Source organism: Mauremys reevesii, linkage group 16, assembly GCF_016161935.1.
Source record: "Mauremys reevesii isolate NIE-2019 linkage group 16, ASM1616193v1, whole genome shotgun sequence".
Lineage (NCBI taxonomy): Eukaryota > Metazoa > Chordata > Testudines > Geoemydidae > Mauremys > Mauremys reevesii.
Window position 1 is genome coordinate 5,052,976 of NC_052638.1, and position 281,876 is coordinate 5,334,851.

The following is a 281,876-nucleotide window of genomic DNA, read 5'->3' on the forward strand; positions in this document are numbered from 1 at the left end:
GCCGGCTTTCGGACGATTCCTCTGAATCGGGCCCCGTGCCTTAGGCGCCTTTTTAATTTTTAAATTTTTTTTACTCACCAGGTGGCGGTCCGGGTCTTCGGCAGCACTTCGGCAGCAGAGGGTCATTCACTCGCTCTGGGTCTTCGGCTGCACTTCGGCGGTGGGTCCTTCAGTGCCGCGGAAGACCTGGAGCGAGTGAAGGACCCCCCGCCGAAGCGCCAAAGACCACCTGGACTGCCGCCGAGTATTCGACTCGGGCCCTGCAGTTCCTAAAGCCGGCCCTGTTCTCAGGCCCTACCCAGCAGATGGACCAGAGGAGGCTAGCGTGAAATCAGAGCTTTGGCCAATCTGACCATCTTTCCTCATTAGACTGTAGTGACTTCCAGCCACTGCTCATCTCCAGCTGAAATACCATCCCACACCAGAGGCCTAAGGTACACACACACCAGGAGAAGGAACAGATACAGATTTTATTTTGTACAACGTAAAATAAACCCCATTTTTCCAACTGTGGCACATGAAAGAAAACAAACCCCTCCAATACAGTAAAAGTGCGCATAATACTGAAACCAAAGGGCAGGGGAGAGCAGGCACAGCTGTGCAGGCTGCTTACAACAGAACGCTTCAGATTAATCCTTTTATTAACAAAAAAATAGTGTTAAGACCATCGTGTGTAGAAGTAGCAAAGTACACAGAGGCTATGGCGAAGGCTGCCAAGCTGCTCTGCAGACTGGTTTATCGGACGGGTGGGCGAAGCCAGGGCTGGACCATGAGTCACCTTCACAAAGGGCCCGGCAGTGCAAGGCATCCGGCAGATGACTGTAAATTCAGTAGGATACCACGGGGCCCATGGGTGCACCACAGAGGAACCCTCCATTTCTCCCGTTGGTGGGAGCATTGTGGGCCCCAGTCCACCAGAGACGCATGTGAATAGCCCCACTGACTCGACTGGAGCTACTCAGCTGCATGAGCCTGAGCATGTGCAGAAGGGATCTATGCAGAACTGGAACCTTGGGTTGTCTGTCAAAGTTCCTCAAGACTGAACCATCCTGGACCAGCCACGAATTGACAAACTTGCTCTCTGCAGCTCCCCGCACGTCAGGGCTGCCCTGATCCTTGGGCAGCCCTGACTGAGTGCAGAGCTATTTCTGAGCGGTTTTGATGGTGATGGAGATAGCTGAGACTGCCCCAGTTTGAGTCCAAGCTGGTTCTGCTCGTCTCCTCTCCATCTCTGCTCCAGTGCACCTTGCCCATAGCCTCTGTGTAGTTTCCTCTCTGTACAGTACAGTGGTATTTGTAGACAACGCACCCCACATTCCCATTGCCGTGGGGGTGAGTTGCAGCATGCTCATGCAGGTGTTTGTTGGCCAGTCTGCTAAGGAAAGAAATGTTAGCAAGTCCTTGCAGCAGGGTGAACTAACTGAAAAATGGAATCACCCCTCCTCCTCCAGCTGGGCAATGCCCACCCAACTGTGGGGAGTGCGCTTTGCAGGGCACCAAGACACGAGACCACATGGGAACATCCCAGTTGTTGGTTGGGTGGCTCCTGTCACTCCCTGATTGTCAAGCCAGTCCCGCCTCTGCCCATCAGCCAGCCCTTCCAAAGACAGCAACTAGATTTTTAACCAGGTGCTTCTCCCATCCCGTTGCACCAGCCAGCACCAAGAGCAGCAGCGGGGATGGAAGTGCAGCAGCAGCTCCAGAAAAGGCCGTGTCCTGCAGCCTCTCTGCTCTCCCCACGCGGGGCATTTTTCAGCTAACCCCAGCACCTCGCTCGGATTGGTTTTTACCATGGCGGCATGGAAACAAGGAAGGAAGCAGGCAAGACTGCCACTAAAAGCAGACGACATCGACATCCTGGCATGGTTCATGAGCCCCAGACACTGCAGGGTCAGTGGGTGGAGGCCAGTGTGACAGACAGTATGTGATTCAAGGCACTCTCTGGTGCTCATGGTTTGTTTTTTATTTCTAAAGATGGCTGAGACTGGGCTTGCACTGAACCACTTCTCCCGGCCCTGGTTCCCAAGACGAGAGCGGTGCAGAAAGAACACAGGTTTCACTGCCCTCTCCAACGCCCCAGCATGCAATGACTTGCGGGATCTTGGTTTCCAATACACTAGTACAAGCCTCAGAGGGTCACTACTGTGGAGTTACTTCTTTTGTCCTGGATTATCCAAAATGACTGCTCGGCAGGCAGGTCATGTGATCGCATGACATCACAAGCGTTTTAAAAAACAGCCTCAGACCTTCACCCACCTCACGTCTTCAGAGCCCTGTAGACTGAAAACAAGGGCCAGCCCTTTGGCTGGTCCAAGGACATACATGTCACAACTGCAGAAGAACCCTCACAACGGCAGAGATTGCCATCCAGAAACGTCACAGATACAAAAAGAACCCCCTTTCCCCGTCCTAATTTCTTTAAATAACTATTGCAAAAAGGAGATCTGGCCACTCTGGGCCCTGTCTCCCAATATCACACAATCCAACTATGATACAAACCGGAATAAATTATTCCATTCAATACTGTTTGGCATGATTGCATTTTATTTAGTCCATCAGATACCGACCTGAAAAACCCAACCAACCAAGGAACCGTTCTCCTTCGATTTGGCTAATACCTGTGAGAACATTTCATAGCTGCAGGCTTTGCTCCCTAATGGAACACACCCCCGTTTGGACCAATCCCCCCAAACAAACAGGGAAGCCTCCTCTGTAGTTGGATGAGGTTATTTCACTCTCTTTGCATCCTACTGCTAGGCCAGGAGCTCTCACTTGACCGTGTCTGTAGCCTTAAACCTCACAAAGGCAGAAGAGACAAGAGTTCCCAGTGCAAAGCAGCGACTGGCTTAGGTTGGGCTCCAGTCCAAGCTAAAATGAGTGCACAGGAAGGGCAGGACATCCCTACTGGGTGAGAAGAGTGAAGGGTATGCAGAAAGATCTCGGCTTGCAAAAGGGAGCCTGTGAAAGTCAGCGGACATGAGATACTCCTTCCAGTGGTTATAAGATTTCACAGAAGCCTTTCCTGTTACCCTTAACTCAGACTCCTGCCCATGGATGAGTCAAATCCTAGAGGTCCTTCATGATTAAAAACGGGCCAAGCACTTCAGGGTTTGAGCCGTCTAGATTTGGTTTTTCATTTTTAAACACACTTCATCCACCCACCTTCTAAGTGTTCTACAATTTGCTCTTCCATCTAGTAACAGAAAGGAAATCCATGTTTTCCTCTCTCTAGTGTGCAGAAGCACCCCCAGCCCAAGCACTAACGTTGGGATCTCCATCAAGGACGGCCCCCTGCCTTGATTCACAGAGCTTTCAGCGGGTGCCTCTCTGGCAAGGTCTCTACAAATTCATGCTCCCTGCTCCCCACCTCTCTCCTTTCAAGTCTTCCTTTGATGTCCACCGGCCAACTCTCACTAGCTGCCCCCGCTGTCTCTTTGCAGGGGCAAATTAGCATCAGCAATGCTGAGAAGCAGCCATCTAGAGAGGAGAGTCTCTGCTCTTAACATCAGCAATGAGATCCGCTGTCTATCTGCTAGGACAGTCCCTTCGCCACACCCTGGCAACTTCCAGCTAAATGGCTAGTTGCTACCGCAGCTCCATTCCGATGCGAGGACGAGCGGGGAAATTTACAATGAACCTGGAAAAGCAGGACCGTACCCAGCTGCGGGCCACCGCTTCCCTGTCATCAGAACTTGCCAAGGCTCTTACAAGGACAGCTTGTTGCAAGAACATGCTCTGGTGGAAGAGATCATGGAGGCAACATTTGTGGGGGAGGGACGGGTGTGGGGAGGTAGGCTGTGGTTCTAGAGTAGAGAATTCCCCCTTTCCTCTCTAAACCCAGGTGGGATTGGGATGGAGAGGGGAAAGGGTCTAAGCCACAGGTTCTTCAGATTTCTTCGCTGCCTTTGGCCTGGCTTCTCTTCATTCGGCCCTATCAGTCAGTCCCAGAGCAAGACACTGCCCCTTCTCACGGGAGTAAAGAGGCAGACACCAGGCGTTAAAGGGAGGTTCCCCTCCTCTCCGTTCCTCCCACTTATTGAGACTAGCTCCCAACCAGCTTTAACCACTGGTCAGTCTCAGAAGCTTCCCGGTTGCCAAGACCCTACATCAGAAGCACCCAGATGCTGCTTCTCCCTCTTGATGTTTCCAATGGCTTTAAAATCCGCTGCTCAGCAAGAACTCTTCTCAGCAGGCTCCATTCCTAATCGTTTGGACCCAGCTGGCTGTCAAAAAGCCATTAACCGCCCCACACCCCTTCCTCTACTCCCCCATCCCCTCCCTTTGCCAAGCTGGAACTTCCCCACTCAAACTGATTGTGCCCACACCCAAGGAACTGATTGTCCGTTCAGTACTTTGAACCAGATTGTACAAAACAAAGAGACACTGGAGCCTCCTCTGGGCGAACGATTGCCGGTCTCAAAGAACGTTAAAAAAAGGAGACATTCACCTGGGTGTTTCCAGGCTTGTTCCAAACCGTTCCGGCTGGGGCTCAGAATGGGGCGGCTCGTGTGAAAACCACCCCATTCCATAGGGTCACAGGCTAGTGTCATTGCACTGGGAGACTGGTCGAAACATGCAGCTTTGCCTTCGGCCTGCGGCCACGATTGGTTGGGCTTTGTTCTGAAATTATGATTGGTTTAAAAAAAAAGAGCAGCATTTGGTTTGACCATGAGGAGAACCGGGCTGGAAGCCCCCAACATAACCAGGGGCCGGTTTTCTTTGTAAATCCTTTTCATCCGAAACCTTTAAACCAAAAGAAGTTTCCTTTTCTTTCTAAACATGATTGACCGGCTGAACCAAGTACCCCCGCTTGGCCACTGGTCAGGTGGGGTCACAGACCGAACCCTGTAGCTCATTGTGATTGGTTGGGGATCTGTCACAGCGAGGCCAGCGACAGCTATCCCGTCTCTTGAAACCTGATTCTGAAATGAAAGCTAGAGGACAGAGCCCAGAGCGTCAGTTGCCGCGGTAAACTTCGATCTTGCTGGTTTTCGCCAGCATGTCAATTATGTGCGCCTCAAAGTCCGCATCGTGCACCCCAGTCTTCCGGAACTCCCCTGCGTAGCGATTGTTCTCCCAGTAATGGTGCCAGTTGCCCCGGCTGTCTGCCCCGAATCCAAAGACATTCACCTGCAGCCAGAGAGGGGGAATAGCAATTACATCAAGAGCATCAGAGCTTGGCAGGCAGAGAAGCTGCTTTGGGGCAGGAAGGTGCATTGTGGGTTTTTCTGCCTGCCTCTGACACATCAGGCATTAGCCAAGGCTGGGCCCAGCATGCTGGGCTGGTGCCTGATCCAGCCTGGGAAATCCCGCACGCTGGTGTAACATGGTACGTTACAGCAATCTGCTCAGGGAACCCTTTCTGCGCACCAGTCTGGACCCAGGCATTAGGAGTCGTCACACTGAGATCTGTGCAGTCCATCGGACGGACAGAAGTTGAGCCCACAACCCCGGATGTGCTAGGCAGGCCAAGAGCACAGCCTCATGCTGTAGTTTGGGGAGGAGTGTCAGTGGCATGGGCTGGAATTAAGGTCTCTCGCTCTCTTTTAAGATTGGGTCACAGTCTATGGGCACCAGTGTGTTACGTAACACGGGGGGCGGGGCGGAAGGTTTCTGGCCTGGGTCATGCAGGAGGTCGGTCTAGATGATCACAATGGCCCCATCTCATTTGGGATCTCGGAAAGACGACCGTTTGGGGCTGTATTTCGCCTGAACGAAGAGCTTCTAAGGGCTGGCTGGGGAAAGGTACCAGGCAGCACAGTGGGCTTCAGATAAACCCCGGGAAGAAGCTACCCGGGTCCAAAGCACAAAGCAGAACCCTTAGCCCAGCCCAGCCCAGCCACCACTCCTGGCAAACCACCACCACTCCCAGAGCGAGCCGACGCTTTTCCCAGAGGAAGGAAGCCTGCAAGTCTGATGCAGGATTGGCTTTTTCAGGCCATTTCAGCACGAAATGGATAGACGATAGCAGAAACCGCTGTCTAGGAGACAGTCACCATTGGCAACTGTGGGCAGACTTTGGCAATGCTGGGCTCCCGTGCAGGAACGCTGGGCATAGTCCTTGCCAGCTTCACACAGCCGGTACTGAGTGTTACTGGCCAGTGCCCTGCTGGACGGTTTGTCTCTTGTCAGCACGGTGAGGAGGCGAGTGCAGGGGAGGGCACGTCACATGGAACCCCGGATCTCTGGCTCTGACCTGGCGGCCTTACCAACCATTCCTGAACCCACCTCATCACAAACGTGAAGCGCGAAGAACAGCACTAGCATCCCCGTGGAGGGGTATCGCCCGTGGTGCTCGGTCCACCTGTCGTGAATGTATTTGAAGAAGGCTGGGTTGTAGATCTGCACCTGGAAGAAAGCCGAGGTCCAGAGGTCAGGCTGTGTAACTGCTCCCCAAAACTCAACACAGGGAGGGGAGAAGCACATGCACAAATAGCTCAGGAGTGTAGGCTGGTCTAGAACCTCCCTCCTCTAATGGTTAGAAACATTCTTCTAATTTGGGCATTGCAAAGTCAGTCCCACATTGCTTGGTTCTGCAGGAATCTGGTGCACTCTCCCAGGGCTGACCAGCTCCAGGCCACCCCTCTCACGGGGACACAACCGAATGCAAGATCAGCTGTGGGATCAGCAGAACATGGTGCAACCTTTGGAAGAAGGCAACCCCTGAACCACGAGAAGTGAAGAGTCTGAGAAGTTCATGGTACTCCTCATCGTGAAGATACAGCAACGTTCACCGGCTTCTAGCTACCCCAGAGCCCCCACAGCCTTGTCTGTGCTAGGGATGAAGCTGTTGGACAAAGACGTTCATTTTCCAGCCAGGGCTGGAACGGTTGCCCACGTTCTCAGTGCCGAAGAGCCAAGGCAGAGTTAAGGGAAATGCTCCAGAGGGGACCAGGAGTGGGGGTTTCTCTAGCCAGCGGATGCTGAGCAGGGTGTTCTGTAGCCCTCCTACAGTCAGGACAGGCCTAGGAGAGGGAGCCTGGAGCCAGCCTTACCTTCTCCTTGTCCACGCGAAGGAAGGGCTTCACAGGCGCATACGTGCTGGAATAGCAGAGAGGCAGGTTATCTCCAAGGCGCACAGCACTCCACAAGGCGTTATCATGAGAGGGTACACACAAGGCAGGGCACAACTAACAGGAGAGGTCACTCACTTGTGGCCCGATTCAGGAGGGTACTGCAGCCTGGTCCCACTGACAGCAGGAGCAATGCTCAGGTGCTTAAGGTTATGTACATGCTTAAGTACCCTCATGAATCGGGGCCTTTGAAACACGGATCCAGGCCTGCCAAGGGTGGTGAGGGGGAACTGCCAATGCACTCCTCCCTCCCTGCCCAGTAGCTGGGTCCTGCTGGGGGGAGACAGACAGACAGACCCCTCTTTAGAGATGGGGAAACAGAGGCCCAGAGAGATTACGCCCCATTTCCTTTTACTTTCCCTGCATTTACCTTCCAGTCACCTTGGCAATGGCTTCTCATTCCAGTATTATGGGATCGTGGTGTTAGAAGGAGGTGCCCTTCCGAATACTTAGGTACCTCAGGCAGTACCACACCTTTCCCCTGGAGGGCAGCAGTGGGCGGCTCTGCAAGTGATCCCTGCCTTCCCTCCCTGCATTAGGAATGGCTCCAATTCACTGTGTGGGCGAGTTACCAGCCCGTGCGGGCATCTGCAGGGGGTGGCAGGCGGGGATCACTGCAACACTCGCAGGCGCACGCTTGGCTCAGCATTAAACAAGCTGGACGGGGAGCGACAAGCCCGTGGGTGGAAGAAGAGCTGCTCAGAGTCTCCCTAGGGCCCCCTTCGCACCGTAGGCGTTAAAGGGTCTGGCTTAGGGACCGCACATTTCCACTGCCCAGTGGCCTGCTGCCCCAAATTAAGCAGGCAGATGCTGTAATTCTCTCCACGCCAGTCTGGCTCCCAGTCAAACCACCGGCTCTCGCCCACTCCGGCCTCTTGCCTTCCAGGAGAGTTCAGCTCTGGCGAACGCGACTTGCCCCGCAGATCCGAGCACGGAGCAGAGCCCGACCAGTTTCCCCAGCACTACGTCCTACTAGCAAGTCCCCTTCCCCACCTCAAGGGGCTGCCGCTCGGGGAGTGCCCTGGGCACTCCTGAATACCACAGGGAGCTGAACGAGAGGCTTATTTAGGGCCTGATCCTTTGCCCAAGGAACCAATGGCACCGTTCACTACTGGCTTTCGGTGGTGCAGGATCGGACTCGGAGCAGAAGCCATCAGAAGATGGTGGCTTCTGTTCATTCCCAGCGCTGCCCTGGGAGCCAGCAGCCAATGGGGACAGGTTCGGTGTCCCCCGGGTGGCACCAGAGGGCCTGGCACACAGCGTCTCGGAGCTCGCTGGCCAAAGGCCAGGCAGGAGGGGGGTTTCTTCCCGCAGCCTCGCTGGCTACTCACAATCTGATCTGCCCGGTTGACAGGGCACTCGTGATCCACAGCAGGTCCAGGGCTTTGAAGGGCACCAGCACGAAGCTGACGTTGGCAGGCAGGTTCTTGGCACTCTCTGGGTACATGAAGTGATGGGTGGTCCTGCCCCCGACGTCGGCTTCAAACCCCACGGTGGGGGCCTGGTTCATCCTGCAGAGAGAGCAACCGTCTCGTGACCTCCAGGTCATTTGCACAGAGCAGCTGGATTGGTTAGATGCACAGGGCAGCAATTGGAAACTGCAATCCTGCTCCAGCTGGGTACGCTGGGTATGTGCTTAGTAATCCATCAAGGAACCCTTTCCATTCCCTCCCCCGCTGCTCAGCCTCCAGCCTCGGGGCTGCCTTCGTCGAGGAGGTCTGTCTCCTCTTCTCTTAGACTATTTCTTTAAAAAATAAATCCCAGCTACGGTCCTGCAGGGTTCAGAACTGCACTGTCCCGAGCCAGCCCACCTCCCCCGTGCCGCTCAGGCCCACAGCCAGGCCCACGCTAAACACCCACAGCCGCCTCTGAACATCGCCTGGCGTTTCGGGAGCTGAGCCGCCAGCCCTTAGCTGTAGCTGTAACCCCAGTTATACACTGAGGGCCAGGACTGCAAGGAAGGCAGATGGGAGACTGCGCCCTAGAAAGCAGTGACTGAAAAATGAGCTCTCGTGTGATGCTGTAGAACATCCCTGGTACTTTGTCAAGAGGACAAAGATTGAATGAGAACCACTGGCTGGAAGCTGAAGCCAGACAGAAATTAGGCACAAATTGTTCCCAGTCAGGGTGACTAGCTGGTAGCAGTGGGTTCTCCATCTCTTGATACCTTCAACTCAAGGCTGGATGCCTTTCAGGAAGATCTCATCAAAGTCAAGTTGCTGGGTTTCATACAGGGCTATCTGGGTGCAATGTAATGGCCTGTGATACACCAGCGATCAGGCTGATCTAATGGCCATGAACGCTATTAATATAGGAACTCACTGGCTCTTCCCCACAGCAGAGTCACGTTTCTCTTGTGATTTTGCTCTTTTCCGCCACCCAGAGCCCCTTGCTGCACTGTGCCACATCACCCATAGTCCAAGCTGCATTTCACCTCTACGTGGCAGCAGTGAAGCAGGAATTGGACAAGGAGCCGGTTGCAGGAGAAGCCCAGGCTGCACGCGTTTCGGGCCTGGCTTGCGGCCTCAGGAGCGAGCATCCTTTCCAGGTTGAAACTGTCCCCAAGACACAGACAGATGGAACGTGACTAACCCCATATATGTTCTATTACACACACACACACACACACACACGACAGGAAACGCCCTAATTACAGGCTCCTGCGCAGCCTCCCATTAGCCCCCAGTGCTGCTGCCTGGCGATACAGGCGTCAATGACATGACCACTTCCCGTGCAGCTGGCTCATTTTGTGCGCAGGACAGGGCAGTGCTCAGATAATGAACAGCGAGGGACGGTTCTGACTGTGATCCACAGGCCCCCCAAACAAGCAGCGCCAGAGGCTGCTGGCACGTGACACGAGTGAGCATGGATCCCTGATCGAGCCATCACGGGGGATGCACAGGCCGGCCTGGAGAACATTCTCCGTGAGCTTCCCTGAGGATGGGCCATTAGAGACAGGGCAGCAATCGTGGAGTTTGTCAGCGTCAGGAGCTGGTTTCTGGAGCAACGTCCTAACGGAAGGATCGATACAATTCCACTGGGGCAGCGAGACTGCAGCAAAGCTGGAGCTGGAACAATTCCTGCCTCCTGCAGCAGCTGCTGCATTCCGGCTCCAGCACCGTTCTCGGCCAGCTCTGTACGGGTAGGGCCCGACCCAATTCACGGTCCAGTTTGGTCAATTTCACAGCCGAAGGAATAAATTTCATGATTTCAGCAATTTATAATCTAAAATGTCACGGGGTTGTAACCGTAGGAGTCCTGACCCAAGAAGGAGTTGGGGGGAGATCACAAGGTTATTGTTGGGGGGGTACTGCTACCCTTACTTCTGTGCTGCTGCTGACGGGTGCTGCCTACAGAGCTGGGCAGCCAAAGAGCAGCAGCTGTTAGCCTGGCGCCAGCTCTGAAGGTGGCACCCAACAGCCGCCGCTCTGCGGCCGCCCGGCTCTGACGGCAGCACAGAAGTAAGGGTGGCAATACCCCCCCCAAATAACCTTGCGACCCCCTGCAACTCCCTTTTGAGTCAGGACCCCCAATTGAGAAACGCTGGTCTCCCCCGTGAGATCTGTATAGTATAGGATAAACGCACACAGAAGACCAGATTTCCCAGGGGGAGAGCAGATTTCATGGTCCACGATGCGTTTTTCACGGCTGTGAATTTGGCAGGACCCTACGTATGGGGCAGGCAGAGCAGCCTGATTTTCAGACACCACGCTGAGCTGGCAGGTAGAGCGAGTTTTGTTCTGGCTTAGGTGAGTGAACAGCGTCTGAAAGTCAGAGGGAGAGTAAACAGCAGCCAGGCATTTCTACGTCGCCGTCCATCCCGAAGGCTCCTGGGGGCTTCACGAACCTTTCCACGCGCGGGGCAGCACCGCTGAGAGGCAGCTGCCACAGGACAGAGGATGCTGGGCTGGCAACCGACTGGCAGCATCCTGCCTAACAGTCGGGTAGAGCAATGCACATAGCGAGGGCTGAGTCTGGACAGTGAGGGCTGGGTAAGCCTCTGCACTGACGAAGGCAGATGGGACCAGTTATCCAGGCAGACTCTCAGCTGCAAGACAGGGCTGGCGTTTTGGGGAGAGGCCCATTCCGATCACAGCCTTACTTCACAAGTTGAGCCTCCCAGTCGGGCTGAGAGCGAGCGTGGGGAGCTGGGAACTCAGGAGCGGGGAGCAGCTGCCTTCCCTTGTAGCTGCTGGGCTGGAGACTCATCCCCATTGCATCCCTGGCCCCACCCCGGGCTCGTGGACCTGGAGCTGGGAAAGCCCATGCTGGAGTGTTCACACGGCATCGTGAACCTGGGCTGACAGCTGCTGGACATGGGTCTCGCAGTCGTGCTAAGACCTCCAGCCACGCTACAGACCAGGGCTTGGATCTGAATCACAGCAGGACCTGGGCTCTGACTCACCTCCTAGCCCGCTCCTATGGCCCAGGTCCTGAGCGCTGGCTGCCCCGAATCCGACTGATCCATGTGTGGATGGAAGGGGGTATGGGCTCAAACCCGAGTCACAGCCTGGGCTCAGTGTGCAGTGGAGACACACCCAGGGAGGCTGCGACCTGACATGCCATGTGCTAAACACTGCAGCAGCCTCTCTGCACACCCCACTCCCTGCTTTCCAGGGTAGGTCCCAGCCTGGCTGTCCTGCGTTCATCAGAGACCGCCGCTCCCCAGTGACACGACAGCCCCCGATTAACTCCAGTCTCGGGAAGAGCTGTGTCTATGAAACGAGGAGAAGCCCCAGCCTGGGGAGGGCGGTGGAGGCGGAGGACTCAGCCAGTACAGAGCCAGGCCTGAGTGAGCAGGTGCCCTCGGAGGACTGGGGAGGGGGGCGGGAAGCTGCTCTGAAATGAAGGCAAGAGCAAAGCCCTTCCAGCTAGTTTGCTCAGACATGATCCGACGTGGAAGCCGGCCCAGCGCTGAGACGGTGCCTCCGCCGGCAGCTCACCGCCCCACGGGAGCCAGCCGCACCGGCCACCCACCTCATGACGAAGTCGTGCCCGTCGATCTCTCGCCCGTAGCCAGAGCCGCGCAGGTTGCCTGAGTTGCCCACCACGGCGCAGCGCCGGCACGTCCTGGGGTCGCGGGAGCCGTAGGGGTTCTCGCCCGGCACGATCCGGAAGAGCTTGCCCAGGACTTCATTAGTGTTGTGGGACTTGAACTGGGGCTGCAGCATCTGCAGAGACACACAAGGGCCAGTGAGACGTCAGGCCGGGAGAGGTTTCTATAGCACCCATCACCATGGCACCCAGCCCCAGCCGCCCACCTGGGCTAGCCAGTCCTGCTGCCAGGCACTGCTCAGACTGCGCCCATCGGCTCTGCTCCTGGGGCACTGCGCAACGGAGGAGATGGTGCCGGCCTTAGCAGCAAGCTCCTGCGGGCACGGGAGCAGCATGAACAGCGCTCCTGGGACAGGACCAGAGACCCACAGTGGTGGTGCGGGGGGGAAATCGGAGGAGAATGGAAGGGGCACGATGTTAAAGCAGGGGTGGGCAAACTTTTGGGGCTGAGGGCCACATCTGGGAATAGAAATTGTATCACGGGCCATGAACGTTCACGAAATTGTGGTTGGGGTGCGGGGTCCAGGGTGGGGCCAGAAATAAGGAGTTCAGGGTGCGGGAGGGGGCTCTGGACTGGGGCTGGGGCTGAGAGGTTTGGGGTGCAGGAGGGGGCTCCAGGCTGGAATCGAGAGGTTTAGAGGGTGGGGGCAGAGGATTGGGCTGTGGGGGAAGCAGGCTCTGGGCAGTGATTACTCCTGAAAGCAGCGGCATGTGCCTTCTCTGGCTCCTACACAGAGGCGTGGCCACGCTGCCCTGTCCACTGGGGCCACCCCTGCAGCTCCGATTGGCTGTGGTTCCTGGCCAATGGGAGCTGCGAGGGTGGCGCTTGGGGTGGGGGCAGTGTGCAGAGCGGAGCCCCCTGGCTACCCCTAAGCATAGGAGCCGGAGGGGGGACATGCCGCTGCTTCTGGGAGCCAAGTGGAGCGGCCCCCACCCCTGCTCCCTGGCTGGAGTGCTGGAGCTGCTGCATGGAGCGGCCCCTGACCCTGCTCCCCGGCTGGAGCTTGAGGGCCGGATTTAAATGGCTGGCAGGCCAGATCCGGCCCGCGGGCCGTAGTTTCCCCACCCCTGTGTTAAAGGAACAGCAACATATTTTCAGTCTGGGCCCAAGACTTCTGCCCCGTCCCGCAACCTCTGTGCCTTTAAAGACAAGGTTAAAAGTGCCAGACCTTGGGATGGCTTTGATCCCACCAGAGGCTCAATCTGAAATACAGCTTCAGCATTAGGTAGGCTTTGCTGCAGCACCCAGAGGGCACAGACCAAAAATAGCCCATAGGGGATTACTCACGCTGCCTGGGTTCAACCCCCGGCTGGATAACAAGCTGAAGCAGTTGGCACACGGCTACCACACATCAGCCACTGCTACTCCCACTCCCACTCCGAGTCTCTCTTGCAATTGGGTGGTTGGGGAAGCCAGCGTGAGCTGTGCCTGGCTGCCTGATGGGCAGCTTGGGTCTCTTACACGCTTTGAACGGACTATAAGACTTTGCATTTAAGCGGAATCCTTTGGAGACAAAAGCGCCTCGGAGAACCAGCAGCATCAAGTTTCAAATTCTTTGCATTTTTAACTATGCGGTCTCCTTCCCTGTGTCATTTACCCTATTCTGGCCTAGCAACGTGGGTGTAGTAAGGCGGGGGTGTGGTTTTGTCTGGTTTGAAGCTTACGACCAGGACGGTGTTATGGGGGTGTCTGTGACCCTTCCAGACCATGTCCTTATGTCTGAAAGCTCCTTATTCGGCACCATAAAGGTAATAGGCAATAATTGGAGATATACTAATCTCCTAGAACTGGAAAGGACCTCGAAAAGGTCATTGAGTCCAGCCCCCTGCCTTCACTAGCAGGACCAATTTTTGCCCCAGATCCCTAAGTAGCCTCCTCAAAGATTGAACTCACAACCCTGGGTTTAGTAGGCCAATCCTCAAACCACTGAGCTATCCCTCCCACCTAAACAGGAACGCAGAATTGCCAGAGTGGATCACACCCAAACCCCATCTAATCCACGTTCCATCTCCAGCAACTGCAGGGACCCCGGAGTGGGCAGCCATGGGATAATCTGCCTCCACATGAGGTCACCTCCTGGTCCCTAAGCCCATCGTCTTGCAGTTTGGTCCCCCTCGGACAGCAGAACTGACCTAGCGAAGTCACCCTCCTTTCCAGTGCACTGCCCTGCCAGACTCTTTCACACTAGCGTGGCAGCAGGCTGGTTTGCCAGCACTGCAGGGGAAGTCGTAATGAAACCCATCGCCAGCCAGATGGAAGAGCGTCAAGAAGGACGGTTCACATAGTGCTGGCGGCCGGCCTGCCACTTCGGAGACAACTGAGACGATGAGGGACCCAATTCTCACTCACGCTGCTCACTTCCTTATTCCTGACTTACACCCGCACACGAGTGGGCCCACGCTGCTTAAACACACAATCGCGCTGGAGGGTCTAATGGACTCTGCAGATCTGGAGTCAGCTCCCTGGCTCTGCCACAGACTCCCGGGCTGACCCTGGCCAAGTCTCTTATTTCTCCCTGTGCCGCTGGTTTCCATCTATAAAATGGGGATAGCGCTTTACTGGGGTGTTAAGGAGGAACTCAGGGTTTGTGGGGCTCAGGTACTGCAGGGATGCGAGTCCTCACAGGTCCCAGCCAGTGATTTCGGTCCATGTTGCCCTGAGAGCATCTCGTACGAAGCACCTGCCTTGTTCTGCCCAGCAGCCAAACGCAGCAGGCTACAGAAAGGGAGGCGGAAGGGCAGCTTGGTGCTGAGAGCCGAGACGCCCCCCAGGGCAGCAGGGAAACGTGCTGTTGTGCCGGCCAATGGCTCCAAGTCCAACCTCTCCCATCCCTGCAGAGGGATGCTCTCCCGAGCGCCCACCCATCGGCCTGGCCCAACAGCCACCGAAGACCCCCCCGGATAGTAACAGTTTGCAGGACCAGCTAGGTCATACAGGAGCCAGTGACTGCAGTGGAGCAGCTCCCAATTCCCAGCCCCCCCACCCCAGTGTGGGAACTGTCTCAGGAGTAACACTGCATAAGGGCAATCATCAATATGTAAACAGCCCGATGCGCCTGCTCCCATGGCTAGAGCCTGCTGTCTGAGGGAAATTAGGCCATTCCAGTCCAGCAGCTGCTGCGTGGTCGGCAGCCATCACCTCCAGCCTGAGCCCCAGCGACAGCCCCCAGTCGCAAGGGGTGCCCAGGCGGGCAGGCGCCAAGGCAGGTTCTGCAGGGGAGACAACGCGTGCCGCTCTGATGCCCAGTTAGCAGCGCTCCCCTGGGTTGCTGGGAGTTGGGAACATGCCAGCAAAGCTGCTGTGCTGGGCGAATAACAACCCCGAGGCACTCTCTGCTCCCAGGAGACGCGGGCTGGAGTGAAGGGGTCAGTGCTCACCGAAATTTCGAAGGAACCATCCAGCCAAGCCAGGGAAAGAGTGAGAAGGACTCTGTTGCCCAGGGGATTAGGGCACTCGCCTTGGATGCAGGACACCAACGTGAGTGATTTAGAGTGGGATAGCCTGAGCCATTCCAGAATAGCCTGTAGCCCAGTGGCCAGGGCTCCCTGCTGCAGTGGGGAAGAGCCAACCTCACAGCCCTTCTCCACATCAGTGGGGGAGGGAAGGGGGGACGACACACATGAACCCAGATCCCCCCTCCCTGGTGAGTACCCACGGGGCTAAAGCTCACAAGGGTGGGGCCCCACCCCGGCCGTTTTGGGACTTGCTTGCTGTTGGCAAAACGCCTGAAAGTTGAAACTAAATGCAGGGTCAAAGGAAACATTTTGCCAAAGGAGACGTTCCGGCTTCTCCCGTCTGGTGGAAGCGATTCAGGGAACTCGGCAGGAATTCACCTATACTTGGGTCAGCCCCAAACAAGCCATTCAGCTGAAAGACGTCACCCAGCCCTACTCGTTCACCAGCCGCAAATCCAGGGCTAGCGTAGGAGAGTGGGGGCGGCGGTGGTACCTGGCGGGAGGCGGAGCTTGAGCACTTCTCATTTTGGAGCCTAGGTTAGTTTATCCACTTTTTTTTTTTAGCCACTAAGCCACTGGAGCAGGGCTCTCGGGGCCCAGGCAGAGCCAGCATTGGGTGGGGGTAACGGAACGAGCCCCTCGTGGCGGATCGAGAGCCCATGCACCATCACAACTGACGGGGACGGGCGGGGAGCACAGGGGCTCTCGGGGACTCCCGGAAATGACGTGGGAGCTCCCAAGGACGAGAGCTAAGACTCCCCTTCTGCTAGCTCGGCCTGACCCCTCCATTAGCAGCTGGGCCAGCCAAGGCTGTGCCAAAGCAATAGCGGCCCCTCCAGCACACAGCCCCGGCAAGCTGCACACAGAGCCGTGCAGCAGGAGGCAGGAAAGGCTCGAGCCCATGGACAGACAGGGCTCGTTACCCAGAGCTATTTGGCATGCCAGGGGCTTCTGTCTCCATGCCACCTCTTGGCCACTAAACCTGGAACATCAGCTAATGGCCCTGCCAGGAGGGGCGGGGCAGCCCCCCCAGTACAGGCCAGTGTCGCACTTGGAGCAAGGAGAAGAGTGTGAAGAGCAGGAACACCCCCCACCCCCCGGGGCCTGCACAGCTCAGGCGCCAGGGGACAGGCCTAGCAGGAGAGGCTGCTGTTGCTGCGGAGAGAGACCCGGTCACCCTCCCAAAACAAGCCAGCCAGTTCCCAGACAGCAGCCAGGCCGAGATGCAGGAGGCTGATGCCGCCTTCCGTCGGGAGTGGGGCGTAGCCACCAGGCCCCACTGCAAGCTAGGCTGGCCAGGCTGCTCTGGGCACAACTACTTTTGGTCCATGGGGTCCCAGATGCACCGAGCCCCCTCAGCTCAGCAATGGCTACACACACTCGGCACTTCTGGAAGAATGAAAAGTACAAGCTGGCAACTGGCAGCTCCCCTCCCCACATCTTGGCAGCTGCATGTGGGCACCTGGACGGGTGGCAAGCTGGACAGCTGGCTTGAAACCCAGAACCAAGGCATCTGTGTGTCAGGGTCCCCAAACTGCCTGTGGCACACGGCACCCAGCAGCAGGGCAGCTGCGGGCAGCAGGGCAAGATCTAAAAAGCCTCGTTTTCACGTTGGCATCGCCCTTCCCACGGAAAAGAATCTCTCTGTGCACAGGCAGCAACGCCAGCAGCAGAGATCCCCTCACTGGCCCCCATGCCCAGCAATTCCTGACATCTTAATTGGGTTTCAGAACATCTGCCTCACACCTAACCAGGTGCTCCCACAGCCCCCCGTCATCTGCATGAGCACCATGACCGTCTGCGCCAGGAACGTGCCAGGGTTCTCTATCCAGGGTAACAGGGAGACGGGATCTTTCCTTGCTGCACACAGTTAAAGCACATGAGACTGGATGCATGTCTCCAGAGCAGAGGGGATCTATCCTCGACAGCACACGCTAGGAACTGGGGGGGGGGGAGGAGGAGGAGCCTTCAGCCCACGCGAGCTGACATTCTTGGGGTGTCCCCTCCCCTCCATGGATACAATCACCTTTCTGTGAGGTGAGGTTCATCCCATTTTAAGCTGGGGAAACAGAGGCCAGAAGAGTGAGTCACCCAAAGCTAAGGAGCAAGTCAGTGGCAGAGCTGGGACAGGAGCCCAGGGGTGTGATTTCACACCTGTGCTGGCAGGACCGAACGGCAGAGCTGTGCTCCCTGGCGAAAATGACTTGATGAGAAGTGGGCAACGGAGGGTCAGGTCCAACTCCCAGCTGTGCTATGTGCACTAACCACTAGACCGCACTGCTCCCTGCAGGCTAGACACAGGAGCGCCCCTACTTCCCCAATCTCCACCCTCTGTTCAGTGCACTCAGCCCCAGGGAAGGCAACGGGGCTGCACAGGGGTCACTGAGGTAGTGCTCAGCCTGGGAGATCGCATCACTGCGGGGGCAGGAGCTAGGAGGAGCCCAGCTGGGCTCAGGACCAGCGTTGCCAGACAGCCAAGGCCTGTCTGATTGAGAGGCCCCGAGAGCCAATGGAGGAGGCGCCCTGGCAGCAGGTTAGAACGAGGCCACCAGCAGGCTCTGGCCCCTAGAGGGGAGCAGGTCAGTCATTCGAGCAGACCTCCCGGGAGGCCAAGGAACGTGGCTTGTCCAGCAGCAGTGCGGCCTCTGGGTGGGTGAGACAAACTGCAGGGACGCAGGAGACTCCCTCCCTCCCAGCACGAGTGCTTGAGATCCACTGACCCACGGCCCCCTGGCAGGGGCTCACTCACCATCCACCACCTCTGGACATCCAGCGGGAGGTCCATGTTCTCCTTGGTCCACACCGGGGAGATGTTGCTGTCGTAGTGGCTGGTGAACCATGCCAAGGCCCCTGCGTCCTCCGTGCACCTGCGGCAGGCGCACCCCTCCCCGAGGCGCCCGCCCTGGCTGAGGCGCTGCATGCCGGCGTAGCCGGGCACCAGCTTGACCCGGTGGAAGCCGCCCGGGCTGCCAGGTTCCAGGTAGGCCATGCTGGGGTGCGAGTACGTGAAGAGGAGTGACATGACGAACGCCAGCAGGAAGGCGGTCGAGAGGAACCAGAACCGCAGGGAGCACTTCATGGTGGAGGGGAGAAGAGGAAAGGGCCTCCCTGCCAGGGCAGGGGCGGGGTCACCGGGTCCGCTGGGTTGGCTGCTGACGTGCCAGCCGGCCTGTGCCGACAGTACGCTGCCCACCCTCTCCACGGCAGCGGCAGAAGGGCATAGGGCAGGCTGGGGGGATGCACAAGGCAGGGGGGAAATACACTGGAGATCGGCACAGCGACGCGTCCAGCTCCCTGGGGGCTCTTTAGTAACCGCAGGTGCAGTCACGTCTCTGGATGCCCAGAGCCCAGCTGGGCCCCAGATGCTCCGTTACAAGCCCAGGCGGGGAGCGAGGGAGCTGCTGGAAGTCCGGCTGCCAGTCCCCAAGCCCTAGATTAACAAGCAACAGGAGCCTGGGTCTCTCGTGGGCAAACGGCTCCCCTCTGCCTTGGGCCCCAAAGGGGATCCGGGCTCCTCATCTCCTGCAAGCTCCGCTGGCCCGGGGAGCGAAGGGAGCGCGTCTCGGTGCGCGCAGACCCAGGATCTAGCCCCTTGTCGGCCGCTCACCTGCTGCAAGACTCTGTCCAGGCGGGGGAAGAAAAGCGCATCTCAGGGGGACTCTGCGTAAGGGGTTTGAGAGCCAGGTTCCCACCGCGCCTCGCCCGCACCTGGCTGGCTGCTGCTTTCCATCAGCGGCTCCTCGCAGCTGAGGGGGCCTCCCCGGCTCTGGTTGCCTGGGAGACAGCTGAGCTCTTGAGGAGCTCCACATCTGTAGCAGGGCCCAGGAACAGCTGCAGCTCGGTGGGGGTCTCTCGGCGGCTCCCCCCGCCCCCGGGCCGTGTGCGCAGCTCCTGCTCAGCCCTTCCACGTGCTCTCAGGAACCCCCAGCTGGCGTTCAGCTGCAGCCTCCCTCATGCTCTCCGGAAGCCGGCCTTCCCTGCTGCGTAGGCCTTTCAATAATCCCCTGGCAATCTTCCCCTGCCGCTCGGCTGGAGGAGCTTCTGCTGTGACAAAGCCCTGGAACTGCAAGGGGGCAGGGATGGGGGAGAAAAGAGATTTAAAAAAACAAATCACTAACAGCATAAAAAAGCTCAACTGCTAAACCCCACAGAGCCAGCCACTGCCACCATGAGCCTAAACTCAGCCAGGGGGCAGCTGGAGCCCAGCAGCCCACCTGGGGCTAGTGAAGCAGAGAAGCTAGAGGAAGATCTCCGTGAGTGGTCAGGGAGAGTCTGAAACGTGCCCCCTTCTCCCAGTCCGCCCCATGCTCCGTCTGAACGGCCGTGGCACGCCAGGTCCTCTCCGGTGGGAGTAGAGGAAGGGACACCCCTGCTCCGAGACCACTTTGCCTGGTCTCTTGTTCAGTTTGGCACCGGTCACAAGCGCAGTGAGGTTGGAAGTCCCTGCATGAGTCAATCCCAGGAAATCCCCCTGAGCCCCCATCACAAGAGAGATTGCATGGTTAGCTGCAGTTGCTTGGAGAGGCCCAGGGCTTCCACAGTCAAGATGAGCTACTCACTGCCTGGAGACCCTCCCCAATGCCCAGACCCCACAGGTCCTGCTGGAGCCAGCAGGCGCCGCTGCCACCAGAGTTCAGGTTAGAGCCATGCCATCGACCTGCACAGATACAACGCTGCTTCTCTGGACTAGCTCGCGCCTGCCTCTAGAAGGTCAGTGGAGTCACTGCAGCCCCTGGGAGATGCTGGGCAGGGCCCGACAGTCAGGGTGGAAAGGGCAGCCCCCGCGCCGGCAGTCTGTGGGGTGGGTTACCGTCAGACCACGCTTCTTTAGAGGCTCTTTGATACCTACCCTCCATGGATTTTGCTGGGACACAACGTGAACCCGCTTCTCACACTCCTCTCCCTGCTCCACCTGGAGGCTGCCCTTCAGGCCCCCACTGCAACACCCGAGGGATTAGACCCACTCAGAAGCAGGGCCTGACCCGCCCGACTCACTCCCCCCATGGCAGCCTCCAAGACGTGACCAGTGTTTCAGGTGGACCCATCCTTGCCAGGAGGAATATCCCTGCCGCTGCCAAGACAGACTGCCTCTGCCTCAGGCCAAGCCAGAGCAACCACTGCCACGAGCAGGCATTGCGTCCCCAAAGGCTCTGGTTACAGATCATTCCAGGGAAGGCGTTGCCCATGCACAGAACAGCTCAGGACTGGCAGAGGGAGGGATGAGCAAGGGTTAAGGTGGCTGCGTGGCTCAGGATTAGCAATGGTGTCTAGGCCCTTTCACTCCTAGATGGCCGGTTCAAGCCTGGCTCACGTCAGTGGCTGCCCCACCACAGAGCCTCTTGGGTGATCTCAGTCCAGTTCCTCCTGCATTTGAGAAGGGGGCGCTCCCCTCAGAGATGCAGGAGTCCACGTGCAGCAATGAGAAGAGAATGGGGTCAGGAGCCAATCTGGGACACTACAGAATTGACCCTCGGTCTCCACCACCACCAGCTTCCTGTGGGAAAGTGGCTTGGTCTATGCCTCAGGTCCCCATCTGTGCAATGGGGAAAGCAGGCCTGGCCTCCACAGGGGGAGGAGCCGTGTGAAGATAGGCACATGAACCACAGGGGATGCTCAGGTACCATGGTGACAGGAGCAAGGTAGGTACCAGAGGAAGGCTGGGCAAGGGGTGAAGGTGCAGGTGTGCGGGAGGGATTGAGGCATCAGGAGACCCGAGTTCTATTCCCAGCTCTGCCAGTGGACTCCCTGTGCAGGCCACCCGCAAAGCACTAGGGATGAGTAATTCCCACCAACCCGCACTGGGGAGGGGGACATGCGAGATAATTTCTATCCGTGAAGTAAATCACTGGTACAATTCATTAGTGTCTTACCAGAGCACCCAGATGCCCCAGTCACGGACCAGCACCCAACAGCGCCAGGTGCTGTACAAGGATGCCCTTTGCCCCCAAGAAGATTCACCAATGGACCGTGCTGGAGGAGTGCAGATCCTCTGTTGGGCTGGTGTGATGCCCCTGCCTGGGGAGCTCAGCCAGCGTGTATCCATAGGAAATGGATGCATTTCTGATACAAGGGAAATGTACACAGGGGTTTGTATACAGCAGAGGTGGGCAAACTACGGGCCAGATTGGCCCGCCAGCCGTTTTAATCCCGCCCTCGAGCTCCCATAGGGGAGCGGGGTCTGGGGCTTGCTGGGGAGCAGCGGCATGGCTCTCCTCTGGCTCCCACACATAGGGGCAGCCAAGGGGCTCTGCTCTGCATGCTGTCCCCACCCCATGTGCCGCATTCCTCCCATTGGCCAGGAACTCTGGGAGCTGCAGGGGCGGTGCCTGTGGTCGGGGCAGCATGCAGAGCCGCTGGGCCGTGCCTCCGCGTAGGAGCCGGAGAAGAGAGATGCTGCTGCTTCTGGGAGCCACTTGTAGTAAGTGCCGCCCGGAGCCTGCACACCTGAGCTTCCCCCCACACCCCAAATCCCTGCCCCAGCCTTGATCCCCTTCAAATCCTCCAAACCTCTCAGTCCCAGCCCAGAGCCCTCTCCTATACCCCAATTCCTCATCCCCAGCCCCACCCAGAGCCCTCACCTCCCCCCCAGCCCAGAGCCCCCTCCTGCACTCTGAACTCATTTCTGGCCCCACCCCAGATCCCACACCCCCAGCCAGAGCCCTCACCCCCTCCCGCACCCCAGCCCCCATTTTGTGAGCATTCATGGCCCCCCCATACAATTTCTATTCCCAGATGTGGCCCTTGGGCCAAAAAGTTTGCCCACCCCGGTATAGAATTTCATTTCATGTGTTTGCCTACAGGCGGCCAGTAGGGGGCGTATTTATACCTGCCTAGTCTCTTGTGGAAGCAGATGCTTCTCACCTAGTGAACTGCGGTTCCCGTCTGCGAGCAGTGGGCAACATGACCTTTCAGAAAGGCCTCCCACAGCACTGAGTCCTGCTGCCTCTTGCTTTCCCTGACGCTGGACTGTGCCAGGACGTGGGAGGAGCCTTCTGCGAGGGCCAAGGCCCCGAGTGCTGTCGGAGGCAGAGGCGCACAGAGCCTGCCAAGGCTTGCAGTCAATTGCTCACAAACCCAGCCAAGCAGAAGATGGACAGTCGTTTCCCCTGCACTGCCTGCCTGCCCGGCGGCAGTGCCAAGGTGAGCGGTGCCTCTCTTGATTTCTACCCTACTGCGGCCTTACAGGCTGACTGACTGGCAGCACAGGGAATTTAAAGGCAAGTTCAGTGCATGGGTTATTGGAGACCTATGTTCATTCATTGCAGCGAGCCAGGAGACACATCCCCCGCACTGCCAGGCCTGGATACCACCTTGGGCAACCTTAGACGGTGAGCCACAGCTGGTAAGATCTCGGCTATTAAGGCCTGCCTCCCTGTCAGCCCACTCACTGGCAAGGCAGGAGTGGGCCCTGTGGAGCCCCCCAATCATCGGGAGCCGTGTGACTTGCTGCCAGAGACAAGGTCTGGAAATCCCAGCTGGATCCTGGCTTCCAGGCCCAGAGCAGATGGGATAATGGGATGAAAGCAGGAATGTCCCATGCAGAATGGGAACAAGAAAAACCCAGCACTTGTGGGACCTGCTGGTTGGCACCTGCGATCATGGCTATCGACGGGTATAAGAGGAAGGGAGTTTAAGCTCCTTTTCCAGTTCGCCATCTTCACTCCTGCACGTTCCCGTGCTGAGTGTTTATTGAGGAAGTTCTGATCTATTTCCTGTTCCGGCACTCAGGACTTAGCTGACCCTCTGCTGCTGTGTGTTTGGCTGCCTGTCTGGGACAAGCTGAATGTCCCACTTAGAATCATAGGCTTGGAAGCAGGGGCGGCTCTAGACATTTTGCTGCCCCAGGCACATGCTTGGAGCGCTGGTGCCTGGAGCCGCCCCTGGTTGGAAGGGATCTCAGGAGGTCATCTAGTCCAACCCCCTGCTCAAAGCAGGGCCAATCCCCAGACAGATTTTTTGCCCCTGTTCCCCAAATGGCCCCCTCAAGGATTGAACTCACAACCCTGGCTTTAGCAGGCCAATGCTCAAACTACTGAGCTATACCGCCCCATGTCATCCTAAGGTGAGTCGCCATAGAATAAAAGCTCTGCTGAGCGCACAACCAGAGCCTGTCCCCTAATGCGCAACCCAGCAAAGATAGGGTTGGAATTCCATGGACCACATCCAGCATGGGTTCCAGATACAACGTGCCCATCAACTGCACTACGAGCTTGGAGGCTAATGAGTTCTCTAGAGTTAGAGCCGGGCCAGCATAACCTTCCTCCACGCTGCACCTCCCATTCCCCAGCAATGGGCCACAGCCCTTTCTAGAGGGATCCACCAGTTTCCACAGCAATCTCGTGCCCTCTGAGCTGAGGCCAACAGCAAGGAGGTGCCAAGGGTGGCATTTGCTGCAAGTCCCTGCATCAAGACCCCACCTTCCATGAAATCATAAGCTACCTAGGAGCCAGTCAGCCACAGCTTTCCTCCAGGTCAAGCTAGGCTGAATTCAGACTGGCCACTGAGAAGTCGGAGGCACTGTATCCCCATTACCAATCCCCTCAGAAGAGGCAATGCGACAGTAACGAGCCTCTGAAAATACCAATGCAAGTGGCTTATTCACTGTGCTCACCTAGCCTGACCTCCAGCATAACACAGGCCAGAGACCTGCCCCACAGTCATTCCTAGAGCAGATCCTTTAGAGAAACATCCGAGCTTGATATAGATATTGTCAGTGATGGAGAATCTCCCATGCCCCTTGGCAAATTGTTCCAATGGTTAATTGCTCTCGCTATTAAAAAAATGATACCTTATTTCCAGTCTGAATTTGTCTAACTCAGGGGTTGGCAACCTTTCAGAAGTGCTGTGCCAAGTCTTCATTTAGTCACTCTCATTTAAGGTTTTGAGTGCCGGTAATACATTTTAACGCTTTAGAAGGTCTCTTTCTATAAGTCTATAATATATAACTAAACTATTGTTGTATGTAAAGTAAATAAGGTTTCAAAATGCTTAAGAAGCTTCATTTAAAATTAAATTAAAATGCAGAGCCCCCCGGACCGGTGGCCAGGACCTGGGCAGTGAGAGTGCCACTGAAAATCAGCTCGCGTGCCGCCTTCGGCACACATGCCATAGGTTGCCTACCCTGGTCTAGCTTCAACTTCCAGCCTTTGGATTGTGTTAGACCTTCCTCTGCTAGACTGAAGAGGCCATTATTAAATATTTGCTCCCCATGTAGATACTTGTAGATTATAATCAAGTCATCCCTTAACCATCTCTGTTAAACTAAGCAGACTCAGGGAGCTCAATCTAGCATATAAGGCAGGTTTTCTAATCCTTTAATTGTTTGCATGCCTCTTCTCCGACCCCTCTTCCAATTTAATCAACATCCTTCTTGAATTGTGGGCAGCAGAACCAGACACAGGATTCCAGCAGAAGTCGCACCAGTGCCAAATACAGAGGTAAAATCATTTCTGTACTCTTACTTGGGATTCCCGTTTATACATCCCAGGATTGCATTAGCCCCTGTGGCCACAGTGTCGCACTCAGAGCTCATGTTCAGCTGATCATCCACCACAACCCCCAAATCTCTTTCAGAGTCCCTGCTTCCCAGGATAGAATTGCTCATGTGTAAGCATGACCTACATTCTTTGTTCCTACATGTACACATTTGTATTTAGCCATATCAACATGCATGGGGTTTGCTTGCACCCAGTTTACCAAGCCAGTCAAATCTCTGAATCAGTGACCTGTCCTTTTCTTTATTTACCACCAATGTGTGTCATCTGCAAACTTTATCAGTGATGATTTTATGTTCTCCACCAGTGCATTAATAAAAATATTAACTAGCCCACTGGAAACACACCCATTCAAAGATTCCCCATTTACAGTTACATTTTGAGACCTATCAGTTAGCCAGTTTTTAATCCACGTAACATGTCATGATTATTTTATATCATTTTTTTTTTAAATAAAAATGTCGTGCCGTATCAACCTTACAGAAGTCTGAGTATAGCATGTCAGCACGACTACCTTTATCAACCAAACTTGTAATCTCATCCAAAAAAAAGCTATCACGTTAGTTTTACAGAATCTATCTTTCATAAACCCTGGCTGATTTGCATTCGTTACATTACCCTCCTTTGATTCTTTATTAAATTGAGTCCTGTACCAGTCACTCTACTATCTTGCTTGGGTTTGCTTGGGCAGTGGCAGTTTTCTACAATTCCTAACATCTGATTTATAATTCATTACTATTAATTCCACTTTGCTGCCATTATATATCCAGCTGCCTTCATTTCCCATTTAAACCAGGTCATGGGTTTTTTAAGTCAGCACAGCCTTCTTCCTTGTTTGAGAACACGCTCGATGCCTAATAGCCCCAAATGATTCCCAATGGTCAGTCACATTTTTCTGATTAAATTCTTCCTCCCATTTGATTTCTCAGCCATTAAGACTCACACACCCTTGTTGATAGTCCAGAAAGTCACCATGGTACCATAACGGAAAGGGTATTTGCAGCTATGAGCCCAGCTCATGCAAGGAGCCCCACCTAAGCCGGTGGGGCTAGCAGTACAGGAGGGTTCGCCGGGCTAGCCTTGGACTCTGACATTCCCAGCACTGAAAGTACGTATTGAGGAGCCGTCTCTCACATCCAGTCGCTTCCGCTGGGCTCCCCAAGGACCTGCTTTTGACTGGGCTATGCAAGCCAACAGGAGCTCCACGCCAGCAACGCCAGACGGACATGGAGCGAGAGGCAGAGGCAGCTTGCAGAGGGAAAGGAAGAGAGAAGCCATGCTGCAGATGTAGTCTCTCTGACCTGGAGGCAGATGAGCGGTGTATGACCCAGGCAGGCCATGGCATATTCTGCAGCAGGTCAGCACACAGCAGGCAGGTGCAGCGCCCGGCATTGGTTGTGTGGCACATGGGATGCAGCCTTCACATAGGCAACATTTCCTGGGATCCATCATTTCTCTCAGGGACTAAACACCTCATTTATCTAACAAAGCCCCGCCTCAGATCACAGCAACCAATCACAGCTTCCCTGGGCAGGAGGGAACCTGCACTGGAGCATGTGTTTAAAAATGGAGCATGTGACCTGGAGCCAAAACGAATCAAAGTGGGGAGAAAGGGGGAGCCAGTTCAGACTGAATCCCTCCCAACAGCCCCAGCCACCTCACTCACCTCCTCAGGTGGCTCCTCTATCCATTCAGCTGACCACCTGCTCACTCCCGCAGCGATTCATGCAAGGCCCCAACCCTTCCGCTACCTGCGACAGAAAAACAGCATCAGCGCTGGCTGCCAGCTGGTGCGGTCTAGTTCTCTCCAGGCCTAACCCAATGGCTCTCCAACTCTGCCACCGTGCAGGGTAGAGACCATGTCCCCTCCCACCAGAACAGCGCCTCCGTCCCACACACAGCCCTCCCCGGCTCTCCGCCCCTGCCACCAGAACAGCGGCCCCCTGTCCCCACACACAGCCCTCCCCGGCTCTCCGCCCCCGCCACCAGAACAGTGCCCCCGTCCCACACACGGCCCTCCCCGGCTCTCCGCCCCTGCCACCAGAACAGCGGCCCCCCCTCCCCACACACGGCCCTCCCCGGCTCTCCACCCCTGCTACCAGAACAGCGGCCCCCCGTCCCCACACACGGCCCTCCCCGGCTCTCCGCCCCTGCCACCAGAACAGCGGCCCCCCGTCCCCACACACAGCCCTCCCCGGCTCTCCGCCCCTGCCACCAGAACAGCGGCCCCCCGTCCCCACACACGGCCCTCCCCGGCTCTCCGCCCCTGCCACCAGAACAGTGCCCCCGTCCCACACATGGCCCTCCCCAGCTCTCTGCTTCATTTCACAGGCCACGCTGCGCTCACACCAGAGCTGAGAGCCACTGAGCCAACTGGGCCCAGAGTCATTTCAGAGGCAGATTGTCCCCCCTCAGTTCTGCCATCAGCGACGAGGCTTTGTCTGCCAGTCCCCAGGGCCGAGCTCCTGGGGGCAGGAGGAGAGGCAATGCCTGGCTATGGAACGTGCGTCTATCAGGGCCCAGACCTCGCCCCCGGCTGCTCTTGCGGCAGATCTCTGGTCTGGCTTCTCCCCGGGATGGCCACCGTCCCCACGGCAGAGTTCATCCTTCCCTGCGTAGCGACCAAGTGAGTGACTGTGTGTGCAGAACGCAGCCCGGCCCCAGCCCTTTGAGGGCAGGGCCCTTACTCTCCCTCTGTGGTCCGCACATCACTTCACCAGCCAACTCCCAGCCCCATCTTAGGGCCTGGAATAGCAGCTGTGGCCCCCCTAAACAGGGCTCCAGACCCAAGGGGCCCCAGAAACACAGACCCTGGAGTCCTGCCTACAGCACCCCTCTGAGCATCAGTCTACCCAGAGCTGGCACAGAGCTCTGCTTCTCCCAGCCACTCTGCCCACCTCCCTCTGGGCAGGGCTGGAGCAGCACAGAGAGCTTGGGATGGGTGAGCACCGCACCAGGAGCAGGACTTCCCAAAGAGAAGGTATTATCTGTGATTCCCCATCAGACGTGGGCTGCTCTCTTTACGGTGGTCCCTGGCAAGTTTCCAAGAACTCCCCTCTAGCTCTCCTGCACAAGGTGAGAGGAGAGAGTCACCTCGGAAACCAGCCAGCACTGTCCATGCTGCAGGTGTTGGCACCAACTCCTGCCATGGCCAGGATGTTTCTTCCACAGCCCCTCCCCCGTGACCTAGCTCCGCTTGTAACAAGTTAAATACAAATGAAAAGGGAGGATGTGCCAGCACGCCGGCTGAGTTACAAGCAAATACTAGAGGAGAGCTCCTTAGAAAGCCAGAACTAATATTTCCCCATTTCCTCTTCCCATCACAGCCCCCAAGTGCCCACATCCTGGTCACCTCACACATCATCGGCCAGATGCTTCCCACCACCTCTCCGCAGGCACAGGATGGCACTGGCGCGAGGGAATGTGCTTTGCCTCAACGGCACTTTCAGCCCAGAGGAACGCCGACCCTTCTCTGGCATGCGGAGCCCCAGACCAGGAGGGCTGGCCCAGAACGAGAGGGCAGAGCGCTTTGTGCGGCTTTGCAAGGCGACCTTGGCCCCAATTGAGATTTTGTAAAACACATACCAATAAAAAGCTCCAGATGGACAGAAATCCTCGAAGGAGACGATTTAAAGCGCGATTCCAAAGGAAAAACATCCCGTGGCAGCGAGTGAGCCAAACATCACAGCACTGTGCTAGTGCATGAGATCTGGAAGGGTGGGGCGAGAGGACTAACTCATTCCCACCCCCATCACCTGAGCTGAAGAAGAGGCAGAGAGGGAAGGCAGCACAATTAGCCAAGGAATCGGTGTCTTAAAAAGGGACACGGCTCTGCTAAGAATCTGATCATTTAAAGCCCAATCCTTGAAGCATTTCCTGAGGCACACAGCTGTTCCAAACAGGTGCAATTGCATTGTGAGGCCATTATCTCGGGAAAGCCTTTAAAAATCACAGCCTGTGATAAATCTCCTGGGAGCAGCTCAGCCCCTCCGCTCCTATCAAGCCATCTTTCTTGCAAGATTCATAGGGGCCCTTTGCAAGGTGGCAGAGAGTTGCTCTCACCAAAACATGGCAGCGGACAGCTCGCGATAACCTATGCCAAGCTGATAGTGTCCAGATGTTACATGCAGCGTCCGTACATATAGGAGACCCAGGGAAGGGAGAGCGGCTTTGACAGCTTGTGCTATTCAGATCAGAGGCCTGGGTGCAGGCCAGGACGCTGGGTAGATTCTCTTCGTGCTGTTGATCTTCAGAAATTTAAACAAGAGACAAGGTCATTTCCAGATTGGACTGTCAACAAGCTGTCGCAACACCCTCCCAGTGCTGGGCAAGCGTCACTGCTTGCCAGGCTGCCTCCAGCTAAAGCCAGGGCTTGTTCGGTCTGCAAGGGTCTCTCCTCTCCTCCACCGCACAATAGCCCAGAGGGTAACAGAGCTGCAGGGGGCATCAGACTCCGGTTGCCCTCCACGCTTCCCCAGCAAGGCTTCAGCCTGCAGGTGGGGGCCGTGTCCCATAGGACAACCACAGCTAGAGTTTTGTTAGAGCACTTGAGAAATTAAGACATTTACACAACAATAAATGTGACCTGATGCAAGGTCCTGACCCACTCTGTGTCTGAGCAGAATCCCCTGCCATGTGCCCTCTGAGTATGGGGATTGCCAGGGTGAATGCATTTCCCCAGCAGTCACAGTAGGTCACTTCCAGGCCTAAACACTGGTCTCGTGTCACCGTGCACCAGCTCTAGTGCTCCGCTCCAGAGGTGGTTGCATTTCAGTCCTGGGGAAGGAACTGCTGCATCTCTGTGGTTTATAAAGTGCTCTGGAGCTAGGATTTCTCAACCCAGGTTTATTAAACACAGAGATTAGGAACCAGTTATTCCTCTCAAACGCATTTAATCTCGCTGATGGATCTTATCAGTGCTCTGATGCTAGACATCAGACTGTTTCATCCCTTTGCTAGAGGGCTAGGAACTTGCTAGGCAGAACAAGCCATCAGTACCCTCTGGTGAAATCTGCTCGCCAAGGGGAACCACCCCCCAGGGCGCTGGCCACCCACAAGAGAGTCGCAGGGTGATTACGTGCACCTGACCCCACTGTTCGGCTGAAGCCCCCTCTCTGTCACAGGCGTGGAGGGGCAGCTGCAATGGGCACCTCCTTCTCCGGAGCAATGGAGCTAGAGCCATATGGCCCCATCACTTGTTGAGCAAATCGTTTGGTGCTGGGGATAGTGGGGAAGGGACAGAAATGCTGCACCTCCCTCCACCAGCCCCCGTTGTCCAACTACAAGCCTAGCACTGAAGCCCTGACCTCCCCCACAGGCCGAGCTCAGCAGCAGTCCTGTTCAAAACAGAGGCAGGGCCGAGTCAGCTGCCCCTTCCCCACACGCCTCCTGGCCTGTTGTCCCACAGCTAGAAGTACAAGAACATCAGAGATCTCTTCCACGAGATGCCTTCAAGAACATGTGCTACAAAGCCAGAAGCCTCCTGGCTGTGGTCTGGTATCCAGCACCTGCCCCCCAAAAAGGAGCAGAGTCTTAGTTTCTCAGAGTCCATCCAGTTCTGGGGCGGGACGTAGGGTGCCCGTGGACATCAACGCAAGCTACTTGCCAGGAATCACACACGGGCACTGGCAGCCGACTTCTTTACCACCCTCAGAACCTGGTGGATATTTAGCATCTCCGAAGCATTAGACAAGGGAAAGGGGCCCATTGCCTTAAAAACAGGAAGGAGACCACCTGCGCTCACCTCCGATCAGGTTCCAGCAACAGCCCTTGGGCATCTGTAGTCCCGGTGCCAGAGATCCTGCCGTACACTGAACCATAGTCCTAACTCTTCTCACACACCCACTCCCTGAAGCAGTGACTATCCAGTCAGAAGGCTGGCCTGGATCCAGGCTGGCCAAATTAGATTCCTCGGACATTCTTTAGATGCCCCACATGAGATCAAACGAGGCAATGTCCCGTTATCCATAATCCCCTCCGCCCGCCCCCCCAGCACTCATCTCCAGCTCTAATGATCTCCTCTGCTCCTGGCACAAAGGCTTATGATAATACGGCTGATCCGATCAGCTTTTATTTCTGCAGAACAGCTGAAATCTGCCTCCCTCGCTCCCTCCCCAGCAGGCCTGTAAGTTCCTGGAATATGCTCACGCAGCCCTAATCGGCATTTATTTTAATCACATTAAAAATGATTTATGGATACAAGAGAAAGCCACAGAAGCCATGTGGGCAGCCGAGCCAGGGTGGGGCTCAGCCACCGCTCCATGCTCAGAACATTCCCACCCCCTGCCAGGCAGAGCCCACGGCACTGGCCCAGGGGGTCAAAGGGAACAGACTGGATGGAGACAGAACTTCCCATTAGTCGCATGGCCATTGACTGCGGCCAGGACAGCTGGAGCTCTGCAGCTCCTCCTCAGCATGCAGCCCCCACCTCCCTGCCAGGATGGGTTAAAGAGGAGATGAAGACTGTCCTCATCCCACTGCAGAGGGGACCGACACCCCCAAACGGGGGCCAGCCTGCAAGGGACACCGGAGGACATTGCCAGAGAGAAGCACGGGCTGGAGGCTGCACGTGGAAGGAGTTTGGATTCAAGGAAAGGGGACGGGCGGGTGGTGATATGGAGGGCAGGATCTGAACTCCCCGCTCGAGGGAATTATTGGTCTGGCATCTTAGGAATTAGCCATAATGCTCCAACGGAATCAGGACGAATTTAAGGAAATTGCTGCAATACAAAAAACAGATTAAACCCTTCTCCTGAATTCAGATTACACTAAACACCCCACACCCACCCACCCACCATAAAAAAAAGTGAAGCCACAGAAGAAAAATTCTGTAGAAGATTTGATCCCTACAGAAAATTAACTTCACACAAATTCTTTTCTTGTTTTTACCTGGGCGACTGCCAAGAGGAAAAAACTGCCTGTATAATTCTAAATGTTACAGCACCATAATCAATGAGCTCCGTTTTGAGCAGATGAAGCAAAAGGTTTCTGGGCCAAGATGGACGATAGCCGTGAGATACGGAGGGACAGGAAGAGAGATGGCCTAATAAGTAACGTGGCAAATCGTCAACCTGGTCAAACCCATGTGGCTCTCAAAGCCAGCACTGCGTCTTCTTTCAAGATAAACCCGCCTCATTGTTTGAGGACAGAGAGCAGTGAAGGTTCTGCCCTGGCTTATTCTTCAGAATTCAAGTATTTCTCAAATCTAGGGAAGGTCTTTAAGCAAGGGAGACATTTGTTGCCTTAACATCTGCCATTTCCAGTGGTTTAGAAATATTTTCAGCTCTAAGCTGAATTACAATTTCCACTTTCTTAAAAGTCTTGACCATGTCTAGTCCCAAAATACTCCAAGAACGCAGAGTTCGAAGGGCTTGCAAAGCCAGGGGACCTTAGGGGTTAGACTTAGGCTGTTCCTCCAGCCATTGCCTTGGTAGTGGATATAAATTCATAACCAAGAATCAAGAGGCACAGTGCTCTGGTTGAAACAGAACGTTCATCCACCCCTGCTCTATACACAGCAGCCAGGGCATAGTTCGGGTTACAGCAGTCGCAAGTTTTGCACGGACTCTAATGACCCAAGATCATTTCAGCCCCAAATTTCCACACCATGGGGCACAAACGTGAACCCTGAACCCTTTGCATCTGCATCTGCTCTCGATCAAATTACTGCCATGCACATAACAAAACCAAAATCTGCCTGCATGGAAGGCTCACCCCTTAGTCTCCTGTATATGTCTAACCCATTCACCCCTGTATGTAAAAGCAAAATACCCAGATAAGGAAAAGGACGTGACCCATTCAATACAATTATCATCAATTGTTTGTTTAACCAACTTTGCTCTACAGCGGAAGGTAATTATTTTAGTATTACAATGGTATTTTAGTCACACACTCCTGCTGACAGAAAGTGCTAAAGTCATTTAATAGACGCTGCAGACCCAAAGGAGTGTGGGGCCCGCAGGCATGTGCGGACTAGAGGCCTGACACTGCCAGAATCAGAATTTTAGGGGCAAAAATCTTGCTCCTCCTCTAATAGCGCAGCTACCTCATTGATAGAAAATTAATGAAAGAGAGGGGGGACCAGTAAACACCCCTGATGTGCGTCCTTTGTAACAGGAACAGGGTCACTTACCTGACCTTTCCCTCCTAGCCTAACCTGGGCCATGGTTTGGCCACGAAGGGCTCTCCAAACAGTCTATCCCATCCCTTGTGAGTTTCCCCCAGAGATGACCTGTGTCAACAGCATCAAAAGCAGATTTCAAATCAATGAAGTTTATCCCCCTTGGGGGACCAATGTTTATAGACCAAATGTGAGAGCAGGAAATGATTATCTATAGTCGAGTGGCGATTCTTAAAGCTGGCGTGTTCCTCAGCAAAAAGGTTTCCGCTCTCAGCCCAGTGCTCGGATCTCCCGGAGGGGGATTTGGAAAAGATTTTAAAGACCACTTCTATCATCCAATTAGTCTTTTAATTACCCTGGGAATTTCTATCACCTTCTTTCCTAGAGGGACATTACCCGCAAAGAGGCCTGCAGGGGAAATCTCTTATTTATAACAAATAATTTTGCTAGCCCATCAGTATCCTTATAGACATCCTCTATATGGAGACATGCAGCTATTCCAGAAGAGCCTGACAGGTAAAGTCCATCAACAGACCATGTGATGGGATTGGCATCATAAAGAACAGAGCGAAAAAAAACTCACTCCCAACAACGTTTAGGGATAAGAACTTCAATATTTACATTAATCTTCCCCACACCTTCAACATCCACAATACTAAAAAGATAATTTCTCAGCAGAGAAGTTCAAATCCCTTCCAACGGGCCCTTTGATGAGCAAACTTTTTTCTATTTAAACCATTTCTTTATCGTTCTAAAAATAACGAATTTCCTAATGGAATCTGGTAAGCCCCTTTCTCTAATAGGCATTGCAATAATCTGAGGGTGTTTCTTCTAACCAGCGCAATACAGATCACACCAGATTATTTTATCTTGGATGGGAAGAGAATCTCTTTTTAGTAGCCAAATCATACCTTAACCAAACCCCGCCCCCCAATCAGTAAATGGTAGATGGGTGTATCATGCATCTTTAAGTTCCAGTAATTGGCTCTTCATGAGTAATAGGATGTTAGAAACTAGAAAATGTGCACCTAATTCAAGAATGGAACATGCTTCCCCAACCCAACCCATGTAGAAAGGGGACAATTGAACGACGGATCAACCCAAGGAGTTGGGGATCACTACCCAGTTTAGAAGCCACTGCGCAATTAGAGAAACAGGGACCAGCTGAAAAATCAGAACTACAAGAAACTATTGAACTGCTGCCTCTAAACTGAGATAAATGCAAAGTGGCCCTGAGCAGCACTGCATCCTCTGCCGTTCAACACCTCCAAGCAAAAGCTATTTAGGATTACTGAAAGTTTGCAACCCAAGCTGCAGAACTGGAATTAATTTGCAAACTAGATACCATCGGATTAGGCCTGAATAAAGACTGGGAGTGGTTGGGTCATTACAAAACCTAAATTTGATTTCCCCAATACTAAATTTCTCCCTACTGTTACTCACACCTTCTTCTCAACTGTCTGTAATGGGCCACTCTCTTACCACTTCAAAAAAGTTATTTTTCCTCCCATTACACACATTGAAGCTATTTTCCCCCATGTTAAGTATCTTGTCAAACTGTCTGAAATGGGCTATCGTCACTACAAAAGTGGGGTTTTTGGTTGTTTTTTTCCTCCTGCTGACAATAGCTCATCTTAACTAATTAGCCTCTTACAGTTGGTTGGGCAACTCCCACCTTTCCATGTTCTCTGTATGTCTATATATCTCCTCACTATATGTTCCATTCTATGCGTCCGATGAAGTGGGTTTAGCCCACGAAAGCTTACGCTCAAATAAATGTGTTAGTCTCTAAGGTGCAACAAGGACTCCTTGCTTTTGGGGGGTGGGGGAGAGATTAAGAATTTCTCCATTCCCAGTCAAGCATTAAAGTCTCTCAGAAGAACAACATTAGCTAATGGGTAGTTTTCCATAAGCGAGTCCAGCTCTGCCCAGAGGGACTCATTATAAAAGGAGACCCCAAGGGGAAGACAAAAACATTCAGGCTTCTTAGAACAACTTTATCTGGAACAATAAAACGAAAGGCCTGGCAACAGGAGTTACCCAGTGTTAATGGATTCAAAGTCTGGGAGATAAAGTCCCTTTCTTGGCTAGCCAAGTTTCCTGGAGGAAAATTAAATCAAAACGGGGATATATAACTCCTACCTTCCAAATACTGAGACCAGCAATATCTCAGGAGACCATCTTGATAAGAGTCTTTACACAGCCTCGATGAGACCCATCTGGTCATTCCATCGCAGGCCTCCGTTGAGAGACTGTCTTGGAACAGAGCTCCATGGGCTTTATAATTAATGAGGTCTCTTTTCCCCAGGATTATAATGGTTAGCCCTATGGGTCTGAGCCATTTGACTTTGCTTGCACAACAAGGTATAGGCCAACATCCAACCTGTTCTTCTGAGGAGCAGAAATTCTCCCCCACTGAACGTTTTTAGACCGTTTCCCTTTATCCATTTCTACTGGGTAATCTCTGCATCTAAAAAGAGCTCTTATATGCCAGATTTTTGTAACAGTCCACCAGTCCTTAAATTCCACCTCCACTCCCTTGAAGTCCTACATTAGAAAGCTTCTGTACCTGTTGAATTTGATTTCTAGGGAGAGACTACACCACCACTCACTCTAAGGCTACGTCTACACTACAAGCTGGGAGTGCAATGCCCCTGCTCGTGTATGCACTAGCTCAGTGAGAGATAATGGGAGTATAACAGCAGCGTAGCCACCATAGCGTGGGTGATGGCAGTGGTGGCACGGCTTAGCCTGCCAAATACAGATCCACCTGAAACTGGTGGGTATGGATCTGGCATGGCTTTGGCATTGCTTGTGCTACTATTTATACTTACCATAGCTCTCACTGAGCTAGCGCGAACATGTGAACATGAGCTTTTTCCAGTCCTAATATTGGCAATATATTAGAATTGGAAAAATTATATTAGGATTCGAAAATTACAGAGAAGGGCAACAAAAGTGATTAGGGGTATGGAACAGCTTCCATATGAGGAGAGATTAAAAAGAGACGACTAAGGAGGGATAGGATAGAGCTTTATCAAATCACGAATGATGCAGAGAAAAAGTGTCATTTACCCCTTATTTACCCATAACACAAGAACCAGGGGTCACCCAATGAAATATGCAACAGGTTTAAAAACAAACAAAAGGAAGTAATTCACACAACGCACAGTCAACCTGTGGAACTCATTGCCATGGGATGTTGTGAAGGCCAAAAGTATAACTGGGTTCATGGAAGATATGTCAATCATTGGCTATTAGCCAAGACGGTCAGAGACACAACCCCGTGTTCTGGGTATCCCTGAATCTGACTGCCTGATGCTGGGACTGGACACAGAGGATGGAGCACTCGATAATCACCCTGTTCTGTTGATTTCCTCTGAAGCATCTCGCACCGGACACTGTCAGAAAACAAGACACTGGGCTAGATGCGTGGCCATTCTTATGTTCAAGGAATCCCATTGCTAGCTCATAATATAAACGTAGCCTAATTCATCTATCCATGTTCCAGTCGGGCCTGTGACTGATCCGTTTCCATTCATATAAGCCAGGGCCACACCCTCCTCATTATTTTGGATTTCATCGGATTGAACCTGAAATATTTTCACTAAAACAAGGCTGGGAGGTTGGAATAATTCATGGAGGAGGACATCCTGCTGCTCTCTGATCTCAGAGGAGGGCACGTACTGGTGAATCAGAGCTAGTAAGCTAAATCCCCGTCCAGGAGCCCTCTCTCGCTAGTGAAGGAATGGGAACTGGTGTACCGGGCCCTGCATAAGTTTCAGGAGGAGATGTTTTCTATACCTCTGCTACAGCCCTCTCACCAAGGATTTGTGGGGTATGAAATCCATCAGCGGGGACTGGCCAGCACTGGCAGAACATACAGCTGGCTCCCGAGCAGTATCCAGAGGGACCACCTGGCCAGACCTTTGGGCTTGACTGAATATGGGTCCCTCCCAGGGACAGACGAATCCGCCCTGGGGTCAGTCTCAATCTGGCTGGAAACTGATGCCCGCTGGGTCTGTCTGGCTGAGTCTGCCTTCCTCCTCCCCTCAAGACCAGTCACTCACTCCCAGGGAGGCAGCAAGGACAGCACCCTGCAGGTTCTCTAGTTTGGCTCCCAGCCCTTTCCCAGATCTGAAGGGGGCCTGCTCTTTTATGCTGGAAGAGATGAACCTTGAATCTCAGCCCCAGCCCCTCACATCCTCTCCTGGGTCATCCCCAGGCTCCAGCCAAACGGTATCTGTGTCACAGGTGTTGGGAAGGGCTCTCTACTGAAGCATGACAGGGAAACCAACAGGGCCAACTCCCATGTTTTCACCTGTTCCCCAGCGCCCTGGGCGGGGGCAGCAGAAGAGAGATCACTCAACGTGTCCATAGCAACTTGGCCGCAGAGCGCTCTAAAATGCTATGCAGGGAGAGGCCATCCAGGGACACACAGGGCAGCCAGCTCGCAGCTGTGCAGAACTAGCAGGCGATGGAGGCCGCGCAAAGCCATTAGAGCTCAGCCTCCTGGGCCTTTGATACAATTGTGATGGGCCTGGGGGAGCTGGGCGACCCTCCTGCACTTGGCAGCACTCAGCCCAGCGTGCAGCATGTGGAAAGCGTCTTCCTTAGTGAGCGTAAGGAATACTTTGGTCTGAGCTGGGAGAGAATTCAGATTGGGCAGGGAGGGAATGCCAAGCCACAGCTGTCTGGGGCTGGCCTCGATATTACCCCTACCCTCTACTCTCCTGTGGAGTCCGGTAGCTCAGGGGCTGTGCAGGGGAGGAAGGGAGACAGAGCACGCGTACATCGGAAGTGGTTAGGCTCTTCCATGCCATGCTAAACCCAAAGGAAATTCCGATATGGACCAAGCACAAGACAGAGAACCAGGAGTTTTCGCGTTACCATCCCAGCTCTGCTACCAACTCACTGGTGGCCTCAGGGGAGTCACTGCACCTCTGTGACTCAGTTTCCCCACCCTTCAGATGAGGATAAAAACACCACTCCCCCCAGAAGCATTATGGGACTTGCTAGTTAACATCCAAAGGAGTACCACATCCTGTGTTACGTCCGGCTTCGGCTCTTCCACATCTCGGACGTTCCGTCGCTGGTTCTGATCTGGTATTCTAAGAGATCACCCACAGCAGGCCTGCCCCCAACAGCCAGGTGCTGCTTCAGTGAAACCAGCTGAGCCAAGCAGAGATGCCACGTGCCGCTGGGAGCGCCGAGCTGCTCTCGCCTTCTGTCCCGTCACCGCCTCTCAAGAGGATTCACGGGAGGGTCCAGCTAGAGAACCTCATCTCCACACCAGGTACGGGTCTGGCATTTGAAGGCAAGCAGGGGATTTGCATCTCTAATGGCCTCCCACGCTGCAGAGGCCACACCAGCCTTCCCAGGTGCCCACGCCACAGACGCGCCCCACCTTCCCAACTGAGCTCTGCCAGCTGATTCTGAATGGCACAGGAAATTAATGATCTCCAAAATGGTGGAGAATAAGAGAGAGATCTGCTGCGCTCTCCAGGCACCAGAGAGGGCACTGGGGAACGTGTCGCCTCCTCATGCCCCCCCCCCCCGCCAATATAGCTCAAACAGTCCCAGTATTATTCATAGAGACCTTGCACCTCACAGCTGAGCAAAACGGTGAATAATTAACCGGGCAAAACCTTGGCTGCTCCAAATAGCTTGAGCACACACCCGACAGCAGCCGCCTTCTGGTGTGTTCACCCTGCAGCCTTAGCTCTGGCCGTCTCTACCCACAGTGTCCATTGGAAGCTGCTCTCTTGCCCCGAGATGAGCAGACCTTCGAGAAGGAAACACTACCTGGAAAGTTCAGATCCCTGCCCTCCGGCCGCAGGTCGCCCTGCAGGCCCATGACAGGGCACAAAGAGAGATGGTCGGGCAACAGTTGGGATCCCATCAGTCAAATCTCCCCACAAGCACTTTCACGCTTCCGCCCAGGCTACTGCTGATCCCTGGGAGGAGGAGTCTGCCAGAGTCAGCCAGGCAGTCATCCACATCCCTCTGTCAAACTTGCCTCCACCACCAGGCTTGCAAAGCACGTGGCTACGGCATGTGATATGACCACGGCTCGTTACGTGTCACAGCCATCTCACCAGCACCTTGTGCTCCCCATCTGCCTGTTGGCTCCTTCTACTTCAATCATAAGCTCTTCGGGGCAGGGTCTGGGCACGCTTCCCTCCCCCCCAGAACACCTAGAACGACAGGGCTACTGCAATGCAAATAAATCTTCGACTTCTGCCCCTCAATCCACACCCACAATCCCCAGTGTGGTCATTGGGAAGCAAGGTGCAGATTGGAGGGTAGATCTGGGCAACAGGAGCATAGGTGCTAGAGAAGCCATGTTCTTCCAGCAGCATAGACTTGCCGAGGCTGCGTTGCATAACACTGGAGGGGTAGCAGCACGAGGGTAACTGAGCCCTGGTCTACACCGGGGGGGGGGGGGGAAATCCATCTAAGTTGCGCAACTTCAGCTACGTGAATAACTGTTGACGTACTTAGATCTACTCACCGCAGTGTCTTCACTGCAGCGAGTCGACTGCTGCTGCTCCCCCATCGACCCCGCTTGTGTCTCTTGCCGAGCTGGCGTACAGAAGTCGACGGAAGACCGCTCGGAGGTCAATTTATCGCGTCTAGTCTAGACGTGATAAATAGATCCCCTCTGGATCAATCGCTGCCACTGATCCGGCAGGTAGTGTAGACATACCCTGAGAGGCAAGTCCTCCCATCTAGCAAGGCCTTGCTCTATGGAAGAGCAGAAAGTGGGAAATCAGGAAGGAGAATAACTGAACTCCCGACAGCTCGGATATTGCCTGTCTCCAGAAGCCAGTTGTAATCAGGTCTTAGGTTATAATATGCTCACAAAAAAGCCATGAACACCAGTTATACCAAGTCTGATAGGGAAACTGGAGAGATGCTCGAAGTTCTCATGGGCTCCTTCAATATTCAAATCACATGGATACAATAGACACCCTGGATAAGCCAACTTCTCTTTGTTGGAAAAATTCCAAGAGGATACCGGGGTCTGGGATAAGTTATGTGAGGTAGGTGATGTGCTAAGGGTACGAGCTTGTGGCTTAACATCTTAGTTCTTCTACGGGCTCCCGACGAAGACATCCCAGGGATTGGTCGGAAATGCTATCGCCTGCGCCGAGATTGTTGGGCCCCTGTTCAGAAGAGACTGTACCAGTATCCTCAGGGCGAGGCCTCATCAGGACCCCAAACTTTATGCAGTATTATTGGGTATTTCCACTGGACTAATGGAAAGCAGGATTCAGAAGGAAAGCCTGTCCAATTTAAGACCTTCTTGTGCTCCTCCATGGGCGCTGCAGAAGGAACATATACTTAAACAAGACTCTTGATTTAGTACCATTGGGCCAAACCCTCAGCGGGTGTAAATTGACAACTCCGCTAGCTTCAGTTGTGTTATGCCAGTACACACCAGCTGAGGATCTGGGATAGAGTAAATTCATTATGAGGGTAACTGGAGTTACTGTACAGGGAGGAGCCATTTCCTCTATTCAATGTTTTGTTTCACCGAGTTTAACTAATTGGGAGAGTCTTGTAGAAAGCAGCATCAAATGTTACAGTAGCCTCTTTGAGGCTAGAGAATTACATCAGTTACAGGATGGAGTCGAATCTTCTCTCACGCAGCCAAAAGAAACAGCAGAACTAGAAATATAAGACAAGGAAGTTATGGACTAACTGACCATTTCACTCCTGGACTCTCAATGGAAAGAGGTTAAAGATAAGCAGTTTGCCTAACGTGAAACTAAACTACAAAGAAGTGGTGAAAGATTCTCTTCCCAGTGGAAGAGAGAGAGCAAAATGAGATTTTAGCTGCCTTTAACTTGATGAGATTGCACCAGAAAAAAAAAAAAAAAGAAGGAGAGACAAGATGGTGGTGGTAATATCTTTTACTGGCGAAAGAGACAAGCTTTCCAACTACACAGAAGTTGCTCCAACAAAAGATATTACCGTGTCTCTCCCATACCTTGGGAGCAAACAAACACTGCAAACCTATTTTTTAAAAAAAGGGATTCTATTGATTTTATTCTAACCCCACAAGGCTGCGGTTGATGAAACGACTGCCACACGGCCAGTGCTGAGAGGCTGCAGTGGGGAAGTAAACAGAGACACAAACTTGCTATTGCCTAGAGAGGGAAAATGGCTTACAAAAGCCGTAGGTGTGGCCAAAAGTATCGCTGGAAGACGAAATAGCAAATTCTCCACACAGGAAGCAGTCTTAAAAGCAAAACAATGAAGCTGTAACAAATTGTGAAACTCGCTGTTTCTAGCAAGTAAACGTACTATACCAAGGACATGGCCGGCTGATACTATACCAACCCCCGGCCCCAGTACAGAGAAGCACTAAAACAGGAGCATCAACTTGAAGCATGAGACTGTCAATCAAAGGCTATTAATGTAAAGTTACACAAGTGCTCTGCTGGATCAGGGCCATGACTGGAGATGCCACGTAGGGCGTGTGGTAGAAGAGAAAAGTGTTGGAAAAACCACTGTGTTAAAAAAAACAAAACAAAAAAACCCCACAACTTAAAAGCCGTGTGGCATCCTTTAAGTTACACAGCAGAACATTCTTCTCCTTCTGGATCCCGAGACTCCATTTAAACTGAGACTGGATTTAATTTCAGTTCTATATTTTGAATGGATTAAAGAGTTTGCAAGTGAAGCACAGTGGGGAATTCTGCCTGTGCGTTTCCCAGTGTGAATACCAATACTGGAGGTTACAATGTGGCACAGGACTCTGTTAGTTTACTATTTCTTAGCTTCTCTTCTATTTGAAATTTGTATTCAAGCTGTTTAATAGCTGTGGAGCAGGGTGTTGCGAGAAGGAAAAGAGTTAGAGCAGTGGTTCCCAAACTGGGGTTCGTGAAATGTTACGGGGGTTCTTGGGAAAAAATTCCCTAATGGTGGGCAGAGCTGTCTATAGGGACCCCAGGCAGCAAGGGGCCAGCAGCCCGTTGCCCCTGGACTTCCAAGAGCTAAGCAGATCAAAGCAAGCCTATATCACACTGAGGAGATTTAAACTTCAAGACTCCTTAGAAGAAATGGAAAGGGAGGTGGATATTTTTTGCTGTTTTTTAAATTAAATAGGCAGCTAGTCTTGTTTTTAAAATTATTATGAAGAACAAGTTTAAGCTTTGTTGTAACATGTGTTGTTTGTAGGGTGACCAGACAGCATGTGTGAAAAATCAGGATGGGGGTGGGGGGTAATAGGAGCCTATACAAGTAAAAGACCCAAAAATTGGGACTGTCCCTATAAAATCGGGACATCTGGTCGCCCTAGTTTGCCTGGTCTGCTCAAGACCTGAATGCTTGCGTAGGAGGAACAATTTGAGTTGGCTTCTTAAATACCTTCCTGCTGTTTCACATCCGATACTCCTTGGTGAAACATAGGAGCTGTAGTAAGAGGAGGCCCTGAGATGTAAACCTTGGTGTCAGAGGCCCAGTATGAGGCCTAAAGCCTGAACTAAAGTAATGGTCAGGACTTTGCCAACATAAAGCAAAGTTAAGCTGTGAGCCAGAGGCAGGCCCTGCTCACAAGAAGTCGGCAAGGAAAGGGCTGATGCTGCATAAACATATACCTACAGTGTGTTAGATATCAGAAATATAAATACGGTGCCAGGACACTCTGATACTGGAACATTCCACACAGATAACAAGGAACAAACTGACCCATCCTGAAGACAGGGTCAGAAGGGTAATATGATGGATAGAGTTGTTTTGTTCGAACCAACGTGTACAAGGTGAGAGGTGGCACCTTGCTATGTAGAGGGGTTGCACCTCAATATGTCAGGAGCGATGTGTAACTTGTTTGTACCTGTGTATAAGACTACATCTCTGGGGCGGTGTCTGTCTGGCCTAGGGGGCAGTGGAAAGTCCCGCCACTGACTGAGTTGGTCCATTGTCAGGGAGCACATAAGTACTAGCTAGCAGCACCTTAGCAGCACCTTGGACTTCTATGCCAGGGAAAGCTGGAGACTATGTTTCTCTTTGACAATAAACCTGGCCGGGTGCCTTCGTACCTTACTAGAGTCTGTGGTCATTGTGGGTTCTCTCGGGTCTGCTGTGTCAGCGATCTGCGCAGAGCCGGGGCAGCACACAGAGGGAACACACACACACGCAGCCAATTGATATCAACACTGAACAGAGCAGAGCGCCACACTGGTAGCATCTGACAACAGGAGCCTTGTCTTATAACAGGCTTATTCCAAGTGATACAAGCTACGAAAGTGAGATCTTGGAAGAGAGTGTTGCCATTTTCATAATGTAATAAAATACTGTAATAAATAATAATTAATAAATAGTGTGTAATAAGCATGTCAAACAAATTTTATATTTCCAAGATCCCTGCTTTTATAATTTATACTCAGGTAAAGGAGACAATCCCTGGAAATATTCATTTTGAGGAGGGGATTTGCGAGACTTGACATTTTAGTGAAAGGAGTTCACAGGTTGTTAAAGTTTGGGAACCACTGAGTTATTGGGACAGATACTCTTGACTTAAAATAGCCTTGTGCCAATTCACAGTGGCTGAAGATCTGAAATGCAGATGACTCCAATGTGTGTAAATTGTACAGCCAGGCCCTTGGTAAGAGGTAGGTGTCTTTTTAAAAACAAATAGTAAAAGTGAAAGATATTTCGTATTTAAGTCACACGACCCAGCCTAGCCATGTGGCTTGCTGTCTCCCTCTAGTGGCAATCCATGGAAAGAGGTTGATGAGTCTGCTATTGCCTCTTAGCTCAGTGGTTCTCAACCTGTGGTGGGATCCATGAACCATGCCCAAGGGGTCCGCAAAAGACTTAGACTGAAAACGGACTGAACAGAATTCACCTGTATATACACATCACCAAAGGGGTCTGCAAATGAAAAAAGGTTGAGAACCACTGGTCTTGGCTAAGAGACCTGGTCCTTCAACTCAGGCTGACGAGGCTCATGCTCTCTGATCTGGGGGGGGGGGGGGTGTCCCAGGTTCAATCTCCAAAGACAACCCCGCTAGGACAATAGTTTGCCGTGAGTTTTCACAAGAGACGCAGGAATCAAATCCTGAAGTTAGGCACCAGATGTGAAGGTGGCAGAGACAGAATTATCCCAGCTAGGGAGGCAGCCCTCAGAGCTCCACTGCAAGCAGCCTTGGGCTCTTGGCTCTCCAAAAAAGCAGCAAAAACCCCCAAAGCAAGAACCTACTTGCTTCCTCTTCAGAAGTCTCATGCCTGAGCAGGCTGCAAGCAGATGCACGTGGGAGGCGGGGAGGGGGAGCTGCTGAGCAGTGTGTGCTCTGCCCAGAAGTGTAGGACAATATTTGAGATTTAAAATTTGGGTGTGAATGTTTAATGGCAAAAAGGTGCCAGACTGACAGCGCTGGAGATTGGAGTCCTCTAGTGCAGGGCCTCATCCTACTTCCCATCAGTGCAGAGTTTGAGCCCCTTCCCCAGAGAAGCCATCACTGGTGGACTTGGGGAAGAGCCAGATGCTCTGTTTCAGGTTACAGGAACTCTGCTTGGTTTAGGGTCCTTTCTGAAGGGTCTGGGGGGGGGGGGGAGAACAGATGCAGGGGACACCTGATGCTGTGAATGTTGCTCCTGATTGTGGAGGAAAACCATCATCAAGAGGAAGGTTCCTACAGCTTTTCCTAACAGGCGCCCCACAGTGAGAGGCAGTTCCAGAGTTCACAGGCAGAGCCTCTCTAACAGGCGGATCAAGCCAGCCTGAAGGCGGGGGACTCAGATTTCAACCCTGCCCGTTTAGATCTAAAGGGATAGGTCAGGTCTGCAAGTGCAGAATCCTCCTTCCCTGGCCCTGCCCCAGCAAGGCAGAGAGATTTGCAACAGGAGCGCTGGCAATAGCAATAGCCCATCTGATCTTTCACTGAGGTGCCCATCCTCACTGCTCCATTCTCCACCCCCGGGTTCCCAGGGGCACCTCTGAGGAGGAAATCATTTCACACACATTCTTGCTATGTAGTATCTCCCTTGGAAAAACCCAACACACTCCCACTCTTACACAAAGTCCAGCCAGAATAAGGAGATTGTGTGTATTGCTGTAGGAAGATCAGACACACAAAATCTTCAAATGAGACTGCCAGGTTAACCAAGTTTAATACTAGATCAGGACATATTGCTGCATGCTCACTGCATCCAGAGTGCACATCAGTAGCGTCTAAAAGCTTTGCTCCTCTGATTTTTACAGTAAGTCTACACTGCTATTTATTATTTATAGGCTGCGGACAATACAAAGCACTCTATGAGATGTGTAAAAGAAGCACAAGGATCTCAGTATAGCTCAGCGAGAACGTGACAATATTTCAGATGCCAGAGAAGGCAGATTCAACCCAGCCCAACTTGCTGTTGTAACACTCCCCTCAGGAGCGACAACACAGAGGAGGCGTGTCAGGGTTCCATTTTTAAAGAGTTACTTTGGTGCTATTCACAGATACATCAAACTAGATATTCATGTTGCATAGGACCAAGAGCCCTATGCTGGCAAGGAGGGGGATGGTTTGGTGGCAGACACTATCATCCTTCTTTGGTGTGGCATTTTTAAATTAATAGAACGGAGAGTCCTTGTGGCACACTGTTCTTTTTGCTGACACAGACTAACACGGCTGCCACTCTGAAACCTTAAATTAACAGGACAGTCTTCATTCATTAGTCCAGTTCCGTTACGGCCGCCACCATGTTCTTGTCCACAAATGCTGCTGGGAACGAAGGGAGTTACAGCAATGAGCAGCCAGTGCTTCTGTCATCACCAAGTACAGTTCAGACCCAGAGGATGCAGGACATCAGGCATAGCAACAACAACAAAGGCCACTTGAGGCGAGGGTTCTGACCCCAGGCAGCTAGCTAGGTGCCTTACTACATCCCACCATGCTCTGCCCATTGGCAGCTGAAACCTGCTGCTGCTAGTTCGCGTGTGGAGGCATCACTGCCCGTTCCAGGAGAAAACACACAAGTTATTCTGGAATCTTTACCACTCAGACACTAGTTTCAGCCTCGGCAGCATAAGCTCTGCAGCCCCAGTGATCAGCGAGCGGCTTTGACGGCAGCTAACACCCTCAGGGCCACTCGCTCCCAGACCACATCCCAGACTGCTGGCACATGCCCTCAGACCCAGAGTTTTAGTTGCTGTCTTCAAGACCCACTGTGGCCTCTTCCCGGCGGAGCTGTATGCCACTCGGGAGGATCCGTACCCCTTGTGGAAGAGCTTTAGGGAATCTCTGCCAGATTTCAAAGCACGTGGGGCTGGGGGGGCGGGGGAGCAGCGTCAGGTATTAACATCCCTTCTACTGTTGGTCCCTGAAATGGAGACCTCCTCTCCCACAATGGAAAATCAGACCAGCTTATTAGGGGAACGTGGGGGGGGAAGAAGAGTGGCTCCTTGCCAGCTTTGAAGATTGTCAGGAACTCACGGAGACAGAGGGCAAAGAGTGCTCAAGAGCAAAGACTGAACTAAAACCAGAGGCGAGATCTGTCAGCCCCTATGGGGAGAGTCAGTCTACAGCCAGCAGAGTCGCTTGTGCCTTGAAGCCTCTATAATACCTTGAGCAGGGAAGCGATTATCTGCCTGTACAGCCGTTCAGGTCAGAGGTACCTCCTAGAGGCTGCCATCTTCAGCCCCTTCTGCAGTGGGGGTTTCCCAGGGGCTGCTGCTCTCAATGATCTCCCGTGGGGCACTGTGAACTTTGCTGTCCATGCAGGCTTTAATATCAACATTCAAACCAGCGCCCCAAAGGCGTAGCTGAGATCAGGGCCCCATTGGCCTAGCCACACTAGGAAGAGAACGTCCCTGTCCCAAAGAACTAACCGTCGAAATGGAGCAAGAGGGGAGGTGACTTGCCCTAGACGAGCTGGGAATAGACTCATCTCTCCAGTCCTCCATTTCAACCAGCTCCCACTTGCTCTAGAGGCCACAGATGCCAGACGCTCAGACACCACAGTGATGGGCGCTGCATAAGGAGCGAAGGAGAAAGGACTAGGCCCCGAGCATGGTTTAGACAGAACACGGCTAGGAGGGAGTTCTGCCAGCAAGCCAGCTTCCGAACGGGGAAAGCGTTTGGGAGCCGGAAGTAACCCTTCCCCCTACCATGCCCCAAACAGCCTCAGCCCATCAAATGGCCTCCTCCCAGCCCGCTGCACACACCACACTGCGGGGTCTGCGCCCAAGCTGTGCATGGTAAGGCTCAGAAAGGCGATTCCCCCAACTGCCCGAGGCTGAGGCTGTCCAAGACATCTCACAGCAACACCACGCTACAGCTCTGTGCATAGGAACAAGCCACCTTCCCCTGGGAGCCCCAAAAGGTACCCGTGTTGCAAATACAGACAGGAGCCGAGAGAGCCATTTAACTATCGTGCATTACCAGCCAGGCCTTCTCCGTTTCTATAGCCCCTTCCAGGGCTTGAATTAGCCAGCGAAAAGTCACTGCTCACAGCAGCATGGGCAGAGCCACAAGGAAGCCGGGCACCTCCCTCCCACCCACCTCTGATGAGGTTCAACAAGGACAAGTGCAGAGTCCTGCACTTAGGATGGAAGAATCCCATTCACTGTTACAGACTAGGGACCGAATGGCTGGGCAGCAGTTCTGCAGAAAAGGACCTAGGGGTTACAGTGGACGAGAAGCTGGATATGAGTCAGCAGTGTGCCCTTGTTGCCAAGAAAGCCAATGGCATTTTGGGCTGTATAAGTAGGGGCATTGCCAGCAGATCGAGGGACGTGATCATTCCCCTCTATTCGACATTGGTGAGGCCTCATCTGGAGTACTGTGTCCAGTTTTGGGCCCCACACTCAGGGCCGCCCAGAGGATTCAGGGGCCTGGAGTCTTCGGCGGCAGGGGCCCCCCACCGCTGAATTGCCACCGAAGACCAGGAGCGGAAGAAGCTCCGGGGGCCTGGGCCCCACAAGAGTTTTCTGGGGCCCCCGAAGCAAGTGAAGGACCCTGCTCCAGGGGCCCCGAAAAACTCTCGTGGGGGTCCTGCAGGGCCCGGGGCAAATTGCCCCACCTGCCCCCACCTCTGGGCAGCCCTGCCCACACTACAAAAACGATGTGGAAAAATTGGAGAGAGTCCAGTGGAGGGCAACAAAAATGATTAGGGGGCTGGGGCACATGGCTTATGAGGAGAGGCTGAGGGAACTGGGATTGTTTAGCCTGCAGAAGAGAAGAATGAGGGGGGATTTGATAGCTGCTTTCAACTACCTGAAAGGGGGTTCCAAAGAGGATGGATCTAGACTGTTCTCAGTGGTAGCAGATGACAGAACAAGGAGTAATGGTCTCAAGTTGCAGTGGGGGAGGTTTAGGTTGGATATTAGGAAACACTATTTCACTAGGAGGGTGGTGAAGCACTGGAATGGGTTACCTAGGGAGGTGGTGGAATCTCCTTCCTTAGAGGTTTTTAAGGTCAGGCTTGACAAAGCCCTGGCTGGGATGATTTAGTTGGATTTGTTCCTGCTTTGAGTGGGGGGTGGGACTAGATACCTCCTGAGGACCCTTCCAACCTTGATATTCTAAGATTCTATGATTTTCTTGCCTTGGCATTTGCCAAGAGACAGGCCGACAAGGATGACACGTGGCTGGGCTGGGGGAGCAGCTGCTCCGGATGCCCGGAGCCAAATCAGCTGCAGCAGGCAGAGGAGCGAGTGCCCATGCATGGGTCAGCCTGCACATGCTTAACCCAGCTGTGCATGCAAAGTAGCCTGGGGACTTGCCTTCACTGCAGAGTCCACTGCGCTGCCGGGGGATCCAGTTATTCCATTCGCCCGCCACATGCCCCAGACGAACCCGCCGCAGATCTGGTGCTGAGATGGGCCCTGACGGTCCTTAGGCACCTCCCATGTGCTGGCCAGGACCTGGGCACAGTTGGGGGAGGGGGGGCACCCTTAGATCCTGCCACACAGACCAGACAAGTGCATTCAGGGACAGCCACAGGGTGCCCAGGTCAAGCCGCCGTCCCGCCCACCCCTTCCGCACAGTGCCCTGGCGTGCCGTTCTCCCCCTGCTGAGTGCTCTCTCCCTCCTGCTGCTGATTTTCTGCAGAGAGAGCCAACACCATTCTAGGTTGGCGTGTGGCCTCGCCACACTCACGGCTGGCTGCACCAGGCAAGAGCCCCTCCCGTGCCCAGGAGCTGTGCCCAGACAGACAGACGTGGCTCAACCCCTGGGCAGACACCACACTGCTGGAGCCCAGGGAGCAGCGACATGCAGCCACAGAACAGCCCCCACCCATAGCTCCGCTGGGGAGGATACACCTGGCTGAGCCAGCCGGCTAGTGATGGCCGGACTGGTCTGCGTGGGGATCACAGCAATGGGCCCCAGGGCCATGCAGAATGCACTTGGGGTCAGAGCCCTGAGGGATGAGGCAGGGGCACTCAGTGCACACGCTGGACCCCATCCCTGCACTGCAGGCTGGGAGCAGAGAAGAAAAGAGTGGAAGAGAGTCATTCCCTGCGCATGGCTGGATGGCGGCCAAGGGAAAGGCGTAAATCAAACAGACGGATCCCGGGCCTCCTGCCCAGAAGGGAAATGCTGCCTGCAGCCCCTTTGGTTCAGAGGTTCCTCCCAGAGTCAGGAGGTTCAGTCGGGCGGAGGGGCCCGTTTCCTCCTCTCCCAGCCCCAGGCAGATGACCCAGGCTATGCTCATTAGATGACAACATTATGCCAAGCTGGTGACTCTCTTCTCCCCCTCCCCTTCCCCCCCAGAAGCAATCTGGGCTACAGACCCCTCCCCCACTAGAGGCATGGCATGCCAGCACAGCACAAGGCAGCTCAGACTCCAGACGAGGGTCATTCCAGAGGGAGGTCCCCAAAGCGCCCTTCCCACCTGGTTAACTCTGTGCCATGGCCCCTCTCCTTGGGTGCCAGGCATATGCCCAGAGCCGGGGGCAGGGCACAAGGAGGGGAACAAACCCTCCTGCAACTAGACGCGCTCTCGCCTCGGTCTCAACGAGAGCCAGATGAGTCATCAGCTGGCACCTGGTTGGATGAGACAGCTCTCCCCCACCCCATATACACCCCAACACAACTTCCCACCCTGTCGTGGTGCGGGACCTTCGTCCCATAACCCTCATCGGTGGGGTCATGCTGGACATTGGTCAGAAGCTCTGGGGCAGGGAATCCTGTCTCCCGCCAGCCACATGGGTGCTACGGGCCCCTACCCAGCCAACGGTCTAGTTCGTGCAGAGGCTGGTACCAACCCACAGAAGACCAAGATGGTCACGCTGTCTGGACTAGCTCCTGACTCTGAGCACCAACCTCAGGGCTGACTGTCAAACAGCAGGACAGATGCCCCAAACCGACTGGACTGTCTAGAATTAGGTTTCACCAAGCCAGTAACAAGTGTGATCGCCTGGCTCAGTACAACAGTCTTAGCATGGAGTCACAGGCAGCCCCCTTGTGCATTCCAGTCTGACTTGCCACTCAGGCAAGCTGGACTCAGGGATAGTTGGTTGCCACACACCAAAGATCACAAAAGACGCAGGTTGCTTCCACTCCCCAGAGACCAGTCACTTGCCCCAGTCAATTTGTACCTCAGATCTGACACCGAAGACAAGGCTTGCAGCCTAGCCTACAGTAAACGAAGAATGAATTAACTAGGAAAAAAGAAATGAGTTATTTACGGGTTAAAGCAGCCAACGTATATACACAAATGAGTTCCAGTCGATGGTTCCAAAAAGGTGACAGAGCTGTTGTGATCAGTCAGCACCGACTCTCTTTTAGGGCTAACCGAGGTTGACCCTGGGGATCCCAGTTTTTGTTTCCTAGCTCCAGGCCTGGGAGAGTCCAAACAGCACAAGAGAGATGAACATTTCTCATGTCAGCTATCTAGATTTCCTCCTTCCAGAACTCAGGCTCATGCAGGAGCGGCTCTAGACATTTCGCCGCCCCAAGCACGGCGGCATGCCACGGGGGGCGCTCTGCCGGTCGCCGGTCCCGCGGTTCCGGTGGACCTCCCGCAGGCGTGCCTGTGGAGGGTCTGCTGGTCCTGCGGCTCCACCGAAGCCACGGGACCAGCGGACCCTCCGCAGGCGTGCCGCCGAAGGCTGCCTGCCTGCCGCCCTCCTGGCGACCGGCAGAGCGCCCCCCGCGGCATGCCGCCCCAAGCACGCGCTTGGCGTGCTGGGGCCTGGAGCCGCCCCTGGGCTCATGGGATGCGCTGGCTTTCACATAACATCCTTCATGGGTGCGAGAGGGCCATTAACCCAGGTTTCGAATCACCATGTCCCACAATGGCCTATTTCGTTTTGACAGTCCTAACCCAGCCTGGGTTCCCAGGTTCAGAGCAGGCATTTTTACAGTTCTAAAGCAAAACATCCCTATTACCGCATAGCCCGGGAGACAGACATTACAAGCAAGAGTCATGCAGCAACTTACAAGCCTTTTATAGAGTCTAAACCCATTCTTACAAGTCTACTGCCTCCCTTGAAGAACAGTAACATACTGGTGAGCTGGTCTGGTTTCCAGCTATGGATTTATCAGCCTTGGCAAGAGCTGGGCTACCAGCGTCACAGAGACCTTGGCCAGAAGGCCGTGCGGCAGCAATTCAGTAGGTGACCCATCCCTGACCGGGGGATTTTCTGCCCATGCAGCAGGTACAGGCTGCAATCCAGCAGGGCCCCTCCCCCTTCTAAATCTGAGGTTTATCCTCTGCCAGTTCTTTTCATTGCGTGGTCTGGAGAGCGACCAGCGGGCTGGGCGCGTGGCGCTCCAGTAGGGAGCGAGCACTCCATGCAACCTGAGCGGCACAGAGCCACCTCAGGGCCTCCGCCTCCCTTGCACGGCTCCACAAGAGACCATGGTCTGAGCTCCCCGCTTGGTCAGATGGGGCGGGAAATAGCATTGACAGGCTGATCTTGTGCGTAAGCAGCACGTGGGAGGATCCCGTTACAGAGGGGGGCTGTAGCCTATTCCCACAACATGGTTATAAGACAAACCGGTCCAAGCCACATGGGCAAAACCAAACTATTCCAACACTTGCAGCCGAGATGGCCCCGAACACCAGCCGGCTGTAGGGTGCGGGGTTCAGAAGTGCTCAGCGTGGGCCTAGCTCTGCGCCCGCTGAAATCCAACGGCAGGGGCAGGCCCAGGTCGAGCGTTTTTGGAAGGTCCACCCCGAAGGTCTCTCCTCAGCAGGACAATCCTGCCGCACCCACATGGACGCCTCCGTAGGATGGACTCAAAGAGCTATTTGAGCCTCCTGCTGCCCTCTTCTTACAGGCCCTGGCCTACTCCACTGCCCCGCGTGAAGGTGGGCTCTGCATCCGCCCACCCGTCACCGGCCATTTACTGTTCCTCACTGCTGCGTTCAACTCTCATGCTTTCCCTTCTTCCCTTCGTGCAGGAGACGTCTGCCAGCCCTGCCGTCAGGGAGGAGTCCGCCCCCCCACCCCCAATGCTGCATTTCTTGCCACAAGTCTGAGTCTCCCTAATGTTTGCATTGGATGCCTCGCCAAGAGATGCTCTGCACGAGCACAGAGACCTCTCTGGGGTGATGCTGGGAGTGGACGTCATTCACGGTTTCAAAGGACCTTTCAGGCAAAGATGGGAAGAACCATCTAGAGTCACTTCCCCACACCTCCCGAGATGAGACCTCCCGCCCAGTCATGTGCCAACCCTCTTGGAGACTCACTCCCCTTCCATACCATGGACATCCCTCTAGGCTGGCACTACCTGCTGGGCCTGTGTGCATCACAGTCTGAAGGGGCAACTAACAGCCTCAGTGCAAGGATCACCTCTTCATCTTGTAGGGCACAGAGCACACCGTCAGTACAGAAAGCCAGCAACAGCCCATGAAATGGGACCCTCAGCATGGCACAGGCCCTGCACGGCATGACCCAAGCAGCATGCACCCAGCAGCCAAGACCCACATGCACAGAGGGAGAGGTGCTAAAGTGACCCATCACTGCCCAGTTTTAGTACTGCATCCAGTTTGTGCCAGCCCATGTCCCTGCAACACCAGCATGCCATCCTCTAACCTGGCACGGTACCCAGCACCCACCACTCGCAGTGAGACTGAGTGTCCCATGGATGCCAAGCTATCATTCCCCCCCTCACCAGTGGGGGAAGGGGCAAGGATGGCAGCAGCGCAGCCACCCCCCACCTCTTCCACGTGGGCTTCAGAAGAGGGGGCACAGCCTGAGATAAGTAGCCACACAGCGGCCATCACATGGCAAAAGCATGTCACGAGTCACAGAAAAATAAAATAACTTAGAACTTGTGGTGTTACTTTGGGTTGAAGAAAATGAAGCATCTCCAGGGTGTGGGAGCTGATGGCTGGTTTAGGTTAGACTGATAGACTGACCATGCTTGTCTATACATTAACTATGTATCTAACAGACTGTTCAATTACTGGCAATGAATTATTATTAAGGTTAGTGGATTACTTGAATGTAAGACAATACACGGTATGGAAGGAAGCGATACACAGAACTGGAAGAAGTTAAAAACACTCAAGTAAAAGTTACTCAGAAATGAAAGCCAAGTTTGGATGAAATAAGATCAATCCATTAAGAGTTCACACATTTCTAAAAAGTGTCAAGAAATGCTGCAGAAAATTGATAAAAGGTTTAAACAGAATTTGATTTATTTTTGCGGGCATCAGGATCCACTCCTAAGGAAAGGAAAAGAAAAGGCTGCTATCTTTTTCAATAGTGCACATACTGAACCAATTTTGTTATATTATTCATTTCAGCTTAACGTTAGAGAACAAGCCAACTATGAGTTTGTCTTAAAGAGTCAAAGAGTACGGTTTACCAAAAAACACAGGAAACATTTGAAAGACTTCAGTTTCACTCAAGAAATCTAACAGATTTTTTAATCATTTCTAATAATTTTTGAATCATTTCCACAATCTGAACCAATGGTAAGAGATCAAATTGTGAGGGGGATAAAAAGATATCAGCGTAAGAAAAAGACTGTTAGAAGAGCCAGAGCTACATCTTAAAAAAAAAGCAGCGAGAATTTGCCAAACTGCTGAACTTAACCAATGACGATTGCACATTTTAGAAAGAAAAACTGATGTGAATGTAGACTTAATAAGGAAGAGTAAAAAAACCAAGTAGATGGAGCAAAACAGAGTGAAAATATTAAAAATTACGACATATGAGCATATAAAAGAATTCAGGCCCTCCGATGCGGGGTGTAAGACAGGCAATTGTCCAAGGGCCCAGGCAATTTAAAAGGGTCTGGGGGCCCCAGCTGCTGCCGCAATAACAGTGGCTGGGAGCCTCAGGCCTTTTAAATTGCCCAGGCAGGCTGCAGGGCTCCAATTGGCCAGTGTGGGTGGTCCCGGAAGTGACGGATTCGTCACTTCCCCCCCGGGCCCTGCCCCCACAGGGACAGGCCTGGCCCTGGGGCCCAGAATTTCTGTCGGCGGGCCTGAAAGAATGTTCTAGATGTAGAAGGAGGCACCAACCTAGGCAATCTCCAGCATATGGTCAAACCTGTCATATCTAAAAGAAACTGAATCATTTAGCAAAAGTCTGGGAAATCTTAGAAATATACTTTTAGTTCAGAATTCAAAAGTCTCAGAGAAGATACCTAATAAGGAATACAGAGTTGCCACTACAGATGAAGGAAATTGTTTCAAAATTCCCAGAAACAAGAGACACTCTGAACTACAAGGAGTATTGGACAATTACACTATCTACTAATGGAACATTTATTTCATATGCAATAGATACAGGTGCACAAGCTAATGCAATTTCAAAAGAAATTATATGGCTAAAAGTAAAAGGTGTAGTAAGAGAACAAATACAGTAGGTATTAATTTACCTTATAGTGGTGAAAATATTCCTGTTCTGGGTATTTGTAAATTACAGGTCATAGCTAATGACTACTACACAGGGGAGCTGGAACAATTTGTATAGTGGAGGTGCTGAGAACCATTGAACAAAAAACTGTAAACCCTGTATATGATGGAAATCACTTCGAGCCGGGGGTGCTGCACCCCCAGCACTCCGAGCTCCAGCTCCACTGCTACTACAAATCTTATCTTTTCTAAAAGGGACAAGGTATTTCTGTTTTAGGTTTAGAAACATCTAATTGTTTGAATTCAGACTCTTCAGGATTCTGAAACATTAGAAATAGAACATTCATTTACAGAGCTATTCACAGGTGGTGACCTGGATTCAATATATAAAACTGAGTTAAATGAAACAAAAGAAACCAGTTATACGTGCAACTAGAAAAATACCCTTAACTTTAAGAAACAGGGTGCAAAAGGAATTTGAAAGGTTAGCTAGTTAATTTAGATACAATTAAAGAGTGGAAGAGCTGAGTGGGTGAATTCATTAGTAATAGTAGAAAAGAAAGATCAATCCTTATGTTTAGCTCCAAAAGACTTAAATAAGAATGTTAAGAGGGAACATATTAAAATACCTACCAGGGAAGAAATATTTAGCCAAATGTCAGGAGCAAGATACTTTTCTTCTTTAGATGTTTTGATTGGGTTAATTGCTATGTATGCATAATATATGGTTAACTAAAGCATTATGTAGAGCAAAAGATGTAGGACTGAAACATAACAAAAATAAATGACAATTTAGAGTGCAAGAATTAAAATTTCTAGAAGAAAAGCTGACCAGTCAGGGATTGTAGGTTGATCCACAGGATACAAGATGGTAATAAGACTGCTTACCCAAAAGATCAAAAGGAATCATTACAGAAATGTTTGGCTATGGTTAATTCTGTGGGAAAATACATATGTAACTTCGCCGACAAAATAAACAAATTTTTAGGGCTTTCCCTTGTAAAAAAAATAATCAGGAATTTAAGCAGCTTAAGCAACTAATAAAAACAGCTCCAGTATTAAAACTATTTGATAGTAACAGATTTACAAAATTGTCTTCAGATGCATCCAAACGATGCCTATGCACAGTTCTGTTACAAAAGTGTGGTGATCTAGGGAAGCCAGTTGTTTATGCATCTAGAGTTGTGTCAGACATGGAAAGTCCATAAACTCAAATAGAAAGAGACTTTAGCATGCAAATTCACATATTTATATATGTTAGATCTGTACTGGCAGAAACCGAGCATGAACTATTAGTTAATATTTCAAAAGGGAACATGACAGACACTGCCTGTTACAAAGATTGTTTTTTCAATTGTATTTACAGGATTTAAAATTAGAATATCAGCCAGGCAAATCATTAATTGTTGCTATTCTCTTTTTAAAGCTTATGATGTGACCAATGTAATTAAGAAAATGATGTGGCACATGTACATATATGTATATTGTTTTCTACATCAGAAAGAGCATGGGAAGAAACGGTATAAGTAACTAGACAGGCTGAGAATTTACAAAGGAGTATTACAGCTATTGAAAAAAAGGTTACTGAAGCCATATAATCAATTTATTCAAGGACTTATTGGTAATTGAAGGAATTCTGTTTAAAGGAAGAGAGCCGTAATTCCTTTAGGGTTAACAGGAAAGATGTTGAAACATATATAGGAGGGAAATATAGGCACAGAAAAATGTAAGCGCAGAGCAAGAGAGGTTCTATATTGGTCACAAATGAAGCAAAACAGAGGATTATATAAAAGAATGTGACATATGTCAAAAAACATAGAAATGCTCAGTCTAAACAACCAATGACATTTATCCAAGAAAACTTAAGACCTTGGTTTAGAGCTATTTGAATGTAAAGGACATGCATATGTTACAGTTCTTGATTATTTTTCACAGTTTCCCAAAAAATCTGCCCTATAAAAAAACACGTGTCAAACAGCTGAAAAAAAAAACTATTTATATTTGGCATTATTAAATTATAGACAACCGCCATGACAAGGTTAATTACCTGCACAGTTATTTAACAGAAAGCTTAGAAACAAATTACTTATGATATTTCAAGAAGGATGTAAGAAAAGGAATAAATATAAATATCAGTTGAGGTTTGTATCAGAAGAATTATAATAGAGGATCACAAACTTCCTTATTTGAACCCGAATGATAGAATAGATCTCTATAATGGAAGAAAGCAGGCTCAAAGCCATTGTAACAAAAAAAAAGAGGTACCACCTCAATCTTCTGATGTCATGACTAATAACGATCAAGTGTATAGAGGAAACATCAGACATTTGCAATTGTTACCTGCAAGACTAGACTCAGAAGAAATGATACAGCACAGCACCAAGCGCGCCAAGAAAATAAAAATGGCAGCAGTGCTCTAAGTAACAAGAGCAACCTCAGTAATGCAGCAAATACGGAAGTTAGACGCCCCATGAATCAAAGTCGCTTTGTTAAAAGACTTATAAAAAGCTGTTAAGATCATTCTGATTATACACACACACTTTGTGCTAAAAGAAATAGAAAGGAGGTGTGATGTTACTGTGGCTTTACGAGAACGGACAAAGTCTCTGGGGTGAGAGCTGACAGTGGGAGGAGGCTGTTTGTTTTATGTTACACCAATATTGATCCAAGTTCAAATACATAGTTAATATATAGACAGAGCATCTAATGACTTAAGTTACTAGCAATGAATTATTAAAATTAATAGATCCCTTGAATATCAACACACAGAGTTCACCCAAAATAAGCTGGGGAAAGAGCCTTGGGGCGAGAGGGGGAAAAAAAAAAAGAGGAGATTTGCCTCCCCACAAATCCCCTACAAGTAAAGTTTCTGACAGGTCAACAGCAGAATCTTTACTGGCTATTAAGAACAAGCCAGAGAGAGCAGCCCCCCAGCATGACAACTCCCAAGCTGAGTTTGCAGCACTAGCAGTTACAAAACGCACGAGATTCATGCTGAGAAATATGGGCTGAGATTTTTCAGGGCACCCAAAAGGAAGCCCAGGTTTTAGTAAGTGCTGCGTATCCACCCCCTTTAAAAAACAAAATCAGGCCTCTAATAAAAGGGGGCACTCAATCACTAGGCCACTTTGGAAGGAAAAAAAAACAAAACCCTCTCTTGAAATCCCACAATGCTGTTGATTTCTATACAGAGACGCACCTCAGTCATTATAGCATAAGTAGGAGCGGCAGAGAACTCTCAAGCTACAGCAGAGGATCTGTTCCCAGGAAATGGAAACGTTTACTGGCAGGCCGGTGTTAGGGTAGGGACCCAGGAAGAGAAGATTAGCAGAGCACAAAGAGGACTAAGGAGGACAAGTTGTTTCGGATGCAAAAGATTGTTCCTTGGCCCCACTTGCAGTGGTTTGGAGCAGGCCTGCGCTTGTCTCACGCCTTCCATAGCCCAACTCAGAACCAGCCCCGAGAGCTGGGGATTGAAGTCATTGGCCAGCGGGGCAGTGGGAGACCCTTGCCCAACCCAGAGCTGCGCTGGCAGCTTGCCCGGAGCATGGAGGCTGCCTTTAATCTGCATGGAACAGACTACAGCAAACTCTAGCTGCTCCTGATAGGATGCTGCAGCCCACAGAAACTACAGATTCCCATCATGCAACACTCCATCTTGACAGGAAAGACCTGTAGCCTGTTGGCCGTGTGCTCTGCAGGCGACATTTTGTTCTGCGAGCCGGCAGGCTAGTTATCTCGGTGTATGGCATGTACACAGTTCACACTGGAGTTCGTGAGGGGCACTGTGCACCAGAGAGTTCTGCCAAGCGGGGGTGGCGTGTGGCATTGTTGCAACTAGTGTTTTAATCCACACCTGTGTTTCATTTAGCCATGTATTTACAGAGGTCTCCACAGCTCTAGGCAATGGAGACCGTGATAAGGCAGCCCCATTCTAAGCTTGTGGGATTGGCAGTTTGCCGTTGGAAGTAAGCGGGAAAGGAAAGAGTGGAAGCAACAGAATGAAAGGCCAGAAGAATGCAAGGGCATCATGCCAGATGGAGCAAGGATTCTCCAGCGCTCTCTGGGCTAACCCAAGGGCATGAGCACCAGTGCCAACTTCTACTGATTGTGACATGGACCCTCCATGGCCTGGTGTACCATCTGCCAGAGCCGAGGACACAGAGCCGAGTGCCCCTGCATTGCTGGAAGTCTCCCTAGCTGTCCTGTCTCCCTGCCAGGAGACCTCTTGTTTCTAGAGGGGTAGTAATGCCATAAGCACCTTCCTCCCCACCTTAGTCCTAGCTCACCACGCCACACCACACCACCCCTCTTCTCCATGCTGAGCACCCACAGGGCTTCCTGCTGCACCAGCCCCTCCTCGGTAAACAGAAGTTTTGCCCCAAAGCTTCCTATGTTGGTGGACTTGCATGCATGCATCTTTAAAGCAGTGGGGAAAGCGACACAAGAAATACACACACACCCTAGTGACAATTCAATGTGTGGTGCTTAAACCCCGCTCACCCCTCACCCTCACCAAAAACAAACCATGTGTCATCAGTAGGGGAAGAAGTTTTAAAGGGCTACATTAAACGGTTTCCTGGAAACCTGTTCAGCTTCTGGAGTCCCATACTTCATGTCTGTCCTCCAGCTAGCGTCTCAGCCCTGCTGCAGGCTGCAATGGATGCTTCCACTGAAGGGGACAGTGACCCCATATGCAGGGGTACGTGCATGAGGAAAGTGAGAGCCCCAGAGAGCATCTACATCTGAGCCTGTGGCTCCTAAGAGAGCTGCTGCACGTGAAACCTGCCTCCTTCCAGCTCCGCCTGTCTCCATCGGCAATTGGAGATCAGAGGAGGGATATCTGAAGAGTGGAAGTTATGCCTCCAATGGACTCCGGCAAATGCTACAGCCTCCCCTACCACTGTCCCTACCCTACCTGTATGATCCCTGTCACTGCACATCCACTCAGGCGCCAGGCAAAGAACTGCAGCTAGTTATTCGAGAGCAGGAATCCAGCAGAGCACATGAGGTTTCCCTGGGTGCCTGAGAAACATCCAGGCAGTAGCCAGTCTCACCAGGTCTGTGCATCTGCCACAGGATCATGTGGCTGTGGTTTGTGGGAGGTAGAGAGGGGATTTTGAATCCCAATGCAAAGAGGATTTTGCAGAAGGATTTGGACTGGCCAGGTTTGTCTAAATTTACAGCAGCGTCCGACTCTGAGGAGACTGGCCAGGGTAATGAGGGAAGGGGAGGTCTCACGGGAACCAACGGTAAAGCCACTTGGAATGCAGCGACTAGCACACCCAGCTCAGAGGGGCCCAAGCAGACCCCGAATCTGGGGAAGAGGCCCCTGAAGCCCAAGACACCCACTCACCCAGGCTGGGACAATGGTGCAGCACCCAGAGATTGCTCTACCCACATCGGTGCCGCCCCAAGAACGGGCAGACGCTTGCCTAGGCGCAGAGCTAAAGACCTAGACCTCAGCAGTATGCGACCCTGCTGCTCCACCAGACTAGCCACCCACCTCGAGCTCAGCAGCGAACCCGCCTGCAGGCTCCCAGGGGCCAGATTCTCCTGGAGTGAGGAGCAAACACCACAGCCACCTGCCCAGACTGCTGTGCCCACTTTGACCCCGACCACCAGGAGTCAGGCTGGGGAGGGACTGGCCTCAGAGCTCCTGCATCCCTCCCCATCCAGGAGCCCACGGTCCCACTCCAGGCTTCCATTGAGGCCTGGAACCCGCGGGGTAATTCCTCCCCCCACTCAGCAGCTGGTGTGAATTAAGACCCTGTGGGCTTAAACCAATTCCTGCTAACGAGCATGAGCAATAGCAGGTTTACCGGCGTGAGAGTTTAAATGGGCAGGAGGTTTACCCAGCAAACGGTACGTGCATCCCAGACACGGGGCTGCTTCTCTTCCCTGCCCTGCCTCCGGCTGTAATCTTTTAATTCCGGGCGACCCGCCAAAAGCCCAAACCAGAGCCGCTCATTGAAGAGCCAGACTGGCCGTCCGCCAGCCTGGGCGGGAAGCAGCCTCGGAGGCAGGTTCTTTTGTCTCTAGGTTACCTAGAGCTGCCACTTGGGCCACGAGTTCAGAGGCTTCCCAGCAGCAGAGGTGGATTAAGGTTTCGTGGGACCCTGGGCCAGAGTAAGTGGGGGGCCTCCCCCCTCCCCACCTCTTCTGCCTCTGTTCTGCCCCTTCCGTCTGCAGCCCTGCCCACAGCCCCACCCCTTTCTGCCCCTTCCCCCTGCAGCCCCGCCCCTGTTCCACCCACAGGCCACCCCATTCCATCCCCCCATTGCAGCCCGCAATCCGTTTGCTCCTTTCTGCCCCCCCCCACCCCGCCCCTGACTGCAGCCCCAAGACCGGGGAAGCTCTGTTCCCACCACCACCATCTGCCCGAGGGCCACAGTGAGGAGTGAACTCCCCCAGCCCTGAGGCCAAGACAGGGAGCTGGAGCTCCCCCTGTCCCAGGCCGCTGCCGGGGTCTGGGTTTCCTCTGCCCGCCCAGTGCTCCTGGCAGGGAGCAGGGTCCAGGCAGTGGGGGCGCCCATTTTTCCATTGGTCCATTGGCTAAGCCACCCCTGCCCAGCAGGTGTGATAGCATTCAGGGTCAGCCCATGAATTGCCTTCAGCAAGGAAGGCGAGGGAGTGAAGTCTCCAAGCCGCAGGCTGCAGCCTCAGCAGCAAGGGGGTGGGGGCTGCCTTCATCTCCACTGGCTGTAACTTTCCACCCAGTTATGACCATAGCTTTCCTGCTGACTGCATCAGAAATCCAACAGACGTGCATCTGTGGCAGAAACCACAGTTAGAGATGGACGAGAGGCTGGATAATCCAGTGGCAGGATTGGCCGTAGCAGGGCAGGATTAGCCAGACATGACGTGCTCTGTAAGGAGCAATCTAGTTTTAAAGTGTCCCATGCACCAGTCAGCCTGCCCCATGGGAGACTGCTCGCCAGGCTAATCCAGCAGGGCGCTACTCCTGATGTTCACCCTACGCGTTCCCCTTCATCGGCTCTCGTTACTCCAAGTCCTATTTTCCCCCCTCCCCACCCCACCCCCAATAATTCCTCCAGGTAGACGTCTACACCATTGTACCCACGTTGCTATGATCCTCACCCGAATTCGCAGTGCAAACTGCTTTCTATTACATTTTGCTTTGTCAATCCCTCCTTCCAGCCTTCTGATTATTGCAGTCACGGGACGGGGAGAGAGGGGCCTGCACATACTTGGATTCCTTTGTTTATTGTGCTTGTGTAACTCACCTACCTTGCAGCGGGAGACAGGAACTTCCAGGGGTCTGGATTTGCTTGCCCTGAAGTGAACCCCAGGAGCAGCATTATGCCATGCGTGCTCCACTACATACAGCTGGAAGCACTGCTTTTACGTGGGCACCGCAGAAACATTTCCATGCATTTCCTTTGGCACTACTGTAGTGCCGACGGGCCTGCTGAATATTCATTGTTTCATGTACATTTCAAGTGAGACGACAAGCTAATCTCCCTGGTCTCCAGCTCCGGTCAGTTGCACCGGAAGACAACAAGTGGCTTCGGAATTCTAAACCGAGCTTTCATAAAATGAAACCAGTTTAATCCGATGGTGCTGGTTTCATTCCATGTTTCTTTATGTGCAGCAGCACGAGGACAGAGCAAGGAACGCACGAGTCTGTGCAAAACCACTGAAGACCAGAAAGGGGACGGGGAGCGGAAGTGCCTCCAACTTCCTTTCCAGCTAGGAGGAAGGCCAGACCGGGAAAGCCTCAAATGTCAAGTGATGTGGCAGCAAACTGATGCTGCCATTAAGATTCTGAAAATCAGCCTCTTAAGTGGGCAAGTACATGTGCAAAGAGGTACGTGTTCGGTGTGGAAAGTGTGCATTGGATGCATAGACATTTTGCACCCTTATGTCCTCACTTTTATTTGGAGGTTAGCGGACACGCGGGCAGATTTTGTGCCTAGGAAATAACTCCACCCTGGGAAGGAAGAGGAACAAGAGTGACTTACGGGTCTGTCCATCCCTGTGAAACAGGACTGTGTCCAGACACAGATTGCTAACAAAAAACCTCATCCCTCGAGCAGAGATTCTCAGACAAAGCCAAGCATCTAGGAATCTTATACACACACAAGGCACTAGGCAGCTGGACAGTCCACCCATGTGGTAATTAAGACAAGAAGCATTTGCTGGATCAGATTTAAGGAGAGTTTGACTTGCTCCATGCAGGATGCCTTTGGCAGCAACTCACTTTAAGCAGCTACTATTTCACGGGGACGCTTCTTGTAACTCGTGTTCCACGACTGGATATTGTCAGCAGCATCAAGGAGCTCTATCAAGTCTTGCAGATTTCTACCCTCCTTGTTTGTAGTTCCCCTCCCAGACGGATTCCAGGAGCCCAGAAGCAGATGGCTCTTTGGGGGTATTCGGACACACCTGCCCTTCCCAAAACCATACATGCTCCTTCCTGTCCCCTCCCCCCATGCTAACCCAGATATTGCCCACCGAGCTTCAGGTTTATGGTGAGCTCCACTTGAACAGTGCCATGCAGTCGATGACCCAGAAACCAGGACTCTACGAAGTTCAGTCACGCTCACTCGGCATGCTCCCCTGTCCCATGCAGTCTGCCTGCTCCGACTATGGAGCCACTGATACATTGCAATGTAACACTACTTTATTTCTGAGAATTCAGACCACCACACAAGGAACTACAAGGAAACAAAACAGGCTGCTCCCTAAAACAGGGAGGCACGACTCAGCCCACCTTACTCTAGGCTGGCTCTCCGCAGACTGACTACTGCTAGGCCCGGGATGAACGCTTCCCTACAGAGGGCCCCTTGCTGGCAAGCAGGACCTGGAAAACTTTGAAATTTAGAGTGGCATTCTACAATTTTTAACACATCACAACTGGTGCCCCCAAAAATGCCTGTTCAAAATCTTTTGACAGAAGTGGTGTTGGCATGTTTAGAAGTTTCCTGAAAGAAGTGGGGGTGGAGGAAGGAAATGTTGTGGTGTTTTGATTTCCCCAAAAACAGAAACAAAACCAACTTTGTGGTTTTAGATTCACCATTTTTTTAAAAAAAAAGTTTAGACGTAGTCCAAGAAAACAAGGAAAAAAGACACTTGTTCCAGTTAGAACAAAAAGAAGATGCCCCAAAAGCCACAACTGAGAAAGATGTCCATACTGATCTGTTTGAGAGGGGAATGGAAGGGAGCTGTAAAAATAGATAAACAAATGGAAGAAAGGGGAAGCTGATAATTAATATAAATCAGAAGTCAGGAATTGTACAAAATTGATAAGGGAAGCAAAGGGACAAAGGTAAAATCTATGGCCAACAGAGTTAAGGACAATAAGGAGTTTTTAAAATATATTAAGAACCAAAAGAATACTGAATACATTATTGGGCTATTATTAGACAGAAGTGGTGCAATTAATAATAATGCAGAAAAGGCAGAAGCATTCAATAAATGTTTCTGTTCTGTGTTTCAGGAAACATATGGTCCTAACACTCTTTTCATCCACCAGTATCTCCGGAGGATGTTAAACAAAAGCTGCTAAAGAGACATTTTTGAATCAGGAGGTCCAGATCACTTGCACCCAAGAGTTTTAAAAGAGCTGGCTAAGGAGCCCAGTGGACCATTAATGCTGATTTTCAATAGGTCATGGAGCACTGAGGTAGACTGGAAGATAGTTACTGTTCTGGGAGTATTTCAAAAAAGTAAATGGGATGACCTGGGTAATTATAGGCCTGTCAGCCTGATGCTGATGCTGGGCAAGATAATGGAGCAGCTGATACACGACTATTAATAAAGAATTAAAGGAAGGTTCTGTAATTAATTCTGATCACATGGGTTGATGGATAATTTGATATTTTTTAATGAGATTAAAAAAGTTTGGTTGATATAAGTAACAGCATTGACATAATATACTTTGACATGGTACCGCATGACATTTTAATTAAAAAACTAAAATGATAAAAAGTTAACATGGCACACATTTACATAGATTAAAAACTGGCTAACTGATAGGTCACAGAAGGCAACTGTAAATGGGGAATCATCATCATCATAGACTCATAGATGATTAGGGTTGGAAGAGACCTCAGAAGGTCATCTAGTCTGACCTCCTGCTCAAAGCAGGACCAATCCCCAACTAAATCATCCCAGCCAGGGCTTTGTCAAGCCTGACCTTAAAAACCTCTAAGGATGGGGATTCCGACAGCTCCCTAGGGAACCCATTCCAGTGCTTCACCACCCTCCTAGTGAAATAGTGTTTCCTAATATCCAACCTAGATCTCCCTCACTGCAACTTGAGACCATTGCTCCTTGTTCTGTCATCTGCCACCACGGAGAACAGCTGAGCTTCATCCGCCCTTCAGGTAGTTGAAGGCTGCTATCCAATCCCCACTTACTTTTCTCTTCTGCAGACTAAACAAGCCCAGTTCCCTCAGCCTCTCCTCATAAGTCATGTGCTCCAGATCCCTAATCATTTTTGTTGCCTTCCACTGGACTCTTTCCAATTTGTCCACATCCCTTCTGTAGTGGGGGGCCCAAAACTGGACAAAATACTCCAGATGTGGCCTCACCAGTGCCGAATAGAGGGGAATAATCACTTTCCTGGATCTGCTGACAATGCTCCTACTAATGCAGCCCAAAATGCCATTAGCCTTCTTGGCAACAAGGGCACACTGCTGACTCATATCCAGCTTCTCGTCTGCTATAATCCCCAGGTCCTTTTCTGCAGGCCAGGTGTGTTTGCAGAGGAGCCATGCGGGGATTGGTTCTGGACCCTATGCTACTAAATATTTTTAACAATGATCTGGAAGAAAACAAAATCCCCACTGATAAAGTCTGCAGATGACACAAATTGAGGGAGTGAAAAAACGAAGACAACAGATCACTGGATCACTTGGTAAAGTGGGCGCAAGCAAGCAATATGTATTTTAATGCAACTAAATGTAAACATATACATTAGAAACAAAGAGCGTAGACCATACTTACAGGATGGTCCTGTAAGTCTATCCTGAGAAACAGTGATTCTGAAAAAAAGATTTGGGGGTCATGGTGGATAATCAGCTGAACATGACATTGGAACCAAAAGAGCTAATGCAAACCTGGGATGCATAAACAGGGGAATCTCAAGTTGGAACAGAGAAGTTATTTCATCTCTGTATTTGGCTCTCGTGTGACAGCTGCTCTAGAATACTGTGTCCAGTTCCTTGTGCTCACAGTTCAGGAAGAATGTTGATAAATTGGAGAGGGTTCAGAGAAGAACACGAGAATGATTAAACACTAGAAAATATGACTTTATGGTGATCAACTCAAGGAGGTCAGTCTATTTAGCTTAACAAAGAAATGGTTAAGGTGATGACTTGATTATAATCTATAAATTCCCCATGTAGCTACAACGATTTAATAATGGGCTCTTCGATCTAGTAGAGAAAAAGATCTCACATGAGCCAATGGCTGGAATTTGAATCTAGACAAATTCACACTGGACATAAGGTGCACATTTTGAACAGTGAGTGTAATTAATCATTGGAACAATTTACCAAGAGTTGTGGTGAATTCTCTATCACTGACAATGTTTAAAATCAGACTGGATTTTTCCAAAACATCTGTTGTAGGAATTATTTTGGGGAAGGTCACTGGACCTGCATTACACAGGAGGTCAGACCAGATTATAACAATGGACCCTTCTGGTCTTGGAATCTACGGGGGGAAAATGCCCTTCCCCAGTGCAAAGGCCCCAGAAAGAAAGACCCACATTTTCAGGTTTCCAGATTCCCAGAATAAAACGACCTTTTGTGTCCAAACCAACATTTTCTTGTCCGAAAAACAATTTAGTGAAAACATTTCCCCTCCAGGCAGAAAATGTCACTTTTGACAAAGCCACATTTTCTGGTGGGGGGAAAAAGGTGTGGGGGGGGCGGGGGGGCTGGACCAAAAGAGTAGAGCTGTTCTAGTCATGACAGAACCAGGCCACAGAAGACAGCCCCCTGTTTTTCCTGGAATACCGAGCTGAGAAGATCTTTGCAGTGAGGCACAGGTGGCCTTTGCTAGAGAGCTGCCTTCACTTTACAACAGCTTTGAGAAGGCCGGTGTTCGGTTCCTAGGTAAGCTTGTTCCAACCCATCTTTCAGGAAGCAAGAGCATTCGGTGCAAGAAAGGGCAATGCCGATTGCCAGGGGATAGTTCTAAGTCACTGTGACTTTTCACAAGAATTGATTTGTTGGAAGAGTAAGTCCCGCGCAGAGAGATTCTTTTCTCTCTCTCTCTCTCCCCCCCTCACCCGGGATGGAAGAGGTGGTGGCAAGAAGACGAGCAGCTATCACCGGGTTGCTGATGCGTTAGCACTCTGCTCATCCCATTCTTGTTCTACAGACCACACTGGAGAGCAGATCCTTCTGCTCCCACTCCAGTAGGACATAAGCTGACATTTCATTGACTATTAAGGGTCTGTGGACCCTAATTTTAGAATCACCGTGCGAGAGCACGAGTCAGTAAGTGCAGGCATGGCCAGGACATCTGTTATGGTGAGACAGACCCTTTAAGGCGAGGGGCTGCCTGGGCTGTCTCCAGACAGGGCATGGGGAGAGGGGACAGCTGACTAAGCATCGTGTGACTGCCTGCTGGAGGCTGTATTAGAGGAACACTTCTGACTTACTCTTGGGACGATGACTGTTGAGGTAGGACGGGGGAAGTCCCTCCATGAGGGCCTAGCACAAGGCATCTAGGAAAGGATGAGTTTGTTTTTGTTTTTTTACAAAGGAAGCCGTTGTCAGTGCACAGCCAGAAGTTTGCTTCAGTCTTCTCACAAAAAAACAACACATGACCGGAGAACTAGCAAAGTTACCACAGACAAAGGAGAAGGGATGCAGATCGGGATAAGTAAAGAACACGTTAGAGATCTTCTGACCAATCTGAATAAATTCAAATCAGTGTGGCCAGATGCTATTCACCCCAGGGTGCTTAAGGAATTAGCTGAAGAAATCTCAGAGCCACTGGCAAGAATATTTACAAACTCATGGATGACAGGAGAGGTCCCAGAAGATTGGAGAAGGGCTAACTTGGTGCCGATCTTTAAAAGAGGTGGGGTGGGGGAGCTGGGGAACTATAGACCAGACAGCCTGACCTTGATTCCTGGGAAGCTACTAGAGTAATGTATAAAACATTCAATTTGCGAATTCCTGGAGGATGAAGGGGGTGATCATTAGCAGCCAGCACGGATTTACTAAGAACAAATCATGCCAGACCAGCTGGATTTCCTTCTTTGACAGGGTAACTGGTTTGGTGGATTGGGGGAATGCAGTGGACATAATATACCGGGACTTCAGCAAGGCTTTTGACACAGTCCCACATGACATTCTGATAAGTTAGCTGGAGAAAGGTGAGCTCAGCGGAACTGCCATTAAGTGGATACAGAATTGGTTAAAACAACCACAAACAAAGTAACGATTAATGGAACGATGTTGGATTGCAGGAGGTCTCAAGTGGGGTTCCACAGGGCTCTGTTCTGGGTCCGGTGTTTAAAATCTGTATTAATGACCAGGATGTAGGAATAGAGAGCAGACTGATCAAATGTGCAGATGACACAAAGCTGGTGCGGGGGGAGCTGCCAACACTTTGGAGGATGGAGGATGAAGATTCAGAGGGATCTTGATAAATTGGGGAACAGGGCTATCGACAACAAAATGAAATTCAACAAAGACAAATGTATGGTGCACAGTTAGGGAAGAAAAACCAAATGTACAAATACAAAATGGGGGATAACTGGCTTGGCAGCAGCACTGCTAAGATCTGGGAGTTGTGGTGGATCACAACCTCAACATCAGTCAGCAATGTGATGCTGCAGCAAAAAAAGCAATTTGTCTGTCCTTTCTGGGCACAGGGAGGGGGGAATTCTGGGAAGGCTCTGGAAGATTAGGGCACTCGCCGGCATCCACACTGCAGAGTGGTCACTTGAGCAGCTGACGAGCTGTGCTCGCTTGGCCTACCACCCTGTCAAGGCAGCCTCCGCACTCAAACGGAGGGGCTGTGTGTGGACAGGACTCAGGTTATAACTCTGCAGTGAAGCCATCCCGAGACAGGAAGTGGATGCTGTGTCAGACTTCATTCTCCGCATGACGATCAATTCCCTTTTCTCCTTTGGTGCCGGCTGCGCTTGGCAGGACTGGGGGCTACCTAATTAGGGCCTGGTAAGCTCCCCATTCATTCTTCATCACAAGACCCTGCATGATCTGTGCGAGCAGCTACGGAGCCAGGCTGGGGGCAGGCAGCTTCGAACATAGCAATGTGTAAGGGGGTGGGGGAAGAGAAAGAGTTATGGTAAAATCCCATCAGCTATGGCTCAGACAGCTCCCAGGCTAGGAAAAAACAGATATAGGTCACACTGGGGCAGACACACACTCCCTTCCTGCCACGGCGAATACCTACAGCCTCTGGGATTCGACTCTGCAGTGAACTGAATCTAAAGGGGCATCCGTACAAACAGGAGAAGAGACAGGTTTGTCATCAGTGAGTCATAAGGAACCTGGTCACAAGAACAAGGACGGACACACACACACGCCCCGCTGAGGATTTCTCAAGCAGCCTTGAGCGCAAGCTCCCCCACACCCCCTATAAACAACAGGAGGCCAGGTGAGCAGCGCCTGCCCCCTCTCAGTGGGTCACGCTCCGAGCCGGACAGAAAGGAAAGCAAGAGGACAGACCCCAGCCAGAGGAGACGGACGCTGCGCTGGCTTTACCTAGTCATTTTCAGAGGTCACAGCTGTTGCCTCCAGTGACTAAAATAGCTCCCTCCATGTCCCCAGTGATGGAGAACTGGCTGGATTTCGGAGGGCAGCCTCTGGACCGCAGGAAGCGCAACAGAGGGGAACCCCTGGATTCACCCAGTAGCTGTAGGCAGCTCGGCCCTGGTCCGACTCCAGCCCAGATACCAATAGGCACTACCTGAGTGGGGGGAGGGCAGCCAATGGCAGTGCACGCATGCACCTCTCTCTGCTGGGGAACCAGGGACGGCCGATTCCTGCCACTGAAGTGCACACGGTGGCAACCGACCAGCTAGGCCAGGGCTCCCAAACTCCCCCCTCATGGCACCGTGCGTTTGTACATCACACTGGGCTAGGTCCAGCCATGTGGGGCAGGGAGCTCCAACCCCTTCCTCCCAGGGAGAATCCCACCACCCACACGCAAGCACAAAACCTCATGTCGTGGGCTAGAGAAACTCGCCTCCACCCCCAACAGTTCTCGATGTCCCGCAGCCAAAGGCATCCTCTGTTGGCAAAGAGGACAAGAGCAGCACAGCCACTGGGAGCAGGGTTACATGTCTTCCAGCATCTCCTCGTCTAATCATCACTCCTAGACCAGAGAAGGGGCAGAACCTCACCCGGTCACACTCCCAAAGGAAAGAACAGGAGCTAGCCTGAGACCCAGCTTCAATCCCCTGCTCTGCCACAAGACTTCCTTAGGCAAGTCACTTAATCTGCGCCTCAGTTTCCCCATCTGTGCAAGGGGGATAATAGCACACTCCTCCTCCTAGGCAGGTTGTGAGGATACATGCTCTGAGGAGGCAGAGATACAGTGAGTAGAGTCTCATTGGAACTTCCTGCTGCAGACTCTGCAATGGGCAAGGTGCCAGCCCTCTCCAGCACAGCACAGAGCATAGAATCATAGAATCTCAGGGTTGGAAGGGACCTCAGGAGGTATCTAGTCCAACTCCCTGCTCAAAGCAGGACCAAACCCAACTAAATCATCCCAGCCAGGGCTTTGTGAAGCCTGACCTTAAAAACCTCTAAGGAAGGGAGGTGGTGGAATCTCCTAGGTAACCCATTCCAGTGCTTCACCACCCTCCCAGTGAATCCCCCCCACACCCAATATCCAACCTAGACCTCCCCCACTGCAACTTGAGAGCATTACTCCTTGTTCTGTCATCTGCTACCACTGAGAACAGCCTGATACGCTCTGGCCATCCCTGGCCAGAGGATGGCCCCCGAGGAACGCTGCCAGCTGGCAAGGTCAGAGCCGCTGCCACACTCTATCCCAGGGCACTCAGCAGTAGCTGGATGTAGCAAACAGCCTGGCTGGAGGGTGCCAGCCAAGCCCTCCCAACATCCACCCATGCTGCCAGACGGACTTTGCCAGCAGCTCCTCCCTGAGCACCAAACCCAGGACCGCAGCTCACCAGGGGTCTCGGCTCTGCCTAGCGTGCCTAACAGAAATTTGCTATAGACGGTTTGCCTGCAGTGTCCCCTCCCTGGGATCCTAACCCAGAGCTAGGGAAAGGCCAACAGACGGGTGCAGGCACTGGGGGCAAGAGTCCGACACTGGAAGATCTGGCACAGACCCACACCGAGTCCCAGAAGGGCAAGGGCAACATACCATAAACAAAAAGCACCCCTTAAAGAGAGGGACTGAGCTGGGCGCAACATCTGGACACTCCTCCAGCCAGCAGATCACTGGGAGAGTCACAGCTTCCTCAGTCCCTGCAGGCTCTGGATCAGCGACGAGGGTGCCCCACGCTCTGCCGCCTGCCCGGCGGGCAGCAATTACCACCCCTGCCCCCGGCTGACAAGCAAGCTCAGGTCCCAGCTCTCCGTGTGGGAGATCAGCTCTCTTGGGAGCCCTGTTCTAAGGTCGCTGGTCCAACGCTCCAGCCATGGCTTGGTCTCCCAGGCCAGAGGAGTGAGCTGCGAGTTCCCAGCATTCCCACTGTGCTGCAGCCTTGGGCTCAGCAGGGCTGTGACAGGGCCCAGGAATGACAGCGGCAAGCGGGGTCGCCCTGCATCCAAAGGGCAGATTTGGGGTGTAAATAAGAGCTCAGCTGGCGTCAATGGGGAAGGGGAGGAGCAGCTCGATGGGGCTGGTCCGCCATCTTCCCACAAGCATCCGTCAAAGAGGACTGGCTGACCAGAACCTGGCAGGGGAGTGCCGAGCGCAGCAGCTCTCACAGGTCCTGGCAGGATGGGGAACATCCCATCTGCCTGGCTCAGACCTGGCCCCCCGACCACCCTCCGCACGCCAGATGGCGGTTGACCTGCCTGCCCCAGCTGAGGCCTTGCGGCAGGAATAGGCCACCGCCATTGGGAGCAGTAAGACAGGTGGCATCAGCACACCTTGGCGCTCTGTAGGAGACACTGTGGGCCAGTGGCTGGAATACAGGCCTGGGAGCCAGGAATGACCAAGCTCTGCTGCCTGCTTGTTGGCTGGCCATGGAAAGAGACACACACACCCCATGCAGCCAGGGCAGAGATCCTGCCCCACCTCACGGGCTGGCTGTAACAATTAGCAAATGCTTGAAGACCAGGAGACATCCCGAGCTGTGTCATAGGCCTTATACTGCTGTGCTCCAGAGGGAGGGTCTGGACCTCTGGATAAAGAGGCTTCCTGCTCCAGCCCTGCTGTCAACATGAAGTTCCCAGGCGACAGTGATTTGCTAGTATTTTTGGGGGCACGCGACCTTGTGCTAGCTGCCAACGTAACTGCATTGGCCCGCTGGAGCAGTCAACACTGCTCGCTGGCCACACCTCTTCCTTCAGGGACGAAGGGTGAGCAGCGCAGGGCTACTCCACTGTGCCCTAACCAGGTTTGCAGCCCTCCCGCCTCTAGGCAGTTAGGGCCACTGCTCCAGTCCTCTGACCTGACTAGATGTGATACCGGTGCTACCCAGATCAGCCAGCAGGAGGCAGCATGAGGAGCCATCACCTCACGCCGCTTCCCCATTCCTTACCATATAGACCTCTGCTAGGGACGTGCCGCAAGATCTGTCCCTAGGGATTTCCCCTAGGGCAGGCTCAGCTGGGGAAAGCGAGTGGGAGCTCATGCAGAATAACCTAACAAACAGTGACGGGGAAGGGTATGAAATGGAGACAGAGGGAATTAGTCCAAAGAGGCCTCGAGGACCATGTTACGATCATGCTGGTAAACAAGAGGAATGTGGGGCCGGAAATCAATGGCCCAAAACTGTTGTGTCAGAAATTAGGCCTAATTGGTGGCAAAATAATGAGGGGATGGGCTATTCCCCCCACCTCTCCCTTTTGGGGTTCTTTAAAAGACTGTTTTGGGGGGAAGGTGCCTACCACGACGCTGGCTGGCTGCCAGATGACAGAAGGGGAAAGCACGCACTTCCAGTTCTGCTGTTTCTCTAAAGTCTGTAGAACTAGCAGAACTAAAATTCATTTGCAAATTTAACAATTAATTTGGGCTTGGACTGGGAGTGGCTGGCTCGTTACACAAGCAGCTTTGCCTCTCCTGGAATTAAACACCTCCTCACCTATTATAGGGCGTGGACCACATCCACCCTGATCGAATTGGCCCTGTCAACACTGGTTCTCCGCTTGTGAGGTAACTCCCTTCTCTTCACGTGTCAGTATGCAATGCCTGCAGCTGTAACTTTCACTCCATGCATCTGGAGAAGTGGGGTTTTTACCCACAGAAGCTTATGCCCAAACAAATCTGTTAGTCCTTAAGGTGCCACCGGACTCCTTGTTGTTCTTGTTTAAAGCTGTTTGACACTGGCCACTTGCCTCTTTGGATCCTTTATTCCATCTTGATCAATACGAGTGAGCCCAGAGAGCAGGCCCAGGATTAGACAGTTCAGAAAAGGGAGGGACTGGTGGCTTGCACGGGTGTCTGGCTTCCGAGGGGAAAGTCTGAAAGGGAAGGAACTGCCTGCTCGAACCAGGGGCTGCTTCGGGAGAGCCGAACATCACACCACATGCAGGCCAGCAGCTCTTTTTGCCGACAATTCACTGCAGTGCATGATGGGAAGCAGAGCCGAGGCAGAGCGACTGCAGTATCGCCAACCCCAAATGTTCAAAAATCATGAGAATGGCTTTAAAAATCCCAAGATTCTGTACAAATAATCGATTTGGGGTTATTTTTATTTACCTTTTGAGCCATTAGCTTCAAAATGTGACCCCTTTCTCCACAGCCACGAGGGCTAGAAACTTACTTTTTCTTTCGGAATGAAGGCTGAACTCGTCACAGCTCCACTTGACTCCAGGAGCTGGGTCTTTACAGAAAAGAACAGTTACCCTGAGACTCATGATAAAATCACGTGAGTTGGCAACACTGTGATTGGCTGCTCTCTGGAGAGTTGGTGCTGGCCGAGCCAGGAAGGCAGCTGAGCAGCAGGTCCAAGGACCATGCGGGCCGACTCCCTGCTAGCTAGACTGCAGGACTGGAGCCCAACACCTGGCCTTGATCCCAGGAGTTGGAGATCCCGGGTCGTTGGAGTGCCCGCTCCCATGACAATGCAGTGCCCTCGCCTCCAGCCACACTGCCCTGTGGATCTCGGGGGCCATCTCATCAGAGCCCCAGGTGGCAAACGACAGGTCCCTAGCCACTGAAGGACCAAAGTCTGTCCTAGTTGGAGTCAGTAGCCAAGCTTCCCCCAATTTCAGGAAGCCAGGGACTGCTCAGGGGGCAAAGTGGATACTGCCTGCACATCATCAATAGGGAAAAGCAGAGGGGTGGGCTCAGGAGAGCTCCCAGTGCATCAAGTGCATCCCAGTGCACCCCGGCATCAAGCACTTCCACAGATGACCCTGGGAGAGGAGCCCATTGGTGCCAAGACGAGGGACATGCCTGCTTGAAACGCCTATGGTGCAGAGCAGCAAATACTGCCTCCCCCAGGTGTTTCACGCTTCAGAGAAACACAGTGCAGGGGGGAAAGTGGCAGCCAGGTGGGAGGTCTGGACAGGCTGTGCAGGCTAGACTGCCTGAGAGGAGCAGCAGCAGAGTTCAGAGATAACCCAGTGCATCTCCTGTTTGAAGCACTTCTTGGACATGGAGATTCAGTGTCTGCAAAGCCCTCCATTAACGATTGAGAGGCACTCAGGTACCTCCATCATGGCAACCACGAGAACCCAAGACAGATGCAGCATTTAGTTAAATGGCCCCTTTTTTAGAACCCTGCTCTGGAACAGCATTAAGAGACTCAGAGCAGGTCACATGAAGTAATCTCACCGTAATGGCTAGTAACATGCTACTTTCAGTTCCCAATGAGTCTTCATAAGAGTATTAAATACAGCACCTTCGCCCAAGGATTGGAAGTCGCCCCTTTGAACGGAGTGGGGGGGATAGACTATGGCGCAAAAAAACCCAGTGTTGAGTTACTCAAATTTCTGTGTGGCAATTCAGCCAAGCAATTCCCTCCCCCCTTCCCCAACATCACATCTAGAACAGACTCCTCCTAAACTGACAGGAGGTTAGGTTGTTTCCAAGCGCCGAGTACCTAGTTCCATCCTCCGGAGTAGGAAGAGTTAATGAACCAACTGATTGTGCTCCAGTTTTCACAACAGTTCATGTCATTACTTAACAGTGAGCCCTTATGTTTGCCAGGCTATAATTTGCTTTGCTATTGTTCTCACCAGAATGTGTTCAAATATAGCATGTGGGTGAAAGAAGTCTTCACATGCACTTCGCTGTAATCAGACTTCCTTCTCTTAAAGATAAAGCCCCGTCTCATGCTTACTACCCAAGATACTAAGAAGGGGAACAGGGTATTTGAGAAGTAGAGGGTGTTCGCATAACTGCAGGCTGTGTTGTTATCCACAAAGATTCATAGTTAAGATGGAACAAAACGCTCCATAAGGCTGAGTTAAGAGGGACTTAGCGTTTAACTAGCGAGATTTGATTTTAAATACTGAACTTAAGTCAGCCTCTATTACAGTGGTTCTCAGATGTTCAGGCTGCAATGCTACATCACTCGAAATTGCCCTCTTCTGTTCATCCCCTCTGAAGCATCTGGCATTGGCTACTGTCAGGATACTGGGCTAGAGGGACCATTAATCTGACCCAGTACAGCTGTTCTTATGTTCTTCTATATCCTCTACCTTCCAAACCCATCCGAACCGGCTGAGCCCAGTCACACAGCTACAGGGGTCATGTAGCAGACTGGCAAAGCATGGGCTGCAGAGGGTGCTCCAGTGGCCTCCATTGGCTGGTTCAATAAAAGTCAGCAGCCTGCTACTGCCACCAGCTAGCCTAGCTACTCCTGTAGCTCAAGCAGGAGTGGCTTGTTCTGTGCTGTTGAAGGTTCTGGGTTCTAAACCTACCCCCACCCCAGGGTGGCCCATTGCACTTGGTTAGAAGATGGCCTGGTCTGCTTGGCTTCATCTGCTCACTCCCAATTGTGGGTTGGTGCTGGTCCTTCCTGGGAGCAAGGCTTTATATGTAATGTGCCCCTTGCAATCCCTCTGATTGCCTGCAGGTCACACAGCAACCCAGACTTTCCCCTCACATGTCTGCATGTGACAGAAGTTGCAGCCAAGCAGGGGGAGGTTTAGGGCTCAGTCGCTGAAGCCTCCAAGAACCCAACAGAATAGCCTGGGCGATAACAGCAACACGGGCCAAACCCAGCTCACCTGAGAGCTCCTCTACAGTGAGTTACTAATGGCATCGCAAACAGAACGAGGAGTCCTTGTGGCACCTGAAAGACTAACATGTATTTGGGCATAAGCTTTTGTGGGCTAAAACCCACTTCATCAGATGCATGGGGTGGAAAATACAGTAGGAAGACACACACACACACAGAGAACATGAAAAAATGGTTGTAGCCATACCAACTCTAACAAGACTAATCAATTAAGGTGGGCTGCTATTAGCAGGAGAAAAACATTTGTAGTGATAATCAGGATGGCCCATTTCAAACAGTTGACAAGAAGGTGTGAGTAACAGTAGGGGGAAAATTAGCATGGGGAAATAGTTTTTACTTTGTGTAATGACCCATCCACTCCCAGTCTTTAGTCAAGCCTAATTTAATGGTGGCCAGCTTGCAGATTAATTCCAGTTCTGCAGTTTCTCATTGGAGTCTGTTTTTTAAGTTTTTTTGTTGAAGAATTGCAACTTTTAGGTCTGTAATTGAGTGACCAGGGAGACTGAAGTGTTCTCCGACTGGTTTTTAAATGTTATAATTCTTGACATCTGATTTGTGTCCATTTATTCTTTTGCACAGAGACTGTCCGGTTTGGCCAATGTACATGGCAGAGGGGCATTGCTGGCACATCACATTGGTAGATGTGCAGGTGAACGAGCCCCTGATGGCATGGCTGATGTGGTTAGGTCCTACGATAGTGTCCCTTGAATAGATATGTGGACAGAGTTGGCAACGGGCTTTGTTGCAGGATAGGTTCCTGCGACAGACAGCCCAGAGAACCTATGGCCTAACTAGACAACTCAAAGCATGAGAAAGGAAATGGAAGCACAGGAGACAGGTCACTGGCCAAGCTGGGAATAGAATCCAGATCTCCTGACTCCCAGTCCAGTGCCTTTATTGACTCAACCACAGTGCCTCTCCGGGATGAGGGGCGAGTGGGATCAGGCCCTTAATGTGGCAAGAGGCGGCATTATGGGTGCTCTGGAAATAGCAAGCCAGAGTGAACAAGCCATGTGTCTCTGGAGAGCTCCACAGGCCTACACCAGTTTGTTTCGATGAGCTCTGCCTGGGGCACCATCAAGGTCTCTTCACCCGGCTGCAGAGCAGGGTGGATCAGCGCTCAAGCGAGGAGCGGGCTGGGAAGGAGCTGCAGTCTGCAGGGACACGAGTAATACAATCCCTGCCTTCACAAGATCAGGGGAAAAAAGGCCTCGGCATCTGGCAAGCTTCCTGGAGCAGCTGAAATGACGATCCTTCCCCAAGGAGGCTGCCAGGGCCAAGACAATTTTAATTTAGTCCAGGGAAAGGAAAGGGAAGAGAGCCCCGGACCTCCCTTCTCCCCCCTAATGCTGCCCCTAGCTCCAGGGTTTAGCCTAGTGGACAGAGGTCTCTCTGTGGAAGGGCCCAGCTGGCTTGGACCTCCCGGAGGGGGGACTGATCATGGGGCTCTGGGCACGGCAGCCGCTTCTCTCCTCCTCAGGAGCAGGAAGTTGTCCTCCTCGCCCTGGGTCACTGTCCGGGAGCACTTTGCGCATGGAGGGCACTAACCCATGTTCTCACACGCCCTGGAGATGGGAGGGAGGGAGGAGGGCTCCTTGGCGCCAGCTGAGAAAACACAGCCGAGACGCCATGACGGCTGCTGCTTAGCGGGGGCCGGTGGTTCTGAAATTACAGGCGAGCGTCTCCATGGGAATGCAAAGAGCAGGGAAATGGGTTAACAATGGTTCCCACCTCTTCCTCTCCACCACTGTTCCAGAGGAGGTTTGAGATGCCTCAGACACCAGAAGCCCTAGGAGGCCTTGCAGGCCGGAGAGGCACAGCTGGGCTCTGCAGCAGGCCACAAGCTGTGTCTGAGGACGACCCAGGAAAATCCAGTTGTCTGCTCACCACATTGGCTGCTACCATTGCTCTACCCCAGGGCGGCCAACCTGAGCCTGAGAAGGAGCCAGAATTTACCAATGTCCATTGCCAAAGAGCCACGGTAATACGTCAGCAGCTCCCCCCCCTCCATCCTGCAGCATCTCCTGTCCCCCGGCAACCCCACCAATCAGTGCCTCCCGCCTGCCACGATCAGCTGTTACATGGTACACAGGGGGCTCGGGGCGGGGGGGAGAGCGAGGGCATGGCAGGCTCAGGGGAAGGGGTGCAGTGGGGGCAGGGCCTGGGGCAGAGCAGGGGTTGAGCAGCGAGCACCCCCCCAGCGCATTGGAAAGTTGGCGCCTGTAGCTCCAGCCCCGAGTCGGTGCCTGTACAAGGAGCCGCATATTAACCTATGAAGAGCCGCGTGTGGCTCCGGAGCCACAGGTTGGTTTCCATTATATAGGGTTTAAAGTTTGGTTCAATACCTCTCAGCACCCCCACTATAAAAACTGCTTCAATACCTGTTTCCTAGCGCAATAGGGGGCGGTGCAGGGGCGACCCGTGGACCACTTGCAGCTCAGGGGGGGCAACTGGCCCCACACACAACTCGGCAAGGCTACAGCAACTGTGATGGAACGTTGCATGCTGGTACCTGCAGCCTTTGCTGGCACTTCTCCAACTTGCCTTGTAAGTTATGTGCAGCTGTCAGGCTCCTGCTAAGACGCTCCTGCCGCCATTGGCTGGGCAAGTCTGGGCACCCTCCTGCTGGGCCTGATTGGGCACTGGTGGAGAGGCACCTTTGCCCAGGCACCCAGTTGAAGATGGCAGAGGAGCTGCTGGACAGGGCTCTCTCCAGGGAAGGGCCCAGCTGGCTTGGACCTCCCGGGGGCGGGGGGGGGGGGATTGAACCGGACTTCTCAAAGCCAGGATCACAGATTAATAAGCCTGATGTGAGAGACTGCTGGAAGGAGGCAAACGAAAGCGTCGTAACTTATGTCACCACTGTGCCAAGTGGACGTGCCCAGCCCTTGGGGCCCAAGGGATCAGTTGCATCAGAAACGTTCGCTCTTGAGCACTACCAGCCCGTTGCCGACTACGCCCCTCTTGGCACTAGTCCAGGGCTGGTTTCTTCAGGTCCTGCTGAGGAAGATCCAGCGTGGGGACTACTGCTGGGGAAAACTAGACCAGCAGCACAGTGAAGTGAACCAGCTGCTGCCCGGATCTCTGCTGCCGTTCAGAAAGCTGTAGGCTGCCGCGGAGCTGGCATGTCGTGCTCTAACTTCCACGGGGTGCTCTTTGGAGCGGTTTCTACAGCACCGAGCACAGTGGGGTCCCGGTCCATGGCTGGGGTCCCCAAGTGCTACCACAGGACAAGTCAATATTAATAAGTCTCCCCTTGCTGTGGCAGGCAGCTCCCAGATCCTTCTCCCTCCCATAAGGAGAATCGCTGGAGAAATCACCCTCTTCTCTGAGCAAGTGCCATCAACTTAGCCCTAGTGAGAATGTCTGATGAGAGTCTGACCCAAGTAACCAGAGCAGAGACGGCAGAGTCTGCAGACAGCTCATGCTCAGAGCCTTGCCTCTAGGAGCTAGCCCAAGGGTGGGCAAACTTTTTGGCCCGAGGGCCACATCTGGGAATAGAAATTGTATGGGGGGCCATGAATGCTCACAAAATTGGAGTTGGGGCGCCAGAGGGGGTGAGGGCTCTGGTTGAGTTGTGGGCTCCAGGATGGGGCCAGAAATTATGAGTTCAGGGTGCAGGAAGGAGCTCCAGGCTGGGATCAAGGGTTCGGAGGGTGGGAGGGGGATCAGGGCTGGGGCAGGGGGTTGGGGCGCAGGAGAGGCTCTGAGGTGCAGGCTCTGGGCAGTGCCTACTTCAAGCAGCTCATGTCCCTTTCCGGCTCCTATGTGGATCTGCAGCCAGGCAGCTCTGCATGCTGCCCTGTCCACAGGCACCGCAGCTGCAGTTCCCAGCCAATGGGAGCTGTGGGGGTGGCACTTGGGGCAGGCGCAGAGTGCAGGGCAGAGCCCCCTGGCTGCCCCTATGCATAGGAGCCAGTGCAAGGCCATGCCACTGCTTCTGGGAGCCTTGAGGAATGGCCCCCGACCCTGCTCCCTGGCTGGAGCACCAGAGCGGGGCAAGCCCCAGACCCTGCTCCCCAGTGGGAGCTCAAGGGCCAGCTTAAAACAGCTGTAGTTTGCCCACCCCTGAGCTAGTCACAGGGGAATCAGACCTTCTTCCAGAAGCAGCTCTGTGAAAACTGAGCCAAGCCTCATCCATCTCCGTCTCTGTTACTCAGAACCTGTGGGTGGCAGCGACACTGACGAGCATCAGGTCCATTTTCTCAGCGCTGCTGGCAGGCTAGCTATTCGCTGGGACAAGGGACCCAAGAGGGAGGCTGGGGGATGGCAGGTGAGAAGACAGATCCTCGCCATAGCAGCGCCCAGGATGCTGAGAAAGGGGTACAAAAGCAGAGCGCTCCGTAACGGCCGAGAAACTGCTGCGTGTGAGGGATGGGGCCCTGGTAGGAGTGCTACACCCACAGCATTTTATACTGGCCGCCGGCGAGCGAGCATTTTAGGAGAGCTGCTAAAGCCAGGGGAGAAATAAAGATCTCCCTCCAGGAGCTGGGCGCTTCCCACACAAAGCGAGAGTCCAAGGATCTATGATAAAAATTAAGCCGCGATCCCAGGCCTCACACAGGGCCACCCTCAAAATAGCACAGCTGTTGTATAACTCAACTGGAAGTGTGAAAGTCCAGTGTGCCACTCCCACAACAGTACCACACTGGATCTCCAGCTTCCTGAGGTCCAGACAGCTACAGTCTGGGAAGGGATCAAGAAACAGGATTCAAATGCCCCCAACTTCCATAAAACCAGAAAGCCACACGGCCACTCCAGAGGTCACAGGGGCTAGAGAAATACCCTAGCGAGCTCTGTGGCCATGGGGCACCTACCAAGTGAAATGTAGCATGAGGGGGTATCGCGGTGTCCTTCAGCTAGCACACATGGCCTTTGGTAGCCATGGCCACTCCTGGACAATGCCCCCTGCAGCAAACGGGACGGGAGGATGCTCCACAAACACAGGATAGGGCCCCTGCCCCCCGCCACATGCACCATAGACTAAATGCATGCAAGCTTAGCAGCTCTGCTCCATCACGTCGTCCTTCCCACATGCTCCCTCCCCTTGCCCCGAACAGGGTCTGATTACAGACATGTGTGTGAATAGCTTCCCCAGTCACAATCCTCTGCCTGCCTGCTTCCTTCAGCCTCTGCGTCTCCTGCATGACATTAGGGACTGAATCGGCCAGGTTTGCCATCTGCACCACCGGGGAAGGGAACGCCGAATCGGCCCAGGGCAGGGACACTGAGCAGGGAACAGTGACTGATGCGCAGGCTGCCAGGGGGCTCCACCGGCTCTGTTCTGCCCTCACTTCCCAGCCACGCCACAAGCGCTAGGATTTCCCCCATCACACAGGCTATTCCTGCACACACACAGGCTCCCAGGAGCTTCCAACCTGCCTGACAGCCACACTCCAGGCTGGAGGAGATCTAGAGCAGTGTATTCCACTGACTAATCAGGAACACCCACCATCTGTAGAGATCTCTCTGCAGCCTGCCGGGGCTGATGCTGGAAGCTCTGGATTCACCCAGAAGCAGTGGGAAAGGACCAGCTATCACAAGTCTTTAATTTAAAATGTTATTTTGGAGCAAAGGGAATGACTCTGAAGGGAGGGTGGGAGCGGATGGACCCTGACCTGAGGAAACAGGGCTGGGGAGGAGAGTAGCCTTGTTGAGCTGAGCACACAGGATACTAATCAATGTTAGATCTATTTCCTCACTAGTTTTATCTGCGCTCTCTCTGAAGCACACACAGGAAGGGACGTTCCTACTGGCTTTGCTGCCCATTGCTAGGAACTGCCTTTGCAACAGGAGCAGAAACACTCCTCCTTCCATGGGTGAATGATCAAAGCATGGAGCCACTTGTCTTATGGGTACCTTCTCCTAAGACAGGGGACTCGTGTGAACTACTTCCCACCTTCTTCACGGCTGCACATTCTCTCTGTAGGCTGATGTTAGATGCCTCTCTGGGAAGCATGCACCCAATGCAGTGGTTTTATTAGTGGTTGGGTGTCCGATGACTATCTACCTGCACAATGTCTGTCTCGGCTCTGAACAGCAGTGCAGGAAAGGAAGAGTTATTTGCATTTCTTTAATTATCTGACTTATAGCAGCCTCCGAAGGCGACCAATCCGGGTGCGCTTGTGCTCAGGATGGTACAAACCAATGAGTAGCAAAGAGCGGCTGGAGAGCTTACTTTTCTTTTGGAAAAGAGCCCTTGGCATCAAATCTTTTTAAAAAGCCACCACACTGGTGCACTGGACCATTTAAAAAAAATGCACGTCACGTTATTCTACAATAGTGCCCCCAAATCCACTATTGCTTAAGCTAGCGACACCACAGCATTTGGCGTCATAAGCGCAAACTGGGAAATTCCATATGACAGTAGCATATAGGGTGCAACCCCTCCCCTCTCCCACCTCCGGGAATATGCAGGGCTAGCAGGCAGGGACGGGCCCTGACCGCTGGTCTCAGATTTCATTTAAAACACATCAAGGCCAGATTTTGACACTTGATGGCAAATGTGCCACGCTTGCAAGGAAAGACGCTTTTCCCTAACTGCCGGCACTGCAAACTCAGAACATCCGAGGCACGTGCAACCCAGCCCCACTCAACTACCCCCTGCCCTGTCACATCCCCAGCAACATGAGCTCTGCAGAGAGATGCACCAGACAGACTAGCTAAACTCGCCGGCAGGGCTCGGGAGTCAACGTGGCGGGCGTAAGAACTGTTCGGTCATTGAAGCAAGCAGCTCTGGTGGTTACCACTGGACAAGCAGCCCCAAGGGGCAGTGCACCCAAATATACACACATGAGCTCAAGAACTGGACTCAGCACACAAGGGATTCTGCTAAATAGCTGGAGGACAGCCTGGGCTACCACCTAGTCCCAGCCGCAGCTGATGGGCTGTGTGAGCTCCAGCAAGTCACCTCCCAGGTGCCTCAGCTCCCCCTTCTGTGGAGCGCTAAGGGGGTGGGGAGGGGAACAGCCCTGTTCAAGAATTGAGGATCAGGAAAGCTATGGAAAAGCACCACCTGCTTCCCCAGTGGAGGTCTCTTCCATGCACACGACTCCCATAGGCCCAAAAGGGAGGTCAGTGCACACAGAGGCCCTGCAGGATGGGGCCCAAGGTCCATGCTAAGCAGCAACCCCCATTCCTCTCATCAGGACAGGAACTGGCAGGAAGCAGCAGACGCCACACCAGGAACGCACCACGCAGGTTTCTCTTTGGGTTTCCATTCTAATTAACAATTGCTGACAGAGTCCAACCGACTCCATCACCTTCGCTTGGCAGGAGCCTTTAATAAACCTGGGAAGCTGCCAATTTCAGGCCTATTAAACTGACAGCATTTGAGTGCTGAGCTACAGGTTATTGCCGGTGACAGAACCCCCATCCTGTTATCTAGGACTCCAGCAACTCTATCCCATTGTTAAGTCTCTTCCCTTTGGTCTTTGCATATCTAGAAATATTTTTTGACCTGTCAGCACCAAGTAAATGGGACCACGATGAAAACCCTTTGGACAAGCATCTGCAGTGTAACAGGAATCTCAAAGGCTGCCCTGAGAGACGACAACAACAACAAAATTGCGGTGAACCCAAGCAGCTGCAGAGGTTACCCTGTCTCGGATTACAAGGTTAACAGTTTCCTTTCTCCTTCCTTCCCTCCTGCCCCAGTGTCTGCTGCAGACAGAACATCTGGCTCTGATCAAATCTGCTCACTCCTGCACGCTGCATAACTTTCAAGCTGGGCTTCTCATCCGTGCCTCAGCCGGTCACGGCCAAGCTCCGGCAGATGGCAGCGATCCAAATGGGAAATAAAAACTTGCACACTGCAGCAGCACGCTCTCCCCTCCTTGGGGAAAGTTCTCTAGAGCAGAGGAGAGTTAGAGGCACTAATCAGCCCAAGGGCGATAATAAGGTCCCAATTCGCAGAGGTACCCACCACTCATATCCCACCAACTTGGCTATGCTGCAGAAGCCAGCACAGCCCCAGGAGCACACCTAGGCCTTTCTTTGCAGCGGTGCACTGCAGGCAGCGTGGTGGCCAGTGGGCATTGCTAATGAAAGCCAGTTAGCTCTGAACAGGCTCATCCCACCACCAGCTGGCGGAGAGGAGGGAGAAATCAATGCTGAGCTACCCACTGCTGGGCTTAAGGACTGTTGTTTCAGCAAACACATGGCGGGATGTGAGAGTGGTTTCATTTAAGGAGAGGCAGGAGCCCCCCCGCAAGACCATACTGAGCGCAAGGAAAATGCAACAGTGGCGCAAGAGGACAGGAAGCAGCAGGCCACACACTGGCCTATGTGGTGCTCACGTAGCCCTAGGAGGAGGGAGGAAGAGTTGACATCATAGGCCATGAAGCACTCACAGAGGGGACTGTTCGGAGCAGCAGGTTGGACATACCTAGAGAACCCAACCCCCACAGGTTCACATGCCGACATGGCCAATTCAGCCTCTCATCTTTCTGGAGAAAGAAACCGAACCCTATTGGCTTTCCAGCATCGAGACTTTTTTGGACCTGCCCGGTAGAAGTCCTGCCTCCTGTGTATGGATGTTAAGAATCCAGTTACCACCAGAAGACCCTGTGAAGAAGGGGGACCACTTGCTGGGGGCCACAGCTGCTGACTTTTCCTGGTCAATTTGTACCTGTTTTTTTTAAATGTTGATCACCCAGCTGCCAGCAGGAGAGCTGCCTGCATTGACAGCTCATTTCCATTCTGCACCATACAACAAGAGAACATTAATTACAGAATCTCTCCTGGCCTGGACTAGGCATATGTCAGGAAAAATCCAGATTGACTTTGAGATCCCAGACTTGAGTCAGCAAAGGGCTGGGGAGAAGCCACAATTGATTTTCGCTTGAGAACTGAGCAGACAGGATTCTGACATCACTGAGAGGCACTAGACTCGGGATCTCATGACACAGGAGCCAGTCGGTGGGTTTTTAGAGCAGTTCAATTCTGGAGAAACTCACTGCAAGGAGTGCTAGGAAAAGAAGGGGTTTGTCCCTAAATCACTGCTTAAGATTCCCTTTCTTCCTACTGCTAGTGCATGCCATCCAGCACCCGAGAACAGCCGGGGCATATACGATAGGTCAGGTCATGAAGCACTTGGAGACGCTTCATGATGGAAGGCCTGCTAATTCGAACACAAGGCCCAGGCTCTTGCTCTCCACCAGACATCTAGTGGCCATGCCACAACGCACGAAGGCCAGGAGCCACATGGTGCTGGGAGACCAAAAGGAGAGACAACGCTAGGTTTGCTGAACAGCTCGGCAAATAATTCCAGAACAAACCAACCCACCCCAGCAGACTTCCATGATGCCTAGCAATGTGCTAGAGACCGTCACAAACTGCACCAGGTACCCAGTTAAAGCCACATTGGCCCCTAGGACTTTCTCCACTCCAGAGCAGGGATGCCCTTCCTTTCCTCCCCGCATGCCTGGCGAGGAGCAATTCTCACCAAGCAGCAGCTGCCTGTTACACCTCCTTATTTCAGACCTTTAGCAGAGAGTCGCTGGCTACACATTGACCCCAACGGGTTTAAGGACACTCTGACCCCACGTTCAGCGTCTCCTAGGCTCATCTCAGGAGGAGAGAGACAGGGACGTTACAAAAAAGCCACAAAGCCATTCCGAAGTGCTAATCTAGGGCTCCCTCTTGGGCCCAGGACATGGCTTGGACTCAACTGCCACAATAAAGATGTAAACAAAGACGACACCCCTTTGAAATGTACATTTAGATCCAGGCAAACCTCACCGCTCTGGCAAGTCAGAGCCCTGACAGCCCCCGGCCGGGACTGCCTGTAAATCACGCTGTGGTCACAGTGCTGGGTCGCCGGCCGCTCCCGGGGAAGGGAACCCCAAGCCAGCCAGCGACATGGGGGCGAAGGGAAGCCGGAGTTAGAGACGCTCCCAGCCATTACCCCGCAGGGCAGGGCCGGGCCGGGCCGGGGTTAAAAGCCGCGCCGCGGGGTACGGGACCCGGCGGCGGCTCGGGGGCACCTCTGCACGCCGGTCAAGCCAGGGGCTGTTTGCAAACACCCCGCCCGGCAGCGCGGGGGCGGATCCACCCTCCCCCAGACAAAGCCGCTCCCCGCAGCGCTGCTGTCACCCGTGCCCCGGCCGGAGCCCCCGGAGCCCCGTCCCGCCCGGCAGCAAGCGCGCGTCGCCAGCCAGGGGAAGCGGCTGCTGTTCCCACTGCCGCGGGACGGGGCAGCCCAGCCCAGCCCAGCCCGCCCCCGAGCCGCTGCCGGGGAGCGGGGCCAGCAGCCCCCCGCGCCCAGCATCCCCGCGCCCCGCATCCCCGCGCGGCAGCATCGGCACCTGGCGCGGCTCGGCTCGGCTCCGGGCGCCCCTCGGCGCCGCTGCGGGACCGCTGGGGCCGGGCGGACGATCACTCCCGGCCGGCGGCTGCTGCCCTTCTACCCGCCCACCCGCGGCAGCCCCACTTCAGCTCCCGGGGACATCCCCCGCGCCGCTGGCAGAGATTTCAGGGGGAGGGGGCGGTCCCACGCGACGCTGGGAGTTGTAGTCCACGCGCGGCCAACAGCCCCCGGCAGACCGCAGCGCTGCTGGGGGAAGAAAACTACAGCTCCCATGATGCACTGCGCGCGGAGGCGCCGCTCCTGCCAGGGCTGGTGGGACTTGTAGTCACCTGGCCCTCCTGGGGCTTTCTTCCTCGGGAAGGGCCGGGCCAGGGGAAACTACCATTCCCAGCATGCAGCGCGCCCGCCTAGAGTACAAGCCACAGCTACTGTGGGCTGTGATCAGAAATGGGGAAAGGCTCCTGCAGGGTTGTCAGGGGAAGGAGGAAATCAGGGATGTTGTGAAGGGCCAAGTAAGACTATAACAGGAGTCAAAAAGGAACTAGATAAGTTCATGGAGGACGGGTCCATCAATGGCTATTAGCCAGGACAGGCAGGGGTGGTGTCCCTAGCCTCGGTTTGCCAGAAGCTGGGAATGAGTGATGGGGGATGGATCACTTGATGATTCCCTGTTCTGTTCATTCCCTCTGGGGCACCTGGCAGTGGCCACTGTAGGAAGACAGGACACTGTTTTTTTGCTCAAGTATAGCTACTTTTAAATCTGTTATAGACTGTCCAAGGAGATTGAAGTGTTCTCCTACTGGCTTTTGTATGTTACCATTCCTGATGTTCTTATACGTAGGGACTATCCGGTTTGGCCAATGTACGTGGCAGAGGGGCACTGCTGGCACATATCACATTAGTAGACGTGCAGGTGAAATGAGCCCTTGATGATGTGGTTGGGTCCTCTGATGGTGTCCCCATATCTACTCTAGTGACACCATGAGAGGACCCAACCACATCAGCCACATCATCAAGGGCTCATTCACCTGCACGTCTACTAATGTGATATACGCCATCACATGCCAGCAATGCCCCTCTGCCATGTGCATTGGCCAAACCGGACAGTCCCTATGTAAAAGAACATCAGGAATGGTAACATACAAAAGCCAATAGGTGAACACTTCGATCTCCCTGGACATTCTATAGATTTAAAAGTAGCTATACTTGAACAAAAAAACTTCAGAAACAGACTTCAAAGAGAAACAGCAGAACTAAAATTAATTTGCAAATTTAACACCATTAATTTGGGCTTGAATAAGGACTGGGAGTGGCTGGCTCATTACAGAAGCAGCTTTGCCTCTCCTGGAATTGACACCTTCTCATCTATTATTGGGAGTGGACCACATCCACCCTGATCGAATTGGCCCTGTCAACTTGTTCTCCACTTGTGAGGTAACTTCCCTTCTCTTCACGTGTCATTATATAATGCCTGCAGCTGTAATTTGCACTCCATGCATCTGAATAAGTGTTTTTTTTTTACCCACAGAAGCTTATGCCCAAATAAATCTGTTAGTCTTTAAGGTGCCACCGGACTCCTTGTTAGTGTTGTTCCTGTGATTCATTAGGCACTACAATGATGTTCATGGCAACGCTAAGTCCCTTTGCAGATCCAGGCCCATGTGTTTATCTGTCCTGCCGTACTCTCTCTTCTTGCTTTAAATTAACTGCTCATTTGAAAGTTAAATTGCTTTGAGCATTAGAGAGTTTCCTTAAATACACAGTTCAGCTCATAAACCCGTTTATCCCACTTCTCTAAACTTGCTTAACTTCTTGGAATTCAAAATATCATACAATAAACCCACTTTTGTGTATTCTGATTTTTTCTCATGTTAAAAACAATTGCAAATATTCCATAGCATCTTTATCTAGGGCTCTCAGATCTAACTTGCAAACATTCATTCTCCCAAACACCCCATGAGGTAGGTATTATTCTCTTCCTTTTAGATGGGAACCAAAGAGGCTAGAGGACTTCCCCAAAGTCATCCAATGAATCACTAGAAGTACTTAACTGGAAACTGGAGTTTAGGAATCCCCTGCTTATTTTACCATTATACAACTCTGATATCTGTGAGCCTGGGGGATGCGTTTAATTGCTTAACTCTACCAATTACTTTGAAAGAGACACTGCATTTTAATTGCATTGTAATTAGAGTTGAGAGGCAGCACTGTCTAGTAGCAAGGAAGCAGGACACTTGGGTTCTGTTCCCTGCTGTGTGACCTTAGACAAGTCATTTCCCCTCCACCCTTTCTCTAATTAGAATTAATATCTTTGAGGCAGAGACGCTCTGTGACTATACACATGTACTGCACCTCACTCCATGGGGGCTCAACTAATAATCGGGGATTAATTTTCTTAATCAGGACAATAAGACGTTCGGATAAAGAGGCAGGTGATTCTCTTCTCTGCACCAAGGGCACTCTTTTTGAGATGGCTTCTTTCTCCCTCCCTCTGATCTGAAAACATGTCTATGAAGATGTATTGTGGATGTCCCCGGCTGCATCCTCTTGGCCCTGCAAAGCTTGCTGCTGCCAACCGGATGGCTCTGATGGTTCCTCCTCCTTGAGTCTTATTTTAGGTGAACAATCCTCACTTTACTGGGTGTACAGGCCCCCCAGCTGGACCAGCTCAGGAGAGCTGGAGCCAGCACGAAGCTGGCACATGCTGAGCCAGAGCCCTAGTGAGCAGGATTCTCTCTGCCCCATGTGCAGGGCCGGCTCCAAACCCCAGTGCGCCAAGCGTGCGCTTGGGGCGGCGTCCCGCCGGAGGGCAGCAGGCGGCTCCAGTGGACCTCCCGCAGGTGTGCCTGCAGAGGGTCCGCTGGTCCGCGGCTCCCTCTGCAGGAGGTCCACCGCAGCCGGGGGACCGGCGAACGCCAGAGCGCCCCCCGCGGCGTGCCGCCCTGCTTGGGGCGGTGCAAATCCTGGAGCCGCCCCTGCCCATGTCAACGGGGAATGTGCCCGCGGGCTGGGGCGCAATGCACCCTGGGAAGTGTAGTTTAGCCTGCGTGGCTCGTGCCCGCTCTGGAACCCGGGGCGGAGGCAATTAGCGGCGGCGCCTCCTTGAGACCCGGCCAGGATAACGAACTACAACTCCCAGCAGGCAGCAGGGAGGCGCGGCTGGCGGGGAAGGGGCTGCGTTAAAGGGGCAGCTCTGGGAAGCACCGTCCGGCAGCAGCAGGTAAGCCCAGCCCAGCCCGCAGCGTGGGGCTCGGGGCAGCCTCCCCCCCGGGCGCGCTGGTGCAACCCCCGGGCGCAGGCTGCTCCCTTCCCCCGCTGCGCTGGGCTCGGGGCATGGGAGAAGGAGTAATGTTCCCTTGGGGGCCGCAGTGCTGGGGCCGGGCCGGCTTCCTGCTCGGGCCCCCCCGCTGGCCCCCGAGCTTGGGATCGGCCCCTCTCCGGGCCCTCATCGCGCCCCGCGCTGGAGCCGAGCTAAGCAGGAAGCGACGTGGCGTTTGCACCGCTCCTTAGCTGGGGCTAGACCTGCCCCCGGGCTGGGACAGCTCGCCCAGGGCGGCAGCTTGGGGGGGTGAGAACAGCTCGGCTGCACCCCTATGCCGGGGGCGGGCTATTGCCTAGGGAGAGCTGGGACAGCCCTGCACCTGCGGGGAACTCCCCAGCGGGCTCTCACAGCTGCTCTCAGCTTCCTTAAAGGAGCCAGAGGGGCACTGGTGAAGCTGGCTCAGAAAGACTAGCTTTAAAGCAACCGGGGCGGGCGACTGATCCCCACGAGCAGGCAGGTGCACATGGAGAGGTGGCACCCTCGAGCTGAAAGGCAGCTGGCATCTATACACTTGCGTGCATGGGCAGGTGTTCCTTACACACAGCTCCATGCTGCTGGGTGTGTGTGTGCGCACAACAGGGCCGGCTCCAGCCACCAGCTAAAGAAGCAGGGGCTTGGGGTGACCAATACCAAGAGGCGGCCCTCCGGCCACTATTGGGGCAGCACGTCCGGGTCTTCAGCAGCAATTCAGCGACGGGTCCCTCACTCCCTCTCAGAGAAGAGAACCAGCCGCTGTATTGCTGCTGAAGAGTGGAGCGATGTGATCATGCTGCCGCTTTATTTATTTCATTTATTTATTTTATTTTTTGCGCCGCTTGGAGTGGCAGAAAACCTGGAGCCGGCCCTGATGTGCAGGGGGGGCAGGAGCTGCTGCTCCTGCTCCTTGCACACATGCAGGCCCATGGGTGCCACTCCTGTGCACATATATGCTGACATATGACAGATATTCCTTTTACATGTACATAGGGACATAGAGGCAGCATTCTCTGCACCCCTTACATTGGAGGGCAGGTAACTATGATATGCAGAAACACACCCTCCCTTCCATTTCCTGGGAGCAGTAACCTATCAACATTCATCATATGTTGTTTAGTTACATTCCGGACACTCTTTGCAGTAAGAGTGTCTCGTATTGAGTGGGTTTCTCCCCCTGATCATAGAATATCAGGGTTGGAAGAACCTCAGGAGGTCTCTAGCCCAACCCCCTGCTCAAAGCAGGACCAACCCCAACTAAATCATCCCAGCCAGGGCTTTGTCAAGCTGGGCTTAAAAACCTCTAAGGAAGGAGATTCCACCACCTCCCTAGGTAACCCCTTCCAGTGCTTCACCACTCTCTGAGTGAAATAGTTTTTTCTAATATCCAACCTAAACCTCCCCCACTGCAACTTGAGACCATTACTCCTTGTTCTGTCATCTGCCACCACTGAGAACAGTCTAGATCCATCCTCTTTGGAACCCCCTTCAGGTAGCTGAAAGCAGCTATCAAATCCCCCCTCATTCTTCTCTTCTGCAGACTAAACAATCCCAGTTCCCTCAGTCTCTCCTCATAAATCATGTGCCCCAGCCCCCTAATCATTTTTGTTGCCCTCTGCTGGACTCTTTCCAATTTTTCCACATCCTTCTTGTAGTGTGGGGCCCAAAACTGGACACAGTACTCCAGATGAGGCCTCACCAATGCCGAATAGAAAGGGATGATCACATCCCTTGATCTACTGGCAATGCTCCTACTAATGCAGCCCAAAATGCCGTTAGCCTTCTTGGCAACAAGGGCACACTGACTCATATCCAGCTTCTCGTCCACTGTAACCCCTAGGTCCTTTTCTGCAGAGCTGCTGCCTAGCCATTCGGTCCCTAGATTCTCAGGGCTTATTCTGTGATACGTTAAATCCCATTTATTAGTAATGAAAACCCTATTTGAGGAGGATTTCCAAGCATTTTCCCTTAAATTACAGCAAAACCAAGCCTCCTCCGAAGCCCTGTGCCCTGCAGAGGAATTTGCAGCAGCGATGGGTGGGTCTCTAGGGTCTACCAGCCCTGCTGTCCCCTGCAAGCTATTTTCAGCACAATCTTTCTGTGGCTGTTCTTGTTCAAATCCATTCTGAAATGCAGCGCAAGGGTGCGTACCCTTGAAGCAGAAGCCCTGCTCCTGGGGCACCGTTGAAGGCTATTGGAAAGTCCACAGGAATGAGATCAAATGATTCTGCTTTATCCCCGGGTTTGCTGATGTGCTTGTGGACTCTTGGTAGATCCGAGGACAGACTCACTGGTGGGAATGTGAACTTGGCCTTTGTTCTCTCACCAGCTTCTGGGCAGGGGAGGACACATATGGAATCACAAGCTGACCCCTCCCTCTCCCCAGCTGTTCAGGGCTGGATGTTGTTTATACCCCTCTGTACACCTAGTCAATGGGAACCTTTCCATTGATTTCGAGGGCCCATGAGTTCACCCTCTGTGTTTATGGGGGATGGCAACTGCCTGATGTTGAGGGACCGTTAGTGATACACTTCTCCAATTGGTTACAATTTTGGAATGTCTCATTCACGTCAGTGTCTCACAAGACAGGTCAGTTGTCTGCCAGGGGATGTGACAGGAGGTGGAGCCAGGAGAGAAATGAAATAATAGTAGGTGCCTGCAGGAGAGAGGCAGGGTTTGAAGCAGGCGGAGAGAAGGGTCTAGTGGGTGGAGAGGAGCATTAAGGAGTCCACGGTTCTGCTCTCAGCTCTTCTGCTCCTTCTCTGTGTGTCCTTGGGTTGGTCACGCCCCCTCTCTCCGTTTCTCGATCTGTTAAACGGGGCTGAGCACGTTGATGGCGCTATGGAAATGGAGAATATTCACATTTACCAGGGGGCGTGGCTGTGAAAAAACAACTACTGACAGCAGGGGCAGCCCAAGACCAGAGACGATGGAGTAGGGCAGTGGTCTCCCAACTTTTGAGGGTCGCACCCCCCCTAACCCCTGTCCGTGTCTCCTCCCTCCCCCAGATCCGGGGCCGGGAGCAGGGCGTGGACAGGGGTATGGGGGCCAAGGCCTGGGCCGCAGCTGGGGATGGCTCTGGGGCAGGGAGCGGGGCCAAGGGTGGGGATGGGGGCAGAGCCACAGCTGGGCCCCTGTCCAGGTGCAGAGCCACGCCGAGGCCAGGCATGGGGCCAGGAGCTGTGCCTGGGGGTGGGGCTGGGTGGTGCTCCCTCCTTGCCCCCTGTAGGAGCTGGCCCGGGCCCACTGTGCCCCCCTGAACATTCCTCCACACCCCAATAGTTTGGGGACCTCTGCTCTAGAGGAAGCAGCTGCCATCATGTCTGGTTGAGGAGGCGGCTGCAGAATGAGTCTTCTGGCTGCCTTGTGTCTCGCTCATCTACCGCGAGTGGGAGGAAGCTGTCCCTCCAGTAGAGCGAATAAGGGACAGAGACCTGACCATGAGTTGCTCAGCTGATTGCAGAGTTGTGCTGAGCTTCTCGGGTGGTCTGAAATGTGCTGCTTTCACCATTGATCTGCCAGCCAACGTGCCTTGGATTTCTCCCAGGCATGTTTCTTCATAGGGTTGTTGATTTGTGAGATATTGCAATGCCGCGTGCTGGCCAAAACCATCTAAAGCAGGGGTCCCCAACGCGGTGCCCGCGGGCGCCATGGCGCCCGCCTACTGGCCACCAGACAAGCAGCCGCTGAAATGCCGCTGAGAAGTGGCAACGTCAAGAAGTGGCAACGTCAAGAAGTGTATTTCGGCGGCGACGCCTCTTGATGACACTCCCTCACGGCAGCATTTCGGTGGCTGCTTGTCCGGCGGCCACGGTCCTCGGAAGCTAGTCGTCCGGTGCCCACCCCACGGAAAAGGTTGGGGACACTGACCTAGAGGTACAGTGGAGGAAGGGGAAGCACTTATGCTTCATTGGTGGTGCACTTGCATGCATTTTGTGCATTGCTCTGTGAGATCCAGTGCTTTTGAGCACTGGGCCAGCGTCCGAGGTGCTAACAACCTGTATCTTATTTATATAGCACCAGTTGGACCTTCTTGGATTACTTTGTTGGGGCAGGTGAAATATTCTGGACTTTATCCCCTTATAATGAAATAATTCGTATTTCTTTGCTTCGATTCAGTTGGCAGTGACTATTGCAACGTACTGAGACGTGCACGTGGTGTCTGGAGTGCCTCCAGTGGTATTTCTGATTAGACTACTTCTTAGAACAAGACATTTCCCATTGGGCTAGATGACCCAGATTTTTCACAGGAGGGCTGAGAGTTTCTGTGTCTAGAAAGAGGAGAAACAATAAAGCCTGGTGGTTTCTTAGGACAGGCTCCATTTGAGGTGTCTACCCTCTTCTGGAGATAAGCTTGTTTCTGGAGGGGATGGTACGATGAGGTTGCTTACAGTGGTATGTGGCCTGTCTGTGACTGCTAGTAGCAAATATCTCCAAGGGCTGGAGATGGGGCACTAGATGGGAAGGGCTCTGAGTAACTACAGAGAATTCTTTCCCAGGTGTCTGGCTGGAGGGTCTCGCCCACATACTCAGGCTCCAACTGATCACCATATTTGGGGTGAGGAAGGAATTTTTCCCCAGGTCAGATCGGCAGAGACCCCGGGGGCTTTTCACCTTACTCTGCAGAGAGGGTCACAGGTCACTTGCTGGTTTGAACGAGAGTAAATGGCAGATTCTCTGTAACTTGAAGTCTTTAAATCAAGATTTGAGGACGTCAGTAACTCAGCCAGAGGTTAGGGGTCTATTACAGGAGTGGGTGGATGAGGCTCTGTGGCCTGCCATGTGCAGGAGGTCAGACTAGATGATCATGACGGCCCCTTCTGGCTATAAAGTCTATGAGTCTGTGTAGAAACAAATTAAATCGTGTGCTTGCACAATACACTACAGACATAATGTGCAGTACAAGCATTTCCAAGATAGTATAAGATTAAATTTGATTTCTGAGCCTTCTGAATTCTGCAAACCACCTGGGTTTTCCAAGAAACTCCTTGGCTTTGGAGAGAAATCCTTTTGGACATACACCTAGGGAACTGAGCAGAGCCAACAGATCCTCAGTATGCCTGATGACTGCCAAACACCAGTTGAAAGTTCCTGATCTGTTTCATATCGTGATCTGTCTTTGCTAAATATTTACTAGCTAAGAACCTGTCCTCAGAGTTACGAACACCCCTGGAATGGAGGCTGTTTGGAACTCTGAAATGTTCGTAACAAAACATTATGGTGGTTCTTTCAAAAGTTTGCAACTGAACGTTGACTGAATATAACTTTGAAACTTTACTATGCAAAAGAAAAATGCTGCTTTTAACTATTTTAATTTAAATGCAACAAGCACAGAAACAGTTTCCTTTCTTTGTCAAACCTTTTTTTAAACTTTCCCTTTATTTCTTTAGTAGTTTACATTTAACACAGTACAGTACGACATTTGTCTTTTTGTTTTTGTCTCTGCTGCCTGATTGCTTACTGCTGGTTCTGGTGTGGTTGAACCGTCAGCTCATAATTCTGAGGTTCTACTGTACTACTGTTGCATAATGGGGCATAATCTGCAAATTAGGCACCAGTTGCAATTAGTTAAGCCTTTTGTCTTTTATTGAACCAACTTCTGTTGGTGGAAGGTATAAGTTTTCGAGCTACACAGAGCTTCTTCAGGTCAGTGTAGCTCAAAAGCTTGTTCCTTCCACCTACGGAAGCTGGTCCAAAAAAAGATATTCCCTCACCTACCTCGTCTGAGTCAAATCCTCACAGCTACAACAGTACCATAAGCAAGTCCTGTGTCTGCATTTTAGTGGCTAGTGTCTTTGTTGTGCCATTCGCCTCCCCAGCTCTAATTTAAGAGGTATGATCACGCTGACACTGGTCTCCGGCACCTAGATTGTGTGGCAGATGGGACTCTGGAAATAAGTAGCTAGGTGTCTGTAGCTCAGGCCAGGTCTACACTACAAACTTACACTGGTCTAACTACATCGCTCAGGGTATGAAAAAATCCACATCCTGGAGTGACGCAGTTATACCGACCTAACTGCCACTGTAGACAGTGCTCCGTCGATGGGACCGCTTCTCCTGTCGCCGCAGCTGCCGCCTCTCGGGGAGGAGGAGCACCTTCGCCCAGGGGAGATGCTCTCCCCTCAACATAGGTAGTGTCCTCACTAAGTGCTACAGCGCATCTGCACCGCTGCAGCTTTTTAAGTGTAGACCTGCCCTAGGTTATTGCGAGAGAGTCAGATGCCATCTGGTTCCCCCCCAAAGGAATTGGCCCAAACTCCTCCACCGCTTTCTGCCGTCTGTGCTTTGACCAAGGGAACGTGTGCTCCTGGCGAGTAAGCCACAGGATAGGTGTGGCGTTGGTCACCAGGAAAAAGCAAAACCCCTTTTGACCGGCAGCAATTAGGAGCTTTCGATTGGTGTCTGGCATTCATAGGGGCTCTGTAGGAAAGAGAGTTTTTCCTGGAAGCTGCAAGGATAAGACATTATCTGCCCTGCCTTGAGATGGCATTTGCAGGCCAGGCAGACGGACAGATTTCCTAGTTTCACTGCAGCATCTTAGGGTCTCAACAGCCCGTAACACGGGGATAGTGGAAATGCAGGCTGGGGGCTGGATGGAATTCTGTGCTGTACCTTGTGGTTGCCCTTCTCTTCAATAGCAAAGTGGGGTTCGGGGTCACATGCCCACAACATACCCATTTTGTGCCAAGCAGCCAGCCGCTGGGGACTAAATATCCCAGCGTGCAATTCTACACCTCGTAGCTGGCCCATGGAGACTGCCCGTCCCAGCCTGGAACCAAGCAGCTGGAGCCTGCACATCCCAACAGGCAACGTCCCATCTCGTCCCAAGTGTGATCCATATTCTTGATGAGAGCTGGGGCAGTCTGCTTTATCAGTGGGCTTCCTGGCAAGCTGCCAGTGTGGCCCCTGGCTGGGCAAAAGCTCGTCCCCTTGTTGTGAGGCTGCAGTCGTCAGGGCCCACTGTGCTAGGTGCTGTACAAACACCAAGAAGCAGGGTGTGCCCCGAAGAGCTCACAGTCTAGACAGACAAGATCAAGAGCGGACAAAAGCCGCTTGCAGCATTTTCAGTGGCAGGGGTTTGGGTGGTACCCAGTGGAGCAGGCTGCAGCCCTTTAAGGCAGCTCCTCCCAGTTGGCCCTATTACGTTGCCCTCAGCAGGTTCCCCCACGCTGGCAACAAAGTCTTTCAAACCCGAACAGACCAAAACCCCTTCCTGACTGAAGTCTTTTCCTCTCAAGCATCTCTGCCGGGGTGCAGCCTTCATCCCTGGCATGGAGGCCAGGTCACCCCTCGGGCCTTTCCCTGGGTTGGAGAGGGCAGCAGACCTTCCCCTGCTAACATCTTCCCCATTGCAAGGGAAGAGGCAGCTTACAGCCTGACCTCTTTCCCCAACCTCATCTTGATTGGCTGAGACGAGGGGAGCCCTGCCCCACCCTCCACTCCAAGACCCCTGATTCCAGGTAGCCTGGCATTTCCCAGGGATCACTTCCTTTCTGCCACTCCCTGGAAACTTGTCTGTTCCTAAAACCCTGGAACAGGGTAGCGTGGCCTCCCAGATTTACCCCTCTCACCTGAAAGGGCCAGTACACCCCAGTACACCTGATTTGCACACAGATTCTTATAAACATTCCAGGTTTTTTTATACCATCACTGGTCCAAGTGTGGATGCTGTTACAATAGCACAAAGGTGCCTTACACCAGCACATCTCATTCCCCTTCCCAGATGGGAATAGCTCTGCTGCCATACGCGCACATACCGGTCTAACTGCGTCCACACTAGGGGTTGCACAGCTTTAACTCTTCCGGCATAGTCCGCTTGTGTGAGCGGACAAGCAGGTCTTCACATGTGACTGCTCAGGGCTCAAAGCAGAGCTCATCAAGCAGGTGGGAGCTGCAGTGAGACCAGACTGCAGCATTTCTGCTTCCTGCCGTTAGGTGCCATTGAGTGCTCCCTGGGAGTCTTCTCTTGTCCCCAGTGGAAGGAGGCACATTAGAGAGCATAGTTAAGGTTGGCACTTAAAGCCGGGCTTGTTCTGTATGAAGAGCACAGCATCTCCTTCCCGAAGGTACAGCACATTTCTGCAATTTACAAGCAAATCCATTGATAGAGCTAAAATAATTACAGCTTGGAATTTGCAGTTTTCCCCTCCCGCCTGCAGTTTGCTCCTGTTCTCCAATCAGTGGGTGAGTTTTCCTGCCTGCCCCAAAGAGATCCTCAGGGTGCGTCTACATTGCATTGTAAACCCAGGTCTGTGGGATCCAGGCTTGTGGACTTGGTGTTGCCAACCCCGCACTTGAGCGTCCACACTGCATTGTAAACAGTTGCTGGACCCAGGCCTTCCAGCCGTGCTAACGTGTCCATACAGTGCTACGCAGACCTGACTTGGGTCTGCAGCATGAGCTGCATCCACACGGCAGCATGAAAGGGCTTAGACTCCAGTCTCGGCAGAACACGGGCTCTGATCCCCCTCCCTAGAAGGTCCTAGGACCTGGGTCCTGGGTGCTTTCTGAGTCGAGTCAGACCGAGCTGTGTGTGGGCAGGAGGGGAGGTTGGGCAACCTCAGGACAGGTTTTACCCTGTGTCTTTGGCTGTGCTTGCAGCTAAGCTGTGTCCCGCACCGGTTCAGCTGTATCCACCGCCAACGATGGGTCACTTTTGCAGCCTAGATAAGAGCACCCATTCTCCAGGCCACTGCGTCCATTCAGAGAGGAGCTGGTGGATGAGAACTGGGCTGGAGACACTTGTCTACAGGGCCAGTTTATTTCACAAACCACCATCGGATGGGAACAGCTTTGGATCTCTCCTGACCTGGCTTTGAACAGCACCCAGACATGAGACTGGGTTCCCGTCACCTGAGCCGTGCCATCCCCCTCCCTATTTCATCGACTAGCATATTTATTAAAGCTCCTGCCCCAGTTTCTGCTCAGATCGCAACCCTCCTGAGCCCCCGGCGGAGCCAGTCACAAAGTGTCCAGCTGGGGGCGCCGTTCTGTGTATCGAACAGCCTCCCCGGTGCAGCCCCGTTGTGTCAAGGCTGCTGCGCCTCCTCCGCAGATAAGGTTTATCTGGCTAATGGCCATTGGGAACCAAACCCTGTGTGGCTGCAACTCACCAGCCTCATGCAGCTCTCCCTCACCAGCCACACAGCACAGCGGGGTCCCCGATCGCAGCCAGGCCCTGAGCCTGTTACACAAGAGCCCCATCCTGGGGGTGCCGGTGCCTCGCGAGGGGTGGGTTGGTGATGGGGAGATGCTGCAGCCTTTGCGTCCCTTGTGCAGAGCCAGCGGCGGGCGCCAGGGCACCTGGATGGCGCCGGGAGGGGTGGAGTGGACCGTCGTCGTGCTGACCTGCCAACACAAGGACAGCGTGTGTGCCTTCCAGAAAGGCAAGTGGCGCAGCTCGCGTACCAGGGGCCCGGTGCTGACACGGACGCATCCCGGCTGGGGGCGGTTCCCAGCCCTCAGAACTTTTTGCCAATCTGGGGATGGACTTGGGCTTTGTGCGGGACAAAGCGCTGGCCAACGCCTCCCGTAGCCTGGGCCGATTCTCTGCAAGCTTCCCCCTCCCGCAGCTCATTGATCCCAATCTGCAGCCTCCTGCCGATCCCACCTGCAGCTCTGCTGGTGCCCCTCAGTCCCCACCTGCAGCCACGTGTATCCCAGCCCTGGGCTCCCACCTGCCATGGCTGTGTTGGTGTCCCTCCAGCCGACCTGCAGCCCCCTGCTATCCCAGCCCCAGGACCCCCACCCCCACAGCCCTGATGCACTGAATTCCTGACCTGCAGCCCTGCCCCCCATGCTGTTCTACTCCCGGTATCGCCGCATGCATCTCTGCCAGGGGAATCCCCGCTGCTGTTCCAACCCTGGGAGCCCCGCTCGCTCAGTGCAGCCGTGCCAGAGCCTAGAGTGCTCTGTCCGTGCCGAGGTGGCGTGTCATTGGCAGCTAACCAAATGCTCGGGCTGCACTGCGGCTTTAACCCCCGTTCCCATGCCACTGGGGCAGGGCTTGGCGGGGCAGAGCCATCCCAAGGAGCTGGCATCCCTGGGGATGGACTCAGGACAAGAGGTGGCAGTGTGTGCTGTGGCCACAGGGTGAGGTACGGGACTGTGGCTCTGTTATCAGCACAGGAGAAGGCCGCAGGTCAGCGGGCCCATGTGCTGCTCAGATGTCACGTTCTCCATGCCTGGGGGCTCAGCCTGGGGGGCGTGGAGGGGGGGTGTGGCTTTGCCTGGCCCTGCATGGGAGACCCGGCTGCAATGGGTGGGACCTAGGCCGGACCGAGTAGTCGTGTGGCTATTGCCAGGTAGGGACCCATGTCCAGAGCTGCCTGGACTGGGGGCCTGGTCCCAGTCTGCCCTCGGTTTGGCTCCCCGGCTGTCTGGGCCCTGGAGGAGTCCAGGCCCCAGCGTGGCTGGGTGACAGGCAAAGGGAGACACAGTTCCTCGGTGCCCTGTAGTCCTGCGGCGCAGGGAGCAACCCCCCCACTCAGAGAGGGGCTGTTTGTCTCGGGAGGGCCCTGCTTCACCCTCCACACACTGGCCCAGGGCTGTAGGGGGCAAGGATGAGCCTCTGCGGCTGGAGATCCCCCACCACCAGCAGACAGCAGGGGTCACCACGGTCTGACCCACAGAGAGGGAGCCGTGGTCCTGCAGCGCCCCCCGTCCCCAGGCTGGTCACTCAGCACATCCCTGCTCCTCCCCCCCCCCCCCCCGCCCCCGGTCACTCAGCGCCACCAAATGCCCCTGCTCTCGTTTGCTAGAGCTGGAGATCCGGTGGCGGCGGGGTGCGCTGGGCCCACACCCCCTCCTGCTGACTGTCGAGGACCCCGCAGCATGCGTGGGCAGCGGTGGCGCCACCCTCAACGCCCTGCTGGTGGCAGCCGAGCACCTGAGCGCCAGGGCGGGCTGCACGGTGAGTGACGTGGCACGACGGGCTCCGGGCCGCGTCCAGGTGGCACCTGTACTGAGTAGCTGCTGGGTGTGCACCCAGATGAGCTGGCTGGGCAGCTCCAATGCCCCTGTCTCCCTGTCCAAGGCTGTGCTGGCATTGCCCGCCCTGGAGGTGCCTCCCCTCCAGCCCCCTTGCCCCCAGCCCATGGAGCTGGGAACCCCCAGTCACCCCCTCCCCCATGCCTGATTCAGCACAGGCTGGCCACCCCGTGGGCTTGGTGCCTCAGCACCATCCAGCGCCTGTGGGGACCCCCAGGTGCAGGGTGCTGTAGCAAAGCAGAGCTATAATCCCCTTCGCGAGCGCGTATAGCTACAGGTGGGCCCCATGACCCCAGCCCCCTGCCTGCCCACTCTTGGGGGCCATATCTGGGGAGCAGGGGCCAGCCTGCAGCATGTAGCTGCTGTGGGGAAGGGCCTGCAGCCGGGTGCCCAGATGGCGATGGCAGGAGGCACTGAGGCCTGGCTGGTAGGGTGCCCCCAGGTCTGTGGCCCCATAAAGCTGGCACAGGCTGATCTGGGTTATAGCGTTTGCTGGAGAAGGGGACGCTGGTCAGAACTGCCCTTCCTTGGGGCTGGTTCCCCAGCTCGGCTAATAGGTTCCCTCTGCGCTCCTCCAGGTGGTCACCGCTGATGTCCTGCGCGAGGCCTGGATCCTTATCCTGCACATGGTGAGAGCCCAGTGGGGCAGCGAACAGGCCTGCTCTGCAGTGGTGGGCATTGTTCACCCTGCCCCTCCTCCTGGGGCTGCCAGCCTGGGGGCATCATCAACCCCAGCCTGGCTGCCGGTGGCGAGTCCCCACCTGGGGGGGGTGGGACGTTGGGCTGTGCCATCCAGCTGGCACCTCCCTCATCCAAAGCTCCTACCTCCAGGGCGCATGTCACGTTACCTCTCACCATCAGCCTCTCTGGCAGCAAACCCAGCCCACCTGGCACTGAGGGGAGTGACACCCCGGCTCTGCCCCTTGGAGCATGTTGGTACCAGGGGCCGTGCAAACCATTACTAAATGCCACTGCATGTGCACGGGCCACTGCAGGTAACGTTAGTCCCAGGTAGATCTATGGGGGGGATGTAAACCCCAAAGACGCTGGGACCAGAGCGGCTGCACCCCCCACTGATAAAATCAAAGCCTCCTGGTGCATAATGAGCTGAACACGAGCTCCCAGTGCTACACTGTGGCCGAAAGGGCTAATGCGATGCTGGGATGCATAAACGGGAATCTTGAGTAGGAGCAGAGAGGTTCGTTTACCTCTGTATTCGGCGCTGGTGTGACCGGGGCTGGGATCCTGTGTCCAGTTCTGGTGTCCGCAATTCAAGAAGGATGGCGATCAATTGGAGAGGGGTCAGAGACGAGCCACAAGAATGTCTAAAGAGCTTGAAAATCTTGCATATAGTGCCAGAGCCCAGCAGCTCAGTCTGTTTAGCTTAACAAAGAGAAGGTTCAGGGGTGACTTCATCACAGTCTGTAAGTACCTGCATGGGGAACAAAGATTTAATACTGGGTCTTCAGTGTAGCAGGGAAAGGTCTAACATGATCCAGGGCTGCAATTTGAAGCTAGACAAATTCAGACTGAGACTAAGGTGTGTATTTTTGACAGTGATGGTAATTATCCGTTGTAGCAATTTTACCAAGGGGCGTTGTGGATTCTCCGTCACTGTCCAGTTTTAAGCTCTGCTGTTTTTCTCAAAGCTCTGCTCTAGGGGTTATCGTGGGGCAGGTCTCTGGCCTGTGCTAACAGGAGGTCAGATCACGGATTATCATGGGGCAGGTCTCTGGCCTGTGCTAACAGGAGGTCAGATCACGGATTATCATGGGGCAGGTCTCTGGCCTGTGCTAACAGGAGGTCAGATCACGGATTATCATGGGGCAGGTCTCTGGTCTGTGCTAACAGGAGGTCAGATTAGGGGTTATCGTGGGGCAGGTCTCTGGCCTGTGCTAACAGGAGGTCAGATTAGGGGTTATCGTGGGGCAGGTCTCTGGCCTGTGCTAACAGGAGGTCAGACTAGCTGATCACAATGGTCCCTGCTGGCCTTGCAATCTGTGAATCTATATGGGGAGCTCCTCCCCTGATCTCACTGCAGTGGGAGAGTGGGTACCCAGTCGGTGCCACGGCTCTGCTTTCCTGTGGCAGCAGCTGAGGTCCCCGTGCTGCCATCCTCTGCCTTCCACGGGACGTGGCTGGAGCTGTGGGACTCCTGGGCGGACGGGTCACACAATCCACATGGACCCACTGGCTGCTGGATGACATCCCCCTAAGTTGCGAGGGTCCCAGCTTTATTCCACTCCCACACATTCCACCCCGGGTCTCCCCTGCCCTCTCAGTGCAGCAGGGCGATAATCCCCTCCTAGGGCTGGCGTCTGCTGTCCTTTACATGGCACCTCTCAAAGCCACCACGCATTTCAGTGCTGCCCCTGATCCCCAGCCCTGGACTGTGCTATCCATAGCCTGGCTGCAGACACAGCTGCCCCTGCCTGTCTGACCAGCCCCCGCCCCAGCTCTCAGCCCAGGAAGGGGCGCACCTGCTCGTGGGGTTCCAGGCAAAGCACCCAGGGGGCATCTGATGGGGGGTGACATTGCTGGGAGTGAGAGCCAAAAGGCCCAGAGGCCACGGCTCCTGGGTCAGAGCGGGGCTTGGGGCCAAGTCTCTTCTCCACAAGGCCTCTCGCAGGACGGAGCCTGTCACCCTCTCTGCCCTGTCTGCCACTGACCAGTGCTCCGGCGCTTTCTCCCATCAGGGCCGCGACTTCCCCTTTGATGACTGCAGCCGGGCCTTCACCTGCCTCCCCGTGGAGGACCCCGATGCCCCGGCCGAAGCGCTGACCTGCAACCTGGACAGCCTGCTGGGGACCATGACGCACCAGGTCAGTGCTGGGCGGGGGCGGGAGGAAGCGCTGGCTGGGCTCCTTTAGGAGGGCAAGACTGGGCCCCATTCAGCCCAAGACCAGCTCATCCTGGTCCCAGCATGCACTGCTTTCTCTCCATCCCCACCCCCATGGCCAGGTCACACAGCACACTGGGGCCTGGGGCCTCCTAGAGAGGGACCCCTGGGCCCTTGCCCCGGGGCAATGATGAGATCCAGCCGGGGAAAGGGTGGGCACCCCCTGCTGGTGAGGTTAGGAAGGCCAGAGAGTGAATGGCTGCCCAGCTCCCTTCGCCCCGCCCTGCGGTGTTCTGGGGTGGGGAGGGCATGTACTCCGGGCCCTGTGCTGATCTCCTGGCGCTGTGCAGCCCAGGTTCGGGTCCCAGTGGACGTCCTCACCTCCTCTTATATGTCCCTCTGTAGCTGTGCAGGGGCTCCCCGCCGGGAGTGTGGGTCTGCAGCACCGACATGCTCCTCACCGTTCCCTTGGCAGCAGGTACGTGCTCGCCCTGCGCCGGGGGGGGGGGGGGGCCTCCGAATCAGAGCAGGGCACAGCTAGAGATATCAGCCCAATAGCCAAACCCAGCCTGGGCAGGGTGCAAGGGATGGGAGGGCTCCGTGGGGCTCCAAGGTGGGATAAATCCTGCCTCTAGCACCCCACAGGGACCCTGGCCTCAGCAGTCCCCAGAGGGCTTGCATTGGGTGGCAGTAGCCGCTGAGAGAAGAGGCTTGGCCGACGGCTGTCCTGGCCTCTCTGTGCTGCCCCATGGAGCACAGGGCAGAACCCTCGGGAGGCTGTGTCTGATGGGTGCAGCAAACGGTGCCCCGCGGGTGTGCGGCTAAGGGCGGGAGGCCGCTTGAAGCCCTTGTTCCTATGAGCTCTGGGCATGCCCTGGTGCCGCTCAGCCCCTGACTGTGCGAGAGGTAGGACCCAGTGCTCTGATCCCCGCAGCCCGGGCTCTCCGCCTTGCAGGGACAGGTGCTGTTGGCCTGGGGACTGGCCGGAGCGATGGCCCATGTCCGCATACCCTGGAGGGTCAGCCTGTCTCCCAGGCGGTCCCCAGGTGAGCGCTGAGCACCTTGTGGGTGCGTCAGGGCAGCCTGATGCGATGGGACCACCGCAGGCAAAGCAGGGTTGTGACGGCCGCCCTGCGCCTGCTCCTGCTGGGGCCCAGTGCTCCAGTCCTCCCCCTGCCTCTGTCCCGGCAGGCCTGACTCTGGCACTTCCCACCCACTGACCCACAGCAGGGGCTCTTGGTCAACAGCTGGCACTGGGAAGGGTGAAACAATTGCCCCAGCAGCCTGTGTTGTGGGGTCTGGGCTGCAGTCAGCTCCCCCCTGCCGGCAAAGTGTCTTTGGGGCAGGAACTGGAGTCCCGCATCCATTGCTGCAGCAGCCTGGGGCAGGGGTATTGGTGTTAACAAAGGAGATCCCCCATATGGGGAAGGGCAAGTGACTCTGCCCCCTGGGCCAGGCCAGGGCATGGAGGGTGGTAGCTCCCATGCGCCCAGGCTGGGGCTCTCAGCTCAGTGCACCCCCAAGCTGGGCTTGTCCTGCATCCCCGTTTCGTCCAGCAAACCTGTCTGCAAACTGCCCAGGCTCAGGCCGGCCGCTGCTGAGCGCCCAGACGCCCATGCAAGCTGGGGGAGCTAGAAGTGCTCAGGGTTGGCCAGGAAGCCCTGGGCTGGGTGGGCGTTTCTGAGCTGGGTGCCTGGCGGCACAGCTGCACATGCCTGGGGTGCAGTGGGACACATGCGTTGTGGGGCATCCATCGCGCCCACAGCTAAACAAACATGCTTAAACCCTCCAGCTAACACGGGAGCCTTGCTTCAGTGCCGCTCCCTTAGCGATGAGCCCCCAGTCCAGCCCCGCCTGCCCTGCCAGCCCCACGGTGGGTGGGAGGTGTCCGGGCAAGGCGTGCACTGGTGTCTGCTCCTCTCTCTCAGAGATCCACTGGGAAGGGTTCCAAGGTACCAAAGTGATCTCCGTGCCGGGGAGCGTCTTGTACGCCAGGAACCACGGCGTCTACCTCGCCGACCAGCAGGTACCCTGAGCCCAACACTTAAAGGGGCGCCGAGCCCCAGACAATGCGCTGGCCGAGCTCCCGTTCACCTCTCTTAAAGAGGCGCCGAGCCCCAGACAATGCACTGGCCGAGCTCCCGTTCACCTCCCTTAAAGGGGCGCCGAGCCCCAGACAATGCACTGGCCGAGCTCCCGTTCACCTCCCTTAAAGGGGCGCCGAGCCCCAGACAATGCGCTGGCCGAGCTCCCGTTCACCTCTCTTAAAGAGGCGCCGAGCCCCAGACAATGCACTGGCCGAGCTCCCGTTCACCTCCCTTAAAGGGGCGCCGAGCCCCAGACAATGCGCTGGCCGAGCTCCCGTTCACCTCCCTTAAAGGGGCGCCGAGCCCCAGACAATGCGCTGGCCGAGCTCCCGTTCACCTCCCTTAAAGGGGCGCTGAGCCCGGGGCAGCGAACTAGCCAAGTTCTGTTTGTTAACGTTCACCTGGAGATCTCTTGCTCTGTGATTCCTCCTGCACAGCGCCAGGAGCGTCCGGGTCGAGGGGCCCAGGACGGAGGGCCAGCCTCCCCGTTCCCAGGCCACAAGCAGTGGGGAGGGAGCTGTGATCTGCCTTCCCCTTTGGGAGACTAGGCTGTCGGACAGCACGTGGCTTGCTGGAGCCACCGCCGAGGGGTGGCACAGATGTGGGGGCAGTGCCCACTGAAACGTTCTGCCCTGAGCTGCAGGAGGGCCCCTCGAGAAGCCCCAGTCTCCATGGCCCGCTGACTCCCTGGCTCAGCACTGCAGAGCTGTCAGGGCCCTGTGTCTAATGCCTTTCCCCCGGGGGCTGCCCTCCGGCATCCCCTCGCTGGGCCCCGGCCTTTCCCCTGAGGGCTGTCCCCCGGCACCCCCCCCCCGGGCCCCGGGCCTTTCCCCTGGGGGCTGTCCCCCGGCACCCCCCCCGGGCCCCGGGCCTTTCCCCTGGGGGCTGCCCTCCGGCATCCCCCCGCTGGGCCCCGGCCTTTCCCCTGGGGGCTGTCCCCCGGCACCCCCCTCCCCGGGCCCCGGGCCTTTCCTCCGGGGGCTTTCCTCCAGCATTGCCCCTCTGGGCCAGGGGTCCACACTCAGGGTCTGAGACAGGAGGAGGGCTGGCCTGCCCCATGGGGTTATCACTAATGTGGGTACCCTGAGCCTTTCTGAATGGGGCTCGAAAGCAGCCGGGAGAGGTGCAGGCGCTGGTGAGCCCATGGCTTGGTCCCTGGCTCTGCCCTTCAGCCAGGCCCAGATTGCGCCCACTGCTGCTCGCTAGCGGCCTGTGAGCTGAGCCAGCCACTGCCTGGCCCACTCCGGCTCTGCCAACTCCCCCGCGGCTTCCCATGCAGGCTTGGGGAACTGCCTCCCGAGCGGACTTCTCTGCGGCTCCCCGAGGGCGCCCGGCCCAGCATCGCACTCGGGCGCGGGCTCAGCAGTGAGTTCAGGACGTGCCTCGAAGCCTGGGAGGGCTTTGCTGGAGGGGAGTGACACTGAGCCAGCGGGGAAGGCTCCATTCTCCATTGCCGATTCCCTAGACCCCCCGGCTCCTGCACATGGGATCTACTGTGAGGTTCGAGCAGGAGCCCTGGAGCTCTGGGATAGGCGCTGGGGAGCAGCACTCATGGGCACAGAGCGGGGGCAGGCGAATGGGCTCTCAGGGGAGAGGGAGGGCCAGCCAGATCTCCACTTTGATGCCTCAGCACCACGTCCAGGGGGGCACCTGACCACAAGCTGGCATGTGTGATGAGTTACCAGGGTGCAGGATGGCAGCAGCACTCCAGGAAGGGAAGGACACAGGGCTCTAAGTGAACCAGCTACCCCCCAGGGAATTGAGGCAGCTGGGTCCTGCCCACGGGGTGCTTTGGGGACTGGCATGCTAGGCCCACCCACCCCCCTAACAGCCCTGCTGTGTATGAGGCCCATCTTTGGCACACGGTGCCCTGCCCTGGAGCTCAGGCTGCTCCCAGTATCGGGAGAGGCTGGGAGGCAGATGGCCAAGTCTCTAGATTGGTGACCCCCAAGGTGGCAGGATCCATTAACCAGCCCTGACCATTCCCTGGCTGCTTTGCTGAATTGCACAAGGCACCTGGGAGCTGCTGCCTGGAGTTAACAGGTGCCATTCCTCTTGCAGGGATTCGTGCGTGACATCATCTACCAAGGCCCGGCGGCCCGGATCCAGGAGTGCGCTGGGCCGGACGGGAAAGTGCCGCTGGTACGTCCGCTCATTGGTTAATGAGGATCTCGCGCCAGGGCAGCAGACTGGGAGGAAGGACTGTGTAACTCGGCCAGGTGAAGGGGTGTAGCTGGGGTGGGGGGTGCTGCATGAAGCAGGAAGTCTCTGGATTAACGAGCATAGGCAGATCCTGGTTGCCATAGATGCTGCTAGGGGTAATGATTGCACTCATCCCTAGAGACCTCAACCAGGATCCAAACACACAGTGAGAGATGGTCCCTTCCCACCCAACTAGAACCCAGGTCCTTCCAATCTGGTGCTCTAGCCACTAGGCCTGACTGTCCTCCCAGTTAGGGGAGCTGCTATAGCGGGCAGGTAAAACCGGGGCTCCGACGCGACGTAGGGCTAGTGGGAATGGCCTGCAATAGGGTGTCGGGGGCAGTTCCTGTTTACTGATATGTTGGGACACTGAGTACGAAGGCCAGTCAGAGGAGGAGGTTCTGAGCCAGGACTCCTGGGTTCTACTCCAGCCTCTGCCATTGACTTGCTGGATGCCCTTGAATGAGTCACTCCCCTCCTTGCACTGCACTGGAATGGCGCCAGCCTGCTGGGGTGGACAGGAGAGGTTACCACGCTGACACATGCATGTGTCACGGGCCCATGTGGAGAGATGCCGAGCGTGACACACAGCTGCAGAGAGGAGCAGTGGCTTGCCCCCGGAGAGCTGGCACTCGGGCCTGTCGAGAAGTAATGGCCCAGCTGGAGCTGGAGGAACGGCTGGGGAGCTCTGCCGCCGGGTGTATTGGGGAAGCGGTTGGGTTCGGCGCTGCCCTGCTGGCTTTGTTAGGGTCAGACCAGCTGTGAATCTGGCCCTGCCTCGCAGACCTGAGCCTTAGCCACACGGGTCAGATCCAGCTCTGACCTTCCCTGGAGTCTGCTTCGGTCCTGCCCAGAGGAAATGCAGGGCTGTCCCTGGGCGAGCTCCCTGCTAATCCTGCTCCTGCTGGGGGGACCGGAGAGAGAGCCAGATGTTACAGGCGAGGGTACCATGGGGTGCCTGCTGCCTGACCTGACCGAGCCATGCCACCCCAGGGGAGGGGGACCAGAGAGCAAGAGTGAAAAATCAGGAGGGGGTGGGGTAATAGGCACCTGTATATGACAAAGCCCCGAATATCGGGACTGTCCCTATAAAATCAGGACATCTGGTCACTCTACCGCAGGGAGACACAGCACCAGCCCTTTTAGAGACAGTCTGCAGCCCAGACAGGGGAGCGACTGTGCCCCTGGCCTGGGGCAGGATCTACCTCACAGCCTCCTCCCAAGCTGAAGGCACCACGGGCTTGTGCTTCCAAAACTGCCCCATGAGCCGAAGGGGAGTTGCCACCAGCAAGGCCGGATTAAGGCAGGGGCTTTAGGGGCTGCAGCCCGAGGCCCCAGCTCAAGAGGGCACCCCACAAAACTAAATCACAGGCAGGGATCCCCGGGGTGCGCAGGCTGCCTGCCCTGGCCCCACACCGCTCCCAGAAGCAGCTGGCTGCTGACGCATCTCTGTGGCCACTGACAGGGGTGGAGGGGAGGCGACTCCATGCACTGCCCCCACTCCCAGCACTGTCCCCGCAGCTCCCATTGTCTGGGAACCAGGGGTGGCGCTTGCGGGCGTGGGCAGCCCACAGAGACACGCTGTCCCCCTCCCTGCAGGGGCGCGCAGAGACGTGCCAGCAGCCAGCCGCTTCCGGGAGTGGCGTGGGGCCAGGGCAGGCAGGCAGCCTGCCTGAGCCCTGCTGCGCTGCCGGCCGGGAGCCGCCTGTGGTAAGTGCCTCCCGGCCAGAGCCTGCACCCCACGCCCCCTCCTGCACCCAAACTCCCTCCCAGACCACTCACACTCTCCTGCACCCCAACACTGCACCAGCCCGGAGCCCCCTCCTGCACCCAAACCCCTCCCAGACCCCGCACCCCGTCCTGCACCACAATCCCCTGCCCCAGCCCGGAGCTCCCTCCACCCAAACCCCTTCCCAGACCCCGCACCCCCTCCTGCACCACCCTCCCCTGCCCCAGCCCGGAGCCCCCTCCTGCACCCAAACCCCTTCCCAGACCCCGCACCCCGTCCTGCACCACAATCCCCTGCCCCAGCCCGGAGCCCCCTCCTGCACCCAAACCCCTTCCCCGACCCCGCACCGTCCTGCACCACAATCTCCTGCCCCAGCCCGGAGCCCCTCCTGCACCCAAACCCCTTCCCAGACCCCGCACCCGTCCTGCACCACAATCCCCTGCCCCAGCCCGGAGCCCCCTCCTGCACCCAAACCCCTTCCCAGACCCTGCACCCCGTCCTGCACCACAATCCCCTGCCCCAGCCCGGAGCCCCCTCCACCCAAACCCCTTCCCAGACCCTGCACCCCGTCCTGCACCACAATCCCCTGCCCCAGATCAGAATCCCCCTCCTGCACTAAACTCCCTCCCAGGAAAAAGACTTGTGTACAGGGGCCCCACAAAATCTAATAGCCGTTGACCCACAGGAGAGTTACTCTGGCCACCAGCCACCGCCGGCAGAAGGGGTTAGTATCGGTAACTCTAGGGGGTGACATAATCACACACCAGCGCACAGGCGAGAGTCTGCCCACTAGAGGCAGCGGTGAGCAGCAGGGATGCTCTCCATGGCCCCCAGTTGGCAGTGACATCCCACCCAGCCAGCTCTTGGTTTCAGGTGTGCGGGGTCGTCTTCTTCTCCTCGGAGACCGCAGAGCAGCTCCTGGCCACGCACGTCATCCCTCCTCTGGATGCCTGCACCTACCTGGGCCTGGATTCGGGGGCCCAGCCCATCCAGGTGATGCTCTCAGCCGTTCGCCAGCAGCGGTGCTGAAGGGATCCCCTCATTGTGCCATCTGGTGCCAGTCACCCTCTCCATAGCTGTCTAAAGCAGTGCCAGGGCAATCAGCCCTTCCTTCCCCCCTGCCCCCAGCAGATGGGTCTGCTGGCACAGGGGCAGTGAGAGGCCCTGGAACCAAGGGTTAAATCAGCCCATGCTGGCGTCGGGTGACCAGCAGGGGGCACTCTGTGCATGTGCAGCATCATGGCTGATCGGACCTCCCCAACTCCCTGTGGTGGAAACTTCTCTGCACCCCACGCCCCAGCCGAGCAGCAGGGTGTCCCCGGACAGGGCTCTAACTCTCGTCTGCCGTGCAGGGAGCCGGGTCTCCGGGAGTGCTGCGGAGGCAGCACAGAGCTCTGGGGCCCGTTTGATCACTGCACCCCAGAGCTCCAGGGAACCCCCCATCCTGTGCTCCAGACCCCACACAGCAGCGCAAGCTCCCCCTGCCACCTTCTCCCCACGGGACTGGCCCGGGACTGTCCTGGGGAAAGTGAGACAGGCCCTACCCCTGCCCTGCATCCCGCCATGCCTGGGGCTGAGGACGGAAGTCATCCTACTCGCCCTTTGCCCAGGGAGGGGCAGGGCAGAGAGATGCCTGTGGTCTGAGGCAGCCATCTTGCTCCAGTCACACAGCTCCTGAACCAGCCAGTGCCAGCTTCTCTTGCCATTCCAAGGGCCAGGTGCTGCGTCGTCCCAAACCCTGCTCATTGGCACAGCCTCAGGGTCTGTCACCCCTTTTCTTTTGTCCTCCCTTGGAATCCCCAACCCCAGGAGCCCTGCCCCTCCCTGGCACCCCCCGCCCCACAGTCCTGTCCCCACTGTATCCAGTGTGAGGCCCACCCAGTGTAGACACGCTGCAGTCAGTCTCCAGCCTGTGGGTCAGGGCTGGAGGGCACAGACTGAGCGTTTCCCGTTCTCTGCCTCCCCCCAGCTGTCCCTGTTCTTCGATATCGTGCTCTGCATGGCCGATGGGGTGACGGAGGAGGACTTTGTGACCGGCAGGACCCGGGAGGTGGGCAGCGGCCATGCCAAGGGGGCGGCGGCGCTGAGGAGCGCCCGCTCCGTGCTGTGGAAGGCCCTCCATGCCATCCCTCTCAGCATGGGTGAGTGTGACCGCCCCGAATGCTGCCCCAGCCCCCCATGCTCCTACCCCCCCGGCTAGAGCTCTCTGGGGCCTTTATAGCCACCCAGTGTCCCAGCAGATGTTCCTTGGCTGGTATCTTGCCAAGGAATTTGGGATAGTCTCTAAAGACACCGGCGGCCTGTTTCCTCCCCCGCCGTTCCTCCGAGGACTGTTACAACTCAGAAGCCAGGCAGGTTTAGTCCTGGTCGGTGTGTGGCGCCACCACAGTGGAGCTGGCAACTGTGCTCGTTAGAAACAGGACATGGCTGGTCCAAAAGACTCTATGGTTGCTGGGGAGACGCGGGCCGTCAAGGGGTGCTTCGTTAGTATATTGAGGATTGTTGGCACGTTTCCGTCAGTCCGGGGTCAATGCCCAGCATGGTGCTAGGGGGCACTGTGCCCTGAGGGCATGCCCTGGCAGCGTGTCGCTGGGGTCACCAGCCACCTTTCTGTAAGTAAAAGCAGGGCCCTGGCCTGCCGGGGTCATTAAAGGAGCCTCAGGAAGGTAAGCAAGAACTGGCTGCTTGGCTTGTATAACTTCAGAGCCTCGTCATCTAACCCACTGGGGGGCTTCCAAGGGCCCCAGCGGGGCTGGGGGCACGAGAGGCTGCGCACGTCCCTGCCGCGCCCCGGCTGGCTGCCGCGCGGTGTTTGGACTCTGCGCTCGGCATCTCCCTCCGACCTCCTCCCTCAGCTCCCGCGTGTGATGCCGAGTTTGCTCCTCGGGATCTCGTTGGTGGGCGTCAGTCACCAGTCACAGCCAGGTGCCAGGGCCGACCCCTTCGGTCTCCCGCTGGGCGAGCCCTCCCCCTGCGCTCTGGCCTGGGTTCAGTCCAGCACCCACCCTGCTGGGTGGTGCTCCTACCCCTCCCCTCCCCACCCTGATGGGCCCCTGGTGCCTGCCAGGCCCCCCCTCCCAGACCCCAGAGATCTGGCAGTGCATTAATGGTGTTGCCTCTCTCCCCTTTCCCGGCAGCGTGTATACCTGACGGTTGCTATGACTACATGACTATGGCCGCTAGCGACCACATCCACAACCTGACGCTTCGCACCAGCTCCGCCAACGCCCTCCCCTTCTGCAAAATGGCGCATTCCCACATAGATGTAGGTACCTCCCTTCCCAGTCCCCCACTTGCCCCTCCCCCGGCATCTCCTTTCCTGCCCCCACTGCCCTGGGGCACCAGTGGCATCTGGGCCATGTCACCTGGCCCTGCTCTGAGACAGCATAGCGGGAAAGGTGCCAGCACCGTCTACACTACTACCCCATCCCTGTGGGAGAGGCAGTGTAGCCTGCTGGGTAGGACACTGTCCTGCGGGTTGGGAGACTTGGGCTGTGTTCCCAGCCTGGTCTTGGACCTGCTGGGTAACCTTGGGCAAGTCATTGCCCTTTGCTGGGCCTCAGTTTCCCCTCCCCCCCTTGTGTCTGTGTTGGCTGCTGTCAGCTGTTTGGCGCAGGGCTGCATCTGCTTGGAGCCTCTGGTGCTCCCCTAACCCTCCATCAGTGCCACCTCCGTGCGGGACCTTCAGCGAGTTCTCAGTACTTCTCCCCAGCTCCCTCTGCCCCGCCGGGCTCCTCTCCCCCACTCCTGAGCGCTGGTTCCTTCTGTTCCCGCAGCAGCCCCAGCTCCTGGAGGACGGCTGCTCCGTCACCAACAGCCTGCTGGAAGGAGCCGTGCGGGTGGAGCCTGGAAGCGTTCTCCAGCACTGCCACCTGCAGGTACAGCTCCCTCCCCAGGCCCGCTCACTCGGCTGGGTCCCTGGGGGTCATGCGCTTCCCAGGCACGGGGCTGGATCACCCTATGGCTTTGGACTCTCGCTCTAACCCAGCCTGGGGCCTGGCTGCTGGGGTCCCCTCCCTCTGCATGTTCAGGCCCAGGTAGCTCCTGTGTCTCTTCCCCCAGTCTCTTCAGCACACCCGCCCCAGCTCCAGCTCCTCTCCCGATTCGTGACCTTGTGGCCAGGGGCTCCAGGGAGTGAATGCAGGACTCCCACAATATCCCCCATTGCTAGATTTTACCAGTGACCATCTCTGCCCCTTCCCCCCCTCCCCTGGCCTTGCCACTATTCAAAGTACAGCTATATGGTGTGGAATTGAAAGTCTTTCTGAGCCTTCAGCTCCCTCTGGGAGTCCCCGGTGCAGGAGGGCGCCCGGAGACCACCATGATGGGCTGGTTGTGACTAGATTAGAGGGAGGGGCTTCCCAGAGCTCTGATGGGGGTGGGGATCTCCGGCACCGCCCCACGTTTCTGGAGCAGCCCATTTTGTCGCCCTCCCAGGGACCCTTGCAGATAGGCTCTGGGTGCCTCCTCACGGGGCTGGACGTCTCCTCCTCGCCTGCCCTGCAGCGCTGCCGGCTGCGTGACGTGGTCCTGCAGGGGCACGCCATCCGGCTGCGGGACGTGCTGCGCCAGGTGTTCACCCTGACCGGGCGCCACGACGACTGGCAGGTGCGATCTGAGACCGGGCGGGGAGGTGTCTGGGAGCTCATGTGACTTCAGTGAACAGTCACACCTACAGGCTGCCCACCATCTGTGTTTCCCCCGGTGCGGGGCCCTGGCTACCCGCTGGACTGGGGGCCCTGCTGGGGGTGCCTGGGGGGAGGAACATTCCCCTATGAGGGTGCAGAGGGGACCGTCTGCCAAGGAAAGGGGGCCACCCGTGGGGACTGAGTGCTCTGGGGGAGGAGCGAAGGCCAGGGACGCTGCCCTGCCTCCCTGAGAGCCAGTGCGGGGTTAACATAGGGCCTGCCGCCAGGAGAGGGCAGAGATTAACCCACAGCGGTGGTGCGAGTCCTGTCCCCTTCTAACCCCACTTCTCACTGGCTCCTCTCTCCCCCCTCCTAGAGCCCTGCCGGGGAGGCCGGCACCTACCTGAACGTGCCCTGGGCTGAGTTCTTCCACAGGACGGGGATACGGTACGTACCAAACAGGCTGGGCAGAGAAGGGTCCCGGATAGGGCACAGAGTGAGCCAAGAGCAACTGCTTTCCTCCCCTGCATTGCGCCCTGGCCTCTGCTCGGCTGAGACCTGGGAAACTCGCTCTGTAATGGAAAGGGGCGGAGAGGAGCTGCCTGATGCACTGGCCTCCAGAGTGCTGTGCCAGCTCCTGGGGGCCCAGTGGGATAGAGTGAGACTACATGAAGCCAGCACCCTAAAGCAACCTGTCCTGCAAGAGGCTGGGACGAGCTAGCTGGAAGCTTCCCCACGTAACCAGCATGTGTCTCTACAGCGCCTCCTGCTGGGAGAGGCTGGCAGGGCGGGAGCTGTGTGCCCCTCACAGCTGGTCTCCTTAGAGCAGGGGTAGGCAACCTATGGCACATGTGCCGAAGGCAGCACATGAGCTGATTTTCAGTGGCACTCACACTGCCCAGGTCGTGGCATTTTAATTTAATTTTAAATGAAGCTTCTTAAACATTTTAAAAACCTTATTTACTTTACATACAACAATAGTTTAGTTATATATTATAGACATAGAAAGAGACCTAAAAACATTAAAATGTATGACTGGCACGTGAAACCTTAAATTGGAGTGACTAAATGGACTCGGCACAGCACTGCTGAAAGGTTGCTGACCCCTGCCTTAGAGCATCTCCCTCCAGCTGGCCGAGGAAGAGGCTATAGTGGTTCTGCTGACTCCTGCTTTCAGTCTGGATGGAGGAGGCTCCAGCCCAGCAGTGCAGAATGGGGGCAGGGCAGCGGCTATCCTCCGAAACTTGCGGCCAGTCATCCTGGGCACGGGGCTGTCCCGCCGGTGAGGAGGCAGCAGAGAGCTGACAGGAGCTTCAGCTCCATGCTCCCCTCTCCCTGTGCCTTCGGGAGGTGCAGACCTCTCAGGATCTGCTTTCCCGGGGGCAGAACTGAGGCTCTTTTTGTAGGTGGGGAGGCCAGAGGGGCAGGTGCCCACTGCCCCTGTTGCACATGGCCGCGTGGTGCCCGCTCTCTGAGGCTGCTTCTCACTCCGGCAGGGAGGGGGATCTCTGGGGCTCCGAGGTCCCGCGGAGGAGCCGCTGCCTGCTGAACGCCCGCCTCTTCCCCGTTCTGCACGCTGCCGAGCCCCTGGGGGTCCAGGATGTGCTGTGGTTCCTGGGCTCCCAGGAGGGCGAGGGGCTGGGGCGGTGGCGAGCCTCGTGGCGCATGTCCTGGGAGCAGTTGGTGATGTGCCTAGACCAGGAGGCGGAGCTGGCGTCCCGCCGGGCGCTCTTCTTCCGCCAGGCACAGGGCAAGCTACGCAGGGTGCTGCTGGAGCACAGGGACTGCAGCCTCCTGCCACTGATCCGCACCGCCGTCAACGAGGGCTACCAGGAGGCCGTGCTGAGCACTCTGGACCAGGGTGAGAGCTGGGCGGGCGGCTGCCTGTGGCTGCATGTGACCTTCGTGTCAGCCACACGTGCTGCTCTGGGCCGTCAGGATGCAGACTCCAGCCCTACGGTGATTTAGCCCCTGTGCAGGCCCACGGGTGCTGGTGGATTTGGGCACTGGTGGGGACCCCTGAACACGGCCGGTCACTCTCCCTTGCTAAGCCGGCTGTGCAGCCCTTACAGCGGCCAGGGGACTAGTCCTGGGATGTCAGCCCAGAGGCCGCGGATTCCATCTTTGTGGATCACATTGTGCATCTCTGAGTCTCTCCTGCTGGCTTTGCAGTTGGCTACAGGGCGTTCTCCATCCCCTGTGTAACACCAAGTCCCAGACAGCTGTACGGACCGCGCCACAGTCCCTTCCCCCTCCCCTGCCATGCACTCACTTCTGGAGAGGAATGTGGCCGCTTTGAACATCCCTCAGGCACGTGGCTTCCGGAGGCTGCCGCAGGGCAGAGTTTCCTCCCGTTCTCGCTAGCGAAGCCGTGTGGAAGCCAAAGCCTGAGCGCACTTTCCATTGTGGCAGACAGCGGGTTTCCAGCTACCCTGGCCTGTGGCTCTGAGCGGGCGGAGCATGCTGGGTAACAACATGCAAATAAGTAGCGCCAAGCAACTCTCTTCTGCTCCTGGAATTGCCAGGCCCTGCGGGCTTTGGGAAGTGGAGCTGGGCTTGCCCCGGCGAGGTGGGCTACCAGAGCCTAGGCCCATTGTAGGTGTGCGGCAGGAAGGTGCCGGCTTGAGTGCCTCTATCTCCAGAACAGGCACTGCTCTGGCATTGGCAGTGCCAGCTTCTGTCAGCTGCCCCAGCTCAGTGCCCCACCCCCGGTTAGCACGAGGGAGGGAGTTCACTCCATGCCTCATTCAGCCCTTGGATCCCCCCAGGATCGTCAACGCGGGAGTTGATGATGATGGGTCATGGGATGTGGGCACTGGGCTAAGACCCAGCAAACGGGTCACGGGGGCACGCTCTGGTTCAGCACAACTGTAGCTAAGTGGCTGGAGAGGCTTTGGGGCAGAGGAAGACGGTAACTTTCATGCTAGATGAGGAGGGATAAAATCCTGCCGTGGACAGCGGCTCTCTAAGGCTCCAGGCTGCTGGGCCGTGACTGGCTGCCGCTCTGATGGCTTCCTTTTGCTTCACAGTGGCATCTGTTGCCGCTGACCCTGGGGTGGCAGCCCGGGCTCTCGCCTGCATTGCCGACGTGCTGGGCTGCATGGCCAAAGGGGATGGGGGCTTACGGAGCGGGCCGGCCGCCAACCGGGAGTGGGCCCCGGCCTTCCAGCAGCTGGAGAGAGGCGACATCGCTGAGGGCGTGAAGGCGCTCGCCAAAGAGAGGAGGAAATGGCTGGGCAGGTATGGCTGGACGGACTAGGTTGCTGGGCCCTTGGTGCCCGGGAGCCAGTGGGGGTGGCAGAGATGTCGTGTCGGGGGCTGTGGTGCTGGGCTCACCCCCCTGAATGGACCGGGGTTCCCCACAGGGTCTGCAGGGATGTCACCACCTTTTCGCCGCATTTCCAGCCCTGTCTCATGGCCTTTCTGCAGTGAGCAGCGGGGTTTGCTGAGAGGTCTCAGGGCTGTCAGCTATCCACTGACAGAGTGGCCTGATTTCCCCCCCCCCCCCCAGGTGGGGGACTGTTTGCCCCTCCCCACCAGCAGCTTGGGTCCCAGGTAGGGTGACCAGACAGCAAATGTGAAAAATCGGGGTGTGGCGGGGGAGGTAATAGGATCCTATATAAGAAAAAGACCCACAAATCTGGACTGTCCCTATGAAATTGGGACATCTGGTCACCCTAGTCCCAGGTCCTGCTGAAAACCCATAAACTCTCCAGCCGATGCTAAGGACACTGCTGGGCATGAGCCCCGTGTCTACAGGGGGCTTTGTGCTGGGCTGGCTGATGTTCCAGGCATCTCCATCTCTGCAGCCCTGGACTGTGGCTGGCAGATCGGCTAAGGACCCAGCCACACACCAGGTGGTCAGTAACCATGACAACCTGTGCCAAAAGCCGACACAGGCACCACTGACGTCCTGTGGCCAGTCGAGCGTGTTTCTGCTCAGTGTTGCCAGAGCCGCTAACTGTGGCCGTGCCGCTGGCATCCCAGGAGAAAGACCACTCCGATGGTGCCCTCTGCCAGCTGGTGAGCGGTGCCCGTCTCCCCCTGCCGTTTCAGGCCGGCGCTGCTGGTGAGGGCCGCCCGGCACTACGAGGGGGCCGAGCAGATCCTGATCCGCCAGGCTGTGATGTCGGCATGCCGGTTCATCAGCGTCGGGCGGGAGGAGCCCCCTCCTGTCGGTCACTGGGTGCTGGTGGAGTGCCCTGCCCGGATAGACGTCTCTGGTGAGCACCTCTGGGTGGGAGCAGCTTCCATCGGCCCCAGTTCAAGGGCTTTCTCTTCTGGCCTGGCCACCACTGGGGCTGGCCCTAGGCTCTGTCCCAGGGCAGGGCTGGGGCTGCGGGGAGCCCTGGTGTGAAGGGAGCAGCGCCCAGGTGGTGGACAGCACTGGTTGTAAACGGGCACATGCCTTGCCGACCGCCATTCCCCGGCAGCTGAGCTCCAGCAATGCACCGCCACAGCAAGCAGCAGCTGCCACGGGAATATGGTTGAACGCCCGTGCCAGGCTCAGCACTTCCGGGCCACACACAGACCAGGCCGGCCCTGTCCGGAGAGGGCTTGGGGCAGGAGGTTTCCTGGGTTCATGCGCATCTGTTTAAGGTGTCTCACAGGAGGGTGGCTTGTGGATGCTGCCTTTAGGAGGGACTTGGAGGGGGAGATGTGGCCTGGTTTATTGGGCTCTGGAGGTCATGCCCTGCATGGCGGGCAGCATGGGGAAGGCGGGTAGGGAGAAGGAATCTAAGGGGGGGTGTTATAGCTTCCAAAGGAGCATTGTGATCATCACGTACCACCTCCTGCAGGACACAGGCCAGGGCACTGCCTGGAGAGGACAGGAGATGAGGGCTGGTCTGTGGGCGGCCGTCCTGCATGAGGGTCCATTGAGTGCGCACTCCTCTGTGCCTTGCAGGTGGCTGGAGTGACACTCCTCCAATCACGTACGAGCACGGGGGCGCCGTGGTGGACATTGCCATCCTGGTGGATGGGCGCAGACCAATCGGGGCCCGGGCCCGGCGCATCGCCGAGCCGGAGCTCCGGCTGGTCAGTGCTAGCGGCGCGCTGGAGGGCGAGGTGGTGCTGGAGCTGGTGTGCCAGGACCTGGAGGACCTGCAGGATTACTGCCAGCCTCACGCGCCAGGTGAGACCCACCCTGCTGCTCACCAGCTGCTCCGCAGCCCAGGAGAGGGGCTGGGGGTCACTTGCAGTGCCCCATGGGTGGCAGAGAGCAAGTTGCTGGTGCTTGTGAATTCTCCAGGGTTATTCTCGGATTGGCTCCTGGGGGGCGCTGAGTAGTGACCTGTGCTGCATCCCCCCAGCACCAAAACGGGCCATCCCCCCAGCTGGCTTGCATGCCTGCATCCACTGCAGGCCTCAGAAGCGGGATCCGTTCCCAGTCAGGCTGGCAGGAACGACATCCACCTGGTGCCAGTGGGGTTCTGTGGGCTGGGCGGGGGTGAAATTGTGCAGAGTTAAACGCAGGAAGCAGGATGTCCCGGGGGATCAGGAATGGGCCAGAGAGCTGCCTGGGGAGCCACTCCCCGAGCCCTGCCACTGAGCCCTCCCCAGCGGCTGGCCGTACTGCGGCCAGTAGAGGAGTTGGGGGGCTCATCCCTAGCAGACAGCAGCCTGCAGCACAAAACCCACCGCCAGGGCAGCTGGCCAAGGACGGCCCAGTGAGTTTGGTGCTGGTCGCGGGCTGGGCTTAGTCCCTGTTCTGCTACAGACTTCCTGTGGGGCCAGGGGCAAGTCCCCTAGCCTGTCTGGGCCTCGACTCCCCCACATGCAATGGGGTGACAGCCCTGCCCTGCCCCCCGAGGGTGGGGAGGTGATAACAGAGGCCGGGTGGATAAGAGAGGCCCAGGCTGGAGGCCTGCGTAGCACGGACAGCCCAGGCGCCGCTGGGGATGGAGACGCTCATCCTGTTGCTGCTTGTTCCGGACAGTGAGGCCGTTGGCACCTTTCCCCTGCCAGCAGCCCCACCACAATGAGCCAGCCCCGGGGGGCCCTCGGCTCAGCGAGTCCCCCCTCCCCCTCCTCCAGGACCTGCTGATCCGTGCCGTGGGGAGAGCAGGCCTCCGAGCCTGGACAGCTGGGGCTGCAGCTCTGCCCTCGCCCTGGCTGGCCTGAGTGGGGTCGCTATGAGCACCCGCCTGTCAGGAGCTTGTGCTAATGGCTGACCCAGCAGCCGTGACCCGACTGGGCACCATGTTAGTCTGCTGGCAGTGTAGGGGTTAACCCAGCAGGGGTTTGGTGGGCAGGGCATGGCCGTGCTGACCTGCCTTTCAGGGGCTCCCCTCTCCTTTCCAGGGGCCTTGCTGAAAGCGGCTTTCATCAGCACCCAGATTGTCACCCTCGCTTCCCAGAAGCCCTTGCAGGCCCAGCTGCTGGAGTGCTCTGGCGGAGGGTTTGAAGTGCACAGCTGGTCCAGCCTGCCCCACGGATCCGGCCTGGGTATGTTCGTGGCCCCTGTTTGCACAGGGCACGGTCTGGGCAGCGAGCCTAGGTAACCCTAGCCCAGGAGAGCTCTGGGGCTTGGCTTCAGCTCCCGCAGGAGGCTACAGGAAAGACATTCGCAGCCAGGCCCGCCCTGGTCACGTTCTCGGGCCCGGCTGGTCACTCCGAACAGAGGGACGTTGAACAGCAGCATGGCTGGGGCTGGGGCTGGGGCTCCCCCAAGCGGGCCTGCGGGGATGCACTCCCTGGCCGTGCCCTCGGGCACTCAGGAGAAACTCGCTCTCTGGCTCCGGGCCTCCTGCTTGGGCACAGCGCGCTGGACACCCTGAGGGAGGGGCCATGGGCTCGGCCCCTGGGGAGGGATCCAAGCTTCTTCCTGTGGCTTCCTTGCTGGGCTCTGCAGGCCAGTCCCCTCCGGCCGGGCAATGCAGAGCACGGGGATTACAGGGGCCACCCAGCACAGAGAGCTGCTTACGTCCTCTTGCGTCTCTGCAGCTGCTCTGGGAGGTGGGGATGTAACCTACGGCCCCGCCCTGCCCTGCGGGGCGCAGGGTCGTTTCACGGGCCATGGCTGAGAAGTGGTCCCCATGCACCCTCTGCCTCACCTCCCTGCCCCGTCTTTGGCTCCTCCAGGCACCAGCAGCATCCTGGCTGGGGCAGTGATGGCGGCACTGTACCGGGCAGCCGGGAAATCCGCCAACGCAGAGTCCCTCATCCACGCCGTGCTGCACCTGGAGCAGGTGCTCACCACAGGTAACGGCACAGAGACCGGGGAGGGGGGGGGCTGCCATGGCCTAGCCCGGCTGCCTGAATGGACCCCCTGACCAGGTTGTGTGGGGCAAGGGTGGCATGAGCCTGTGGCAGCTGGGGTACGCCATCCCAGGCTGCCTCTGTGCTGCACAGCCCTGGCCCGTCAGACACACTGCCTCTCTGCCATTCCCGCTGCCCCGCCCGCGGGCCCGGCCTTGCCACACAGCTGGAGGTTTGAACTGCCCCACGGGCCAGCCTGCCCCATGGCCCCGGCTGCTTGGGCCCATTATTCTGCCCTGCTGGTTCAGGCTATCTCAGCAACAAGCAGCGTTACCCCTCGTGGTACACGCTGCCTGCCCTCCTGCTAGCCCCCTCAGGGGCTGTTTGATCAGTTCCCAGTCCCCAACCAAGCAGCCCGCCTCCCTCTTCCCTCCAGCCGGCCCCTCAGCACCACGCTGCCAGGGCCTTCCCCAATATCCTGCCTGTCCGACTCCTGGGCGACTTCTGCACCTGCACATTCAAAATTCTGCACCCAAAATTTTAAAATTCTGAAAATGTCAAAATAACACAATATAATCACGCCAGTTTCAATTTATTTCAAAATACCTGTCAGCAGGTCTGTGGGTAACAATCCAGACAACAAAAAGATTCAGGAAATGTTTTTTTGACAAATAGATTCCTCACTAGGCTTAATTCAGAACTTTGGGTAATAATTCATTTAAGCGGCAATACAGAAACATATTTACCGCTCTGTTCAAAAGCAGTGCAAGGGCTTGTGGGAGTCAGGGGTAGCAGAGGAGCTGAGGGAGAGGGGAGCCTGGGAGTGAACCTGGAGGGTTGCTGGGTGTGGGTGTGGGAAATATGGAATAGATTTGTGGGGGGAGGGATTGTTTGGGAGTTGGGGAGCCTCCCTCATGCAGACCCTGGCTGACCTGTAGCCTCTCCCATTCAATCAGGCACATCTGCCCCTGTCCCCAAGTGTCCCTGCACCCCCATTCAGCCAGGCATAGCTACACGTCCCCCATGTGGCCCCTGCACTCCCAACTCCCCCCCGTCCCTATGTGGCCCTGCACCCTCACCCAGCCAGGCATAGCTGCCCCAGTTCCCATGTGTCCCTGCACCCCCCACTCCTCCCTGTCCCCATGTGGCCCTGCACCCCCTCCCATTCAGCCCCTGGCTCAATGCTGCCACTCCATTAGCTCCTTGCCGCCGCCTCAGTCTGTCCCCCTCGCTAGCCCTTCTGAACTCGTGTGACCCCCCCCAGCATCCCCATGTGCCCCGCTCTCTCCAGTCCCCCATAGCCCATGTCTCCTCACCTGGCCATGTGGGCAGGGCACTGTGAAGAAGGCAGCCTCTGCCCCCTCCCCCTCCATGGCTGGCTGCTCCAACCCGTGAGCCTGCCGCCCTCTCTTCGGGTGCCACGTCAGCCCCTGGGGGGCTGAAGGTGTCATTGCAGCTTCCCTTCACCTCCCCGTCAGAATCAATTACTCTGCGGAGGAAAGAAAAATCTGTGGGGGGCTTTAATTGTGCGCGTGCACAACGGTGCAAAATTCCCCTCGGCTGCAGCGCTGGGACTGAAACCATTAGTGTCCTTGGGGCCTGCTGCTGTGTAACGGGCCCTGTTGCTGGCAGGAGGGGGATGGCAGGACCAGGTTGGCGGGCTTGTGCCAGGCATCAAGATCGGGAGGTCGAAGGCCCTGCTGCCCCTGAAGGTAGAGGTGGAGCAGATCCCCGTGCCGGAGGGCTTTCCCCAGACCCTGAACCAGCACCTGCTCCTGATTTACACAGGGAAGACTCGGCTGGCCCGCAACTTGCTCCAGGTAAAGCATGTGCCCCTCCCTGCCTTGGGGGGCACTCCCCACCCAGCCCCCAGCAAGGCCCCAGCAGCCCCCTCCAACACTAGTTCAGCCATCCCTCGCTGTAGCTCTCCCAGTGCTCTACAGGGCAGGGCCACTCCGCTCCCTGGTCCACAGCTGAGGGCCAGAGCTGGGAAACAACCTGCCCCTGTCCCATGCAGCTGAGCCAAGCCTAGTACCCTGCTCCCAGCTTAGTTCGTTGGCCCCAGCTTTATTAGGGACGTTACTCTAGGACCCAGGTGCCCAGCCATGGACCCAGCCCCTGCTGCGCTAGGTGCTGCACGGACACAGGCCAGCCAGACGGCCCCATGCTGCACAGCTGTGGCTCATTGCAGGGAATTGGCTGCGTCCCTCCCTTGGCTCTGTCCCTGCTGCAGTGAAAGTGACCGCTGGCTCCCAGGAGCAGCTGCCCAGTGCTCAGTCCACGGCTCGCGTGGGGAGGTGGCTGGTCAGACATGCCCAGGGCTGGTCAGGATACTTAGTCACACTGGGATTTTCTTTATTTGTAACTCATAGAAACAACCTGGGCGCCGCATTCCCGTGCTCTGGAGAGCAGCAGCTCACAGTGCCCGCAGGTGGGGGGTTTCCCCATAACTGCTCCGGATAGAGGCCAGGCTGCAAATCATTCTCACACACCACCTCAGGATCCCGCTCAGCAGTTGGGCTCCCCTTGGGCCCGGAGCCCCCTGCCCCACTCTCTGCTAGCGGGGTGCAGCTCCAGCAGCAGGGGAGCCCTAGGCAGGGGAACAGCAGAAGCTGGGCCAGCCTGCAGGACAGCCAGGCGCACAACAGCAGGAGCAGAGCGCAGGGCTGGCAGACAGCAGCTCCCACCTCTAGTGGGCAGAGCCCTGCCTGACGATTGGTTACAGTGCCTGGAATGTAGCTGCTGGCAGCGAGTTCGGGGGTCACCCAGCAGGGGCCCTGCCTCCCCCGCTTGAGTCACGGCAGGGGGGCTCTGAGGCAGCGGGAGTCCATGCAGCGTAGTGGAGACGGGCCGTAACCCGAGCTCCTGCCTGTGCTGGGGGGAGGGAGGGGGGTATTAAAGCTCGCAGAGGAGCCTTGCCTTGCCCTCCGCAGCAAGGGGTGAGGCTCGCTGCCCCCCCAGGCCTGGCTGCATCCCCAGACAACATCTGAGCCAGGGGCTCTGCAGAGGCGCCTCTGCCCATTTCCCTTTGGTTACATGTGCTGCTGCCCCTGTTCAGTGCCGAGCTGGTTCAGGTGCTGGGGACGGGTCACAGCTGGATCCAGGGCCAATAGCCCAGCCTCAGGGGTTAAGTCCCAGCTCCAGTTTCTGCCTCCCAGCTTGGAGGAGCCGCCCTGGCCATCGCACAACCCCTCCCCTCCCCCCCAGGATCCCTGGACCAGCAAAGCTGCCAGGAGCTGCACTGACCAGATGGGAAACAGGCTCACTCCTGCTTTCCTGGTGAACCCCCGAGTGCCGGGGCTGGGGGTCAGTAGCAGGGCAGGGCCCCTCGGGCTGGGAAGGCAGGTGAAGGGGACGCAGTTCATGGCTGGCCTCCCCTTGCAGGACGTGCTCAGGAACTGGTATGCCAGGCTGCCGGCTATCGTGCAGAACGCCGACGCCCTGGTGAGCAACGCAGAGCAGTGTGCCCGGGCCTTTCGGCAAGGTAAAGCAGCTGCACCCTCATCTCCGGGGCCCAGGGGCCTTTCTGGAGGCTGCCCTGAGCGCGTGGCCCCACTGCCAGGGTGGAGGCACTGTGGCTAAGGGCTCACGTGCTGCTGGGGCGAGCAGACAGGAAAGGCACCGCAGCTCCTGGGCTGTAGAGATCCCTTGGCTGGCCCAGGCCTAGCCGCCATGGGACTTGTCCTAGCACCTGAGCAAGGTGCAGGCCCCTGGGAGCCCAGCTCCAGCCTAAGCACGGTGGCTGGCCTGCACTGCCCCCTGGGCTGTGCGGCCTGCTGGGACGTGCGGCCTGCACTGCCCGCCGGGACTTGCGGCCTGCTGGGACGTGCGGCCTGCACTGCCCGCCGGGACTTGCGGCCTGCTGGGACGTGCGGCCTGCACTGCCCGCCAGGACTTGCGGCCTGCACTGCCCGCTGGCACACTGAAGAGGAAGGCAGCTGCCATCTGCTCCATTTCATGCCAAGTCCATGGACACCTCCTGCCAAGGCAGCCCTGCTCCGATGCCTTTAGCGCAGGTCCCACTTGTGCTTAGGAAGCCGAACAGCAGCTCTGTCAAGGTGGGCTGGGAGCCGCGGTGCTGGCTAGGATGTGGTCAGGGTGCCACGGGGCCAGGCCTTCACAGGGAGCCCCAGAACCGCACAGGTGCACAGGGCGGCTCCTGCTGGGGCATTGTGCTTACGGCCTGGTTAAACTACGGTTTTGGTCAGTCGTTTCCAGCTGGTGCGTGTCGGTGCAGCCCTAACACCTCATCAGCAGAGCAAATCGCTTTCCCAGTCTGTCCCCCCCCCTCCATGTGGAGGACTGTACAGGCCAGCGGCCCCCCCAGGCCGCACCAAGGTGAGCCCTGCTCTTGCTGGGGAGCAACTGCAGCTGGGTTGAAATGTTTGAAAAAACAGCAGAGCCGCTGGCGGCTTGTTACTGGGGAGTCAGAGGCAGGAGCTTGTGTAACCCCCCCAGAGCTCAGGAGCAGCACGTGGATCAGTAGGAACCAGCGGGATTGGGGGCAAGTGACCGTAGCTCTGGGCTCTTTACATGGAGGCTGGATGCCTTTCTATAAAACAAGCTCGAGATCCAGGCTTGAGGCAGCATTTCCTTGGTCTGATCGAATGGGCCCTTCTGCCCTTAATCCACGAATAGCCGCCAAGTGCCAGTCCCCCGCCGGCTGCAGAATCTTCATTGCAGCTGGTGCTGATAGAGGCGGCAGAACTCAGCAGCTTTTCCAAGTAGCTGGAGATTCTGCAGCTCAGAAGCTGCCTCGTCTCACCGCAGCCTGAGCCAAGGGGCATGTCGGAGAAAGAGGGAGCTGCACCGTCTTTGCAGTGTCCCTTTTCTGACTACATCTGTGCTAAGAACATGGAAAGAGCCAGAATCCAGCCCCCTTTCCCAGGGGAGTGTTACCGATATGCAGACTTGGCTAGCAAGGGGGGGTTATGGAGTTCACCACCAGGCGGGTGAAATGCTGGGGTGTCAGGCCGGCCAAGCGTATCATTTAGTTCCGATAGCACTGGCAGGGCAGACCCTGCCCATGTCCCCTGAGCTCAGGGCTGGGGAACCCTTAGGGAACAGCTGCAGCTCTCCTGGGCACAGACCAATTCTTGACATTCTCGTCGTCTGCTCTAGGTAACCTGCCCCTCCTTGGCGAGTGCCTGACCCACTACTGGCAGCAGAAGAAGTGCATGGCCCCAGGTTGTGAGCCGCTGGCTGTCAGACGCATGATGGATGCTCTCCAGCCGTATGTCTATGGGCAGAGCTTGGCAGGAGCTGGAGGTGGCGGGTTCCTCTACATCTTAACCAAGGAGCCCAGCCAGAAAGACTTTATACAGCAAATTCTAGCAAACACAGAGGTGAGCCATGCCCGTTCGCTCCCCTCCATCTCGGGCGATCAGGGCAGCGGATGGCTCTGTGGGGCCTTGCGTGTCCCAGGCACTGCGAGAGGGGTGCAGGCTACAGCAGCCTGTGCCACGTGGCATGTTGGCCGGGCAGTGGGGAGGGGGTTAGAACTAAGCAAATAGCCCCCGTGCTACACCCACAGCTAGTACCATGTAACAGCAAGGCCCCCGCTGACGCTTTACTAACGTAACCTTCCATTGTAGGGCCTGGGGAACTTCAGCATCCACACCGTAGAAGTGGACACAGCCGGCTTCTCTCTGCAGCTAGTGGGGAGCGACCCTAAAGCAAGAGGTGACACGGAGTGAGAGGGCACAACCGGGCACGTGAGGCCAACGGGGCCCTGCTCTTTGTGCACTGCCAGTGAATGTTCAGAGAGCAGCTAACTTCCCGCCCTGGTGTGAAAAACCCGCCCTAGGATTTTCCACTCACAGGAGCGGCAGGTGAATCTGTCCTGGTTTGGTTTCAGTTCTGAGTGACTTCTGGCTTCAACAGCAGCCGCTGCACAGGTTGCATGATCATCGCTGTAGAGTACAGGCCTCTACCATTGGGCTGACGGAGCTGGGAAGCCCTCGGCCCCACAGCAGCCTGGGCTAGTGCCTTTGACAGAACCAGGCCAGGTTCACCGGCAGCCAAAGAGAAGCCAGGCCCCTCGCTGTCTGACAGCATCGCTGCGCTCTGGAGCAGTGCCACCCACAGGCTGGAGAAACAGGCTTGGCAGAATTTGTATTTTTTATCATTTCGACTGATATCAACATCTATTTTTTCTATTCATCAATTAAAACGTTCATAAGTGTGGGAAGTTCTGGAGGGGTCAGTCTAGTTACTTAATGACAGACACCGAGGCCAAAAGCTAAAGCTTAACGGTTAAAACACAAATTGTGACCATCACGTCAAACTCTGCAAGTAACCGAACATCACACCTCCAAGGCTTCAAACAGCAGCTCCTATTAGTACAATGGGTCAATGATAGGATATTGTTAGCCTTTTTCCAGAGGGTCTGGCTGGAGAGTCTTGCCCGCATGCTCGGGGTTCAGCTGACCGCCATATTTGGGGTCGGGAAGGAATTTTCCTCCAGGGTAGATTGGCAGTGGCCCTGGAGGTTTTTCGCCTTCCTCCGAAGCATGGGGCAGGGGTCACTTGCGTAAGGAGTGGGTGGATCGGCTTATGTGGCCTGCATCTTGCAGGAGGTCAGACTAGATGATCATAATGGTCCCTTCTGATCTTGAATTGTATGATTCTTACTTTGCCTTTCTCAGGGCTGGGCAAACTTTTTGGGCCGAGGGCCACCTCGGGGAATAGAAATTGTATGGGGGGGCCATGAATGCTCACAAAATTGGGGCTGGGGTGTGGGTGGGGGTGAGGGCTCTGGGTGGGTGTGCAGGATCTGGGGTGGGGCCAGAAATGAGTTCAGGGTGTAGGAGGGTGCTCTGGGCTGGGACCAAGGGGTTCAGAGGTCAGGAGGGGGAATCAGCGCTGGGGCCGGGGGTTGGGGTGCAGGCTCCAGCTGGGAGTGCGTGCTCTGGGGCTGAGGGGTTTGGGGTGCGGGAAGGTGCTCTGGGCTAGGACCAAGGGGTTTGGAGGGGGGTCAGGGCTGGGGCTCAGGGGTTTGGGGCATGGGGGGGGATGAGAGGTTTGGGGTGCAAGAGGGTGCTCCAGACTGGCATAAAGGGGTCTGGAGGGTGGGAGGGGGATCAGGGCTGGGCTCAGGGGTGCAGGCTCCAGGCAGCACTTACCTCAAGCAGCTCCCAGAAGCAGCAGCATGTCCCTCTCTAGCTCCTACGCGAAGGCATGGCCAGGCAGCTCTACACACTGCCCCATCTGCAGGCACCGCCCCTGCAGCTCCCATTGGCCATGGTTCCCAGCCAATGGGAGCTGCAGGGGTGGCACTTGAGGTGGGGGCAGCGTGCAGAGCAGAACCCCCTGGCTGCCCCTATGCATAGGAGCTGGAGAGGGGCTATGCTGCTGCTTCTGGGAGCTGCGTGGAGCAGCCCCTGACCCTGCTCCCTGGCTGGAGTGCCAGAACAGGGCAAGTCCCAGACCCCGCCCCCCAGTGGGAGCTCGAGGGCCAGATTCAAACAGCTGGTGGGCTGGATCTGGCCCACAGGCCATAGTCTGCCCACCTCTGGCCTATCTGTACATTTCAATCATTGACTGAAATTGTTTGTCATCTATCTGTATGTACAATGAAATCAGTGTTTCAGCATTTGCTGATAAACTAATCCTTCCAAGCCTCTATAGAGCAGAGATGGCCACCGCCGTTGCTCAGGTCCTGGACCTGTATTTTTATATCATCTTTCTGCAGATGGCATCAGTAACTGGGTCCATGGGAATGGTGACTAATGCTTGATTTGCAGGTATCTCCTGCACTGAGCCGCTTTTCCTATTGCCAGTAGGATCAGAGCACACAGCCTGCTGACTGCCTCACGGCCCATACAGCAGGACGGCGAATAGTCCCGCCTGCTTTGAGACACGTGTTCATCGCCATGTAGGGCCAAGCCCAGCCTGCACAGTCTAGCTGAACGTTCCCTGGGGCAGCCCAAATCATACTGATTCCGTGTGTGTGGGGATCCTCTGCGGCCTGCCAGCAACTCTCGCTCGCTGGCAGCGCTGCCTGGGAGGGCGGGCTGGCTTCCAGCAGCAGCCAAGTCCCTGAACGCTACAGAAAGCTTTGAGTCTTGTGGTGAGTCATTGCTCCTGCCCTTTCTCTGACCACCAAGAGCTGAGTTTTTCCTCCGTGGGAGGCCACTGTTCCCGTACATGAAAGGACCCCCCCATAGTGTGCTGTCACTCTTCCCTCCCAGCGGGCTGTGCGTTCCCAGCAGAGCCCTAGGCTTGAGGCAGCTCAGCCCACCCAGCTGGAGCCGCAGGCTTTGCAGAGAGGTAGAGCTCGTCTGCACCAGCAGGGCTGAGAGCAGCACGCAGCACAGCAGGGAGACGGCGCTAGCACAGTCCTGGGCTAAGCATCACTTAGACTAGCCCAGTGCCAACTACGTGCCCTCAGGGCCCCAGGCAGATGGACAAGACAAGCGAACAGCCCACTGCAGGTAGGGCAGAAGCCTGCAGGAGGTTCTGGCCTTAGCTCCCCTTGGCCATGCACTCGCCCAGCCCGTAACACACGTCACCGGAGGAACGTTACTCCCCCCTCCTCCATCTTTATTCACTGCCTCGCCGCACAGTGTAAACAGGTACAAGAGGAGCCAGAGCCCTGAGTCCAGAAGGGACTTGACCATCAGCAGCCCCCACGTGAATTTCAGACACTCCCTACTTCGGCCCCAGCCTGAAGAACTAGCCCAGGGGCAGGGCCTGCCCCTGGAACGCCAGCAGCTGACCTGGGAACTGTCACCACAGCCGGGGGAAGGACGCCAGGATTCCACCCTGCTGGGCCAGGGCAACCATGGTTTGTGGAGGGCGGCACAAGGTCACTGGCGTTTGAGTCACTGCATGGGGCAGCATCTGGGACTGCAGCCACGTACTCCACAGAGCCGGCCCTGAGACAGGAAGGCCGGCAGAGGAAGGCATGAGCAAGCTCCAAGCCTCTGTCAGAACAGCCTGACCCGTTAGTGTCATGGGGAGGGCACCTCAGCGAGCAACGCTGCTGGAACGGCGCTGCTCGAAAACATGAGCGATTGCATGGCCGCTGTCTCTGCTCCCTGAAGGGCAGTGAGCTGCACTGGGCCTTCTCCCATACCAGGAAAGCCGTGTGTGGGGCACTGGGGAGCAGCACTGGAATCATCACAGGGCTGGTGGCTGACAGCACCAGCTGGTCGCCCCTGGGCTTGTCACAGTCCTGCTGCAGCAAGTGCTGGAAGCACGAGGACGGGCCCCAGGGGTTGCTACGTTCACACTACGAAGCGCATCCGAGGACGTCCAGGCGCTGCAGACAGCGTGGCAGCTACAGGCGCAGCCTCTTAATGTCCTCGCTGCGGAAGTCGATTCGGAGGGCCAGCACCTGGCGGACCTCTGCTGGGGTGAGGCGCCAGGTCAGGGGGCCTGAGTTGGGGCCCCAGTAATCCAGGATCTCTGTCACCTGGAGAAAGAAAGAAAATGGGAAATGAATATGCCATTCTCCTCCCCAGCTCCAGCTCCATGGAAGATCAGATCAGGGTGGGCGTGATGGGTGGGCAGAAGCTCCACGTTCCTGCAACAACCCCTCCCCCCCAGCAGCGAGTGCTGCAGGAACAGCAGGCATGGGGGGGGGAGGGAGGGCTGCAGCTGCAAACCGGGCTGAGCCTAGGAGACCTCCGTGGAGGCTGGCTCGGGAAGAAGCTGCTGCTGCTCATTCCACCACCCCAGCACGGAGAGTCAGAGGAGAGCTCACCCGTTCCAGATTGAGGATGGTCGCCATCTGGGAAAGACGAGCAAACTTGTCCCGGATGGTCCAGGTGGTCACGGTGGTGAGATAGGCTATCAGCGATCTCAGCTCCTTATCGAACTGCAGGCCGCCAAGCTGGGTGCACCAAGCAAACCGGGTTACTCTTCCATGGGCACATGGCCTTGGATCTTACAGATGTCATGACGGGCGAGGAGAGGGAAGCATTCCATGGAACATGGTGCTCTGGGGCTGGAAAGCAGGCAGTGGCTTATAGCCGGACACTTTAGGGGCCATGCCTCTTTCGCGGCAAGGTCTCCCTAGCCCCACTGCCAAAGCTTCCTCTGACCGTTCGCTCCAATCGGGGCCCTTTGGAGCGGGCTAAGTCTAGTCACACACACGGGCTCACGGAGTGGGGAGGGAAACTGAAGCTTTAGCTTCGAAGGCTGGAACTGCAGGGTAGCAGGAGCCTCGACAACAGCCCAGCAGGAAGCTCAGTGGCACTGCCGGCCGGGGAGCGTCTGTACGGCGCGTTCTAGCCCAGCCTTCCCACCCCTCTTAGGGCAGGACTCTCCCGGGCCTGCCGGGAGTCCGGGGCTGCTGCGCAAGGACACAGCTGTCTGCTTACCCTGCTGAAGGTGGATTTGAGAACCACCTTCTCCAGCTCAATGGCAATGAGACTGGTGGTCAGGCTGCTGAGGCTGTCGTAGATCACAGGTGAGAGCCCAGCCTGGGGAGAGAAAACCATGTCACTGTCCTGCAGCCACTGGGCAGGAGTCAACAGAAACCAGCGCCAGAGAAAGGCCTGGAGTCAGTGAACAGCCACATGCACGGTGCTAATGGCCGTGCTTAAAGAGCGGAGCCAAAGCAAACCACAACGGCTCAGCGGTCAGGCCTGGGGCACCGGGACTTGGGAACATGCGCAGATGTGAGTATCACTGACCTCTCCGGGAGGGCTCAGCGCTGGAGAATCAAAGCGAAGGGGGCTACTTTGGGTTGTTTTAAACAGCAGGCGCAATGACAGGAGGACTGTGTCCATCACTCGCCAGAGCAGGGAGTCTGAGTCAGGCAATGCCGCTATGCACGACTGGCCCGAAGCCTCAGGTAGGTTATTGGTGCTCAGGAAAACTCACCTTGAACTCTGCCATTTGCTGTTCCAGGTTGATGATGAACTGCTGGACCCAGGGGTCATTGGCTTCATAATCATTGAACTCTTCCTAGCATTGGAGCAGAACACAGGGCTAATTACTTATCCCCGACACCCCTGGCTTGTGAAGAGCTGCTCTCAGTCAGGACTGGGAGAACCTGCTGGAGCTACAGCAGTGCTAGTGGGTCTTACATCCCTGCTACACTGCATCAAGTCTGCCACAGTTTCTCTGCTTAGCTTTATCTGGCCTGAAGATTTAGCAGACCCCAGGATGCCCAAGTTTATATGCACTAAAGGAGGAGTCTTTTGTGCTCATCTGTGTCCCCGTGTAGGAGAGGCCAGGAGAAAGGACAAGGCCATGCCTGACCCGGGCCCAGCACTTGCAGATAGCTCGGTAGATCATGTACCTACTAACATGATGCTCTAAGGCCGTGCTTCAGGGGGGAAAACAGATTGCCTGGGACTCAGAAAGGATTCCCCCCTCCCTCCGCATAGAATCACAGAATTGACTGGAAGGCACCTCAAGAGGTCTCTAGCCCAGCCCCTGCATCACGGCAGGACTAACTATTATCTAAACCATCCGACAGGTGTTTGTCTAACCCGCTCATAAAAACTTCCAATGATGGAGATTCCACAACCTCCCTAGACAATTTATCCCAGTGCTTAACCAACCTGACAGTTAGGAAGTTTTTCCTAATGTCCAACCTAAACCTCCTTGTCCTGTCCTCAGAGGTTAAAGAGAACAATTCTTCTCCCTCCTCCTTGTAACAACCTTTTATGTACTTGAAAACTGTTATGTCCCCTCTTCTCTGTCTTCTCTTCTCCAAACTAAACAAATCCAATTCTTTCAATCTTTCCTCACAGGTCATGTTTTCTAGACCTTTAATGATTTTTGTTGTTCTCTGGACTTTCTCTAATTTGTCCACATCTTTCCAGACATGTGGTGCCCAGGACTGGACACAATACTCCAGTTGAGGCCCAATCAGTGTGGAGCAGAGCGGAAGAATTACTTCTGGTGTCTTGCTTACAACATTCCTGCTAATACATCCAGAAGGATGTTCACTTTTTTTTGCAACAGTGTTACACTGTTGACTCATATTTAACTTGTGATCCACTATGACCCCCAGATCCCTTTCCGCGTTACTCCTTCCTAGGCAGTCATTGCCCATTCTGTACGTGTGCCACTGATTGTTCCTTCCTCAGTGGAGGACTTTGCATTTGTCCTTATTGAATTTCATCCTATTTAATTCAGATAATTTCTCCAGATGATCCTGAATTTTAATCCTATCCTCCAAAGCACTTGCAACCCCTCCCAGCTTGGTATTGTCCGCAAACTTGATAAGTGTGTTCTCTATGCCATTATCTGCATGTACTCCAACGCACAGCTTGGCCAGGTGTGCTACCAGCAAGGCATTTCTGCCTTGCTCTGAAGTATCAGATACAAGGCAAGGATGCAGGACTACCTGGACCAATGGTCTAATGCAGTACGGCTACTTAAAGAAACAACTCACAGAGTTAGCCCCTCAGGCACCAGTGTAGTGCGTCCTAAGGGACGTTCCAGGGGTGGGGAGCAGATATTCCTTCTTGCCAAAATGTACCCGTCCCACACAAACCAGCTAGTATGATGCTTTTCAGAACTGTGCGTCACCAGCATGAGAAGTCTTGAGTTGTGACCCTGGGACAGGAAAGGTCCCGGACAGTGCAGCATTCTGCACCCCTCACCACGTTTTCCTGGGGTCCCCTATTCTCGGTTTCAGTCCCACGGGTGGTCCTTGGACGGCCAAGGAGTTCATTGCCTGGCCATGCTGAGGTAACAGCAGGGAAGATCTTTGGGAAGTGATCCAGGCCTGTCCCTCTGACCCCTCCCTGCCCTTACAAGTGCAGAGCCCGATGGAGCTGGATGCTTGGGGAGCAGAGAAAGGTGAGGCTTACCTCCTCGATATTATGGGAGACTGAAAGGAAGAGGTTGATCCAGGGTTTCACCTGTGGTTTGACAGCTGTGCTGTTCAGTTCACTGAGTCCTTCCTGGGGAGGAGAGGAAGAGGACCCGGCCAATGACTGAGCACGCCTTGATTCCAACAAACATGCGCCTGCTCTTCTCACCCTCCCCGGAGCCTGCCCTGTGAGCCAGGGGAGTGATCTCCAGAAGGGGGACGAAGCCTGGAGAGAGACTTGCGCAGGATCAGGCAGCAAGTCGAGATGGGAATGGAACCCAGGAGTCTGGATACCAAGCGCCATGCTCAGGAGCCAGGTGAGAGGGGGAAGGCCACTGACTGACGCAGCCCTCTGCTTGCTCAGGGCCACACAGGGCAAGGAGGCAGCCCTGGCCAGATTCCAAAGCCCCCCCCAGGAAAAGCTCAGAGCAGAGCTAGCTGTCGTCACAGTGACTCTGCTTTCCCGGGGAGCAGGAGTTCCATGTCGCACACGCAGCAGCTTGTGAGTGGTGGCTGTTGGTGGCCTAGGCAAATCCTAGGTAGTGGCTGTTGGTGGCCTAGGTAAGTCCTGGGTAGCTTTTAATTACAACTGGCATCTCGGAGCCTGCTGCTGGCAGCTGCCCTTTTCCACTGAAAGGGGATCTCTGAGACTGAGGCAGCATGGGAGCTCAATCGCTTCCCATCCAGCTTTAACAAGCCTGGGTTGACAACTTCCCTGCGTGGTTTCAGCATTAGCCATGGGCCTTGGAGCCGGCCTGCGACCCGGGGACGGTGCCCGGCAAAGCAAGAGAAAATGCTTTTGCTCTCCCCGCTCCTCTAAAGGCGAAAGATGGCCTCAGGGTTTGCTCAGACCAAGTTCTCTGCTGCTTGGCTTCCACACACCAAACATTAACCCTTCCTCTTCCTCTCGTTGGCAAACTCGCTGGAGGACATGAGATTGCAGCCTTAGCAGCAGCTACCCACTGAGAGACGGGGAAGCTGGATATTTCGATAGTGGAAGAGAGATGCTGGTTCTTGGATTACATCTGTGGGATGGCAAGAGCTCCTCAGATGCCATCCTTACGCAGACCTGCCGAATGTCTTGCCACGGTTCCCCCCAAAGAGGGAGAAGGGACGATCTGAGAACTCGTGGTTCCAATTTTAAAATACTGCCCCTTTACCGGGCGAGCCCACCTTCACTCAGCACAGAGCAGCAAGGGGAACCACACTCCTCCTGCTCTGCACTCCCCTTTAGTGCCTAGCCCTCCCCAGCCAGGGGGCATCACTGTTACTCAGCATACGATCAGTGCTTACTCCCCCTCCACACCATCGTACACCATCTGGGCTGGACTCAGAGCCAGGGCTAGCACAGGCCCTGGGCTGACGAGCTCCCATTTGTGGGTGCGTCTCAGAGCCAGCCGAGTGGCTGCGTCAGCCGGAGCGCACCACACGCACGGCAAGCGGCTCACCTGCAGCAGATCTCTGAACTTGTTCGACACGGCAGCCATGTCGGCGAGGCAGCTGTCGATCTTGGCTTCGGCTTGTTCGCCCCCAAAGCCTTGGCTGAGCAGCTTGGCACAGTCGCTCTGTGGGAAAGACACACCCATACGCAGACTGTAAGTGCTATGGGACACTTGGAGCGCTCTGCACTGGCATAGCGGATTGTCAGCTCTTTGGGGCAGGGATCAGCTTTTACACAGCACAACGGGACCCTGCTACGGTCATACAAAGAAATCCTCCTCACCCTCACAACCCTCGCCCCCACCCCCCGATGCTTGCGGAGAACACTTGGTGCCCGCTGGTGGGATAACGTAACTAACGCGGCTGTATTACAAAGGACCAGCCAACAGGCCAGAGAGGCACTGAGTGATTCAAGGGAAGAGGCTGAAGGGGATTGGACATGTTGTACAGGTGTCAAAAGCCATATTCCCAGACAAGCCCGTGACTGGACTTGGTGGAAAAGGGGAAAGAGGAGGACAACAGAGGTCACAAGAAAACCATTGAGAGAGATGCCGCTGTCGTGGAAACAGACCACAATGGAGCAGGAAACGTGGCACTAGACAGACTGAGATGGACCCACCTGATTGCCTCATGTGTCACAAGGCGTAAGAGCATCTAATCCAAGACCTAGGGAAATTATCTCCATGTTACAGATGGAGAAACAAAGGTGGAGGGTTTTTAGCGTTTTCACAAGGTCTAACCGAACGCTGACGAGCGAGCCCTTGGCCTGGCCAGAGGAGAGATTTCAGCCGTGTTTTCGGAAAAGGACAAGTCCCAGCGTGAAAGTCTCTTTTACTGGGATGAACATCAACAGCCCAACACGACCAGAAATGGGATGAGCACAAATAGGTATTTATTTTGCAGTTGCACCCTGGAACCCATCATGGAGCAGCACCTCACTGTGCTAGGAGCTGTACAGACGTAACAAAGACAGTCCCTGCCCCAAACGGCGTAACAGATAGAGAATTTCTATCTTCCCCAGCTGGCAGAGTCTCAGCACCCAATCTGCAGCACCAGCCTCTGGATCTGGCTGGCACAAGTCTGCATGTGCCTTGTTTGCACTGGCGAATCCAGTTACTCAATTGTGTCTGCAAATCAGGTTCTTCGACCACCTTCTTCCTCCGTCCACCCCCCAAGCTTCTACTTCCCCACTCTACGCCCTCAATCGCTGCCCTTTTCCACTACTTCCCTCCCCAACTGCAACCCCCCGCACCCCAATAATAAAAACACGGATTCGTGTTAACACCTGCTGAAAATAAACCCCTGCTAATTTACGAACCATTAAGATACATGTTCAACTCTAACCAACCACAAGTTTTACGTAACTTGCCCCCCTTCCCACGGCCCCACCCACAGTCCTTCTGGCCTCAGCTGCTTGGATGACATCGATTTAGATTATACGCTCTGCAAGCCATCGGCTAGGTCTTCTGCATGCTTTGGACAGCAGTCACTCTGTTTTGACACTAGGTATTAATTTAGCAGCTGAGCTGAATCCCCTTTAAAAAAAATCAGGTTCTCATGGCTGGTGGTTTTTTATTTTTGTAAGAGTCCGTGTGTGTATGGTCAGTATTTTCTTCTGGTTAGTCCACTGGGCCACCACATACAGGTAGTCAGGACAACGTGAGTTTGGAGGTAAATAACGAGGTAAACTGAACAGAGTTCAAAGGTGATCAGCAGAAATGGTACTGGAGATTTGGGGCTTGTCTACATGGACAGAGCTACAGCAGAAGACAAGGGAAGCGTCTCCCATCCGTGTAGTTCAGGGCTTCTCAAACTGTGGGCTGGGACCCCAAAAGCAGGTTGTGACCCCATTTTAATGGGGTTGCCGGGGTGGCTTAGACTTGCTGGGGCCCAGTGCTAAAGCCAAAGCCCGAGCCCTGGGCGGCGTCTCTCAGGTTACAGGCCCCCTGCCTGGGGCTGAAACCGTTGAGCTTCAGCTTTGCCCCCTCTCCCCTGCTGGGGTGGTGGGGCTCAGGCTTTGGCCCCCTCTCCTGGGGTCGTGCAGTAATTTTTGCTGTGAGAAGGGGCTCGCGGTGCGATGAAGGTTGAGACCCCCGGGTGTAGTTAAGCCATCGCCCCGAGAGACGGGAGCTATGGCGACGGGAGAAGCTCTCGGACACAGCACTGTCTACACAAGAGGTTAGAGCAATATAACTATGTCATTCAGGAGTGTGGCGTTTTCACATCCCTGAGCGACACAGCTAGGTCTGTGGTGTAGACCTGGCCTTGGAAAATGAGAGTGATCAAGAAAGGCTAAAACCAGAACTCTGTCAGTCAAAAGGAAAGAGATTCAGACATAAAAGCTGTACGCGAATGAGCATATTCTCATTAGACACAGAACGAACATGCAGTAATGGCCCCAAACAGGAAGATTTAGATATAAAACAAAAACAGGAAACAAATCGCCGTCCCTGTATACAATGAAGGCTTCAGCCTCACAGAAAATCTGGAAATTCATTACGGATAATTACATCTATTCTGCCAGGAGATAGGTGGATGGACTCAGGTAACTGATAATGGTCCCATCCAGCCCATTTTTTCCTACCAATCTATTTGAACTAGCAGGACAGGTCACCCGAGGTTAAGTAAGATCCCTGAAAGTCGAGTAAGGCCCAGAGCACAGGAGGCTAGTTCATTCCCTAATGTGTACCCAGCTGGACGGGAGTGGATTGTAAGGCTGGTTACAGGAAGCCAGTAAAGATGCCAGACATTACCTCCAAAGTCTTCTTCAGGGTCATGATGTTTTCGCTGCAGACCTCCACATTGTTCAAGGTGACCTGGAACAAAGAGGAAGGAGCATAATGGAACTGCACAGTAAGTCAACTGCAAATAGGTAAGTGTAGAAGACATGATATGTTTCCGGTGATGCGCGATCTCCCCTCCCCCTACCACTGTTTTATATACAAGTGTTTGAGTGACAGGTCTCTGCCTCATTCCTGCAGAAAGCCCCACCCTTGTGTTTTGCACTGCTTTTGCGGCAGCATCCCAGAGAACACTCTGGGCTGGGAACGCCCAGAGCCTGCTGCTTACACGCAAGTGAAAGTCCAGGAAAGCGGTGGGGAAAAGCAAGTCATTGATGGGCAGGCAGGAGAGCGTAGAAATTCGCCTGCCCGGTGACAATCCTCATTAAAACATCAACAGTGGTGACATTTTGCTCTTCACCGGTTGAAGTAAATGTCAGTGCGATGCTGAGATTTGCTGGAGACAGGAAAACGAGCCGGGCTGACAGGTGAATGAGGGACTCCGGCAGGAGCGCTGACATTTTAAGTACTTTGCTTCAGGAAATCCAGAGCCCTGTCACCAAGAGTGTAATGAAATAAAGCGATCGGCCCTGCACTCTCCCTTCACTCACGCCTTTGATTTCTCTCCTCCAAGCACAATGAACCACCTGCATAGCCTCCTCATTGCTATGCATTCACAGTGCTGCGGGGGGCAGACAGGGCACACAGGTCCGTGCCAGCCATCACCACTGCTGCCAGTCAAGGGACTTCACTTGAGGTCTGCTTGGCATCAAGGATGTCCCATCAGTGGGAAACCCTTTCAGTGCTGGATCAGGGAACCAGTCAAACAGTGCAGTCTCCCATATGCATGTTTAGGGCATGCGTGGGTGGGTGCATGGGTGTCCTGAGATCTATCCAGTGCTCCTCCAGAGGGAGGGAAGCAGCAGAGAGCCGCGGAGGCGACAGAGGAGGGCTCACATTTCTTGCTCTGTAAAGCTGACTTCCAGGCTCTGACCCCTGAAACACGGCTGGCTGTAGCACTACGTGAAGAGAAGACTGACACTCTCACACTCCAAGCGCAGTGGCTGCTTGTGATGAAAACCTTTTTGTCGTATCACCAGAGCTCATTCATCCCATGCAATCGTTCTGTGCAAGAGTTCCCCCCTGGGGGGGAAGTGGCACCCTCCCAATGCCTCTCTGCAGGGCATCGATGCTAATCTCAGCGCAGAGCAGACCCACTTTCCAAGAGGAACACACAGCTTGGGGCATGACTGGCTAAGTATCCAGGGAGGAATGGTTTGGGAGATGCAGCATCAACCTTCTACCAAAAAAAGAACAGGAGTACTTGTGGCACCTTAGAGTACTCCTGTTCTTTTTGCGGATACAGACTAACACGGCTGCTACTCTGAAACCTTCTACCAGGAGTCAGAGGTCATCCTGCCCCCATCCTGGCTCTCAGGCCATGGTCATATCACTCAAGCCCAGGAGACAGACTTTCCTGTTCCTGGGACGCTAGATATTCAAGCATCTCCCTTTCCTCACATTCTCCAGGCCCTCTGTCCTCACCGCCTGCCCTTCCCTCCATCCAAGCCTGCAGGAAACCCACCAGAAAGGACTGCTTGGCCTCATCGGTGCTTTCGATGCCTTTGGTGTCAAACTTGCCCTGCTGCAGGCTGCTGTGCATGATGTTCACCGCACTGGTCACCCCCCTCTGGATGTCTTGGAATGTGGTGGCCGGGAAGCCCAGCTTCAGCTTGGTGCACAGAACCTCCCTGGGGATGGACAGAGCACACTGTGCCTCAGTACTGAGCAGAGCAAGTCAAGCAGGTGGCCAGAGAAACATCAGGCCAGGCGCAGTTGCACAAGCCCAGCCCTCTGGCCACGACTCACCCTGGAAACAACATAGGAAAATGAACATGGCCCAGTTCTGCTGGGAGATGGTACAGTCTGCTCCCTGACCACACTTTGCTTTGCTATACAATGCACTCAACAGACCAGTATCAGGACAGGTTAACTGCTAAAAATTATGATACTTTAGTACCGGAAAAAAGGTTCAATACGCTACCAATTTCTGGGAAGCCGACTCGCGCAGCATTGTTGAATTCACCTTACCCAGAAGGCTTCCTTCCAAAGTTGCACAGTTCAGCTAGGAGTATTTCTAGGATGATTTTACAAGTTACAAAACTCTTTATATGTCACTAAAATCCAGCCCACCAGTTCATCGCAGTTCCTTAACTTGTAGGTCTGTTCCTTCCTTAGCTTTGTTCTGGATACCAGCATTCCAGGTACTGGTCCAAGAAGGTACCTCCCTAGCTTGTACTGGGCAGAACATTAATGTATTTTGCTTTTGACAACTTTCTTATTTTCTAGAGCCAAAGTGGACTTCAGCTTTGCAAAAGCATTATGGGATACACAGCGGAAGTGAACAGGATTACAGAACACAGACGAAGTCAGGCCATGTAACCACAAGAAAGAGATCTATAACATTATATTGATACTGTGTGCTTAATGCTTATTACCATACCTGGTGTGAATAAAGTGATAGACACAGATATATAATAATTAGCCTAGCAAATATTGGTCAACAGTTCCCTTCTGCTCAAGTCAGGAGCTGGGATCTAGGCATGGCAAACAGAACCCTGCCAAATCGCTCTGCTCCTCACAAAGTTCACTGCCCAGCATCCAGGGATCCAGCCAAAATGCCTCCTTCCCAAGCTCTCACCCAAATGGGCTGGTTGCAGTAGCTTGTTGAGATCAGCCACTTCTGTATTCGCTCTGGCTACTGCCATCTTGCGAAACAGGCACAGGCTGATTTCTGTACCCACAGGCCCCTTGTTCAAAAGCTTCAGGCAGCCACTCAAGTCATTGCATTAAAGTGGCCCCAGGGAACCTCACCTGCCACGTGGAGCTCAGGTGAATGCCTGCAAGTGGCCCAGCACAGACTGTGCAGTCATGCAGGTAAACACGTATAAGTGCTACACGGTTTTCCTCTCGGCCCTCTTGATGACTTTTGCTCTTGAGGCTCTTGCACCCATTCGCCCCACCAAGGCCACAGCCAAGGGTCCTGTTTTCACACGGCATATCCCAGAGAAGAGAGATGCTTGAGGTCAGAGGCATGGGAACCCATCATCCTATTACAAACACTGTGTTTGCTAAGTATGCAACAAAACCAGATCCGAATAAGGGGGAAATCAGTTATGGTCATTTCTGATATATAGTGTATATTTTCTCTCATCCCCCCTGCATCCTTCCATGTACCCTTTGGGGGACTCGGAGACAGCTCTCAGCCCCAGGGACACCTGCAGGCAGCCTGCCCCGTTACCTGAAGTCGGACTCCAGCTCGGTGGTGGAGTGATTGATCATGGCACAGAGACAATCTATGCTGGAGCTGGCCAGGGCGCGCCCGATGCACTTCTTCACTATGTAGAAGACGTCATCCACCATGCTGGAGGTCAGCTGACCCTTCTCACACATGTCCATAGCAACGGCCTGAAGGGAAAGCAACTCACAGCAGTGAGTGCAGCGGGTAAGGGCCCAGCAGGTCCGGAAGTGACTGAGATAGGCTCACTGAGCAGCTCAGGTTCACCTTTGGCTGCACAGCCCCAAGCCCGGCTCCCCTTCCTGCAGGCTGCCCACCCACCTTCCTGGGGCAACTAGCCCTCCCAGCCCCCATGTGCTCAGAGAGCTCCACTGCCTCCCCACAGCACACCCAGCCAGGGACCTTGGGCCCTGACGTCCATCATCCACACAGCAGCACAATACGCTGCTGATAAAACTCAGAGCCAGGCTGGGGGTCTATCTATTAACACACGATCTGTCTCATAGGGATCAAACCCAACCTGCTTACATCATCCCCCTCCAGAGGGCAGGGTATCAGATACATGCTTGTCACCATGTGACAGAAGAGTCTCTTGCACTGCACGGGGCACGAAAGGAGCTTGGGGTACCTGAAACTCATTGTTATGTCACGTTAGCAAGCATCGTAACGTCCATTCCTGGCTAAGGGTCCTTTGGCACGGCACGCTCCATGGCCGTGCATGGGGAGGCAGCCTGAGAAGCAGCGCCTTACGCTGCTAGAATGGCTTTCAACACAAGGATCCAGCACGTCACAAGCTCTGCACACAGGAGTCACTTCATCCACTCCTGAAATACATCCACCCCCATGCTGCCTGGAGCTGTTCAACAGCCCACAGCAAGCGTTTAGGACAGGAAGCTAAGGATCCAAGTGTGGCTGACACTGCAGGTCAGTGGAGTCATCCCCAAGTTAGAACTTAGCCAGGACAACAAGGTTAACACGCCTACTCTAGCAAGAGGTGCCAGAGGATTAACAGCCCCAGGCGGTCAGGACCATGGTTCTACACCCCATCAGCCCAGCAATGCCTTAAGCCACCCTTTCCTCCAAGGAAAGGCTGCCCACAGAGCACCTCCAGCAGCGCTCTGGGTTTTCCTTCGGAGGCTGTGGCCAGGTGTAACTCTGCGAAGCCTACCGAGTCTGACCAGCCCATCTGCGTGGGGTGTCCAGCTGCAAGCCTCAGCTGGACAGATCGCCCTTCCTCCATAGCAGTATGGGGGACACTGGGCTGGGAAGCGCAGAAAGGAGTGTTTCAATTCATTCTGTACATTGCTCCCAATGACCGCCCCAGAGGTTGTTTAGTTGAAGAGGCCAGGGGAACGAATGGAATCTCCATACACGACATGGGGCAGGGAGCTCCATGCGTGTGTTCACACAGCAGGACCGTGGAGCAGCATGAACCACAGGCTTCCAGCTCCTTAATCCCCAGTGGATTCCAAGGCCCGGTCCCCACCCCGGGCTACCCAAGACGCAGTACCGCAGGCCCTACCTTGTTGACAGTCTCCCGCATGAAGTACTCCTCCATGGTGATGTAATAGCCAATCAGCTCTTGCATGGTGCGACTCAACAGGCAGTTGTTGAGGAGCTTGTCCAAAGACTTTTGATGCGCTACAGAGTGCAAGCCAGAATCACCACCAGTGACTGAGCGTCCGAAAGCACTTCCCCAAGGCCACCTCAGCTCCTCAGAGGGGCAGCAGCTACCTGCCTGAATGGCACCCGACAGGCACACGTCGTTCAAACCCTGCTGCCTTGAACGAAGCGTGTGTCTGAACTGTGCAGCAAAGAGCAGCCGACAGCACTGCCAAGCTGATTCTGGATGTCTCCTGGACCAGCACCCGGCAAGGCCCCCGGCATGCCAGCTGCAGCCACACTGCCTGAGCTGAGAGAAGCTGGGCCAGCTGCAGCAGCAGCAGATTTAGTTACTGGGCAAAGGACAAACATGGAACTCATCCGTCAGCTGCTCCTCCTGAGGGAGAGATGAGCTCCAAAGGGAGGCCCACCCCCACCGCAGCTGGGAAGATGACAGCTATGGCTGGGGGTCCTCGAAAGCGCAAGGTGTAAATTACGGGATCCTCAGGACTCGAGCAGTGACACTAAGCTCCCCGTGAGATAGGAGCGGAAATCAAAGCTAGCCATGATCTTGATTAAGACACCAGACAAACCCTTCATTTAAATTCTTCACCCCTTCCCAGGCTGCTGCTCCCTTCCCCGGCTCTCCAGCCCACGTGGATCGAAGTTCACTCTGCTCGGAGAGCGATTTCTTTACCTTAAGGATTCTACACTGAAAAAGGGGCTGTTTGCTCTAGGGCCATGGCTCCCAAACTGGGGTTTGCGGCGAACAAGTGGGTCACGTGCTGCTGGATCACCTCCATTTCCAGCTACTACACAACAGACAGACATGCGAGCGGGAGCTGGCCCATGCAGCCATGAAAGAAAGCGGTGGCGTCCACGAGACACTCTCCCCTCTTTCAGCTGCCGTCCATGCTACAAAAGTATTTAGGAACCCGGTTTTAGAGAACTAAGGTAGCACATGCCAGACACCTGCCAGCGAGGGCGAGATATGGAAGACAAGCCTCCACCAAAGGAGGTCCAGGGCAACACCACGATGTGATGTCACCTCCAAATGTCAACAATGGCACCATCCGCCTGCTCTGGGTGGGCGGGGGAGAGAGTCCACCCTTTGCATTTGTTAAGTCCGACATGCAACCCCGCTAGCTGTGGGAAAGGAGACCAGGTAGCAGAAAGTACAAGCTAGACTCCCAACCAGCTAGAAGAGGCGGCCAGGTTTCCTGTGCACACCACTCTTCAGGTCTCCCAACAGGACGCTCCAGGAGACGCGCTACTGAGGGGTCAGACCGTGCAGGAGGTTGGATGCATGAAACGCTATTGTGAAAATGGGGGTCCCCATGCCACACAGTCCAGCCCTTCAGAGTGCTATCCCAGAAGCTGCCTTCAATGAGCCGCTGCAGAGCAGTGCCTGCTCTCACCCAGCCAGCTACCCACTGAGCAGCTGTAAAGACGGAGCCAGAGAAGCAGTGGCATTCGAGGGATTACCTTGCTTTACCTCCTCCGAGGCCATGGAGTCTCCCACCTCAAAGTCCGAGATGATCCGTCTCTTGATAAATCGGAGGTACAGCTCGCTGCGGGCATTCATCAGGGTGACCTCGGTTAAAATGGGGTCAAGTTCCCTGCAAGGGGCACAGTGAGAAACGATGTAGCAAGCCCACGAAAGGAAGGGCACTGGTTTTCCTGAACCAAAGGCAGCACATGCTATAGAAGCATGAATGCTCATTCCGAGGCAGCTGGGAGAGCCAAAGCGCTGCAGGATGGCCCTCTGCAGGAACAGCCCGTCATTCCCTTTACTTTCAAATGCATCGCTGAGCTCAGGCCTGCTGAGACTTGCTTCTGGCCACTTTATTGTGGCTAGTAAAACACAGGACCTGCCAGCTGGAGCAGGCCAGGAGTCCAGCCAGCCCAGAGTGCCACCGGAGAGTGGCCAGCACCAGATATTTCAGAGAAAAGTGCAAGACACCTACAGTGGACAGTTCCCAAAGGACGTGCCCAAGAGGAAGTTTCTCCTATCCCCAAGCAGTTAGAGACTTCTTGTGGCCTGAAGCAAAAGGGATTACGATCAGTATTAAATTAGGGGTCACAAGACAGTCACTGTCCCAAGCAGTTTATAGTGTAAAATAACCACCCTGACGTTTAATGCACAAAAGGAGCAAAGGATGGATTTATCAAAAAGCTCTGCAAAAAAAATTAAAGAACAACGTTCTTTATGTTGGTGGATGCGACTAACATTGACAGGCTGGGACAGAAGCCATACTAGACCCAGCTAGCAATAGGTGTGATCCCTGCCTGGCCAGGGCTGAAATCTCCTGCACACTGCTCCCTCCATGTATGCTCTGGTATACAAACATTCCTTACAAACTCTTTACAAGAGCTAGTCTGCACCTGCAAACAACAAGGGGTTTGTCTGGATTCAGCAGGTGAGGAAACACACAATGGTACCTGCATGCAAAGAGCAGCACACTGAGTGTGCAAAGAAAAGGTAGCGTCTTGTGTCATTTAACAGGAAACTGATACTCCTCGAGCCTTTCATCACTAATCCAAAATCACCATGCAAACGTTACTTAAGCCTTGTCTACGCTGGCAGCAGCACGTAGGGTATGTGGAGCTACATGCCGCAGTGAAAAGCAGGCTGCATCCATGCTGGTGTGTGCTACACATGGCAGTGAAAGGCTCTGACATGGGGAGCTGCCGGAGTCTTTCCCTGCTGCCCCCCCTGCCAGAGCCTTTCCTGCAGCAGGGACACTACACTGCTAAGAATGGCAGGGTAGCCATGGGAGGCACTGCTTGGGCATTTGGAGAGCTGTCTAGGGTACGTGCCCTAAGGTTCTGGCATGTCTTCACTCACCTAAGCTGTGCCTCACTATCTGCACTGCTATTTTCACCCATGCTGGAGGGAGCTGCAGTATATGTTCTCTATACACCACTGTAAATGTAGACAGAGCCTTACACAAAGCCTCACCACTAACCTGATGGGCAGGAAATATTATCATCCCATTTTACAGATGGGAAGGCTAAAGCCCAGAGAAAACAACATAATGGCCATGCGGGGTCAGACCAATGGTCCATCTAGCCCAGTATCCTGTCTTCTGACAGTGGCCAATGTCAGATGCTTCAAAGGGAATGGGCAGAATATGGCAATTATCAAGTGATCCATCTCTTGTTGTCCAGTCCCAGCATCTGGCAGTCAGAGGTTTAGGGACACCCAGAGCATGGGGTTGTGTCCCAGACCATCTTGCCATTGCTGGACCTTATCCTAATGATGAGCTTGTCTAATTCTTTTCTGAACCCACTTATACTTTGGGCCTTCAACATCCCCTGGCAACGAGTTCCACAGCGACTTGCCGAAGAAGGTTACACACGGCGAGTGTAATATACAATCACAAAAAGAAATTGTTTGAAAAACAAAAATGTTTGTATTTTTTTTTACATGCATTTCTAGCCTTCCCCAGGAACTGCACCTTGACGTGGTGGGAAGGCTTGTGTTTTCCAGTGCTCCTGAGAACTCTGCCAGTGGGAACCTAAACGCCTGAGGGCCACCCAAGGGGGGGATTGGACAAACAGCTGCTCCTCCAGGTTGGGAGCTGAGCATCAGGCCAACAAACTATCCTCATCAAGAAGTTAAGTTATAGAAACACACCAAGGCAGCGGTGTTGTTCAGAGATGGCAGAGCTTGGTGTGTGCTCTAAGTGACGTCTGACTGCATGGGAAGTATTCAGCTGTATTGACAGGGCATGCACCAGCGTGGTATCTGGGTACTCTTCCAATGGCTTTAATCTGGGGCAACTGACACATTTCAGACCATAATGAGCAGGGGAATCAAAGTATTTCAGTTCATTAGAGAGAAACTGATACAACAGAATCTTGCTGTGCAGAGGGAACACGGTCCAGAGCCCAGAGTTCTGCTTCCAGCTCTGCCATGGAGTTGCTGTGTAGGAAGTCACAGCACCCCATGGCGGCTCACGAACCCCAGCTGTGAGGGCTGGCAGAGCTGCCAATCGGGCATCAGCTTCCTGTGCTGTCCTATCCCTTCAGGGAAGTCAAGGTCTGATACTTCAGGTAATGAACAAGCAGAACAAAGCAGCATGGCCTAAAAGGGCAACAAGGACACACACCAAAGAGGATTTTATGCTTTGGTGGTTGTCAAGCATTTGGACGATGGATCGTGCTAGCTACCTGCGAAGCAGCATTAATGCCAGATGAACAATGTGGAGGAAGAGAGCAGTGAGTGTTTTATTTTCTGTACCTTGGTTCAATCTTTTCTGTAGCTGAACTTCTCACCATGCTGTTTTGAACGTGCTGGAACTGCAATTGTGAGAAAAGGAGAGCCATCACCATCTCCGCCCGCCATCGCCAGGTTCCCCTACAGGACCTATCCTGCTGAGGAGCAGCTGGCACAGGGAGGTCCCGGGGAAAACCAACCCACCCATGCCCCGTTCCCCAGCAACTGAACTCACTGTGGGGCTCAGTGAGGACTTAGGCCAGGCAGAGCGAGGGCAGATGGCCTCTAAAGGTGTGTGCCTATGAGACAGCTGCCAGGACGATCACTGAAAGACTCAGTGACACAGCCTAGCTCAGAATGCCCCACCGGCTTTCTCCTGTTCACCCAGTCAAACCCCAAAGGATCATCTTCACGTCCCTCACTCATGTCCCATGACCGCTGTCCTTCAGGGCAAAGAGTGGATGCCCACTTCCTGACATCCTGTCAGCCATCAGGGCAGTGATGGAGTAAAGCCAGGTCCCTTCCACCCACTCACAAGTGGGGTTGCCAACTCTGACTGAAGCTCTTCCGGGAGATTTTTTTTTTTTTTTTTAAACGTCATGTTCTTAAAATATCCCATTGAAATCTCCTGGATTGCTTTCAGTAGTCACTGGGAGATCGATGCCAGTTCTGGGAGACTCAATCCTGGAGGGTTGGCAACCCTACGCACAAGGCTGAGCGTGCTGCCTCAAACCTGCTGGCCTGGAAAGTGAGGTACCAAGCCCAGGCTTCCCGCATGGCCACGCAGAGCCCAGCAACGAGGCCCATGGAGCACGCTCCGTTTGCAAAGGATTGTGGGATGCTAGAGAATCTCTGGGGATGAGGCTCAGAGCTGGCTCTTGGCTGCAGCCCAGTCAGTCTGCACTGCACATCACTCTCACCTGCCTGTGATAGTCCCTCTGCTTGATGAACGTGTCCACCACCTTCTCCACCTGCCGGTCGCACTCCACCTGCAAGTGCTTGATCAGGGTGTACAGCTTCCCTGGTCCATAGTAGGTCTCCACGATGGGCTGGTGGGTCTCCACGATGCGAGCGATTCCTGCCAGAAGACAGCGGCGGCGATTTTTCGTGGCTTTAATGGTGGTAGGAAGCCCCAGGCAGGGCAATTGCCCCGTCCTGACTAAGACCTGGGCTGTGGCATCCTGATCTAGGGCGCAGGAAGGGGCACACAGCACCTCCCCAAGTGCAGCTCAGAATCCAGGCTGGTGGGATCCTCACATCGCCCACCCCTACATCCTGGGGTGCCCTTCTCCCTCCCCAATGTTAGACCCTCCCCCTTCTCTCCCTTTGCAATCTCGGTCTGCCCGACGAGCTGGGGTGTGATTCCCCTGCTCGGATATACACACGACGGTAGCTCAGTGAGAGCCAGTGGGAGTACAAACAGCACTGTCACAGCTGGGCAGCAGCAGCAGAGGGTACAAAAGCCAGTGGGTACGTACCCGGCATGGCTCAGCCGTGCCGCTGCTGTCCAGGCTACAGTACTATTTCTACTTGCGCTAGCTCTCACCGAGCCACTGCAGTACATGCGTCTGGGGGCTGCAGCGGATACCTTGCAGCCAGTCACAGGCAGCGCTTCACAGGAGGCAAGCGACCCCTCTCCCCCCAGAGACTGACAGGCCAGGCCCTCATCCATGCTGCCAGCCTCAATGCACTGCCAGCTGCCTCCTCCAGCCCCAGCAGCAGGGCACGTCGTGCTTGCTGCCAGCCAATGCAGCCAGCACTGGATGCAGGTGGGCCACCAAGTGCACTCGCCAGGTATAAAGCTTTGCACAGAAGAAGCCTCCAGCTCCCTAATCACCAGCTAAGCCAACTGGAGAAGAAACTTCTTCCCACAGCCAGCACCAAAGCAGATCCTGAATGCCAAAGACCGAGTCCAATCCCCTACACACCTGTAATGCTCCAAGAGAACAGTTCTAGCTCTGGGAAACTCATCTCAAGGCAAACTCCGCTCCTCTTCCCCAGACAGACACTCTGACAGCCAGCTCTGTGTTCTCCTGCATCTCACACCACTGCCAGGCAAGCCTAGAAGATGCACTCTGGGCTGTCAGCAGCAGCAAAGAGTGCAAACACAGGAGAGCGGCTTGGCAGTAGCATCGTGTGGGATGACAGCAGAGCACTATTCCGCTCCTCGATGGTATGCCCACAGCACACACAGCACTCCCTTGCCCTCCACTCTCAAGGCAAGAGCTGCCTTAGCCCAGCCCATGAGATCAGCCCAGGGAGGGCCAGCAGCTCTGATCTTACGGGCAGGGATTTGTCCATGTGGTCAGGTGAGGCAGGGGAGTTGTGCATCTGGAAATCTCTTCAGCGACTAACCAATTTGTTCGGGGCAGCAGGAAGAGAAAAGGGCAGCTTCCATGCTCTGTTCACCAAGCCCCTTCACATCCAGCTGACTAGCTAAGGCCGAGATCTACAACGCTTCCAGCCCGGCTCTGGTTCAGTCCCTTAGGCTGAGACACTGCCAAGGATAAATTCCAGGAGGAGCCCGGCCTGCGGGGAGGAAGCCAGCTGGTCCTTTGCAAGTCCCTCTCCTGCCAGCCAAAACTGAACAAAGAGCGAGCTCCAGACCCAATGCCCCCGGCTGGGCAGAAACAGACGGCACTCCAACCTAGCTGGGTCACCGGGCTGACAACCCTTGCACTCTATTCCAGCACCACCCAGAGGAAAACGGCACTGTTCCGCCCTCCTGCAGCCAAAAATGAGAGCTCTGACATTGTCTGGGCACCTTCCATTGGGGAAGATTTCCAGCCGACAAACAGTGTAGGGAGGAATTACCTTCAAAGAGGAGCGTCAGTGTATCTGCAAAGATGACTGCAGCTCTACGGTCACTCATGTCCGTCTCCATCACCAGTAACAGGTTCTCCTTGGCTTTGTTAGCGACCTAAACTCCAAGGGAAGGAGTGGGTCAATATGGTTCTGGCAGAGCCCTCCCACAAGGGAGACTTTTGCCTTCCTGCCCCATGCAGCCCTTCCCTCTACCGACATCTGCTGCTGTTCCACCTTCCCTGCCACCAGCAGGACAAGACACATGGGCCTTACAGAGCAGGTGTCAATGCTTTGGGTCAGATGGCAGAGGGGACTCCAGGGGTAAGGCAGTCTACATCTCTTGCAGAGACAGGTGTATTCGGCTGTGCTACGCAAACAGGAACCACTGTTAAAACAGCAGACAAATCCTAGCTTCTCACCTCTAGAAAACTCAGCTACAGGCAGCCTAGCAAACACCCCCAACGCCATTCACTAAGGCTCTTACGCCCCATGCAGAGAGCTGCAGGACATTAAATGAAAGTTGTACAGCCTGGCTTCCTTCAGCACCTGGGTACCTGACTAATTCCCTTTTACACCACTGGGGGGCACCCCAAGTGGTTTCTGTGAAGAGAAAGTAGGGGAAGGCCCTTCCTGTCTCTTGCCCCCAAGACTAGAAGGTCAAAAAGCAGGGCCATGGGAAGCTCCAATGCACCTAACTGTACCTCTGACCTTGTTCTATGCCAGGGGGTCTCAGACTGGGGATCGGGACCCCTCAGGGGGTTGCGCAGTTATTACATGGGGGGTCGCGAGCTGTCAGCCTCCACCCCAAACCCCGCTTTGCATCCAGCATTTATAATGATATTAAATCTATAAAAAGTGTTTTGTAATGTATAAGTGGGGTCGCACTCAGAGGCTTGCTACGTGAAAGGGGTCACCAGGACAAACGTTTGAGAACTGCTGTTCTATGCACTGTGGCCTCCTTCCAGACACTCTTCACCCTTCCCTCCCCATTCTGCCCCATCCCAGTTCTCCCCACAGGCCTTCCCAGGTCTTCCCCTGTTGGGGCTCTTTCCACTTCCTCACTGTTTCCATAATCACCCACCACCCAACCAGTCTGGTTCCTTTTCCCTAGAACAACCACAGCCCCACGCACCAGCACCTAGGATCGGGGAGCAGGCGATGTAGGCCCCTCAGCAAAATGCTAAGTTCTCATTTTCTGGGAGAAATCTGCCTAACCACGAGGGATCATTTAATCAGATCGCGGCACATAATGGCACCGGAGAAACTGACTGAGGTGGCAGTGCAGTAGGGCTGGGTGCAGAGGGGCCACTCTGGCCATAGGCTGAGCGCAAGCAGCACGGTGCTGTCTCTAAGTGAGATAAGGAGGGGGAAAGAAAAGCCAGAGAATGAGGGCCTGGGATCTGTGACTGGTTACCCAAAAGCCCCAGCTGGTAGCACAAAGAGCAGGGAAAGTGCTGACCAGGCCCAATCTTGTCTCAGAGATTCAACCATTATAGATGCACAGGAGCCAAGATCTCATTCCTCAACACCCATGTTGGCAGAGGCCCCATTTTACTCTCCGCTAAGGTGCTCTGGCCAGCCCAGGGGCCACGGCGGGTCCTGCAGCGCCCATTACCTGTTTGCAGAGATACTCTGAGAACTTGCTCAGCCCCTCCTCGTGTAAGCCCAACAGCGGGAAGATCTTGAAGAAACGTTCCACCTGAGGCAGGTCTCCCTGCTTCGTAGCCACGTCAAATTTCTCAGTCACTATGATCTTCAGGCGCTGCTCTGCCTCCTGCAGGAGCTTCAGGTTGGCATCAATTATGCTGCCTGTTTAGAGGGCACAGCACTGCATTAGTACCAGGTTCAAGACACTTACCCTCCTGGCACCATGCCCATGTAGCTACAGCTCCAAGCTGGCAGTCAGGAGCCATCAAAGCCTGGAAGGAGACAGGTCCCTGGCTCATATTCATTTCTTCCCCCAAACCTCCCAGGACCTTTAACCTAGAGGTAAAAAGCGGGGTGGGAAGGGTCTGTGTATACACAGACCCTTCCAGCTCTGGGGGCTCACACTGAGATTATCAAATCCCTATGCCCTAAGGCCTGGAGAGAAAACCTAATTAGGATTAAAACACGTTAGCAACTCTGATGAACATCATTAATCCCTCCCTCTCTCTGCTCTTGGCCCACACCCCTGTATCCGCTGTGCATGGCCAATCAGATGCTCCATTGATATCCCAATGAAATACCATGACATGCCTAATCCTGGGTCAGCAGAGGTGCTGTTAACTGGAACAGCCACTACATGGTCCATTGCTGGCCATGTTTATCCTAGTTCTTTAGGAAGTCACCCTCCCAATGAGCACCCCACATGTTTAGCGAGAGGGCAGAATGTATGCCCCCCAACCCACCAATGCCCAGGCATAGCAGATGGGAGCAGAGGATGGTGGAGAGGGTTAGGACCAGCTAATTACAGAGAAATGGAATGGTGTCTGCAGGATGCTGTACAGAAAGGGCTTTACAAATTCACTCCCTAGCCAGTAAGAACTTTCTCTCGGTGAGACTGGATGGGGCACTAACGCATCCAACTGCTGCACAATTTAAATGTCCATTTAAAAAACAAAAGGAGTCAAGAGGATTTACAAGCCATTCTGATCATCAGCGGCACACCTGGAAAGCTTTCATTGCCAAGTGCTGCCTCAGACTGCAGACAGACAGCTGCAGCATCTCTACAGCTCAGAGCATCCCCAACTAGCAGCAGCAGGAGATTGGCAAGACTCTGCTACTGCTATTCAGCACCTTGTGGGCAGCCGGGAAACTGAAAAGAAACAGTCTTATTCTGCTGCTGCTTGGGGAAAAACTCTGAGCTGCAGCCCAGGCAGATACTGGAGCTATTCACAAGGACCCCAGAAATGCAAGATAGGTGAGCAGAAGAGACATGGCCCTCTTCAAAAGCAGCACATAGGAAACTGAATAATAGAGGGCAGGGAGAGGAGCAAGAGCCCCCACCCCCTGTTCCAGAAGCCAGAGGGCAGTGAGCATATGTAGTCACCCTGAGCCTGGCACTACCACCTGCTGCATCTGTGGTGCAACAGCGCAGAATGCTGTCCTGGAGAGAGAGAGCCAATGAGAGGGCAGCTTGAGCCGGGGAGAGGGCTTGGAATCTGCCCAACAGAGACAGCTGGAAAAAGCTGTTAGATAAGGAGGGAAGGAGAAGCAGATAGATGCTGAGCAAGCAGATGAACTGGCGCTGGGGTAGGAGGGGAGGGGCAAAAGAAAGGAACAGGAGAATAAAAACGGGACTAGGAAGTGAGAAGGAGAAAAGAAAGAGAAATAGGAAAGGTTTCAGGATCAGAAGAAGCAGGAAGAAAACCAGATTTGGCAAAAACCTGAAAGGAAATATAATTGGTGAAAAAGGGAACTGATCAAATGTATTAGGTGTATGTAGTCCGGTCACACCAAGCCACATTTTGCAGTCCTCAACAATGTGTGTCATGCTTTGTGGCTGCCCACGCTGAAATTCAGCTGCAGCACAAATTCCATGTCTGGTACAAAACCGGTTGAGAAGGCACCGTTGCCTTCATGGTAAATCAAACCTGGGTTGATGCTGAGTGGGTTCTGAGACAAGACAATTGATCAAAAAGCTGTATTAGATGAAAACAGATCCTGAAAACAGTAAGTGAGAAGCCCACCCACAAGGGACCTAAAGTACATGAACAGGGAGAGGGACTGTTTGAACATCTGTTGACGGATACAATTCAAAGGTGCCTAATGGACAAGTGAGGGCCCACAAGGGAAAGAAACTCAATTTGTGCATAAACTCAGTGGAAAGAGGTACAACCCTCAAGAACATTGAATCTACGGAGCACTAGAAGTCGAAGAGAAGCAAAGAACAGGACAGCAAGAGTGGAGCTGAACTTACAGCCAAGGAGAAGAAAAGTTGATTCTTCCCTGAAGAGAGAGTCTATTGTTGAGTGATTCTTTTGTTCTTGTTCATAACAATGCATTTGATATTAACTGCAGAGTAAGGAAGAGCCGCATGTACAAGCTCGCAAAGGTTAACATGCTGGTAACCTATAAGTTATTACTATATGAAGTAAGTACTTGGTAATGTTATTTATCCTCCTGGGACAATTTTGGGGGTTTTCCTTTATTAAATTCTAAAAATTTTAAATGCTCCCTTTTGTCTTGGTTTGCATCTGCCTCGCCTCACAGTTCACAGAGCCTGGCCAGGTCACCGCACACAATTCAACTTTGTCAGACACCTACAAGCCAGCGATTTAATATAAGAAATTAAACTATAGAGCAGAATTCAGGGACAAGCTCCTAACAGGTATTCCAGCAGCCCTCTGGGCAGCACACCATGATGCTGCACTGGGCCCTCACTGATAAGCCCCCTTCCTCCCATCTTTTCTATCAGGCACCACTGATTAGTGCATTTAGCCTGCTGGCTAGTAAGTGGCTGCCAAGCTCTCCAAGCCCCAAGTCAGTAACTCTACATGCGTGGCAGTTCGCATAGATTTAGGGCCAGAAGAGACCATTTTGATCATCTAGTCTGACTTCAGTGGCCTTTTCAGTAACTAGCCGCCTCAGCATGTCAGCTTTCCCCCCGGTAATATTTTAACCTAACTAGATCTCAGAAGTATTCAGACATTTCCATGTAAACAGCTACCTGCAGGAGCTGCCAACTAATTCCATAGTCACACTCTTTGTTAACACACCCATTGGCTTCAGCTTCTTTAGCGCTGGACTAAGTTAGAGCCTCAAAAAGCAAGAGTGCTCAGGTTATTTTACTAAACAGCTACACCCGGACAGCACCTACCTTCCTGGCCCTGCCGGCTCAGCTCAATGACTGATTTGTCCAGAGACAAGTAGCGGTGGATATGAGCAGCTGCTTGTTCATAATCTTCATTTCTCAATGCTGTTTGAACCCCATCCATGCAGAACTTCAGGTCCAAGATGTCATCAGCTCTCTGGATGGCCTGATAGAGGCGGTTCTGCAAGACAAACAGCAGGTAAGACTCTCCTTCCGTGGCTCGGCCAGAGAAACAGAACTAGAGAGAGGAGAGAGTACAGCAGGAGGGGAAGGTGAGATGGCTGCCAGAGATGGAGGAGCTACTTTGCTATAAGGTCAGTGACTAGCTGGATGAGAAGCTTGAGCTGCTTGGAGAGTTGGAAGAAGGGCCCCAAGTCTGTCCACCCAAAATCCGGATTGTACTCAAGAGCCACCCCTAATTTGCACAGAACAGAGCAGATTACAGCTCACACACCTTTAGCCGAGAGGCTGGTCTGCACAGATTACAGGTGTCAGTGTGCAATCTTTAAATCTACCTCTGTACAAAGGAGATGGCAGCTCCAGACTTCCCCTCTGAGGTCCATGCCTACCTCCATTGTCTCAACCTATTACACCAGGAGTGAGGAAGGGAGGAACGCTATCTGACCAGCTCCGATAAACAGGGGTTTTCCTATTATATTACTTGTACATTGGTACTGCCTAGGAGCCCAAAGGAGGTACCAGGACCCTGCAATGCTAGGTGCGGCACAAAGCCAGAACAAATCAGGGCTCAGCTTCAGCTCCTCTCTTCCCACATGCAGGTGAAGAGCTCATACTCCGCTATCTGTTAAATGCAGTACCTGCTCATCTGCTCACCCACACACAGCAGAAAGAGAGCTCAGCACAGAGCTTCCACGTTGTCTCGTTACCTTGGCAAGATCAAGCTGCCGAACTTTACTGCTGACGTTCTCAGCCAGGTTACAAGTGAAGGTGATCATCCCAGATAACTGTCTGGCATCCCCCTCAATCAGCTGCAGGTTAGGACTGGAAACAGATGCAGGGAACATTGGTCATACATATGAAATGCGGATATGAAGTAGCAGTACATTCTGCAATGTATTTCCCCACACAGACACTTGCATCTGCCAGCACCACAGGGTCTCACCCCTCATGAACTGCTGCATGCTTTTACTGAGGAAAGAGGCCATATCCAAGAGTGAGATGTAGAAGACAGCAGCACAGCCAGGCCTGACCAGTGGCTGTCTCCCTTGCAGTAAAAGGGTGCGTGGAGTCGGATTGATGTGTTGGCCTTGTGTTTTGTGGAACTGCCATCTTGTATTCCAGAATCCAAGCTTTTATTAAATATAATTGAGAATCTAGCTCTTATGGTCATAAAAATAACTTACAAAATGAACTAGAGGTAAGTAGATGCAGTGAAGTCTGCCCATGTCTACAGACAGCCTGAAACAACAGAGCTGAAGAGGCATGCTATTTCCAGTCAGATAAATTGGTTGTTAACTCTTAAGCCTACTGTTAACAATGTGAATGTAATCTTTGTTTACCATTTCACTACTGATCAAAGCAGGAGTGGGACAATTATGAAGAACTTCACAATCTACTGTGAATGGCAGCTCATTTTGTGGTCACATCACAAGGGAGTACCACTATTTTTCCTCACCCCAAACTAGTGCTGTATAATTCTTTTTCAGGTACTTTCATTTCAAAGTGCTTTCCAGACAGAAATTGCTTCCCCACACTGACATGCAGCGTCATCTGTGGTAGAACGAAGCAGCTGCTGAACAGTGTAAGGAAGAATCTGATATCCAGTTGAAACTACAGCTTGTTTACTTTTTCTTTTTTAACCAAAGCATCAGATCACATGGTACTAGCTTCACTCAGGCAGGATTAAACTGGTGAACTACTAACCCCAGGCGATGAAGGGCGACCATTTTGCTCTCTATGGTACTCTGTTGTTCCAGGAGTGCCTCCAGCTCTTCCTCCACCCCTTTCTGAAAAAGAAAGCAGCCCCGTGTCACTTCATGCCCCTTTCAGACCGATCATCAACACCACTAGCTAAGAACCAAACTCTCAAACCAAGAGCATGAGCCAAGCAGGGCACTAAAGCTTCTGAGAGTTCAACTCACAGTGCAATACTCAAAAGCCCAGCAATCCGTCCTAATCTGACTACATTTACACCCCCGTCTCTTTTCAAAGGCCAGTTCTGGGGCAGGCGGGGAGGTCTCTATCACACAACTTTTAAAAAAAGATCACCTCTGCCCAAGGTACAGGTGACCAAGCTGCCTACATGAGTGAATCAAGATTTTAGCAATGTGCTCCCAGGCTTAGAAGATGGGGTTGCTGCAGAGACAATAGAATCAGCCTGTCAGGGTTGTAACAGGTGGTCAAAGACGCATTAAACATTATTCTGTAGCAATCTTTCCTGGCCATCTAATGAAGTTCTGGCAAAGAGACATCCAGTCTTTCTGGTCAGACGCTGTATCACCACCACATCGGGGGCAGTGGGAGTACTTGAGTAACACGACAACAGCTACACTAAAATAACCTAAATAGAAACGGCTATATGTTAATTTTGGAAAGTCACCTCGCCCCCCCCCTCTGATAAGCCAGAAATATTGATGTTTTCCCTCCAAACGAGATGCAGGTGATTCCCTGCAGCGCTTTAGCAGGAAATAATGCCTGGCTCAGAGGCAGTGAGTCTCAACCGATCTCAAAGCGCTGCAAGAGGAGGTCAGTGACAGTGCGAGGCAGCCAGGACACCTCGCGGTTCTCCCGCAAAGGAATCGGATCGGGTCCTTGTCTCCTGTCCCAGGGACCCGACCCCGGAGACCCGGCGCTGGGCGGAGCTGCCCCACCTCCTCCCCGCACAGGCGGCTGTAGGCGGCCTCCAGCTCTGGCAGGTCGGTGAGCGAGCGGATCCGCTCCATAGACAGTGACGAGGCAGCGGCGCTGCCGCCTCCTTCCCCCCCTGGCAGCCTCAGGCCTGAGCCAGGCGCCGCCATCTTCGGTTCCGGGAGACACCGTCACTTCCGGAAGAGCCGCCGAGGCCCAGGCGGCGCGGTCCGAGTGGCGGTTCGGGCTGTCCTAATAGGTGCCTGAGTGGCAGATCTCGCGAGGCCTCTCGGTTTGGGTTGGCGACGCGGAGTGAAGGTCTCCGGGGGGGCCGAAGGCGGCGGGATAGGAGCCCGGCGGGAGTTGCTTCGTCCTTGTGTTGGGTTCGTTCAGGCGTTGCGCGGTCAGCCTCGCGTCGCGCGCGCCGGGCCCGCCGGAAGCCCCTGGGGGCGGGGCACGGCAGGGCGCGCGCTGGGTCGATGGCGGAGCAGGGTGGCAGGCTGGCGGCCTAGGGGGAGCGAGCGAATCCGTCGCCATCCCGCGCGGTGAGAGCCGCCGCAGCCTGCGCCGTAGCGCCGGGTAGGGGAGCGCGACGCGCCGTGACTGTGGGGCGGGGTATCGGCCGCGCTGTGCTCCCCGGGCGCGCACAGTGACCGCCTGGTTCTGCGGCCCCGCTCGCTCCGGGCGGGGGCGGGGAGCCCTCGGGAGAGGGGGGTCGTGGCGGTGGCGGTGAGCGTAGGCGGCACCGGCGGGAGCCGCACAGGCAGGGGGAGAGGGGAGCCGAGCATTGAACGCGGGTGGGGACGGGAAGCGAGAGGTCGATGGGAAGAAGATGCAGACGGGGCTGGGGTGGGGAAGCGGGAGCCTTCCCCTTCCGTTCCTCCTTGAATGGCCCTTGGGTGCTTTGATTGCACGTGTCTGCCTGGGGCTGTTCCCGTGGGTGCCGCCTCACAGCGAAGAGGTGACCAACCTTGCCTGGTTTTTGTGTTCCCCGGGGGAAGCCAGGCCTGCTCCATAAACAGGGTGACTCCGTGGAGGTGCCCGAAGACAGATATTTCCGTGGGAGGATGCCTTTCTTCCAGGGCTTTATTCAAGGGGCACTACTAGCTTGAAAATCGAGTCCGCTTTTAAGAATAGCTCCAGGTGCTGAGTCACGGCTGTGTTGTGTGGTTTTATTATCGCTGGGAACTATTTTTTGTTCTAAACGTTTTTCCTTCCTCTGTTGCTGTGTGAAAGACCCACACACAGTGGAATCTTGGTCTCCCGTGGGGAAGTGGAACTGACCGCACAGAGGGTGCTGAAATGCACAAAGTACACTGGAAAATAATTTTTAAAAATCTCTTTGTTTTCAGTTGTAATGTCTTAGGTTCTGTTTGTAACCATCATAGGTTACAGACTTCCAGACAAGAGTGTAATCATAGAATCATAGACTATCAGGGTTGGAAGGGACCTCAGGAGGTCATCTAGTCCAACCCCCTGCTCAAAGCAGGACCAATAATCCCCAACTAAATCATCCCAGCCAGGGCTTTGTGAAGCCGGGCCATAAAAACCTCTAAGGAAGGAGATTCCACCACCTCCCTAGGGAACCTATTCCAGCAGTCACTCTAGTCTGTAGCAGTGCATGGGATTCTTCCTTCCTAAATTCAGGACTCTGCACTTGTCCTTGTTGAATCTCATCAGATTTCTTTTGGCCCAATCCTCCAGTTTGTCTAGGTCACTCTGGACCCTATCCCTACTCTCCAGCATATATACTTCCCCCCCCAGTTTAGTGTTGTCTGTGGACTTGCTGAGGGTGCAATTAATCCCATCCAAATAATTGATAAAGATGTTGAACAAAACCGGCCCCAGGACCGACCCCTGGGGCACTCTGCTTGATACTGGCTGCCAACTAGACAGCGAGCCGTTGATCACTGCCCATTGAGCCTGACAATCTAGCCAGCTTTCTATTAACGTAAAAGCAGCAGAGTGTCTTGTGGCACCTTATAGACTAACAGACGTTTTGGAGCACGAGCTTTCGTGGGTGAATACTCATCCGACGAAGTGGGCATTCACCCACGAAAGCTCGTGCTCCAAAATGTCTGTTAGTCTATAAGGTGCCACAAGACACTCTGCTGCTTTTACAAATCCAGACTAACACGGCTCCCACTCTGATGCTTTCTATTCACCTTATAGTCCATTCATCCAATCCATACTTTAACTTGCTGGCAAGAATACTGTGAGAGACCATATCAAAAGCTTTGCTCAAGTCAAGATATATCACATCCACCACTTTCCCCATATTCACAGAGCCATCCACAATCTTTATGTTGTCCCTTTAATTTAGGTGGAAGCTGCTGCCCCCTTTCCCTTATCTCCCTGTAGAAATAAGAATTCCAGGCTAGGTTTCTACTGTACAGAGCAGACAAGATAAACTGCTCTGAGCCACAATTTTCACTGGTACAGCTTACCTCAGTTTCAAGCAAAGGGTGAACTCCACTGATGAAAATAGCATTTTTGCTCGTCTGTGTTAGCAGTTTGTGTTGTATTGCCAGCTGGCCACTGATGGCTGTGATCTGTAACCAGTGTCTCATTTAAAATGTTGCCATTGAGGTTCATGAGCCTAACATTAAACCTAACCTATTTTTAATTTGTTTCAAATGAAGCCCGGATTTAGTCTTTCCTTTCTGTCAGCACTTCCAAACAAGAGCTGCAATATTCTCGTCCATTACCTATAAACCCTAGAAAATGGAGCACTGAACTGAAAGTCAGGGTTCTTTCCCTATCTCTGTCACTTGTAGAGGTGATCTTGGAGAAGTCACTTCACCTCTCCATGCCTTAGTTTCTCCATGTGTAACATGGGACTAACACTTGCTTCCTCTGTGAAGTGCTTGGATTGCTGCTGATGAGGTGGCATTAAATCCCCAGAAGCAGGAATGAAGTAAAAATACACAGGGAACAAGGACTGAAGTCAGTTTTGACAGCTTGTCCTTCTTGCAAAAGCGTAGCCAAGTGCCTGTGCAATTTCTGCTTGTCACTCAAATCAGATGTCTGTAGAACCAAACAAAGCTAGTATGTCAGTTTTTATGCAGCTCCGAGTCTGCCCTAAACTTAGATTGTAAATTGCATTAAAAAAATCACTGTAGGCTAATATTTTCTACACCAAATTACCAGGTTTATCCTTCGTTCCTTCTAAGTGAGTGTGACATGGATGGAAATGTCAGAGTCAGCCTAAAGGACCAAAAGAAAAAAAAAAAAGCTGACCTGCTATCTTTCTTTAAAAAGGAACTAAATGTCTTTTAAAATGAAACCCCTAAATAACTAGAGTAGGAAGATAGGGCTTTCAGTGAATAGCTGACTTGATCTAGTGGACTGAGCCATGGAATGGAGAGCCTGAAACACCCAAATTCTAATCTTGGCTCTGACTTGAAGTCTGTGGCTTTGAGCAAGTTTTCCTATTGTTAAAATAGGGATGATCTCATGAGTACAGAGAAGGCTGGGGGGAGTCCTGATTAATCAGTGTTTGTAAGGTCCTTGACTGTTGGCCAGTTAGAATAAGATGATACGTGCAATCTCAAAATTGTGTCTGGGGCGCAGAAGCACAGGCTGTTAATGCTGTTCCTTTGGGCTGACACAATGTACGTTTTAAATGTAGATCCTGTTTTGTATAAGGCATAATCTTAATTTTTGTTGCTGTTTTGTTCACAGCCGACTCAATAAGTGAGACGCATGAGTGAAGTGGATCTGTCGCCACCATGTTCCTTTACAATTTAACGTTGCAGCGAGCCACTGGCATCAGCTATGCCATCCATGGCAATTTCTCAGGTAATCTCTGCTCTCCTGACTAGGAGACTTTCAGGCTGAAGCAAAGCAAGATATTTTCCGTTATAAGCTACTTAGCTACAGCATTAGTTTTTCATCGAGGTTCGGCTCCTATTAGTGCTGCTACCTGGGTTGACTAAGAGGCTGCAATTTGAGGGAAAGATCTGGTCTTGAGAAAGAACTTGGATCCAGGAACTTATAAGTTCAGATCCTGATTTTCTCACTGAGTTTGTGGGGCCTTAGTTAAATCATTTAACTTCTCTGTGCCTCAGTTTGCTGATCTGTAAACTGGATACTTGAATACTCTGGAGGTTGTGAGACTTGCTTTGGTGATTATTGTTTGAAAGGCACTTTGAATTTCCTGGGTTTTACATCTCCTGACTTATAGTTGGTGATAAGTTTCTCATGGCTTTGGCTTCTTAGGAACCAAACAACAGGAAATTGTTGTTTCCCGGGGGAAGATCCTGGAGTTGCTCCGCCCTGATCCCAACACGGGGAAAGTACACACCTTGCTGACAGTGGAAGTGTTTGGAGTCATTCGCTCCCTCATGGCCTTCAGACTGACAGGTGGAACTAAAGACTATATCGTGGTGGGTAGTGATTCGGGTCGCATTGTTATCCTGGAGTACCAGCCTTCCAAGAACATGTTTGAGAAGATTCACCAGGAAACCTTTGGCAAGAGTGGCTGTCGCAGAATCGTTCCTGGCCAGTTCTTGGCTGTGGACCCAAAGGGCCGTGCTGTCATGATCAGTAAGTCAATGGGGATCTGTACTGTCTCCTTAGTTGTAGCCTTTAAAGAAGTGAGTGGGGGAAACTGATTCTCCTTGGAATTGTTGCTTTGCCTTTTCCTTACTTCAAGGTTGACAGTTTTTGCAGCCTGCTTCTCAGCTGTAGTCTCAAGTGCTTTTCATGCAGGCATTTCATTAAATTCCAGCCTTTGGAATGAAATGTCCAGGTGTTTGGAATTGTTCCTACCTATTGTCATGATTGCACAAATGAGTACCAAAAATTGGGCCAAAACAGTTTTGGAAAGAAACCTGCTCAGGTAGTGGTAAGCAAAGAACCCATTTGAGGATGATGATTGGAAAAAGGGATGTTGGGATGCAGACAGCCCAGTCATGGTGCAGCCAGCGTCCTCTGCCTGAAATGATGATATGAATTCATGTCTCTTCTCTGAGATTGACTATGGAGACAACTCTGCATTTCTGATCAGGCCCTACAGGTATAAACTCTTAGATTATTCCAACTTTCAGGGTTTGCATTACCAGGCAGTTTAACAACTCTATTATAGTGAAAATAATGACAAGACTGGCTTGGACGGAAGCTGCTTGCGTCCTTTTAACCTGAAGGTAGCACTGTGCAATTCATCTGTTATTCAGGATGACAGCTGAGAGCAGGACTTGCTCAGTAAATGACTGTGTGCGCTGTGTATCAGCAAAGAAATGTATACTTCAATTACAGTGCAATTTTAGAGGGTTTCCATGGGACTGTTTCCCTTTTGTTGCATAGTTGCAACTCTTTCCTCATCTGTTAGCTACTGTGGCTGCATGTTTCGCCAAGGAGTTGGGCTCCTCAGGCAGATGCTGCTGCAGATTTTCTGCCTGTGAACTGAACATACCTTGAGTTGTGGCTTGCGTGAGTGGAGCTTGAAAAGGTCATCTGCAAGGTTAACCTGTGCGTGAGTCACTGATTCATTTTTAAAGATTTTAAATACTGAAGTTAGGAAGTTGACATAAACTTAAGAGTGATGGGGAAATTATGGGACAAGATGTTACGTTTCTGTTTTCCTGCAAGGCTGTCGGTTGGCAGTTTTTGTGCAAAGGCTGGTGCCGGTGCAGTTGTCTTCAGCTTTGCGTCCCCAATCCAGGTATTTTATGCACTGTTGTTCCCTGCAGGTGCCATTGAGAAACAGAAGCTGGTATACATCCTGAACAGAGATGCAGCTGCCCGGCTCACCATTTCTTCCCCACTGGAAGCCCACAAGGCCAACACCTTAGTCTACCATGTGGTGGGAGTAGATGTGGGGTTTGAAAACCCAATGTTTGCTTGTCTGGAAATGGACTATGAGGTAACCAGGGACGAGGTCCTTGTCTCTTACCCTACTCCCTCTGCTCAGTCTCCTTCCTTTCTGTCCCCTCACCTAGCGTGTCCACTTATGCCAAGCCTTCTCTCTTGCGCTAGCTGTCTGGGACAACCTCCGTGGGTTTCTGCTCGTTGACTGTCAATCTCATTTCCAATCTTAGCTGAAATCCTCTGAATTGCTTGGTCCTTCTGTAAACTATGAACTACAGCCCTCCCTGCTCAATGCTCTTTTTGTATATTCGTCTCACTCTGGCCTTTGCACTTCATTCCAATGCTGCTGTTCATGTTTAGAACTGCCTCCCTCTGCTGCGGCAGTACCCCCACCCTCTTCACTCGCATTCCTCCTCCAAATACACTTCCCCGGTCAAGCTTTCAGTTAGTGATCCACCAGAATTACCGCCCCAGGTACAGAGGCATTGTCTGTAAACTCATTGAATTGAGAGTCATGTCTCTTTAAGTTGTTACAGCACTGAGCATATTTCTGGTGTTCAGGAAATCAATAATGGTGGTGAATTTTGGGAGAGAATGTGCATGAATGATTTTATGCAAAATAAAATTGCATGTCGTAGTGTAACATCTATGCATTGTGGTTTAAAATGTGCCCTAGAATGTCTTCCATCCCACCATGGGGCTGGTGATACCATAGCTGGCAGCTAGGGGAACATTGAAAATCAATGTAAGGTGTTACTCAGCATATCTAGCTGCAAAGGCAGCTGGTCTATACCCATCCGAGATTTTACAGTTACGTGTTGCAACTAACCAGTGCTGCCTGTGTGTCTGCCTCTGACAATAATTCTACCCAGTTACTTCCCATTTGCTGCCTGTGGTCTTGATCCTTTGAAGTGCTGCACCTTCCATTGATTTCAATGGCAGTGGAGGACGCTGAACACTTTTCACGATCAAGTCCTGTGTTGTCTCTGAATTGCTGTTGTGGTTGTTAATGAGTATAACACCATTCCAGAGGCTTCAGAAGATTTCTTTCCCTTTAAATGTACAGATAACGTTACTGGCTGTAGACAAAATATTTGTGTGCTATTTTTCCAGGAAGCTGACAACGATCCAACAGGAGAAGCAGCAGCTAACACCCAACAGACCCTGACATTTTATGAGTTAGACCTGGGTTTGAACCACGTAGTTAGGAAATACAGTGAACCTTTGGAGGAGCATGGCAACTTCCTTATAACAGGTACTACCCTCCTCATTGCCAAGTCACTTCCCATTCTCCCAGCAAAAAGGCAGCGGGGGAACATATTGCACATTTGAAAGCGAATCATTTGGGGGTGGGGGGGTGTCATAACCTGAGCTGCTTTTCTGCTCTTAGTTGGGCCTGGAAGTCAGGTGAAAACTAAAAATTCTCATGTGATACATAGAATTTTGAAGAGTTTGATTTTCTTGCAGCCTGAAGTGATGAGTTTTTCATGTCTCTTCTCTGAGATGTATCCTGGAGATAGCATTTCACTCTGATTGGGCTCCGAGATGGAAGTATTTGAAGGCTTCCATTGGAAAAGGGTGTGGTTTAACAAAAAAAAAGAACCTGGAGAATGAGTTTGCCAAGCTAACAACATAAAACAAATGGAAATACAAATGGAGTTGTAGCTCCATGTGGTCACAACTTGATTTCAAGAGGAGTTATGGGCTAACCTTAAGCTTTGATTTTGGGGGTGGGACTTTGGCCTGCTCTACTCATTGCAGAAGTTAGTTTGGAGCTTTAGTATCCAGATTCATTTGAAGAGTATGATTTATGGTACAGATACCCAAAGGGTGTCCCAGAGGCTTAATGCTGACTGGGCTACTCTACAGTTCACTGTATCTGATATGCGCCCGGCAGATACTGTAGGCTAGTGGGCTCCAGGGGCTCGGAACACTCAGTTTGTGGTTTTCGTTGCTGGTAATTTCAGTTTCTGAGAGGGAAGTACTGGGCGATCATGTGGGAACCTGCTTCTTGTGATTTGCAATAGCAGATAAATGCATGTCAGATACATGGGGTGACTGGCACGTTGCCAGTATGGTGCCTGAGCATCTCAAAGATTTGGGTTCATTTATGGGACTGGGTGAGAGGTGTAAAAATGAAATATTAAGCAGTTGTTTGTGACCCCCAAAGTTTCATTCTCCATCCCAAACTCTGCCTTATGCAGATACAGAAGCCTATGCTTGCAATCCGGTGTCTTCTCCACCATAAACTGAAGCAGGTTTAGATACATCTGAGAATATAGAATGAAAATTATCCAGATTTCTTTTGACCAAGAGGGCTTTTTCTCTTCTCTTAATGAAGTATCCATCTCATCCCTTAGTTCCTGGTGGCTCTGATGGTCCCAGCGGGGTGCTGATCTGTTCTGAAAACTATATCACCTACAAAAACTTTGGTGACCAGCCTGATATCAGATGTCCCATTCCCAGGAGAAGGGTGAGAATTTCATCTCTTATGCCCTGCTTTAGAGGCCTTTTCTTTAAACGTTCCACATGGACATTTAGTATCAGCTTATTTGCAGGGAGGCTTTTGAGGAAGGCGGTGCGTAGTGCTTGAAAGGCTGTCGGGCTGCCACCCTTTAGGGTGTGGAGGGAAAGCCTGCCTTACCAGCCAGTCATGTCATCTGTAAGGGAAGGTTTTGGAGTTTACCTGTAGTCTGACGTGATGGGTTGAGTTCATCTTGTCTCTGAGGTTTACCCTTGAGATAGTCCTTTCTCTCTTACCAGGCTCTGAGATGGCAGCACTCGTAGTGTGAACCATGATTTATATGGCATGGTTGGAAATATTCACCCTAGTACATGAAGATGAATTCCACAGCTGCTCTGTTCCACCTCGTGCTGTTTCCTTTTAGAGGAGTGCATAAAAACAGCCATACTGAGTCAGACCAATGGTCCATCTAGCCCAGTATCCTGTCTTCTGACTGGCCAGTGCCAGGTGCTTCAGAGGGAATGAACAGAACAGGGCAATTATAAAGTGATCCGTCCCTTGTTATCCAGTCCCAGATTCTAGCAGTTGGAGGTTTTGGGACATCCAGAAAATGGGGTTCCATCCCTCACCACCTCAGCTAATAGCCATTGATGGACCTATCCTCCACGAACTTACTAATTCTTTTTTTGAACCCAGTTATTCTTTTGGCCTTCACAGTATCCCTGGCCACAAGATCCACAGTTTAACTGTGCGTTGTGTGAAGAAGTACTTCCTTTTGTTTGTTTTAAACCAGGGGTTCTCAAACTGGGGGTTCACGAGGTTATTACCTGAGGGGTCGCAAGCTGTCAGCCTCCACCCCAAACCCCACTTTGCCTCCATCATTTATAATGGTGGTAAATATATTCAAAAATATTTTTAATTTATTGGGGGGGTTGTACTCAGAGGCTTGCTGTGTGAAAGGGGTCACCAGGGCAAAAGTTTGAACCACTGTTTTAAACAAAGTAGGCTGTAGCTAGCTGACACTGGGTCGCATTGGGCAAATACAACCAAAGCCACACACAGAGCAGATGCCACAGGTCAGTTTTATATGGCTAGTGACCCTTTGTACCGCAATTGGTTTTGCAATGTGTGAGATTGTCCATCCGGGGGGAAAAAGGGGGTAGGAGGGAGAATACCTCACAGTTTTGGCTCTTCTGAGAACCGTCTGTCAGGAAGAATCAGCTTTCCTGAGAGCATTACGGCTGAGTCAGGAGAACACTGGGAAGGGGAATGCTGTGCACAAAACCCTTCCCACGTGCTATAGTCCCTCAAGCTTTCCCTTTTGCTGGAACCATTGACCCAGGGGAGTGTGTCCTGCCTTGCAGGGGAGTGGCTGTGCTGGAAGGTGATCTTTCCACCTCCAACATTTATAACCTCTGATCTATCTTCCCTGTGACAGAATGACTTGGATGACCCAGAGAGGGGTATGATTTTTGTCTGCTCTGCTACACACAAGACCAAATCCATGTTCTTCTTCCTGGCCCAGACGGAGCAGGGAGATATCTTCAAAATCACCCTAGAGACTGATGAAGACATGGTAGGTAGCTTGAGGGGGAAGCTACTTTTACTTCTTGAAGTATGTCCTTGAGACGCTTTCCCATCATGCTGCATTTTCCCACTGTGATGATACCTAGTTTAAAGGTATTAAACTTTCCCCTAATTCAAATGATTTTTAAGTTAGTCTCTAGCTGTTTATAGAGGCGAATGACTCTGCATCTACCCTATTAGATGACAGCTGCCATAACTTGCTCGTCACCACTCGCACAACACACAGACAGGAGGTGGCAAGACTTAGGTTGCTAGGTCACATGGGCATTTTTAAAAATGTTACCCGTGGTCCCTGCTCCAAATCGCTTATTCCAAAATGTGGCCCAGGAGATTCTACGTCATAGTTCCCTAGGACAACAGATTCCAGAGTGCAGTGATCCTTCTTGATCTGAGCTGCCATACTTGGCTGCACCTATGGATTGAATATGTGGGTGCCTGCAATCTGTTCAATTTTATGCAAACTAGGTGCAGCCAGTTGGGCAGAGTTTGGCCATCCCATGTCACACAGCTTTTTCAGCTGAGATAACACACTCTCCTTCTGAAACTGATAGGAGAAAATGGGAATTGCTTTGTGCTGCCAGTCACTGCTCCCCTGGAGATCTGTGCTGCAGAGATCCCATTTGTGGTCTCTGGGGGGGAAAAAAAAACATCTGAAATGCCACTAACCCCCATTGCCTTTAACATGACAAACCCTTCCCAGAAAGTGTCATGATAGAAGCCTGTGTTGGTTCAGCAGTTCAAGACTGGCCTCAGGCCTTTCATAGGAACCATCATGGCAACTTCAAGTCTGTCCAAACTGTAAGTGGCCATTCTAAGAGACATCTCCCCAATCCTCTGAGTGAATGATGTGGATGCCAGGTGGGGGTTGTCTCTTTCTCGGTAGGACTGCTGAACATTTTCATGTCTCTCTTGTAAGCCTTGAACTCAGATTCCCATGCAAATAGTCTCAAGAGTAAAGCAGAAAGCCTGGGTTGTGTTTACACTCAGAATGCCATCCAGTCTGAACTTGGGGAGTGAAGGCAGCTGCCCCAAGCTATCGATAAGGGAGCGCTCTTGGCTGTGCTCAGTCACTGCTCATTTCCTTCCTCGGAAGGTAACTCCAAGGCAGTCTTGTAATAAACTACAATCCCAAATGTCTGAGTTCCTGTATCTCTGAATGGGAAAGTGGGCTGCGCTCGTGTGTGTGGGCAGACATGGCCCATCTCCAGAGAGAGTCTGAACTGAGCTGGCTCACTCACCGTTACTCCTTCCTCTCCGGTGCTTTCAGGTGACAGAGATCCGACTGAAGTATTTTGATACTGTTCCTGGGGCTGCAGCCATGTGTGTGCTGAAAACAGGGTTCCTCTTTGTGGCATCTGAGTTTGGAAACCAGTGAGTAAATCATTTCATTTCCTTCATGTGCCCTGCTGAATTTTACTGTTACTCTCATTAGCATGACAGATTGCTGTGGCCATTGGTAGACTGTGTAAAAAGATGGGCTCTGCCTTAACGAGTTGATGGTCTAACTTGTCCAAGTGCATTGACCACAGTTTTTAAGCCCATTCATGTATCCTGGAGAAACTCCTCAGTATTGATGGGCTTTGTGGAAGTGCTCTTAGATTGTCAGATATTTGGGGCAGTGTGGTGCTACCCCGGGATACCCAGGATTGTGAGGCCTCTCTCTACCACCTGCCTTTAGCACCAGGGAGCCTTGTCTGTGCCTGCCAGGGGTCAGCTCCCTGACTCCACCTTCCACAGGCAACATAATCACTCTCCTCTCAGCCTACACAGACTCCACTGTCTCTCGGCAGATTAGCAATAGGCAAAGTCCAACCCCTGAGCCCTCTGCGCGTCTCCCTAGAGCAGGCCTGCACAACATATGCGGCCCGCGGAGCCTCACTGTGCAGCCCCCGGGAGGATTCTGAATCCCCCACACACAGCGCTCTGCGGGCAGCCCAGAGCCCTTTGAATCTCAGCCGCGGCCGGGAGTCAGAGGGCTCTGGGCTGCCCGCAGCAGCGGCGGGCAATCAAAGGGCTCTGGGTTGCCCGCAGCGGAGGGCAGCCCAGAGCCCTTTGATTCCCGGCCCGCGGCCGCTGATTGCCCCCTCCACGGACCCCTGCCCGAACTGCCCCCCAGGACCCGCACCCCCTATCTAACCCAGCTGCTCCTTGTCACCCGATTGCCCCCCCCCGAGACCCCTGCCCCTAACTGCCCCTTGGGACCCCAGCCCCTATCTAAGCCTCCCTTCTCCTTGTCCCCAAGTGCCCCCTCCTGAGATCCCCAACTTCCCCTCAGGACCTCACCCCACCTGTCCCCGATGAACCCTTGAGACTCCCATGCCTATCCAACTGCTGCCTGTCCCCTGACTGCCCCCTGAACCTCCGCCCCATCCAACCCCTGCTCCCTGTCCCTTGACTGCCCCCGAACTCCCTACCCCTTCTCCAACCCCCAGCCCCCTTACCGTGCCACTCAGACCAGCGTGTCTGGCTCCATGCAGCTCCAGACACGTTGTTGCCATGCTCCCCCGTGGAGCCCACAGCCCCCGCACCTGCCTTCCAGATTTGAACACCTCAAAATTCAGGAGGTCTCAAGCTCAGTTTGGGCAGCTGTTACTTCATTTCTCCCAAATCAAATATACTGATCTACTGTAACTTGCTGTAGAAAAAGTAGGTTAAAATTGAGCAAGACATGCTTATTAGGAGTGGAATTGCTATTTTCAACAGCCATTGCCTTTTTGTTTGTTTAAAAGGAAGACAGTGATATTGCATTGGCAAATTCCCCATAGAAAGAAAGAGTGGAACCAAAGAATAATAAAGGCACCTCAACTTTTCCTCATTTATGGAGGACAGTCTTACAATATGCATCCAGATATCCTCCAATCACACAAGCTGAAAATTGTTCCACTTTACTGCAGCTCTATAACCATATGGGAACTAATCCTGTCTGTGTTCTGTGCACATCCAAAATTCCTGCTGAATGACCCACCCTGGGAGCGAGTTACCAGTGACCCAGGGCTGGGGCGGCAGGAGATGGGGGCGGGGGCAGGGCTGGGGCAGCAGCGGGGGAGGGGGAGGGCACTGGTGGGGAGGAAAGGGGGAAGCCCAGCGCTGGGGCGGCAGGGGGTGTGGCTTGGGGGAGAGCCCAGGACTGGGGCAGCAGGGAGGTAAAGGGGGGAGCCCAGGGCTGGGACGGGGGGCAGCCAATTTTTTTTTGCTTGGGTCAGCAAAAAACCTAGAGCCGGCCCTGCCGGGTTCCCCCAGCCGCCGGAGCCCCGGGCCCTTTAATTGGCCCTGAGGGCTCCCAGCCACCTCTTCAGCTGGGAGCCCCTGGTTGATTTAAAATCAAGTATCACCTCCCCACCCCCAACCTTCCTTTTTGGCCCACAGCTGTTTTGGTGGGGTGCCGCTGGGGAAGGAGGGTTTGTTTCCGCAGGGCTGGGTGGCCCTGGGGCGGGGTGTTTCTGCGGGGCTGGGAGGTTTCAGCCCTCAGCTGTTTTCTTTGGAGGAATGTGGCCCTCGCCGCTTTACAAGTTGTGCAGGCCTGCCCTAGAGTGTCCAGCCACTGGACACTCATGCAGTTACCAAATCCACTGTTCCCAAAGGAACAGTACACCCCAACTTCACTTTAGACTGCTCTGCTTAATTCACAGCACTTAGATTTTGTTATAGCAAAAAGAAGGATACGTTTATTTAAGAAAGAACAGAGGTTAAGGGGGTAGAAGTATTGGAAACAATTGGTTACACATCAAATAAAATCAACGTGCATTCTGGAACCGAGAGTTAGTTAATAACCTACTTTCCTGTCTAATAAAGTTTAGCTCACACTGTGTCTTTGTCAGAGCACGTCACAGCCCTGGTTGGCTGTGATCCTCCATTCATAAGACATGCACGTTGGCAGCTTGTCCCCTTGGTGAAGGATCCAAGACATACCTTAGTACCCCCAGTTAGACCCCTAAAATCCATTGCCTTCACTCATAGACAGGAGAGACCACCCCCAACCCCCACATACACACACTGTTCTTGTTTTCCTGCAGATTTTCCTCTCTTGAGATTTTGTAATCTTGATTAGCCTGGAGGCTCAGTATGCAAATAGATTTACATTGTGAGGCATACAATTCACAGCGCCAGACACAGCGCAGGCATTTCACAGTGATGATTATGATGATGACTACTGAGCGATTGGCTTTTGGTAGACACCGTACGTGCCACCCTTTGGTGAATTAATTTGCACATACCGGGGCGGGGGGTGGGGGTCCTGTACCCCCTATGCATCCCCTCTGTACCCTCAGCCAGTTGGCAGCAAGAGATCACAGGCAGGGACTGTCCGTAGAGCACTCCGCGCCATGGGTTCCTGGACCCAGAGGGGGGTTTTGAAGGATGGATGTTGGTGCATAGGAAGTGAGAAGCTGTTCACATGCATTGCCAAGATCAAATGCCTGGGCAGACAATGAAGGGAATTGGAAGCTTGTTTAAGCAGGTGTCTGATCAGTTTAGCTTTTGCTGCTAATGGATGCTACCATCAGACACGTGTCCATCAATTAACTATTTTTGTCATTGCTCATGGTCATGAATTTTTACCTTAACTCTCTTTATTTGTGTTTAGGTTTGTCAGCTTTCTAATCGCACAAAACTGAACACCCTTTTCCTGCCCCTTCTCCGAGGCCCAATCCCCGCTCACTCCATCACCCCTCCCTCTGTCACTCACTCTCCCCCACCCTCACTCACTCGCTCATTTTCACCGGGCTGGGCAGAGAGTTGGGGTATGGTCTCTGGGGTGGGCCCGGTGATGGGGGGTTTGGAATGTAGGAGGGGGCTTTGAGCTGGGGGGTGGAGCCGAGGAGTTGGGCGTGTGCGAGGGGGCTCCAGGCTGAGGCAGGGGGTTCAGGTGTGGGAGGGAGTGTGGGCTTGGGCTGGGGGTGTGGGTTCCAAGGTGAGGCTAATAATGATGGGTTAAGGGTGTGGGAGAGGGCTCTGGGCTGGGGCAGGGAGTTGGGGTGTGGTGTGTGGGCTCCGGGAGGGAGTTTTGGTGCAGGAGAGGGCAGGGGGTTGGGGTGCAGGATCTGGGGTGGGGCGGGGGCTGGGATGCAGGTTGGGGTGCGGGCAGCGGGCTCCAGGCGGTGCTTACCTTGGGGGGCTCCCTGGAAGCAGCAACATCTCCCTCAGCTCCTAGGCATGGGGGAGGCCAGGCGGCTTGCGCAGTGCATGCACTGCCCCTGCAGCTCCCATTGACCGTGGTTCCCATCCAGTGGGAGCTGCAGAACCAGCACTCAGGGCGAGGCCAGCACGCAGAGCCCCCTGGCCGTCCCTCTGACTCCGAGCCAGAGGGACGAGTCACCACTTCCAACAGCCGCACTGAGCCAGGTTGGAGCCTGCCAGCGCCGCCAACCGGACTTGTAATGGCCCGGTCAGTGGTGCTTACCAGAGCCGCCAGGGTCCCTTTTCGTCCGGGCTTTCCACCCAAAACCAGACACCCGGCAAGCCTATTTGTTAGACCCGTGTACGCCTGTCAAAGGACCAAACCATGTGAGCTTGGAAATAGTCTCTGGTGTCGAAGAAAAACTCACTTTTTTTTTTTTTTGGCAAAAATCAAATACTTTTTTATTCTCAGTAATTACCATGGAGGAGGAGAGAGAGGAGACACAGGGTCCTGGGACAGGTCTCCTGGTAAAACAAAACAAACAAGCCTTTTATACCTTTTACAGACAATTTCTAAAAATAAACAATAATAAACACAGTAAAAACAACTTTGTTTTTTTGTTTATAACATACAAAATTATCTTAAAAGAAAAACACAAGACTGCACATTGCACTGTGCAAGTAAAATATCTCACACACAACACTCTCTCTTTTATTTATCTCTCTCTTCTCGTCACCAGGGTCACAGTTAACCTAACTCATGCTAACTAACATTCATTAAGATCTCTTCAAAACCTTGTTAATTATTTACTGGCTTCCACACTGGTATCTTTGTGGCCCACTCTCAGAAGCAAATGCGATTTTTTACCATGACTGGATGGTTTTCTTTTTCAATAACTGCACTAGTTATTCTTGCGTAGTAGAAGTGCTGTCAAGCAATTTTGTTTCATGATCTGATCAGCCTTTACAGATGTTATGACATGTAGGGGCATGTTCTCTGACGTCTTGAGTATTTAGGTTTTGTTCCTCTGTGTGGCCGATTAAAGGTTTTGTTTCAAAATTTCGTTTGCTGTAACCTCTCTTGGTCCAGTGATCCTAAGTTGCACACACAAAATACTGTGTGTTTGCACACAGTTACCAGAGTTGTATATGCAAATTTGGGGTTCGTGAGCCTGCAGTTTAGTATCTGAGTTTCCAAACATGTCTTGCAAGTTTATGGTCAGCTCCTGTAGAGCCAGCCAGCAGGTGGCGCTCTAGCCAACTAACAAAAGTCTGGCCGTTAGTTCTGATGAGCAGAGCAAAAAGAACACAAGAAACAATTCAGTCTTTCTTTATGGATGTTTTCCTTGTATGTGTGTAAAACTCACATATTTTAATATTCTAGCTTATAAGACAGGGTAGCAGGTGATTTTTGAACACCTAGAAAATAGCATTTATTCCTCCCTAAAACATGCAGACTCGGAGGCTGTTAGCCAGCGGTCTTGGTCTTCAGAGATTTCATCGTTTAGCTCTTCCTGCCATGAGACAGGAAAATCTAAGAGCCAGGAGCGGGGTGAGCACTGAGCTGTCCAGAGTCTTCTGCCAAAAGCAATGATAAAGAAGGAAGTCAGAACTGGGCAAGAGCTTTGAAAATAACCCGTAACTCCTTGCCCTTCCTCTCCCCAAGAAAACAGTCCCTCCGGGTGAGAGTTGAAATAGCCAAGTGTTCTGTGGAAACAGTGCTAGTTCTCACTGACCCTTCACCCACACTGAATGCGTGGCTGAACTGTAGCTGTCGTCTGCTCTGACTCTGCTGTTTTTCTTGCTTTGTGTCTGAAGTTACCTGTACCAGATAGCCCATCTGGGAGATGACGACGAGGAGCCGGAGTTCTCCTCTGCCATGCCCCTGGAGGAAGGAGACACTTTCTTTTTCCAGCCACGACCACTCAAGAACCTGGTATTGGTGGATGAGCTGGACAGTCTGTCTCCTATCTTGTTTTGTCAGGTATGTCATCATCTGTGAACACATGGTGTTCCGCTTTCCCCCCAACCTGCCCTCTGGAGATGCAGGGCCATTACTGATGTGTAACCACAGAAGCAGATCAGTGTATCATCCATTGTGCTGCTAAGTCAATTGGTCTTTGAGGTGCCTTACAGAAATGGAAACTCTTTTCAGGGAATCCGTTTAAAATGGAGAAAGAAAAGCACAAGTAATGATCTCATTTCAGTCTTGCTCTGGTTATTTGCCTTGGTTTTGCCGCAGTGTGACAGTACTGCAAGCACTGACAGAAAGGTGGGTTCGCTAAATCCTGAACCCTGGGAAAGGACTGACAAGGTGTAAAGCTAAACCTCAGGATACGACTGTTTGCTGAAAGGGTTATTACCATTCATCAGCAGTACATAAATACCTGGTGTTTGGAAGGGGGGTGCAATGCACCAGCCCAGTGCTCGCCCTCTAGCATGACTGTTAGACAAAGCCTTGTGTATTCTGCAGCAGACGTGTCCTAAATTTTGTGGTTCCCCAGTGCAGAAGACAGGATGTTCGGTGGCAGCGTCAGTTACGTTAAACTGTTGAAACTTTGTTCAGAAAGCAGATTACAGGGCAAACGTTTGGGGGTTTTAGTTCGTCTCCTTGTGCATGTTGTGTGACCCACTGTTCCTCTGTGCAGATAGCGGATCTGGCCAATGAAGATACACCCCAGTTATATGTGGCCTGTGGACGGGGGCCTCGGTCATCTCTGAGGGTCCTAAGGCACGGACTTGAGGTAAGAGCCCCAGAGGCAGCTTCAGAAATCCACAACAGGAATGTGGGGTTGCCCTTCTTGAACTTATGGCGGGGTGCTCACGATGGTGCTGTAGTTAAACAGTCTGTCCTTGGTGCAACTCTTGAAGGGCTTTGTTCTTTTGCCCTTTTCTGCCAAAATCCCTGTGTAAATGTAATTTCTTCTTCAGACTATACAATCAGTCCCTGTTGTCCAGTCATAAGGGTTATGGTGCTGGAGTGTTCAGGAGTGATAACCATAGGTTTTCCATTGACATACTACCCTGTAATCCCTGACTGTGATCATTTTAGGCATGTGAACAAATAGAATTAAGAGAGACAAGCTAGGTGGGGAACCAGCTTCTGCTGGTGAGAGGGAGAAGCTTTTGAGCTTTGCAGAGTTCTTTAGGTCAGAGAGGTGCTCAGAGTGTCACAGCTATATACAAAGTGGGACGGACCCTTAAGCATAAGGGGTTAATGCTTTTTGCAGGCAACTATTTAAAATGAAGTAGGCAATTAACATCTCTGCAGTCATAGGACAAAGGAGAGTTAGTGGGTTACAGAGTGTTGTAAGGCACGTTGTATGTAGCTGGGACACTCTGAGCACCTTTCTCAGAGTTGAAGAGCTCTGTGTAGCTCAAAAGTCTCTCTCACCAACAGAAGTTGGTCCAATTACCTCACCCACCTTGTGTCTCCCGTATCTTGGGACCAACACGGCTACCCTAGCATGCAAACAATGTATGGAATTGATATTCTTCCCCAGAGATTCTCTGGGTCCTTCTCTGATCCCTAACTCCCCGTCTGGTGGAACCCAGGTCACAGCCACTGTCCTTTTGGCTGAGGGTGAATGGACAAAGCTGCTCAGCCTGAGGTATCACTTAATGAGACACTTTTCTGTCTGTGTCTGGTGTGCTGAATACTTTGCCTCAACAACATTTCTAGTCCAGGGAGTGAGACTGGGAGCTGAGAACTGCCCCAGCTGCCCTGTGTAGCTGTGCAGACCATGAACCGCTAGTCACTGTAGTGCTTCAGTGTTTGACTGGGGTAAACATCTATTAATCTGAACCTGTTGTCAAAGGAACCCTGCTCTTATTTCCTATTAGGTGTCTGAAATGGCCGTCTCAGAGCTGCCTGGTAACCCCAATGCTGTTTGGACTGTGAGGAGACACATTGAAGGTACATCATCCTTCCCTCAAGCACAGACTAAACCAATCTGTATTGTCTAAGGGCACGGAAAGGGTGATAAGTAATGCTGCAGTGTGCTCTCCATAACAGCTAGCTGTTCTGCTCCAGCTGCCCTGTCTGCACAGTGCAAGGTGTGTGCAAAGACCCAGACATGCTCCATGTCTAGAAACCACCTTTGGCTTCCCCAGAATTGTTACTCTTCCCATTTCATTGGAAAGGAAGCATCCAATATGTGTGGTAGGCAGCAGCATCCATCTCCCGCGTGCTGCTCCTGGTATACATTCCCAGTAGTGAGCAGCTGGACTCAGTGCCAGGTGCAAATGAGGCCAATCTGAGTTCCAGGGGTTCTGGCTTTAATTAGCATCAATGGCAGCACACCTGCCTCGTGGTGGTGAGAGGAGTGTGGTGCACAGTTGTGTTTTACACACACTCAGTGGTAACTGCAGTAGGTTCATCTCTGTAGGCCAGTAGGAGGCATATCCAGAAAAAGGCAGATAAGAATACATCTGCCTAAGGCTTTGATTTGTAATACTTCTGCACCGCTAATCTGCAAAAGGTGGATAAAGCTTTGGGGCAGGCAGCATTTCCCAGCCAGATACCCAGCAGTGTGTGCAGGTGACCAGTGCCAAGGGAGAGCTGTATGAAAACAGCAGCACGAAGCATAGTTTTTCATTCAGCTGAAACAATGGACTCATTTTATTAAAACAGAGGAATACAACCCCCTCTTTGGGGTGAGATTAGAGCTCTTCAGAAATACCTAGGTTGCTAGCACTACCCCCTTGAAGGCCTGAAGTGAAGCTATTGCAAGTGCTGACAGACTCCCTTCTAGGTTATTTGTAGAGGATTTCACTAGCGCTGCTTACATGAGTTCTGGGTTGCAGTGCCTAGCAGAGCCAGCATGCTGGACTGGAGGCTTCACTCTGCTGCTGTGACACAGCCTCTCATGTAAGCAGCCTTAGTGAGTGGCATGTCTCTTGCATTGGGCTCAGTGTTCTTTAGGATATTCAGCTCTTGCTATGGAATTCACTTCCTGTTGGAATTGGTTCCAGTTTATTTCCCCGACTTTGGAATACAGCTTAAGTTGAGCAACATGAAAAGAACTAAGCAGGAAATGCCTGCAAGCTCCCCAGTAATAATAGGATCAAGGACAGAGCATTTCAGGTCTCCAGAGTGCTGTTGATACCGGTCTTGCTCATCCTCGGAAATTGGAAGCCAAGAAAGATTCCAGTTTGGCTACCACAAACCCTGGCTACTGGATGCTCTAGCAAATGAGGCGTCTCTAGACTGCACGAACACTCCACAGAGTAATGAATCTCTGTAGCCTCATCCTACCACATTGACTGCTCTTTAGTGCATCGTCCATGTCCGGGGCATCCAGAGGATCACGTTAGCTACTTGTCAGGAGACTATGGGTCATGGCTACGTTTACATACAATGGAGCAGAATACCACCACCCCCTCTTACTCCAGAACTGTAGCCCAGAGATACTGCAGGTCCCAGCTTACAATCATTCCTCTTGATCAATGCAAACAAGGCTGGACTCGGTGGGCTCCGTGAGCAGCATTTCTCTTTTAAAGATGAGGGCAGCCACATTTGAGCACAATTGTTCATTCAACAGTCTATAAAACTGATCCCCAAATTGTAGCAATTTGTCTTTTCAGCTAGTTTTACTGGGTTTAACCAAAGAGAACGCAGCACCCTTTAAAATGTGCATCTCCTCTTGAAACTGTACAGAGGTGTCGCTGTCTGAGGGCTTTCGGTTTGTCTGTCATGCCTGTTATCTGGCTCTGACCAGGTACCAAATTGAATCTCTCTGCCACAACATGCACATGCTGAGAGGTTTCTGCAAGCACATACTGGTTTGCAGCCTTCAAGGCAAATACTAACCCTGGCTGGTACGTGGTGATACACACTACCAATACCAAGCCTCTTTTTCTCTTCCACAGGTGGCTGGTGGTGGAGGTGCTGATCACCACAGGTGTGTACCTACTGCTAGGGGCTACTGTGCTGTCTCGCAGGTTACCCAGAGAGAAATGCAGTCTTGAGGCTACTTTTATGCTGAGCTTCACAGTAAATGAATTCCAGAAGTATTTGTACAGTTGGAAATCTTTATATTTGTACTGTCTGCCCCAAACCTTCATTGTATGGCTGGGGATCAGAAAGCAGCTCTTTGAATCCCCGTCCCCTCCCATGATCCTTTGGGAACAATAGTGAGTGTAACTCTAAAACCTTTGTCAGCTTTCACTAAATCTAAACCAAGATATTGCTAGCTAAGCATTCCTATAATTGCAGTAGGTGGGCTTTCCCCTTGGATTTGCTTCCAAACTGACCATGCAAAACCCCAAGAAGAGGCCAGTGAAAGATGTGCACGTTGAGTGTGTATATTTAGAGACTGCTTTGACACAGGAGTTGCCATGTAAATAAGGGAGTGTATCTATGTATTTGAATGGCAAGATAGACCTGAGGCAAACTGGACACTCCTTTTTAACTTAATCAATATGAAGCTCCAGGGATTCAGAGAACAAGGTAGCCTTTAATTCCTACCACAGAAATATCCCTGAGCTCTAACCTGTGAGTGGGGCTTCCCAGGGAAATGTGGTATCTTGGGACTTGATCCCAGAGTCTCCATGAAATTGCATGTTCTCCGGGGCTTCCTTTTTACTACTGTTCCATCTGCACCTCCTAAAAATCGGCATACTGCTGTGCTGCGTTGTAGTGCTCATCCATTCACATGCTCACTGATCCTCCCACTTCGTTCTAGCATTTATACAGTGTAAACCGAGCTTTGTGGCAGTATATAGAAGTTAGATTAAAGGCACAGATTGGTTTTGTAGGAAGGAATTTTAATACACAAACTCAAATAGAAGGTTTTATTAATAACATATAAGATCGTAGTATAAAGTACTGTGCCTAAAATCTGCCATTTTTTATAAGTTGTCATGACAGATTCGTGAAGCTATTTTTCTCTGTTTACTAGTCCTCTTTGTTGAAAGGAGGTAACTGAGATGATTATAGCAGTAGAAAGCATCTCTGACATTTTATGTCTGCATGCAGAATAATACATCTCCAGTTAAAACTCCAGACAATAGAATTTTCTGACATTTTCTATGTTAAATAGAAAGTTTTCTTATCGGGAGAAAAACCAGCCCTCTGTTCTAATACTGTATTGTTCAGTGTGCCTCAGACACCCAGTTCTAGTTAACTACTGTAAATTCTAAAGCAAAATTGTGTCAGCTGGAATCCTGATGAATGCATTTTATTCATTTATTTCATGCTGCTAAATCATGCCCTTTATTTCAAAGTTTCCAATGGAGGAAGAATAAACCTCCATACAAAAGTTCAGGCAAAAACATTTTGGCTGTAATGGAACATGAATTCATTGAACACTCCAGTATAATGTGAGATTGTAGTTACTTCATCAAATTATAGAGTAAATAAGTTCCCAGAAAAATCTTTAATTAAGTAATAATGATCAAACAGGAATTTGATTTCAAACAGGACTCTCTTTCAGCTGTTGCTTTCAAATGGGAGCAGAGTTCTTTCTGTCTTATAGACTCATAGACTTTAAGGTCAGAAGGGACCATTATGATCATCTAGTCTGACCTGCACACTGCAGGCCACAGAATCCCACCCATCCACTTCTATAACAAACCCCTAGCCTATGTCTGAGTTATTGAAGTCCCCAAATTGCGGTTTGAAGACCTCAAGCTGCAGAGAATCCTCCAGAAAGTGACCCGTGCCCCATGCTGCAGAGGAAGGCGAAAAACCTCCAGGGCCTCTGCCAATCTGCCCTGGAGGAAAATTCCTTCCCAATCCCAAATATGGCGATCAGTTAAACCCTGAGCATGTGGGCAAGACTCACCAGCCAGCACCCAGGAAAGAATTCTTTGTAGTAACTCAGATCCCAACCCATCTAGCATCCCATCACAGACCACTGGGGATACTTACCTGCTGATAATCAAAGATCAATTGCCAAATTAATTGCCAAAATTAGGCTATCCCATCATACCATCCCCTCCATAAATTTATCAAGCTTAGTCTTAAAGCCAGATATGTCTTTTGCCCCCACTACTCCCCTTGGAAGGTTTGCTCCTAATCACACAGCTGCTGGGAGATAGTCATGTGTCTCATTGGTAGCCCCCTTGCAAAAGGCAACAGCCCTGGAGATGGCTAAAAAAGGTGACAGGGATTTTCAAAATTTGCTCTTGAAAATGCATGTTTCAGTTTATCCTTTAACAGTGTTTGTATAGATCAGTAACTATTCAGCAGTCTGAATGATGGCTGGCTGCTGGAACTTCCTTTGAAGGAAGTTGGTCTAGGTTTCCAGTGATTAAGAATGAATAAAGCTTTCAGGTGATGGTGTCCACTCTAGTGGAAGTAACCAGCGTATACTAACAAGGGTTCTGTAAAACCAGTAACATCTACTTTTAAAGCTCACAAGACAAACACACAGTAACAGTGCTATTATTAGACCATTGCATACCCGAACAGGATTTCAATCTTTTAATTGCTATTCACTGTCAGAGAATTCCATCCTCAGGGTCTGGCCCTGCGATGTGATCTATCCCAGTGGGGACTTACACACACGGAGCCTCCCTGAAGGCAGTGGAGCTCTGCAGGGGTCCACCTCCATGAGTCACATTGCAGGGTCAGAGCCGTAGTCACCTCATAGACTAGTACTTGATGTTACTAATCTTGCATCCCAAGATGGGATGGCTTTAGTTCTATTAAGACCTTCAGTATGGTGATCACAAAACTGTGGTCTCTGTGCCGGGTATTAGTCAGTAAAATGTGCATATTTTAAGCTGTATGTAAGAGACTTTTCTCTCCCAAGTGCAATACAACAGGTTTGGCAACACCTTTCTGTCCGAACAGATGGGGGAGAAGAGTGACCACTTGCTGAACCATTTCAACTAACCCAGTTGGGCCTTCAAAAATAACATGTGGCCTCGCTGTAGATTGACAGCATGTTCGGGACTGGCCCCTGGAAGCCACTGCCCAGCATTTGCTGGCATCCTGAATTAAATCTAAGAACGGCAGAGCTTCCTGTATTTTATTGCATGTTTAAGAATTGACCTGCTACTTATCCATCTCCCGTTCACGTGCTAATCATGGGAAATACTGTTCAATGGATAAAGATCAGGACAGAGAGAAAACTCTCTTGGCCCTCTTGAAGTGTTCTTGTGTCATACTGTGATAAATAGGTCTGTAAACACTTCGCAGTGTGCTGAGCAAAACAGATTTTTCATATGTAAGAAATGGCACTTACTGCCAGCAGTGTCAGCCCTCTAGAGGAGTTGAGTTGTTTATCTGGGACAGTCTGGTTTCTACATCAAAGCTCCTGGCTCCATTTCCCTGGTGGGATTGATGAGGTTTATATTTATCCAGCTGTTTTTCATTTTAGGAAGATTTCCTGTTTTATTTAATACATTTGTTTAAAAACTTCCTTGTCATGGTTAGTTTCCTACCATGACAAGTGCTGGGAGAGGCTGGGACTGGAGCAGATGGAGCTTCCTCTTCTCCGCATCCAAACCTCCTGCCTGCACTCCCATGCTTTTTCTTGTGAGTCCTACTAGCAGAGGCTGGGAATGGTGTAGCTCCTCCGCCTCCAAAGTGCTGTCCCTGCAGCTCCACCCAGTGGGAGAGGCTGGCAGTGAAGGCTAAATGCAACATTCCTACCATGTTCTAGTGAGAGTAGAGGCAGGTGTTTATCGAGAGCCCCTAACAGCCACCACTCATTCACCCATAGAGCTCATAAAGATGGCTACATAAATGTAAGGTTGTTTAGCAACTCCTGGACTAGGCTGGAGCTAGGGGTAGGGCCTCCAAGACAATACTCTTCTGACATTGTCTATATTGTAACTTCCCTTTGCATTAATACTAAATAACTCCATCCACCCAAGTTCATTAGAAGCCCTTATTCATCCTAGTGAAGTCAACAGAATTGCTTGGGTGCGTAAAGGTCTCTAGGATGGGGCCACTGAAGCTGAGTCTTTCCAGTGCCTTCAGTGGGAGTTGCATTGGGCCCTTAAATTTCCAGAGTTGAGTGGAGCAAGCATAGACTTCAAGGTTTCTGCCTCTCTTCTTATCAGTTAAAGGGCAGCTATAGTTGGTACTGTCGTCTAGAACCCAGCATATCACAAATTGACTTTGTGTTCTGAGCCATCACCTGTATCCAGTGATGAGCTGCCAAAATATTAACAACCGGTTCCCTCCTCCCCCCCTCCCCCCCCCGCGGGGGGGTCGTGCCCCATCCAACCCCTCATGTTCCTTGACACACACCCCCCAGGACCCTGACCCATCCCCCCCTTCCCTGTCCCCTGACTGCCCCTTGCCACCCACCCAACCCCACCTCTCATTCTCGATGGCCCCCCAGGACCCCTACCCCATCCAACCACCCCTTCTCTCTGTCCCTGAGTGCCCCCACCACCTCATCCAACCCTGCTCTTTCCTGACTGCTCCCCGGGACCCTTGCCCCCATTCATTCACCCTGTTCCCTGCCCTCTAACCGCCCTGACCCCTATCCACCCCCCCACAACCCACTCCCTCCCTTACCACACTGCCTGGGGCCGGGACCGGGTCCACTCCGCCAGGACCACGACCGACACTGCGGGGCCCAACTCCCCAAGCCCAGTGGGACCAGAGCAGGCACTGCTCGGCCGGAGTCGCGGGACCCGACTCCCCGGGCCGGCACCGGGGCCAGAGCCGCTCAGCCGGAACCGCGGGACCCGACTCCCCGGGCCGGAACTGCGGGACCCGACTCCCCGGGCCGGAACTGCGGGACCCGACTCCCCGGGCCGGGGCCGCTCAGCCGGCACCGGGGCCCGACTCCCCGGGCCGGCACCGGGGCCGGAGCCGCTCGGCCGGAACCAGGGGGCCCGACTCCCCAGGCCGGGGCCGGAGCCGCTCGGCCGGAACTGCGGGACCTGATGCCCTGGGCCGGGTCGGGCTGGAGCCGCTCGGCCGGCAGCGGGGCTGGAGCCGTGGGGCCCGACTCCCCGGGCCGGAGCCGGTGCCGCGGGTCCCGAGCTGGGCAGTGTCGGAGCCGCTCAGCCGGGACCAGACCGAGCCAGGGGTGCTTGGCCGGGACCGGGCTGGAGAGCTTGGCCGGGGCCAGGGGGAGCCGCTCAAAGTGGAGCTGGACTGGGCCACGCGCGCCGTCCGCCCCGCCCGGCTTACCTGCCTGCTCCTCGTTTCAGGCTTCCCGCGAACATCTGATTCGCGGGAAGCAGGGGAGGGGGAGGAGAAGGAGGGCGGAGCGTTCAGGGGAGAGGGGGAGGTGAGCTGGGGCTGCGGGCCGGGTGGACAGCTGCCCGAGCTTTGTTAAATTTAAAAACTTTTTAGAACCTGGTTGTCCTGGAACAACCGGTTCTAAAAAGGCTTCTAAATTTCACAATCGGTTTGCGCGAACTGCTGCGAACCGGCTGGAGCTCACCACTGCCTGTATCACTGGCTACATCTTGAACCTTAGAGGGTCTGAGGTACAGTGCTGGCTAATTCTCTTCTGTGGTGTTTCCTGAAAGGAATTTCTGCATACTGCTGCTAGTGGATGAAGGAACTACTGTTGGAATATTTTTGAGGAATAACTGTTAGTCATTTGACAGTCTCCTCACTTTTGTTTAGAGACTTTGTATCTAATCAGCAGCCCTTTTCCCTCTCTGTCTTCCTGACCAGATGAATTTGATGCCTATATTATCGTGTCCTTCGTAAATGCCACGCTGGTGCTGTCTATCGGAGAGACTGTAGAGGAAGTGACTGACTCTGGATTCCTGGGTACCACCCCCACTTTGTCCTGTTCCTTGTTGGGGGATGATGCTTTGGTACAGGTAAGGTTACCCTCAGATATCCTGTCCACCTGTATCTGCCATTCTCTACTTGGTTCAGGGCCATGGCTTCTTCGCTGCTCCTGATGTCCATGCTGAAAAGGCTCTGCCAGAAGTTCCACAAGCTCGGCCAGTGTGGGCTTCTGGGAACATGACCCTGTTATCCAGGCTTCTCTCCCTGTTTGCCAGTAAGGTTGGACCTACTGGAATCTGTTGTCCCCACTTCCTCCAGAGCTGGTTAAAACTCAGGAGTGACAGGCTCCCAGTCCTGTGCCCACAGAGGTTTTCAGAGAGTCCCTGCCATGAGCCCATTGGAGAGTAGTCTCCAGCTTGTCGGTTGTTTTGTTGTACAAGTCTGCGTATTATGTAGTCAATAGGTCAAGAATTGCCTAGAATGGTCTCTGGTACTGGTCACTGTCAGGAGCCACTGGAGCTCGTGTGTCAGAAAAACAAGGGATCTGGGTCCCATAATGGGTGGATAAGTTGTATTTTATTTCTGTTTTATTTTTCTGCTTTAGGTTTATCCAGATGGCATCCGGCACATCCGAGCAGACAAAAGGGTTAATGAATGGAAGACGCCAGGAAAGAAAACCATCGTAAAGTGTGCTGTGAACCAGAGACAAGTGGTGATAGCACTGACTGGAGGAGAATTAGTCTACTTTGAGATGGACCCAGTATGTGGATTTAAAACTGCAGAGAGTTTTGACGTAGGGACCAGAAGTTGGGTTACAGCCTCACTGAGGATGGAACCTCTGATGTCCTCAGAATAGGATTCAGTAGGGAAGTGGCCTTTTAGACTGGGGCCTGGGCGGGACCCTAGAATGTCATTGGATGAGATAATACAAATGGACAAATCTTCAAAGGCTTGTTTTGGATGGAGCAACCCAACCTCCCAAGTCCAGAGCTCAGGCTGGAAATGATGTGCTTTCTCTTAGTTCTATTGTGTGTTCTGGTGCTTCCAATGTTATGTGAACTAAATTTGAAATCCAGAGCCTTGGCTTTGAGCAATGGTTGAAGGTTGAGGTGGGTGGTTGTGTCTGACCCAGTTTGCCCATCCCCTAGTTGATAATCCCTTTGTGCCTTTCTTCTCAGTCAGGACAACTGAATGAATACACGGAGAGGAAGGAGATGTCAGCCGATGTGGTGTGCATGAGCTTGGCCAACGTTCCTCCTGGGGAGCAGCGTTCCCGCTTCCTTGCTGTCGGGTTGGTGGACAACACTGTCAGAATTATTTCCCTTGACCCTTCGGTGAGCACATCTTGAGATTTTGCTTTTTCCTTTGTGCTTGTTCTTTGCTCTTTGCAACTGGTCTGAAGTCTTCAGACACTTTCGCTTTTGAGCTCTTGTAGAGTCTTAAGGCCAGAAAGGACCATTGTGATCATCTAGTCTGGCCTCATGTAGTATCCAGGCCAGAGAACTTTTCCAAAATAATTCCTAGAGCAGATGTTTTAGAAGAACATCCAGCTTTGTTTGCTTCCTGTGCTGCCATGTCCTTATTACATGAATGCTAACACATGTCTGTTTGCCCTTGCTGGGAAGTACACCTCCCAGCTGCACTGCTGTTGCCCACCCTAGCTATGAGGGCAAAACTTGTGGCGTGCTTTTAGGGAAGACTCCTCACTTTGGGCCTGATTCTCAAGCCACTCCACCCAAAGAGCTGCTGTTGAATCTAGTGGGAGCAGCTACAGAATGGAGCTCAGGGTTGGATGTTTGGGGAGTTTGCTTCTGCTTTTGGGGTTCTTTGGGAAAGTTGCCCATCAGTGGTACGGCACCTACACGCTGCAGACATAGAAGTCTGTAAAATTAAAGTCTGTCATTCTTTGCTACTGCACCCTTGTAATTAGAACAGTCTGTTTCTTCAGCTAAACATAGTGCAGCCTGTGAACGCTCTTCCTATGAGTTCCAGAATTCCAGGAAAGTTTGATGGTCCAATCCAAACCAGAATTTTTAGCCAGTGGTGGGGAATGAGCAAAATTAAGTGCGTTTTGTCCCCCTGCTGAATCCAGACTGAGTGCAGTCTTTGATTTTGAACCCTTGGTAGACTCCCCCATCACAGCTACCCCTTGATGTCCACAATCAGTAGGGTCTAAAGCAGGGGTGGCCAGCCTGCGGCTCCGGAGCCACATGAGGCTCTTCAGAAGTTAATATGCGGCTCCTTGTATAGGCACCGACTCGGGGCTGGAGCTACAGGCGCCAACTTTCCAATGTGCCGGGGGGTGCTCACTGCTCAACCCCTGGCTCTGCCATAGGCCCTTCCCCACTCCACCCCTTCCCACCCCCTCTGAGCCTACCATGCCCCACCCCCCAAGCCTCCTGCATGCCACAAAACAGCTGATTGGAAGGTGAGGGGAGAGGCGCTGATTGGCAGGGCTGCCAGTGGGTGGGAGGCACTGGGAGCGGGGGGGAGCTGATGGAGGGCTACTGACATATTACTGTGGCTCTTGGGCAGTGTACATTGGTAAATCCTGGCTCCTTTTCAGGCTCAGGTTGGCCACCCCTGGTCTAAAAGCATAGGAGGCTACACCCTGCCTCCATCATAAACTGTCTCAGTTTCCAGTAGGCACAGACTTTGGTTTCTCAAGCATGGTTGCTGATGGTTGCCGTGCAGACTTCTACTCATCCATTTACCTGAGGCAAAGAAAGCCTTTTTTAATGGCTAGTCAAAATAGGCTTGGTTTGCATCATCCTTTTCATGGTAAATATTAGAGCTGTCAATCGCAGTTAACTCATGAGATTAACTCAAAAAGATTAATAGCGATTAATTGCAGTTTTAATTGCACTGCTAAACAGAATACCAACTGAAATTGATTAAATGTTTTTGGGTGTTCTGTATGTTCAAATATATTGATTTCAATTACAACACAGAATACAAAGTGTATTTTATATTATTTTTTATTACAATTATTTGCACTGTAAAAGTGAAAAACAAAAGATAGTATTTTTCAGTTCACCTCATACAAGTACTATAGTGTGATCTCTTTATCATGAAAGTGCAACTTACCAATGTAGAATTTTTTTTGTTACATAACTGCACTCAAAAACAAAACAATGTAAAACTTTAGAGCCTACAAGTCCACTCAGTCCTACTTCTTGTTCAGCCAATCGCTAAGACAAACAAGTTTGTTTACATTTGCAGTAGATAATGCTGCCTGCTTCTTATTTACAGTGTCACCTGAACATGAGAACAGGCGTTCACATGGCACTTTTGTAGCAGGCATTGCAAGGTATTTACATGCCAGATATGGTAAACATTCATATGCCCCTTCATGCTTCAACCATCATTCCAGAGGACATGCTTCCACGCTGATGATGCTTGTTAAAAAAAATCAAGCATTAATGAAATTTGTGAATGAACTCCTTGGGGGAGAATTGTGTCTCTCCAGCTTTGTGTTACCTGCATTCTGCCATATATTTCATTTTATGAAAGTCTCAGATGATGGCCCAGCACATGTTCTTTTCAAGAACACTTTTACTGCAGATTTGACAAAATACAAAGAAGGTACCAATGTGAGATTTCTCATGATAGCTACAGCACTCAACTCAAGGTTTAAGAATCTGAAGTGCCTTTCAAAATCTGAGAGGGACGAGATGTGGAGCATGCTTTCAGATGTCTTAAAAGAGCAACACTCTGATGCAGAAACTACAGAATGGGAGCCGCCACCACCAAAAAAAAAAAATATATATCAACCTTCTGCTGGTGGCATCTGACTCAGATGATGAAAATGAACGTGCATTGATCCACACTGCTTTGGATCATTGTCGAACAGAACCCATCATCAGCATGGAAGCATGTCCTTTGGAATGATGGTTAACCGATGAAGGGACATACGAATATTTAGTGTGTCTGGCACGTAAATATCTTGCGACCAAGCTACAACGATGCCATGTGAATGCCTGTTCTCACTTTCAGGTAACATTGTAAACAAGAAGGGGGCAGCAGTATCTCCCGTAAATGTAAACAAACTTGTTTGTCAGTGCGATTGGCTGAACAAGAAATAGGACTGAGTGAACTTGTAGGTGCTAAAGTTTTACATTGTTTTGGTTTTGAGTGCAGTTATTTTTGTGTATAATTCTACATTTGTAAGTTCAACTTTCATGACAGAGATTTCACTACAGTACCTCTTTGAGATAAATTGAAAAATACTGGTTCTTTTGTTTTTTTGCAGTGCAAATATTTGTAATCACAACTAAATTTGAAGTGAGCACTGTGCACTTTGTATTCTGTGTGGTAATTTAAATCCATATATTTGAAAATGTAGAAGACATCCAAAAATATGTAAATAAATGATATTCTATTATTGTTTAACAGCACTGTTATTGTTTAACAGCACTATATTCTATTATTGTTTAACAGCACTGTTATTGTTTAACAGCACTAGTAAATATTAGACCCATAGATTTTGTGCCTGAACTGGCTGCTAACTTTTTCTGACACTTCTGACTGCTTATGTTAGGCCACCAGCCTCTCGCTAGAGTGCCCAGCAGTTAAGTTCAGGACCACTAGCCATTGTGCCAGGCTGCTCATCATTTGGGGAAAGCCAAGAGGTGAGGCAGATGGATCCAAAACTCTTGTGCACTAGGAAGCCATAAATAATTCTCTTAGGGTTTCCTATGTGAATTGAACACTGTTCTTTACAAATTTTGAAGGGTGACCTTTAGGCTCCTTAGATAGAAAGCTGGATCTCTTGTGGTAATTGCATGTTAGTGTCTCTTTCTGTCTCTTACAGGATTGCTTACAACCCTTGAGTATGCAGGCCCTCCCTGCACAGCCAGAATCACTGTGTATCGTGGAGATGGGTGGGGCAGAAAAACAGGATGAGCTGGGCGAGAGGGGCTCCATTGGCTTCCTGTACTTGAACATTGGATTACAGGTGAGGCGTACTTGCCTGGTTCCTACAAGCCCTTCTGAGAGACATTCAGCCTGAAAGACTTTATTAAATGCTTATTATATTGTCCACTGCAGCAGCGTGAGACATTCCATGTGGACATCCCTGTCGGGATATAACGGTCTTGAGTCATGCCGTGAATTCCCCTTAGTATATGGGCCTGTCTGGAATTCCCCATTTGCTCCAGCTGTTAAGCAGGTCCCCATATGTAGTTAGATTTTAGGTGAATATCCTCACTGATGAAAAGAAAGCAAATCCTTTGAGACGTTGCCCAGCGCTAATCATGCATTTTTGTGTTTTGGCTCCCTTTTGAAAAGAGGATGATTATAAACAAACTATTCTCTCTATGAACTGTTTTTGGGCAGCTGTGCAGAGAGCCCCTTGAGGGCAGAGCCCGGGTGCAGCATGCATGCGACCCCAGGGTCTGCTCCAGTAATCTCCCTGGTGTCCAGTCTTTTGCACGAGCGGTGCTAGGTGATCCTGTGATAGAAATGTTGTTTTGGTAAGTCCTAGGTAGGGTAAAAATAACCAGGCTCTTCCAAATCGTCTAGCCCAGGATCTTTACTTGAGCATCTTGTTTGTTGCCAGCCTGTGAACTCTTTGATCATTAGGGAGGAGGGTTTGGGTGAGAGGAACTGTAAGGCGCTGCACTTGGAATCTGGGGTCAGTGACCGTTTCTACCATAGACTTCCCTTGGGAGGGATAGCTGTGGGGAGGGATAGCTCAGTGGTTTGAGCATTGGCCTGCTAAACCCAGGGTTGTGAGTTCAATCCTTGAGGGGGCCATTTAGGGAACCAGCATAAAAAACCTGAGGATTTGTCCTGTGTTGAGCAGGGGTTTGGACTAGATGACCCCCGGAGGTCCCTTCCAACCCTGATATTCTATGATTTAGGGAAAGTCGCTTTGTGCCTCAGTTCTTAAAAAAAGAAAGAGAAAAAAAGACTAATTAGTTAAAAACTGCATCTTCTCTCATTAAGTATAACTGCCTCAGCCAGTATTCTGTCTCTGTGATCATGAGCCAAGTGAGTTTTCTCTCTCGCCTAAATAAAAGAATGGTGTGCTGCTGCGAACTGTCCTGGATCCAGTCACTGGAGATCTTTCTGATACCAGAACCAGGTACCTTGGCTCACGCCCCGTGAAACTCTTCAGGGTCCGAATGCAAGGCCAAGAGGCGGTAAGTAAAGCAAGATGTCACGGTGTAGTGTCAATATTTGTCACTGCAAGTGTGCCAGCTTCCCTCATTGGTGGGAAGGGTGGAGAACAAACCTCTGCTGCACAACAGGACCAGCTTACTGTAAAGGAAAGAGCCGGGTGGCTTCAATCTGGAGCTGCTTGGGACATAGCTTGTGCTCGACATAAGCACCCTGGTTTATGTCAGTCTTGCTTTGTTTCTTAAGATATGATGCACTGCAATGCTTGTCTGACTCCTCGTCCATCTACTGCCCTCTGTGCTGTGACTGTGCTGACCTGCAGGCCACTCCTCTGCTGTATTTGTAGAAGCTCTAAGCAGATTCTGTTAGGCACTTTCAGTGTCTCTTAGCTGACCTCTCCTGCACAGACAGGAAGGCTGAAAGCTCTGCATGAGCATCCACGCAGTCTCTGGCTGCCTGATGTGTAGTGGCATTTATTTTGCTTTGGCCCAAAGCTGATTATGTCTATGTTAAGAGGGCTGGAGGTGTTTAGCCAGGGGCTAGTCAGCTGCCTAGTCATCTGTGGCTGAAGCAAAATATTTGCTGGATTTTGAGTTGAGGATCCAGTCCTTTAGAATCGTATTTGCAGCCCTTCTGTTGTGGCACTGGGGAAAGCAGCCACCCCTGGATTCACCTGTTTTTGGATCACACCTCCTGGGTTGAGAAGTGCTGGGTGGCCAGTGTAGGGGACTGGATATGGGGGGTCTGGATTCTGCTCTAGGTTGTGGTACATTGGGTAAGTCTCATCTTGCTGTACACAGTCCCCTCCTTTGTTAAATGGAGATAACGTGTATTATGGAGGATTTGAGGCTTAATTCATTAATACCTGTAAAGCTCTTTTAGATCCGTGAAAGAAAGGTGTTAAAATAGAGTCATGCATTTTCCATTTAGAGGCCAAACTATTGCATTCCCCTCTGCACTGAGATCAAGTGACGCCCCCTTAGTCTAATGTACATTATTTAGTATAACGCTGTCTGGCTGCCCAGCCACGAACATGGCCATCTCCAAATCATTTTAACTAATAAAGGATTATTTATATCTCAATTAGGAGTTTTAAGTCTAATTTACTTTGTACTGTTTGTGACATTTGTTTGTTTTCTGCATTCCTCTTAGGTTGACTGCAAATACACTCGTTAGCTCCATTTATGTTTCTAATCAGTGTCACTTTTCGTGCACTAGCACAATACTGCAATATTCAGGCTGCAACATGACAGGGAATGTTTGTTTAAAGAAACCTACTTCCTTTGAAAAACAAAGTTGTTTAAAAAGAAAAGCCACATACGCATTTCTGTTGATATTGGCTTTTGTAGAGAAAATTGGATTTTCCAAAACTCAGTTTGGGACCAGGTTGCCATGACACCGTTCTTGTAATCAGTGTTGTGTGAACCATGAGGGTGCTCCCATGGAAGTTGCTCCTTAGAGGGGGAGTGGTTTTGAAGTCAGTCTCTGGGCAGAGTGAAATTATGCCCACAGTGATTGATTAGATTTTCCAGTGACTAAGAGTGTAATTGCTGGAATGTGCACGCTCTGTTTAATGCTGCCGGGAGTTAACTTGCCCTCAAGTCCAGATTGGTGAATTTGCTGTCTCTCGTCCTTCCCCAGGTGCTGGCCATGTCCAGTCGCTCATGGCTGAGTTATTCTTATCAGTCCCGCTTTCATCTAACCCCCCTGTCCTATGAGACTCTAGAGTTTGCATCTGGCTTTGCGTCCGAGCAGTGTCCAGAGGGCATTGTTGCTATCTCCACAAACACATTGAGGTAAGGTTGATGAAACTCTCATGCTTCTGAACCAGGGGCACTGGTAGCTCTCAGGAGGGAGGAGAGGGCCGTAGAGACATTTCAGTTTGTTGGGGTCTCCTGGTATGATGCCTGGATAAAGAAAGTTTTTAACATCACCTGCCTCTCCCTGAGACCGCTCTTTCACTGCAGACATATTTGTTCATATTCAACATCTGGCAGTTTTGCACCAAGCTAATTTATAGTGTTTGGGAGAATTTGCAGTAAATATCCCAGCTCGCTGGGCTCAAAAGATCTTTGAGCTTTGTCCCCCACTGGGAAATGGTCAGGCACCTTTGAGCACAAGCCAGTTGGATGCACAGTTGGTTCAAAGATTTCACCACCCCGTCATTTTTCATCTGTTTCTACCAGTGGATCTGCTGCTCGGCCTAGAAAGGGCATTCTGCAGTATACACAGCAGCCCCATTTAGGGTTTCAAGCCATGACTAGAAACAAGTTTTGTTCCAGATGTTCTGTTTTATTAAATTGTCTAAATGTTGTTAATTCTTCTCCTACCAAGATTAGTAATCCAGGGTGTTCCCATGGGGCAGGGTTGCTCCAGTTTGTAATAGCTGGGATAGTTTTCAACTTTGGAACTAGCTTATCAATTCATATTCTTATTAATATATTTTAAAATCCATCGTAACAGTGTCTGTCAGCTGATAGCAAGATGCAGACTCCAGCACTAGGCTCATAAAATGCAACTTGTAGTTAATTTGTAAAAGGAAAATTCTTTATGGTGATTGGTGCTTCTGACCTTGAGTTTTTAGGTCGTTGAATAAAATGGGGGTAGTTTAGGTATATTTTGTTCAGTAACAGTCTGACCTTATTTAAGCTAATAGCCACACTCCCAATGGAAAAGTTTTGGGGGCAGGACTATGGGGGAATAGAAAAAGGAGATAACAGCTTCCTTTTGTTCTAGAAGAATCAAGTAGAGCTACCAAGTAACATTGTCTATAATCCTGTTCCTTTCTCCATACCGACCATATTCAGTTACGGTTTCTCTGTTCAGATTAGATTGTAAGCTCATCAGGGCAGGACATAAGAATACTTAAGTCTGAAAGCCCCTTTTATGCTTAAAGTGGCACTATGTTAAGGTGAGGTGGAAGATAACCATATTGGGACAATTATAATCACTGATCAGTTTTATTTACAGAGCAGTACTTTGCTAGCAAGGCAGGTTTCAAAATGTTTGTTCTTAGTGTCCTGCTTGGTCACCTCAGGTTGTAGAATTGTATAAGGTTCTCAAGGTTGGTAACTGGGTTAGACCAATAGGAACACAGACAGTCTGAGCAATTGGTTTATTTGGAGATGCACAAGAATGCACAGCGGAAATGTTTATTACAGGAACTTGTCCCCTGCATACAGCAAGCACTGTGCTTTGTATTTCAGCAAGTTGCTGTTGAGAGGCATTATTTGCAATGGTTCTGATTCTCATGCCTCTAAATGAGGGGAGATTACAACACCACTGAGAAATGGGATGCACAGTTGTGTGGGAAAGTACATGATAAACTGGGAATAAGGGAATTTAAATGCATCCCGCCGAGCAGCAGGAGGAGTGACTGAAGGGCACGTTGAGTAGCTCTCTTAGATTTCATCACTGGAAAGTGCAGCATGGGATAGCGACATTGTGAAAAGGGCCTGGTGGGGACAGCTGCCCATTCGGTGGAATAGCCATGCTGCCCCTTGTAGCAGGGCTGCCAGAGTTTGCTTAGCAGCTTTCAGAGCTCTAGGTACGACGGCTTTATTTGGTTCAGTGTTTGGTTTGGCTCATGGTGTGGCTCATTTGTGCATTACGAAAAGGCAATGAATTACTGAAGGCTGGTCTGTCCAGCAAGAGCTGTGCGGGGCCTGGCCTCCCTGAGCTAGCATGGGTAACAATAGCAGTGAGAGTAGCATGGACTTTGGAGCTGAATGCCTGCTCAGGCTCTGTGCTAGCTTTGTACTACCTGCTTTGAAGCCCATGCTGTGCTGTCAATTTCATTGCTACTGTTACCTGGATTCAAGCTCGCTCCAGTAGGCCGGCCCATGCACAGCTTTTGCTGTGTAGAAATACCCACAGAATCTAGGCTAGCTGCCCCAGCAATGGGGCCCTGGAGACAAGAGTAAATATACGGTGGTATCAGCATTTGGAGTGTTTCAGGTCTGGGATCCGGCATCATAGGAGTATCGTATACGATCCCCTTATAGCTAGGAGTTGACATTTCTAATATGTGCCCCAAAAAATGTCCGACCAAGTGGTCGAAAACACAACCACTGATCCACAACGACAGTGCAAAGCAGGGTTGGCTTTTTTATTTTGTAGGCCTCTGTTTAGAAAATGCAAATCCACTTCTAGCTCACCACTGTGATTTTGTTCTGAGCCATTGTTTGCCCTGGCCAACGCCAAACATTTTCTCATGGAATGTCTTTCCTCAGTCCCCCATTGCTTGGTTCCCAAAATACCTCATTCTGTAGGCCACCAGAAAGGTCCATTAGTGGTCCATGAATTGCTGTGCAGCTGGATTTATTTTATAGCAAAAGAAAAGTAATTAAGCTACAAACAGATTTAAAAATGACTCTGGCTCTTACCAGGAGAGAGACGGAATTAAGTTTTTCTCTGTATGGGGAATTCTGTGGCTGACCTATTTGGCTATATGCTGTCAAATAACAGGAAAAGGAAAATGCTTCACGAACTGAAAAGAGTGCTCTGTAGGAAAATGGAATGAGTTGTTGGTTTGAAAATCAAAGGAATGACCGTGGGTTTTGTATTGCCTGTTCATATCTCAGCCCCTGGGTTCGGGGGAATAATTAGGAAGATAAGTGAAAATTCAGGAGCCCTGCTTTATGTGACTACAAACAGGCACTATCTTCTTGTCTGTCCTTTTTGGCATATTAAAGCATTCAGTGGTTTTTTAACGGAATCTTTCTGAAGGGACTCATGGTTATTCTGGCTCCAGATGAGCTGGCATTTGAGCAGGCGAGCTGCAGAAAGACCAGTCATTCAGACACTGATATTTTTCTTGTCTTGTGACTAACCTGATTTTCATTGGAGAAACTTTTGGGGCCAGCTGTAGCCTCTAAAAAACATTTGGATTCAGATGCCGTATTCACAAGATTCCCCTATTCCATTCGTCCACCTTTTTCCCTCTCATAAAATAGGATTTCTGTGCATAACCGCACCATTTGCAAAAGGCTGTTGATCACCCACCACTCATTCTGTCATCTCTGGCATAGCTATAGCATGGTCTCATATATAAAACAGGGAGTCATAGGAGACTTGAATTCTGTGCTCAGGTCACCCACTAATGAGCCGGTCACATCCCTTCCCTATAGTTCACTTTCCAGCCTGGCAGAGTGGGGTCATCAAACCAAATGCATGGGATTAGTATGATCACACTGCACAGTTGGCCTGATGTCTTGGAGGCAGGAGCATTCACCTGCCTCTGAGGCATCAGATATTGGCCTCTGCCAGGAAACTACTATCCAGTCCATTGCTGATCTCTCACGTAGCTCTGATACAGCATCCACTCCAAAAAGCTACACGCTATTGAGAGCTCTGTGGGTTTGTGCTCTGAAGAAAGAACATTGCTCTGAGGGTTGGGAAAGGGCGATTTGCGCTCTCCCATCTGGCCTGGGCTACTGAGAGAACAGCAGCTGGCCTGTCCATTGATTCATGAGATGAGAGCTGAAGACTGAGCTCCATCCTCGCTGTCTCTGGGGAGTGGCTTGTGTTGGAAGTTGCTAAATGCATGTGGCCTTTCTCTGTCCATGTAGGATTTTGGCGTTGGAAAAGCTAGGGGCAGTCTTCAACCAGGTTGCCTTCCCGCTGCAGTACACCCCCAGGAGGTTCGTCATTCACCCTGAGAGCAGCAACCTGATCATCATCGAGACAGACCACAATGCTTACACCGAGGCCACGAAGGCCCAGAGGAAGCAGCAGATGGCTGAGGTAATCAGGGCAGCTCATACTTGCACATGTGTCCTTCTGGACGCCCTCTCACTTGAGCACCGAGGATCCCCACCTATGTTAACCTCAGGGACTGCAATTCTTGTGCTGGGCATGAGCACGAAGGGCGGGATGGATGGAGTGCAGTGCAGGCCTGTAGGGGTGGCAGGAGAGGTTGCTCAGAGTCCTGCATTGTGTTCCATGTACAGTTTGGGCCTGGGTTAATCACTTCACCTCTTCCTCAGTCTCCATGTGTAAAACGGGTGTATACGTAATGCTCAGCAGGTGGCCATGTGACACTGAATGTTTGGAAATCCACTTGAGCTCCTCTGAAGGAGCCTGTATGTGGACAAATTGTTCTATACTGTTTGCTGCTGGTGATTTCTTAATAGCAGCCTCAGACTCCACATGGCCAAATGATTAGTGATTGGTTTTCTAGTTCAGTTGAGGCGCTTCCGCATAATCATAATTTCGGCAGATACATCGCAGTCCAAGTGCTGCCGTTCACAGCATGCAGTACCTTGGGGCCTTGACAGACTTTGCAGATCATTCCGCTGAGCAATGATCCTGCTTGTGTATCACACGTTCTCTAGAATTCGTTGTTATTGCTGAGGTTACTTGGAGTTGAATAGATTGTTTTCCTCCAAGATTTCTCTGTGGCATCAGCTGGTGTTTTGGAGGCTGTCTCCCCAGAGCAATGGCCCCCTGGGCAGTGGGGAATCAACGGTGCCATACTTTTGAGCTCCATAGCAACAGGCTGTGTTGTAGCAAGGCGAGCGGCATCGTGGCCTTGTAGGTTTCTTGTAGGTGTTGAGCTCTTGGCTCTCTGGCTTTGTAAAACAGAGGCTCTAACGTTCACTTGGCTTTCATATTGGTAGCACTTTGCTTTGGGGATCTCTCAACATTGAAGCTCATCTTCTAAATCACCACCATGCCAAGCAGCTTGGGTATCAGCCTGTCTTGAAACGAATCCCCTCTTGTGCTGAGTTCTTTCTCTTCCTGTTGTAATGTGTGCTGCAGGAAATGGTGGAGGCTGCAGGTGAGGACGAGAGGGAACTGGCCGCAGAGATGGCAGCCGCCTTTCTGAATGAGAATCTTCCCGAGTCCATCTTTGGGGCCCCCAAGGCAGGCAATGGCCAGTGGGCCTCTGTTGTCCGAGTGATGAACCCCATCCAGGGCAATACTTTAGATCTGGTCCAACTAGAGCAGAACGAAGCTGCCTTCAGGTAAGAAGCAGTGCCAGACACAGTCTCTGGCTGTCACGTGCTTAATACATTGCTGCTTATTTTGCCCAGCCGTCATTTGAGTTGAAAGGCCACATTGCCGGGGTGCTGGGTACTAAACCCCAGTAGACACCTCCCTGCACACCGAAGCTCCTATCTTCCCTTTGCCCAGCCCAGTCATGCAAGGTGGGCACAGGCACTAGCGCTTAATGCCAACATAGTCACTGGACCTTTAAACAAGCAGTTGAAGGACAGTATTCTAAAAAGGCCCTATGGGGTGCAGATGATAGGCGCAGTTGTCCTTGTGTTCCCCTCCCTCTTTTCCCCCTCCCTTCCTTAGCATCCTCTCTGCATAGATTAAACTGCCAAGCAGTGTTGTGGGTGCATTCAAAAGGGCAGGTACTGTGTATAAGAGAGAAGTCAGGTGGGACTGCAGCAAGGAAGATGAGTCAAGCCGATGTTGTTTAGTTTTACTGGAACTGTCTGCATGGGGCATGGGAGAGCAAGGGATGACTTTAGGTGAGGGACTGTACCTGAGCCTGTAACCTGAGCCAGGAAGGGGGGTGGGGCGAGTTAACACCTTTGCCTGGGAAACTGGACAAAGGGAGAGGGGGCAGAGCCTGCTGGAGGGGTTTTTGGTTTCAGTTTTGGGCTGGCTGGGAAGAGGCAGGAACCCCCCAGTCTGGGGTCTAAGATCCTTGCCCCCCAGAGGGACCTGGCTGAGGGGTTCTGGTTGTACCTACAAGCCCTGCTTGAGACTGTGTTCCTGTTGTCTAGTAAACCTTCTGTGTTACTGGCTGGCTGAGAGTCACGGTGAATCACAGGAAGTGGGGGGTGCAGGGCCCTGACTCCCCCACGCTCCTGACACCCTCTCAAAAGAAAAAGCCGCAGCCCAGATTCCCACTTCCTGCCTGGCACAGGGACTATTCCGTACCCATATTGCTGTCTAAAAATGACTTCTTAGGATGTGTTTTGCGGGGGAAAGCTGAGTGGAGGGGACAGATGAATGAAATCAACAATGTGAAGTCCGGCTTCCAAAGCGCTCCCCCAGCTTTACCATCCATGTGTGACAGGCAGAGCCCAGCCCAAGGCAGCTCTGGCTTTGGTTTCTATACTTTGCTCACACCAACCTCTGGGCGCCTGTCTGTGTTGTCCCCAGTGTGGCAGTGTGTCGATTCGCCAACGCCAGTGACGACTGGCATGTGCTGGTGGGAGTGGCCAAGGACCTGATTCTGAACCCCCGGTCGGTGGCTGGTGGGTTTATCTACACATACAAGCTGGTGAATAATGGCGAGAAGCTGGAGTTCCTGCACAAGGTAAGCGTGCCCTGCGTGGAGTGGGCTGACCTCTCTTGTGCTAACGTTGGGGAGGTACAGACCAAGAGAGGAGGAAGGGAGCCAGGCAAATCCACATTGGAGCTCACTGAGTGCATGAGAGGCCCAGACAATCTTCAGATGGGTGTGGAAAACTGACCACACTAAACTACCGTTTGAGTCCCCTTGAGATCATCTTGTTCCAAAGCATATACCAGATAGACTGTGCCAGCTGCCAGCTCCACATTCCCTCGTGGCTACTGCCAGTACGGGTAAATGGGCAAACCCTGAGCTGTGCCAGGCAGGTGATAGTCAATGCAGATGCAGGAACTTTGCACAACTGGCAGTAGCTGCAAATCTCACTACTCATTTTCCAGGGCACCTCACTGACACCAGTTGGGCTCTGGCAAAGTGACTAGATATTTGGGGAGACTGTAGGCTAGCCATAATTTTTCTCCTGCTCAGGAAACTTTGAAGTAGGGAGAAGCCTGTCTGCTTTCCAGGAGGAACTGGCAGGAAAATTTTGTATCCAGAGTTACTGTCTGTCTAGCTGCTTCTTTGGCCCCAACCCCATAGTATCAGCCCCTCACAAATATGGGCATGTTTATTCTCGCAGCCCCCGTAGGCCATAGGGAAGGATTATCCCCTGTGACAGGTAGGGATCTGAGACCCAGAGAAATTCACTTGCCCAAGGTCAGCTGGGAAGTCTGTGATAGAGCTGGAAATTGACTCTGGGTCTCCTGAGGCCAGGCCAGTGCCATGTCTGCAGCGCCATGCGCCGGACTGACAGGTACGGACTCTGTTCCCACTCCCTGAGAACAGTTAGTGAGGCCAGAGGGGGGGAATGCTGCCATTTTAAAATGCAGTATTTCCACTGTTGAGGAGCTTTCATGGTGGCTATTTCTTTACAAAGCTGACCTGCACTCAGGTCACTTGTCTCGATGATGAAGGTTCCCTGATACCCAGGTTTAGGTAGTATGGGCCTGTGCACCTTCCTTTGGTTACATGCATAAGTGACTTAATTGCTCATAGTAGCATAGATCACTTGATGGACCTCCAGGGTTTGAACAGCGCCAAGTTCAGAGAAACCTCAGTTCTCCTCCCCATGCATCCCCAGCATGGTTGAGAAATGGGCAGGGAATGAGGAAGTGCTGAAGAATGTGGCGGCTTTCTTCTTTCTTCCCACATTTCCAAGTTCATCAAGAGGGTTCTGTTCCGGGCAAGGGCCGCTATGATGCCTTTCAATGTCCACCATGTAGCTTACAGAGCTAGCTGGGTGAACTGGCTTTTGTTAGCCGGTGTGACCAAACCTGGAAAAATGTGCCGATGACTGTCAGCACCAAAAACGCCAGTGGAATTAATTTTTTCCATTGTGATCGCTGACGTGTCCTTTTGGATTAACAAGAACATGGCATTATCCTTAGGAAAATTTGCCTGCATTAGAGCTGCCAAGGACATCTTGAGATCTTTCAGCTTTAATGTCTTCTCCACTGGCTGGTCCAGAACTCTTATTGTAAGCACTGAATTGGATCGAGACTCCTGAGACTGAAGGATTGCTGATTGTAATCTGAACTGGATTTAGCAAAAAGTAAAATCTTGTTCATACCGGGGAAACAGTAAAGCCACTGATTGGGGTGACAGTGCCTTTTCTGCCTTCCTGCATATTCTGCTCAATTGCTCGTAGAATGATCTCCACACTCAACTCCAACTCTCTCATTTAAGTGCTATGTCCAATATTCAGTGGCTTGGGAGTATCCTATCCAGGATTGCATAAGCACTGATAAAATATGGTGTTCGAGCATATAGTGTACTGGGAGTGGCACGGGAGTTAGGAATTCTGCAGGACACATCAAGGACTGTGATTAACCATGGCATTGAGAACTCCATTGCCAGTATCAAGGCTTTAGAGCTTCGACAGAACCACTGGATAAAGTCCATTCTCCAGCTCTGCTGTATTTTCCAGTAAAGGTGCATGTACAGGCAGTTGTCTTCAGGGGGTTTTGTCTGTCTCACTGGACTTTCTAATGTGCGTTCCTTTCACCTCCCTATGTAGACCCCTGTGGAGGAGGTACCTGCAGCCATTGCCCCATTCCAAGGCCGAGTCTTAATTGGAGTTGGAAAACTCTTACGTGTATATGACCTGGGCAAGAAGAAGCTGCTTCGGAAGTGTGAGAACAAGGTATTGGCTTCGGTTCGTGATTGGTGCCATTTCTTGGGGTGAGGGATACGAGTAAAGAGTAACACTTGGGGATACATTTTCAGATCAGGGTTTTAGGTGTAGTACATTCAGTGTGTGTGTGTGTGTTTGTGTTTGTCCTATATAAACTCCACATTGGAGGGCCTCATCCAAAGTTCTGGGTGCCCTGTGCATACACCCCAAAACAGAATAACCTAGGAGATACCAAGTGAAAATCAACCACAGCAGCAACTGCTTCCCTCCCATGCCACGTCTGTCGTTTGATCGCCAGTCATGTGAGCAACATACCTTAAAACTCCGCCACACTTTGCTTCTAGACAGAAATGTCAGTGGGTTTTTCACGCACTTGTTCTAATGAAATGCACAGTCCCTCCAGTACTGCTGTATCATATGTGGGTCATCTCTCCTCTAAATACAAGCTGAGGGTCTGATAGCATTTCCCATTTGACTATATGGGAGACACTTTTCCCTCTTATACTAGGGGACAGTAGATTCTGCCAACAGCCCAGCAAGCGGAGCGATGAGGCTCTGGAGTGCCATTTGATCTGGACACACTGGAGAGCTAGTGGCAGCTGTTAAACACTTCACTCTTTTACAGCCACAGACGGTGCTGTGTGCCAGGACAGAAGTCAAAGGCTGTGTCTACACTCAGGGCCGGCTCTAGAGCTTTTGCCGCTCCAAGCAGCGCGCCGAATTGCCGCCCTGGGCACGGGGGGAAGCAGTCCGTGTGCCCTTAGGGCGGCAGGCGTGTTTCCACGGTGGCGGCATTTCGGCAGCAGCTTCTATGTTTAGCTGAAGCCGCCCCGGACAGCTAAACATAGAAGCTGCCGCGGAAACGCGCCTGCCGCCCTAAGGGCACACAGACCCCTCCCGGCCACCCGCGGAGGCAATTCGGCGCACTACTTGGGGGCAAAACAAGGGGGACTGCCGCCCCTTGCAGAATGCCGCCCCGAGCACCAGCTTGGAATGCTTGTGCCTGGAGCTGGCCCTGTCTACACTGCACACTAAGCCCAGGTCTGTGGGACCTTGGCTTGTGGACTCGGAGTTTCCAAGTCTGCGCTTGAGTATCCACACTGTGTTGTAAACCTGGGTTTACAGTTGTTGGACCTGGGTGTCTCAGCCATGCTGATGGGTGTGTACTGCACTACGCAGACCTTCTGGCTCAGGCCTGCGGCAAAATGAGAGGCCTTGGACCCAAGTCTCAGTGGGACCTGGGCTCTGAGCCATCCCCATAGCAGTGTCTTAGGACCTGGGTCCTGAGTGCTTGCTGACCGAGTCAGACTGACTTGTGTGTGGACGTTAGAAAGAGTTGGGCTCAGACCTGAGTCAGAGCCCAGCCTTAGTGTGCAGTCTACACATCCCTAGAGAGGCTCGCTAGGTTCCATGAGGACTGCCAAGGAAGCTGCATTCCTTTAAGCTCTAGGCCAGTGGTCCCCAACCTTTGTGTGGCCAGTAGCACATTCATGTTTTCAGAAGAGTGTGACGGGCACCAACAGTTTTTCAAGGCTTATTTTGCATTTGTACATTAAATAATACGAAAAACATCACATTTAATATTACATAATAGATGAATCCATAAGATAAGGGTAATTTTACATGTAAAAGGCATTAATTACATTATTCGGCAATTACACTTTCACCTTACCATGTGAATTTGCTCTTTTTTATCTACCTGTAAGAAAAATTAAGGAATTTTTACAAAATAAATATCATAAACAGTTTTCATCTTTTGTATTTTTTAAAAGTAAAACATTGTTGAACTGCTGGTCCAAATATATTTATTATTCTTACTTTAACACAGAATGAAGCCTTCAGCCCCAGACTTCTCTGTCCCCGGCAGGCATGGGGCTGCGGTTTCTCTCCAGCTTAAGCCGCGGCCTGGCGCTTGCCGGGGACAGAGAACACCGGCGCCTGCAGCCCCAGAGAAGCCACTGCCAAGGACAGAGAACACCTGCAGCCCTGGCGTACTCTGTCCCCAGCAGACGTGGGGCCCCGGCTTCTCTCCCCTACTAGGCAGGCCGCACGCCTGCCGGGGACAGAGAACACCGGCGCCTGCCGCGCTGGAGAAGCCGCAGCCCCGTGCCTGCCAGGGACAGAGAACACCGGCGTCTGCAGCCCTGGAGTTCTCTGTTCCTGGCAGGCACGGGGCCGCGGCTTCTCTCCCCTGCTGGGCACTAGGCGGGTGCACACAAATGCCCTGGCGGGTGCCATGGCACCCGCAGGCACCGCGTTGGGGACCACTGCTCTAGGCATATGGTGGCGGGGGGGTTTGCTCTGCGTGGTTGATACATTAGGCAGCACAAAAGCAGTTAAAGAAACTACAAAACACTTTTTCTAGTGCTTTAGCTGGCTGCTTCTCTTCCCATTTCCTTCCCCTGCAAGCTGCAGGTCTTAGGCCAACCTCTGGTTGTCCACTGCACACAGACACACCAGAAACCCACAGGGTAAAAAGGAAACATGGAGAGGACAGATTTTGCTTAGGTTTTGGCTCCATCACAACTTACAAAGTTTTCTTCTCAGATGCTTCGTGACCGGAGCTGTGAAGGGGCATTGCCTGGCCTGGAGGTCAGGGGGCATTGTCCTCACATCTGTAGATGTAGAGTTGAGATCTGTGCTCCTACACATACCCCGGTCAGACTACTACTGCTCCAGACAGGGTTATTTATGGGGTCAAGAACTGTGCACAGTGGCCACTGTAGTTCATGTGTGCACTAACTCCACTTCCACTGTACGTGTTCTGGAGCCATGGTGGGTCAGAATTGCAGCTGTGGGGTCAGAGCCAGGGTGTAACATTGCAGCTGTGGGGTCAGAGCCAGGGATTAATCAATGGAGCAAGGAAGAAAAGGCATTTAAAATGAGTCGAGTCGGATGGATTTCCTGAGTTGGAATGAAGCCCATTTGAGTTCTTTATCATTGCAATTCCCTCTCTAAAAGCACATTGCCAACTACATCTCGGGCATCCAAACCATCGGGCACAGAGTGATCGTGTCGGATGTCCAGGAGAGTTTCATTTGGGTGCGCTACAAGAGGAATGAGAACCAGCTGATCATCTTTGCCGATGACACCTACCCCCGGTGGGTCACCACCGCCACCCTTCTTGACTATGACACTGTGGCTGGAGCAGACAAGTTTGGCAACATCTGTGTGGTGAGTACATGTGTCTGGACCGTCAGGACACCCCAGAGCCCGCAAGTACTCACTGGGAACAGCCACGTGTCCACAGAAATGAGAAAATGTATGTTAGAGCCAACGCCCTATCGCTAGCGTTCGCTTGTTACAAGTGCCCCGTGGGACAGTTATTCGTCAGTGAGATGGCTGGCTGTTGTACTTTCTCAGCATGTTATTCAAAGCAAACAAGTTAAAGCGTTGGCATCAGAAACCAGACTAACACGGCTACCCCTCTGATACTTGACATCCTCAAAAGTTCACTGAACTTAACAATAAAAACTTTCAGGGCAGATGTGCTCTTGACCTTGGTAGCCGCTACCTATTCTCTGATGCTTTTGTCAAGAGCAAAGGTGTTTACCCTTTGTATTGGCCAAATCCCAGCACTGGTGTTAGCTCTGCCTCCAGAAGTTCCCTGTGTAGTTTGGGTTGGTTACAGAATTCCATGCTGCTTCCTGACCTGTTCTTTCCTCCACTGGGGCCTGGATTTCAGTGGCATATGGACTGCGTCTCCCGGTGGTAGTCCGACCAGTTTCTAAAGTGCACAAGGTGGGGGTTTCGAAGCCTGAGTTCTAGACGTGTCTAATGTTACTCAGCTAACGTTTGGCTGAGGCACAAGCCAGTCCTTGTCTGTCGTTATGCCCCAGCTTCCCTCAGGCTAGTCTGGCACAACTTAGCTTCACCTCTGTGAATGCCGGTTCCAAGGCAGCCAGAGACCCGTGCCATGTGGCCAAGTTCCGCCTGGTGACTTAGCACTTAATTATCATGAGTTTGACTTTATTTCCCCGTATGCTGTGGGTGCTGTGTCCCATTCCTGCTCTCTGCACTGATGCATACATGCTTCCCTTTATATCCTGACCCTGGCCACTTTCTGGACTTGACAGTATAAAATGGTGCACGCTGCTATTTATTCTTTAATTCCACTGGTGCTAAGAGATGCATTTAGTTTAAGGTGAGGATAAACCTCCAGGATGGCCTCTTTGGCAAAGGAGCTGCATTATTAGTCACCTTTCTACCTTCTTGTTCCTGTACAGCCAGTTAACACTGGGCTGGTCTACTCTAGGAAGTTAGGTTGGCTTAACTACGTCACTCAGGGCTGTGAAAAATGCCTTGCCCTGTGCGACGTAACGAAGCCAACCTAAACCCCAGTGTCGACACCGCCAGGTCAACGGAAGAATTCATCCGTCACCCTGGCTACTGCCTCTCAGAGAGGTGGATTCGCTGCAGTGTTGGAAAACCCTCTTCTGTCGCTGTAGTAAGTGCCCATGCTACAGGGCCACAGCTGGTGTAGCCAGGCCCACTGCTGTGAATGACAAGAGATGGGTCATTCCAGTGGCCTGCGGATTTCCCCAAACACTCAAGTGTCCAGCGTTCCTAGTGCCCCACACACATGCCAGCGAGGGTCTGTGTTGCATTCCTGCCAGATCAGGGCACTTGCTGTAATGCAAACTAAATGCCCCAGTGCTGGCAGTGTCCATCTCTTGTCAGTACGGTGCTGGCAACAGACCAGCATGCTGACTGTGTCCTGCTTTGTCAATACAGGTGAGGCTGCCTCCCAACACAAATGATGAGGTAGACGAGGATCCGACAGGCAACAAGGCTTTGTGGGACAGAGGGCTTCTCAATGGAGCGTCGCAGAAGGTAACCTTGTTGGGGGGGAGGCAAACAGCTCCTCTGTGGAGCTGTGCAGAGTGAATGCGAGTGCATCTTGGGGGAGATGAATCCTGCCGGGTAAGGGTCTGTAACCAGAATGGCCACAGCTAAGCACCGTCCAGTTCTGAGCGCGCTGGCGAACACCTAGAGAGAAGTGAGTTTCTCTGGGAGTGGGGCAAGGACCCGCAGGTTACATTTCTCCTTCACTCCTCTGCCCTCTTATCAGTCACATCCATGTGTGTGGAGAGCTCTAAGCCATTGGGTAAAGCGCTGGATTTTGCCACACGCTCTCCAGTGGAAGAGCTTGTTCCATTCCCTCTCCTGCTCCTGCCGGTAGAGCCGTGCAAATCCGCGGGTATCCGCTTTATATGTGTGGACCATTGACACGGGTACAAATTTTGGATCTGCACAGAGCTCTGATGGTAAGATTGGGCAGGCAGCTGTGAGGAACTGCGACGTGGATCCTCCATCTGCCCTGGGCAGAGGGCCTTGGGGGTAGGGACAGGGGCCGGGGGCTGCTCAGGCCCCATGCCCAGGGCAGGTGGAGGGTCCGCCAGTGGCCAGCTACGGCTCTGAGCTGCCTCCTCCCCAGCCGGCGCTGGGTCGGGGAGAGCCGTGCTGGCAGCTGTGGGGAGCCTAGGTCCCTCCAGCTGCTCTGGGTGGGGGGCTGGGACACTGGAGAGGGGCTGCTCGGGCCTCCCGCCCAGGGCAGGTGGAGGGGCTGCCGTGGCTCTCCACAGCTGCCAGCACGTCTCTCCCCGACCGGGCTCCAGAGTGGGGGCGGGGGTGCTGCCTCGGCGTCTCAGTCCAGCCGCTGGTGTAGAGCCCTGCAAATCCGCAGATTTTGCGGCTCAGATGCGGATACACATTTGTGTATCCATGCAGGGCAACAAAAATGATTAGGGGGCTGGAGCACATGACTTATGAGGAGAGGCTGAGGGAACTGGGATTGTTTAGTCTGCAGAAGAGAAGAATGAGGGGGGATTTGATAGCTGCTTTCAACTACCTGAAAGGGGGATCCAAAGAGGATGGATCTAGACTGTTCTCAGTGGTAGAAGATGACAGAACAAGGAGTAATGGTCTCAAGTTGCAGAGGGGGAGGTTTAGGCTGGATATTAGGAAAAACTTTTTCACTAGTAGGGTGGTGAAGAACTGGAATGGGTTCCCTAGGGAGGTGGTGGAATCTCCTTCCTTAGAGGTTTGCCCTGGCTGGGATGATTTAGTTGGGTTTGGTCCTGCTTTGAGCAGGGGGTTGGACTAGATGACCTCCCGAGGTCCCTTCCAACCCTGAGATTCTATGATTCTATGATTCTACCTGCCGGCCCCTTTTGTGAGTACATCTGTTGTGGATGAACTCCAGAGGAAAATACTGACCCGGGACTTGTTTGCAGGCTGAGGTGATTATGAATTACCACGTGGGAGAGACGGTGCTGTCGTTACAGAAGACCACGCTGATTCCGGGAGGGTCTGAGTCTCTCGTGTATACCACCTTGTCGGGGGGCATTGGTATCCTGGTCCCCTTTACGTCCCACGAGGTAAGAGCCATCCTGCTGCAGAAGCACTGCGTGACTGCCCAAGCACGCCCAGCTCCTGTGTCCGCATCCTCGGTTGGCTTGTGTGCAGTATGTGAAAGTCAAGTGTGCAGCAAAGCTCCTGCCAAAGGGAGCCGGTGAGATCAGGGCATATGGAAGGAGGGTGGGAAGACACAGAGCCCACTAACCGGTCTTCCCTGCGACTGCATCCTTAGGAATGAATCACAGGTGCTTTGCTGCCTGGGATGGTGCACATGTTAAAGGGTTAGCTGAAGTGTGGCCCACGGAGTTATATGGCTTGGGGCAACCTGAAGCCCTGTATGGTAAGAGGAACGTGCAGCTTGTAGCAGCTAGCGCCAGTGCTCAAAGCTGCATCTTGATTCAAGCACAGGCTGCTGGAGCATTGCATGCTGGGAGCTGTGCTGCCTTGGACACACTGCCATCCTACACGTGAGAGCAGCTGCCACTTGTTGGGATTTATGCAGGTTTGGGGGGAGCCCGTTGTGTTCGTGGCAGGCTGGCAGCATGGCCCTGGGTGGGCCGGTTTTGGATGCTCCCGTCCCAGTGAAAGAGAATCAGTGCCTGGAAGTGGTGGGGGGCCCCTTTGTGGCCAGGAATTAACTGCGCTGTGCAGGGCACAGGCTGCTAATGGAGTGTTGCCATGTCCCGATGTTACTCCAGCCTCACATGGATGGGAGGAGCAAATTGTTCTACCTCTCAACTGCTTCTGTCCCTTCAGGATCATGACTTCTTCCAGCACGTGGAGATGCATCTGAGGTCGGAGCATCCCCCTCTCTGTGGACGCGACCACTTGAGCTTCCGCTCCTACTACTTCCCAGTGAAGGTAGGACAGGGGCCTAGCTCCGCCAGGGCAGCGGTAGCCAAGGTTGGCAGGTCTGACACCGGACACGTTAACTGTGCCAATATATCACGCGAGCGTGTCATGGAATAACAGGCCCACAACTCCCTCCAGGGAGCTTGTGACAGCATAAACTGCGAGAGCGAAGCTGATGTCAGCAGAGCCACTGTTGAATGGCACAATACAGAATAACTCCCAGTTATACGAGTAGTGTGGGGACGTGGATTTTATTCAAGTAATGGCGAGTTCAGCTAATCAAGAAGGCAGGCAGCATTCACCAGTGGGGCCTCCCCTGTGGCTGGGAGCTCCTCGTAGTCCGGTCCTGGGGTCTCGCTTCGCCTCACTCACTCCCTCCCAAGACTGCGGGGCTGCAGAGGGCTCCCTGCACTGGTGCAGGGCCGGGGACACCCCATCGGGGGGGAGGGATAGCTCAGTGGTTTGAGCATTGGCCTGCTAAACCCAGGGTTGTGAGTTCAATCCTTGAGGGGGCCACTTAGGGATCTGGGACAAAAATTGGTCCTGCTAGTGAAGGCAGGGGGCTGGACTCAATGACCTTTCAAGGTCCCTTCCAGTTCTAGGAGATTGGTATATCTCCAATTATTACCTTTTTATCCCTGCCGGCTCAAGGTGTGGACAGGGAGGCTGTGGTCCTGGCAGGGCAGAGCAGAGACCCCACCCCAGCCAGGACTGCAGCCTTCCCTGCACCTTGTGCCTGCAGGGATCACGTGTCCCCAACCTGGCAGCAGCACAGCGAGCCACTGTCATGGCCCCACTCCCTCCCTCCCATGACATAGGGGCTGCAGAGGGCTCCCTGCACGGCCGTAGGAGCCATTCAGCAGCAGCAGGACATCCCTTCTTGTCCTTCTCGTAGTTCTGGCCATGAGTCTGTGCTCTGTTAGCCGAACCAAACCCCTGGTCTCCAGCATGAGCCATGTCTCTCATGCTGTGGGACAAAGAAGAGATTTGGGTAATGCAGAGGTTTGGCTAACAGGGTTTCAGATAAACGGGAGTGTCCTGTAATACCTGGCTTTTGTCTAGTGCTTTTCATCCATAGATCTCAAAGCGCTTTGCAGAGGAGATCAATATCATTGCAGCTGGGGGAGCTGAGGCACAGAGTGGTGCAGTGATTTGCCCAAGGTCACCCAGCAGGCCAGTGGTGGAGCCGGGAACAGAACCCAGGTCTCCTGAGTTCCAGCCCAATGCTCTCTCCACTAGGTGACACTGCTGTCCACCCCAGAGCCTCATATTAACAATCAGGAAGATCTTAAAACTAGGCCGTGGCGCAGAGTGTTGGATCTGCACCCTGCACAGGCGCCTGCCTGTTGCACCCTCCCGCGGTCCTGCTTTGTGCACCACCCTCTGGTGCCTGCATGGCTTTGCCTGGCTGTTCTGGCCGTCTGTTAGCTGTGAGCACTCACTGTGCCAAGACTTCCACAAAGCATTTTTGCAGCTTGCAGGGTGTTTATCGCTGCAGCTCCTGGAGTGTCCCTGGAGCTGTTAAGAGGCCATATAAGCAGATAGGTGTTCCAGCTACTGAGGAATTGCCCAGAGATGAGTCAGACCTATTATTGATGGCCCTGGGGCTGAGTCCCAAGACCTCAGAGACCTTTGAAACCTGACTGGAGACTTTCCCCTTCACCGATCCCTCACTCAGAATCTTCTCCTTCAACCCCCTCCAGCACACACCATCTAGGGACCCCGTGCCAGCCAGGACTTGTTGGCTGAAGCAAGATCAGCCTTGTCCTTCCCTCAGGTGGTCTGGGTTTGCTGAGGCTCTTGTTGTTAATTAGTTGGACTCCAGCAGATGAGGTTACTGAGCGTGGTCCTGTTCGGGATTAAGAAACTCCTGGCAGAGCTATTTGCGGTGCTGCCCTTTCGTCTGTTCTAACTAAGCGGCGTTGGAGCCGAGCCTGTTTGATGCCCAGATTGTAACGTGTTCCCGTGTCCTCTTGCTAGAACGTGATTGACGGGGACCTCTGTGAACAGTTCAACTCCATGGAACCCAATAAACAGAAGAACGTCTCGGAAGAGCTGGACAGGACCCCCCCCGAGGTGTCCAAGAAGCTGGAGGATATCCGCACGCGCTACGCCTTCTGAGCAGCAGAGCCTCTCCTGGGACAGCCAAGGGTGCTGCTCCCAGCCGGGCTGGAAGGAGAATGTACACCCCCCCCCCCCTTTTACCTTCCGTTTGCTCGTCTTGCTCTGCCCCCTGGGGCTAGGTTTGTAAACTTAGACTCCAAAGTCACGAGCATTTCCCATAAACTCGGTACCAGCAGCTGGGCTTTCCAGCATGGCACGGTGCTGCAGCCGGCTTGGACACCCTGTGAACCCATCTCGTGATGGTAACTGCCTGTGAGCAAAGCAGGGAAGCTCTCCAGGCCTTCCCTCCATCCCCAGGGTCAGGGGCACGTGGCTGTCAGTTGTCCCTGCCTTGCTGCCCCCTCTCTTTGTCTAAGCCCAGAGCCGGGCCCCATTTTCTGAGGCCCGTTGGGGCTAGACCCCGAATGGCCTCATGAAGCGAGCTGGGCAGGGCCGTGCTTGGCAGAGCCCTCTCCCCACTGATGGCAGCTGGGCCAGGGGTGCTCACATGGGGGTCTGGAGCTGCCCAGCCCTTTGCTGCGCTGTAACAGCTGGGGTGTGACTCTGAGATGCTGCAGGGGTAATTGAAATAGCCCTGCCCCCCCCCTCCCCACGCACACACCCCGTGCCAGGGGTTGGGGTCCCCCGAGCCCCATGGCCAGTGTGGAAGTCCCAGCACATGAAGCTCTGCAAAGGGGACAGCGCCGCACATGCCCTGAACCCCCATTGGCAAGGCTGGGGCCAGCCTGGATTCCCGCACTCTTCGTTTTTAACTGTTTCCCCTGTAAATATAGTTTTGTACAATGTTGACTCTGGTGGGGCGTGGGCAGAGGTTGAGCTGGGACTAGATTTGTTTTGTATCAGCTTTTCCACGAGCGGTGCCCTGTCTCTGTGCTGGGATTGGGAGCAGCACAGAAAAATAAAAACCTGGTTTTTAAATTGATTTGAGTGCTGACCATCTCTGGTCTTTACTCCCAAACAGTGTCTCCCCGCGGGGGGCCAGGCCCAGGGCAGGCCAGAGGGTCATTGAGCATGGGGAATGCTGCGTGTCCTAGATCCACCTCCCCTACACGTGAAAGCCACCCACCCAGCCACCCTCCCTGCTTCTCCTGTGGCCCTGATTTAGCTGGCAACAGGGGCCACGTGCATCCACAGGGCTGCAGGTTCAGGCCGCCAGCCTATGCTTCTCCTACGGTGCCGCGATCCCCAGCCTTCTGGCGAGGGGGCACGGGAGCTACCAACAAGGAGCTGGGGCGGATGTCAGCAAACCCTTGTGAAATAGCAGAAATGAGTAGGGGAAAGGTGAGATATGAGACAGGCTGCCTCCCATCTGCTCGCTGATTGGCTGTGCTGGTCTGTCAGTAGAGCTAAACACCACGTGTAGGGTCCCTCCCGGGCGCCTGTTCGCGCTTTGCTTTGTAAGCTGCCTTGCTCGGGAGCCGGCTGCCGGGTGTTAGATGCCACCCAGGATTTACAAATAAAGTTCTTGCCTGTTATGCTGAAGCACAACTTTTGCTCCCTGGCTTCCACTCCAGCTTTGGAGGGCTAAAGCAGAGCAGCTGTGCAGCAGTCAGCCATCAGCATGGATCCGATTTTGTCACAGTAAAACTAGGCAGAGTTCACAGAACAGTCACATTAAAAATATACAACATCAGGGTGTGGTCGTGGCAACGGTGTAACAGTTCAGCAGTGAAGTATTGCAGCGTGACGCGGAGGCATTAACAGTGACCCACAGACTGCGTGGCCCTCTGAGGGAGTCAGAGGGTGAAGGGGGCATTCCCTTCCCGAGCCCCCTGCAGAATCCTGAACTCATGGACATCACTTAAAATCATGGAATCCACGACGGAATCAGCCTTAGCCATCAGTAGCAGATGTACGGATCTGCATCTCGGGTATTGATGCAGTCTTGTGACCAGGAACACTCTCTCTGCAGCACTTCAACAGACTTTAAGATTCCCCAGACTATCTCCTGATCTGTAATGCAGAGTCAGAAAGATGATTAGTGGATATGGCACTAGACTAGCATTTTGAGTTTGATTCTTCCATCACCTTGGGCAAGTCACAATCCATTTTATGCCCCAGCCCTCTACCTGCTAAAGAGGGGTAATACTTCTGACCTCACTGGGGCGTAGCGAGGATGAACTGGTCACGGTTGGGAGGTGCTCAGTTGCTCTGGTGGTGAGTACCGAGGTAGATCACCCCTCTTGTGCCCTTTCAGTTTTCCTGATTCCTTCATTCCATTTCCAGGATTTCTCCTAGTGGCAAGCCAGGGAGAAGCAGGGGCTCCAGGCTGGGAGGTGAAAGCTTTGCTCTGCTTCAGAACTGAGCAACAACTTCTTTCAGCCGGCTCAGGTTTGCTGCTGACATTGACGCTAGGCTCTTGACCAGGGCTGCAAGGACTTTGTTCTGTGCTACAGATGTTCTTTATCACAGTAGCCAATCCCTCCCACTCTTGTTGGCCCAGGCGAAAGTCATGGGAGTCGAGTCCATAAAATGAGAGGACAAAGCTGTGGCTAGTGACACGATACCCTGACCTCTGCACTTTGGAGTGGGCCCTCGGTTCCATTGCACAAGAATTGAAAGCATGGCTGCTGGGGCCTGTCTCACCTTGGCCACAGCCCCATTAGGCTCCTGTCTGAACATGGACCATTTGACAACATTGCTTCCAGGGGTTCTCATGGTTTTCTGGGAGCTCTGTGTATGAGACGGCTGCTTCTGCCATGCCCCTGCAGTTGGAAGCGGGCTCGGTGCTCCTGGGTGATGGGAAGGGGTTTGAGAGGGACATCAGGATCTGGCATGAGGACATTTGGAGGCTGGGATGGAGCAGAGATCGGCAGCTGTTCTGATTTCCTTGGGATGCCTTTCGGCCAGTAGGATTCCTGTAGGATCGCTGCAGCCCCAGGGCCTGAATGTTGCTTATCTTTCAGAATTGGCTGTGGAGAGCGGTCAGACCTCTGGCTGCAGCACTGCATGCTGTCTGTTTCCTCACCTCGTCCCCTCCCCCAGCCTTAGGAGTCTCTGAGGAGCATTGGTCTGAACTCCTGTCAGGGCTCAGTAATTGCCTCTCCTCTACAAGCCGGTGGTGATTCTGGGGCCGAGAGCACCCTTGGCAGGTAGAAATTGCAGCTTGCGCTGAAGGATCCCCCAAACTAGACGTGCAGAACTGCTGAAATTCAGCCGCTGCCCAGGCAGAGGATTGGAGGGTAGCATCCAACCAGCCTTTTCAGCAAACGCAAGGCCCAGGCACTGAGACAAACCCCCTTCTTCACAATGACACCTCCAAATGCCGCCTCCCCCCACCACTATAAACAAAAATCCATATCAAATCCACCACCACAAACCAGGAGCCAGAGCGCCCATCCTCCATCTGGACTCCCCTGGGGGAGCTGCCGTGAGGAGAGACAGGGAACTACCTCCACCTCTGCCTTAGTGAGTCCCAGCAGATTCCTCGCTGCTGCGCTCCTTTGCCTCTGGGACTGGACTCTTCCCAGGGGGGAGGGAAACGGGGTGGGTGTGAGGTGCTCTCCTTCCACCTAGCAGAAAGCACAGGGAATAAACGAACTGCTCAGCCAATCTCCCCGAGGACTGGCTGGGGAGAGAACACATCGCAAGAGCGATGCTGTTGCTGGAAGGCTCTGGGACGTCACAGTGATGGGGGGAGGCAGTGGATAGACGAGTTCTTACCCTGGGGAAGGGTTTGACCTCCCTGGAGGGTTTCTGCACTTCATCGCTGTAGAACAGTGGTACGAACTCCCTACTGTGCCAAAGCAGCTAGCCGAGCTGTCTTCTCTTGCTGCTAGATCCTCAGGTGCATACCAACCTGCCCACATCCAAAGCCGGACCCGTCCCAGTCAGTTTCTTCTGTTACATCATCTAATCTAGCGTTGCAGGTCAGCCAGGCTGCACCCTCCTGTGACATGTGCATGAAGGATCTCCAGCGCCCCGAGGCTGGCGGCCAGAGCCTGTTAGCAATGCACTGGGGTAAAGAACTGCACGGCCGAAGGGAACTCAGCCAGGTGGGGAGGAATGTGTTTGCAGTGCGGGTACAAAGGAGGGCGCACATTGGGAGCTGGATCAAACTCCTTATGGTCCTCGTGAGCTGTTGAATCCAGCATCTGTTTTACCATACCCTCGTTCTCCTCTCTGGAACAGGGTCTCAGATGCTCCCATTGATCACTGCTGTTAGCCACAATTAGGGTAGCTAGGAGGCTGTCTGGCCTGCAAGCAGAATGCACCACACCATACCCCATCTCCACAAGGAATTGATAGAACCAACTCAGACCCAGCACATCTGGCTGGCGACTCTCCTTTATCATCTGGCTGTTGCTGCAAGGACGGGAAGGAATTTTCCCTGTCTTGCACACCTGATTCTGCTGCTGCCCCCCTTCCCCCCGTGTCTAATGCATCCCGGTGCTTGATGCCCTCTCTTGAATTCGGTTCTCTTCCGGTTACCCCGGCGTCACCCTGCAGGAGAGGGGTGACGTCACAGCGTAAATGTGGCCCTTTCTGCTGTCATTTGCCCCATAAGTTGTACCCCTGTAGAAAAGGGGAGGGTGGCACCTTTAACCTGCAGACTCTGCATGTCCTGCCCAGGCAGTGGCAACTCCCCACCTCTCAGCTGGTTGAGCTCTGACTCATACATCTGGTGGGGCACCCAAGCTGGAAGTGGAGTTGGGGTCTTGTCGCCCCATTCTGTTAAGTGGGTGAAAGCCCTGGGTTTGCACTCTGCCTTGGGTCATAAGTGAAAATGACTTGAGAGGCTTCCAGTCCCCACCCTACAGATCAACACAAGTGCCAGTCCCTGTCTGAGCTGGCTCATAGAGCTGGGATAACAGCCTTACGTGGTGGTAGGCAGGACAGAACGATGCTAACTCCTGTTAACTGGGCCGAAGTGCTCATCTTGGGTGGCAGGAGAGGATGCTTGGTCCATAAAGGGGGGGGGTACTGCAGTGAAGCAAACCCGGCAGGGGTGGGTGCTGCTGTGGAAATGGCAACCGTAGAAAATGTGCCTGGGTTTAAAACAATGACCGAAGCCAGTTTCCACATGATGGCTGCTCGGGGCTTGTGTCACATGTCAGATCTGCATCCAGGTCCAAGTGGCCACAGCTGGGTAATAGAAACCATGGCTGCATGTTCCCCACAGCTCATCAGTTTTAGCAGACAGGGATCCTGCTGTGCATTATGTGCTCCCCTCTCACACAAAGGCCCTCCAGTGCCATGTGCCGGAAGCTGGCACCGCCCGCCAGTCCCCATGCTGTAGCAACCCGCAGGGAGAGGATCCAGTCTCCAGGGCTGCCCCATCCAGCACCATTCCCCAGCAGGGATTTCACTGATAAATGCGGCTTTGATCAATCACAGTAGGTGTTTCATAAATTCTCTGGGAATGCCTTGCCATAAGGGAAATCAGCCCCTGCTTTGCAGTGGGTGACGGGCTGCTGGGGCAGAGCGAGAAACCCCCTTTCCAAAGAGCTGTGGCCAGGCAATGCAGCAGGTGTGCATCAAAGGCCCAGCCTTCAGTGCTGGGGGAAACTCTGAAACCTCCACGGGGGTTTGCCTTTCCCCCGTTCAGGCTCAAACAGAACGGTGACACGGACCCTTCAGAGATGTGGCTTTCTCCTGCATCCCCCCACCTTGCACATGCATCCTGTTGCAATCACCCGGGTTTCTTTAACATGCAGGAGCCTCTGCCAAGCCGTTGCATTGCCAGTTGGCACTGTGTGTCTCTTTCCAGCTGGTGGAAATTCCCAGTGTTTTGTTTTTCAGGGAATCGCTCTGCTTGGTTCAGCTGTTGTTTGTTTTAACATTTGAACAGTGGGTTCCTGCCTTCCGCCCCTGGAGCTGCAAATAGCTTCTGGGGTGAGGACTGGACAGGTCAAAGGCGTGGCCCAGGGATAAACCTTGGCTCCTGGCACTGTCTAGACTGCCAGGCAAATGACTGCCCGGGCCAATGATATTAATTAATGTCTCTTTCGTGCCTAGCCCCCTGCCAGCAGAGAGCTCAGAACAGCTTAGCCCCGCCAGTCACAAACTGCCATCAAATGCTGAACCTAGCCCATAGGCCTCCCACCAGCCCTGAATGTCCCAGTTCTGGGCTGCTGAGGGCAGTGGGCATCAGAGCCGGGGCACCCTGCTGCCACTGCCGGGTGAACGCTGACAGGCGTGGCACCAACCCAGCTTGCAGAGGACAAGGTGTGGATAACAGCTGTGAGGCCTGCACTAGAAAGCCCCAGCTGCAGCTGTCAGACGGCCATAGGTGCTGGTGGATTCAGTGGCCTGCCCTGCTCCCTGTGAAGCCCTGAGTAGTGACGAGTTGGATGGGACCTATTTCATACATCCTCTGTAGACACCACAACCACCTCTCTGGGCCTGCCTATTGCCAGTGAGCCTCACCTGCCTGGCAGCCAGGGCCCTGTCACGCGGCTCCCTGGCTCTGCTGGACCTCGGGAGAGCCATGAAACTGCAGCACCTGAGGGCAGCGGGAAGGAGACGCGTTGCTGAGTGTCCATGGGGCATAGGTGGTGCCGCAGCAGCTGGACTCCCCTCCGACACTGAGGGAAACTGACAGGCAGGGGCCTTATGGAGAACGGTCGCCCACCACAACCCTGTGGGACTCCTCCGAGGCAAAGGAGCCAACCCACAGCACCGCCGTGCTGCCCACCCTACAACGTCCCCCCGGCGAGTCAGCGGGGCCTTGCGACTGACTGGTCTAGCATGGGTACCTTCCTGGTGTCCGTCACTGGAGCATCGTCGCTGTCGACGCAGCCTCCGATGCAGCCAGGCTTCTTCGCTGACGAGCGCCGGCAACGCCTCCTGGCTGCTACAGCACGTGGTACGTGGGAGCATTTTCCTTCCTCGGTGCTGGAAGCGGTGTCCCAGCATGGTGCGAGGCAGCAGTATTCGTCTGCAGGGGCAGCTTTCAGATCAGCCGTGGAACCAAACCTCTGCCTTAAAGATCTCAGCACCTGTGGTAGGAGTCTGCGTTAGGCTTGCTCAGCATCCTGCTGGTAGGCAGCCCCCTAGACTCTGCTACAGAGCAGTAATAACACCCCTCGGCGTGTCCCATCTGAGGGTCTAAAGGCACGTGGCAAGGCAGGGTCAATATTATTAACCCCTTCACAGCAGGGGAATCAGGCAGTGGGTGGGGCTGCAGCAGGCCCAAAGGCATAGGTGGGAATAGAAGCAGCTCTCATCCCTCCCTGGCCCCTGCCACCTCCCTAAGTGAAGAGAGTCTCCATTTTCCTCTCTGCCGTTGCTGGTGCAGAGGTGATGAGCAGCGTCTCGGTGCATCCTGAGCCTGCCAAGCACGGTGAGGTCTCTGACCAGGAAGATGCTGGCTCAGTGCTAGTGTGTGTTAGTCCCACCCCTGTCCCGTCTGTCCTGTTGTTTGCCTGCTGCTAGTTATTTAGGTGAAAGGCAGTGACCGGAAGCAAAGGCAAGGCTGGAGTCTGGAGCGCCCTGCTTAACACTGACTCTTTGCCAGGGGATTCTCAGAGCTCCCTGCTAGTGTGCAGAAGCCTCGTCCTTCGCACACATTTCCCTCATCCCCATTGCCTTCAGTTAATGGCCTGTTTGCAATTAATTTCCCCCTCGTGCTGCTGCCCCCAGCCCCTGGCAGATCTGGTGACCACGCTGCTGGCACTAGTTCAGAGAACAATTGGAGGTTGAATCCTGGTCCTGCTTTGACACGCTGGCCGTACAGCCTCCATCAGTGAAGAGACCTATGGCACGGTGCTCCCCCAATCAATGTTCTGCACTAATACATTTACTGTTGTCTTGGAGGACTACAGAAAAATTCCCAGGGGGGCTTGGTCTGGGGGCACTCAGCCCCCATTGCACTGGCTGCCAGCCAGAGGCCCAGCCATTGTTGTGAGAGGTGTGAGCACTGCACAAATGGCACGCTCAGCCCGAATCCCGGCAAGCGCTGGTGCAGTCCCACTGCAGGCTGCCGAACTACTCCTGTGCATAAGGAGCAGCGCACACTTCAGTGCTTTGCTGTATCAGTGCCTGAGTGACTGAAAATTGCCTCCATGTGGTGGCTGCCCATCGGTGTCCTAGGTGAGATGAGTTTGGTAGCCCTCAGCACGGAAGCTGGCTGGCTGGGAGGTGAGATTGGCAGCGTGACCACCTCTGGGTCCCATTTCACTACCAGCAATATCGCAGAGATCTGGAGCAAGTCACTTTTGTCCTCTGCCCCCCTCAGAACCCACAAGTTCCCCCCCCCCACTGGGGTGGCAGCAGCAGCCCGGGGATCCGGGGGCTATTTAAAGGGCCGGGGCTGCCCTGCTTCTACCGCCCTGGTCCTTTAAATAGCTACCGGAGCCCCACCGCTTCCCCAGGGCTCCCTCGGCTATTTACAGGGCTGGGGCGGTAGAAGCGGGGGAGCCCCGGGCCCTTTAAATAGCCCCCGGGCTGCTGCTCCTACCCCGGTGGGGGAGGGAGGGAGGAGAAACTTGCAGGTTCTGAGGGGGGGCAGTTGGGGGCAGGACATGGGTTAGGGTCGGATGGGTGGTGGTGGGGAGACAGGCACGTGGGGCTTGTACTATACTCACCACGTGGTTCCCTACCGGGTCTTTGGTGGCACTTCGGCGGCGGGGGGGTCTTCACTCGCTCCGGGTGAAGGACCTGCAGCTGAAATGCCGCCAAAAACCCAGAGCGAGTGAAGAGAGACACCCCCGCTGCCAAAGTGCCGCCGAGAACCCGGTAGGGAACCGGTTCTTAGGATTTTGGGAGCTCATCACTGCACAAGGCAGGAATCTTTTGTCTCGCTGGGTTCCCACCCCTCCTTCTAAATGGAAAAGTACCACATTTAAGATGGATTCCAGTATCATGTGACATGGTCACATGTCCTGTGAGACCCCAGCCTCCATTCTTCCTGGGCTGGCCCACACATACACAGGAAGGTTTGCAGGTAAACAGCCATTCACAGTGAATTGATTCTGAAGCACCTTTTAATGGCTTCCACGTAACATGTTTACATGTTATTCTCCTAACTCCAGACACAGAAATAATACATGCAAACAAATAGGATGAACACTCAGTAGTTTATAACCTTTGTAATGATACCTAACAAGAGACCTTTTGCATAAGGCATATTCCAGTTACATCAGATTCACACTCCATAATCATATTTTCATAAAGCACATGGAGTGCAACGTCACACCGGGTACAGCCAGGCCCTTTGCTAACGCAGCACTAAATGATGCATTTCTCGCCTGTCGAAGAAGGAAAGACGCACGAGGCAGGTAGGATTTGACGAGGTTGCTTTAAAGCAAGACCAGATCAGGAGAGTCCATGTTCATTTGCAATTTCACTCCCCTCCCTGATGCGGCAGCCGCAGGGAGGCACTGAAGGAGTTAATTCGGAGCCTCACTGACATGGCTTTCCTTTCCTCCTTAACCAAGAGCCAGGAGAGAGCTGGAGTGGATGGCAGTGATGAGCTGTGTCTGACAAGGCCCAGCACAGACAGACAGGAGGGCTCCACCCAAACTGCCGGCCCTTGGGGTAGCTTTCCCCATGCTGTAGAAGAGTGGCTGTGGGTGCTGGCCCGTGGAGAGTTCCCCACAGGCTGCCTTGTGCCACAGCCCAGGGCCGGAGGGGAAATGTCAAAGGGGAGACACTGACGAGGGGAAATCTCAACTCGCGCCAAGCTGAGCCCGGCTGTGGACTTTCCCAAGTGAGGTCAGCTGAAGATTCGTCCCAGGAGAGGCCTCTTGGCCACTGCTGCAGAGCTGGGGAGAAGTTACAGGAGAGGCTGGGAGGTCCTGGGCCTTTCACTGTCCTTTTCTTGCCAGGGAGCCGAGGGGCTGAATCTGCATGATATTCAAAGCAGCAAAGAGTCCTGTGGCACCTTATAGACTAACAGACGTATTGGAACACGAGCTTTGTAGGTGAATAAGGTGCCACAGGATTCTTTGCTGCTTTTACAGATCCAGGCTAACACAGCTCCCCCCTGCTACTTGACTGCATGATATTAGTTTAGCCTGTATTATTTGCATAACAAGCCCTCCCCGTCTTACCACCCTCCCCTCGAGCTGATGGCCAATAAGAGCTGTTTCCCCAGTTAACAACCCCTCCCCCCCCCCCCCCGCCGCCCTCACGCAGAAATCCCTCCCATTCCACTTTCTTCTGCTCAAAGATCAGCTTTTATATGTTGCATCTTCTCTGAGAAAGGTAACTGCCGTTGTTTTCCTCGGATGCCACTTGCCCTTTCACCCAGTGGCTGGCGCTGCAAGGCAGTCAGGAAACGGGGGTTTTACTGCTCTGATGTCTAGCCCCACTCCCTATAGACCAGGTCCTACCCCCGCTTCAGTCAATGGCAGTGCTCCCCGTGACCAGTGAGATTAGCACCTCCCTGGGTTCTCTGCAAGCTGCCCTGGAGTTTGTTCCCAGCATCAGAAACTCGAGCTAACCCACAATACCCTGGATGTACCTGAAATGTGGTTTAGTGGATAGCCTTGCTTCTGTGAGGAGGCCTCAGACCAGCAGATTTCACCAGCGGGCGGGCGGCCAGTTAGATTCGCAACTGATCCATTGCGGAGTGCAGTCTGTTTTTTATCTGGATGAAAGACATTTGGCTTAAGGTCAGCGTAGCTAAGGCTGAGATAAGGCTTGTGGCAGGAACGTGCAAGTGGCTTATGCAGCTCTAGGGCTGCTGGGTGAGGGCTGTGATGCTGGCAGACCAGGTGCCAACTCATGCCAAGGTCCCCATGTCTCAGTGGATCAGGCTGGCTTAGCTGGGTGTTAGTGTTGTTGCAAAAGGTGTTAGACTTATAAGAACGTGTTTACACTTTGTGGAATGCTGCTGCCTGCATTAATCTCATTTACAGCATCTGTATCCCATATTGTATGGTAACATCTGAGTGGTTGCATTGTGAGCCTCTGTGACTATGTAAATCACCAGACAGGAGAGAGACGTTAACTAGTGCGAAGGGCTGATCTGCAACAGAGGGTGTTACGTCCTGCCCAACGGACTATAGTGGGACGATAAAGAGGACAAAAGTTGTTGATTGCTATGCCCTGTCCTCCCGCCCCCTCCACTCTGGTAAAGATGAGTCATGTAAGTGGATTCCTCCTGTGGGAGAAAGGGGATAAAAATGCCCCACTGAAAGGAACTGGATCTCTATGCTGCTTGGACTCTGAGGGGCAAGGTTTACTAGGCATAGGTTTGTTTTCAGTTTAAACCAATTTTTACCAAAAAATTCCTGGGTTTTACAAAAAGTATTCCGTTTTTTTCTGATTTTCACCCTACTTTTGTATCATTCAAATATATAAAAAATAATGTGTTTTATTAGGAAAATACAATACATGGCATGAGATATCTGTATTACAATAATACATTCGTCTGTGGGTCTGTGCAAAGCTGCCTTGGGAGGTAAGACTCTGTATTAGTCTGGAAGATACACACAATAAACAAACAGGCAAGCTCTGAAGCGTGTGTGCATCTGAACGTACTGATGAATCTCACGCCCACCACGTACACATCTCAAACTGTTAGCAGATAATGGTTTAAAGATCTGACACACGAAAATGGGAAGAAAACGAAAATGTGTATCAGAATACATTGCCGAACACAAGGAAGCATTCAAAAGCTGGGGGGAAAAAACAGGAGAAAAGGATGAAGAGTGTACGTGCTGCAACTGGTGTGGCCCAATTATTAAATGTAAATATTTATAGGCTAATAGTTCTAAGTCTACACCAGGAAACTGTTTATTCAGAGGAAAAGACTTATTTGGGGTTTAGAGAGATTGTTTTCTTACTCAGAGGTGGCAACGTTGTGTTCTGAGTTCAGTTTTAGTTCTGCAGCAAACCACATTGATGAACAGAATTCAAAGTATTAAATCTACTGAATACTTTTCTTCCTGTCTTTCCGTCCACCAAAATAAACCCCAATATTTACCCATAACAAATATTAATTGTTTTTTTGCTCTGATTTTCACCTGTTTTTGTTGTGGTGGTTGTTGTCAGTAGCTACCGGTGTGGTGCTCTGCTCTTGTTCGATGATGATAACAGTCGGCTGCGTGCGTGTTCCCTCTGTGTGCTGCCCCGGCTCTGCGCAGATCGCTGACACAACAAACCCCGAGAGAACCCCCAAAGACCACAGACTCTAGTAAGGTACGAAGGAACCCGAGCCAGGTGTATTGTCAAACAAAGCACAGTAATAGTTTCCCGTAGACTCTACAAGACACACTACGAATTTGTGCCCCCTGGCAATGGACCAGCTCAGTCAGTGGCGGGACTTTCCACTGCCCCCTAGGCTGGACAAAGATGCGCACTCCGGGACCGACTTTTATACAGTTACAGGACAGATTACTCATCCCCACTGACGTATTGAGGTACAGCCCCTTGGCTCATCAGGGGGCTGTCGCCCCTTTGATCATGTTGTTTCAAACAAACAGATCTATCCATCACATTGTCCTTTTGACCCTGTCTTTAAGATGCTCCTGCCTGTTCCTTGTCATCTCTGTGGAGTGTTCTGATGTCATCTTGGCACAAGTTCCTCTTATTGGCACTTACGTGTGGATGCACCTGCTTCAAGCAGCCCTCTTCTCACCAACTTCTGTGAGTGGGGCCTGCCTCTGGCTCACAGCCCAGCTTCTGCTTAGCAATGCCTGGAAGTACTTTGGTTCAGGCTTCAGGCCTCAGACTGGGCCTTTGATACAAGAGTTTATGTTTCAGGGCCTCATCTTACTACAGTGGTAATAAACACGGATAAATTCCTGGGGAAAATTAAATAAAATAGAAGCTGAAAACAAGAGCCCTAGACATAAGCAAGAGCTCCCCAGTGCTTAGCCTGGGTTAGCCTTAAAGCTCATATAGACCTTATTATAGAAGCTTCTATTACTTTTTGAAAGGTAGGATTGGAACTCATTTGTGTGTCTCGAGGTTACCAGCTTTAACCTCGTCAATAACTCTTATTTCCTTGTCCTGTTCAATAAACCTTTATATAGTTTATTATAGGACTGGCCAAAAGTGTTATCTTTGGTGTGAGATCAAAGGTGCAACTGACCGGTCCTTTGGGACTGGGAGAAACTGAATATTGCTGTGATTCTTGGTAAGAGACCATCCATCACAGAGATACACTCACCTGGGTGGCAGGACAGATCAGAGTGCGCCAGGGGACTGACAGTGCCTGAGGCGTCTAAAACTCACACCCAATTGAGGGTTTGTGGCCGTTCTTAACAGCCTGCCCTGTGGGGGGTATTCGTGCTCTTGAGTCACTGCAGGCAGTTTTACAAGGCCAGGGCATGGGCTGGAATAAAGTTGGCATGAGGGTGGGCAGATTAAACAGCATGGTCGCTCCTCCTTCCTGTGGCTACCTCTGCTCTGTGGGTGCTCCGTGGACTGGCTACAGCGGGTGCAGAGCACAGCTGCCCGTCTGCTCTGCAGTAGGGCCCAGAGGCGAGAGAATCAGTAACAGTCCATGGCAGGGTCCATGTGGGTTCCTGCTGGTGATCGTCCATGGAGCCTGTCCCAGGCTGGCTGGCCCCAGTAAATGAAGCAAGACCTGGGCCCCTGGGCCAGAACAGGTGCTCTGAGTTATAAAGGATCAGGGACTGGAGAGGGAGCGGGATGTGTCAGAGCAGCCTGGGAGAGTCAGCCAGGACAAAGGGCAGGTGCCAGCTGCCGGGGAGCCTGGGGAGGGTCCCTGAGGCAGCTGCTGAGAGCCCTGTGCAGGCCCCCCTGGAAAGAGGGAGGAATTAGCCGGAAGCCAGTGGCAGGACAGGCCTGCCCACTTTCTGGAGCCAAGGCCCATGGTGGGGGTGGAAGGCTGAAAAGGGCTGGGGGAGGGGTTGGCTGAGAGAGCTGAAGGCTGGGAGCAGCAGAGGGAGAACGCAGCTGGCTCAGAGCCAGAGAGGGAGGAAGGTGAGGGACAGTGGGGCTGATTTGTTGATGGACCATGGGGACTTGTCCCTTTTCATAGAATCTCAGGGTTGGAAGGGACCTCAGGAGGTATCTAGTCCAACCCCCTGCTCAAAGCAGGACCAAACCCAACTAAATCATCCCAGCCAGGGCTTTGTCAAGCCGGGCCTTAAAAACCTCTAAGGAAGGAGATTCCACCACCTCCCTAGGGAACCCATTCCAGTGCTTCACCCAGGGGCGGCTCTAGTGCCAAGCAGTGTTTCCGGTTGAGCTCACCTGCCGCAGGCATGCGCTCCCAGCCTACTTTCTAGAGCCGCCCCTGGCTTCACCACCCTCCTAGTGAAATAGTGTTTCCTAATATCCAACCTAAACCTCCCCCACTGCAACTTGAGACCATTACTCCTTGTTCTGTCATCTGGTACCACTGAGAACAGCCGAGCTCCATCCCCTTTGGAACCCCCTTGCAGGTAGTTGAAAGCAGCTATCAAATCCCCCCTCATTCTTCTCTTCTGCAGACTAAACAATCCCAGTTCCCTCAGCCTCTCCTCATAAGTCATGTGCCCCAGCCCCCTGATCATTTTTGTTGCCCTCCCCTGGACTCTCCAATTTGTCCACATCCTTCTTGTAGTGTGGGGCCCAAAACTGGACACAGATGAGGCCTCACCAGTGCTGAATAGAGGGGAATGATCACGTCTCTCGATCTGCTGGCAATGCTCCTACTTATACAGCCCAAAATGCCGTTAGCCTTCTTGGCAACAAGGGCACACTGCTGACTCATATCCAGCTTCTCGTCCACTGTAACCCCTAGGTCCTTTTCTGCAGAACTGTTGTCTAGCCATTCGGTCCCTAGTCTGTAGCAGTACATGGGATTCTTCTGTCCTAAGTGCAGGACTCTGCACTTGTCCTTGTTGAACCTCATCATATTCCTTTTGGCCCAATCCTCTTATTTGTCTACGTCCCTCTGTATCCTATCCCTACCCTCCAGCGTATCTACCACCCTCTCAGTTTAGTGTCATCTGCAAACTTGCTGAGAGTGCAGGCCACACCATCCTCCAGATCATTAATGAAGATATCGAACAAAACAGGCCCCAGGACCGACCCTTGGGGAACTCCACTTGAAACCGGCTGCCAACTAGACATGGAGCCGTTGATCACTACCCGTTGAGCCCGACGATCTACACAGCTTTCTATCCACCTTATAGTCCATTCATCCAGTCCAAACTTGCTGGCAAGAATACTGTGGGAGACCGTATCTAAAGCTTTGCTAAAGTCAAGGAATAACACGTCCACTGTTTTCCCCTCATCCACAGAGCCGGTTATCTCCTCATAGAAGGCAATTGGGTTAGTCAGGCATGACTTGCCCTTGGTGAATCCATGCTGACTGTTCCTGATCACTTTCCTCTCCTCTAAGTACTTCAGAACTGATTCCTTGAGGACCTGCTCCATGATTTTTCCAGGGACTGAGGTGAGGCTGACTGGCCCGTAGTTCCCCAGATCCTCCTCCTTCCCTTTTTTAAAGATGGGCACTACATTAGCCTTTTTCCAGTTATCTGGGACCTCACCCAATAGCCATGAGTTTTCAAAGATAATGGCCAATGGCTCTGCAATCACATCCGCCAACTCCTTTAGCACCCTCGGATGCAGTGCATCCGGCCCCATGGACTTGTGCTCATTCAGCTTTTCTAAATAGTCCTGAACCCCTTCTTTCTCCACAGAGGGCTGGTCACCTCCTCCCCCTACTGTGCTGCCCAGTGCAGCAGTCTGGGAGCTGCCCTTGTCTGTGAAGACAGAGGCAAAAAAATCATTGAGTACATTAGCTTTTTCCACATCCTCTGTCACTAGGTTGCCTCCCTCATTCAGCAAGGGGCCCACACTTTCCTTGACTTTCTTCTTGTTGCTAACATACCTGAAGAAACCCTTCTTGTTACTCTTATCATCTCCGGCTAGCTGCAACTCCAAGTGTGATTTGGCCTTCCTGATTTCACTCCTGCATGACTGAGCAATATTTTTATACTCCTCCCTGGTCATTTGTCCAATCTTCCACTTTTTGTAAGCTTCTTTTTTGTGTTTAAGATCAGCAAGGATTTCACTGTTAAGCCAAGCTGGTCGCCTGCCATATTTACTATTCTTCCTACACATTGGGATGGTTTGTTCCTGCAGCCTCAATAAGGATTCTTTAAAATACAGCCAGTTCTCCTGGACTCCTTTCCCCCTCATGTTATTCTCCCAGGGGATCCTGCCCATCAGTTTCCTGAGGGAGTCGAAGTCTGCTTTTCTGAAGTCCAGGGTCCGTATTCTGCTGCTCTTCTTTCTTCCTTGTGTCAGGATCCTGAACTCGACCATCTCATGGTCACTGCCTCCCAGGTTCCCATCCACTATTGCTTCCTCTACTATTTCTTCCCTGTTTGTGAGCAGCAGGTCAAGAAGAGCTCTGCCCCTAGTTGGTTCCTCCAGCACTTGCACCAGGAAATTGTCTCCTACACTTTCCAAAAACTTCCTGGATTGTCTGTGCACTGCTGTATTGCTCTCCCAGCAGATATCAGGGTGATTGAAATCCCCCATGAGAACCAGGGCCTGTGATCTAGTAACTTCTGCTAGTTTCCAGAAGAAAGCCTCGTCCACCCCACCCCCCTGGTCTGGTGGTCTGTAGCAGACTCCCACCACGACATCACTCTTGTTGCTCACACTTCTAAACTTAATCCAGAGACTCTCAGGTTTTTCTGCAGTTTCTGCTCTGAGCAGTCATACTGCTCTCTTACATACAACGCAACTCCCCCACCTTTTCTGCCCTGCCTGTCCTTCCTGAACAGTTTATATCCATCCATGACAGTGCTCCAGTCATGTGAGTTATCCCACCAAGTCTCTGTTATTCCAATCACATCATAATTTTGTTATGGTTTATGTACATGGGACTTTTATAACAAATGAACCCCACCAGGGCTGTATTTATACCAAGGAAGACTGGTTGAACTATTGCTGGGGCCACTGCAGGAGGGAAACTGAGACAGGCATGGCTCTCCTGACATGGCCGGCTTCAGGGAGAGGCTCCAGGCAGGGCTGCCATGAAAGAGCCCTTAATCACTGGGGCCTGAGCAGCGACCTCCGCTCCTCTTCTCCCCCCCACCCCAAGAATGAGTGAGGTCATCAGGTTGTCTTTGCTGGCCAGCCTGAGTGGAGTCCGGGTTGCAGGATCCCATAGGACAAAGGATGAGAGGGAGAGAAATGGAAAAAACCTGGGCTTGGCCAGGAATCTGTGCCAAAGATGTGGGATCCCAGGACCCCATCATGGGAACGTGGATTCCAGTCCCCGGCCCTAGGATGTGATCTGTGATTCAGCCTCCACCACGGGCCCCTACAGCAACCCCAGGGCCAGCTGTGAGCTCATCTCAGCTTTGCTGGCTTGCGGCTGTAGCACTTCACACGTGGTTATTGCTGAGCACAATGAAGCCCCAGCTCCCTTATGGGATCCGCATGGCTGGTCTCTCCCACGACCCGACCCGCCAGGGCGATTGGAGCCCAGCTGTTCCCGGTGGCAAGAGACTCTCAACAGGCACAAATTCGGCCGTGACCTTGTTGCTGCTCAAGTCAGGTGGAATTTTCCCCTGGAGTTAATTGGCTGCAGGACTGAGCGTTTTAATCCTTGCACGAGTGCGGGGCTGGCTCGCCCACACTCTAGGCTGCAGGACTCTGCCTCCAGGCCAGTAGTTTCCCCAGGAATTGAAATGGGGGGGGGGTTCGAATTTACAGGGGGGAGTCAGGGCCAATGAGCTATATAAAAGAGATATGAATAAAGTAAATGTTTTGTTAGGATAATGCAAATTTAACATAAGGATAATGCAAGTTACACATAACAGGTCTAGATTTCTAAAATATATATATATATATATATATATTTAAATGTATTTAATTTAAATTGACTTTTGAAAAGTTAGCCATCATGGGATAAGAGGGAAGTCCTCTCATGGATCAGTAACTGGTTAAAATATGGGAAACAAAGGGTAGGAATAAATTATCCGTTTTCAGAATGGAGAGAGATAAATAGTGGTATCCCAGAGGGGTCGGTACTGGGACCAGTCCTATTCAACATACCCATAAAATGATCTGAAAAAATGGGTAAACAGTGAAGTGACAAAATTTTCAGATGATACAAAACTGCTCAAGATAGTTAAATCCCAGGCAGACTGCGAAGAGCTACAAAGGGATCTCACAAAACTGGGTAACTGGGCAACAAAATGGCAGATGAAATTCCATGTTGATAAATGCAAGTAATGCACATTGGAAAACAATCTCCACTATACATACAAAATGAAGGAGTCTGAATCAGCTGTTATCTCTCAAGAAAGATCTTGGAGTCATTGTGGATAGTTCTCTGAAAACATCCACTCAATGTGCAGCGGCAGCCAAAAAAGCAAACAGAATGTTGGGAATCATTAAGAAAAAGATAGAGAATAAGAGAGAAAATATCATATTGCCTCTATAGAAATCCATGGTACGTGTACACCTTGAATAGTGTGTGCAGATCTGGTCACTCCATCCCAAAAGAGAGACATTGGAAATGGAAAAGGTACAGAGATGAGCAACTAAAATGATTAGGGGTATGAAACAGAAGGAGAAATTAAAATGACTGGGAATTTTCAGCTTAGAAAAGAGACGACTAAAACGATAGAGGTCAATCAGCACAAGCTAAGTACAGTTCTACTGACCTTTACTCATACAATAAGAACAGGGCCGCCCAGAGGATTCTGGGGGCCCGGGGTCTTCAGCGGCAGGGGGCCCTTCTGTTCCGGGACCCGCCGCCAAAGTGCCCCGAAGACCCGCGGCGGCCCCCCCCCACCGCCGAAGCCGAACCCGCCGCCGAAGTGCAGCCCGGTCTTCAGCGGTAATTTGGCGGCGGGGGGCCCCACGCGGGTCTTGGGGCACTTCGGCGGCAGGTCCCAGAATGGAAGGGCCCCCCGCCGCCCAATTACCGCTTAAGACCGAGCTGAACTCGGCGGCGGGTCCACCTGCGGGGGTCCTTCCGCCCCGGAGTGGAAGGACCCCCCACCGGCGAAGACCGGTAGCAGAAGAAGCTCCTGCGCCTGGCCGCGCAAGAGTTTACCGGGCCCCCCGGAGCGAGTGAAGGACCCCACTCCAGGGGCCCCGAAAAACTCTGGTGGGGGCCCCTGTGGGGTTCGGGGCCTGGGGCAAATTGCCCCTCTTGCCCTCCCCTCTGGGCAGCCCTGAATAAGAACAACATTTCATTTCCCACCCCCCCGCATTCAAGTGATTTGTAACCCAGCCCCAGCCAAAATCTATCATTCGGGCAACATAGCTCTGTTTGCTGGATACCTAGATAGATTAGGTGTGAATGTAAATACAATCTGGTCCTGAAGCCTTTCCCTCCAGCTCATCACTAGCTGTCAGGGAGAGCTCATTTAGACTTTGCTTACAAATCATCATTTGAAATTATTAGGTTGGCCAACATCACCGAAATGAATGCACTGACATTGTCATGAAAACCAGCTGTATAAGGAAGCTAGTCTATGTTCATATTTTTGAAATCTATGATACTTTTACAGTTCTATGTAATTTATCATACACTGTATATGCTTTTAAAGTGTGTATTAATGTTTCAATTTCAATTCAAATTTCCAAACAGTCACTAAATTGGCATGTTTCGGAGTAGCAGCCGTGTTAGTCTGTATCTGCAAAAAGAACAGGAGTACTTGTGGCACCTTAAAGACTAACAAATTTATTTGAGCATAAGCTTTTGTGGGCTACAGCCCACTTCATCGGCTGCATAGACTGGAACATACAGTGAGGAGATATATACACATACAGAGAACATGAAAAGGTGGGAGTTGCCCAACCAACTCTAAGAGGCTAATTAGTTAAGATGAGCTATTCTCAGCTAGAGAAAAAAAAACGTTTGTAGTGATAATCAAGATGGCCCATTTCAGATAGTTCATAGAATCATAGAATCATAGAATCTCAGGGTTGGAAGGGACCTCAGGAGGTATCTAGTCCAACCCCCTGCTCAAAGCAGGACCAAACCCAACTAAATCATCCCAGCCAGGGCTTTGTCAAGCCTGACCTTAAAAACCTCTAAGGAAGGAGATTCCACCACCTCCCTAGGTAACCCATTCCAGTGCTTCACCACCCTACTAGTGAAAAAGTTTTTCCTAATATCCAACCTAAACCTCCCCCTCTGCAACTTGAGACCATTACTCCTTGTTCTGTCATCTTCTACCACTGAGAACAGTCTAGATCCATCCTCTTTGGAACCCCCTTTCAGGTAGTTGAAAGCAGCTATCAAATCCCCCCTCATTCTTCTCTTCTGCAGACTAAACAATCCCAGTTCCCTCAGCCTCTCCTCATAAGTCATGTGTTCCAGCCCCCTAATCATTTTTGTTGCCCTCCGCTGGACTCTCTCCAATTTATCCACATCCTTCTTGTAGTGTGGGGCCCAAAACTGGACACAGTACTCCAAATGAGGCCTCACCAGTGCTGAGTAGAGGGGAATGATCACATCCCTTGATCTGCTGGAAATGCCCCTACTTATACAACCCAAAATGCCATTAGCCTTCTTGGCAACAAGGGCACACTGTTGACTCATATTCAGCTTTTCGTCCACCGTAACCCCTAGGTCCTTTTCTGCAGAACTGCTACCCAGCCATTCGGTCCCTAGTCTGTAACAGTGCATGGGATTCTTCCGTCCTAAGTGCAGGACTCTGCACTTGTCCTTGTTGAACCTCATCATATTTCTTTTGGCCCAATCCCCTAATTTGTCTAGGTCCCTCTGTATCCTATCCCTACCCTCCAGGGTATCAACCACTCCTCCCAGTTTAGTGTCATCTGCAAACTTGCTAAGAGTGCAGTCCACACCATCCTCCAGATTGTTAATGAAGATATTGAATAAAACCGGCCCCAGCACCGACCCTTGGGGCACTTGACAAGAGGTGTGAGGATACTTAACATGGGGAAATAGATTCAATGTGTGTAATGGCTCAGCCATTCCCAGCCTCTATTTAAGCCTAAATTGATTGTATCTAGTTTGCATATTAATTCAAGTTCAGCAGTTTCTCTTTGGAGTCTGTTTTTGAAGCTTTTCCGTTGCAAAATTGCCACCTTTAAATCCGTTACTGAATGGCCAGAGAGGATGAAGTGTTCTCCTACTGGTGTTTGAATGTTATAATTCTTGACGTCTGATTTGCATCCCATTTATTCTTTTGCATAGAGACTGTCCGGTTTGGCCAATGTACATGGCAGAAGGGCAATGCTGGCACATGATGGCATATATCACATTGGTAGATGTGCAGGTGAACGAGCCCCTGATGGCGTGGCTGATGTGATTAGGTCCTATGATGGAGTCTCTTGAATAGATATGTGGACAGAGTTGGCATCGGGCTTTGTTGCAAGGATAGGTTCCTGGGTTAGTGTTTTTGTTCTGTGGTGTGTGGTTGCTGGTGAGTATTTGCTTCAGGTTGGGGGGCTGTCTGTAAGCGAGGACTGGCCTGTCTCCCCAGATCTGGGAGAGTGAGGGATCATCTTTCAGGATAGGTTGTAGATCTTTTATGATGCGCTGAAGAGGTTTTAGTTGGGGGCTGAAGATAATGGCTAGTGGCGTTCCGTCATTTTCTATGCTGGGCCTGTCTTGTAGTAAGTGACTTCTGGGTGCTCTTCTGGCTCTGTCAATCAGCTTTTTCACTTCAGCAGGTGGGTATTGTAGTTTTAAGAATGCTTGATAGAGATCTTGTAGGTGTCTGTCTCTGTCTGAGGGATTGGAGCAAATGCGGTAGTATCTTAGAGCTTGGCTGTAGACAATGGATCGCGTGGTGTGTCCTGGATGGAAGCTGGACGCATGTAGGTAAGTATAGCGGTCAGTAGGTTTCCAGTCCAGGGTGGTGTTTATGTGACCATCACTTATCAGCACAGAAGTGTCAAGGAAATGGATCGCTTGTGTGGATTGGTCTAGGCTGAGGTTGATGGTGGGATGGAAATTGTTGAAATCATGGTGGAATTCCTCAAGGGCTTCTTTTCCATGGGTCCAGATGAAAGAAGATGTCATCAGTGTAGAGTAGGGGCATTAGGGGACGAGAGCTGAGGAAGCGTTGTTCTAAGTCAGCCATAAAAATGTTGGCATACTGTGGGGCCGTGCGGGTACCCATAGCAGTGCCGCTGACTTGAAGGTATATATTGTCCCCAAATGTGAAATAGTTGTGGGTGAGGACAAAGTCGCAAAGTTCAGGCACCAGGTTTGGCATGTAACTAGTTCACAAAACTGGGGAGGGGGGGTGTTGGGGAAATTCGGGGGGGGTGTACACCCCCCTTGGGAGGGGTGTAGGGAAATCATCGCTCCAGGCAGCTGTGATGGGAAGAAGGCTCCGTTTCCAGGCTGGAAGGGAGGCCCGGGAGCAGGTGCATTTTCAGTTGCAAGGAGTTACTACAGGGGAGACAGATGCGCGTCCAGCCCCTGTCCGACTGCTGGCAAGGCGCAGCGTGGCGCGCAGGATGCTCTTTTCTTGTGCAAGAACCGCGGTGCGCAATATCCAGGGCGCTTCAATGCAACGCGCCGTGCCCGGCACCGCCAGAGCCGGGTGCAACGCGTGCCAGGGGCGTGCATGGCGTTCACACGGAGCAAGGCGAAAGCCCCTGATTTCCGGGAATCCACGTGCTCCTGGCAGCCAGCTGCAGGCGCGAGCCCGGCCCCCGGCACTGGGAGCGGGACTGGCCGCTGCAGCCCGCCCCGGGATCCCTCCCTGCGCGAGACGCTCCCAGCACGAGCCAGAGGCGGCCGCGCAGGTAACGGGGAGCAGCGGGGTTGCACCTGGCGGGTTTAGCAGCGAGGGCGCTTAGGGTACCCTGGAGGGGGGCAGGGAGGGCTGTGCATGGGGGCCCTGCCAGCTGGGGCTGCTCCGCTGAAGTGCAAGACTCCAGTGCATGCGCCAGCTGCTCCCAGGCGTCTCACCGCCGGCACCTTCGTCTTGTCCGGCCCCGATGCTGCGCTCAGCGCCCCCGGAGCGCTCCCTGGAGCAGCCGGGCTGAATGCTGCTCCCCCCTCACTCTCTCCGTGCAGCCCCCTGCCCGGGCGAGCCAGCGGGGCCCCCAGAGCAGGATCTGCTCGGTCGGGGGGCGCCGGGAAGGAGGGATCGCGGAGGAGCCCGGGCTGGGTGCACACGCAGCCAGAAGTGCAGGGAATGGGGCTGTATTAACACGCACTGGAAAATCCCTTGGCTTGAAGTCTTTAGAAAGCGCCTTAAAGCGGCGGGGTTCAAACTTCTCTTCTGGCGACCCAGTGAGGAAAATTGTTAATGCCTGTCCAGTGGTTTCCCCAGGAATTGAAATTAGGGGGGGTGTTCGAATTTACAGGGGGGGTGTCAGGACCAATGAGATATATAAAAAAAGATATGAATAAAGTAAATGTTTTGTTAGGATTATGCAAATTTAACATAAGAATAATGCAAGTTACACCAAAACACATAACAGGTCTAGATTTCTAAAAAAATATACATTTAAAAAATGTATTTAAATTGACTTTTGAAAAGTAAGCCATCATGGGGTAAGAGGAAAGTCCTCTCATGGATCAGTAACTGGTTAAAAGATGGGAAACAAAGGGTAGGAATAAATTATCAGTTTTCAGAATGGAGAGATAAATAGTGGTATCCCTGAGGGGTCGGTACTGGGACCAGTGCTGTTCAACATATTCATAAATGATCTGGAAAAATGGGTAAACAGTGAGGTGGCAAAATTTGCAGGTGATACAAAACTATTCAAGATAGGTAAGTCCCAGGCAGACTGTGAAGAATTACAAAGGGATCTCATAAAACTGGGTGACTGGGCAACAAAAATGGCAGATGAAATTTAATGTTGATAAATGCAAAGTAATGTACATTGGAAAACAATCTCAACTATACATACAAAATGAAGGAGTCTGAATTAGCTGTTAACACTTAAGAAAGATCTTGCAGTCATTGTGGATAGTTCTCTGAAAACTTCCACTCACAGTGTGCAGCGACAGTCAGTGATTCCCAACATTCTGTTTGCTTTTTTAAAAAGAACAGGAGTACTTGTGGCACCTTAGAGACTAATAAATTTATTTGAGCATAAGCTTTCATGGGCTACAGTCCACTTCATCGGATGTAGCCCACAAAAGCTTATGTTCTTTTTGCAATACAGACTAACATGGCTGCTACTCTGAAACCTTTGCTTTTTAAAGAAAGGGATAGATAATAAGACAGAAAATATCATATTGCCTCTATATAAATCCATGGCACATGTACACCTTGAATACTGTGTGCAGATCTGGTTACCCCATCCCAAAAAAGACATACTGGAAATGCAAAAAGTACAGAGATGGGCAACTAAAATGATTAGGGGTATGAAACAGGAGAAGAAATTAAAATGACTGGGAATTTTCAGCTTAGAAAAGAGACGACTAAGGGGGGATATGCTAAAGGTCTATAAAATCTTGACTGATGCGAAGAAAGTGAATAAAGTAAATGTTTTGTTAGGATAATGCAAATTTAACATAAGGAAAATGCAAGTTACACCAAAACACATAACAGATCTAGATTTCTAAAAAAATATATAATTTAAAAAAATGTATTTAATTTAAATTGACTTTTGAAAAGTAAGCCATCATGGGGTAAGAGGGAAGATCCTCTCATGGATCAGTAACTGGTTAAAAGATGGGAAACAAAGGGTAGGAATAAATTATCAGTTTTCAGAATGGAGAGAGATAAATAGTGGTATCCTTGAGGGGTCAGTACTGGGACCAGTCCTATTCAACATATTCATCTGGAAAAATGGGTAAACAGTGAGATGGCAAAATTTGCAGATGATACAAAACTATTCAAGATAGTTAAGTCCCAGGCAGACTGCGAAGAGCTACAAAGGGATCTCACAAAACTGGGTGACTGGGCAACAAAATGGCAAATTAAATTCAATGTTGATAAATGCAAAGTAATGCACATTGGAAAGCAATCTCAACTATACATACAAAATGATGGCATCTGAATTAGCTGTTAACACTCAAGGAAGAGATCTTGGAGTCATTGTGGATAGTTCTCTGAAAACATCCACTCCATGTGCAGCAACAGTCACAAAAGCAAACAATGTTGGGAATCATTAAGAAAGGGATAGATAATAAGACAGAAAATATCATATTGCCTGTATATAAATCCATGGTACATGCACACCTTGAATAGTGTGTGTAGATCTGGTCACCCATCCTAAAAATATATATATTGGAATTGGAAAAGGTACAGAGATGGGCAACTTAAATGATGAGGGGTATGAAACCGGAGGAGAGATTAAAGTGACTGGGAATTTTCAGCTTAGAAAAGAGATGACTAATGGGGATATGATAGAGGTCTACAAAATCTTGACTGGTGCGAAGAAAGTGAAAGTGAATAAGGAAATTTTATTTAATCCTTCACATAACACAAGAACTATCAGTCACCCAATGAAATTAATAGGCAGCAGATTTAAAAAAAACAAAAGGAAGTATTTCTTCACACAATATAAAGTCAACCCAGGGAACTCTTTGCCAGGGGATGCTGTGAAGACCAAAACTATAACAGGATTTTAAAAAGAACTAGATAAATTCCTGGAGAACAGGTCCATCTGTGGCTATTAGCCAGGATCAGAGGGATGCAGCGCCATGCTCTGAGTGTCCCCAGCCTGTTTGCCAGAAGCTGGGAATGGACAACAGGGGATGGATCACTTGATGATTCCCTGTTCTGTTCATTCCCTCTGAAGCACCTGGCCTTGACCACTGTTGTAAGACAGGGCACTGGGCTATATGCACCATGGGTCTGACCCAGTATGACCATTCTTATGTAAAAATTAATTATAATAAAAATGTTTAGTACAGAAACTCCCTAACATAATGACCTCCCAAGATAGCAACAATGTGAGATAACAACCTTGGCAAATACTGCATTTTAAAAATCTTGGCCTACTGGGAAACATATTTATATAAGTTTCCATTCCCAGTCACAAATCTAGCATTCTGGAGCAAAGTGACTAAAATATAGTCCAACAAACAAATGTTTATTTAACGTGCCCCTCACTTTTCCCTCCACCGCACTCCACTCACTGTTGTTGCCCTTGGTCAGTGGAGACTCAGAGTTCAGAAGGGCTTTCACGTGAGTACACCTTCCAGGTGGGGGACAAAAAGGCACAGTTTGCTGTGGCCATGGCTGTTCATTGTGCCACCGTTCACTCCACCACTCTGTTGCCAATGGCCCTGCACAGTCACCTTCTGCTGTCATCTACCACTGTGACCTCTGTGAGTTGGTCTCTTGAGGTTCCACCAGCTCTCAGTGATTTCAGCTGAGCCCTCAGTGCGGGAACCTCGCTGCTAGTGCAGTCTGGGTTGTCTCTTACACTGAGGGCTTGGCTACACTTACAAATTTGCAGCGCTGCAGCAGGGTGTGAAAACACACCCTTTCCAGCGCTGCAAATTGCGGCGCTGCAAAGCGCCAGTGTGGTCAAAGCCCCAGCGCTGGGAGCGCGGCTCCCAGCGCTGTCCATTATTCCCCACAGGGAGGTGGAGTACGGACAGCGCTGGGAGAGCTCTCTCCCAGCGCTGGCGCTTTGACTACACTTAGCGCTTCAAAGCGCTGCTGCGGCAGCGCTAACGCGGCAGCGCTTTGAAGTGCTAAGTGTAGCCACAGCCTTAAAAACACTGTACCTACAGGAACACTGTCCCCACAACAGGACTAAGCACTTAGACCTGATTGTCAGTGATTTCAGCTGCAGTGGTCACTTAACAGAACAAAAGATTATCTATGGAGCCTAATCAGCTCTGTCTTTAAACAGTGGAGAGGGACAGGTCCCCACCCTCTCTCTTGATGCCTTCAAATCATCACAGGCTAAGTACAGTTCTACTGCCCTTTACTCATACAATAAAGAACAACATTTCATCCCCCCCTTGCCCCCACATTCAAGTGGTTTGTAACCCAACCCCAGCCAAAATCTATCACTTGGACATCACAGCTCTGTTTGCTGGATACCTAGGTAGATTAGGTATGAATGTAAATACAATCTGGCCCTGAAGCGTTAGCCCACAGCTTATCACTAGCGGTCAGGGAGAGCTCATTTAGACTTTGTTTACAAATCATCATTTGAAATTATTAAGTTGGCCAACATCACCGAAATGAATGCACTGACATCATAAAAAACAGCTGTAGATGGAAGCCAGGAAGCTAGTCTATGTTCATACTTTTCATATCTATTATACTTTTTCAGATACACATATTTTATCATACACTGTATAAGCTTTTAAAGTGTGTATTAATGTTTCAGTTTAAATTCAGATTTCCAAACAGTCACTAAATTGGTATGTAACTAGCTCACAAAACTGGGGTTGGAAAAATTCAGGGGGTGTAGGAAATCACTGCCTGTGACCCAAGGGAGCTGGGGCAGAGGGTTGGGATGCGGGGGGGGAGGGTTGCAGGGTGGGGCTGGGAATGAGGGGTTCAGGATGTGGGAGGGGGCTCTGGGCTGGGGGTGCAGGCTCTGGGGTGTGACTGGGGATGAGGGGTTTGGGAGCAGGAGGGGGCTCTGGGTGTGGGGGAGCTCAGGGTTGGGGCATGGGGTTACCCCGGGCAGTTCCCGGGCAGTGGCGCAGCGGGGGTGCTAAGGCAGGCTTCCTGCCTGTCCTGGCACCGCGGACCGTGCTGCACCCTGGAAGTGGCCAGCAGCAGGTCCAGCTCCTAGACGGAGGCGTGTAAGTGGCTCTGCGCAGCTCTCGCCCGCAGCCACCGCCCCTGGAATCAGACCTGCTGCTGGCCGCTCCCGGGGCGCAGCGCGGTGTTTGAACAGGTAGGGACTGGCCTGCTGAAGCCGGGCAGCACCGCCGCCGGGACTTTTAACGGCCCAGTCTGCGGTGCTGACCAGAGCCGCTGCGACCCGGTGTCCCACATTCCGCGACCCAGTACTGGGTCGTGACCCACAGGTTGAAAACAACTGAGTGCTTGGACTGTGTGCACAGAGGAATGGCTGCATTGCAAAGCTTAGATGCCATCCCACTGTGACTTGGGCAGCTCTGCCCCTTGGCCTCTACCCTGTGACAGACGGAGGGTCATGGTCCCCCTCAGTGGACAGGGAGCTAATGCGGCTGGCGCTCTGGGTGCTCTTGTGAACAAATGCAGAACCTTTGCAAAAACAAGCCCTCCTCCCCCAGTTGTATTTGGGTGAGTCAGCTGGGGGCTCTGCTGGGGAGGCTTAAAAATAGCATGAAAAAGAGATTTAGGACTGAACCTTTTCCAGGAACTCTTTATAATAGAACAGATTGGCTGGTGGTGGGATGCGGGTTTGGAGACTAACTCTGTCGGAGTCCTGTATCCAGCCTTCAACCCTTTACCCCAAAACTTTTCCATTTGCATCTGTTCCCCTCCCCGTCCCACTGGCTGAATCCTACCCTGATCCTCAATTAGCAAATGGATTGAGAAGTCACCCGCCCTTGCTGTGACGAACTGGGAATGTTTTTAATGTTTGCTCTGAATACTGTGTTGGTGCCTCAGTGTCCCCTCTGCAGTTCTTAATATCTAGGTGGTGGGATAAGGGGGTGTGATTGCTGCAGAGGAAAGGGCCAGTGCACCTGAATGCCTGGCACTCTGTCTCCTAGCAACTGATGGCCTGGGCCCCTCCTCTGCAAAGATGCCAACTGAAGGTGTTGGAGACAAAGAGGTCAGGTGACCTCCTGGCCCGGGAAAGGAACTGAGCAGAGGAGGGGGGGCTGGAGGGGGTGTCAGTCTGGAGCTGGCTGGGGACGGGGAGTGAAGTGCAGACGTGGGGGTCTGGCTCACTGCCCCCCAGAATGGTCCCGGCTGAGGGGTCTGGTTCTCTGTACCTACAAACTCTGTTTTAGACCCTGTTCCTGTCATCGAATAAACCTCTGTGTTACTGGCTGGCTGAGAGTCATGTCTGACTGCGAAGTGGGGGTGCAGAACCCCATGGCTTCCCCAGGACCCCGCCTGGGCGGACTCGCTGTGGGAAGCGCACGGAGGGGCAGAGGATGCTGAATGCTCCAAGGAGAGACCCAGGAGGTGAAACCGTGTGAGCTTCTTGCCCTGGAGACAGTCTGCTCCAAGGGAGAGGAGGCTCCCCAAAGTCCTGAGTGGCTTGGTGGGGAGCAGTTCCAGAGCATCGCCCGGGGACTCCGTGACACTTGCTGACTGCCTAGCAGGTGTGGCTGTGGTGAGGTTGGTGGAAGGTGTGTCGGAGCTCCCAGCTGGTGGCAGACATGAGCATGGATGAATTATTAGTAATTATCGTGACACATGCCCCAAAAGCACCTCTCATCAAAAATGTTCCTGACTTTTAGCAGTGCATCTGTCAGTGCCGCGTGAAAAATCAGTATTGGACAAACTGTGGTCATATAAACCATGTGTAATTTAAATATTAGCATTGGCCTTTGCAAACCTGGCCCGTTCATCCATACCAACAGCCCTCTTCTGCTTGTGTTTGTCTCCGCATCCACCCACAGCAGCATGCTTGAGTGGAGCAGCACTTTGCCTCCCAGTTGCACAGGATGGTCCAGTGGCTAGGACGCTAGCTCGGGACTTGGATTCAATAACCTGTTCTGCCACAGGCTTCTTATATGACCAGCCATGGTGCAGACATCCCTTGGGACCAACTGGGAGAGGGTATAGGGGGTGCATAGGGCTTATAGGGATCCCCGGGGTCTGATGTCTACAGAACAGTGCGCCGAAGGGTGGCATGTGAGGTCTCTACCAAGCTCCAGGTACACACTTGTTGTCTTATTGCAAGAGGGATGACCTGTAAGGAGTTACGTATCTATACTGAAAACTATGCTCTTGAGGTATGTGAGTTAAGCCAGGTCGCCTGAAGGTAATTGACAGGGTCTGTTAAGGCAGGGGGCAGGAGACGCTTATCTCCCTGGCTGACCATTATGATGGGGGGAGGAATAGCTCAGTGGTTTGCGCATTGGCCTGCTAAACCCAGCATTGTGAGTTCAGTCCTTGAGGGGGCCATTTGGGGATTGGTCCCCCTTTGAGCAGGGGGTTGGACTAGATGATCTACTGAGGTCCCTTCCAACCCTAATAATCTATGATTCTATGTGTGGCTTACAATGTAAAGTTTGTTGCATCTGGAGCCAGCAGCTTTATTGCAAAGTCAACAAGAGATCACAAAATCTACAGGAAGGAGCACACCACAGGCAGGTGGCCTGGTTCAGGCTAAGATCAAAGAATTAGTCTGTCAGGAGAATGCAGAGAGACCAAGGAGACAAGCTGCCAGCAGGCGTATGAACGGATGGTCGAAGCTGCTCTGGTTAACACTGGGGGAAATACTTAGGGTGAGAGAACCTTTGAGACAGGACATGGCTTGGCAGTTAAGTCTAAGGGCTAGAAGGTGTATTTTGAGTTGGTGTTAGACATAACCAGTTGTTTCTGATACTCTCTACCTACTTGCTAGTACTCGAATCTCTGTTATGTAAACTCGTTCTGGTTTTCACTATTAACTAGACTAAGTGGTGTGTGTTTGGCGAAGCTGTGATCTCAGGTGTCAGGATTCAGAGTAGCAGCCGTGATAGTCTGTATCCGCAAAAAGCACAGGAGCACTTGTGGCACCTTAGAGACTAACACATTTATTTCAGCATGAGCTTTCGTGGGCTGCATCCGAAGACGTGAGCTGTAGCCCACGAAAGCTCATGCTGAAATAAATGTGTTAGTCTCTAAGGTGCCACAAGTGCTCCTGTGCTTTTTTCAGGTGTCAGGAGTCAGCTCGGGTTACTATTCCCTGGGGAACTGCGAGCCTGGTAATTCCGACAGGCCAGCGGAGCAGGGGCTGGATGCTCAGAGGGGGTGGGGTTTGGGCCTGCAGAGGGACAGTGGAGCCAGTGTGGGCCGAGAGGGGAGGGCCTGTGCTGCCCGTGGTTGGCAGAGCCAGGGAGCTGACTCGTGGCAGGCACAGACAAGGCTTCCTCGTGGTAAGGTGCTGCACAGCCCTGGGTACTTCGGCCACTTTGTCTGTCTGGCTGCTGCGGGTCCCCTCTGTAACCTACGGGATAATTGCCCTGCCCGCGGGGGTGCCTGGAGGTAAACACACTGACATGGAGAGGTGCTCAGATACCACAGGAACAAGGGCAAGCGGAGCACCACAGAGAGGGAGAGCCTGTCGCAACTGCTGTGCCCAGACTAGAGAGAGAGAACCAGGCCTGCCAAAGCCCCCGGGTCCTGTGCACTGAGGGACGATGTGGGAAGCTTCATGCCAATGTACCAGGGCTCCCCCTCTGCGCCTGCTCTGTGTATTACAAGTAAGGGCAAAGGTTGGGTAGGATTTTATCACAGGCTTTTGTTTTTTTAATGCTCCCTGTGAACCCACTCCACTGCTGTGTCAGCCCTTCTCACCCCGACACACACTGGGCCGACCCACACAGGAGCTGCCGCACACTTGCGCAGCAGGAGCTGGAATTTCCTCATGCTGATACCCTGGTGGTAAATACTTTAACCCAAGTTACTTCCCTTCCTTGCCCCGGTGTTGAGGGCACTAGCGTGGTGTGCGCTCTTGTTTGTGGCTAGGATGGTTGTTTTACTGTCCCAGTGCTGGTACAGGCAATTAATAAGCTAATCTAGCTCCATGATTCAGTGACCATTATTGCTCCGATGTTTAAGGGCCATGTGGAGCTTGGCAGACTAGTTAACAAAGGAGATTACAATCGGAGTTCGAGGAGGAGGACAGGGCTTAGAGACTTGGCGAGGGCTGGCACGGCTCCTTGTTTAGCCTTGGCGATTTGGGGCAGTTCGCGCTCTCAGCAGGGCAGTGAGTTAGCAGTGCAGAGAGCCATTAGAGATGCAAACGCGTTAGGTGCCAGGAGCTGCCTCCAGCCTTGATTAAATATCGGTGCAGAGCAATATGTCAGTGGTGGGAGTTACGCAGCAGGGGAGGAGGAGCACAGACATTACAGTGGGGTGGGGGAAAGGTTCTTCATTTAATTTACCCTGCTTGTACACTCCTGTGCGTTGCTTTACCTGCTGGCATGTCAGTCCCACCGTCTGAGACGCTCTTGCACCCAGTACTGACGGGTAACATCCGTCACCTTACCCATTACCACTGCATTTTCCCTAGAGTCAAATCCAGCTCTTTGCAGCTAGATTAAAGACCGAGGCCTGGAATAGGCTCCCTGATCCTGGCGCTTTTCTTTTCCAGTCCGTGGTTTGCTGGAGGACATCTCTCTGTCATGCACACCTTGAGCTGTCATCGTGGTTATTTCAGTCTGCCCCAGGGGATCTTCCAATGCTTTTGTCAGGGATCCTGCCCCACGCTGAACTCTAGGGTATAGATGTGGGGACCCGCATGAAAGCCCCCTAAGCTTATTTCTACCAGCTTAGGTTAAACCCTGGTACGCTGCCACCACCAAGTGATTTAACAAGAAACAGGGAAAAGGACCACTTGGAGTTCCTCTTCCCCCAAAATATCTCCCCAAGCTCTTACACCCCCTTTCCTGGGGAGGCTTGAGAATAATGTCCTAACCAATTGGTTACAAAGTGATCAAAGACCCAAACCCCTGGGTCTTGGGACAATGGAAAATCAGTCAGGTTCTTAAAAGAAGGATTTTATTTAAAAAAAAACAAGTAATAATCATCTCTGTAAAATCAGGATGGAAAATAACTTTACAGGGGAATCAGATTCAGAGAGCCCAGAGGAACCTCCTCTAGCCTTAGTTTCAAAGTTATAGCAAAACAGGGATAAACCTCCCTCTAGCAAAGGAACATTCACAAGTTGAGAAAAACAAAGTTAAACCTAACACGCCTTGCCTGGCTGTTACTTACAAGTTTGAAATATGAGCGACTGGTTCAGAAAGATTTGGAGAGCCTGGATTGGTGTCTGGTTCCTCTTAGTCCCAAGAGGAACAACCCCAAAACAAAGAGCACAAACAAAAGCCCTCCCCCCCCCTCCAAGATTTGAAAGTATCTTGTCCCCTTATTGGTCCTCTGGCTCAGGTGTCAGCCAGGTTACCTGAGCTTCTTAACGCTTTACAGGTAAAAGGATTTTGGTGTCTCTGGCCAGGAGGGATTTTACAGTATTGTACACAGGAGGGCTGTTCCCTTCCCTTTATAGTTATGACAGCTTTGCTCAGCGGATGGGGGAGCGGGCCAGTTTGGGGCTGGCTGGGAAGGTATTTTATTGGGAGCGAGGTTCCCTGTGCGACGGCAGCTTGGCAGTCAGTGTGGGAAGAGCTGGAGGACAGGGGTGCTCTCCTGCCAGATGTCGCAGCCAAATCACTTTTGTCTTCAGAGGCTGGAGGAGGTGGTGCGGCTCCAAGTGCTGCTGTCATGCACAGACTAAATACGAATGAATTCATCTCCCCGCTCTGAAGGGGAACGGGAGCCCAGCTCCAGCCAACCCCCCTGGTCAAAGGCAGTTACTGAGTGTGGGTGAAACCGGCAGAAGCTAGCCTGGAATCCTCTCAGTAAGGCGCAGGGCGAGATCCTCTGCAGCGTCCATCAGCAGAGCTCTGCTGAAATCAAGGGAGCCTCCAGCTGAGGATCTGGCTCCTTCCAGGGCAGGGCTGGAGTGAATCCTTCAGCTCAGACTTGCGTACAAAAGCTTCCAGGTTCGCGCCGCATGAGGGTTCTGAGCAAAAGCTGTTTGAGCTGGAAATGCCTTTAATGTGTGAATGGACCGGGCCGGTCCCCAGAAAGCAGAGTCGGGGCCGAGGTTTGATGCTGATTGTTCAGTGTCATTTTGCCCAAGAGAAGACCTGCTCCCGGTTTAAAGCCAGTTCTGCAGCTTGGAGTTTGTGTCTGTGTTGGGGTCACCAACCCAGTGCCCCAAGGGGGGGGGGGCAGGGGAACAGAGCGCAGGCAGCTCAGCCCGTGGAGAGGGGAGGGGAGGCCTCCTTATTGGGTGCTCAGCTTTCTGAGCTAACGCTGGAGGCAGTAGGGCAGGCCTTGTGCTGGTGAGTGCTTGTGGCCGCATGTTGTGCCGTCGCCACCAGGGGGAGCTGCTCCCAGGAGTGACATCCACGTGGGTTTCAAGGTTCAGCAGAACCTCCGAGTTCCGGACACCTCAGGAATGGAGGTGGTTCGTAACTCTGAACAAGACGCTATGGACTTCAGCCATGGGTGCTTTGGGGCTGCAAGGGGGGGTCAGGTCTTCTGACCCTCGGGGTGGGGTGGGAGGCTCAGGGCTCTCCATGGCTCTGGTCCTGGTTTCAGCTGGGGGGCGGGGGAGACTCAGGTTCAGGACTTTAGCTACAGGGGAAGTGTTGGCACTGAAACTGGCGCTCCCCCCCATAGCTAAAGCCCCGAGCCCCCACAGGGCTGAAATCCTGAACACTCCCCGCCCTCCGTAGCTAAAGCCCCGAGCCCCATAGCCCTGAGGCCAGTGGTTTCCCCAGGAATTGAAATTAGGGAGGGTGTTGGAATTTACAGGGGCAAGTGTCAGGACTGATGAGCTATATAAAAGAGATATGAATAAAGTAAATGTTTTGTTAAGATAATGCAAATTTAACATAAGGATAATGCAACTTACACCAAAACACATAACAGGTGTAGATTTCTAAAAAAAATATTTTTAAAAAAAAATGTATTTAATTTAAATTGACTTTTGAAAAGTAAGCCATCATGGGATAAGAGGAAAGTCCTGTCATGGATCAGTAACTGGTTAAAATATGGGAAACAAAGGGTAGGAATAAATTATCAGTTTTCAGAATGGAGAGAGATAGTGGTATCCCTGAGGGGTCGGTATTGGGACCATTACTCTTCAACATACTCATAAATGATCTGGAAAAAGGGGTAAACAGTGAGGTGGCAAAATGTGCAGATGATACAATACTATTCAAGATAGTTACGTTCCAGGCAGACTGCGAAATGTTACAAAGGGATCTCACAAAACTGGGTGACTGGGCAACAAAAATGGCAGATGAAATTCAATGTTGATAAATGCAAGTAATGCACATTGGAAAACAATCTCAACTATACATACAAAATGAAGGAGTCTGAATCAGCTGTTTACATTCAAGAGAGAGATCTTGGAGTCATTGTGGATAGTTCTCTGAAAACTTCCACTCAATGTGCAGTGGCAGCCAATGATTCCCAACATTCTGTTTGCTTTTTTAAAAAGAACTGGAGTACTTGTGGCACCTTAGAGACAACACATTTATTTGAGCATGACTGGTGTGAAGAAAGTGAATAAGGAAATATTATTTAATCCTTCACATAACACAATGAAATTAATAGGCAGCAGGTTTTAAAAAAACAAAAGGAAGTATTTTTTCACCCAACATAAAGTCAACCCGTGGAACTCTTTGCCAGGGATGCTGTGAAGACCAAAACTCTAACAGGATTAAAAAAAAAACTACCGGTAGATAAATTCCTGGAGAACAGGCCCATCAGTGGCTATTAGCCAGGATGAGAGGGATGCAACACCATGCTCTGAGTGTCCCCAGCCTGTTTGCCAGAAGCTGGGAATGGGCAACAGGGGATGGATCACGTGATGATTCCCTGTTCTGTTCATTCCCTCTGAAGCACCTGGCCTTGACCACTGTCGGAAGACAGGAGACTGGGCTATATGCACCATTGGTCTGACCCAGTATGACCATACTTATGTAAAAATTAATTATAATAATAAAAAATTTTAGTACAGAAACTCCCCAACATAATGACCTCTCAAGATAGCAACATGTGAGATAACAACCTTGGCAAATACTGCATTTTAAAAATCTTGGCCTACTGGGAAACATATTTATATAAGTTTCTATTCCCAGTCACAAATCTAGCATTCTGGAGCAAAGTGACTAAAATATAGTCCAACAAACAAATGTTTATTTACCGTGCCCCTCACTTTTCCCTTCACTGCACCCCACTCACTAGTGTTGTCCTTGGTCAGGGGAGACTCAGAGTTCAGAGGTGCTTTCACATGAGTTCACCTTCCAGGTGGGGGGGCAGGAAGGCACCTTGCTCGTTCCTCCAGCTGCTCACTGTTCGCTCTGGCTCTGGCTGGTCATTGTGCCACCGTTCACTCCACCGCTCTGTTGCCAATGGCCCTGCGCAGTCACCTTCTGCTGCCACCTGCCACTGTGACCTCTGCGAGTTGGTCTCTTGAGGTTCCACCAGCTCTCAGTGATTTCAGCTGAGCTCTCAGTGGGGGAACCTCGCTGCTAGTGCAGTCTGGGCTGTCTCTTCCCCAGAAACACTGTCCCCACAGGAACACTGTCCCCACAGCAGGACTAAGCACTTAGACCTGATTATCAGTGATTTCAGCTGCAGTGGTCACTTAACAGAACTAAAGACTATCTATGGAGCCTAATCAGCTCTGTCTTTAAACAGTGGAGAAGGACAGGTCCCCACCCTCTCTCTTGATGCCCTCAATCAGCACAGGCTCTGTACAGTTCAACTGCCCTTTACTCATACAATATGAACAACATTTCATTCCCCCACCTCCACCCCCCTCATTCAAGTGATTTGTAACCCAACCCCAGCCAAAATCTATCACTTGGGCAACACAGCTCTGTGTGCTGGATACCTAGGTAGATTAGGTGTGAATGTAAATACAATCTGGTCCTGAAGCCTTAGCCCCCAGCTCATCACTAGCTGTCAGGGAGAGCTCATTTAGACTTTGCTTACAAATCATCATTTGAAATTATTAGGTTGGCCAACGTCACCGAAATGAATGCACTGACATTGTCATAAAAAACAGCTGTATAAGGAAGCTAGTCTATGTTCATACTTTTCAAATCTATGATACTTTCAGATACACGTATTTTATCATACACTGTATATGCTTTTAAAGTGTGTATTAATGTTTCAATTTCAATTCAGATTTCCAAACAGTCACTAAATTGGCATGTTTCAGAGTAGCAGCCATGTTAGTCTGTATCCGCAAAAAGAACAGGAGCACTTGTGGCACCCTAGAGACTAACAAATGTATTTGAGCATAAGCTTTTGTGGGCTACAGCCCACTTCTTCGGCTGCATAGACTGGAACATACAGTGAGGAGATATATACACATACAGAGAACATGGAAAGGTGGGAGTTGCCCAACCAACTCTAAGAGGCTAATTAATTAAGATGCGCTATTGTCAGCAGGAGAAAAAAAACGTTTGTAGTGATAATCAAGATGGCCCATTTCAGACAGTTTGACAAGAGGTGTGAGGATACTTAACATGGGGAAATAGATTCAATGTGTGTAATGGCTCAGCCATTCCCAGTCTCTATTTAAGCCTAAATTGATTGTATCTAGTTTCCATAATAATTCAAGTTCAGCAGTTTCTCTTTGGAGTCTGTTTTTGAAGCTTTTCTGTTGCAAAATTGCCACCTTTAAATCTGTTACTGAGTGGCCAGAGAGGCTGAAGTGTCTCCTACTGGTGTTTGAATGTTATGATTCCTGATGTCAGGTTTGTGTCCATTTATTCTTTTGTGTAGAGACTGTCCAGTTCGGCCAATGTACATGGCAGAGGGGCATTGCTGGCACATGATGGCATATTTCACATTGGTAGATGTGCAGGTGAACAAGCCCCTGATGGCGTGGCTGATGTGATTAGGTCCTATGATGATGTCACTTGAATAGATATGTGGACAGAGTTGGCATCGGGCTTTGTTGCAAGGATAGGTTCCTGGGTTAGTGTTTTTGTTCTGTGGTATGTGGTTGCTGGTGAGTATTTGCTTCAGGTTGGGGGGCTGTCTGTAAGCGAGTACTGGCCTGTCTCCCAAGATCTGTGAGAGTGAGGGATCATCTTTCAGGATAGGTTGTAGATCTTTGATGATGCGCTGAAGAGGTTTTAGTTGGGGGCTGAAGATAATGGCTGGTGGTGTTCTGTTATTTTCTATGTTGGGCCTGTCTTGTAGTAGGTGACTTCTGGGTGCTCTTCTGGCTCTGTCAATCAGCTTTTTTCACTTCAGCAGGTGGGTATTGTAGTTTTAAGAATGCTTGATAGAAATCCTGTAGGTGTTTGTCTCTGTCTGAGGGATTGGAGCAAATGTGGTTGTATCTTAGAGCTTGGCTGTAGACAATGGATCGTGTGGTGTGTCCTGGACGGAAGCTGGAGGCATGTAGGTAAGTATAGCGGTCAGTGGGTTTCTGGTATAGGGTGCTGTTTATGTGACCATCGCTTATTAGCACTGTAGTGTCAAAGAAATGGATCGCTTGTGTGGATTGGTCTAGGCTGAGGTTGAGGTGGGATGGAAATTGTTGAAATCATGGTGGAATTCCTCAAGGGCTTCTTTCCTATGGGTCCAGATGATGAAGATGTCATCAATGTAGCGCAAGTAGAGGAGGGGCGTTAGGGGACGAGAGCTGAGGAAGCATTGTTCTAAGTCAGCCATAAAAATGTTGGCATACTGTGGGCCGTGTGGGTACCCATAGCTCTGCCGCTGACTTGAAGGTATATATTGTCCCCAAATGTGAAATAGTTGTGGGTGAGGACAAAGTCGCAAAGTTCAGCCACCAGGTTTGGCATGTAACTAGCTCACAAAACTGGAGGGGGGGCTGAGGAAGTTAAGGGGGGATGTAGGGAAATCACTGCCTGAGGCCACCTGCTGGGCCCTGGAGTTTTTATGGTATGTTGGAGGGAGGCCTCAGAAAGAAAAAGATTGAGATCCTGCAGCACAAGATTTGTGTGGGGTTGTTTTGTTGTTCTTGTTTTTCCTGCTTCTGCTGCAGCCTGATTGGTTACTTCCAGTTCCACATGGTGTCTGGCTGACCGATCAGTCCGTAACGCTGGTGTTCGGATCTTTGAGGTTCTACTGTAACGTATTAATGATGCTGACGATCGCGGACGGTTTATAGCAGGGAGCCCTTGTGCTTTGTGATTCCGTGGTCGCGGGCTGCGCTGTGAGATCCACCCTGTACTCCACCTCCCCAGGCCTGCTCTACCCCAAGCTTGTACTGAGCTAGCGGAGGGCGTGTTTGAGCCCAGCCGAGGCTGGGGAGCAGCTCCCTTCCCCTAACTGGAGCGAAGGCCCAGATCACACCCCGGCCAGAGCATCCTCGCAGCATAAGCACCTTGGCTTCGAAGCTGATTGAGTCAAGCAGGTGCCGTGGTGGTGCGGAGACAAGGCCTGAGTGTCTTTCCTAGAGGGGAGGATCTTGGATGTGCAGTTACAGAAAAAAGCAGCACCTGCGGCTGCTTCCCCGGTGGCGCCTGCCGTGATGGCTGGAACAGCTGCACTGTGGAATCAAGGCACGTGCGCAGAGCACCGTCTCATCAGAACTTTAATGGAGGGTCCATCTGCCCCCACATCCCAGCGAGGCCGTCTCCAGTGATGGGATCGGGGTAGATCGGTGCTGGGTGTGGGGGGAGTGGTGAAATCAAGTCCCCTCCCAAAAATGCAGCTTCCTTTGTCCTGGCCCAACGAGAGGAGGGGAGAGCAGAGACGCGTCTCACGTGCCCCTCGTGTGCCAAAACTCACGCAGCCTCCTGTGCCCCCGGGTGCCAAGCCCCACCTGTCTCGAGCCCCAGCTTCCTCCCTGATCATGGCCACAGCGCAGTGATGTGGAGCCGGCTCCAACACCTGCAGTGCTTGGAAACCTTGGGGGCAGCTGGGAACAAGCTGAGTTGCAGAGCTAGCATAGGTGCTACGGGACGGGTTGTCTTCGTCTCTTCCTGACCAGCGCAGGCTGGCAGTGTGGCCTTGTGACTGCGCTGTGACTCGGCAGACCTGCCTTCTATTCCTGCCTCTGGACTGGCCCGTTGGGTGACCTCAGGTGAGTCATGTCCCTGTGCCTCAGTTTCCCCACCTGTGCAGTAGGGATAATGACACTGACCTCCTTTCTATAGCGCTTCTGACTCTGTGGATGAGAAGTACTAGATAGGAGCTAGGGATTATTATTAATTTCAGTAGAAAGACCTGCCTGATTGAATTCCCCTGGATCTGCGCAGTTTGAAATCAGGTAGCTGGGGCTAACCACAGCAGGCCATTCCAGACTGCTCTGCCCAGGCCAGACTGCTCTGCCAGCAGGAGGTGTGAGGCTCTTGCTGTGTTTATGAGCTTTATTAATGGAAATAAAACATAAAGACAATTATAAGAAAGTTACGAGCGGTAAAACGAAGCCAGAGCTGTGACGAGCACCAGCCTGGCTGCAGTGCGTGAGGGGGTTTAAAGTTTAGCAGACAAAATAACCATTTGATTCATCCAGAGCAACACCCAGGAGTCCTGGGATTGTCCCCAAGGGGCAGCGTCTCTTTACTGGCCCAGAAAGGCAATTTGTGTCCAAGCAGGGACCCTCAATCCAGAGCTGTGGCTGGTCAGTCTGGTTGTTTGACTGTCAGGGGGTTATTGACAGTGCCTGGGATCAGGCTCCATGGTGGTAGGTGTTGTCTATACACAGAGCAAGGAGATGGCTCCTGCAGCAGGAGAGTGGGGGTGTAGGATTACCTGCCTTGTGGGTGGGTGCATTCGGTGCAAGGAGCTCCTGGCCCTCAGAGACCATGTACGGGCTTTGGAGACCAGAGTGGCTGAACTGGAGGAGCTGAGGGAGACAGAGGTACACAGATGAGACTTTCTGGGACACAGTAGAACAGTCCCATCCCCAGTCTGACAGCCTCTGTGCTGTTGAGGAAGATGAAAGTCTCAGGGAAGAAGAACATCCAACTGAAGCAGAGGGAATGAACCCACAGTTGGGACCCTCTCTCCAGATGATGATGTGGGAGGGAACTCCAGTTATTAGGAGGAGACAGGTAATAGTAATGGGGGATCCTTAGAAACATAGATAGCTGGGTTTGCGATGACTAGGAGAACCACATGGAGTTGCAGATCTGTCGAGACATCTAGACAGGCTTATGTGCAGTGCTGGGGAGGAGCCCATGGTCATGGTACATGTCGGTAGCAATGACACAGGGAAAGGTAGGAGAGAGGTCCTGGCGGGCAGCTGGGAACAACCTGAGTTTTGGCTGCTAGGTCAGAGATTACAGTCCAGGATCTCCATGGCAGCATTCTCTGAAATGCTTCCAGTTCCATGCGCAGGGCCGGTTAGACAGGCAGAACTGCAGGGTCTCAATGCGTGGCTGAGACGATGGTGTAGGGAGGAGGGTTTAGATTTATTAGGAACTGGGGAACCTTTTGGGGAAGAGGGAGCCCACACAGGAAGGATGGAAGAGCACACGGTTCAGACAGAGACATCCCTTATGGGAGGGTCTATTAATGGAGATTCTCTATATCCTAGTAAGGAGGAGGGGATGGAAGATCATAAAGTGCAGGAAGGATCTGATGAGAAACAGTCAAATGAAAGCGAGTCCCATTCAATTACATCACATAATGGCAGCTAAAAAGTGACCAATTTTACAAGTGCTTATATACAAATGCTAGAGGTCTAAATACTAAGATGGGTGAAATTGAATGCCTGGTATTAAATGAGGATATTGCTATAATAGGCACTACAGGAACTTGGTGGAGTGATGATGATCAATGGAACACAGTAATACCAGAGTACAATATCTATCGGAAGGACAGAACAGGTCGTGCTGGTGGGGGAGTGGCACTGTATGGGAAAGAAAGCGTAGAGTCAAATGTAGTTAAAAATCTTATATGAACCAAACTGTTCCATAGAATCTCTATGGATAGAAATCCCATGCTTGAATACTAAGAATATAGCCGTAGGGATGTACCACCGACCACCTGACCAGGATGGTGATGTTGGTAATCTCTGGGAGATTAGAGAGGCTATAAAAATAGAAAACTCAATAATAATGGCGGATTTCAGCTATCCCCATTTTGACTGGGTAAGTATCAGCTCAGGACAGGATGCAGAGAGAAAGTGTCTTGACAACATAAATGTCTGTTTCTTGGAGCAGCTAGTCCTGGAACCCAGAAGGGGAGAGGCAATTCTTCATTTAGTCCTGAATGGAGCACAGAATCTGGTCCAAGAGATGAAGATTGCTGAACTGCTCAGTAAGAGCGACCAGAATATAATTAAATTGAACATCTGGGGGGGAGGGTACACCAAAGAAGCCCACCACAGTAGCATTTAATTTCAGAATGGGAAACGCCACAAAAATGAGGATGCTAGTTAAACAGAAATTAAAAGGCACAGTCTCAAAAGTGAAATGCCTGCAAGTTGCATGGAAACTTTTTAAAAACACCATAATAGAGGCTCAAATTAAATATTTACCCCAAATTAAAAAACATTAACCAAAAAAGTGCCACTGTGGCTAAACAACAAAGTAAAAGAAGCAATTGGAGGCAAAGAGGCACCTTTACAAATAGGAAGTTAAATCCTATTAAGGAAAATAGAAAGGAGCATAAAATCTGGCAAGCGAAGTATAGAAGTATAATTAGGCAGGGCAAAAAATAATTTGAAGAGCAACTAGCCAAAGACTCAAAAACTGACAGCAAAAATGTAAGTACTTCAGAAGGAGGAAACCTGCTAAACAACCAGTGGGGCCCCTGGATGGTTGATGTGCCAGAGGAGCACTCATGGATGATAAGACCATTGTGGAGAAACTAAATGAATTCTTTGAATGACGTCTTCACTGCAGAGGATAAGAGGGAGATTCCTATACTTGAGCCATTCCTTTTAGATGGCAAATCTGAGGAACTGTCCTAGGCTGAGGTGTCAGTAGAGGAGGTTTTGGAATAAATTGATAAATTAAACAGTAATAAGTCACCAGGACCAGATGGTATCACCCAAGAGTTCTGAAGGAACTCTCATATGAAATTGCAAAACTACTAACTGTGGTATGTAACCTGTCATTTCAAATCAGCTTTTGTACCAGAGGATACAGGATTGCTAATGTGATGCAATTTTTAAAAAGGGCTCCAGAGGTGACCCTGGCAGTTACAGGCCAGTAAGCATAACTTCAGTACCAGGCAAATTGTTTGAAACTATAGTAAAGAACGGACTTATCAGACACGTAGATTAACATGATTTGTTGGCGAAGAGTCAACACAGCTTGATTAGGGGTTTGGAACGGGTCCCCTATGAGGAGAGATTAAAGAGGCTAGGACGTTTCAGCTTGGAAAAGAGAAGACTAAGGGGGGATATGATAGAGGTATATAAAATCATGAGTGATGTGGAGAAAGTGAATAAGGAAAAGTTATTTACTTGTTCCCATAATACAAGAACTAGGGGTCACCAAATGAAATTAATGGGCAGCAGGTTTAAAACAAATAAAAGGAAGTTCTTCACACAGCGCACAGTCAACTTGTGGAACTCCTTGCCTGAGGAGGTTGTGAAGGCTAGGACTATAACAGCGTTTAAAAGAGAACTGGATAAATTCATGGTGGTTAAGTCCATAACTGTCTATTAGCCAGGATGGGTAAGGAATGGTGTCCCTAGCCTCTGTTTGTCAGAGGATGGAGATGGATGGCAGGAGAGAGATCACTTGATCATTGCCTGTTAGGGTCACTCCCTCTGGGGCACCTGGCATTGGCCACTGTTGGTAGACAGGATACTGGGCTAGATGGACCTTTGGTCTGACCCAGTACGGCCGCTCTTATGTTCTTAACTGCATAGGGGAAACTGAGGCACCCACACAGTATTCAGAGAAAACATGATGAACATTCCCACTTTGTCGTGGCCAGTCAGGCTCCCGAGCTCTCTGTCTGTCCAGATGTTCTGTGGCTTAGGGGAAGAAGCAAGTCACAGTGTATCCGGTGTTGCGGGGTGCATCCTGCTTGTTCTATCTCCTCCCAGACACGGTCCTTGGTGCAGTATCATAGATTCCACCTAGTGTACTGCCTGGTTTGGGGATTTCTTTCTGGATCCTCTCTCACCAGTCAAAAGGCCCCATCCCAAGTTCCCTGGAACTCACTCCGGTAGTTCTGGGTCAGGGCCAGATCACACAGCATTAGCTAATCTAGGTCATCCGAATTGGTTGTGTATTTGTACATTTTTGCTCCTGCTCTGCCCTGGTGCTGCCTGGAAGACGTGCCCAGCTGCACGTGGCCACATAACGCATTAAAACCAGGCTTGTGCCTGGACCCACCGAGGGCAGGGTTCTCCTGGCTCTAAGCCGCCGCACAGATCTCTGCTGTATGATCAGTGCTTGTTCCGCCCGGGGTGCAGGACTGAGCCAGATGGCGCCAGTGCAGATGTTGCACTGGAAATCTGTGGGGCATGGTCCCCTAGAGGGGCCCGGCGTTGGCCTAGGCTAGCCCCCACAGGAGCAGGGAGGGAGCACTACCCAGCCCCTCCCTGCCCCCAGCTCTGCTCCAGTCCTTCCCCCAGCCGTGTCCCTGGCCCCCAACAACAAATTGCTTGGTGGGGGCCATGGAATCGGAACCGTCTCCTGTTTCATCCCCCGTAGGCTTCAAACAAATTGGTCCCGTCGACGTGCAGAGCCCCTGAAATGTGGCCAGCTGAGGGCGGAGGTGAGCCCCGGGGGCAGCCGGCCCACAGCAGAGCTCACTGGGGCGCTGTTTGTTAGCGAAGGGCCGAGTTCAGAGCTTTGAGGCGCTCTACCCTGCTCGGTGCGCCGCCTCTCGGCTAATGCTGGTTCCATTTGGTTACCACGCGCCTCCCGTTACAGAGCCCAGCTTCAGGGGCAGACGGAGGATAACGCGAGCACTGCCCACCCCCACCAGCCTCGGGGATCCGCAGCCTCCAGCCATTCACCCGGGTCTGGGTTGTTCCCTTTCTCCCGGCACCTTGCGATGGGGGCACATTGGCAGCAGTTTTTCGCCCAATTGCAGCGAACACGTGCGGCACCCTAGGGAGCAGGGAGCCTGCAGGGCCTTCCTCGGCAGCAGCGTCCCGGGGCACCCACTGGTCTCTCTCCCGTGAATTGCTGCTCCTGGCACGTGGGAGGCCGTTTCCGCTGACGCAGCCATTGTCACGTAGGCCGGATTGTCCATCTGCTCGCTGCCCGGACACACGCCGTCAGCATGCAGCGGGGCTACGTGCCCTTCCTCTGTGAGTACAATGGGGTGTCACATGCAGGGCAGAGACGCACCTGTGGCCCTGTTCTGGTTCGGAGGGTGCCAGGACCAATCCCCTCCCAACAGCACTGGGCCCAGCCCCTTTCCCCAGGCAGCCCCGGGCTGTGCCTCCCACTGGCCGGCGCACTCGGACCTGCTGTGGGCCCCGGGCTGCCCCAGAGAGGCCGGGATGGCCAGAGGGCCCACGCAGGGATGCAAGGGAGGCAGCGGAGCTGCTGCCAAGCCCAGCTCACAAGCTGGATAACAGCCGCCCAGGGACGAAGTCCCAGCGCTGGTCCGTGCGCTCAGCGGGTGGGACCCAACGCGCTGTTCAGCGACGCGGCCGGGTGGGGGAATGCTCTCCGCTCTCCCCTTCACTCAAATGATCCTGAACCGTGGGGGCCAGTTCTCTCGCCCTCCTCTCCCCAGGCTGCTGCTTCGAAACCCTCCTCTCCCGAGCCCTGCTCTGCCTCCTGGCCCCCAGCGTGACGGGAGCCAGCTGGTGCATGGCCTTACCCTCTCCTTTGCCCTCGGGTGGGGGGCGGTGATTTGCAGATTCGGTGGCTGTCCTGGGGCTGGCGGCTGCAATGCCGGAGGAATGCACGATTATCAAGGCTCTCCAGAACAAGCTGATGTATCAGCAGCGGCTCCAGTACATGGTAATTCTTTCCCCCTGGGCTCAGGCCAAGTTACCGGTTGATTTATCTCCCCCCTTCCAAAGGCCCAGACTTGCGTCCCCGGCAGTAGTGCGGCCTCTGCCTTTCTGCCCATAGCGCGTTGAGTGCTTGGTGGGGGCCATGGAATCAGAACCGTCTCCTGTTTCATCCCCCTAGGCTGCTCCGGCACCAAGATTTTCCAAACGACGCCGACCTGCTAACTGCCCATCTTGGACGCCAGCTAGAAACCCTGGTTTTCTAAAGGGCTGAGCCCCCGGCAGTTCCTGCTGAGGTTTGCCCTGCCTAGCAGGGTCCCTCCTGGGGCTGCTGGTGGGTCAATTTCCAAGCCCTGATTTAGTGCACAACCAGGTACCAAAGTGCAAACTATTTGGCGCTCGTTTGCAGACATCCAAGAGGGTGCTGCAGCCCCCAGGGAGGGCAAACTGGTGCTGAGCTGACTTGTGCAACGCTGCCTTCTAGTGGGCAGAGTCAGAACTGCCCAGCTGTGTGTCACAGGCCCTAGACTGCAGTCGGCTCCTGACGATTCTCCTTTAGCTCAAGTGGTTGGGACTTTTGGAGCAGGAAGGTCCCCGTGGTGTACAGTGACAGTGTCACTGCATTAGGCGACTGCACACCTGTTCCAGGTGTTACAACCCAAATTAGTTTTCAGTATTTGATACTCACAAGGAAACATGCCCCAGCTGCCTAGCAGGGGACGCGCTTCCCCGTCAAGGCAGGGGGAGGGGACAGGAGCAGTTGCTGATGGGGGCACAGCCCAGGAGGATACGGGGAAGAGAGAAGCTTTTAGTTCACTGCTAGGACTTTATTTTTCTTGCCTTTGCAGAAACACTATTTCCCCATCAACTACACCGTGAATGTCCAGTTCGAAGAGGTTCTCAGGCCATCCAACATTACCAGGCTGGTAAGGTGTCCGGTGCTCACTTTCCATCCTCAGGCTGTTTACCATCCCGGTGTCCCAGCTCACCTGGGAACAGCTCTGCTGTCAGCTCCATGATCTTTCTACGGCTGCCCCGAACAGCTGCTCCCTTAGCTCAGCTGGAGTCTCGGCCTCAAGGCCCATGCGCTCTAGAGCAGCCGTACCGGCCCGTGGCTTGTTAGAAATCCCTCACTGCCTCTGGGCTGGCGGAGGTACCGCAAGTGTCAGGAAAATCTGTGCCAGGAGTGGATGGCACCTGACACCTGGCCTGGGCATTAGGGCTTTTCATCCAGGACACTTCAGCCATCATCCCTTACTGTGCACTAAAGCCGCGGCTATACCTGGTTCTCATTGGGCCCCAGGCAGGAATCGAACAGTCCTACAGCAGCATGAACTTCTAGGGTGGTGCGATCTAGGGCTCGGTTCTCCCAGTTTCCAGCTAGGGAGCAGCTGCGAAGGTTAAATGCTGGGTTGAGAGGGAAGGATTTTTGAGGAGGAATCAAACTTCGCAGAGGCCGGGGGTGCTGGGTTCTGAATTTTGTTCACACCCGGGGAGTCGGGATCTGGGGGCAGCTGCCAAGTCTGGGTCTGGCTTTCCCCAGGGCGTAGGGATGATCTGATCACAGGAGCGAGCTGGCAGGCAGGGCCACTGAATCCAGCTAGTGCAGAGAACAAGGCAGGTGCCGCTGGGGGCGCTTGCTGAGCAGAAGCTCCTGGAGGCTGCAGTGGAAAGGACAAAGCAGCTGGGGGCAGAGGCTCGGTGTGGGCTCAGGTGCTGGGGCCCAAGGCAGCAGTCCCTTAGGAGGCTCCTCCCAGAGGGCGGCCGTGCGTGACCTTGTCCCCTCGTGCTCCCCAGCGGGATCAGAACGTCAGCAAGCTGTCCCTGCGCTGCCTGTGGCTCAGTGTGAACTCCCAGGTGCTGCCGAAGATCCGCGCTGTGCTGCTGGAGAAGCACCCGTCCTGGGAGTACATCCGAGATCTCTGCCGCCTCTTTGAGGAGCTGGATGAGGAGTACAAGGACTGCAACCAGGTGGGGAACCTCCTGGGGCCCCAGGACCCCTCTCTTTTGGGTTCGATTCCTGTGTCTCATGCAGTGCTCAGCGAATACCCGCCCAGGGGCCAAACGGCAGGGCGGGGTGAAGCGGGGAGCCAGGGCAGACCCCGGGGCCAGCCCCAGTGTGGAGGAGCTGCCCTGGGGTGACTCTTGCTGTGACAGGGCAGCTTGGACAGGGGCAGGCCTGCCCCAGTCCGCCTGTGGCTGTGTCCTCCTCCTGGGTTGGCTGGAGGAGGGGGGCCGGGCTTTCCGACACCCCAGATAGCAGATCCCACGTTAGGCTGCAGGCGGGTTTTGATCACTGCACTGGGCTCCAGACACAGCAGCCCCCGGCAAAAGGAGCTCAGCCCCTCCCGCCCTTCCCCCCTGGGGCCCCAGCACCAGGCTTTGCCTGGGCAGAGCCGGGGATGCCGTGGGCGATGGGGGAGCTGAGATGCTGTTTATGGGCCAGACGCACTCTGCGCGCTTGGCACCCGCATGGGCTGCATGCGCACGCTGTCCTGGGGATATGGCAGCTGGGCCACATGAGCACCCCCCTCCCCCCCCCACACACACACGTGTGTCTGGCTGCTCTCAGGGCGGCGGTTTTCTATTGCTCTGTTTGTACAGCACCTAGCACGACGGGGCCCCGATCTCAGCTCGGTCCCTGGTGCTACTGCAGCCAACACCATTAATGACACACCCACGGCAGCAACATCTCGGGGGGCTCGTGGCCTCCCAGAAAATGGGTGCTGGGCGGCTGGCGGGCAGCGCTGCTGGAGTCAGGCCCTGGGGCGGGGGCAGCCTTGGAATCAGTGATAAAGGAAGAGCCGCATGGGAGAGAGCCGGGCCTGAGGGGAGCCTGCAGCCACACGCTGCTCATTGCTGGGCCCTAACCCCGGTGGTAGCTTTACGGCCCAGCCTGCTCCCTTCTAGCTTGCAGCTGCTGGGGGGTGTGGTGAACTGGAGCGCCCGCTAGTGGCTGTACGGTCTGGAAGGAGCCTGATCCAGGCCCTGGGCTGCAGGACAGATCCTGAGCGGGGGCCAGCGCCCTCCAAAGAGGCCTGGCCTGATAGTGGGGTTGCTGCCTGGGGAGGGGGATTTCCCCACTGCACCCCCCACCCCACCCCGAGCTCTCTGCCAGTGAGAGGAGCTCAGGGGAGCAGTGAGCTGCTTCCCAGTACAGCAGGTGGATTCCCCTCGGCTCCTTGTGGGGCGCCAGCAGCCAGCCCAAGGGGCAGGGTGGGTGGGTGCATTGCCTGAGGGGCAAATTGCAGCCTCTGTCCTGGGCCGTAAGCCGCTGCTGCTCTCTCTGGGCCAGTCGCTGGTGCCCTGAAGGGGGCTCACTGCGGTCTGGTGGCACAGCCGGCCCCTCGTTGCCTGTGTGGCAATGCACTGACTGCACGGGGAGCTGCAGGCAGGTTCAGCCAGCTGGGAGGAGGTTCTGGGCAGGCTGAGCATTGGTGGTTCAGTGGTAGAATTCTCGCCTGCCACGCGGGAGGCCCGGGTTCGATTCCCGGCCAATGCAGCTGTGACTTTTTTTCTTTTTGCCTTCTCTTTTGAAGCCCCGTTGCACTGCAGGCAGGGGAAGGGAGCTGCAATCTTTTAAAATAAAGGCCCCGCTTTAGGGATATTTCTCACCCCGTGTTGTTCCCTTGTAGAAATCTTACAGCAGTGTTAAGGGCTGTTGACATCACATACTGTTATCCCGTCGCTCGGATCTGTTCCAGCCTGGGCTGTGAGCCTGGGCTTGCTCAGAGCTTTGGGCTATTTTAGCTCCTAAGAAACCCAGGTTCTGTGATCACTGGCGTGGCTGATTGAGCGGCTGCTCTGGCTCTGTGGCCTTCAGCTAAATGAAAACCCAGAGCATATGTCATTAAATATCCCAGGGACTTTCCCAGGCAATTATTCCTGGCCAAATCCGCTAGCCAAATTCCCACCATTGCTGTCCCTGTTGTAGAGGCAAACATGGGGCTGTTGCTACGATTTGTAGGAGAAGACCAGGACCAGGGCCCCTGGCGAAACTGAAAATATAAAACAGTCCCTGCCGCAAAGAGCTTCCAAGCTGCCCAGGAACCCGCCTTCTCTGCATTGGTGGGGAGTGAGCTCTGTCTCCGCTGTGGGAGAGGCTGATTCTCCCCCCGGCAAGAGAGAAAGTCACTCCTAGCTCAGGTCAGGGAGCCCTCAGCTGAGAGCTGGTGGCTCAGCAGTTGAATTCTGTTACATCTGTTACGTGGCAGGCCTGGGTTTGAGTCCCAGCTGATGCAAGTGGCTTTTTATTAACATCTGTGTCTCTGTCCAACCCTGCTGCAGGACCACCGTGGAGCTGACTGACAAAGACACAAGCATTGTCTTTGCAGTCGGGAGACGCCCATTGTTCAGGGACCTGCCTTGGTTGTCACTGACAGTCCAGAAGAGCCGACTTGCAAAGAGAAACGGTGCCGCACCCGTTTGTCCTGTTAGCACCTCGGTGTCACCACCTGGCAGCTGTGATCCTCTCGGATCGACAGCGTGGGGAGGGCTGGAGCTGGTCAGTACCAAGGGCCAGCCAGGGTGAGGCAGGACCATCTGGCAGACTCCCTTTGAGTCAGCCTTGAGCCAGTGCCACAGCCTAATGCTCGGGGGCAGGGCTTGGGGGCGGGAAATGGGGGTGCCGACCAATTGTGCTCATTAAGGCTCACAGCCTGTCCCACAAGCATAGCTGGGGAACATCAGTGTTGTGGCGAAATTCCAGTGCGGGTGAGTGCCTCCGGCAGCCCAGGAATTTCCTCCCGCACAGTCACTGGGTTTAGGTACCGTTTTCCTTGTGGCATTGCTGCTGCTGTTGTTAGCTAGCAGCTGCATTCCACTCCAGAGGTGGCTGCATATTAGTTCTTATGTCCCTCCTGTGCCCCCAACCCCTGCATCCCCCTCTTGCACCCACGTGGGGAAACTGACCTGGATGCACAAAGCAGCTGGCACTGCTGCTCGCTCCCCCACTGGCCTCCGCCCCCTCCGCCCCCTGCAGCCCTAGGGGCGGGGACAAGGAGCTGTCAGGGCTCCCTGCATCCAGGGCACTTTCCCTGCGGGCTGCGCAAGGGGAGGGCAGGAGAGCAGCAGCTCCTGATGCCTCAGCAGCACAGCCCAGGTGGGGAAGAGACCTGGTGTGTGTGCTGAGGGGAGTGTGTGACTGTGTGTGTGTTGTGTTGAGGGGAGTGTGTGTGTGCCCGAGTAAATGACTGCGCTGTCTCTTTAAGAAATCACTCAGGGTCAGGAGCCTGAACTCGGCTTGTTCACACACAAGCAGCCGCCGGGGGCCCCAGAGAGGCAGCAGCACACACAGATCCCCCCCGTCCTGTCACCCCAGCTTAGGGGAAATCGGGTACACGGGTGGGGGGAGGGGGACACCCCGCCATCAGCCCCTCCCTCCCCCTGCAGAGCAGACAGGAGGCACTCCCAGTGCGGAGTGGCCAGGGGCGCCTCCAGGGACGAACGGGGGCAGGCGGGACAGGAATCAAACACGTGTCTTGGGTACGGGAGGTACAAATTTGGCCACTGAACCACCAACGCCCCCTGTGTGTTGTGTCTCAGCTGACTTCCCTGCAAACGCACCTGGCCTGGTTCTGTCACCCAGTGATGGGTGCAGGGCTCCTCACCGAGACGGAAAGGGGGACCTGCAAACACTCTCGCTAGTGCCTGCTGCCAGTGCCACTGGTGCACAGAAAAGCAGGCCTGGGCCATCCCCTTAGAGGTGACCTGTAAGTGCAGACAGGGGGGCTCATGCTCTCCCTCTCCAGGAATGCCGGGGGTGGGTCGGTCACTGGGGTTTGTTCATTTCTTGGGTTCTTACCATGGGAGTGCCAGGAATGTCAGCTGGGTTGGCCTGTGAGAACGGGCAGCTCTTCCAGCCCTACGCTGACAGTGTTGGGTGCTGAATGGTTCATGGGGCCGGCTGTTCACCCCACCGCTTGAGTGAACTAGTGTAAACTCCTCGGGCATTCTCGCACCCTACCCCTAGAGTCCCAGACAGTCCCCTTGGCTACGCCGGTCTGTCCTGCCCCCCGGTGAGCCCACCTTTGTGAGAGATGGGCCCTCGCACCAAAGATCACAGCCAGATTCAGGTTACTTCGCCAGGCCAGTTGTACTTTAGATCTCACACCACAGACAACGCCTGTAGCCAAGCCTATAACAAACCAGCTAGAGATTTATTATACAGGAAAAGGAAATACATTGTTTACAGGTTAAAGCAGGTAAACCTGTGTGCACACAAACGAGTTCCAAACCGGTTTCAAAAAGTACTAAAAGGTCTGTGATAAGCTGTATCCGTCCTTTAGGGCCGACCCCGGCCACGCACTGGGGATCTCTTGCTTCTGCTTAGTAACCCTTGTCCCTTTGAGTCCAAGCAGCACAGGCACAGTTCCCCCTTGTTAGCCTCCCCCCTCTTCCAGCCCCCTTGAAACTGCAAACTCCCAGGTTGGGAGGAATTAACTTGCAAGTCTCCTCTTCATTGGGGGGGGGGTGCGAGGGGAGGGGAGAGAAGAGAAATCAACAAAGTCTTTCTGTCCTCTTCTGTGTTCCACAGTAGTTTGGGATGGACCTTCCATGTGGTGCAGGATATATGCAGCCTCCAACAGGACATGTTTTCATGCTAATTAATGTCTCTCTCCTGTCTGCTGATTGACGCAGTCACAGAGCCTCACAATGCAACTGCTCAGATATAAACTTATCATATGGGCTACAGATGTTGTAAGGGAGACGAGTGCAGACAGCAATTCACAAGCATTCAATGAAGTTGTCATAGGTTTATTCCCCACTTTGAACTTTAGCGTCCAAAAGATGGGGACCTGCATGGATCCTTCTAAGCTTAAATCCTAGCTTAGATCTGGTACTTGCTGCCAACAGCCAAAATTTATAGTGTTTTGGCACACTCCCTGTTCCCCCAAACCTTTCCCTGGGGAACACAGATCCAAACTCCTTGGATCTTAACACAAAGGGAAATAAACCATTCCCCCCACCGTTTTTCCCCCCACCTGTCCCTGGTGAGTCAAACTAATCCCCTGAGATTTCAAACAAGGGAAAAATCAAACAGGTTCTTAAAAAGAAAAGCTTTTAATTAAAGAAAGGAAAGTAAAAATATCTCTGTAAAATCAGGATGGAAATTTACAGTCTACAACTTATAAAAACAAAAGGGACTCCCTCCCCCCTAGCTTAAGTACAAGTTACAGCAAACCAAAAAAAAAATAAAATAGGGTTCCAGCAAACACACATTTGCAAATACAGAAATTAATTAGAAGACTAATCCGCCTTTCTAATACTCACTATACTGAATAGAAGAGAATACTTCAGGAAGCTTGGAGAGCCTGGATATACGTCTGGCCCCTCTTAGATCCAAAGAGAGAACAGCCCCCAAAACAAAGAACACAAACATAGACTTCCCTCCACAGAGATTTGAAATTATCTTGTCCCTTGATTGGTCCTCTGGTCAGGTGTCCGTCAGGTTTACTGAGCTTGTTAACCCTTTACAGGTAAAAGAGACCTTAACCCTTAACTATCTGTTTATGACAGAAGTCTAAACACTAAGCACATTTTTTTATAACTCTTAATACCGGTTTTACCATTACTCCCACGCAGGGAGCCGGACGGGTCCCAGGTAGCTCTGTCAGCATGCACGTGACAGGGGGCATTTGCCAGCGTCACACGCAGCTGGTCAAAACCATTTAAAATACACAATATCAATGATATTTTTCATCGACGTTTCAAATGTTGTCATGTAATGGTGACCTTCCAGATGGAAGTTCTAGTGAATATTTTGCCCCGTTTGACCAGCTCAAGAGATGATAAAATTCTGACACACACGTTCATTGAAATTTTGACTCAATTAAAAAACAAACAAAAACTCGTGTTTAAACTCAGGGATCTACAACCCATCTTGGACAATGATCCCACACTTTCACAGGCCTTGGGTGGCAGGCCAGTCCTCGCCCACAGACAACCCGCCAACCTGAAACATATTCTCACCAGTAACTGCACACCGCACCATAGTAACTCTAGCTCAGGAACCAATCCATGCAACAAACCTCGATGCCAACTCTGCCCACATATCTACACCAGCAACACCATCACAGGACCTAACCAGATCAGCCACACCATCACCGGTTCATTCACCTGCACGTCCACCAATGTAATATTCACCATCATATGCCAGCAATGCCCCTCTGCTATGTACATCGGCCAAACCGGACAGTGCCTATGGAAAAGGAGAAATGGACACAAGTCAGATATTAGGAATGGCAATATACAAAAACCTGTAGGGGAACACTTCAACCTCCCTGGCCACACAATAGCAGATGTAAAGGTAGCCATCCTGCAACAAAAAAACTTCAGGACCAGACTTCCAAGAGAAACTGCTGAACTTCAGTTCATCTGCAAATTTGACACCATCAGCTCAGGATTAAACAAAGACTGTGAATGGCTTGCCAATTACAGAAGCTGTTTCTCCTCCCTTGGTTTTCACACCTCAGCTGCTAGAACAGGGCCTCATCCTCCCTGATTGAACTAACCTCGTTATCTCTAGCCTGATTCTTGCTTGCATATATATACCTGCCCCTGGAAATTTCCACTACATGCATCTGACGAAGTGGGTATTCACCCATAAAAGCTCATGCTGCAAAACAAAACCTTTACAAAGGAAAATGTTCATTGCCAGCCCTCCTTTATCCATCAGCCAGAAGCAAAGCAGGGCAGAAAGCCCGTCTTGTTTGGAGTTTTTGGCAGGTCATCTTTGACATTATAGATGATGGTGACCCATGAGCGAAACATCAGATCACAAGTGAAAGAAACTCTTCACAGCTGCAGCATTGGTTCTTCTGTGGCAATACTGTCCCCTGCTACACAGGAGGCCTCAGTTTGATTCTCAGCTGATGCAAATGACTTCGTTTAGTGTCCTTTTGCTCTACAGTCCTGCTGCAGGACCATGGTGGGCCTGACTGACGAAGACACAAGCATTGTCTTTGCATTTGGGAAATGCCTGTTGTTCAGGGAGCTGCCTTTGCTGTCACTGACCCTCCAGCAGAACTGACTTTCAAAGAGAAACAGTGCTTCACCTGCAAGTCCTACTAGCACCAGTAATGTGTGTCACCACCAGTGTAGCCCCTTGAGCTGTCAGCCTGTCAGATCCCCCTTCTGGGGTGGGCTGGGACCAGCCAGGATCAGCTGGCAGCCTCCCCTTTGAGTCAGCCCTGAGCCAGTGCCACAGCCTAGTGCTCAGGGGCCAGGTGCTGGCCATTGGGAGAGGGGACATGGGGGTGCCGATTAAAGATCCCACCGCCCATTTCACAAGCGTGGAACCGCGGTGTCCTGGCTAAATTGCAGCGTGGGTGAGTGCCTCCTGCTTCCCGGGCTTTCCTCTTGCATTTCCTTTGTGGCGGGGGAGAATTCTCCCACACCCCTCCTGCTGGGCACCCTTAAGCTGCTCTTTTCCTGCAGCACGTACCTGGTCTGTTTCGGACTCTACCATTCAGTGCTGGACTCATGGTTCCCTCTCGCCAGGATTGTCTAGGTTAGGAACAGAGACCAAGGTTAGGCCAGGGTGAACTGGAACGTGAGCTCACCCAAATGCCTAAACTAGAAAACTCCAACAGGCCCGGGAGCTCCACAGGTTAGCGTCATTTTCAAGATGACTTCTAAGGCGAGATCTATCAGCTGACATGTTCCCTTTACTGTGTGTCTGTAGAGAAAGACCAAGAGGGGACTTGGGTTCCTTAGAGGGTTTTCGTGTCTTAGTATCGTGAATCTCATACCTGGTGGCTTCTGGTTCTGTAGGAAGCCTTGGATGAGAGCTGGCGTGGCAGCTGTCTTTGCCCTAAACTGAAGGGGTATTTTTGTCCTTACAGCTGTGTGTGGGAAGTGAGGGGACACTCAGAATTGTAATTCAGGGACCATGTATCCAGTCACTTCTGAAGCGGTAGAAAACTGCCCTGCACCTGAGCAAAGCTAGCACCACGTAGCTGTGAACAAAAAGAAGCTGAAAACAAGGAGTTTGAAACAAGCCAATTAAGAATCACTTTCCCCTCCCTCCAACTTCAAATGTGGTGGAAAAATTTGGTCAGCCTGACCCAAAGTCCTGCTGTTCTGTCCAGTCTGTCTGAGTGGGGGTTTGTTTTAGCGGCTGAGGATTGTGAGGAAAGCTCCAGGCCTGTTGTTCGGGCGAGTCTCTCTGCCGATGTCTGAGCGTGAGGTGACTTTGGAACGACAAGGAGCCTGGGCAGAGGGTTGAAGCAATGCTGCCGGCTGGTGTGGCCAAGCCGCCGGAGTGTGTCTGAAAGCGTCGGCTCACAGCTGGAGCACTGGTGGTTCTGTGTTGCTCTTTCAGGCTGGGACTCGATATGAGCTTGGTCTACACAGAGTTAGTCTCAGTCTAACTGTGTCGGTGGTGGGTGGTGCTGGGGGTGATGTTTGACTGGTGCAGTTATACCAGTGTAACCCATGGGGTAGGTGCCTTGTCCCAGGCTGGCTCCCCTCTCCAGACAGGACTAAGCTATACACTGTAGACACCGGGGTGCCTACAGCTGGGCTGGATTGTGTTACCTAGGCCGGTACAGGTAACGTGGTACAACTTGTGTATAGACAGCTGCTAGCTAGGATGGTCTCAGCTCTTCAGTGACACACGTAGTTGGGCGACGCCTCCATAGGCAACATACAGAAACGAAATGGCGTCTCCCCCATGGCGTGACCTCGCTCTTACGGTGCGTGTGAGGTCACAGCGTGTGGGAGACGCCGTTCGATAGAGCAGAATGGCCCGGGGCCAGATGCCTTCCCGGGGGAGAGGGTGGAGGGATCGTCCGGAGGGTGGGATCTAGCCCCCCAGTGCTGTTCTCAGTTGCGTTAGCTCAGTCGAGCCAACCGAAGGGCCTGCCCAGACGTGAAGTCACTCCGCAGGAGCTCTCCCCCGCCTCATTCCGGAAAAACTTTCACATGGAGCCGTGTCCGGCGTTGTCTGGAAACCCCACGTAGCACCAGCGACTCGGGTTAACACCGTACGCTCCCTCCTAGGCTTCAGCTCCGTTGAGCGTGTGCCAAAGGCCCATTGCCCTGCCTGACGAGAGCTGGGGAAGGTGCTCACGAGATGGAGCTGGTAAATCCCACTCGAGGGCGGGAGCTGTGCAGTTCAGGCCCCTGAGGGAGGGGCGTGTGGAGAGCCAGGCAGCAAGGCAGGGGCGGAAGGTGTCTGGGGAGCAGGCCATTTACAGCCCCACATGTGCGTTTCTGCAGGGGAAAATGGACACCACCGTCTGGGACGTGGTAGAGCAGGTTCTCACCGGCGACGCAGGGAGCAGCCGGAAGCCCGTGCGCCCCAAAGCCCTGCTGGATAACTGCGTCAAGGTCATGTGGCTGCTGTACAGCGAATCGTGTGAGTTGAGATCCCTTCCAGGGCAGCCAGAGTGGAGACAGCTCCCAGCTCACGGGGGTGCTATCGGAGGAGGTGAGGAGTCTGCGCTCTGGAGGGGAAATCCAGCCTGCACATCGCTCTGGTGTTGCTCCCAGGCCATGGGCAAGGGCAGCGGACATGCCCTAAAAGTGGGGGGGCCACAGGTACCAGAACCGTGGCCCCACCCCCAGTGCCATGCTGCCCCCAAAGCCCCGCCCTCGCACCACCCCTTCTGCTGGAGGCCCCGACCCCTGCTCGCTCATCTCTGGCCCCTCCCTTACGGCCAATAAAAGTGGGAGGGCCATGGCCCCTGGCGCCCCTGTTCTGGGGGCTGTGAACGTACCAGGAGAGCAGATTGGCAGGGTACAAAGGGCCCTTTGCATGCTGGGACAGCTGCCCACTCCTCGTGTTCCCGTCCCATGAGCTGGGCACAGACCTGTGGGAAATGGGTCTAGCCCAGGCATTCTGAGCGGCTGCAGGGGGGGCCACCCAGCTGGCCTGTTTACCGCGTTAGTGACGGACGCCTCGGCTCTCTCCTGCCTCAGGTAAATAGGATTCTGCCTATGATCAGGAAGGAAGCGTGGCCATTTCCTCCCTCTCTCCATGGCCTCTGCACCGCCTCGGCATGTGGTCTCTGTTGTCGCGCTACCTGTCTGCTTCCGTGTTGCGTTGTGCCTGCCACCTCCCCGGGGCCCAGAGGAAGCCAGCGCCCTCCAAAGCATCTTCCAAGGTGCCCGGCAGTGGGAGCTTTGTCTTGTTCTCCCAGGGAAGGATGAGAGCAAAGGCGGAGGATGGAGAGCGCAGAGGAGTGGGTTTTCTCCACCGGTGCCATAGGACAAGCCCAGGAAATCTTTCTGGCACAGGGAATCCAGGGAAGGTGGTGGCATCTCCTGCCATGAACAGGCTGCATTTCTGTCCCTCTGAGGGTGCGGCAATGTGTTGCTCCCCACCAGAGTAGATACCCAAGGGCCCGCTCTGCGGCGGAAACGGAGACTTGCCTCGCATTCGAGCCTGCCTCAGCAAGGGATTTTCTCGCCAGGGTTGTCAGAGAGAGAGCATGATGTGACCTGGCCTGGGGCGTGTTGGCCTCGGCGCATGCCTGAGTCAGAAACGCCGCCGGCTGTGTCCCACCCCAGGACGCAGAGCTGGTGCACAGCAGCCCCCGCAGAGAAGAGCAGCTGGAGGGATCCTGCCCATCCGGTGGGTGCTCCCTGGAGACTGCTGTGACTGGGCTGGCAGCTTCGCGGCAGGGACGTTCCAACCCCTGAACGTTTAACCCAAAGCCGCTGTAGCTGGAACATCCCCACTCGGCCTGGCCTCACCTGGGGCCCAAAGAGGAAAGGAGCATCAGGCCACGGAGCGAGTGGGACAAGGGGTTTGGACCCCACGTACGAGGGAGCCGCCTACAGGGACACTTTCCGTCCTGCCCAGGGCCGGTGCATGTGAGAGCAGGACCAGGCCTGTGGAGCCAAAGGATCTGAGAGTGCCAACAGCACTCTGCCCTCGGACGCTTCCTAGAGCTTGTGTTGTGGTTCCCCTCCTGAGTGAGCTGATGGACGATGGAGCCGTGCACCTGCAATATGTGTTAATGAGCCATTGACCATTGATCTGACCCTATTTCTAAAACGCCTGTCGCCATTGTCACCCAGAGCCGTAGAACTCACGACCAGGCCCTGTTCATTCACCGGCTAGGGCACCCGGAGACACGCGCTAGAAGACGTTCTCTGCTCCTGTTTTCAGTGCTGCCAACTCGTGAGGTTTGATCGCGAGTCTTGTGACATTTGCTGTTTTCTTTAAAGCCCCGAGCCCTGGAATCACTGTATAAATGCACTTTGTCGGCTTGCATTAACGAGAAAAAGCTGGTCTGTCGCTCTCCTGGCCGCTTGTAAACGTCTCCCCTAGAGGCTCCAATGCCAATAAATGCAATAAATCGCAAGCGAACCCAACTAAATTTAAAGTCTCGTGATTCTGTGGGGGCTGGGAACCTCTTGGATGTCACGTGTCCTCCCTCCCGCCTGCTGGGAGACTCGTTGGCCTTGTCTCTCATGCGGCACAGGCCCGGTGCTGGGGCTGACCGGTTTCTGTGCAGGCTAAGCGACAAGGGATGCCCCGATCCCCCCCGTCACACAGAGCTGGTTTGTGTCCAGAAGCTGAAGTGCTTTTCAAAGGGAGATCTGTAGATGCGGGAGGACTGGGCTGGGTCTGCTCCAGCCAACGTTGTAGCTGGAATTCTCCACCAACTGGAGCAACAGTGGAAGCTGCCGTGTAGACGGAGCAGGGGCGCTTTGCGCTCTGTGCTAACTCCACCTTGAGCGTGGCTAGAGGAGACCGTGATAGAAATGCCCAAGTCCTCTCTCTACTGCAGCTTTCACCCTAGGTAGCACTGGTGGAGAATGATGTCAAAGTTTGCTGCTAAGTCAAGGCCAGAGAGGAAAGAGAGAGGGTTTGCACAACAAGAGGGAGCAGCATATGGGGAGTTGGCCATAGAAGCTTTGCATCTGATGGAAACATTGATCCCCGGGGTTAGCCTGGCCCGTGAAGGTGGCAAATGGCAGATCACCACTGCCGAACCACGGCTACCGTTCTGTGCTGTCGACTGCCCTGTAACTGATTCCCTGGAAAGTGCTGAATCCTCAGATGGCCCAAGGGTTGAGCATGTCTCACAGACCTGGAGGGAGAATTTGACGCCCACAAACAGGAATTGGGTTTGAACCAGATTTTGCAGCTGCCTCCCTCCATGCATCTGTTGGTCAAAGCCCCTTTTTTCCAATGATGGGGACCACCCCAGATTCCACCTGCAACTACCTGCATTGTCTCCCAACCCAGCCACCTCAGACCTAGTGTAGTAGATTTGTTGGGCCCAGGAAGAAGTGAAGCAGCCCCTGGAAAAGGCAAGAGCAGACTATAAGCAATATGCAGACCGTATCGACAGCAACGTCCCGCCTATGCAGTGGAGCAAAAGTGTGGTTCTCCACGGATCATCTCCACCCAGACAGACACCCTCTCACAAGCTGGACTTCTGGTTCCTTGGTACTTTTAAGATCCTGTAACAGGTTGATCCAGTTGCTTTTGAATTCTGTCTATTCCACTCTCTGAAGTTTCACATATCGCTTTTAAAACTCTACTCAGAAAACCCTTTCCTGCACAGGACCCAGCCACCGCTTTCACTGGTACAGGTACAGGGCATCAGACATCAGAAATAGGTGATTCTTGAGATCCTGGACTCTAAATTGAAATGTGGCCGGCTCTGGTGGTCTCTGCTTGGCATCCCCCATAGGTGTTCCCAGGCTGCCTCAGACCATGCAAGTCTTTGAACCACCACTTCACTGGGCCATCAGGCTCATGGACAGCAAGAGGGATCTGTGTAAGGGAAACAGTTCCCATCCCTCTGGGGTGTCCCCCACCACCATCCATCATGGGCTGCCTTCAGTGTGGTGAGTCATGATGGATGGAACATGGAGTGGTTAGCAGCATCTGCCAGCTGGCTAAGTGTGCCTCAGGGGGCATCTTCCCAGAAGGGGCTCTGATGAACCACTGCCATAGCCTCACCATCTCCCAGGGATCCAGCGTTTCCCTTTTTCCTGGCTTGCCTGGGAGGCAGACATGGGATAGGGCCACCTCACAACCAGCTTCCATGCACTATCACGGCTGCTACCTGCATTGAGTGTTTCTGACCCATGGTCAGATGCCTACCAACCCCCTCCCATCCTGGCCCAAGCACTCCCGCTTGCCGAAGCATCATGCAGTTGGAGAGGATGGTCCCAGTGACAGGAACGGACAGAAGTGCAGTGGCGGTTCAGGGGGCAGCTCAGATACGTGCATGGAGGAAGGCATTAAGGTGACCCTGTGGTGGACCAGCACTGATGGAAGAAACCCCCTCTTATAGCCTCACTCTTTCCCCCAGCCCTGGGGGACAGGACAAGCATGGAGGAGGCTGCCCCAAAATCTGCATGCCTGGCTCCCCAGGCAGCTCCACCACTGCTGTCAGGGGATGGGGGCTGATCTAGCACATGCAGCCCCATGAATGATCCTTCTCCAGCTTCACCTATGGAAACATTTTAATGAGCTTTATGTCCTCTAGATAGTCAAGTTCGACCATCTTCTCAGTGCTCTGCCAGGGCCCTTGACCAGCCTCAGCAGGGCTGATCCAAGGATCTCACTAAACCCTTCAATCGGTGGTAGTGGCAAGTACAGCAAGCAGGGACTTAACCTTAGCTTGTCAATCACAGAATGTCAGGGTTGGAAGGGACCTCAGGAGGTATCTAGTCCAACCACCTGCTCAAAGGGGGAGCCAATCCCCAGACAGATTTTTACCCCAGATCCCTAAGTGGCCCCCGCAAGGATTGAACTCACAACCCTGGGTTTAGCAGGCCAATGCTCCAACCACTGAGCTATACCACTAACTGGGAATGCCTCATTCATGGGGAATATTTGCAGTCCCTAATCCCCATAACGAATGGAGCTCAATAGGTACCCACCCCTGTCAGCCTAGGGTAGACACACACTGCACTAGCCTCTGTAGTGCGCATGCAGCTGGACAGCTCGGGGATCCCAGACCTGATATTGCTCAGCCTCGCTGGCTGAAGGCCACTTGTCCCGCTCAGAAGTTGGAAGCTGACTGTTCAGAGATCACATAACCAGTCCACGTGCCAGAGTCTCTTTCATTATCTGAATTAACCAGGCACATCACTCCACCAACTAAGAACGACCGTCCACCAGCACCCGCTGGAACAAGAAAGAGCTATTAATCTGACAGTCCTTTCCACTTCTGGATTGGGTGAGATTTCCTGTGATGAGTCAAATTAAGCTGGTGGTGTCCTTCGATCAGTTACTTTAAGTTTTAGCTTTGCAACCATCCTTTCCCTGGAACCGAAAGACTCTGGCTTCCCATAAGCTGCCTGGTAGGTCACTGGAATAATGCCACTGGAGTGCCAGTCAGAATCATTTGTAGGTGGAATCACAATGATATTTTAACATCTTCATCCTCTGACTTTTGTTCTTGATTAATTAAAACATTCTTGGCAAATGTTTTCTCTTTGGTTTATGTTGTGCTGGTCCAAGCATTTCACCTCCATTGACACAAGATGATTGCCCCAGGCCATCTCCCTTAATCATGGCCTTAGTCTGAAACCTAACACAGTAGAACTGAAGTCCTAGTCTGTTACTCCTAGCTGGAGGATTCTGGCTACTGGCTTGCTCTGAACACTGTTATTTTTTCAGAGTAAATGCTTCAGAGCCCCAGGACACTCAGGTAAGAGAACTGAGGGAGCACTGAGAGGCAGGGTCTGACACAAGCAGTAGCTCACCTCACTGCAGACTGCAAGGTCAATCCCAAGGTCCAACTCCGTGGGTGCTTCAGGGCTGGAGCACCCACGAAAAAAATTAGTGGGTGCTTAGCACGCTTAGCACCCACCAGCAGCCAAGCTTCCCCCCTCCCCCAATGCCACCTGATTGCCGGTGGCCCTGCTATTGACTCCTCCCCCTGCCTCCCAGCTCCTCCACACTGCAGAACAGCCATTCAGTGGCATGCAGGAGGCTCTGGGAGGGAAGGGGCACACTCGCGGGAGGGAAGAGGCAGGGAGGGGACAGAGCAGGGGTGGGAATAGGTGAGGCAGAGATGGGGCCATGGGGTGGAGAGGCGTGGGGTCTGGGGCAGAGGGTGGGAGCTTGGAAGAAGGGGTGAAGTGGGGGCAGGCATGGGGAGTGGGGTAGAGAGGAAGGTGATGCCTATGCCAATATCCAACTACAAGCTTTTTAATTGCAGCAATATTAATATACACTATTTGAGCTGGAATTACCACAGCTGCTGGCCCCAGATTTGCCCTCCAGTGGCGTCTCGTTAAAGGATCTAAAGTGTGCTCACTCCAATCACAGGGCCTCGAAAGAGTCCCGCATTGCTATGTGGGATGTCTGCTGCCCTCCTCAGATGCGGTAGCCATTTCCCGGGCTCCATTTCTGGAATCGAACCCAGATTCTATGTTACCCGGGGTCACTGTGGTAGGTACATGAAATACCATCAAACATTGATAAGACAGACATTCAGTTGCACCATCTCAGCACAGGGGGGTGTTCTTGGCTCAAGTCACAAAAGCAGATGAGTGGTTGGTTTTGGTCTGATAAATGCACACATCACCGAGGTCAGCGCTCATTGGCATGTCTGGAATTACCTCAGTTATCCAGGTAATGGTTACGGTGACCGAAGGAGCCATAACTGATTTAATGAGCCATTTGCAGTTTCAGGGTATCGGTCATAGGCGTCAACTTCCTGGGTGCTCTGGGGCTGGAGCACCCACAGGAAAAAATTGCCCTGTAGACCCGCCCCGCCCCCCTGCTCCAGCTCACCTCCGTCTCCGTGATCGCACCGCTGCATCCTGCTTCTCCCCCCTCCCTCCCAGCGCTTGTGCCGCGAAACAGCTGATTCACGGGGCAGGGAGGGAGGGGGAACACGGCACGCTGGGGGAAGAGGCGGGGCCGGGGTGGGGATTTTGGGAAAGGATCCAATAGGGGCAGGGAGGGGCGGAGTTAGGGTGGGGACTTTGGGGATGGGGTGGAGTTGGGGGGGGCACGGGCATCCACCAGCGCCGGAGAAGGTTGACGCCTATGGTACCGGCCATGTGTACTTAGCCAGGCATGGCTCAATCTTTGAGACAAGCATATGCTATTGGCAGGAACAACCAGGTAGCACCACTTAGGAAGGCGAGCACAGGCCGCACCTTAAGGACAGGAGATACCCCTGGCAGGCCCCACCAGGCTTCCCCAGGAAAAAGGAAAAGGGTCTGCAGAGCAACACATGGACTGACAGGGATGGCGATCCCACAAGATTGATCTGGGTCACAGCAGGGTAGGATGGCAGAAGAAAGGGACAGCCAAAAAGACCCCCTTCTCCCCACTTTCCCCAGTTCCCTGGGTCACACCAGCAAAGTGGAATATAGGGTGGGCTATAGAGACCCCCTTCTCCCTGCTTTTCCAGTGGCCTTTTGAGACACCATGGCTACGTGGCATGGGGCCCTTGCATGCCTTCAAGGCAACTGCTAGAGAACACAGCAGCAACACAGACAGGTCTGGAGCTCCTGCAAGAGGGGACTATGAGGGTCCCACCAAGAGGGAGTGGCCACCCCAGCATGCACAAGGGTGAGCCATCATGTGTGGTCGGCTCCACAGCGTGCCCCTACTCACTTTTGCAACTGCTTTGCCCTGCCGACACTCACATCTCCGGGTCATAGCTGATCCCAGTTGGGCTAACAGCAGCTCAGCCTCGCTTGGCAGAGATCGACCAGCCCCCCGGAAGGGGAGGTGATGCACCCAGACCCTGTTCCCTGAGGAGACCCTCGGTTGTCCCTGTGTATGGTACACAAAAAGGAGGAGGGTCCCAATCTGCTTCAACACTGGCACCCTGGGAGAGGTGTTGGCCTGTGGAGGGCCCTCCCTGTCACTCCGGTGAGAGCCACGTCAGTCCAACGGAGAGAGGCAGGTGCTAAGGTGTGCACCCATGCCCATTCCCTGAGGACAGTGTCATTGTCCTGGGATCTGGCAGGAGAAAAGGAATAGGGCCCCATCCCATCTATGCACTGGCACCCTGGGAGCAGCGCCAGTGCACAGAGGGCCCTCCCAGGCAAGGTCACCCACGGTCTGATCTCAAGTCTGGGCCACTGGGATGGCTCCAGGGAGCAGAGAAGATCCTCAGAGTCATCAGAGGCAAAGAGCTGGGGAAAATGGCACTGACTCAGAGGAGCACCGGAGGGCTGGTTCCCACCTTTAAATGTCTGCCTTCTCCTCATATGGGTCAGGAACAACACTAGGATTGGGCCCCTAGGCTCAGCTCTGTTCTCACCAGGTGCTGAAAACCCTGAAAATGGACTTTTTGCACACGAATTAATAGTGTAAGCAGAGTCAGGATGAGCTGTACCCTGACATCTGGTGGTGAGTTGTGGAAAAGAACTTCAGGGGCTGATCTTGTTTGCATAGGCACACCCACTCCGCCTAGCATGAGCCCACAGCAGCTCAAATGGTCACTTTGGTTGCTGTGGGATCCCCAGTTTCTCTGTTTTGGGGCAGAAAGAATAAAGTGTTACCCTGATTATGTGAATCAAGGACAATGGAACTGTTTTATGACAGAGGGACTCGCCATCAACTAAGTAGCACTTGCTAATCAAGGGATATGGGTTCCAAAAATCCCATGAACTGAGAGAGACTGGGGATAGGTATGTGATGGTGTGGGGGCTCTTTGAGGGCCTAAAATGCCAATTGTACTGTCTTCTCTCACCATTGTGGAATATCAGAGCTAATTTTGATTCCATTAGGAATCTAGTTTCAGGCTGCTGAGCTGAATTTATTTTGGGCCAATGGTGCACCAGCACTGAAACTCCCCTACTACAAACTGCAGTCACGGAAGAACTAAAATAAGAGTTGAAATTGCTGAGTGCTTCGGGGGGTGGCTGGTGGAGTGGCTTGTGGTGAAGGCAGCAGAAGAACCTGGTGGAGAGGTGGGGCACTCAGACTTGGACCATGTAAGGTGCCCTTTAACCCCACCCTCACACGCACCCATTTCCTCCCAGGCTGGGGAGTAAAACTCTGCAGATAAACTTTTGAACTCTGGGGCTGCGCTGACCTGGGGCAGAGACTTTTGGGTTGTTGGACTTTTGGGTGATTTTGGGGGTTGCTGGACTTAAGACCCTGAGGGGAAAAGGGCACTGCCAAACTTACTGGGGGGTGGGTCTTTTGCTCATGGTTTGTGTTATGAATCCTGTTTGTGGTGTTTCCCCAACACGATGCCGCATTGTTTCCCTCCTTTATTAAAAGGATTTTGCTACACTCAGACTCCGTGCTTGTGAGAGGGGAAGTATTGCCTCCTAGAGGCGCCCGGGGGTGTGGTATGTAATTGTCCCAGGTCACTGGGTGGGGGCTCGAGCCGGTTTTGTGTTGTGTTATTGAAATGGAACCCCTAGATACTGAACCCAGCCCTTGTTGCTGCCAACTCAGATGGGCAGAAGGGTTACGGTAGGAATGGCACATGACCCCATCAGTGGGGCTGTGCTGGGGGAAGAATCTGCCTGTGTGGGTTGAAGAAGTGACAAGCAGTATTTGAGTGGCCTCCTGTGGACAGCTGTGATATTACCAGCCGTTATATCAACCAATTGACTAGAATGGGGTTGACCTGTTGGCCAGTCGGACATAGACAATGTTTTCAACTTTTTCTGCGGTTGACCTATTGGCTGGCGGTGAGGGGAGGAGCCAGTCCCAACTGCTGAACCAGCCGAGGGAGCCCCAGAACTCAAAGGGGAAAAACGGTCAGTCCCACTGGGACAGGCTGCCTGCCAGTGCCACCCAACAAGCTGTCTAGGGCTCTCCCTCCCTAGCAGCAATGGGGAGCCTCCCTCTCAGCCAGGATCGGGCCTCTGGCAGGGCCGGTGTGACCACTAGGCGAACTAGGCGGCCACCTAGGTGCCAAGATTTGGGGGCGCCAAAAAGCAGTGCCCCAAAATTTGTTTTTACATTATTGCTCCCAGTGGGGGGATGGGACGCTCGCAGACACATTGGCACGTACCTCTGCAGGTGTCCTCTGCAACTGCGGGCCCCGCCACCTCTCTCCGCCGCGCCCCACATCACTGCCCACCAGTGCCTCCCCTGACAGCCCAGAGCTGCCTCCTCCCCGAGCCCCCAGGCTGCCGCATCGCTCCCTAGCCCACGCCCTCCGGCTCTCCAGAACTCCCTGCCGCCACAGCAGCTGCTGCCCACGGGCTGCCAGCTGCAGATTGGAGCGGGTGACATCAGCCCAGCTCAGCTGGCCCTATTGACAGCAATGCAGCGGCGGGAAGGGGGGGAATGAAGAGGAGACCGTGGCCACCAGTCCACCTGCGGGGGTTGATCATGGCCCTGCCAGAGGATACCGGGTTAAAGAGCTGCAAAAGTGTAACCGTCTGCACCACGTGCCACCTTCCAAGGCTTCATCCCCATCCATCCCTGCAGCCCTGTGGAGCAGGTAAATAGAACCCCATTTGGGGGGAAATTGAGGCAGAGAACAGGGATGTGACTTGCCCAAGGTCACCCGGGGAGTCATTGTCGGAGTCCTGCTTTGAACACAGAAGATCGAGGCTCCGAGTTCTGCGCTGGTTCAGACCATTAGAGCGGAGGCCTTCAAGCCCTGAGCTCTGCACCTGCCCACACAAGGTATTAATTTGCACACTGCAAGTTTTCAGTGAAGAAACACGGCTGTCTCAAGCCTTATGGCTACAAGGAAAATCTTCCAAAGGTGATGGGCGTCCAGCCAACACAGTTCTGTCTGCCTGAGTCTGCAGCCAGCCTGGGACAACAGCTCTAGGAAATGCAGCCATAACAGTTAAGTCTAATTACGACACCATCAGAGCCAGATTTTCATGTAACATGGGTGACCAGTTGCATGGTGCACAACCACTACAAGTGTGCGAGCAACTCAGGGTAAGTGCAGCTGAACCCTGGGCAGGCTGCAGCACCCAAGAGATTTTTGTTCTCCCACTGAATGACATCAGATGCACCAGTAACTTTACTAGGTAGAAGTTTAGTGACCACATTAGGGCCATATCCTCCCCACTCCCAGCACTGGGCCAACTGCCCCTCATCATTCTCCTGATTGTCTGTATTGTTATTGACGGGAGATCTGCTGTGGACTGAGGGGTGTATATGGACCTGCCTTTGCATGCTCAGTCCTGGCCCAGCATTCGAAATAAGTTGCCCTGAGTTTCAGGAGTACTGAGAACCCTGAAGTTCCCACAGACATCGGGGAAACCGCAGGTGCTCAGCAGCTCTGAAAATCAGGCCCAGAATGACACGGATGCCTCTGTCCTGGGCCAGAGCTCTCTGAGTAAGGGGCTTCAGCAGCGATTGGCATGGGGCAGAGTAAAGCAACCAGGATGGTCATGATGGAGGCTGGAACTCTGTCATCGCCTCCCACCTGTGGGGAAAACAGGCCTTCAGCCACCCTGTCCTGCCTGCATTGCACTTTCCAGCCCAGGAGCAAGGAACCATTTCACACCTTAGCGCTGGGGGGAGCTGAAGCCCAGAACGGGGAAGTAACTTACCTGAAGTCATCTAGTGAATTGGTGCCAGGGTGGAGAATAGAAGCCAGATCCTGACTCTCAGGTCTGGGCACTGATCCCCAATACAGCCCTTTCCAGATCCATTGGGGATGGGGAGCAGGAGGGGCTCTAGCCAGGTGCAGGAGACACTAGGCCATTTATTTTCATTAAATATGTAGACTAAATAATGAAATTAATAAATTGTCCAGCCGAATGTGTATTAATTCTAATGAAGAATGCCACATTATGCAGTATTCATTTTTTAAAGTTTATAATAAGTGATGCTCCGGGGGGAGGGGAGGGTGCAAGGTGGAAGTTTCGCCTAGGGCGCAAAATATCCTTGCACAGGCCCTGGCCCCTGGAAGTCTATATTTTCTCCCCCAGCCTGCACCCCTGGCTCCCCAGGGAAAACGGGATTTGACCAGCCGAAGGGGGCACCAATCCAGTCTCCCAGCCTGGCAGGGGGTGGGGGGTGGGGTTTGGTTTGGGTTTTTGCAGGCTTGTGTGTAAGTACAGGGAAGCTGGCAAGGAGGCAGGGAGGCAGGTGCCTACAGCTACACCAGGCTGAATGCGCTCGGTCTGGCCTGATGTCGGAAGCTGAACTCTCGTGGGCCTGGCTAGTATTGGTTGGGAGGACATCTGGGAACCCCAGGAGGTATAGGCAGATTTTCTTCATCATTTTTTTCTTCCTGTTGCAATTGTTCTTTTTGCCTTTTCCTTCCCCCCCGTCCTCCCCTGGCCCACCCCAGCTGACACCTGTGTCTCACCAATATGACCAGGAGCACAGGGATCCTCCCAGGGAAGCAGGCCTGGGCCCCTGGATAACTCAGCTTCCACAGGCTGGGTGCAGTCAGAGGTCACAGCCAGGCTGGCCAGAATGAAGGAGCAGCTGCATAAGGGACCATTTGCTCTCTGGACCACCTGAAACACACCCATAGAATCTACTTGAGGTATCTGTGACACTTGGGGGGAAAACGTCTCGGACCCCATCTTCCCCACCACAGGTACAGAGAACCACCTCAAAACTACTAGTAGTCACCCATATCGAGCCAGGCCTGAGAGGGAGCCAGAGCAGGGGAGCCGGTGTTGACCCCTCCCCCCAATTTCCTTCAAAGGAGACCCTGACTTCCAAAACCACCTGAGGCATCCCTGGCACTGGGGAGCAATTGCCTAGGTCTTTGGGCTCCCCGCTTCCCACCACCCATGTGGGGCACTCCTCCAGGCCAAGCAGGGTGCACCCAGGTCAAACAGAGAGGAGGTGGAGAGGTTGGTGGATCAATTCCCATGGTCCATTTTTGGCCCCTTGTAAGGAGCACAGAGGCTGGATGTATGTGAGAGCTGAGAAGGGTTTATTTACAGAGAAAGGTGAATAGACGTTTGGTAACGTTGAAAGCAAGCACCCAAGCAAAGGCCTCGCTTTCCTGTGTATTTGGGCAGTGCAGTGAAAATATCCGTAACCAAAAATATACAGTTTGATTTCAATTACAACACAGAATACAAGGTACATATGACAATGTAGAAAAACATCCAAAATATTTCATACATTTCAATTGGTTATTCTAGTGGTTAACAGTGTGATTAAAACTGCGATTAATTGTGATTAATTTTCTTTTGTTAAGCACGTGAGTTAACTGTGATTAATCGACAGCCCTACTGAGAATGCATTTCCCCTTAGAGCCCAATCACCACCCCCACTGGTACAGGGTCAAGAGGAATATATCGTACATGAAGTCCTTGAGTCTAAGATCAAAGGAGGCAAATTATGGTACCTGATCACTTGGGAATGGTGTGGCCCAAAGGAATGCACTTGGGAGCCAAGGAAAATGTTTATGCTTCCATGCTGGTTCAGAGCTTCCATAGGAGCATCTCAGAAACCAGGATCTATGTCACTGAGGGTGCACCCGTAGGGGAGGGAAGGTGTCATATCTGTGACCCACTGTATCTCGAAATAGCAGCCCCACGTTCAGCACTGTTATCTGATTAGGATATGTTTTGTACAGACTATGCCCTGTGAGGTATCACTGGGACAGTCACAGGCTGTTGAGCATCACTGTCCTGCTAAAATGTGCGTGTGATCATTGTACATGAAGTTATGGAATTTTGATCTCTGTTTGTTACTGAAACATATTGTGGGTCTGAGAAATGCCCACGGACTAGTTCTATAGTGGCAACAAAGGGGGACCCACATCCAGCCAGTGGTTACGCCACCATCACCAGCCACTCCCCAGCAGTGACATCACTCCTGTGCAGGTCGAGGTACCAAGACTCAGGTCTTGGGTGGGGACAGTGAAAGACAACACAGAGGCTGCATTGGCTGTGAGGTTCCCCACTAGGAGCTGGGTTAAGCGGCAGAGCCTCAGAACATGATGTGGGAGCAGCAAGCAGTGGCGGCGGATGGCAGCAGCGGCACAGCGGGCAGCCCTGGCAGAGAACTAGCAGTGGCAGAGGAGCAAAGGACCAGCAGCAGTGGCGGCAGAGTCTGTGAGCCAGTGGCAGCGGTGGCAGCAGCAGTGGGGGCATTGCTGGACGCCTTCCCCCCTGCCCTGCCCTGCCCTGCCCTGCCCTAGGGTGGGAGGTGAACTCCCATGAAGGCGCTTCTGAGCACGGCCAGCACCTGTGCGTGGGGTGCAGCGGAGGCAGAGGGGGGTGGGATGTTAAGGGATCAGTGCTTCACTGGGTTTGCACCGTGGAAGGTGAGAAATGGAGGAAAAGGACACGTCCGGTTCCTTGTCATTCAAAGTTTTCTGTGCTGTACACAGACTTGGGGCTTGCGAGTGGGGACGTGTTGTCTCTCATAGGCACCAAGGGGGGTGTTTACTTTTCCCAGATTACTGGCTGGGGGCTCCAGCCAGTCCTGTTTTGTGTTGAGGGGCCCCTGGCTATTGAACCTGGCCCTTGCTGCTGGCAGAAGGTTACATTTGGTATCCGTGAATCCAGGCTCTTTTGTTAATAAACATGTTTTGCTTTCGTTACAAATCCTCAGTGCTGGGCGAGTTCAGTGCAGTGTGAGCTGCTAGAAAGCTGGCGGGTTGGAGTGTTTGATGCTGTCCTCTCCTGTGCCCCCATCCCTGCACTGTGCCCCCTTCACCCCAACCCCTGCCCCTCCCTCCTGCACCCCAACCCCTGCACTGTGCCCCCTTCACCCCAACCCCTGCCCCTCCCTCCTGTGCCCCTAGCCCCAGCACAGTGCCCCTTCACCCCAACCCCTGCCCCTCCCTCCTGCACCCCAACCCCTGCACTGTGCCCCCTTCACTCCTACTCCCTGCACCTCCCCCCTTTACCCCAACGCCTGCACTGTGCCCCCTTCACCCCAACCCCTGCCCCTCCCTCCTGCACCCCAACCCCTGCACTGTGCCCCCTTCACCCCAATCCCTGCCCCTCCCTCCTGCACCCCAACCCCTGCACTGTGCCCCCTTCACTCCAACCCCTGTCCCGATTTTTCACATTTGATGTCTGGTCACCCTAGTGTCGACTGGTAT

At 53.0% G+C, this 281,876-nt stretch overlaps 5 protein-coding genes and 3 non-coding genes across 21 annotated transcripts; 6 read left to right on the forward strand and 2 right to left on the reverse strand.

Moving 5' to 3' along the window:
* Positions 1 to 451: 451 nt before the first annotated feature.
* On the reverse strand, positions 452 to 86,770 carry ST3GAL2 (ST3 beta-galactoside alpha-2,3-sialyltransferase 2). 4 transcript variants are annotated; one of them, XR_005588896.1, is made up of 9 exons: positions 86,619 to 86,770; positions 26,745 to 26,829; positions 18,334 to 19,647; positions 12,051 to 12,244; positions 8,405 to 8,584; positions 6,996 to 7,041; positions 6,229 to 6,348; positions 4,448 to 5,130; positions 452 to 1,372 (listed from the first exon to the last, which is right to left on the reverse strand). XR_005588896.1 is itself a non-coding variant. In XM_039503222.1 (8 exons), exons 3-8 carry the CDS (start codon positions 18,661 to 18,663, stop codon positions 4,957 to 4,959), a joined length of 1,044 nt encoding a protein of 347 aa, XP_039359156.1. In that variant the 5' UTR covers positions 18,664 to 19,647; positions 26,745 to 26,829; positions 86,619 to 86,770; the 3' UTR covers positions 2,525 to 4,956. The 4 variants fall into 4 exon arrangements, 3 of the variants coding, with proteins under 3 accessions (XP_039359156.1, XP_039359157.1, XP_039359159.1); XM_039503222.1 differs by lacking the exon at positions 452 to 1,372 and having other exon boundaries at positions 2,525 to 5,130; XM_039503223.1 differs by lacking the exons at positions 452 to 1,372; positions 86,619 to 86,770 and adding an exon at positions 30,822 to 31,071 and having other exon boundaries at positions 2,525 to 5,130.
* A 2,937-nt stretch (positions 86,771 to 89,707) lies between these two features.
* FCSK (fucose kinase) lies at positions 89,708 to 128,026 on the forward strand. Of its 6 annotated transcripts, XM_039503781.1 has the most exons (26): positions 89,711 to 89,840; positions 90,909 to 90,953; positions 93,933 to 93,966; positions 99,195 to 99,301; positions 100,676 to 100,827; positions 101,483 to 101,533; positions 103,601 to 103,726; positions 104,149 to 104,221; positions 105,672 to 105,769; positions 107,892 to 107,972; positions 110,635 to 110,754; positions 111,731 to 111,902; positions 112,899 to 113,026; positions 113,538 to 113,639; positions 114,199 to 114,369; positions 114,766 to 114,836; positions 115,886 to 116,250; positions 117,419 to 117,629; positions 118,446 to 118,612; positions 119,296 to 119,523; positions 120,693 to 120,836; positions 121,473 to 121,592; positions 123,222 to 123,409; positions 124,974 to 125,073; positions 126,711 to 126,934; positions 127,184 to 127,322. In XM_039503781.1, the coding sequence occupies exons 4-26, from the start codon at positions 99,223 to 99,225 to the stop codon at positions 127,283 to 127,285; spliced, it is 3,273 nt and encodes a 1,090-aa protein (XP_039359715.1). In that variant the 5' UTR covers positions 89,711 to 89,840; positions 90,909 to 90,953; positions 93,933 to 93,966; positions 99,195 to 99,222; the 3' UTR covers positions 127,286 to 127,322. The 6 variants fall into 6 exon arrangements, with proteins under 6 accessions (XP_039359721.1, XP_039359720.1, XP_039359715.1 ...); XM_039503782.1 differs by lacking the exon at positions 93,933 to 93,966; XM_039503783.1 differs by lacking the exon at positions 90,909 to 90,953.
* Positions 128,027 to 129,047: 1,021 nt separating this feature from the next.
* Positions 129,048 to 158,419, reverse strand: COG4 (component of oligomeric golgi complex 4). Its single transcript, XM_039503721.1, has 19 exons — positions 158,144 to 158,419; positions 157,197 to 157,279; positions 156,200 to 156,314; positions 155,319 to 155,493; positions 152,133 to 152,326; positions 150,527 to 150,632; positions 148,633 to 148,790; positions 147,737 to 147,795; positions 144,976 to 145,109; positions 143,411 to 143,529; positions 141,892 to 142,058; positions 140,176 to 140,341; positions 138,564 to 138,626; positions 135,819 to 135,935; positions 134,369 to 134,461; positions 132,423 to 132,506; positions 131,918 to 132,019; positions 131,299 to 131,427; positions 129,048 to 131,007 (listed from the first exon to the last, which is right to left on the reverse strand). The coding sequence occupies exons 1-19, from the start codon at positions 158,288 to 158,290 to the stop codon at positions 130,873 to 130,875; spliced, it is 2,346 nt and encodes a 781-aa protein (XP_039359655.1). The 5' UTR covers positions 158,291 to 158,419; the 3' UTR covers positions 129,048 to 130,872.
* Positions 158,392 to 211,588, forward strand: SF3B3 (splicing factor 3b subunit 3). Of its 3 annotated transcripts, none has more exons than XM_039503720.1 (26): positions 158,392 to 158,503; positions 161,805 to 161,921; positions 162,342 to 162,668; positions 163,814 to 163,986; positions 165,045 to 165,186; positions 166,292 to 166,404; positions 167,834 to 167,971; positions 169,250 to 169,353; positions 174,916 to 175,081; positions 175,746 to 175,841; positions 176,941 to 177,013; positions 184,697 to 184,848; positions 185,364 to 185,519; positions 185,938 to 186,093; positions 189,573 to 189,716; positions 190,783 to 190,905; positions 192,524 to 192,678; positions 196,453 to 196,627; positions 197,645 to 197,850; positions 199,007 to 199,163; positions 201,214 to 201,339; positions 204,292 to 204,504; positions 206,065 to 206,163; positions 207,567 to 207,710; positions 208,447 to 208,551; positions 210,523 to 211,588. In XM_039503720.1, exons 2-26 carry the CDS (start codon positions 161,852 to 161,854, stop codon positions 210,661 to 210,663), a joined length of 3,654 nt encoding a protein of 1,217 aa, XP_039359654.1. In that variant the 5' UTR covers positions 158,392 to 158,503; positions 161,805 to 161,851; the 3' UTR covers positions 210,664 to 211,588. The 3 variants fall into 3 exon arrangements, with proteins under 3 accessions (XP_039359654.1, XP_039359653.1, XP_039359652.1); XM_039503719.1 differs by lacking the exon at positions 158,392 to 158,503 and adding an exon at positions 158,514 to 158,665; XM_039503718.1 differs by lacking the exon at positions 158,392 to 158,503 and adding an exon at positions 158,553 to 158,699.
* On the forward strand, positions 163,056 to 163,135 carry LOC120384875. The gene has a single exon (XR_005589150.1). It is a non-coding gene; the product is annotated as a small nucleolar RNA SNORD111 (small nucleolar RNA).
* On the forward strand, positions 165,396 to 165,472 carry LOC120384876. The gene has a single exon (XR_005589151.1). It is a non-coding gene; the product is annotated as a small nucleolar RNA SNORD111 (small nucleolar RNA).
* Positions 211,589 to 233,194: 21,606 nt separating the features above from the next.
* IL34 (interleukin 34) lies at positions 233,195 to 269,378 on the forward strand. 4 transcript variants are annotated; one of them, XM_039503723.1, is made up of 7 exons: positions 233,195 to 233,286; positions 255,090 to 255,309; positions 255,870 to 255,973; positions 256,815 to 256,892; positions 257,764 to 257,937; positions 267,190 to 267,300; positions 267,892 to 269,378. In XM_039503723.1, exons 2-7 carry the CDS (start codon positions 255,282 to 255,284, stop codon positions 268,120 to 268,122), a joined length of 726 nt encoding a protein of 241 aa, XP_039359657.1. In that variant the 5' UTR covers positions 233,195 to 233,286; positions 255,090 to 255,281; the 3' UTR covers positions 268,123 to 269,378. The 4 variants fall into 4 exon arrangements, with proteins under 4 accessions (XP_039359657.1, XP_039359656.1, XP_039359658.1 ...); XM_039503722.1 differs by having other exon boundaries at positions 233,230 to 233,286; positions 254,927 to 255,309; XM_039503724.1 differs by having other exon boundaries at positions 233,230 to 233,286; positions 254,927 to 255,309; positions 267,190 to 267,400; positions 267,892 to 268,022.
* On the forward strand, positions 259,398 to 259,468 carry TRNAG-GCC. The gene has a single exon. It is a non-coding gene; the product is annotated as a tRNA-Gly (tRNA).
* Positions 269,379 to 281,876: the final 12,498 nt, after the last annotated feature.

Excerpts from the sequence above, each read along its gene's own strand:
- COG4 (XM_039503721.1), bottom strand. The coding sequence starts at position 158,290 with ATGGCGGCGCCTGGCTCAGGCCTGAGGCTGCCAGGGGGGGAAGGAGGC. Across the intron at positions 156,315-157,196 it reads GTCGCCCTTCATCGCCTGGG|TCCTAACCTGCAGCTGATTG; the intron begins GTTAGTAGTTCA and ends ATCTGTTTCCAG. Across the intron at positions 147,796-148,632 it reads AGAGGGACTATCACAGGCAG|TTCCAGCACGTTCAAAACAG; the intron begins GTGAGAGTGATG and ends TCACAATTGCAG.
- ST3GAL2 (XM_039503222.1), bottom strand. The coding sequence starts at position 18,663 with ATGAAGTGCTCCCTGCGGTTCTGGTTCCTCTCGACCGCCTTCCTGCTG. Across the intron at positions 12,245-18,333 it reads ATGTCCAGAGGTGGTGGATG|ATGCTGCAGCCCCAGTTCAA; the intron begins GTGAGTGAGCCC and ends GTGTCTCTGCAG. Across the intron at positions 6,349-6,995 it reads TTCGCGTGGACAAGGAGAAG|GTGCAGATCTACAACCCAGC; the intron begins GTAAGGCTGGCT and ends GCTTTCTTCCAG.
- FCSK (XM_039503781.1), top strand. The coding sequence starts at position 99,223 with ATGGCGCCGGGAGGGGTGGAGTGGACCGTCGTCGTGCTGACCTGCCAA. Across the intron at positions 110,755-111,730 it reads CGGGGGCCCAGCCCATCCAG|CTGTCCCTGTTCTTCGATAT; the intron begins GTGATGCTCTCA and ends GCCTCCCCCCAG. Across the intron at positions 119,524-120,692 it reads CTGCCAGCCTCACGCGCCAG|GGGCCTTGCTGAAAGCGGCT; the intron begins GTGAGACCCACC and ends TCTCCTTTCCAG.
- IL34 (XM_039503723.1), top strand. The coding sequence starts at position 255,282 with ATGCAGCGGGGCTACGTGCCCTTCCTCT. Across the intron at positions 255,974-256,814 it reads AGCAGCGGCTCCAGTACATG|AAACACTATTTCCCCATCAA; the intron begins GTAATTCTTTCC and ends TTGCCTTTGCAG. Across the intron at positions 257,938-267,189 it reads AGTACAAGGACTGCAACCAG|GGGAAAATGGACACCACCGT; the intron begins GTGGGGAACCTC and ends GCGTTTCTGCAG.
- SF3B3 (XM_039503720.1), top strand. The coding sequence starts at position 161,852 with ATGTTCCTTTACAATTTAACGTTGCAGCGAGCCACTGGCATCAGCTAT. Across the intron at positions 201,340-204,291 it reads TTCGGAAGTGTGAGAACAAG|CACATTGCCAACTACATCTC; the intron begins GTATTGGCTTCG and ends CCTCTCTAAAAG. Across the intron at positions 204,505-206,064 it reads AGTTTGGCAACATCTGTGTG|GTGAGGCTGCCTCCCAACAC; the intron begins GTGAGTACATGT and ends TTGTCAATACAG.